At 42.3% G+C, this 288,358-nt stretch overlaps 2 protein-coding genes across 19 annotated transcripts; both read right to left on the bottom strand.

Moving 5' to 3' along the window:
* Positions 1-125,564: 125,564 nt before the first annotated feature.
* BIN1 (bridging integrator 1) lies at positions 125,565-239,835 on the bottom strand. Of its 16 annotated transcripts, XM_081852767.1 has the most exons (21): positions 239,595-239,834; positions 191,437-191,517; positions 181,773-181,827; positions 180,472-180,566; positions 178,765-178,860; positions 172,085-172,192; positions 170,086-170,178; positions 164,517-164,602; positions 164,208-164,283; positions 161,491-161,573; positions 156,640-156,684; positions 154,437-154,587; positions 148,918-149,046; positions 144,446-144,556; positions 143,118-143,141; positions 140,316-140,435; positions 136,940-137,059; positions 132,505-132,606; positions 131,392-131,502; positions 130,594-130,695; positions 125,565-129,095 (listed from the first exon to the last, which is right to left on the bottom strand). In XM_081852767.1, exons 1-21 carry the CDS (start codon positions 239,673-239,675, stop codon positions 128,988-128,990), a joined length of 1,977 nt encoding a protein of 658 aa, XP_081708893.1. In that variant the 5' UTR covers positions 239,676-239,834; the 3' UTR covers positions 125,565-128,987. The 16 variants fall into 16 exon arrangements, with proteins under 16 accessions (XP_081708893.1, XP_081708902.1, XP_081708903.1 ...); XM_081852776.1 differs by lacking the exon at positions 156,640-156,684 and having other exon boundaries at positions 239,595-239,835; XM_081852777.1 differs by lacking the exons at positions 143,118-143,141; positions 144,446-144,556 and adding an exon at positions 147,544-147,624 and having other exon boundaries at positions 239,595-239,833.
* A 12,919-nt stretch (positions 239,836-252,754) lies between these two features.
* Positions 252,755-278,703, bottom strand: CYP27C1 (cytochrome P450 family 27 subfamily C member 1). Of its 3 annotated transcripts, none has more exons than XM_081852933.1 (9): positions 277,806-278,703; positions 268,674-268,864; positions 266,736-266,935; positions 265,290-265,499; positions 264,424-264,587; positions 262,095-262,261; positions 258,966-259,044; positions 256,945-257,148; positions 252,755-254,523 (listed from the first exon to the last, which is right to left on the bottom strand). In XM_081852933.1, exons 1-9 carry the CDS (start codon positions 278,163-278,165, stop codon positions 254,404-254,406), a joined length of 1,695 nt encoding a protein of 564 aa, XP_081709059.1. In that variant the 5' UTR covers positions 278,166-278,703; the 3' UTR covers positions 252,755-254,403. The 3 variants fall into 3 exon arrangements, with proteins under 3 accessions (XP_081709059.1, XP_081709060.1, XP_081709061.1); XM_081852934.1 differs by having other exon boundaries at positions 268,674-268,861; positions 277,806-278,696; XM_081852935.1 differs by having other exon boundaries at positions 268,674-268,791; positions 277,806-277,940.
* Positions 278,704-288,358: the final 9,655 nt, after the last annotated feature.

Genomic DNA, 288,358 nt, shown 5'->3' with positions numbered 1-288,358 from the left:
CTTGTATATCTCATGCAATCTTTCAGATGAGGTGCCTCTTAAACCAAGAGCTGAGGAGCTTAGAATCCCTTAAAATAACTTCCCAGATGCCAGCCACTGCATGCTGGCTGAAGTCCAGTTCAGCCTTCGGGTGCAAACATCTTCCTGCATCGCCTTTGCTGTCGTATGTCATCCTTACCTCGACTCTGTTTAAGAGCTTGAGGCTTAGTCATGCTGGATATCCTGGAAACACTTTAAAATCACCAAGTATATTGCAGAATAGGTCTTCTATTACACTTTGAAATGTGAAATCACTTTAAGAAAGAAAGAAAAGACTATAAGGGCCAAAAGCAACCTTGCCTCATAAGGCAGGAGTCCAGTCTCTTGTTCATTTTGGTTATTTATTTACTTTCAAGTTCTACAATGGATTTTTTGAAGTGTGGCACCCAGAATTGCACACAGTATTTCAGTAGTTTCAATGTTTCTTGTTATGCCTGCAAAAGTCTTTGAAAAGGCAATCTGTGTCATTAAGAGCACCCCATAATTTGAGCACAGTATAACACAATACAGTGGTACCTCGGGTTAAGTACTTAATTCATTCCAGAGGTCTGTTCTTAACCTGAAGCACCACTTTAGCTAATGGGGCCTCCCGCTGCCGCCACGTCACCAGAGCACAATTTCTGTTCTTATCCTGAAGCAAAGTTCTTAACCTGAGGTACTATTTCTGGGTTAGCGGAGTCTGTAACCTGAAGCGTATGTAACCTGAAGCGTATGTAACCTGAAGCGTATGTAACCTGAGGTACCACTGTACACATTCAATAGCATATGAATGTGTTACTTCTGTTATTAGGAAGAGAGCACACCCAACTGAATCTGTGTATAGTTCTTCAGCTAAAGTGTTAAACCGCATATATATTACTTTGGGTTTGCAGCTAGAAAAAACATTCTGTCACTGCCAGCTTTTTTTCCGAGTCTAATTTATCAAATCTGGTGTTTCTTCAGCTTCTCATGTTCTGTACCTCTGTTCCTGATCCTCCACCTCCACCTCAGCACTCTCTTCCACATCCCAGCATGTGTTTCTGTTACTACTAAACAAGTTCATTTTCAAAAGGTCCCATGATGCCGGGCTTCTTTCTCAAATGGCCATGCCAGAGCAAGGTGTATGTCCTAGCAAATCAGCAGGCGATAAATGAAACAGGGTAAAAATAAATAAATCTATTTCTGTATTTCTGATCAGCAGTCACAGTGTTGACTGCTTTCATATATATAAAGCAGGCATGCATGTGTGACAAGACTCATTATCCATAAATCACTGGTTTGATTATCATTAATTTTCCCTGGTTACAAAGCTACAACAGGTTTCTGCACCCTCATTAGCTCAGCGCTGACACAAGCCGGAAGAAATACCACCTGCTGCGCTTCAAGGGACCTGCAGCATCTTTGAATCAGAGACTTTCTTTCTTAAAGTCATGTAGAGCAATGATGCTTGTTTATATTGTGTTCTTACTCAAAAGATCAAGCTGTCATGTGTCGCACTGGGATGTATTGATTTTGCACTTTTGTAAAAAGCACAGCACCTCCTTCCTTCTAACTTTTATTTTAAGCTTTAGAATTAGGCAAATGCCAGCAATTCATGAAGAAAGTATAAGACTCTTTCATTAAAATCATACTCCAAACAACCTGACCCATTTGCATAATCTCTAAAAGAAGTGATTTCATGTTGTCTGTGTTCTCCATTTGACTTGTTTACCAGGAAACCCATGCTCATCTGCTATGGATGGAGAAGGGGATTGTGGGCATGTTTTAATCAAGGGCTCGTGCGGGACACCCGGCCAAGAGTTGGGTCTCACCATTCCTCCTAGAAGAAACACAAAACATCCCTGCATCTTCAAAGTGCAGAATGGAATTAATAGCATTGGGCCATCTTTTCAGGTGAATTTGTGTCATGAGCCTGTCCCATAACACAACAACAGTAGCTCTTACTTGATAGTAAGAAATACATCTTTATTTAGGCTAATAATGGTACAGGCTCAGCAGCAAGGTCCAGAAGTTGAGCAAAGCAAGAGAGGAAGAACTGAATAGAAGTGATGAAGATGTCCCAACGGTTGCCAAGCTTTTAAGAATGAGACAGGGCAAGCTCACTGGCAAGATAGTCTTACCCTATGAGATTGCCACATGTGCAAATGTGCGTTCCATCAGGCCTGGTGCATCTAATTCCACCTAGGGAGGCAGTGCCTACTTCTCGGTGGCAGCACAGTGTCTTTTCTCTCTGACCCCAGCTCCTCCACCAGCTCTTGCTGCTCAGCCCTTCCCATTGGACTGGTCAAAGTCTTCCCTGCTCCCCAATAAGGCTCTGCAGAGGACTAGGAAGGCAGAGAGTTGTGTGTGCCACAGAGCCAATCCTGCACCTCCTAAACTAGTCCTCTGCCCTCAGGCGTGGTGGAGAATTTTGCCTGTTGCCAAAGGCAGATTCAACTCTCTCTCTTTTATGTACCAATGGATTATTCTGATTATCAATGGGAGCTGACTTTCTCTTCCCCCCTTCTTTTTGCAATAATAAATCAACAACACCATTGCAACACACGCACACCCATGATTAAAAAGAAAATGTGGTTAACCACCCTATCATTTACAATCCAATTCATATGAAATACATCTAACTTTAAAACAGGCAATTCATTCGCAGCAACGGCTATAGCGCTGAAGAGAAATCAGATCCACTTCCCTCCTATCTTCTGCTCTTGTTCTTCCAGAAGCAGTTGCCAGATGGCGCTGTGACACACATTTCCTAGTATTGATGATAAAATGATGGATGCTCCCTCTGCTACCTACGGAGTACATGAAGACTTATATTAGCCCAAAATGAATAGCACCATGTCAGCTGAGGGCAAGTATTTATTTCTAGTAAGTTGCCGTTATTTTCTGCCATGTTGTCATATTATCTGCAGGGCCAGCAGCTACCTGTCTAATAGGTGAATCACTGTGTCTACTGCACTCTGTGAGTTGAGTTATACCTCTTGGGCTTGGGCTCACTCCTCCTACTGTTCTTACTGATCACACTTCGCATCAAATATTTCTAACACCTGGGCCTGGAGCTTCCTGTCACTTTTCATTTCACATCATCATTTGCATCTGTGAAGCACAAATGGCAGCAAAGCCCACTATGCTTTGTGGCAAAGCTGCTGAGGGCAATGGAGAAACCCCCGCCTGGTATAGGCAGAGATTCACCACAGCTGCCATCTTTCTGAACACTGCCATCAGGGCTGAAAGGGGTCCCTCACACAGTCCAGTTCCTTGCCCTAACCCTGTAAGCTGCTTTCACTGCTAGTACAATACAGCACATTGGAAAGCTCATACGTGAATCATGTTCCTGGGCTTGAAACAATATCCCAATGATGTACTGAATTTCTTGAAGATTTAGTTTGCTCTGTCTTTTTAAGCAAACCAGCCTGGTTCACACTTCCTAGACCAATACAGTGGTACCTCGGGTTAAGTACTTAATTCGTTCTGGAGGTCCGTTCTTAACCTGAAACTGTTCTTAACCTGAAGCACCACTTTAGCTAATGGGGCCTCCTGTTGCTGCTGCACCACTGGAGCACAATTTCCGTTCTCATCCTGAAGCAAAGTTCTTAACCTGAAGCACTATTTCTGGGTTAGCAGAGTCTGTAACCTGAAGCGTATATAACCTGAAGCATATGTAACCCGAGGTACCACTGTACAGGGATCGGAATGCAGTCATCGTTCAGTTTTTGCACTTCTTTGACTTTTGCAACCAAGTTCTGAGCTTAAAAATCCCTACCAAAATGCATATTAAAATGTATAATCTTCTTTGAAAGCCATCCAAGTTGGTGGTCATTACTATGGGAGCAAGTTCCATAGGTTAGCTGTGCACTATGTGAAGAAGTATTAATATTCCAGCATTCAGCTTCCCTGGATGAACCTTTCCACTGATCTGGAATGGCCTTTCTTACAGTCTTAAAAGCAGAGTGTTGTTGATTTTTCTTTCATAGAGGCACACATCTGAAGCAGAGGAGTATTGAAGCCTTTCCCTTGCAATTCCAATTTACACTGCGGTTCCTCTCCCCCAGAACTTGCTTTGGCCCCCGCAGCATTCCAAAGCCTCTGGGTTTTCCTTTCCACTGAAGGGAAAGTTCAGTGAGTAATTTGAAGGGAGGAAAAGATGGGTGGTACAGAAAGCATCAAGCATAAAGCATTTAAGAATAAGGTTACCAGACGTCCCCATTTCCCAGGGACAGTCCCCGGATTTACAAATCAGTCCCCATACAAAATCAATTGAAGTTGAAAAGTGTCCCCGGATTCATTGAAAAAGATCTGGTAACCTTAATAAAGCAGCCCTGTTTACGCTTATAGATAAATATGGGATCATACCTGAGACATGGCTAAGATCAATAATTATTCCAATCTTTAAAAATGGCGACCCAAAAGAACCAAGGAATTATAGACCGATAAGCCTTCTATCAGTGATAGGGAAAATCTACGCTAAGCACCTCTTATCTAAACTCCTTACCTGGATGAAAAATCTAAATTTACCAGGGAAAGAACAAATAGGTTTCTCCAAAGGTTGCTCCACACTAGACCACTGTCTTATACTTATGCATCTGGTTGAAAAATACAGATCCCAAAGGCAATCTAAGATATACGCTGCTTTTGTAGATTTTCGTGGTGCATTCGACTCAATTGACCGCCCAAAGTTGTGGAGGAAACTCGCAGAATTAAAAATTGATCAGCGCCTATTGATTCTAATGCAAAATCTACACTCTTCCAATACCTGTCAAGTCAAACTTAACATCAAAGGTCACCTTTCATCAGACATCCCAATCTCGAAAGGGGTAAAACAAGGGTGTATTCTTGCCCCCTTTCTATTTAATTTATTTTTATCAGACTTGCCAGATTACCTTCAAAAAATAGAATCACATGCCCCTAAACTTAATCAGAAACCAGTTCCTCTCTTACTATATGCAGACGATGCTGTCCTACTATCCTTAACGAGCTTGGGTCTGAAACGTCTTATATCTTCACTGATCCTCTATTGCGAATGTAACAAACTCTCTATAAACTATGAGAAGACAAAAATTTTGGTCTTCTCGAATGGTTGGAAATTAGAGAAATGGAAAATAAGAGGGCAAGAAATCCAACAAGTGAAAATCTATAGGTATCTGGGAATCTTATTCCAGAGCAATTTAGGGTGGGCAACCCATCGCACAAATGCCATAAAACAGGCAAAGTGCATTTCATCAGCAGTTGCCCGTTTTCATTATCAGAAAGGTAATCAATTTATTCCTGCGGCAAATCAGATATTTCAAACAAAAGTGCAATCCCAGATATTTTATGGAATCCCGCTATGGGTCCAAGCATATAACAATGATTTAAAAAAGATTCACTCTAGCTTTCTGAGACGTATTCTTGGACTCCCAGCTACGATCAAATATGAAACAATGTGTGCAGAAATAGGCATACACACAATGGAATATTGGGCATGGTCCACCTCAATAAAGTATTGGTTACGCTGCCACTTTCGCTGCCCTCCATCAAGTCTGCTCGCTGATTTGCTCAAAGACTCCTATAAATCAAGATGGTATCAGCACCTCGAAAAAAAGATTGAATCTTTAGGCATCGAGCTGGAGCCCCTGTACAATTCTAATGAGCAATATATTTCCCATAATATCCTAACTAGACTAAAGGATGTCGAGAGACAAAATATTATGGCAGCTGTAAACAAAATTTGCTCCCCCATATTCTATGAATTAAATATCTTAGATAGCAGAGCCAATTACGTCACTAAACTAATAATCCCAGCCCAACGTAGGGCTTTTATGCTGGCCCGTTTGAATGTTTTTCCCTCAGCATTTGTCAGGGGAAGATATCAAAACATTCCTAGAAACAAGAGACTCTGCAGATGCTCTATGAATGTCCCGGACACTGTAGAGCATATTCTCCTTCATTGCCCATTGTACAGTACGCTCCGTCAACACGTGCTGTCCCCTCTCTTGGGTGGTCTGGAACCGCAGCAAGGTGAATGTGTGGGATTCTACCTATCCGACGTTGACCAAAGGGTAACGGCGGGGGTAGCCGAGTTTTTGGTAGCAGTCCTCCAAGGAGCAGGTTAACAAGGAAAACCACTGACTCTATATGTATATATATATATGCATTTAGCAAACTGCTGCCTTTTTATATATATTTCAAGGCTTTTATATGTTATTTTCTCTTTTAAGGTTTTATTTCCATAATGCCTAATAAAGGTTTGATAAAGTAAAGTAAGTAATAAAGCAGCCCTCCCCCCCCCCCACTTCTGGCTCAAAGTTTTCCCCTCCCAGAGTTGTTTTTCTCTACAAAAAGCAGATTCAGGAAACATATTCACATGCAAAGTGCACAAGCAGCTAGCTAACATGTTGCCTTAGATAGAATAAACACTGCTGTCTGCCTGACCTTGAAACTTGAGAAATTCCCAATCTCCTCTATAGCTGACAGGAAATACAAGAAAGAAGAAGCAGGTTTCTACTTCCCTTGTCATCTTTAAAGTGACAATCCATTTGATGGGTGTCACGTTTTCGTCTCCCTAGCTAAATCTCGGTGTTTGCGGGGAGTGAACTCGGTGAGCAAAACTAGTTTGCCTAGTGTAAATAAGAAGAAAGGGGGCATCACACAAAGTGTGTGTTTTCGAACGGGAGAATACAGGGTGAGGATATAAAGGAAGAAGGAGCTGAAAGCGAATTGCAATACTGGGGGAAATGGATCAGAGATTACTTCTTTCAAGGGACTCATCTAGGTAAGTGTAAAGCATGCTCCGGCACAGCGGCTTCCTGTTGTAGCAGCTCTCCTAAATAAGAGTCCTTTACAAGTGGCTGTGGGAGAATATATACACGTGACATATATGAACATAAGAACATAAGACGGGCCTTGCTGGATCACACCCAAAGTCCCAGTGGTTTAAAACTCAACAGCGGCCAAGCAAATGTCACAGACAAGCAAAGTCACAAACAAGATAGGAAGGCAGCAGTCCTCTGTTGTTTGCCTCAAGCCATCGCATTAGGTATACTGGTCCTAACCAAGGAGGTTCAACCTAGTTATTGTGGCAGATAAATAGAGGTTATCCTTCATCAACTTTATTGAATCGTTTTTCAAGCTGTCAAAGCTTGGTGATTCTCCCTAACCCTGGTGGTTGTGCGACACAAGAACCCATCATTAATTTCAAAAGGTCAGGGAAGATGGCCCAGGAGATGTCATTTTCTGTGGCAGACCCCCACCCATGAACACAGAGTTACACCAGGCATCTTCTTTATGTCATACGCTGTCTTCCATCATATGCTGGAAACACACCTCTTTGCCCTGGCCTTTGACATCATGTGGACCTACCATACCCTTGTGACTGTAATTTATCTTAAACTGTTTTTACTGCCATGTTTTAAATTGTTGTCACCTATCCTGCTACCTTATGGTGATAAATTGAAATCTCAGGACGTCGATTGCATGAACCATACCCTACTGCATTGTAGGAAGTATGAGCAAGCAAGGGATCAACTGATCAAAACCTTACTAGCAAATTTACCAGGAAAATCTGAAGCCTCCCATATTAAATACAATCTGGAGGATAGGTCACATGATATTACACTGACAATGGTAAAGTTTCTTTCGAAGGTCGCAAGAAACAAAGACCATCATGCTCTAGACATAACAAAATGACTACCTCGGTCTCTTTCGCCTGTTGTTTGGTTGTCTTAACTGTATCTTGTTTTGAAACTGTTTTGTGGGTCTATGGACCGCAATAAAGATATATACTAATTCCTGAAATTGAAATCATCATCATCCTTTCATTAGCTCCTTTTGGACTAACAAAAATGGAGTTCAAACATTATCAATCAGTTTCCTTGCCATTCTGACCTACTTTAACCTGGTGCAGGGGAAGTTTTTATCTGTTTTGCTTTTTGAAGAATGCATCCTTTCTTTAATGGCATTAAGTCAAAACTATGGTAACCTTGCCAAATGCACCTTGTGTACTGCTCATTCCACCTTGCTTGTGTCTGTTCAAAACATGTAGGATCAAGGACAACGTTCAGTTTCTCAGAAATAAACAGCCACCAACTCTTCAGATCCCTTGACCTTCAGCTTCTTTCAGTGTTCTCTTGGAGTTTTCCTCATCCTGTGAGAGAGTTTTTTATTGACAAAAAAGAAGGCAATGCTGCCGAGTTTATCTTCTCCATTCCACAAATGGCACCTTCCGTCTCGGGCAGAGTTTCGTTGTTGGCTTAATTTCCTTCACTTGGGTTCTCATGTTTAGCATACAAAGAGACATTATAGATTCCCTGTCAAACAACGGAACCCACTCCAGATTTGCTTTACCGTTGTGTCAATCACTTTTAAGGAGGTGGGAGGAAATCGGGAAACAAACATTCATTGTATTGGGGCCCAATAGAAATGAATGCCCCGGCCGCATTTATTTAGCAGCAGTTATTCCTCGACTCCCACTGGTGACTTTGAAAGTACAAAACACAATGTGCCATATCTTGTATTGATTTTGACTGCTAAATGTTTTATGACGAGAAGTTGCCCAGCATGAATTCTGAATAGGAGATCAATAGGATGCTTAAGATATCGTGCAATGTCTGCCTAATAAACATGCTTCCTGTTCCTTTTTCTCGGACTGCTAGCCAGTTTTCATGTGTATCTGATGAGTACCATCACTTGCTGACCTTCTATTATTATCTTCTAGATTATAGGTTCAAATTCTTATTTTTCTTATTTTATAACTCTTATTATATCAGGTAAGCGGTTCCTGAAAACTTTCTGCAACTTTAGTATATGGGTCTCTTTTAAAATTTGATCTGGTAGAATATGAAACTCTCAAGCGGAGAGGGGAAATGTGTTGAATATTTAGCGAAAGTATGGCCTACAACACAAAATTGTAGTGTGAAATGTTCGGTGTTCCAGCCCGCCCGCCATACTTTCACCCAGGAGAGTTCATCAGTCATCTCCCGGCAGGCACTGTTTTTGGTTTCTCCATTACATTTGTTTCTAAAGATTTATTGCATTTCTGCAGGCCCTTGTGCTCTCCCAAACCTGATGATACTCTCTAGTTAAGGATACTCTCTAGTTAATATTTGAATGTGAAGATAGCCCATGAAACTGCAATGTGGAAAAGAAAAGTGGAAATCTGCCCAAAGACCTGCTCCGAGAAAGAAAAGTGGAAATCTGCCCAAAGACCTGCTCCGACCATAATGCACTGAAGATGGATATGACACTTTTGCCAACCGGCTCCTTTAGATGGAAGATGAATGATAGCTTGTTTAGAGATCAGGAGATTGTCAAGAAGGCCCAAAAAACTCTGAAGGATTATTTTGAAATAAATATGAACACTACGGTGGAAAAAAGAACTATCTGGGACGCAAGCAAAGCTGTGATGAGGGGGTTCTTGATACAACAGAACACTGTAAAGAAAAGAACACAAAATGAAAGGAAGGATAAGATTTTGCAGAAAATCAAAGAATTGGAGAAGAAATTAAGATCAAATCCGAAGTCACAGCCGATTCTGAGAGAAATTAAACTGCATCAAGCTCAATATTCCAAATTGATAAACCAAGAAATAGAATGGAAGATTAAATTAATGAAACAAAAAACTTTTGAATCGGCAAACAAATGTGGGAAACTGCTAGCCTGGCAGTTGAAGAAGAGACAGAAACTAAATACAGTTACAAACCTAGAAATTGAAGGAAGAAATATCCAGAACCCCATGGAAATTAGAAAGTGCTTCCAGAGATACTTTAAAAAATTATACACTCAAGGGCCGCAAGATGAGGTTGAGATTAAACAATTTTTGGAAAGAAATGGACTAACAAAGTTGTCACAAAAAAACAGATTAATCCTGAACAACAAAATAACACAGCAAGAGATTGAACAAGCTATCCAGAACATGCAATTGGGCAAATCTCCAGGGCCAGACGGTCTGACCTCCAAGTATTATAAGACATTAAAAGACTATCTGATCCAACCATTGATGGAGGTCTGTAATGAAATTATGGAAGGGAAGAAGGCGCCGGAATCGTGGAAGGAAGCTTTTATCACATTGATACCAAAATCTGAAGCTGAAAAGACACAACTTAAAAACTACCGTCCCATCTCCCTTCTGAATGTGGATTACAAAATATTTGCAGACATTTTGGCAAGTAGATTTAAAAGAGTTCTTAATGAAGTAATTCATAAAGACCAGGCAGGCTTTCTCCCAGGCAGACATATGTTTGCAAATACTAGGAACATTATTGACGTTTTGGAACTTTTGCAAACAGATATAAATACAAAAGCAGTGTTAATTTTTATAGACGCGGAGAAGGCCTTTGACAATATCTCTTGGAAATTTATGAAGGGAAATTTGAATGAAATGGGAGTGGGACGGGGGTTTGAGAATGGGATTGACGCAATATATTCAGAACAAAAGGCTAAACTAATAGTCAACAATGTGGTCACAGAAGAGTTCAAAATTGAAAAAGGAACACGACAAGGCTGCCCGATTTCCCCTTTGTTATTTATTTCGGTTCTGGAGGTGCTCTTGAACTTGATCAGAGGGGACCGGTTGGTGGAAGGGATTCAGGTCGGAGCGAAACAATATAAATTGAAAGCTTTTGCAGATGACCTAGTTTTGACTCTGCAGGAGCCAGAATCTAGTACGAAAAGAGTATTACAACTGATACAGGATTTTGGTCGGGTGGCAGGATTTAAATTAAATAAACAGAAAACTAAAGTGTTGGGAAAAAATTTGACAGATATAGAGTCGGAAAGGTTTCAGAGAGAAACAGAACTAACTATGGTTAAAAAAGTAAAATACCTAGGGGTAAACATAACAGCAAAAAACCTGAGTCTATTTAAGGATAATTATGAAAAATGTTGGTCTGAAATTAAGAGAGACTTGGATAGTTGGACAAAATTGAAGCTTTCTTTGTTAGGCCGAATTGCTGCTATCAAGATGAATGTATTGCCAAAAATGTTGTTTTTGTTTCAAACATTACAGATTGTGGACAAAACGGAGTGCTTCCGGAAGTGGCAGAAAGATATATCCAGATTTGTCTGGCAGGGCAAAAAGCCCAGAATTAAGTTTAAGATATTAACAGATGCGAAAGAAAGAGGGGGCTTTGCCCTGCCAGACTTAAAGTTGTACTATGAAGCCACAGCTTTTTGCTGGCTAAAAGACTGGCTACTTCTCGAAGACACTGACGTGTTGGACTTGGAAGGTTTTAACAATGCTTTTGGTTGGCATGCATACTTATGGTATGATAAAGTTAAGATCAATAAGGCCTTTAAGAACCATATTGTCAGGAAAGCAGTGTTTAATGTCTGGACAAAATACAAAGACTTACTGGAAAATAAAACTCCAAGGTGGCTCTCACCTCTGGAGGCTAAGGCCCTAAAAAGACCCAATATGGAGGCTAAATGGCCAAAATATTGGGAAATATTAGAAAAAGATGGAGACAATTGGAAATTGCAGAGTTTAGAGAAAATGAAGGATAAGGTGCGAGACTGGTTACACTATGCTCAGATTAAAGAAGTTTTTAAAAATGATAAAAAGTTAGGGTTCCAGGTGGAGAAATCGAAGTTAGAAACTGAATTGTTAGAACCAAAGACTAAGGTATTATCTAGAATGTATAACTTGCTGTTAAAATGGAATACACAAGACGAAATGGTTAAATCGGCTATGATAAAATGGGCACAGGACATTGGGCATAACATTATGTTTGAGGACTGGGAAAGGTTGTGGACCACTGGGCTGAACTTCACCGCATGTAATGCTCTGAAGGAAAATGTAATGAAAATGATATATAGATGGTACATGACCCCAGTTAAACTTGCCAAAATATACCATTTGTCTGATAATAAATGTTGGAAATGTAAAGAAAACGAAGGAACATTCTTTCACCTCTGGTGGACATGCCCTAAGGTGAAGGTCTTCTGGGAAATGATATATAATGAGCTGAAAAAGGTATTTAAGTATACCTTTACTAAGAAACCAGAGGCCTTCCTTCTGGGTATTGTCGGCCAGAAGGTGTTAAAGAAGGACCGAACATTCTTCATGTATGCAACAACGGCAGCAAGGATACTCATCGCAAAAAACTGGAAAACTCAAGATCTACCCACACTGGAAGAGTGGCAGATGCAACTGATGGACTATATGCAACTGGCCGAGATGACTGGCAGAATCCGTGACCTGGGAGAAGAGAAGATGGAGGAAGACTGGGAGAAATTCAAGAAGTATCTACAAAAACATTGTAATTTGGTTGAATGCTAAGAAGGATGCTAGATTATAAAAAACTGGCCACCACTAAATTAGATTTGAAATTTGATGATAAGTGAGACTAAAGAAAATATAAAATTTTTTGGAAGAAGTGCTAGATTATATTTGAATGAGTGGACATGAGATTGTAAACAAGTTGATAATTTGTTTGGAAAAAACTTTTAACGATGTAAATGGGAGCGGGAGACGTGAGGGAGCCCAAAGAAGTGATGAAATTATGTCTGTGATAGAAGTAAGACTGTTTATTATTTGTGCATTTATATTTAAAAACTTTAATAAATATTTATAAAAAAAAAAAAAAGAAACTGCAATGTGGCACCATTAAGGCAAGTACATAATTGATTTTTTGGCTGTTTGGTCTGGGGTAATTTAATGGCTGAGAGAATAATTGTATCTAGAAAAGGTCTAGACTACAGATTTTCAATCTAGCTTGAATCCTGAAAATAGGTAGAGTTTTATTTGGTCGGGGTGGGGGTGGCTTCATGGCCAGGAGGACAAATGAGAATCGATCTCACTGACATAATCAAACCAACAAACGCTATTACATTGAAATGTCACTTTATACTACTGGTGAGCATGGACTAATTCATCTGCTGAGCATGTGCAGAAAGGCTTTCCCTTACCATTGAGCAACTGCAACCTGTATCAAGATGTGTAGAGCTGGTTACTGTTCTTTTTTAGAAATTTACATTGTAATCCTATGCATACTTATCCATTTAACTTAATGGGACTTTTCTCTGAATAGACATGCATAGAATTATGCTGTTAAGCAACTTACACAATTGTTGGCAGCAATTGTTGGGGTTCGGGTAGGTGTATCTCACCTTTATTTCAGCAACTCTGTTACGCTGAAAGAATATATGATTCAGTGTTATTATACAGAGAGAGAATACGAATACACACACACACACACACACACACACGAGTCATGCTGTGCTGAAACCCCCATGGAACACAAACAACAGAATTAAGCCTTTCTTGAGTCATCTCTCCAACTCTCCAAACAAATAAGGGTTTATGCAAAATGAAATGATACTTTTTCAACAGCAGGGAGATCTCCTGTAGCAAAAAGGCAGGAAACAACTGACTAGAGATTTAGATAATTTAATTCTCTTTCCTCTATCACTGTCTCCATGGAATCACTTCTGTCTCTCTTTTGAAACCTGAGTCTGAACATAAAAATGAAAGGTGCCTGCATGAGATATTTCCCTTCACAGCAGCTCCAAAGATCTCTGATTAGTCCTTATTAGGTTGACCACAGCAGAGGAAAGTCCCTGTGTTCAGGGCTGGCCTCCAGTTTCATAATTTTATCATGATTCTGATTATTTCAGACATTTTGCTGCTGAAATAATGAAAATCTTGCCTGTTGAGCTGCTAGCTGTCAAAAGGGGGGGGGGGAACATGCCAGCAGGACTACCTTGGTCTACTCTTTCACTGACCCAGAAACAAGATATTAATTTTAAAATCAACAACCATCACCTTTTGTGCAATTGTGAACCAATCTCATCATTAAGTCAGGAAGAAAAGGGGTTTTATATTTCTAATACTTAGGTTTCAAATTAGATAACTTTACAAAACAGAATGACAGTATAAATTATTCTGATCTTAATTCCTATGCGTAACTGTTTGTGCAGTTCAGGTATAAACTCAGGGTGGATTCTCGGATAACCTTCTCTCACACACACTCTCTCAACCCAACCAATTATTTTTTCCAGTGACTGAATGCAGATTAAGATGATCTGCTAACTTCAGGATTTTGCACAGTTTAGCCAAATAATATGTCCAAGATGCTCGCCTTATATTAGACTCTTCAGATGAATCCTTTGGGTTCTTTCTCATTACTCCATGACAGTGTCTAAGCATAATTTCTTCATGTCTGGTACCAACATTTAATAAGCACATACATACAAACACACGCAAACACTATGTTTTGAAAAACTGGAGGATTTGTTATTTTCTTTTAATTCTCTTGGTTTACACTGCTTTCATTTCCAGCTGCCTAATTTGTATTTATAGCCAGACATGGCATGTCAAATGCCCTTTAGCTACTTTTCTGTGTCCCCAAGAGTCTAGAGTCAGCTCTTCAATGTGCTTTCATAAACAGAGGCCGAACTCATTTGCTCACACATATTTTTGGGCCTCATAAAAACCTATCAGTATCACTGGCTCCCACTATCCCTGGAATCTGCTTCTGCCAATCAGCTACCACACGCTGTTGGCTCTTTGTGCCTATGTATTGGAAATGCAAGATGGAACTCTGGGACTTGTAAATTTATTTCACATAAGGAGGCACACATCTGACATCATACTATGGACCCTACAGCTTCCTATATGTGTTTCCTTTCTCTGTGGTCTAAAAGAGAATCTGAGTCAGCACAACTTCTGACTAGGTTGGTTCGATCAATCCCCATTACATGTAGAGAGGGCAGGAAGACCATAACTCCTGCTTCCAATGTCACACACCACTAGTCCTGTCCCAATACCGAACCACATAGGGATCATGCCTACAGTCACTCTGAAACTTTCCCTTGGCAATGTAGGACTCACTCAGTTCTACACTGAGTTCATCTATGTTGTAAGGACCTATTGGCCAATGCCTGTGCCATCAGTAGGAATCAGTGACAAACTTCCGCATTCCATGCTCATGAACTTATGAAATCACAATTTTTTTAAAAAATTAGAAATATCTGATTGAAAAGCTGAACACTCACTGTTGTATTACTGCTTTGGAAAGCTGCTTCTCAATTATAAATAATAATTTCTAAAACCTAGTGAGCACCTATAAAGCTACATGCCCTCTAATCTCAATATCAGTGATGTGACGCTCTTTTTTCTATATGGTTTGAAGCTATGCACTTCATTTCAATAGCACTGGTGTTCACTTATGCTACTGTTGTTTTTAAATGGTGATCCCTTTGTGCCTCTTCAAATATGTCCCCTGCTTTAAGCCTACATACACTCCAACATTTCTCTGATGAAAATTGAGACTTCCCATTCCATAATGATATTTTTAGTATTTATACTCCACACATCTTACTGTTTTACCCCAGCCACCCTGGGCAGCTTCCAACATATGCAAAAACATATTACAGTCGTACTTTGGAAGCCAAACACCTTGCGAGTCGAACGTTTTGGCTCCTGAATGCCACAAACCCGAAAGTGAGTGTTCTGGTTTGCGAACATTCTTTGGAAGCTGAATGCCCGACGTGGCTTCTGTGGCTTCTGATGGCTTGCAGGAAGCTCTTGCAGCCAATCGAAAGCTGCGCCTTGGTTGTCAAACGTTTTGGAAGTCGAACAGACTTCTGGAACAGATTCCATTTGGCTTCTAAGGTGTGACTATAAAACATTACACATTTTTTAAAAAACCTCCCTTATACAGGATTGCCTTCAGACGGCTCATGGGTCGGAAAACTCCATACCCTCTAACAATTCTTCAGTGAAAATAGGGACATCCTAAGGAAAAGTGGGACATTCCAGGATCAAATCAGAAACCAGGACAGCTTTTCTAAATTAGGGACATCTCTGGAAAATCGGGACACTTGGAGGGTATGAACCAACCTGCACCCCCACATCAAGAAGACTCTTACATCATTGTCCTAACTCTCATTCAGCTAGTTATGTTTCCTGCTAAGAGTTTCCCCATTATCTAGAAGCACCCTGAGGGTGGAAAGGGGGGGGCAGCAAGTGACCAGTAACTGAATCAATTCCTAGCACTATCCATTGGTGTAAATGAAAAGGAAAAATAGCTGTCAGCACAGAAAAGTGGAAGCAAGATAAGGTAGCAAAATTCAACAATCTTCCAAGGCTTATAGAGCAGCAGAGCACTGCAATGACAACCTGTATATTTGCGCTGCAGGAGGCTTATTTGTGATTAAAGCACCCCAGTTCCTTTGTAGCAACTGCAGATTATATTGCATGTGTCAGAGAGACAGGGAGAGGAAGCCAGCCTGCTACTACCACCTTTCCACTGTAGGATTCTTCCCTCAAACAACATTTGTCACCATATGGGTGCCTTCAGTTCAGCATAATTTCAGCATGATGGAGACTGGCAAGAAGACTGGAGAAAGGGATGCCGTTGCATACTGTGAGCCTAAATTCCCGCTCTTTCCTCTCTTGTATGTTAATCATCCTCAAGTGTAAGACAGAATTCCTTGCCGCTAAACAAATCGTGGGAGAAAGCTTGTAAACGCTCTCCTCTTCTTAGAAAGAAGCTCAGCTGCCACCCGCTGTGCATAATCCCAAATGGCCCACTCGTCTACACTACAAAGAGCTTTGGCCATCGGTTAAATAAAATAATAAAGAATAAAGAACATGGCCTGTCTTCCCTTTCAGGAAGGGATAATGCTGCAGCCCAACATGGATCTCTCACTGTTGCTTCAAGTCCTGCTCGGTCACTGTGTTGTAAGCCTTAATATGTGCCTTAATCTCTCCTCAGGGGGCTTTCTTCAGAGCCAGCAAATGTCAAGAGGCAATGGTGCATTTGGGCTGGATTTCTAATCCTCTTGTGTACATTTAATGACACCGCATTGGGGTTGTCCAGTCCCTATTCATTTTTGTATGGGTTGGTTCCAAATTATACAGGAGGATTCCAGAGCTGCTGCTCAACAGATTGCTCTCCCATTTATTGTTGGTGTGTCAGAAAGACAAACAGATGTTACATCATTTCAAAGCTGCTTTACTTTGCTGTGCTGAACTACATTGTATTCTTAATTGTGTAAAATCTCATCTTAATCAGTAACTGGAAAAGCCAAATAAATGGTTTGCGGTTTCAGAATATAAAAGATGTCAAATGAACCCAACTGAATGTGAAGTTAAAGCAGTGGTGGGGACCATGAATTTGCTTTTTAAAAAACTTTAATAACATTTCCTATCTAATTTACTGCTGGTTTCACTGAGTTTAATAAGCATTACAATGTAGCAGATATCACTATGGTGCCCTGGCTTATTTAAGATTGAATAAAATAACATGGAGTCAACTTCAAAGTTACTTTTACAGGAATTGTTAATTAGTCTTATTTTGTCTGCAAAGAAAAATAAATGTCAACTAAAGCTGATTAAAACCTGCCACTCACATCTGCTGAAGTTTTTTGGGGTTTTTTAATGGATGAGAATTGCTTTATTGAGCCAGTGTGATATAGTGGTTAAGAGTGGTAGACTCGTAATCTGGTGAACTGGGTTCGCTTCCCTGCTCCTCCACATGCAGCTGCTGGGTGACCTTGGGCTAGTTACACTTCTCTGAAGTCTCTCAGCCTCACTCACCTCACAGAGTGTTTGTTGTGGGGGAGGAAGGGAAAGGAGATTGTTAGCCGCTTTGAGACTCCTTAAGGGGAGTAAAAGGTGGATATCAAGTCCAAACTACTACTACTACTACTACTACTACTCCTCCTCCTCCTCCTCCTCCTCCTCCTCTTCTTCTTCTTCTTCTTCTTCTTCTTCTTCTTCTTCTTCATCATCATTGAACTTCTTCATCTTTTATTGCCTCACTAATGTTAATAAACTTTAGGTATGCCCAGGCAATATATAAACTTTGTGATCTAAACATGTAAAATGAAAAAGAATGGGTGGGAAATGGGCACAGCATTTCATATCCTGTGGGTTGTAAAATGATGGAACCATTCTTGTGAATGCTTCGATGCACATCAGCATGATGACTCAAAACATCATGAAGAGCCTTCTGAATGAAGTGTTGCACCAAGATGTGGAGAAATGCTAACTGGGCATCTGCAGACATACTAAAACCCACTGTAACTGATAATCTGGATTGATCTCAATAAATAAAGGTTATGTAAATCTCCCTTCAGAATCTGATGAAACAGGCAAAACCTCTCCTCTGGGGAAAATCCCATTGATGTGTTAGCATCAATCCAATGCTCTATCTCCATGGGAACTTGGCAGTCCGTCTGTACCCATCCATTTCAAGGCTCCCATGGAACTTGAGCTCAAACACTTCCATGAGAGTTATGACTTTGGCTTGGAAAACAGCAGCAATGCTAATTAGGCACTGATACTGATAACACACATTCCCTGACTGACAAGCTCAGTACAAGGGAACAGCACCACACACACATCTCATTAACATTCCCCTCACCCAAGAGCCATGTCATTCTCAGCTAGTAATTATTTAGGTAAAGCGCCTTCAGAAAAGTTTAGCTTGAGCACCATGTCATCATTTATGAAAGAACCAAACTTTTCCTCCCTGGAAGTCAGACATAATTTATCAGACAAGCTATTTATCTTTTAATCTAAATTCTAACCAGCCTTTCCTTTAGTTCATTTACTCCTTTTATCATTTCTTATCTGTGCTCCAAACTGAAAATTCATAAAGCCCAGGAATTCTGTTTCAACTTGCACATTGTGCCTCACTGACAAGCAGAGATGATCAGATATTCTGCAAATTTCAAGTTTTAAATTTTGATGAGTCTTCTACAGCACTAAACCTAAGAAGGAAATTTCATGGCATCACTTTTTTTGTTTTGTTTTATATCTTCTTTTGTGTTTATATTCCTTTTTAACCAAAACTCACCCCCCCAAAAAACCCCTTTATATGCAAACAAAGTTTGATCATCATTATAAAGACTAACTTATATTGCAAAAAAGAAAAAGGAACATTAAAAAGAAAGCTAGAGACAAATGGTTTGCAGCACAATGTTTCATCTTTGCCACTCTACTACACCTCATAGATAATTCAAACTTAGGTCTAGAATAACAAGAAAGCCATCACTACCACCATTAATTGCAATCCTGTACACCAGCAAAGGGAGGGATGACCTGTGGCTATCCAGTTGTTGTACTGAAGCTCTGATCCATCCCAGCCAATGTGGTAAATGGTCAGACAATGCTGGTCCTACCATTAGGGAGAGGGAAACAGCAGATTTTTATAGTCACAAAAAGCAGCAAGTTGTGTTGTTGTTGATGTTGTTGTATTTTAAGAGCCCAAGAGGGAAAGTCAGTGCTGGTGGATTTTTCTGTCCTTAATATCCATAAATAACTTGGCTGGACTTATGTATCATGACTTGATGGGGTGGGAGCACTATTTGCTGCACCATCACAGGCAGCAAAATAACTTGGGCCTCCCCTGTGATCAGGGATGATGGGAGTTGTAGCCAGTAACATATAGGGGACACAGACTCCCCACCCCTGCTATATAACCTCCTGGGAGTAGATCCCACTGAATTCAGTGGGGCTTACTTGAATGTAAGGACTGCACTGTAAAAGTCAGACACAAAATTTTGCACTTTACCTGAATTTGAAATGTCAGATTACCTTGGGAGAGGTGATTAATTCTATCTGACGGGCTCTGGCTTCCTATAACACTCTTGGTGCCTGGCTGTCAAAGAATAAAGCAGGAGGACTATAGGTCTGGAAATCCTGTTTTCCTTATCTTCAATTTCCTCAAACCAATGTGGATACAAATGTCAACTTGCATTTGCAAAGCATGCAGTTTAAGATAAATGTGGTGGTTTAAAAAAATAAAATAAAACACTCTTTGTCAAACTCTCCAGGTTGCTGTTCGCTAGAGTAAAATGTTATTTTGTCATCTCTTGAAATATCCTTACAGAGGATAAGGAAGGAGGAGGGGGCAAGGAGATCATTTCCTTTCTTTTGCCTGATAATTTTTATTTATTTCATTTCAAAAAAAGAGTTACAAACAAAACCCCGACACCCTGAGGGTCCAGGGAAGGATATTTACATTAGATCACCACTGAGGGTGGAAATGAAAACAAGGAATCCAACTGAGAAAGCAGTTGAAAGAAAACCTATTTTAGAAAACAGGGAGATGGAAGACTATCAGGAAGGCAGTATCAGGAGGGGAGAAAGGAATAGGCCACTTGTAGCTAATTGAGAAAGCCTGAGTGGGCCAGTGGTGAAACACAAGTTGGATAGGGGAATACTTTTTTTCCTTTTTCAAAATCATACCTGTTTTTCTGCTTCCCAACCCCAAGAACATTGCACAAGACAGGAGCCCCTCAGCTTTCATCTAGAAAGCAACGTAGGCTTTTCCCTTGGTGTTTTTAAAATCAATTCACAAAGGATAATATCTCAGCCAGGGCAATTTGTCCTACCATAATGTTGTGGAATTCTGGGTGAATGGGTGGCAAGAGCCCTTCTTCTCCAGTGGAGTTTTTTGATGCTGTTGCACAAAAACTGTACAGACCTCTAGGATCATAGCATAAGATAATCTCTTAAAATGAGAAACTGCTGGTGCCAATTACAGGATAAGTAGTTAAAGTGCAAAGATCTTAGGGATACTTAAATGTATGGGATGCTGGGATTTGGGAATGAATTTGAGACTTCTGGAAAGAAAATGGTCTCCCAAGTGCAGTATGAATACCTTCCTGTATCCCAAAGCTATTGGTGATATCTGCCATAATTTTCATTCACTGCGGATATTTAAAAATGAGATTTGCTTGGGATTCATCCTAGAAGAACACAAATGGATGGTAGTGAAATAAGTAGTCATGTAACTGGAGCAGGGTGTTAAACTGGAGTGGGTGTAACTTGGATGGGGACCTTGCTCTGAGTTTTAGTAGGGATAGCTAGGCAGATACATTTTTTGCAGTTTCTCACTGGTTGTGTCCTGGAAGCCAAAGTGCATTCAGATTTACTGGATGTTGTTTGTTAAAGGTAAATGGACCCCTGACTATTAGGTTCAGTCACAGATGACTCTGGGGTTACGGCACTCATCTTGCTTTATTGGCCAAGGGAGCCGGCGTACAGCTTCTGGGTCATGTGGCCAGCATGACTAAGCTGTTTCTGGCGAACCAGAACAGTGCACAGAAATGCCATTTACCTTCCCATCGGAGCGCTAACTATTAATCTTCTTGCACTTTGATGTGCTTTTGAACTACTAGGTTGGCAGGAGCAGGGACCAAGCAATGGGAGCTCACCCTGTCACAGGGATTCAAATCGCCGACCTTCTGATCGGCAAGCCCTAGGCTCTGTGGTTTAACCCACAGCACCACCCGTGTCCCTTACAGTGCCACAGGAAAGAGAAAATGGGTTGCATGTGGTGCTGACTAGACAGCAATAGCCAGCAAAGATTTGGCTGAAGAGATGCAGTCTGACTAGTAGGAACTAGAGCTTTGAGCAACAGTACCCATAAGGGTCCACAGTCGTTCTTAAACTCACACCAAATGTTACCAAACACTTCCCAAAGGCAGAGTCATCTCTATCATTGGCAGGATGAGGCAGATACCGTATTTTTCCGTGTATAAGACTACTCCCCCCCAAAAAATAATGTCAAAAATTAGGAGGTGTCTTATACACAGATACATCTCCCCCATTTTCTTAAATCTGAGTCCCCAAAAATAGGGGGCGTCTTATACATGGGGGCATCTTATAGACGGAAAATTATGGTACCTCAGACAGCAGATGCTGATGGAAGAGCAGCAGGAGACATCCCATGTGATCCTCCTGAACCCCCAACCATTATTGTCTTCTGGAGAACAGCTGAGGGTGCCATGCAGCCTGTTCTGCATCCCATAAACCTGCTGCCTTCAGGACTGGCGGAGGAGGCTGTCCCATTGCCAGTGCTGAAGTGAGATTCAGCTGCTAGTCCAGTCAACTTCTATATATGCAATAAGGAAGGTGGCACTATCTTGTCCTTCACCTCAGACAGCAAAACTGCTTTGGTTAGCCCTGTCCAAAAGACAGGTAATTCAACATTTATACTTTTAACAACACCTGTTACTTATAATTGCTAACCTTGCTCAGGAATTCTAAAAAATACAAATGCAGTTTTGAAATCAGGGGTTAAAATCAATGCCGTATTGAAAGGCTCTGCCCTCCATCTTGATTCAAAATGGTGTCCTGCTGAATCCAAATGTAAACAAAAACCTGCTTCTTGATCTCATGCAAAATTTGGCTGCAATATCTTAAGAGTTGTCCAAATGCACAGCAAACAGAAAACTCTCCAAAATATAAAGTATATACATTCTTCACTTTTGCCATGTACATTTGAGACTGTGATCCACCAGAAATACAAGAGGAATGGAACAGGTCACCTCAGCTTAGGCGGCAAGCGTACCTTTTCTACAAAGCACAAGGACAGTGACAACCATAGCTAGCATATCTAGGAAGAGGTGTTACAGACAACTGCATTGAGGCATCCACCTTTCTATCAGGCAAGCCGTTCATTTCATCTACAGGTTAAGAGTCTTGGCAACAGTTCCAAAGAGGCTCCTGCTGCTGGTCTCTCTGTAAATAAATGGGAGACTTGTGTTTCCATGGTGATGGGGCCTTTTTCTACCTCCATAAGCAGCAACACATGCTAACAAATTAAATGCTAAAAATACCAAAGAGAATAGGAGAGCAAAAGGTTCCATTTTCATTCCCCGTCTCAGGCTAATTTAAATGCATTGACGCTACCCAAGAGGGAAGCGGGTCTTTCAAGTTCAAAGATTTCTAACTGAACTAATAAAAGAAAACACAGGGACTTCATAGCAGAATGAGGCGTGCAGGGCTTGTTGATGCAAGGTTGTGCCTGAAAGAGCTAACGAAATACCTGGATGCATAGTAATTGTCATTCTTATTTTAAGTGCATGGCTTGGTCCCTTTTTCTCCATCAAACAGGACCCAGCCAGGGGGATGGGATTTCCAAATATAGCTGTGGCCCTGGTTCAGTTTCTTCAAGTGAAGCTGTGAGTAAGCGTTAGATGAGGCAAAGTTTCAAATGAAAGCCTAACTGGCTACCTCTGAGGAGTGTTCTCAGCAAGCAAAGTGATTTACAGGCCAGAAGGCTGGCACCTGAATGTGATAACAGGTTTCCCCACAACAAACTGGCTGAGATTATAAAGCTGCATCACATTGTAATATGTCAGCCGTTGAGACCATAATCCCCCAGTTATGTCCCCCAATTCCCACAGCAGCTGGCAGTTTCAGGGAAATCCGTGTACAAGGTCATTTCCCTTGTGAGGAGACAACTTGAGAAACTTAAGATGCCTTTTGTAATAAACTGTTTATTTATAAATGTTGAGTTTGAAGAGCTGCAAGAACTCATAGGCCTACTGGAGGCAGTTTCTGAAGCAGCATCCATCCTCAAAAGCAACAGCAGCTCTTACAAGTAGGCCTAGATCAAGACATCTTGCTGCCTGAAGCAGAGTAAAATGGCATCCTCCATTCCCCAACACTCATCATGCAAAGTACACAAGGTATTTAGGCACCTGAAGTACTAAAACCCAAAAGCACCACTCTCTTTCTCTCCCTGTCAGGAACAATGCAACAGTATTAAATGGAATAACTAACACTTTTGTTGCCCTTTCATAACATCCCAGTCTGCTGCCTAATGTTAGGCCCTGCTTGCCAGACAGCTGCAATCAAACTTATTTCTCTTTGAGTTGGAGAACGCATTTATGGCACTGCGTGGAAGCTGCTCGGAATGACCTCCACAGGGCTTCATATTCCCATCACAGCCACATCACATCTGTCATTGTGGAACCATCACAGAGAATTTCTGTATCAGTGTTGCCCCCTCCATGCCACATTCCATAGCTGTAGCAGGGCTTTGTCAGCTCATGGAAGCTTTTACCAGCAGCCTATGTGACTCTGTGTTCCATTTATTTTTACCGTATAAAAGCTGCCTCTTCCTCCCACAACCCCTCTCTTGTGCCCCTCACACATTTACACATCACTGGCTTCAGCCCCCAATCTGGCAGGCTGGCCTGACCTGCACTCCTAGATTGTTCTGATTTCCCCTTCATCTGCGGTTAATGGCAAAGCTAGTCAAGAACCATGCATGGACCAAACTACACAGTCCATGCATTTATGTGTAACTTTAATAATAAATAAATGAGAAGACAACACAGGCAGGCTTCAATCTTGAGTGGAAGGCTGATGAGGGAAAGGATTTATTAATCTTTTCCCTCAGGCTATTATTGGTCCAAAATCACAATCGTTTTCCTCACCATCTGTCCCCGTGCCCCCCCCCCACACACAATGAAGAGGGGAAAGGGTAGTTTTTAGCTGCTGGCAATAGCCATTTTTGAACAAGAAATTCCCAGACTGGGTGATCTGGGGAGCCCCATTCTCTTAGTCACCTGTGCTATCATGGTTGCTGTACCAATCTAACTATGTAAACTGAAACCCTGTGATAGCTATAGTGTTGTTCCTGAAGGAACAACTTTCCGTCTTTAAAAAATAAACCATTCTGGGATGACAGCCATGAATGTGGTCTCTAGGTACACAAAAATTGTACAGAAACAAGAATCTTGTAGTGCCTTAAAAATGAACGTATTTGTTAAGACACAAGCTTGCATCAAATGCATGAAGTGTTCACCTGAGTTACAGGTAAATATACACACAGTGAGGTGGGGTTGTAAGCAGTGAGGTCCAGTGACGTCAGAAAGAAATGATATGCAGAAAGTACAGTGATCATTACATTATTAATATTAATCCAAACGCTAGCCCTTCTCTTTTCTCAGAGGATAGAATTTTGCCTTCTTGATAAAGAGAATGTGTTTAAATACAGCTCTTAAGGAGCCAGAAAGTATAGTTTTTAATCAATGAGAGAGTTTATGAATGGGAAATATTGCTCAGTGTATGGGGGATTTATTCAATACAGACTTTACCCTTGTCATTTCAATTACACAAAGTAATTACATAATCCCCACCTGATAGCATAAAGAGAAAGGCTAAAAATGGAAACTGACATTTCATACTTACGATAACTAATAAGGGCCATGTTTCATGGAATGGTGATCATAGCAGCTCCTGTTGCTTCTTCATGAAATGTTGTTTACTCCAGATGAAATGGCCTGGAGATGCCTCACAATATGTGGGATATTTATCATATGTGAATCAGCAACTGCTATCACAACCCAGCATGCATGCATGCAACAAACTATGAGGATTATATCACACAGACCATCATGTACAAAATAGCTCATGGGCTTAAATAAGGCCAATTTGTGATCATGTGAAATAGTACTAAGAATCATTTGAAGACTGGGTGACAGAGGCAGCCGGTCCACAAAGTGGACTGAAGCATCTGCCTCAGGTTGTGAAATCCCATAGGGTGATGCCCCTATGGGCACCCTGCCACCACCACTGGGGTTGCACAGCGGTGACTTCCAGCGAGATCTCACAGGATCTAGCAGAATTCCTGTGAGTGCCCTGTGAAATCTCACGAGATCTCACCAGATCTGCAATAGTTGTTTCTGCAAGTCAAAATGTTCATTAGTACAGGACAGGTAAGTGTGTGGAAACAATGTTTGAGGAGTGCATATGCTTGAACCATATTGGGAATGTCTTTCTTTTAAACCTCATTAAATTGCTTTTCCAGCCAGTATTTGAGCATTTAACTGTCCTACATTGCCACAGCAGATAGAAAGTTGAAACTGACACATAAGTAGTAGAAGGCACTCTAGTTGCTAGAAAGTCAGGAAACAAGACATGGGTAGCTTTCTTTCTCAAAAGCTTGTCTCATAACAATGGCAGGTGCCCTCCACAGAACAACCCATTTGGCTACAGAGGTGCCTACCATCACACACCAAAATCAGCCTCAACAGAAGGGGAAATGATTTGTAGTAGCAGCTAGGACTACGCGATAGTTGCAGCTGCTGCTGGTGCTGCACCTCAAGGTTTCCCAGAACACGAGAAGCTTAAAAGGGAATCCTCTTCTCCCCTTTCCATAGAGAAATACTAGCAGGAGGACCTTGTGCTTGCTGCAGCTGCAGCCATGGAGCTGCCAGAGTAGAGTGGCCATCTATGCATCTCAAGAAGAAGAGGAAGAGGGAGAAATACATCACCAAAAAATAGAACAGAAGAGGACAAGTTTTGCATAAAATTTGGACATACTTCTGTATCTGCACATTAGAATTTAGAAATAATTGATCTAATGTAAATGGATCACCTCACCACAGTGGGGAATACTGTGACTTGTGTCTGCTGTTCAAGTGCTAACTGTTGATAGGCAAAGTCCCTGTTCTCCCTACTTGTGGTTCTCTTTCTCTAAACTAGACTTTGATTAGACAGCCATTCAAACAGAGGACTCCTTCAAACAAAAGACTGCCCTCTTCTGCCGCTATGGAACATAGTGTAACCCAGTTCCTTAACCCAGTATGTACTGAGACTAGTACATACTTAGTAGCCTTGGCTGCTGTGAGGCTCTTCTGGACACATAAGTACTCAGAATATGACATTTCAGGCATGGGGGTTTATTCCAACTCTACACATACACACACACACATATTTTTATGGGGGTTGGGAGTTTATATGGATATTAGTGGTTGGCTAGGAGAAGCTCACATATTAGCATCTTCTTGCATTTCAAGCATTCCCCTTCCTGACATCATGCTGAAGACCTTACTACAGGGACTTACTTGAAAGAGAAGGTTTATTTCAATTACAGTTTAAGCTGAGCTCTAATAAACCTCTTTTACTAATCTTGTCCTCCCTTTTTGTTCAAGTTCAGTATCTTCAATTAGATTTAATGAGGCCTATTCCATACAACTTTAAAATATCCCAGGATTGTTAAAAGCACATTTATTTGAGCTTTAATAGGAGACAAATCCACTTTTCCTGTAAATGTCTGAAAGTAACCCAAGCGTTAACTGTATGAATGTATATTTAATGATATTGTAACTTATTTTTACTGACATTGAAAATGCCAACATCTCTCATTCAACAGTTTTTGCCCATGGTTATCATTAGGAGAGCTGTTTGCTTTAACCTAATTGAAATCAACAACTTAACATTTATCTTCATTTAAAAGCAAGTAGAACTGCTAAGATACTTAATGTTCAACCATAAATCTCCCTTTATGTCCTCTGTCATGGTCCCTTCAGGTGGAACCTGAAAGTCTATTGGCTTTTATGTGATACTGGAGGATACCAGTAGATGGCAATGCGTAAAACAATATTAATCTCTTCTGTTGAATACTTTGGATTCTGTGATTTCCTAAAAATCCAGGGACAGAAAGGGGTGTATTTATACGTTTCCCATTGTTTGTGTAGAGAGAAAGTAATAAAAAGCTGCTGCAGTAGCTCCAACTTGCAATAAAAGGAACACACAGAACAGTGTGGTCTACTTCCATCATAGGCTGTTTACAAACATGGAATGATTACCCACCCACACCTCTCTTTATTTTTTAACCAGAATATCCTTCCCTTTTTTACTTCCCTCTCTTTATCACCATTGTCCTCTACTTTCATGAAAGTTTGGAGTTGATCTATTTCAGGTTGTTTAAAACTGACTAGAGGGAAGGTTAAACTAGTGGCGGAGAGGAAGAGGGATGACTCACAAACACACTTTAAATGTTCTCCAAAGGGATTGATTTAACTATAAAAGCAAAAGATGGGGCTGCTATTGAACCAGCTAAAGGGGCTGGGGAAGGGACAGGAACCAAAAATGTTGAACTTATGTTTGACTCCTTCAGCACTGAGACAGAGCTCACAGCCTGTAAGAAAGTACTTTTATTCTATTTATAAAGGCGCCTGAGGTATTATTTATAATATAGAGTCAGATTAAAAATGGCTGCTCAATTTATCATCCCTGCAACTCATTGCAGAGCAGTGCAAGACACAGATTAGAGGGAATAGCTTGATGAACAGGACCCTCCTTAGATGAAAGTGATGAAGCAAATTTAGTCTGCAAAGTAAAATATGTAAATCTGACCACCAACAATATCAATTGATTGTTTTGTTCATTCAGTGGAGGTTAGCTGCATTCACCTTTGTCACTGCACAGTGTCTGGCTTCACTCATTGTTCCTTTTTCAATTGTGTTTTATTTTGAGATGTCTTGCCCATTTTGCAGGTACATTAAACTCCGTTCTCTGCACCAGGTGATGTTGCAAATCACATTCTTTGACATTTCAAGATTGTGTGTGTGTGTGTTTAAGACGCAATCTGTGGCAGGTTAAGAAAAAGAGAATTATATGATGAGGTTAAGAAAAAGAGAATTATAAGATGAGCAAACAAATTTCTATTCCTATGGGACAGTGGTTGCTCTCAAAGCCCATCTTTTGCAGCCCAAATATATAGAAAATTCAGGTAGAGGCATACACAGAGGAAAATGCAGTCTCTGAAAATGGATATATAGAATGGAAAATTAACATACCCAGTTCTAACCCTTTGGATCCTTTCCCCAGATTCCTGAAGTTGGTTGGGTTTTCCTTGAGGCATAGGCAGTGGTGGATCTTGGGTTTGGGGTATCCCTGAGCAAGAGATTTATCTGGGGCTTCTTAAATGTATGAAAGCAAGCATAACATTTCACTTAATTCTATATATGAAGTAAATACAATCCTTAATCTCTGAATAGAAAAACAACTTGCATTCACTCCGTGGATTATACCAGCCGCCCAACATTTGTTACTCGATACTTACCATTGTGTAGATTTTTGCCCCTTAATGTATCTGTTTGAATCAAACAATAACTGTCTTCTTGAGATATGTGAACTGCCTATTTTGCATGGTCTGGAGTTAACAAGGTTCAAGTACAGGGGTTGGCAAACTACAGCCCACAGGCCAGATCCGGCTCAATTGCCCTTTGGATCCAGCCCGCAAACGGTTCTGCAATCACTGCTTGGAACAGCGCGATCGCAACTTTTTTTCAATTTTTGGGGGGCGCCATTTCTGTGATTTTTCCCCTCCCTCCCTCACTGTGGTGGCACCTCCTCCCTCCCTCTTCCTGGCTTCTCCCCGCCCTGTGGAGGAGGGGGCTGGGCTTTGATAGGAAGCCTCGCCACCCTCACCCACCAGCCTCTCCCCAGGGCCGTGCTGTGGGCTGGAGCTTGGCGTGCCTGCTGGCCCTGCGCCTGGCGCCCAGGAAAGCTGGCCCAAAAAGGAGAGGCGCTGCCGCTGCCACTGGCTCCCAAACGCGGCCAGAGCGGTGGAAGAGCTAGGCAGGGGGAGGGGAGAGGCTGGAGGAGAGAGGGGGGGGGAGAGAGAAGCCCCCTTCACTGCGTGCGCATGCGCTCCCGTGTGCGCAGTCCAGCCTGCCACTAGGTCTGGGGGACAGTGAACCAGCCCCCTCCCCAAAAAAATTGCTGACCCCTTCTAGCAGAAATATTGTCGTGTGTGCCATCCTGGGCCTAATGAATTTCTATTTTTTTCCTCTATCATCCAAATAACTATCACATTGTTGTTGATTCAACTAGTTGTGTCTCCTAAATTTCATCTTTGGGACCACATTTCCATTGAAGAATTTCAGGCAGCCAAACACCTGCATGTTGTCCTTGTGAATTGGGAGCTATGGTTTCCTTTTTTTGTGTAACGAAAGTGCATTTCTCTAAAGCAGCTTGCTGCTTGCCAAGTCTGATTGTCTTGCTGTGTTGGTTTTTCTCTTTGTTTCCGCTATATTTACCAAACAAGACTTTTTCTTTGGACAAGTCAATAAAGTACTGTCCCGAGTCCAGCAGATCTATAGGAATAATAATCTCAATGTGAAATAGAAGTGCAACTTTCAAATATTTTATCTCATTCCTATTGTTCTACTCTCAGTCATTGCCTTCCCTTAACTACCAATCAGTTTCTTTACAAATGCACCCAAATCTTCCTTTTGTTATTCAAATGGTTTTAAGGAGCAATCAAAATAGTGCTGTTTATAGCTGAACTCATGTGTATTGTATATCTCTGTATGAATGGCTCCTCATGTTCCTGGCCATTTAATCTGTCTTGCAAGATAGCTGTCCTTTCACCAATATCCTTTCATGCAGCCATGGAGAACCTGTAATAGAAGACCTGTGGGGCTGAAAGCTTTGAGCTAATGTGATTTCCCTGTCTTTCTAGGAACGTAAAATAGCTTTTTGTTTTTACTTGATTCTACACAGTGAGAACAAGAAATGGATGTACAGAAAGTGAAGTACCTCTCATATTTAACCATGTGCTTTTATGTGCATTTATCTAAAACCTGATAACATTCATGCTTCCTTTGGTTAAGTCAACGTTTATTGATTATTCAATGAAGTGTCTGCCCTTGATATTACTGGTCATAGAAAAACTGTGTAATAGGGCACAACATCTACTTTGTCTAGCTTGTATATTTAATGTATTAACATCAATGTGTCTCTCTGCCAGTCGGCCATTCTTGCTCTCTTTCAGCATACTGTATTCTATTTCCCTCTGCGCCCCCCCCCCTTTTCCATTTCACCTTCAGCATTCTGTGTCCAGTAAGCATGCCCAATCCTCATTGGGCTGTTGGGGGAAGCAGGGATTGCTCCCAAATTATGTTTGCCCAACTTTGACATTCCCCAAACATGCTAATACCTTCATCTTTTTTCTCAGTAGTCCCAGCGGCGGAAGAAGCTGCTCGGGTGCCTGGGGTGGCACGCCCAGGATTGGAGCGAGCCGCCCATAGGGGCAGGGTGATGGAGGGGCGATGGAGGGGCCTCTGGTGTCTGCCTGCCTCCTCCCACTCAGCTGCCTTACAGCTGGGGGGGGGGGAGGCAGCATGTGGACCATTTGAGCAGCACGGAGCTTGCGCGCACCAAAGCCACTGCATCTCTCCTAGGAGAGACGTGTGGCTTGGGCACGCTGCAGGCCCAGTGGTGAATGCCGCCCAGGATTTTGTCAGCCCCCTCAGTGGTGACACCCAGGGTGGTCTGCGCCCAATGCACCCCTCTTCCTCCGCCCCTGAGTAGTCCTGTTTGGCCTATGTAGCCATCACAACCCAGCTCTTGAGTTCACTATTAGCACATAGTATTATGTTTTTACACCTACAAATCACCGTTCTCAACTTGCACCCTTTGACCTTCATTACAAATGCTCTGCAAGGTCTCAGACCCAATTGTTCCAAAGCAACTTATGCAGCCTTTTTTCCCTAGAAAACTGTTTTAGAAAGAAAAATGTCCTATTTTTACAGTTTAAGTAGTTACTTGTAAGTGCAAATAAGGATTAAACAGAGATAAATTAATCCAGATATACGTATTCAAGACTGTTCCCCTAACCAAGACAATATTAAATATGGTTGATATCAATATCAAATTATATCATCCATTGTTGTTGTTGTTGTTGTTGTTGTTGTTGTTGTTGTTGTTGTTGTTGTTCTGGCCATCTTTTCTGACCCTACTATACTCCATGTGACATACAATTTGCCACTGTGCCTTGGACCAGTTGATGGACCTCTCAACAACATCCTTTATTAACAGATGGATGAAGTCATTTAGGGCTTCCCTTCACTCCCTGTTTTTGGAACTTATTAAAGAGGAAGAGAAAGCATGTGAGTAAGGCGGGAGGAAAGAGATCACTGTCTCCCTGCAAAGAGGCCAGCATGCCTGCAATGAAGAGTGTTAGTCACATTGTTAAGAACACTCCAGGAAACACTTTGACACTGAGTGATGCTGACAGCTGCTCAAAAGAAATTTAGACCATACATCAACTGGTGCCTTGTATGATAGGTAGGTATTGGCAAAGTCCATTTGTGAATTAATTGCAAAGCAATTGTTGAATGCAGGACATTTCTAATTTACAATGTTTTTCTTCCAGCTTGTTACACTGTAAAAAAACAACTTTAAATTCAAGAAGGGGAACCCTGTACCTCATGGCTTTTTCCTCCCTTTCTCCTGGCCCAAGTCACACAACGATCTTTACCCCTTTTTCTGAGCATATGTAATTAACCCTTGGAGGGAGTAGGAAAAGAAAACTGGACTGGTTTTAAAATAATGACATTGTAGTTACCGTGTTCTCTCCCCCAGCAATGTTGCCTCTATCAAACGCTGCTACAGAGGGCGTTGAGATGCATAACTAGGCCTCCCAATGTTTTCATTTTTTATTCTAGAGCATGTGTAGCAAGTCAGCACTGGTCCATCCATGAGGCAAGGTGAGGTAACTGCCTCAGGCAGCAGGATCCATAGAGGCAGCAGATCCCGATGTAGAATTTATCCCCCCCCCCCTTGTACCTGCTCACTGCCATGGCTCCCACCATTTTGCCTCGCCAGAATTCCCCATATGATGTATCTTGTGCCACTGAACCAATCACGCAACATTCATTCCCTACTAATAAATCTACAACACTTAAAATATAAATCTGGGGACATTAAATGAAATCTGGGGACATTCTGGGGAAGGATTTTGTCCGGGAACAAATTTGTAAATCCAGGGACTGTCCCCGGGAAATGGGGATGTCTGGTAACCATAATTTACACCCCCTCCCATCTGATTGGGTTGCCCCAGCCACTCTGAGTGGCTTCCAACCTATATAAAAGCATAATAAAATATTAAACATTTAAAAACTTCCCCATGCAGGGTTGCCTTCAGATGTATTCTAAAGGTTCCATAGTTACTTAGCTCACTGATTCAGGGGGAAAGCAGGACATTCCAGAATCAGATCAGAAATTGGGATGGCTTCTGTAAATCTGGGACTGTCCCTGGAAAATAAGGACACTTGGAGTGTCTGTGATTCACCTCAGGTGCCAAAATGTCTTGAGTTGGCCCTGTGGCTAGTCCCAAATTTGAGCAGGGCAGCAGCTAAACAGCAGCTTTGGGGAGGGGGTTAAAACACTCTCTCCCTAAACTCTTCCACTCTGACTAGGTTCAGAGCCCTTTGTCACTGCTTTGAAATAACTCCTTTGAATTACAACTACAGGACAGCCAGTCACAGATCTCCCACAGATGTGCTGTTTGGCCCTGAGCGATGCTTTTGCTACCATGCTGCTTCTATGAAATCCTTGGTCTTTGGGTTGGCTGTTAAATAACTGAGTGGCAGGCTGGTACTGCAGAACTGATTGAATATAAAAGTCAATGCAGAGTGACACAGGAGAAGCCTGTATATTTACTACTTGCTGATGGAGGCATTTTAATCAGTGGAACATTGTGAATAGAGGATGCTGGTACTTAAAGAAAGAGTTTCGTGCAGCCTTGAAGGACTTCCCAAAGCATAAAAGCTAAAGACTTTTTAAAAAACAGAACAAGGCTTGGTGTTAGCAAAGGAGAACATCTGGTTCTGTGCACTGATGTGATGCTCCTTTACTGCGATACGCTGGCTTATTGCTTGTTTTATTATTTATTAGATGGAAGCAGATCCTTCTGATTCTTCATCCACAACTGAAACAAAGCCAAAGGGCTTAGCTACATATTGCTTTGCTTGCTCTTCCTTCCAAGTTTGAGCACAAGACTTGACGTAACATACTGGACTGACCATCATTCAACCTCAATGGCCAACAGCCAATGATATCAAGTGGATATCATTCAAAATTCAGTAGAATGTTGCATCATATGCGTCCTATATCAACATGTTTCAAGGAAAAGAGCAGTGGGAGCACTTTGCCTCTTACAACATCTGCTTAAGTACTAATTACATGAAAAAGCACCTGTTCACATTAGTCTTCAGTGGTGAAGCGAGGAGATTTTAGACCCTGGGTTGTATTCAACATGACACCAAGCAGATAGTTCTGTCAGTGAAAGGATTTTCCCTCAATCTATTCTAGGGGTTCCCCCAACCCTCTGGAGCACGTTTGGAAAGAGCATGCAAAGTGCACATGAGAAATCCTGTTGTTCAAGTGGAAATCCTTGTGCTGACAGAAGGTATTAGCTGAAGACCACTCCCTGAACTTAGTGGCCTTACAGGGGTGGGGCAGTTTAGATGGCCAAGTGTATTACTTCAGTTGTGAATAACCCAACTGAGAATAAGTTATTTTTCTAGCCATGTTTGAAAACTAGATTGCAAGTTGCCTAGGGAGAGTCCTGGATTTGGCAGTTATTATTAATAAAGCAGTTATTATTGTAGGTAATGGTTTTTATTTTGTTACTTCGTTGCTTTTGTCATTTTAAAAACATTTGTGTAGGAGTCACCAGTGCTGATTTTGTCTAGAGAAAGGTGACCCCCAGATGCAAATTCTAACAAAATGATAACTATCAGCACACTGCTTTTCTGAGCTAGCATTAATAGTAGGAACTGAAACAAAATGTTGCAGTGTATCTTCAAGGTTTCAGCCAACTGGCCATGTCCTCTTCCAGGCTACTCCCCTACCAGTTTTCTGGTTTTCATTTTCACACCTAAACTCATCATTCTGTGACTGCTTGCCATGCTCAGTTCTCTGTATGATGTTGCCTCCTTCACTTTTCTTAAATGTACTTTTGCAAAACATGAGATTCCTCCACAAATGCTAATCCTGCCCTCTAGTTTCTCAGTGGCTTAGTTTTTGAGCTCACTATTGGAGCGAGTGATGGGTTCTATGTTTTGAGAAAATAAACCTTCTTGCTGTGGTTGTTTCTCCTGGTGGCCTACTTCTCAAGTGGAAAAGCCCTCTATGGGCATATCCTAAGGCTACCCACTTTTGCACTCCCTTGAATTGTCTCCCTCTCTATAGAAACCTATTTCACAGTTAATTTGAGAATTGTAATATAGGTGTTGTTACAGTTAATATCAATAGTTGGCACTAGTGATAATAGAGCTATATAAGATGCAGCGAGAGAGAGTAAAGTATCCTGTTAGTCAGCAATCTCAGTGCGTCTCTTCCTTCTTCCACAGCATTCACAACAGAACATTACAAGAATAATTTTTGTGTAGAGTTTAGTTCTAGAGTTGGCCCTAGCCATCTCTGCCATAGGGACCCCAATCTATTTTTCTCAAAGAAATTCAGCTCTTGAGGAGAGAGAGAGAGAGAGAGAGAGAGGCACCTTCGCTATAGATTATGAAGGTTTTATGACTTTATAAGAAGTCTTTGTTGGTTTATTTGAGTTTTCTGTATGTAATGACTCATTTCTGATTATTAATGGATCAAAGAAAAGCAAGATGTCACTTCACAAAGGAGATGGTGCTACATTGCTTGTTCGTTCAATCCAAAATGTGATCTTTTTCATTAAAAAAGAGTTTCCAATTCTACTCAAGATAGATGATGTGGTTTAAAGTAGGGTAGGTAAATCAGAGGAACAAGATCTTGTGTCACTGGCCTGTTTTAGGGCATTTAGTTCTGCTTTGATAAGAAAAGTGAATTTAAATTAGTGGCCTCCTCCAGCCCCAGTACCACCCACTATGCATTTAAATGTGATTGAAGCAAACTGTGTGCTTAGAGTTACCTAAGATGCCTCCTATGGTATAACCTCATAAGCATGTGCCTATTAATCCTATACCCTCCAAATGCCCCGATTTTCCAGGGACTGCCCCAGAATTATGAAAGCCACCCTGGCTTCAGATTTGATCCCGGAATGTCCCTATTTCCCCAGCCGGTGCTTACACCACCAAGCTCAGGGAGGACGATGAGCTGGCACTTATCCTGAATGGCAGCAGCAGCAAGGGAGCATCCTGTTGCCTCTTCATGGCCTCTCCATGGCCGATGTTGCTGGTCTCCTCCCTTGGGCAGCTCTTAGAAGCTGCTGGAGAGCAGACAAGAAAAACTGTTAGAAGGATGTTGGAATAATATTATATGATTTTAGCAGGAATGATATAAAGGATTTGGGAATAACTGACTGTTAATTGGTGAAAGGAGGAAAAGTAAAGTTACATTATATTAAGATAATTTACAGGACTAAAATTTTAAAAGAGGGAAAGGATTTGCTGAAATGGATAATTGATCTAGAATACAAAAAAGGGAGGTGTGAGGAGGTCAAGGAAATAAGCTAATGAAAGATAAGTAATGAGAAGATTTGCTGTATTTTTCTTTGCGTTTTTGTTTTTGTTTAATGGATTTTATTTTTCTGTTTTTTCATATTGTGATGTGTTGTTTTGTTTTTGTTTAATGTGGTATTTTTACTTTTTCTTTCTGTAACCTTTAAAATTTTAATAAATATTATTTTTTTAAAAAAAAAAAAAAGACAAGAAAGAGGCCTAGTCCCATGTGACGTGCCAGTTCTAAGGGGCAAGCAGAGGGCAGGGCTGCCCTGGGTGGGGAAAAAGGGGGAGTGGAGCACAAGGAGTCTTGATTTTAAAAAGCTTTCATCTATGCTTGCCTCTTTCTAACATTTATTTATTGGTATGTTTTTTCTTTCTGTAAATCTACTGTCAGGGAACTGACATCAGAGCGAGAGGTGGAGGCAAGGCTCCAAAACGATGCAGGAGAGGGGACCAGCAGGGGGGGAAGGAATTCAGTGTAACACCAGTGGAGAAGAGAAGGAGATGGAGGATTTGGAGACAGGGCTCCAAGACCCTTCACCAGAGACTAGTGGGGAAAGCGCTGACACGCCTCTGCCTTCCCCTTACTTACGCAGACAAGTTCCGCGCAGGGAAAGTAGGAGGAGACTTGGCGTCAAACAGCTCTTATGCTGGAAAAGGTTCAAGAAACGCCCACTGACGGATTCTGCAAGCGACTGACCGGCCACGGAGTGTGGGCTGTCAGCCAAGGCATGGTGAACCAAGCAATCTAACTGAAATTGAAGGCAACTTACGTACAAGTAACCCCTTACAACCATTACATCTACCAAAGAATAAAATAAATAAAATAAAATCAGGATTAAGGGGTCTTCTTGGAATGCTGGAGGGCATGTGTGCTGGGCCCCGTTGGTGAAGTGATGGGGGCACGTGCCCTTCTTCTGATTGGAAATGTTCTGCAGAAGGGTGGGGGCAAAAATGAGGTATCAAGGAGTTGGGGGGAGTTAGAAATATCCCTATTTTCATCTGAGGAATGTTGGAGGATATGTAATCCACCTACCTTAAAGAATTATTCAGAAGGTTATTTATGTATGCCACTACTGCGGCTCGTGTTTTGTTAGCCCAAAAATGGAAATTGAGCGAAGTCCCACCTAAAGAGGAATGGCAAATTTAAACTGATGGAATATGCACAGCTTGCGTGCCAAACATACAGAATAAGAGATCAAGAAGAACATATGTTTAAAGAAGACTGGAAAATGTTTACTGAATATATGGAAAATAGTGTTTATTTGAAAACATGGGCAGCATTAAGATAAATTCAACAGTGTAATAAGTTTTGATAGATGTAATAATGGGATACTGAATGGTTTAGTTTATATAAAATATGCAGGGATTTGTGTTTTGTAAAATAAACCAGGGAAAGAGAAGAATGGAAGTCTTCTAAAGAAGGGGTTATTCTAAAATGTAAAACAGAAAATTTTATTAAAAATATAGAATAATAATAATAAAAAAGAATTATTCAGAGCTGGCCTGAAACAAGAGTTGCCGACATGACTGCCAAAGCTGATATAGATTTCATCCCAGAATCCTTGACAACTATGTGATAGCAGCCACCCAGACACTGTGTGCAACGGAAAGCCAAATGGGACATGACACTTGTCATGCTGTTTGCTCTCGTATGCCTCTAAATGCCAATTGCTGAGAAGCACCAGTGGGAAGAGTGTTGTTGCATTTGTGTCCTGCTTGTGAGTTTCCCACAAGGCATCTAGTTGGCCACTGTGAGAACAGGATGCTGGACTAAATGGACCACTGGGCTGATCCAGCAGGGCTCTTCTTACATTCACAGCTCCACCCCAGAACCAACGTCTTGAAGGCCCTCATCCTTGAGAAAGGGTCACTGTCTCCATCATTCTCCCACCCACCTTGCTATTCATTTTTGAAGAGCAAGGCATTCTATGAATATGGGCCAGAACCAACAGTTTAGCTGCTTCTTCAAGATGTAAGACTTCCAATGTTTCTCTCAGGAAGTCAGTTCCAGACAACTGGTTTTATATTTTGCTTTAAATCAGAAAATATATGGAGAATGGAGAATAATTAAGGAATATATAAGATTATATTGTACAAACGATACCATCTTAGCAGAACTGGAGTGATACCTGTAAACAAAAATGAATGAAATGAATACTTTAGTGGAATACATGAAAAAGGATATAACGTAAAGCTGTGCAACAAAATCATGATTATATAAACAGTGTAATGAGAATGATTGGAAGTTTTATGCATAAATTTTTATTTGATGGATATGATTCTGTATAAATTTTTGGTTCTTTTCCTTTCTTTTTTATCTTTTTATCTTCTTTTTTCTTATTCTTATGTCTTGATGTTTTTTTCCTGTATTCAATTCTTTTATACTTACCTTCATTGTAAATGATCATTTGCATCTGTATTTTAAACCAATAAAGATTTACCATGAAAATATATATATATATATATATATATATATATATATATATATATATATTGCAGCCTGCATAATGAACTGATTGGTCGGTCTCTGCTGAATTCGCAAGAGTAACAAATCTGCTTCTATACACTCAAAACAGCAGATTTGTTAAGGATTAAAATAGACAATGAGAAGCATATCAAACATTATGCAGTCTGAGCGGGATCACAATATTCAAGTTGCATTGTAAGCATAAGATTATGCCACCGTCATACTTAAAACAATACAATACTTACAAAGGCAAGCTATCTCACACACACACACACACACACACATATGTATTGTACTGCGCCTTCTTAGGGCTGATTTGCACACTCCTGAACAAGCGCCTGTGAACTTAAACAGGCGTTGGCTTGAGCTGAAAGTCTGCTTAGAAATAAGCCTCTCATTCAGTGGTGCTTGCTGCCAAGAACGCATGCCTAGGATTATGCCCTTTGCGAAGGAGAAAAGAGAGTGCTTCAAGGTACAGCAGCTGTGTAAAAGGCAAATTCCACATTAGGGATCATTAGGAAAGGGACTGAAAATAAAGCTGCCAGTGCCATAATGCCATTATAGAAAACTGTGATGGCTGCACTTGGAATATGGTTCTGGTTGCCTCACCTTAAAAAAGATAATGTAGAGCTGGAATAGGGCAAATGAAATGATCACACGCCTGGCTCAACTCCCCTATGGAGAAAGGTTACATCTGAGGCTTTTTTTAGCTTACAAAGATGAGCAAGGGGAGACATGCTGGAGTGTGTAAGATTGTGCTTAGTGTGGAGAATGTGGATAGAGACACACTTTTCCCCTCCCTTTCTCAAAGTACTAGAAGCCAGTGAAGCTGAATTTTGGGGTACTCAGGCCAGGTAACAGTAGAGTTCTTCTTCACACAATCCATAGTTAAAACTATGGCGCTCACATCCATACATTGTACTAATGATTGGATGGCTTCCAAAGCAGTTTAGACAAATTTATGGAGAATAAGTCTATGCCTACATGGCATGATGGCTAGATACTACCTGTCCTGCCAGAAACAGCGTGCCTCTGAACACTAGCTGCTAGGAATTATGAGAGGGGAGAGTGCTGTCGTGCTCATTTTCTCTGCTTGTAGGTTTTCCACAGGCATCTGATTGGCCGCTATGAGAGCAGAATGCTGAACCGGATGAGCCTTTGAACTGATACAGCAGGACTCTTCTTAACATTATGGTTTGATCAAAGATTGTCTGCAGTCTTGGATCCAAAATTGCTCTTACAGTCCAGCATATGTTGATCTCTGGCTGAAATTCATCTCCACCCATACACACAGCCACAAATCATTCTAGACACTTCTTCCGTTTAGGGGACTGGCAAATTCACACAATCTAAGATTTCTGTCCACCTCCTTCCCTTCCCTTCCCTTCCCTTCCCTTCCCTTCCCTTCCCTTCCCTTCCCTTCCCTTCCCTTCCCTTCCCTTCCCTTCCCTTCCCTTCCCTTCCCTTCCCTTCCCTTCCCTTCCCTTCCCTTCCCTTCCCTTCTCATCTCTGCAACCACCTACAGAGAGGTAGAAAAATTGTAAGAGTAAAGGTCCCGAGAAGCCAGATTGAGAGTGTCAGGGCATCCAAGTCATCAGGCTTTGTCTGAACAAATGATGCCTGGACACTAAGGAACCTAGCCAGACACCCACTGACTGGCTTTCACCTGCCAGATATGTGCAAACTGACTCAGGATGGCTTCCTGCTGTGTGAAGCTCAGCAGGTAGCTCTGAGAAGTGGAAATTTGTTTATAACATGAGTAACAGAAGGTCAAATTCAAGCATTTCTTGGTTCAGCGGTTTACAGCATTTTCCAGAGGACTGCTGAGAGATGCAACTGGCTCCTGCGTTGCATGTACAGCATGGGGGAGGGGGAGGACATTAAAAAATGTATAATTTCCCCCCAACCTAACCCAAAACTCTTAATTGTCTGATGCTCAACATGCCTTGCTGAGAAAATCAGTAGTGCACCAAGCACAGAAATAAATCCCATTGTAGGAACGCAAAGATTGGTGTATATTTGAATGCAAGGTGCTGAAGAAGAAGAAGCAGACCTGGAGAAGGAAGGCAGTGTGTGAAAAATAGCGTGAAAAGTGGAAGGCAAGTTTTTCATATTGCTTTTCACACAATCTCAGAAGCAGAGTTCAGCCTCAAAAATGAGCAGGGAGGGAATTCAGCACAGATCTATTTACCATAACCAGCTAGAGAAACAACTGCTACTAAATGGGACACAGCATTTTTTATACATATAGGTTTGTGGTTTTGTTTTGTTTTTTTAAAAAAGAAAGTAGTTTGAACATTAAATCACGCATTCCTTCTCCGCTCTTGTAAAATGGATGGATGCACTGACAGGTCTCCTTCCTCACCCTCTCAAATAGTTTTATCCTGCATTATGACCATTCCAATGCCCTTGAGAAACAGCATTGCTGTAACGTGCGATAATCCATTATAAACCCTGTATGTAACCACCAGAGCCCAAAGGAGATAGATTGCTCTTATTAACACAACCAAGGGTTCCATTACGCAGAAAGGACTGTAGAAAATGGGGCTTTCGGCATGTCCAGCGAGTGGAACAATTATAATGATTGTGATAAAGCAACAGGGGTAAAAAGAAAAGAAAAAGAACACGATTTCAAGACTACAGTGCTGGCTTAGCAGTAGTGCCAGGAATTTGTTTAATAGTTCCACTCATCACTGAAAGTTTCAATGAAGTTTGGGGAGCAACATTCAGTTGATAAAATTCTCTGGACAGGGTTACCCGTCAGTCAATGTTATTGGTTCAAGCACTGGCCTAAATATTGATTGAAAAAATTCCTGGCAAGTTACATTCCCATAGCAATAGTCTATTCACTGACACAGTCCATCAAGACACTCTCCTGCCTATACATTTCCCGGCACAAGGTCCCTGAGGGTACTTGATTCAATCACTTTGCTGAAGAAGCTATGCAAGTCTGGGACTAGTCCATGCCTGGATGGGAGACTGCATGTGTTACACCATTTCAATTGCCAGGAATGAAAAGAGGCAGGATATATATTGTATCAACAAAACACCCTCCACTGAAGTGAATGAGTGCTGTACAAGATTAAACTGTACCCAAAGTGAGTAGCAGCTTAGTTGCTGGTTGTCACTACAGCTGAAGAGCTCAACAGACATGACTTCATTCTCCCTTGATCCTAATTTTCAGGTAGCAACAGTATAAATCAGTGATGTGACAAAATGTTGATGTGCCTGGTAGAAAAAAATTGCTTGTCCCCAACTTAAATGTTTTTGCTATATTTCTGTGTTACAGGTAGGAAGATGTGTTGGTCTGCCGTAGTCAAAACAAAATTAAAAAATTCCTTCCTGTAGCACCTTAGAGACCAACTAAGTTTGTTATTGGTATGAGCTTTTGTGTGCAAGGTATCTGAAGAAGTGTGCATACACATGAAAGCTCATACCAATAACAAACTTAGGTGGTCTCTAAGGTGCTACTGGAAGGAATTTTTTTATTATATTTCTATGGACACTTTTCAGGTTTTGAAACCAGAAGATGCAGACAGGCTTCTTGGAGAGGGAAGGCCTGCCACATACATACCCATCGTCTGTCCCTCCTGGCCACACAGAGCAGAAAGTGCAAGCCTAGCCCCTTGGACAGCAGTGAGTCCTAGCTTAATTAACTACCAACCCCAAAATCTGGGATACCCTCAAAACAGGTGCCAAAGTTTTGCAATCATTTTGCAGCAAAAACTCCACATTTTGCAGCACCCCAGAAATGGAGTAATTGAGACATCACAATGGGGTTCATAGTTAATGCCAAAAAAACCCAACATTGTCCGAGAAAATTGGACAATGTTTGGTTTTCGGGTGACCCCATTACCCCAGGTTTGAGTGCCTATTGCTCTGTTTGTGGAGCCCTGCAAAATATGGGGGTTTTGCTGCAAGACACTGCAAGACTTATGCCAAATTTGGAGTGAATCAGACAATGTTGCATTTGGGGGCATTAACTACGAACCTGGGGTTGCTGTATCCATTACTCTGTTTGTGGGGTGCTGCAAAACACAGGTTTTTCTCTGCCAAACGCTGCAAAAAAACTGCAAAACCTGGCACTGGTTTCAAGGGGATCCTAGATTTTGGGGTTCATAGTCAATGAAACCCTGATACCTAATGCCTCTCTGAGAGAGAATTCATCCCAGCCCTTATTGCTTTCTCTTTGGCTTAAAAACAGCCATTCTGCCTGTCTGAAACATTCAGTTTCTGAGCAAAGTGTTTTGAATGTATCATGTGGACCCTTCAGGTTTCTTGACTTTCCGCACTCGCTGCCCCTCAGAATGTTTCTTTGTGTATTATTACAAGGTGTCTGTTTGCAGAGCCCTGTCATGCACTGCCAGAAAACTGTTCACAGTCCACTCACTTATTGATTACAAGTAGGAACCCACAATGGCATGTTGCTCAGATTAATTACTTTAGTGCCCTTACACAACCTCTTTTCTCTCACACACTTTCCTGTCACTGTTGCTGGCTCCTTCACTTCCCACTGTGCCCCCTGTTTCATGTTTCTCTCCTTTCTTCCTCCTCTGTACTGTTGCTCTGCTATTTGTTGTGGTCAATAGTTACATTCCTAACCCTACTGACACTCCAAAAAGTCAGCAGAGGCTTTATACGAGGGACGGGAGAACATTTTCTGCCCAAGGGTCACATTCTCTTCTGGGCAGCCTGACAGGGGCCACATGTCAGCAGTAGGTGGGGCTAGAGGCCCAAGTGGCCAATGAGTGTGAAGTCTACTTTTGCACAGGAGACTAGTTTCTGCGCATCCTTGCACACCTCCTTTTACCCTCAATTCAGGCAAGTGAGAAATGTCATCAGAATTTGAGGACAGTTTCCAGCCAGGCAAAAACATCCAAGGAGGCTGCAAAACATGATCAATAAAAGGCGTGGTCCAGATAGAGGATGTATGTCTTAGAAGGATGTGTGGCCTGGGGTGGGTTCCAAGGGCCTGATAGAGAAGGCTAGAGCAGGCATAGGCAAACTCCAGCCCTCCAGATGTTTGGAACTACAGTTCCCATCATCCCTGACCACTGGTCCTGTTAGCTAGGGATGATGGGATTTGTAGTCTGGCTAGAGTTTGCCTGTGCCTGGGCTAGAGGGCTGCATTTGGCCCCTGGGCCTGAGGCTTCCCACCCCTGCTTTACAAAGTGGAGTTGGATGAAATCATGGACAATATTTTCCAGATTGAGGACCTGGGATAACTCAGTCGGTAGAGCATGAGACTCTGAATCTCAGGGTCATGAGTTCGAGTTCCACATTGGGCAAAATATTCCTGCATTGCAGGGGGTTGGACTGGGTGACCCTTGTGGCCCCTTCCAACTCTACAGTTCTATGGTTCTATGATGATACTTTTTAAAATTACCTGTAGGGGGCCATTTTAATTAATGCTCACTTCCTGCAAGAAGTCAGAGCCATGCACTGTGAGTACTAATAATTAAGAAGGAGAAAAATAGAACATTGTTTCCCCAGATTCATAGGGAAGCTTTATAATGCCAAACTGAGGAGGGGATGGAGGGGATGGTATCAACTGTTTGGTGTTAACTAACAAAGGACTTGATTTTCTAATAAGAAAAGGAAAGCTTCATTGAGAACGAAACAATTTTAAAATGACATTTACTCACAACCCCGCTGTATCCTGTACTGTTTGCGCTGGGTAACGTGTGTGTGTTTTGATAGTTTGCTTTTGAAAGCCTCTGCAGATCACTCCTTCCATCATTCTTCATTACCTCACAACAAACCTGGCAGCGTGGGAACCGCTTCAGAAGTACAGAGAGGGTGATTCATATGCCGGTGCCTCTGACTGTGAGAGGAAAGGAGATTCAGTCTGCCAGCTTCTCCAAACAAGATTGGGGGAGGGGGGAAGGTAAAAGCAGCCAAAGCAGTTAGTTCCCTTACAAGTGAACATCAAGACACTGAGACAGATGAGAAGATGGACAGCTCAGAGACACTGGTCACATCCGCACCACACATTTAAAGCACATGGGAACTTAAGGGGATGGGAACTGTAGCTCTGTGGAGGGCGAACTACAGTTCCCATGATTCTTTAGGAGCAGCCATGCATTTTAAATGTACAGAGTGGCTATGACACATGAGGGTGTGCCACTGCTGGCCACACGGTCCCTCATATGTGCTACCCTGCTTTCCTCCATGCACCTTTCCTGTCACCGTTAGCGAGGATTGCAAGAGATGCTTTAGTACATTTAACAGAAAGCAGCAAGTTGATTTAAGCTGATCTCGTTGGTTTCCAGATTCATACCGGTGGGTCCTGCTGTGGCTTTTTTTCAATTAGCTGCACTGAAGGAACCGTTCCAGCTAATTTGGTTCCTTCTGTCACAGCGCTTGAATGGAAGGAGAGGCAGCATGGCTGACATTCTTCTATACAGCCATTAGGCACAGGGCTAGTGCCTGTGCCCCAGTATCCACATTGAATTTGGGCAGGCCTAATGGTCTCCATCATTAAGTGTGCAGCATGTTCAGTGTCAGGGCAGGGGGTTGGACTCGATGGCCCTTGTGGTCTCTTCCAACTCTATGATTCTATGATTCTATGATTCTAAGTAATTGGGTTTAGGGAATTCTGGATCCTTTCATGAGCAGGTTTTCCTGTTCTTTCCGTCTTTCCATCTTTCTGTCTTTCCTTCTTTCCTTCCTTCCTTCCTTTTATCACTTTTGGTTATGCCCCAGTTAATCTTAATTGCCCGATTATAATCCCCAACTGACCTTCAAAGTAAACTGTGACCTGCAATTGGCCGGCACCCTCTCCTAATCCTTCTACTAACATAAAACAACCATTTGCAAAAAATTGGATGGCTTCAAGTGCACACAGTAAGGAAGTGCAATTGGCTTCATGAGCAATTTTATTTACATCGACAGCAGTAGAACTAAATTGAAAGGGCCATTCCTTCATTGACTGGAGCTGCTTCTCGGCTAAGGCCAATAGTCTTTTCAGTTCCAAGAAATCAATTCACCGTGGATTTAGCCTTCTCTGTTATTAACACCACAGTAATACCAGATTTAGATTTACCACTGGACTGAAATGTTGATGTCTCTTTTAGTGTCAGGGTAAAAGCCATCCAAATATTATTATTTTAAAAAAATATATCATTTTGATTGAGGACATGTATGTGTCTTTGAAGGAAACTTACTGAGTCTAAAGGTGAACAGATCTTAGTCTGGCCTGGGAAGGAACCTTGGGTTCATGGTAAATGAAAGACAAGACAACCTTCTCCCTAGCCAGAGACAGAAGGCCAATCCATTCCGCCCTATGCTTTATAGCAGTTATGGCTGATGATGGGGTAGTAGCAGTAATGTCACCCTCCCAACACTGATGGCACTGCAGCTTACCTAGATGGGGTGCAGCAGGGCTACACTAGCAGAGCCAATCCAGAGCTCTTACTGGTGTGACCACACAACCCTGACCTTGCTGCCTGGTCCCATTCAAGCCCCTCCCAGGTTACACAGCATCTGTTGTGGCTCCACCACAGCACAGCCCTTGTAAGCCCTTCTGGTTGTCAGTTCAGGGCAAAACTAGATGTCAATTTAATACTAGACTAAGAGAGCTCTCAGTTTTCACTGGGACTGCAGCATACTTATAGCAAAGTTTTAACACCAATGGGCAACCAATGGTCCTCCAGATGTTGCTGGATGAGACCTATCAGCTCTGGCTGATGGGAAATGGAGTCCAGCAACACCAAGCAGTGCAGAGGCTCCGCAGCCCTGGTTTAACCTCTATGGCCCCAATGGCAAGCCCAAAAATAATTGGTGCTGTTTAAATTAGCCTCCCCAGGGTCTATTATTTATTTAACCTGCTGTAGATGCTAACTAGACACTAGACTCTCAGTCGCCCTGGCCAGTCATCAGTTTTGTTTTGTCTTAAAACTGTATTGCCGGTTACAAGCTATTTCTGTGGCTGCATCTCCACAACGCTGTTGATAATTTCCACTCCAGTTGCAAGCAGAAGCAGGTGACAGCTGGAAACAAAAAAGTGCAACTAGTTCTGACAGGAAGGAGGAAAGGAATGATGATACGGGAGAGAAAGTCACCGTGAGAGCAGTCTGAATGCACAGTTGGAGAAACAGGCTGCATACACACTAACCCATTTGTAGCACAAAAATGTAGTTTTTCTAAGTCTGAAGTCGTTTGTGCTCATCATCCTCAATATGCTGTTTTCGGTCTAGATTGAATCTAAATCCTGATGTCCGCAGTGGTGGATTTGGTTACATGATAAGCATGTGAAAACCCTCCCCTTGATTAGGTTTCCCATGCCTTTTTGCTTCCTGAACTTGCAGTAAGTGAAGGAAGTGGTGATTGCAATATTGGTATATGCCCACCAACAACACTGGGCAGTTGTAGCCAGCAGTCCATTCCCTCTCTTGTCACCTGTTTTCAAATGGACATACTACACAGTAATGCAGAATCAATCTTCAATAAGCTTCTATTTTTGGAACGAAACCAAAAATAGGGGCAAAATAATAATAATGCAATAGATCTAGATTGTGCATTGACTATGTGGGGGGGACGGACATATACATATATGCATTCTCCATTGATTCTAGAATTAAAATGCCACATTTATGCAGCCACAAACAGCTCAGAAAGCTAAAAGGTGTGGCTGAGCTCAGTCTTTTGTCAGGATTCTAGCCTTTCAGTAATGATTTCCTTCCCAAAGCTGCACTCTGATTTCGAAGAATCAAAAATCATATGAAAAATATCTGGGTGACTGCATGCAATCCTGAGCACCAGAGAAATCTCTGTGGCACAGAAATTAAACAGTTGGTGCTTGGAAAAGTGCTCTGCTTTGTACCTTACCTGCGCAACTACTTGCTTGAGCCACCTGAGTGGAGTCACCTTGACCATCACAGTATATACTCTCCTGAGTTGAAGATGGTGACTTTATCTTGGGACAGACAGAACTCAAACTCCAGGACTGGCAGGTGCAAATTGACAGCAGCAGATAAAAGGGCTTGATGGCAAGTGACAAAGTCCCTGTTGCCAAATGCTGGCCAGAAAATCTGGAGCACCAGTGAAAGGCAAAGGGGGAGGAAGTAAAAGCCTATGACAAAGTCAAATATGAAGAAACATCAGTTCTTGTTTTCTCAGACCATTCTGCAATCAGTTCTATGCTCAAGTGGTGTGAGTGGGGAAAGGATGCCATCTCACTTCTTTTAAGGCAATTTATAACAATTCTTTTTTCTTTTTTTTCAGATAGCTAAAACCAAGCCTGGCCTAACCCTCTGACTTCCTTTTCCCTTCCATTTGGAAACTCTCCCACTTCCTTTAAAATCATCTTTTCTCCCACTCCCATTTCTCATTGATCCAGCTTTTAATATTTTAGACAATGCTGTATATAATATGTCCTAAACACAGTCATAACGAGAGGTTATTTGTGGTATTTATTGAACAATTGAGCTTTTTGTATCCAGTACAGGAATGATAAAGTGAACAATGCAATGCAATGTGACCATACTCTATTTTGGAATGGATCTGAAAATGCTGGCTATAGAATTGCAAACAGAAGAGAAAGGAGTAATCAAAAGTAAATAAATTTGGCACAGATCCCCCCTCCATATATAGCTCATTTACTTAGAGAGTGGAATGCCATGACATTGGAGGAGACAATACAGCACAAAGTGATATTACACTATTATGAGATGTTTTCTCCACCAGGCACCCTTTTTTTCACCCTGAACACTGTCCACATTCTCAAGTCCCCAATGAAATTGGAATGTTAGCAAACATCTTGCTAATTTCACAAGCTTGGGCTTTTCTCCTCTTCGGGAATTTAAAAGAAAAAAAGAGAGGTTCATATGCTCTCCATCAAAACACAGATGAAAAGTCTTTGTCTGTTTCAGCAGCACTGATATTTTTTCACTTTCAAGAGATCATGTATTTAAACACCAGTGCAAATGAGGCATCCATGAAATTCATAATTTTTCCTGGTCAGTGTCAGTTCTGGAGTGGGTGAAGAGAGTTGATTGGAGAAAGAGGGGAACCTATTTTGAGTTCAACAAAGATTCAGCCTACACACACACACACACACACACCATATGTGCTCTTCGGAGCTTTTTTTCACCCAGAACTCACCAGAACTCAGTTCCGACACCACTCAGGGGGGCGCCATTGCCATTCTAAGAGAATGAGGGAGGTGTTCAAGGTGAGTTCCGGCACCTCATTTTCTAGAAAAATAGCACTGGTGTTATTCCATATTCCATTCCCTCCTATTCTTTGGTCATAGCAAAAGCAGCACAGTGATTGGGGAAAGAAACAAGAGAAAGGAAAGAATGGCTAAATTATGGACAATGAAGAATAAAAGATTGCTGGGGACAGCTCAAACAAGCTCTAGTATTGTTGATTTTAACAGGCCAATTAAAGTCCCTGCAGCATCAAGTACCATTCATTGGGATATAGGAAGAAGGGGGGGTATCTTTAATTCTTTATCCCTTAAAGAAGCTTCAACAATGAACTCCTTTCTCTGCTGTCCAATTATGCTATAATTAAACTGAAGCAGCTAGTTGGAGCATCAGCATGAGAGAAAAATGGGCACTGGCAGCAAACAATTGAGCTCAACACAGAATGTCTTTCTTTAGTCTGTAAACTAACACAGACAGACCAGAGTGTTTGGGGAGTCAAGGAACATAATAGATGAAACTCACCAGCTTCCAAAATGAAAACACTATTCCTTCCACCACCCCTATTTCATCCTTACTTTTTTTAAAAAAACAACCAACCACATTGTCCACCTATCTGTCTGAACTAGATGACAGAGAATCGAGAGGACAAAGAAGCTGTAATTCTGCCATCTAGAATCTGAAAGCTTGGCTGAATCAGAAAATTTGTAGAACAACCTCTAATCCAGAGAGAGGGACAGGTGGACTGTGATCTGGAGAAGGGATAGTGAACTGATAATTCATGAGCTGGATCTGGCCCTAAGGGCAAATGTTAATCAAGGCGCAATAAAATTTTGCACAGAGCTTTGCTTGTAAGGCTGTGAAGCTTGTGGGCCACACTTTGTAGACTATAACAGTCCTGAGAAATCGAAAATACCATTGTTGACCATCTCTAATCTGGATAAAGTAAATCTTACATTGATTTATATGCAATGCAGCCTTCGCTCAACCTGGGACCCTACAGCTCCCATTAGTTCTAGCCAGTATGGTTCATGTTTGGGAATGATGGGAGTTGTAGTCCAATCATCTGGAGAACATTGAGGAAGACCATAATAGAAAAAATTGGGGTCAATGGACCCTGGCAGCTGTGGAAAGGAAGGTGAAGTCCATGACTCTCATCACAGCAACCAGCAGGGTGAAAAAGCAGGTCAAAGGAAATCTTGCACACATTTGGATCCACTCCAGGATCCTCAGCATCACTCCCTGGGGTCAAATAAACATAGAATTGTAGAGTTGGAAGGAACCTTGAGGGTCATCAAGTCCAACTGCCTGCAATGCAGGAAACTCAACTAAATCATGCATGATAGGTGGCCATCCAACCTGTACTTAAAAACATCCAAGGAAGGAAGGCGTCCACTACCTCTCATGGAAGTCTTACTGTCTTCTGCAAACCAGCCTCAGCAGCATCCTGACTCAGCCAATCCATGACAGGTAGAAGCCATTTTAAGAGGAAAGTGGGCTGGGTGGTCAGGTAACAATATGCAGAGTTTTGGTTTTAATCAGTGCTTTTTTTCTATTAAAAATGTTTAGGGGTACTCCCATTTTGACTCAAGAAAATCATTATTTTATAGTTCAAATTGGGGAAAATAAATACAGTACATGGACAAAAGTACAAAGATTCACAAAATTTTTAGGGATATGCATACCCATGTACCCCCAGAAAAAGCACTGGTTTTAATACAAAATGCAGGAATCCTGTGATTTAAGGTACTAATAAAGATCATGCTTCCTTCTAAGCAAGGAGCCATCTTCAAGTTACCATGATGTATGAATAGCAAGCCCTTACCAGGCTACAGATGAGCAGAGATAAATATTTCCCTTATGCATCTGAAGTTTAAGAAGGCATTCTATTAAAGTGCAAAGAGCAAAGCAAAAGTCCCAGGTATGGTAGTCATGCATCCTCTTTCATAAAGGACAGTTTGAAGGGCTCTCAGAGGCCAGTCATGTGTCTGAAGGGCTGCCCAGTCCAGTTCCTAGGATCCCTAAGAAGGGAGAGCCAGAGGGGGTCTTAAAGTTGGCCATCTACTGTTAGCACCTACATGTTAATTAGTGTATGTATATGTATATATTTTCTTTTCTTTTTCTTTCTTTCTTTGGTGATGTGGGTTTCCCCCCCTTTTTTGGCAGGGCATAAGTGACTACTCAAGCTGCAGGTGTGAATTGGCCCTCCCCACCAGCACATCTTCTTAAATAATAGACTTTTCTGGGAAGATTCACTTTTCTCTTTTTTTAAAAAAAAATAATTTTTATTGGGTTTTTACATTTTATAACAACAAACACACACACAAAGACAAAAACACACAAATACAATTACATACCCTAATTTTCTTTACCCACTTTCATTGACTTCCCCCCACCCCCTCCTCTTACATCCCAGTTCCAATAATTAATTCAGCAAGTTCTTACCTAACCTCTTAAACATATTCATATTGCTTTTAAAAAATTAATTCTTTTTGTTTATCTATATTCAACTTATCCAATTCTCTTATAATCATTAATTTCTTTTTTTTTTAAGGTCGATCTAACTTCCCTTCCACAAATTTTCCCTTTATTATATTAATTATAGGTCACATTGACCAAATAAAACAAATCATAACATTTTATAGTTCTATTCTCTCTCCCCCCCCCCTGCCCCGGTTTCTGTCCCTTCCCAAACAAATGTCCAAAAAACAAACAAAAAATAGTAAGATTCACTTTTCTCCATGCTTTCAGTTTTTTGAACTCTGCACTTTGCTCCAAGTCTTTCCACTCAACCCATCAGCAATCCCTAAACAATGCACGGTGAGGACTCTGGCCCTGGCATTCAATTAAAACAGCAGAGGCAAGAAAATTGCCCCTTATTTGCTCCCCCAGGAGAATCTCCTTTGTTGATTGACAGTTTCCCCCATCCTTTCACACTGGAGAGTCCTCAAGGGGTTGGATAATAATGCTGCTGAGAAGCAGCTGTGTGGAAAGTGTGAGAGGCTACACGTTTGCCTTTGCTCCTGTCACACTGTGCATCTTCCAATCAGAAACGTACCCATCTTCTTCAGGGCTAGAAAGACTTAAGAGTTTTCCACAAATCTGCTGTTTCTCTCAGTCTGCAATGATTATTTTGGTTTTCAGCTGCCTGAAGTGGAGGCAGGTAATGCAAAGATGACTGAGTTTTCAGACTAGTGTAAGAAAACTTTCACTGGTGACAATCGGCACAGTCACTTACAGTTTCAGACCAATGTGAGATGTCTCCTCCACCATCTCTGAACCTGCAGATTTAAAACGAATTTGCATAAACCAATCTCACCCACCCATCAGCTCTTTGTGCTGTAGGTTTTGCACATGCTTCTGGTGTTCCTCTTCAGCTAACTGGCACATGATGCAGTCACATTACCAGTTCCAGCTTTGCCATGCAACAAGGTAAGGTAACCCTACCACAGGCAGTGCCATGAGGGTGGAATGGGTGGAGATAGGAATGGTTGTCTGTGCAGCAACACTTCAGCCTGGGTCCTGTCAAAGAGGGTGTTGCAATTGGGCTTCACTTCACACAGCAAAATTTCATGGTGTGTCCAGCACTGCCCCTTCCTGAATTTAAGCAGGTCAGGGTCTGGTTGTTACCTGGAATGGAGATCATCTGAGAACCCCCAAGCTTGTACCCTTGAGCTTCATGAAAGAAAAATGGCATCTAAATCCAGTAAGTAAGTAACTATTACTTATAAGATAGAAATAGTGCACTTAAATTGTTCAAAGCACCTCACCAGTATAATGCAATATTTCATTATTTTCTAATCCTCATGAGTGGAGGGATCTTTCTAATGTGACTGTAACTTATCCTAAAATGTTTGCAAAAGAGAAATAACATTTTAAGACATGGAGTTGTGTGCAACAAAGCCATTCTGTTTGTGCAAGGGCTTCTGCTTGCACAATGGAGGTTCCCCCATACCCCTATCCGTTTCCCTGTTTGGTGGGTATAAATCCTTTTTTCAAGGGGGTGCACAAGGAGAGGAGGGGGGAGGGAATTCCTGTTGCACAAGCAGAAACCCTTGCATGAATGAGACAACTTCACTGGGTACCACCAGATATTATATAGGCACACAAAAGTATGAAGCAGTCTTGTACCTGGCATTCCTCAGGAACACTAAGAAACAAAACAAAAAAACAGTATAGTTCTTACACTGGTGGTTAAAATCAATGCAGCTTTGAAAGGTTAAGTCAGTAGACTGAATCAAGGTGGTAGATTAAAAATGGCACCCAGTCATATCTGAACATAGATGAAAACCTGCTCCTTGATCTCAGGAACCATCATGCAAAGTTTGGATGTTGTATTTAAGAGATGTCCAAATATAGATCTCCCTTCCTACCACTGCTCTCAAACATTTGGCAGCCATGCATAACACAATAAGTTGTGAATGAGACCCGATAATGCATCAAGAGGTTTTCCAGATGGTCCTGAGAGGTAGGAAAAGATTTAGATGTGTTTCACATGAGCCCTCATGACATCAGGCTCAGAGTCTCAATACATCAATGTCTCACAGCAGGTGCTGGCTTTGCACAGAGCTGCTCGGATGTATGGGTCTTCTTCAGGCTGCAAATCCAGTTATTTCGCTCCCTTTTGCCACAGCACAGATGCAGGGTTTGTGTTTTGTTTTTGCAAACTCAGCCAGCACAGAATAAATGAGAAATCCCCGAGGGCAGTCGCCATCAGGATGTGCAGCTGTGGTTTCATTTCTGAAAGCCTCTTCCCCATCTACTTCCATCTGCCAAAATGTTGCGGAGCAGGGGGCGAGCAACACTGCAGATCTCCTGCTGGCTCTTGTCCAAGCTGACATCCCCTAGTGCTAAGTCAAGAAACACACGCTACCATACCAGAGCCTTCAGGGCAATAGGCTGTAGATTGTTTGCAAAGAAACTTGAGCTATTGTCAAGTTGTGTGGTGCTACACAAGTCACAGTGGGTGAGCACACACAGGTGGAAACTATGATCAAGCATCAAAAACACGTATGAAGCAGTCTTGTGCCAAGTTAGATTATTTGTCCATGGAGCATGGAGATGCCATGAGCTTTGCCACTAAGCTATGGTTAGTCTATGAAGTCATAATAAGCAACCATATTTGCAGGGGGGTGTCGTATTCTTTGGAATGTATGAAGATCCTTCATTGTTATTTCTCACATGGGTATTTCATGGGCATACATATATTATTCTCATCACAAGATGGGATAAGTTGAGTCAATGCCCCACACTGAGTTTCATGGACAGGGACTGAAGCAGATGTTACGAGCAACACAAAAGGAGTTTTCCAAACCAATAAAACTTCCTGAAAAGCCTTAATGAATGACGAGGCGGGGGACATTTAAAGCACAGATTTTATGGGCTTAGTCATTCCCCCAGCAATCCCCACTGGAATTGCAGTGACGGACTTTGGGCTTTAAAATTTTAAGTGGCACACTGCGTGATGCCAACATTCAGTGTCCTCCCCGCCTCTTGCCTTCCGTTGTTCGGTGTTGTTGCAGTGCCCTCTGTGGCACCCTCTCAGCTCAGCACCCAGTGTGAACCAGTCACAAATCCACCTCCAGCAAATGCCTACACCTGATCTCTCTTACCAGGTTGGATCCCAAATCAAAAGACTGGTTTGAGGAAGAGGTAGAGTCTGGGGATGGAGCTTGCCAGGGGGAGGGTGGGACAGCAGGTAGCAAATGGATCAAGCATTCTTCTCTTCCACCTGTCGATTATCCCATGTTGGTCTCTTTGCCCCCAAATTCTCAGTGAATGTGGAGTTGAAATCCCAACAATGATGAAGAGGCAAAAGACTCTCCCCTTGATCTCCACTGCTGCCACAACCACCAAAAAAAGAAGCCTGCAGGTTAATGTCCCATCTCCACCCCCACTGCTGCAGCTTCTTGGCTTCCCCTTCCTGGGGTGGGGATTGGAGACAGGCCTTCCTATGTCACCCACCTCCTCTAATAAGGAGAATTTGGCATGGTGTGGGGTTGCTTATTAGAAGAGGTGATTAGGCCATTGCCAGCCATAGTGATCAAACAGCAGGAATGTAAAGGAGGAGGAGTCAAACGCTGACAGCAATGAGGTATGGGAAACTGGCTGGGTTCAGCTTCTTAAAAGAGGTGCACTATTTGCCCTATATGTGTTGCCACAAAATTCTAAAATCCTGCCTCATCATATAGCACACACTGTAGTACCACAACTTTTTTCCTTTACCTTACCACAACTCTGAGGCTCCAATCCTAACCCAACTTTCATAGGTGTAAGCCACACCAAAGTCAATAAAACTTACTTCTGAGTAGACATGCTTAGGATGGCACTGTGAGTCCAACTTGTCATTTGCCTTTGCCATTGCCATTCAAGATTTCCCTCTATTGGCTTCACACAGAAAATCCATTATCATCTCTGGGTTGCTTAATTTATGAAATTCGGAATGTCAATTGTTTCCTGCATCACTGATCTCTCAATGAATAGCTTCAGATCTTTCATAATGCTACAATGTCTGTCTTCAAGTGATGGATAACCCACTATAAGCTGAGTAAACTGTGGTCATGATGAAGCGATGGCACTGGTTATTAATGATGTAGCCATCATTCCAGGGATATCAGCTATTGCCATTTGCAAGGAAGGAGGTTTAAAAAATCTGTTTCCTCTTACTTGAAGGAAATTTTGTAGAGAGAGAGAGAGAGAGAGAGAGAGAGAGAGAGAGAGAGAGAACTAATCCTCTTTCTCTGCAGCTGATCTGCCCCTTACAAACCCAGGAGGGGGCTTCTTCCTCACACCTAATTGCCATCAATCTCTTCTTTTTTAATTATGTTCTGGCAGTGCACTGTTCGGTGCCATCTGATATTGGAACAAAGATTTGGATTTTCTCCCAGCACACTCTGGCAAAATTAAAACTCTCTGTTTTGTATAGCACTAATTTCAAAACACGCACACCCAAACTCACTTGCAACTTTGGGGTTGTCAAACTGCAGCCTGACACGGTGTTCAGTGATACCGAATGGCACGGCATGTGTGCATAACATAAGCAGTTATGTGTCACTGATATGTGTCAGGTTGCTTTGCAGTATGCAACAGCGTTGACTGACTAAGCAAAAGAAGCTTGGGAATGGAGACAGCTTTAATTACAATTGCAACCAAACAGGGAGGGGGGAACTGCCATGGCAAATAATAGAACTGTATTTGGGGATGGATTAACTTGTAATCTTATTATTCTGTATCAAAGAGATAGAACAGGCAACCAATATTCACTGTCTCAGGATTCCAGTCAGGCAGTCTACCAGCTATTCACTTATTCTATCTGTCTGCAGTACTTTCCCAGCTTCCCTATGGTTATGACCCTCTGCAACAGAGATAGTATAGCAGGAAACAGGTGTGAAGGAAGCAAAGGCTCCACCCAAATTGACCTAGCGAACCAAAGATGGGGGAGTGAAAGAAGTGAACCAGGAATTGTGTGTATCGTCCTATATACATAGAAGTGTAACATTGTTATCACACAGCCCTCACCTGCTTGGATGACCCTAAGTTAGACATGTGCATTAACTTCAGCAGGTCCACTCTGCATAGAACTAACATTGAATACCACCTTTAATCTTCATGCCAATGGAGATCAGGGCTTTTTTCGGTGGGAACTCACTGGAACTGAGTCCTGGCACCTCTCAGGTGGGCACCATTGCCATCATAAGAGAACAAGGGAGATGTTCATGGTGAGTTCCAACACCTCTTTTTCTAGAAGAATAGCACTGATGGAGATATATTTCAGAGGGGTTAAAGTTAGTTGGGAGAAAATGTTGGGCTCTTCTCTTTTTGCATTCTGAGTACTTCATGCCTATCAAAGGGGAAATAAATCACCTCATTTCATGCACTTTTGTGAAAACCAGCATTAAAATACATTTCTGCCAACAGCCTTCATCAAACAATTCCTCCACAGAAGTTGAAATAATCTTCCTGACCTGTGGAAGGACATACAAATGATGATGTAATTAATGATGGAATCTCAGTATGACAAGAAAGGGATAGATGGAAACCAATGTTTAATACTGATATTTTTTATATATAATTTTAATTAAATTTTCTGTTTTACAATTTAAAATACTCATTTTACAACCTTAAGATTTTGATATCTTCCCTTCTTCTCTTTCCATGGTTCATTTTACATATCATAAATCCCTGCATATTTTACGAAAAGTATACCAATCAGTATTCCATTATTGCAGCCATCAAAACTTATTTACACAGTTGAATTTATCTTAATGCTGCCAGTGTTTTCAGCTGTACACAATTATCTCCCATGTATTCAATAAACGTTTTCCAATCTTCTTTAAACATATGTTCTTCTTGTTCTCTTATTCTATATGTTAAGTCTTCAAGTGGTGCATATTCCATCAAACTTAAGTTGACATTCTTCTTTGGTTGGGACCTCGCTCATTTTCCATTTTGGGGCTAACAAAACACGGGCCACAGTAGTAACATACATAAATAAACTTTTTTAACAACTGGGAATTTCAGTCTGAATTATCTTCAACAGAAAGGACTCTGGGTTTTTTGGGAAAGTACTTTTAAACATTTTTTTCAATTCGTTACAGATCATTTCCCAATACTCTTTTAACCTTTTACACGTCCAGATGTTTAATACTGATATTTAGTGTGGCATCGCTACACTTTGGAACTTCCTGCCTATTGATATCAGGAAGACCCCTTCACTGTGCTCTTTTCTGTGCCTGCTAAAAACATTTTTGTTTAGATAAGCAAATCCAGATATCTAGAACATTGGTGCGTCTTCAGTTTATAGCTTTTTTCTACTGTTTTAACTCCTTTTACTAATAATTTTATTGCTTTATTGCTTTTATAAACCCACCTCAGGGTTTTTTATTATGAATCTAGTGGTATGAAATAAATAGCCATGTGTCTCCAATCAAAAATGCAAGAAGACATTCCACTGATGCTTCAGCATTTATTTGGCTTGAATATTAGATTGTGGAGCAGTGTTCCACATAAAACCAATACAATAAAACACAAAAACAAGGATAAAAGTAGCAGATGAACTATAAAATGGGCTACAAATTGCTAAATAATTTCCATTTAAACCTGGATATTTAGATCCTGATGTTACCACCTTGCTAAAGCTAAGCAGGTCTGATGTAGCCCAGCTTGGGTGGGAGAGGCAGATGGGAGCATCGTATGTCATACTGAGTCCCCTCGAGGGAGAAATGTTGGGTATAAATGTACCAAATGAATAATAAATAAATGATTTTGCCTGGTGCTGAAATGACAGTGTGTTAGCACCAAGGACAGCAACATTTCATAAGTGGTGCACCTCTACTGAGAAGGCCCTCCCTTCTCTCTTAGATATGATCATCAACAGAGAGACCACTGGTAATTATCTTAGAGCCTGGGCTGATTGATATGGGATGTGAGCATCAGCACTAGTTGCCGACTGTATTTGGAGAAGGATTCAAGGTGCTAATTTTATCCTAACTGTATTAGGGCTAGGGATGAGGAAGAAACCTACCGTAGTTTGGTTTGAATTTTACTTCAAACCTACCTAATTTGCATTCACCAAAACAATGAAGACAAAATACAGCTGTCCTCCAAAGATAACACTCCCCCCCTCAATTTTGTGATACACTTCTCCAACAGCAGCAAAAAGTGGGTATTAGGGAACAGGGTGCAAAAAAATTGCATATATTATTTTTTTTAAAAATGCATTTGATTAGGGAAATTTACCTCCAAAACTGTGTATACTAAAAGCAACACACATTACTGCTGATGAAATTTCATAAGTATGTTTCTTTTAAAGTTGGAAACTGATAAGGAAATGTGGGGAAACAAAGAAAACTTTAAACTGACAGATTTGTCCATCCTTAATGTTAAGGAGTAACCAAAATGCCACAAAAAAATGAGTTCACAATTCTGTGACATTTTGACTGGCTCTAATAAAAGTATTGCCCTCCTATGGATTTTGGATTTTTCTTTTCCTGTCTTTCTATAAAAGACAATGGATTACTGTACTTTGTGGATGATAGGGCATTTATAAAGTACGTTGTACATCATGGAGACGTGGGGTGGTGAGATTGTGACATATGAAGGATTGTGCTAAAAAAGGGCAATGTTTGTGAGGTGGGAAGGGAAGAGGTTAACAAAAAAAAAATGGAGTGTGAGAAATGTCCTTATGAAAGGTCCCTGAGCATGCCTTCTTGGCCCAGAGATGGGGAAGTCATTTTGAATTGTAGCACCACAGATTTCTTTGCATCCACCGGAGTCAGGTCCAAGAAAAGGCGAGAGGGGAATCTAGGCAATTGAGAGCTTCCTCTGTAGGTTTTTTTCTCATTTTTCTTTTCTTTCTATTCTATATAGAATGGAGGGGGGTTATTTTAGAAAATCTGTCCTCCACCTGGCTCATTTGGATTTCAGAGTCTTTTGGGCGTCCTTCTCCTTCTGAACAAAACAAATTCCTTCCAGTAGCACCTTAAAGACCAACTAAGTCAGTTCTTGGTATGAGCTTTCGTGTGCATGCACACTTCTTCAGATACACTGAAACAGAAGTTTCCAGACCCTTCTATATAGTGAGAAGGTGGGGAGGGGTATTACTCAGAAGGGTGGTGGGAATGGGTGATTGGCAGATAGCTGTGATGAGCCTGTTGACGACTCTTAACGACTGCAATAGGTCTTACAGGAAAAAGCAAGGGGTGAAAAGGTGAAAAATGGCTTTGTCATGTATAATGAGATAAGAATCCAAGGTCTTTGTTCAGACCAGGTTTTTCCATGGTTTTGAGTTTGGTGATAAGTTGTAATTCAGCAGCTTCTCTTTCCAGTCTATTTCTGAAATTCCTTTGTAGTAAAACAGCTACTTTGAGATCTTGTATAGAATGTCCTGGGAGATTGAAATGTTCTCCTACTGGTTTCTCTGTCTTGTGATTCCTGATGTCTGATTTATGTCCGTTTATTCTTTGGCGTAAGGTCTGGCCTGTTTGTCCAATATAGAGAGCTGAAGGACACTGTTGGCATTTTATGGCATACACAATGTTAGACGATGAGCAATTAAATAGTCCCGAGATGGTATGTGTGATGTTGTTGGGGCCAGTAATGGTGTTGTCCGGGTGTATGTGGCAGCAACCATTACTGGCCCCAACAACATCACACATACCATCTCGGGACTATTTAATTGCTCATCGTCTAACATTGTGTATGCCATAAAATGCCAACAGTGTCCTTCAGCTCTCTATATTGGACAAACAGGCCAGACCTTACGCCAAAGAATAAACGGACATAAATCAGACATCAGGAATCACAAGACAGAGAAACCAGTAGGAGAACATTTCAATCTCCCAGGACATTCTATACAAGATCTCAAAGTAGCTGTTTTACTACAAAGGAATTTCAGAAATAGACTGGAAAGAGAAGCTGCTGAATTACAACTTATCACCAAACTCAAAACCATGGAAAAACCTGGTCTGAACAAAGACCTTGGATTCTTATCTCATTATACATGACAAAGCCATTTTTCACCTTTTCACCCCTTGCTTTTTCCTGTAAGACCTATTGCAGTCGTTAAGAGTCGTCAACAGGCTCATCACAGCTATCTGCCAATCACCCATTCCCACCACCCTTCTGAGTAATACCCCTCCCCACCTTCTCACTATATAGAAGGGTCTGGAAACTTCTGTTTCAGTGTATCTGAAGAAGTGTGCATGCACACGAAAGCTCATACCAAGAACTGACTTAGTTGGTCTTTAAGGTGCTACTGGAAGGAATTTGTTTTGTTTTGACTATGGCAGACCAACACGGCTACCTATCTGTAACTTCTCCTTCTGATTCTTCCATCATGGTTAAAGGGTGGCTTACAATGGGACACTGAAAGGCTTACAAAGGGGTTCAACAGCAGGATCATCTCCCTGAAGCCAATGATAAAACAACCTTTAATCCCCAATGTCAGGGCACTGGCCTGCTCAGGTAACAGTGCCTTTTCCATCCCCCTGTCAAGGAAGGCTCCACATGCCTTCCCTACCACTAGGACAGCATCTTCCTTATCACACACCTGCATAAGGTTTCATTTTCTCATATATTGTCTTCTTGTCACCGTGAAGAATTCCTTCACGGTCTTTTCTTCTTTCTTCTATGCTGTTAGCATGGAGATCCTCCACTGAATAGTTCTTTGAAAGCAATCTCAATTTAAAAACACACTCACATTTGCACATAGCCAGTTATGCAACCTTCTTAGACATTGTTAACTTTGGTATCAGGCTCATGGGCATACCTGATGTAACCTGCTTCAGGAAGCAACATTAGGGGGGCAGGGGGTACAGGTGATGGCAAGAACTGGTGACTTTTTGTAGTGCTAGGGGGGCATTATTTGGATTTCAGGCAAAGAAACAACTTATATAGGTATTGACTGACACACTTGGGTGTCTCTTCCATTGGCTGCTGTCAGGGAATGGTCGGAACAGGAAGACTGGTAAGTGTGAAAGGGGGGGTGTTTTGCCTCACTTGTCTCCAGCAGTTTCAGGAGGAGAGGGAGAGCGATGCTATACCATTTGAGGAGGAATTGCCTAGTTATGAGATAGTGGAAGAGAAAGGTATGATAGCATAGTCGGCAGAGACCTCCCTGGAAAGTATGGGGGATCCTCCGTCTCCACAGGCCCGTCAGTCCCTCCGCATCCTAGAACAGAGGAGGCAGAGGGGTGGGACTCCTGGGACTTCCCATTGGCACTCAGGATGTTGTTGGGAGTGGAAGAGGCAGGGCTCAGAGTAGCCAATGTCTTTCTTTGTGTGGAGACATGGATTCTTGTCTTGCAACCAGATGACTGAATAAAAAGGACTATAAAATACAAACTGCTTGTTATTATTGCCTGGAGGGGGAGAAGACTCTCCACGTTTGACAGCCACTTCCTTCTGAAGCAGAGCTGGTGGCAAAGAGTGAGAGTTCTTTGTGATGGTGATATTTATGTGGAACTTTCTGCTCCAAGAGGTTATGTCATCTCTGTTTGTGTTTCAATGGCACAAGATATGGGGGTGGTTATGGCCTTAGAGGGCTTCAGAGGGACATTAGATGAATTAATGGAGGACAGGTCTATCAACAGCCATTGGAAATTATAGCCACATGGAACCTCTATGTTCAAAGTCAATATATCTGTGAATGGCCACCGCTGGAGGGCATGAGCATAATACAGCTGTTTCATACACTGGCTAGCTACTGAGAGAAATTGCATGCCACACAAGATGGATCCTTGGTCTAATCTATCAGGACTCTTCTTTCTGTCTTATGGTGAGGTGGGCAAAAGTAATCCCATCTCCCCAGTAGCAATGGAGGCTGTGCATACACCACCACCTTTCACACACCTAGATCATTCTTGTTCTCAATTTGGATCAAAGCTGGATTGGGAGGAAGCACCTCAGAACACAGTATCTCATAATAAACTACAGGACAGATTCGTGATATGGAATGTGGTTAGCAATGCTTGCTCACCGCTTCCCAAACCAGTGGAATGAATGCACTGGATGTAGAGTAGATGGGACTGTGTTCACAGATGGAGAAGCTTCCATTATACCCACATCAAACTGATGACCAAATCAGCACAACATCCACCACTCCTCCTATTAGTGTGCTGTACTTGCCTTTGTGGAATCACAGTATTTAATCAATGGACAGTCCACCCACCCAATGAATTTCAATTATTGGTACCAACAAAAGCTTCTACTGAAATATAACTAGCCACACCAGAGAGGCATATTTTTTTTGTCATGGCAAGGGGAGAAATAATTAAATTCACCATCTGTCCACCCCCATATGTTCTTAAGCCTGTTCAGCATCCCCCATTGTTATTTATGTAACCAGAAAAGCACATTAATCACATGAATTATTGTTGCACATTTAATTAATAACACATTAAGTTTGGCCCTCAGTCCATCCTGCCCAGAAAGTTCATCTTCAAAGAAGCACATTTGACCCTTTGTTTATCATTAAATCTTTCCAAGTATATAGCTAATCTTCTGCTGTTTTGGATGCTTTTCGGGGGGAGCAGCCAACAGCCTAATTCCTTTGTCTGGTGCTGTGTGTACTTGTGATAACACATATCTTTCTATGATTCCATCTTATCATGCTTCTGCAGAAATTAGCTACCATGTTTGACCTCTGCAAGGCCTCCTTTCCCTAGTATTTTATAGGATAAATGGCATTCATTGTGCATTCTGTGGATTTGTTTTCCACAAGAGGCCTAATGAACATCAAGGAAATTGGTGGCAGTGGAGAGGGGAGTGAACAAGAGGTGGGAAGAAACATTTTAAGTGGTGGAGTTAATTAGATTACATTGGTGTTCTAGCAAAGCAGGAAGATTCTACAAAAGCCTATAATAGAGGCTAATGAGAATTTTATCATGCTTGTTAAACGGGACATTTAATTGTGCAAAGGGGCTGTTGAACGTAATGTAAAAACTGGTTAATAAAAAGAAATCTTAATTGCATACTCAGTCCCGTAATGTCTAAGCTGTCCAGTAGAATGGAATAGCCTCAGGACATAGCAGTCAATGCTTTCTTCATTTTGCACTGGCAAATGTGCAATGCGATTAGGGCAGTTAATTTTCTCTGACGGGCATGAAAATTAATGAAGCCTGGTTGATTTACACGGGGGGGGGGGGTGTTGTCATTATTCCAATTGATCCTGGTAGAAGTTAATGGTTGTTATTGCTTATTGGGAAGGTAGCAGACTTTGGTGTGGCTTACCCCCTTCTCTCTCAGGTCATTGACACAGCTGCAGAATAAAGCTCTGTTAGAAAGCTGCAGAGGCAGGGGCAGTGGTTAAAAAATGAGCCAGGAAGGCTCATTACCAAAAAAAAAAAAAAAAGGTATTGGGTTTCTGAAATCTTTAAGAACACTAGTGCAAGGCAATTTTTAGCAGAAAAAGTGCAGGGGAAATCCCACTCAAGTTCTCACAAATTCCTACCAGTGAACTCAAAATTTCATCCCCTGCCCATACCTTTTTAATTCTTCTTGCTAAGGGTTGTTGTTGTTGTTTAGTCATTTAGTTGTGTCCGACTCTTCATGACCCCATGGACCAGAGCACGCCAGGCACTCCTATCTTCCACTGCCTCCCGCAGTTTGTTCAAAAGGGTTGTTAGGAAATCCCTATCCCCCCCCCCCCGAGAGCTACAACTCCCAAAGTGGCTTAGCAGTCAATCCCTCTTCCTAAGGAACTCCAAGAATTGTAGCTCTGTGAGGGGAATGAGATTGCCTAATAACTCTTGGCACCCTTAATGCACTACACTTCCCGTGAATCTATGGTGGGAGTCATAACTGTTTAATGTGGCATGACACTGTATAGGGTTGTATTCAGTCAAGTCCTACTCAGAGTATACCCATTAAAATGAATGGGAGGAATTCAACATCTTGCTCTTCTGGTCATTCCATCAATGCAATGAATGCTTCAGAAAGAATGACACCCCTCTCTCCGCCCCCTGTGTGCTCTTCCGAGGATTTTCACAACTCCCACCAAGCTAATTTTGGGGGGAAGGATAAGGAGATAAAGGAAACCTGTTGCACAAGCAGAAGCCCTTGAACAGTGAAGGACTCATTAGTTGAATCCCAAGAACCTAAATGAAGCATATGATCCATTTACATCAGTAGGGCTACTCTGAGTAAGACTAGCATCGACTACTGCCCCATAGGGCAGACGTGGCTTTAGTTGGCTACAACCCGACACATTTTCATTTTTGAGTTTTCTTTCAGGATGACAGAATTAGTGGTTCCTTAAAATGAGCATAATGATTTTTACACATATGCAGAAACAAATAATGGGATTCATTTCAGCAACTTCTCCAAATAATGTTGCTGGCAGTAATTGCAGGCATTTGGGGGTTTCAGAATTTCCCCCACTCTCCAGACAGAAAGAGAAAGCAGGCTTCCTTCATTTGGATCCCAGGCATCGTTCATTACCAATGCAAATACTTTGAAGTCACTTGAAGTAAGTACCTCCTTAATTGAAGCCCCAATGTATTTGAAACAGTTGTTATAAACAGTAACTTAAGCAACAGGGGTAATCACAGGATGTTAAAACTAGAGAGATATCAATCCCTCCCCCGGGGCTTGCATGGTGATTTTCGTCTCATGAACCCTTTCCTCAAGTTCAAAAAAAGGAAAAGCCATAAAATTTAAATATGGAAGCTTGCAATCCTGAGGGTGGAGCTCTCATTCCCCTCTACACAAATTCTATTGAAATCTATGGACCTTTAGGGCAAAGGCATAATGGGAAGTGGTTCTTCTGCTTATTGGTGCCTGGATCACAGAAAAATATTTCTGTCCTGTGCTAGATCAGCTCCAGTTCACACAACCATTTGCAGAAGATTTGCATGAAGGTTTGAACTGTGCAAACACTCATAGCATCTGTGGTTTTAATGACCAAAGACACACCAAGATGGCCTTCTGCATCACTCCAATGTTTGGGGAAAGACCATTAGTACAACACCTGTCTTGCGTGAAGAAGGTTCCAGGTCCAATCCTTGGTGTCTGCAGGTAAAGCTGGGGAAAGCTCCTGCCTGAAAACCCAGAAAGCCGCTGCCAGACAGTGTAAACAACACTGAGCTAAGAGTTTGTTATGTACAGTGGTACCTCGGTTTATGAACTTAATCCATTCAGGAAGTCCATTCTTAAACCAAAACCATTCTTAAACTGAGGTGCGCTTTCCCGCCACTGGTGCCCTTCCACCATTCAGATTCCATTCTTAGGCTGAGGTAAAGTTCGCTAACCAGGACACTACTTCCGGTTTTGCGGAGTTCATAAACTGAATCGTTCGTAAGCAGGACTGTTCTTAATCTGAGGTACCACTGTATTCAGTGATCTGTGTTTGCCTGAGCTTGAGTCTGGACTAAGGATTCTGAGCCCCTGTGTTCTGATTCGATACATGATATCCAACCACAGAACATTTCAGGATTTGGGCATCTGCCACTGACCCTTAAACTCTGAGTTATGATTCGCAGCTTGGGAGTTTAGACAGCCAATCACGTTGAGAGTGGGAGTGGCCCAGGCCTTCAGAAATGCATATAAGCAGTTGCTTTGCCCGATGTCCAGTTCTGTTCATTCAATAAAGGTTATTGATGTTATCACTGTGTCTTGCCTCATGGGAACTCATCTATACTTCAGAGTTGTTGCTAGACTGGTGTTAGTAGTCATTAGGCAGCTTCCTCATGACCTCATGGGCTTCAAATTGTTGCCATATTTCCTGTTGCAAGCAGTTGAGGAAGACCCTTTTGCAAAACGGACACCTTGTAAAAACTCCACTTAGCAATGAAGAATCAAAGGTAACAGGAGTTGAACAAAACTCCGCACCCCTTTTAGGTGTTACAGTACCCAAAGCCAGCCAAGTTGGTGTTGTTGTTTTACACCTGAGGTGGGAAATCCTACAAGCACTGAGAGCATGGAAGCAATGCCTACAAATGAGCTGGTCCCAGTTCAAATGATCTGATGATCATGCATTTTTCTGTTCCCGTGAACAGACTCTGACTAAAAAAAGACAGCACGGGGTTCCATCCAACACTGTTGCTCTGCTCACACAACAGATGTTTGCTTACCCAATGGAACTTCCCTCTTCTCTCCTCTGCAGTGCTCCACATACTCTCCAAATTTGCTCCATAGAGTTGGGGAAACCTCCAGAGCAGATTTTGGGAGTGCACAGGGAAGGAAGTCCAGTTCTACAAGCGAAACTCTGTGTGCAGTGTTGGATACAGCTGATTGGTCCCTGATCACCACTCCTACTATCAAGATTATCTTATGGGCAGGAGCGGGCATTTATAAGAAAACAAAGGTGTTAACAGCTAAATATCTCTATATATATCTTGGAGATTTTTCCAATATCACTGTACAGGTGTGGAAAATCCAACACCAATCTAAGAAATTGTTGCAAATTATCCATTTAAATGGTTACTGTGTGAGCATTTTTGTCTCCAGTGATGGAATGTTGTGGAATGGAATGTAGCCACTGATACATCACACCCCCCCCCAAAAGAGGATACAGGGGGGCCGCTAGGGGCGCCTTGGAAGATGGTGGATACTAACATCTATCCAGCTCGCACGAGGTAATTAGAGGCTGATTATGGGAAGTAAATCAGTCTCCCTCATCTCTCCAGTGGGGAGAGATGCAGTTTTCACCCGCTGTTGCCATAAATCACCCCCGAGTTCGGAAGAAGGAGGGGGTGAGGCACTGGGTGCACAACCCTCGGCGGGCCTCGGAACTCCTCCGATGCTGCTTCCAGGTGCGAAACTAGTTGCGTTACTTAAAAGGAAAAAAATTGGTGAAAGATAACGCACATGCTTCAAGGTTTTTAGCTGCTAACAATTTTACCACTGAAATGAAGAAGACTGAGACGGAAGATTCCATCAAAGTACTACAGACACTCTGGTATGTGGAATGGAATGCAACGGAGCTGAAAGGGAGGGGGGATGACTTTTTATTTTTATTTTTTGTTCTATGTGATTAACTAATAACCCTCCCTCTTAGAAGATCCGTCACAGCAACTAATTGGCAAATGGGACTAAAAAGGAACTGTGTGGGAATAATATGAACTAAAAGGTTTTACTCTGTAAAGGATTTGGAAAGAAGAAGGGCTCTCTCTGTGACACAGTAAGAATGGAGATTTGATACGAGACCTGTGTTGCAGGAGGTTTGGTCTTGGGGAGGGCGAGCCGAAGATTTATTATTTTCGATGAGATTGCGAACTGGAAGGGGCAGCCCTCCTGGAAAAAGACTAATTTACGATGCAACAGGTCGGGAAAGTTAAAGAGCGAGCTTTTAGGCTGTATTTCATCAGAACGACAAGATGGCGATTGCTTGCTCGAGCGGAAATGCCTGGACTATTGGATGAGAGTGATTTACGAGAGAGCAGTACAAAGCCCACACAGAAATACAAATAAGACTGTTTTTTTCAACCCACTTGCGGAGCAACTCGGAGGTGAATGTAAAGGAAAATGTGTAACGACAAGGACTGAGAAAAAGGGGCTGGAAATATCATTCTTAATATGAAAGCAGCAGAAATATTCGAGGATTGGACTCCTGCCGATCAAGAAGCATGGGTACCCCCCACAAAAATTTATAATTTGGAAAACACTTGGATTATATGATATGTATTGTTATAATTTGGATTAATTGGTTTGATGTGTTTAATTTGGTAATATGAAACTTAATAAAAATTATTTTTTTAAAAAAGAGGATACAGATTTGCATTAAATTTTCATATGCTAATTTATATGGAGAGATGCAAATTCATAAAAAATATGTTATTAAAAGAGAAATGCAATGCATCACATCATAGTGGAGAAGACTGTGACCAAGTGGCCTCTGTGCCCTACCAGTAGGCAGAGTGAGCATCTTAGATGGCAGATGCTGTGGAGCAACAGCAGCAAGGTAAAGGAGGTCAGAGTTCTGCATACTATGTGGTGCACCCTGCATCCTCTAAGCTAGTTTGCTATCCTTAGGTGTGGTGGAGGATACTATTCAGGTGATAAGTTGGAGGATACTATTCAGCTGATAAGTTCATATTCCATAAGTCTGCCAGGGAAGGTTTTCTTGCTCAGATACAGTAAAAATAAAAGTGTAATAGAGGGCTTTCCACACTTCCATTTGCCCCACCACTTTTCCCTGGGGAAACCTGATCTTTAGTGCTGACAAATTGAGTTTTCCACAGATTACGGTTTGTTCCAATGTAGCACTAAAGAGTGGGTTTTCTGGGGCAAAGGCAAAACCAGTAGGATTCATGTCTACAAAGAGTAGGAAAAGTAGAAAACCTCTCTGACCCATGCTTTCTAGGCATGGGACAAGCAGAAGTGTGGATGAGACCATAGCGTGTCTGTTTTACGTGTGATTTAGCATTCTCCATACCAAAATGCTGTCTACATTGGCTTAGAAAAGTAAAAAAATAATAATAATGCAGCAGTCTACATAATCTATAAACTCAACACTGTAATTTAGGATTATTGTTCAAACCCTTTATGGGAAACAGCATGTGTCTCACAGGGATGTAAATGACTTGCCTGAGCTTTCATTTGTTGCTTAACCAGCAATATGCAGCAATATGTGTTGAAAGAGACGAGCAAATAGAGGCAATCTTGTTTTGCTTTTTAAATTAAGGCAGGGGTGTGCTGGTGTGGTTTGTCCATGGCTTTATTGATTAATTCATCATGCCTTTGTTCGCATTTGATTTGCGGTGATTTCCACCTCTTTGTGGATTAATAAACAGACATGATTGCAAAGAGCCGGGCTCTGACATCCAGTCATTACAGTGCCTTGCCCCTGTGTCATTTTTTAAAATATATTCTTGGCCGCTGTTATTTCCTTGGGCAATTTATCAACTGTCAGTTAACAAAGGTTGCTGTTCAGCTATTTAAGCCAAACACCGCATAACAACAGATTTTTTCCCAAATGCTAATGAATGTGCCACCTATGATGAGATCTAATGGGCTGGATCAAATATAAGACAACGGAGGGAGGAGGAATTCATATGCTTTTATTTCCTACAGATGCTGGAAGACCATCCAGGAAGTTCAGGTTAGTAGCTTTTCCACAATATGGAGGAATAAAACAGCATGTGTGTCTGTATGTTCATTGTGGTACAACCTCAAAGCAATTTACAAAAATAATAAAACAATAAAACTGTCAGTAAAAAAAAAAGGTCAGAAACAACTGTTTAAAGCATTCAAAAATAATTAAGATCAACAATAAAGCTGAAAAACAGATTAAAACATATGACAACATTCTACATATCTGGATAGGCTTAACTAAACAAATATGTTTTTAGCAGGCACCAAATAGAGTACAGTGAAGGCACATGCCTGTTGTTAATAGACAGGGAGTTCCAAAGCCTGAGTGCTGCCACAATAAAATATTGATTTCTCACAAATGTGGAATGAATATTGTATGGCACCTGTAACAGTGCCAGTTCTTCCGATCAAAGGAGTTGCGTGGCCATATATGGAGTAAAGTGATCTGGCAGGCAAACTGGCCCCAAGCTTCATACACACATACATTTCCAAGCACAATTGGTTGGTGCTGACCTTTAAAGCCCTAAATGGCCTAGGCCCACTGTACCTGAAGGAGTGTCTCCACCCCCATCATTCAACCCGGACACTGAGGTCCAGCGCTGAGGGCCTTCTGGCAGTTTCCTCACTGCGAGAAGCCAAGTTACAGGGAACCAGGCAGAGGGCCTTCTTGGTAGTGGCGACTGCCATGTGGAACACCCTCCCATCAGATGTCAAGGAAATAAACAACTACCTGACTTTTGAAGACACCTGAAGGCAGCCCTGTTTAGGGAAGTATTTAATGTTTGATGCTTTGTTGATTCATTATTATTATTATTAATAATAATATTATTAATAATAATAATATTCTATTGGGAGTCGCCCAGAGTAGCTGGGGAAACCCAGCCAGATGGGTGGGGTATAAATTATTATTATTATTATTATTATTATTATTACTACTACTACTACACATGCATACTAGAGATAAAAACACAAAGTTCAGAGACACACCAATGATGAGGCCTGTAAGATGTTATATATCTCTCTCTCCTTGTGTTCTCTCCTGTACTTTTAAGTAATGTCCAAATGACTCCTTTGACACAAGACAGAGAACTCCAAGAGGCAGGGAGGAGAAATGGCCATTGGATCTGGTGGAATGGTGCTCAGATCAGAAAAATGGAAGACACATGCTGCTCCAAATGTATTATTACTTTACCATTTTAAAATCACAAAATTATGAGTGAGAAGCAGGGGTGTGTTTGGGAAATTGACTTTGGCAGGCATGGCATGAGTCTGGACAAGCTACTTATCTATAGCATGTAGAAGAAATAATGGAAGAAGGGTAAGAAGCTTTTGTGATTGTCAGTCTCACTACAGGGTTTTTGCCCTTTCTCTCAGTATGACATTGATGGATCACAGCTAAAAATGTGAGCATTCTGGAACCTCTTCTTTGGACGGACACACATACACACACGCCAAGATTTAAAAAGGAGAAGATGTGACATATTTTTTTCTCTACTTGTAGGAATTATCTGTTTTGGTTGAGGGATTTACATATGAATATGACATTGTATTTTTCAGAATTCATGATTTAATTCCCTGCTATGCAACTGCTCAGACACCATTAGCTACTTGAATATAACTTTATTTAACCAACCACGTAGCCATCTTCCCTTAGTGTGCAACTCCATTGTCTTTCTCTTCTAGCCTTCCTGTATAGACATTTACTGCTCTCAAAGTGACAGTCATGCTTTCTAGAACACACACATCTATGGCATTATACCACATGACTACTGCTCTTTTGGAGAGCCACTTACAGAGCAATCCAAAAAAACAAAACCCATCAACTGGTGTGGCTATTGGCAATCTGGCAAAACAAGAACGCTGTATCCAAGCTGCTCAGCTGTGGCTGGGAGGGGGAAAACTTACTAGCTCGGTGAAAGCCAGAGACATCTGTGGCATCCATGACAACTCCATTTTTGCCAATCTGGGCACACTACCCAGCAGACATACACACCCTACCCAACACATGCCTGGCCAATCACCAACACACAAGCACAACTCAGATGTTCATGGGTAACACCATAAACAAATGAGCATGGTCCCACCTGTCCTCCAAGCTCCCCATCATGCAGCCATGCCCCACCACATGTTCTCCCCAGCACAAAGGATGTATTCCACCACTCTCTCAGTGGAGGGGAGGAAGACCTTTATTGCAAGCCCAGAAATGGTACAAACCCCTGTGGGCACAGCAGCATAGAGCAAGGAAAGACAGTTGCCTCTCCACCCCTTACACACTCTAGTAGGTAGACCCTAAAATGCAGCAATGTCACATACCATCACCCTGGCCAGGAGGTTCCTGTTAAGGAATCATTCTGCCAGAAACAAGTAGAAAGTTTCTGAAAGGTTCTAGAGTTTTCCTCTGAGATTAATTAGCATCATCTGGAAATGTCAATAAAAAAGAAGACCACTCGGCTTCGTTTTTGCAGACGCCTGATAGCAAATGTCTGTCCAAAGAGTCTTGCCTGTAAATTCTGCTGAAGGACTGCTGCTGTAATTTACTACGTGTTGAGAGATAAGAAAGACTTTTGTTTAAAAGTATGCTGTTAATTGCTGTTTATGGTAACAGCTGGAAAATACATTTGCTACCGTCATGCTTGTACCTGGTCTGGGAATAAAATCTCTTGACCGAGACTTCACAGAGTTTAAACAAAATAAAAAAATTCCTTCCAGTAGCACCTTAAAGACCAACTAAGTTAGTTCTAGGTATGAGCTTTCATGTGCATGCACACTTCTTCTCATGCGGCTCAATGTGGTGCCTTCCATAGTTCCAGCTACCCATCTGTTCACAGAGTTTGTGAGTCATCTTTAGAACAACTTCGTCATTGTTCACCACTTCCGTGAGAGAAAGAAGATAAACTCTGCTAAAACAGTTTAAAAGTCTAAAACCACCAGTATTTGCACAGCAAATGTGTGTGGATGGTAACCTCTAATAGTTCCTTCACCTGTTCGATATTGACAGTCACAGCCCAGCCCAGCCCACAACCTCAGAAATACCCCTTGATTTATTTATGCATACTACTGTTGCATAAAATTATGCCAAGTTCTTTCCCTGGGGGAAAGCCCAAAAATCCCAAAGAAAGGGAAGCAGACGGAAAGAGTATAGGCTCATTAATCCAGTACTGGATGGGCAGACCTTAGCTCAAGTTACTCCAAAAGAGGGTCTGACCACCACCACGTTAAGAAATCATGACACCTTTGCTTGAAAACAATTGCTTGAAAATGTCCTAAATACAATCTGAACCGAAGTTGGGTGGACTCTTTCCTTGTTGGCTTAGAACAGGCCTGCGCCACCTCTGACCACCACCACCCCATGCCAGAAGTAGCTCATCAGCTATATAGTGTGGCCCAGCAGAGGCTCAATATACCTCTTACAGTGCAATCCTATGTATATCTGCTCAGAAGTTATCTCAGTGAGTCCACTGGAGCTTATTCCCAAGAAAGTGTGTATTGGATAAGCCTTGGTTTTGTTGCCTGCCTTTGACTGAGAAAGCAGAAGTGCTGGCAGTAACCTGGTAGGCAGTCACCTGGCCAGTCAGCTGCTTGGTAGGTCACACATAGCAACTTGTGCACACCTCATGTAGAGACACACTCATATATCTGCCTTGATTTAAAGACAGGGGTGAGAAATCTGTAGCCCTCCAGGTGTTGTGGACTCCAACTCAAATCACCCCCAGATGATGATAATGATGATGATTTATATACCACTCATCCAACTGGGTTGCCCCAGCCAGAGGCATAGGAAGGTTGGGTGGTACCTGGTGGGGAAAATTTATTGTCACACACACACACACACCACATACACACATTTATTTATATATTTATTTATTTATTTATTTATATATTGCCTGCAAAATTATTTCCTATTTTCTTACAAAGGAATGCGGATTCTGAGCCTCTGATAACAAGTAGGTGACTATGGACAGATACTTAAATCTACAGGATGGATTGTGTTTTGGTTTGTGTTATTTTATTTATTTTTATTGTTTATTTATTTAATAAAATTTATTTTAAAAAACCTGCAAAGTTGTTTACCAAAACAAAAAACCACAGCAGTAAAATTAAAATAGTAAGATTAAAATTACTTCAACTTCCTAAGCATCTAGGTATGCTTGCCTAAAGAAGAATGCTTTTAGCAGGTGCCTGAAAAGAGTCTAGCAAAGGCATGTGCTTTGTTGAAATTTCAGCCTTCACAAAATAGGAAAACGGCCAAGTTAACAGCTATTTTCGCGGAGGAGGGTCAAGATATTAACTGATATGCATGAAATTTCATATGTAGCTATATAATCCCTAGTGTAGTAAGATAAGACCTTTGGAGCAGGCATTTTCAAAAAAGAAAAAAAAATTATGAACCTCCCTAGTAGGGCAGTAATTGTTCCTTGATAATTTGTCACCCCTCTCCATGATGGCACCTGGGGCAAACTGCCCCCCACCCCCCTTTCCTTCACCCCTGGCCCCAGCCACTCTGAGCAGCTCCCCCCAAAATATTAAGAACACAATAAAACACCAACCATTAAAAACGTCCCTGATGGTCATATTATGGGAGTTGTAGTCCAGCAACAACTCTAGGGCTAAAGGTTTTCCACCCCTGATTTAAGCATAATTCAGCTCTCCTGCAAAGCTAGCATTTTCACCAAGTGAGCCAGGCCAAAAGGAGTACATTCTGCCTCCTCTTCCTACACCACAGGAATTTGCACTCTGTGGCAATAAACAGTGGAACGAATAACCTTTTGTTGAAGGCTAATATTTATTGGTCCAGTGAAGCATTTTACATTGCCTGCCAGTAATGAGCTACCCTGTCATCAATAGTCAATTAACTCTCCACAACTGTAAATCCACTGCAATAACCTAGGGACTGCAGCATGTGTTTCCCAAGCACACACTTCAGGCAAAAGTTTGAAATTGAAACTAACTAGACGTACACTAAATGCAAATTACTAAGGTTTTCCCCCTTCCATGTTATGGTAGTTTTTTCTTTCTTTCTTTTAAGAAACATGCATTCTATCCCCATGGAATGCACCATTTATAGAGTTTAAAGTTTAATTACTCTTTTTTGCCTTTGGAGCATTGGATAATCAGTCACCTATGAAGAACAGTGTTTAAGAAGGCTTTTTATTCATTTACAACACTCTGAAGCAAAGACTGCTGAAGCACACAAGAAGGGGTGTTTTGATGAGCTCCGGAACTGTTGGTCGGAATTATTTCTTTATTCGCCAACAAGTTTATGATATGCATAATGTATGCTGACAAAGGCATCAATAAAGGAAGGGAAAGGGAAGCTGAGGTGAACTGAGAGACACTCCCAACTGAGGCACTGCATGTCCAGAATAATTTCTGAAGCCAATTTAAGGTGCAGAACCTAGCATATGGTATCCAAGGACTAGTGTCAGGCTCCTGGGGCCTAGGCATTTGTTGTTGTTTAGTCGTTTAGTCATGTCCAACTCTTCGTGACCCCGTGGACCAGAGCACGCCAGGCACTCCTGTCTTCCATTGCTTCCCGCAGTTTGGTCAAACTCATGTTCATAGCTTTGAGAACACTGTCCAACCATCTCGTCCTCTGTCGTCCCCTTCTCCTTGTGCCCTCACTCTTTCCCAACATCAGGGTCTTTTCCAGGGAGTCTTCTCTTCTCATGACGTGGCCAAAGTATTGGAGCCTCAGCTTCAGGATCTGTCCTTCCAGTGAGCACCCAGGGCTGATTTCCTTCAGAATGGATAGGTTCGATCTTCTTGCAGTCCATGGGATTCTCAAGAGTCTCCTCCAGCACCATAATTCAAAAGCATAGCCATTGTCAGGCTGTTGCCAAGGCAACACACTTCCGTGGGATTAAAGGCCCTTTGCCATGGGCATAGCCAGGATTTTTGGGGGGGGGGCAGACATTTGGTAGGAAGGGCAGAACCTCAGATTTGTATTGACTTTGTCGTGAAGTAGTGATCCTTTGAGCAAGTACTGCTGGGTGGGACCCCTCAGGAAGGTGGTAACATTTAGTCTCCCAAAGTGGGAGCATGTGATGGGGCTGGCTAGTTGCCAGCACCCCCCAACCCCTATACATCTACGAGTTAACCAGTGGGGGGAAAGAGAGAAACCATGCCGTGTTTTAGACACACTGTTTGAAGTTCTGTGGCTGGTGCCAGAGAAGAAACCAATAAAGCCTGGTAACCCGTTTGGTGCTTGCATGTGATTGATTAGCAGCTTGGAGGGTAGACTCAGGAAAGCGACTCTCTCCCTGACAGACTTGTATTGATTTCTATTGATTTAGGAGGGGCAGGTGTCCCCCATGCCCCCCCATGCCCATGCCCCTTGCATAACATTAAGCTTCCTTCTGAGTAAAAATGTTTAGGGCTGCACCGTGAGCATCTCTGGAGACAGGAAGGCTAGCCACATAGCCTGGCCCGTGGAACACCATACTAGAATCCATTGTGTGCTTGCTGCAAAGGAGGGTCTTTTACCATTTATGGTGGCAGGACGAAGGGAGAAACATGCTAAGAGAAATGCATGTTTGGCAAACCCTCACTGTGATCAACCAGAAGCCTATGTCCCAACGGTGGAAGGATGTGCGGCTCCAGAACTGGTCTCCACAGTCACTTACGGACTCACTGTTACTATGAGTGATTGCCAAATAAGAAGAAGGCTTTCCAGTTCAGCCTTGAGGGAAGGGGCAGTGGGTGAAATCTGAAGCAGAAAACCAAGGCTCCTTCAAAAGAAAAAGATTTTTTTAAAAAAAATCCCTCCACTGCAGGCACTAGTAGGTAAAACTGAAGCATGTACTGCTTAATTATCCCATTGAAATCAGTAGGACAAGTATTTGTCTTTGGCTAGATTATACCCCTATTTATTTCTTTTAATGGGCATCAGAAAACGCTCTCCTTTCTGTGGCACAGAATTGACCTCCTGAGGTCAATTATAGTAATCACTAGTTTGCTTAGATTCTAATTGAACAGAGACAAAGCTGCACAACACAAGGTCAAGAGTTCATTAATTAATTGGTTTACTTAAGCACATCCACATGACACTTTCAGAAGCAATCAGCTAATAAAAGCACTCTCCTATGGAGATCATATATAACCCTCTGGGGTTATGCAGGTGGTCAGTCTTTTTAACTCGGTTGCAGAGAACAAAGATGGATTGGGTCCCCTCAGAAATGCAAGTTTGTGTCTGCTCCTCAGTTTCGCAGGAATAGGGAGTGGGGAAATTCACTTCTATTTGCATTTTAATATGAATCTACCTAATTCTTACTTCCCAGAACAATATGTGAACTGAAGCAGTTATCCTTTCAAATGCACACCGTTCCAAAATTCATGATGCATTTCTCCAGGAAAAGAATCTACACCCCAAAAAAAGTAAACTAGGGGGAAATGGACATAAGTATGAACATGTTAATGAAAAATTCAAAATTGTGCCTATTGGGCAATATTGTGCCTATTAAACAACAATGTATACAAACATGCGTATGTTAGGAGAAATGCACACTAAAATCTTGACAAATTTCCTTGAGCACTTTTTATTTTGAGGGGCGGGGAATGCAAATTGATGTGAAAATGTGGTAAACTAAACTTAAGATTGGAAACATGGGGAAATGAGTATGTAGAGAGTGGTGCTCCATGCCAGTTATGGCACTTAACCATTTTTGGATGTTGATTTCTCTCTGAATCTGTCCACTTCCTTCGCTGCCTAAACAGGCTTCAGCCCAGGTTGGTTCTTGTTGGAGGCAGTACAGCCTCTGAATGCCAGTTGCTGGGAATCACAAGCAGGAAGAGTGCTGATGCACTCGGTTCCTTCTTGCAGGCTTCTCATAGATATCTAGCTGGCCACTTTGAAAACAGTGCTTTTATTATTTTCATTGTTGTTGTTGTTGAAGAGTTTGGATTTGATATCCCGCTTTATCACTACCCAAAGGAGTCTCAAAGCGGCTAACAATGTCCTTTCCCTTCCTCCCCCACAACAAACACTCTGTGAGGTGAGTGGGGCTGAGAGACTTCAAAGAAGTGTGACTGGCCCAAGGTCACCCAGCAGCTGCATGTGGAGGAGCTGAGACGTGAACCCGGTTCACCAGATTACGAGTCTACCGCTCCTAACCACTACACCACACTGTTGTTGTTAAATTTATATACTACTTACATGCCAAAATCTACTATATATTTTGGTAACTGGTTTGTCTATTTGTCCATTTGTCTGTCTCTCTTTTCTCTATAAATTCAGCTGTCAAGTGAGATATTGTCACCTATCTCAGCCTGAGAGTTCCCAAGGGTGAGATGGTGGTCTTCATCAATGTTTGGACTTGGGGTGCCATTTTGAATCAAGACAGTGGTCCAAAATGTGACTTTGGTGTGACTGCCCAATTTGGGGCATGATGTGTCCAAACTCTGCAAATTTGGACAGCAGTGGAGATATCATCGCCCAGTTTGGTGTGATGGATTCCAACTGTGCCAATTTGGATGCATGTTGAGATATTGTCACCCAACTTGGCATAAGTTCCCAAAAGGGAGGTGGCAGGCTTCATTTGTGTTTTGTGGATTAGTCAAACCAACCAAATTGCACTTAGTTTTTACTTCCCAACGTATTTCATGCAAAAGATCCTCCCAAGAACAATGGGAATTTATTATTGTTTACTGAATTTATTATTGTTTATTTATTAAATGTACGGTATATGCATTCAGCACAGCATGTAGACCAACTAACCATACAGATTGTTAGTAATCCTCCATCCCCATGTCCCCTATGAAATACCCCCCCCCCCAGTCTCTGGAGTTCCCAAGCTCTATGGAAGACCTGGAATGCAAATGCTCCAGACTCTGGTGAACTGGAACACATAAATCAGAGACTGAATTCCTTCAACATTTCAGGAACTCATTCTCAACTCAAGGTTTTGTGGTTCCTTCATTGTTTCATCACAAATTCTGAAAGGCATGTATGTGTTCTGTAATATTTTATAGGTTGCGGAAGTGTTTGAGCTCTAGTCCTCTGTTTTATTATGCTGTGAACTTGACATCAAAAATAGCTGTGATGGCTTCACTACTGTGAGGTCTTTTATATAAGTATGAGAGTTAGGAAGGAAGGAGATCAGTGTTCTTATACCGTCGACAAAACTTTATGTGGTCCATTTCCTTCTGATTAAGGAGAGAGGATACTGACAGTAACACATTCAGCTATGATTACTTAAGTATATGTTTTATCTTCTGTCTGTATCATTTTGCTTCTTCAACTGTTTCATATTGAATCTGATCTTTGGTCTTCTGCCTAAAGAAGCAAGCCATTCACTTTTCATTTAACCCAATCACCATTTATTTTTGATCATCCAGAGTCAGGGCAAGGAAACTCCTATGGCTATACATATATCATTTTTTAAAATTATTTTTCTGGGTTCATGATAGAAACACAGTTGTTCTAACTGGTGGGAAAGATGGAAATCATACACAGCAAAGAGCTAACAAAAGCCTATGAGAACAACAGGGTCTGATCAAAGAGGTGCTGTTAAAGCAATACTCAAGGAGTTCTTTTTGCTTTTAAAAATCAAGCATGGGGTGACCTTTAAATCCTTATTTCCTGCAATGTGCTCTTTCTGATAGAAGTTATTACATCTGTCACCCAATAGGAAACAAATAGGACTCTTTCAAAAAGAGTGAGCAACACCTTGATTCCTAGTCTGGAAAATGTACTGCCTTGCACCAGTGCCACAGGGCAAAATGCCCATGTGTGAAACAGGTTTGTTTTTGCGCTTGGATCGAATGCAATAATTGCCGGCCTTTTTTGGCCAGAGGGCCACATTGGCAGGCAGCTTGCAAGGGTCATACAACAGTGGTGTTTTTAGCAAATGTATTTATTCACTTGTGCATGCTGCACATACAGGACACACACACACATAAACTCACAACACCGCACACTCACCAGACATGCAATCTCACATACATGCAGTCAAACATTCATACATGAACCCTCCCACAGACATGTAGAGGCAGGGCCGTCTTTAGCATATGCGCTGCTGGGATGCAAAGATCCGCCCAGTGCCCCTAAATTTAGTTTAGCCCCCAAATTAACTTTTATTATGCTTATGTCACTATTATCATTTGATAAATAGCGCTCACGCCTTCGCAGCTCCAAAAGGAGTTTTGTATGTGTGTGTGTTTTGTTTAAAACCAGCTTTTCTAAAGAAGTCATTGGGAATCAGTGTAAAGACTCCATGCATGTGCTAACGGTCATAGGAAGGTGTCTGAAAGATGAAACGGGTGGGCATTGTGCACATGCGTGGAAGCAACCTTATTTCTAGAGGAGCTGGGAGGGCCCTTGCGAGTATGCATATATGAGTTCTTCTTGGGAAGGTTCTGGAGCCTGTACGCGCTCCCATTGCTAGATAGGTGCATTTTCTTTCTGTCTGTCTCTCCCTTTTTCCTGTCAATTTCCCTCCTCCTGGCTTTGGTGAGCGAGAGTTTCCAGAGAGCTCTCCCTGCAGCAGCCTTAGCTTAGGTAGTGGCTTCAGTGGTGGGCACCTGGAGCCCCCCAGAATTCAGCGCCTGGGTACCCCACACCCCTTGCACCCCCGGGTAAAGACGGCCCTGTGTAGAGGAATAGTAGGACATTCTAGCATTGGCAGTGGGAAGCCCCAGCCCAAAGGCCTAATTCAGACCTGCAGAAATCCATTTTCACCAAGCCTAACATCATATACTTGTAGGGCAAGTAAAAACACACTTGCAAAGAAATTATTGGGAGCCTTGAAATGCACTCTTGATTGTTCCTTAGCAAGTCTGGCTTGCATTTTGCATCTTTGGCATTGGGTGCCAAAAACAAGCGCTGCTGGAATTGGTGGCTGGAGCTAATCCCTGCTGAAAGAGGGATTTCCTTTCATCAGTTCCATAGTTTCTGATCAGAAACTTCAGATTGCCCAAAATGTAGCTTGAAGACAGCGCCAATCAGCTGACCTCCAGCCCTGCTGGAATTAGCTGTGCTGCAAAGGAAAAGGAGTCACCTGAGGTCATGCTGTCAGGTGATTGTCACATGAGCTGTCAAAGTGGCCTGCTGGGGTGGGACAGATACTGCTTCCCACCCCTGCTTTTTAATGTTTTACATTAATGTTTAATGTAAATGTTTTAAATGATTTGTTAACTATGGATTCAAGGCAATGGCTGTGTTTGCTATACCATGTTTATCAATATGAAAATGAGCCAAGACTCCCCCCAGGCTCACACAGTCCTCCTCTCCTTCCCCAGTGTGGCTGGCACAAAGACATTGGAAGCATCTGCTTGAGTTTTGGATTAACCACAGTTTAGCATATCACCCAAACCCTAAAATGAGGCTAATTTTCCTTGATAAAAACAAGTCTGCTTCATCAGCTATGTTTTAAAGTTGACCTATTTCAACAAACCATAATTAATTAGCCACAGCTTTTATGAATTCAGATGATATGGCAAGCTGCAGTTTAAAAAAGCAAAAGCTTCCAGCTTCTTCTTTGCGGCTGCCCCAGTAGAGGACAGGGCTAGGCTGCCCCAGGGCTAGGCTGCCCCAGTTATGAGGGCTAGGCTTATTCTCATAACACTAAACTATGGCTACATCCAAACCAGCCCACAGAGAACATGAAAGCATTATGAAAGCATAAATAAAATGTATTCTTTCTTCTTCTTTTAATGTGTTGAGCTGTTGATACAGATTGTAAAGATAAATTTAAGGCAGTATCATTATCGATGTACAAATAAAGAATGTTATTGGAAAGTGTCACATTTGTGCCACGCTGTGAGAGAAAATTGTGAGGTTGTCAGACACCCCCGATTTGAATTTCTATGTGCTGCCATATAAATCGTAATAACCCCCTGAAATCGGTGGTATTAAACTCCAAAAAATGTTGAGCAAGCTGCATTCTAATTCAAATAAATAACAGAGAAGATGAAAGTAATACAACCGAATTCTGAACTGTGTCACTGCGAAGGAAGACAATAGAAGTCCATTTCAAATAATTATGATCGCATTGGTTCCTGTCAGGGTCTCTAATACTGGTTGAGACAGAGTGCTCTCATATACAAGTAAAGTGGTTACTACTAGCAATAATTTATTTTGCACTTTAAAAATTTAGCAAAATGCTTTGTAAGTCTTTATTACCTTTTCCTTCGTAGCTGCCTTGGGAGGTAAGAATGTAAGAAGAGCCCTCTTGGATTAAGCCATAGAGCGTCACTTAAAATCAGCATCCCTCACCCCACTTGGGATTCCCCGAAACTGGCATTCAGAGGCACACTGCCTCTGACAGGCGAGGGAGAACATAGCCAGCATGGCTAGTAGCCAATAATAGCCTTATATCCTTTATGAAATTGTCAAATATAATAAAATAAAATCTAAGAACAAGGTAGGTTGTTATAATTTCACAGCTATGAACATGAAAGGAAAAGATTTGCCCTTAAGTGCCCACAGGCATTTTAAGGGGAGGGGTAGTGTGAAACCAGTATTTTAACCTTCTCCTCTGTTTAGCCATTTTAGTGCCTTTTTATACTGTTGTTTTTATTAATTGGCGTAATATCCAAACTGGAGTAATGTCCAAATAGGGTGTCCAAAGCCCTAGTCCAACACTCTAACCCAGTGGTTCCCAAACGTTTTTTGACCATGCCCCATCTAAGCATCTCTAAAATCCTGATGCCGCACACACACACACACACACACACACACACACACCCCGGTGACATATAATTCTTATTATTCAAAAGGTGAACTCCTATTCACGTGGAGGAAGCCTAAAAGGCCATTCACTGTTAATAACTCATTTTCAGATTGCTCCCCTTAAAAATCAAATTGCCCCCTGTGGGGCATGTGCCCCACATTGGGAACCAGGACTCTAACCACTACACCTACCTGGCTTTTTATTAGGCTCTAAGATGGGTAGGCAACCTAAGGCCCAGTTGCCTTCTAAATCCGACCCGCAGACGGTCCAGGAATCAGCGTGTTTTTACATGAATAGAATGTGTCCTTTTATTTAAAATGCATCTCTGGGTTATTTGTGGGGCATAGGAATTCGTTCATATATTTTTTTCAAAATATAGACTGGCCCACCACATGGTCTGAGGGACGGTAAACCGGTTCACGGCTGGAAAAGGTTGCTGACCCCAGTGGCAGAGCATCATGCACTGGGGGGCGGAGAGCAGGCGGGGGCGGGGCAGGGGCACGTCCTGGGGGCACGCTGCCCACAGGGGCATGGCGCACATCCTGCCGTCCGCAGGGCGTGGAGCTCATCCTGGGGGCAGGACGCGCCGCTTGCGGGGGCGGGGCGCCCAGCGCGGGTGGGGGGCAGCCACGATGGCACCCTGCCAGGATCACGCTGCCGGGGGCGGTGCGCTCCCCCCTCACTCCTCTTCCTCCGCCAGTGGCTGACCCCTGCTCTAAGTGGAGTGGTTTTAGGGTTGCAATGAGCTATAGAGACACAACAAAACAGTGAAAATATCTCACTGATTTGCAAAGTTCTTTGAGGCCCAGTGCAAGTGATGGGGAATATCCCCTTCTGCTCCTTAACTCATGTGTTCCTGTGGAGTTTGGCAAGCAGCTGAAGAAAACTCTCTGCATTTGTACAACCTCATCCTTCTGGAAATCTACCCCAGTACTACCAGACATCCCTTTTCACACTGGCTTTTGTTATTCATTGACAGTTTAGATTCATATCTTCTTAATTTGTTTCTCAAATTGCCATCATTAGACACTTACTCCAGACGCTGAATCAAGTTGTTGACATTATATAGCCTTTTTCCTGCCCTCCTTTAATCTCTGTTTCGCTGCTTTTGTATTCTAATAAGGTTGGTTATTACCCAGAATTTGTGCCCATCATGAATTCCGGCAGATCAGAATGTGTCAAAACAGTTCATGGCGTTAGGTGCCATCTAATGCTTTTCAGCTGACAGAACATAAATATACAGTTTTCTCATTTCAGTGAGTCCTTTCTAATACCAAAGTTCAGCTTTATGATGGCATTTAACATGCCCTTTTCGCATATGAAGCCATCGTGTTGCGTCTCATCAATCATTGTTTGATTTTGGAACAAGCTGCAAAAACAGGCAGTGCTCTGCACTTCTTTGCAAACTTTAGCAATTATAATCTTTGTTTTGCTCCGTGTCTAAGTGCAAGGCATTACTGAGGGGCAGCTAACCTTTTGCAAAATTTATACTCGCAGAGCAAAAGAGATTGTGAAAGGAGGCCTGCTTCAACCAAACTTCTTACAAGCCTTCTAAAGTCAAAATACGACAAAGATAAATTAAGATTTTTTAAAAAAATGAAAAGGGGCTAATGGCTGCCATCAAAGCTGAAGGAGTAGTATTATCAACACTCTCTGACAATCTGTGATAAGAATGGCTGGGGAATAAGAAGAATGGCATTAAATCCAATGGAAATCTTAGCAGAAACAAATGTGCACAAAAGGTGGGCGCACATATGAATAGAATAATATAATAGTATTTAAGCACAATTTAATGTTATCGTTATTATAGAGTGAACTAAGTTTGTTATTTTATAAGTCAGATTTGACTTTGAAAGGGCTTTGATGTGAAGGTTTCAGCATGTTGCCTTTATATTTCTGATTTCATGAAGTCTAATGAATATGATACATGATATATTAATTCAAAGCACAGTGGTTCCCAAACCAGGCTTTCACATGAACACAAAGCCTACATGATGGCTAAAGCTGAAGGTAATTTTGTCCCTGGGTGTGCACACACACATATCATCACTAAGCATTGGCAACATCAAAACTTTCCTCATTGTAGATCCATCCCCATCAAACATTTCTTGTGGCCTTATCCGGGAGATGTGATTTTACACCTTGATTATTATTTTTAATCTTTTTTGCTTTTTCTGCTTTGCAATCTGCTGTTCAGTCTATTGGAATAAGGTTTCTTTGCTTCCCCAGCATACCTCTAACTTCCTTACCACATTACACGGTGCATTTAACATGAACCTTTTGAAAGAGAAGGTTGGAGATGCAGCCAATGACCTTCCAGGATGATTGAAATATGCTTCTGCTGAGATTCAGAATATTTTTTTTTCTTCTGCCTCTTTCATCACATGGCTCTCCTTTGAGGTTCATCATCCAGACTGGGCCTTGGGCAAGCAGCAGCTTAGCAAGGTCAGGAGAAAAGTGATGAAGAACACAGCCAGAACATTACCCCATAGAGGGGAAAGGACCAAAAGAGCAAGCGAGGGGAGCCTGGCCTTAGACTTGGTCTTCATTAGGTTTGTGAGCTCAGATGCTTCTTGCACAAATAGAAAGAACAAGCAGAGCTGGAGGGGAGGGAGGGGAGGGAGGGGAGAGAAAATTTAACCAGCAGCCGGGATTTAAGTACCGTATTTTTTGCTCTATAAGACTCACTTTTTCCCTCCTAAAAAGTAAGGGGAAATGTGTGTGCGTCTTATGGAGTGAATGCAGCCTGCGCAGCTATCCCAGAAGCCAGAACAGCAAGAGGGATTGCTGCTTTCGCTGCACAGTGATCCCTCTTGTTGTTCTGGCTTCTGAGATTCAGAATATTTTTTTTCTTGTTTTCCTCCTCCAAAAACTAGGTGCGTCTTATGGTCTGGTGCGTCTTATAGAGCGAAAAATACGGTAATCTTTCCGATTGTGAAAGGTTTTTAACTCATGCATGAGAACACTGACTTTGTATGTCAATGACAGATTTGGGGACAAAGTTGCTCCCTCTTACAGATTCTGTTTATTTGGTTTTGCAGATTCTGATATAAGCTGATCTCATCTGCACTTCTCAGACCAATGCACACGCGCGCGCACACACACACACACACACACACACACACACGAAACTGGAGGCAAAGCGGCAGACTGGAAAGGCAGAGAGAGAGAGAGCCATGCCTGATTTCTGCTGGAACCTAAGGCTGTGGCTATGGGAGAAGCAAGATTGGGTTGGGGTGGTAATGCTATGAACCCCTCCACTGCAGGCTCAGGTTGTATATATAAACCATATATCATAAAGACATCATAGTCCCATTCCAAAAGAAAACGTGAACCCTGGCTTAAGCGCTTGAAACTCCTGGAATCTCACGCTGCTCAGAGATTGGGGTGAAATGCAACTGTGTGTGTGTGTGTGTGTGTGTGTGTGTGTGTGTGTAATAAGCACCAAAGCCTTGAAGAAAGACAGGTATTTTATTAAGCTGTGACTTTTACTACTGTACCCATTGACGGAGATAATGCCTAGATCGGTATCTTTACTTTTAACACTGAAACCAGTCAAACACACAAACAAATAAGAGCATATATTCCCAGACCAATAACCTGTGAATGCAAAATGTCAAGGTAGTCTCTAAATTCAACACAACATATAACTTTCAATCAGTTGCTTCATAAAATAAATATCATAGGTAACAATGGTCCAGGGTTTCATCTCCATTCACATTGTACATTGACCAAATCATTCATCTAAATATATTATTTGGAGTGTACATAAAACATTCTAGATAATTTTTAGACCAGTTATCCATATTTCCTGAGTATGGAACAACATATACAGTGTGCCCTAGGCAGGTATCTTCTACAGGCAATATTCCATAGCCAGACACAATTCCACTGAATATCATAAATATATTTGTACAGGAACAAAGGTGGCCACCACAACTGTAACAACAACTGTGGAATCTCCCTGCTGAATGCTGTGGGGAAAGTCTTCGCCTGTGTAGTTCTCAACAGATTACAGACACTCACTGACAGAGTCTATCCTGAGCCACAATATGGTTTTAGAGCTCAGGGGGTCAACAGTTGACATGATTTTCTCACTGTGCCAGCTACAGGAGAAATGCTGAGAGCAGAGATGCCCCTTGAACATCCCCTTCATAGACCCGACAAAGGCCTTTGACCTCATCAGCTGAAAAGTACTCTTCACACTGCAAAACAAGATAGGATGCCCACCTAAGCTTCAAAAGATGGTTGTGTGCTTCCATGAGAATATGTGCGGCACTGTCCAGTATGATGGCTCATCCTCAGACACCTTCCCTACAAAGAGTGATGTGTAATAGGGCTGTGTTCTTGCCCCAACTCCCTTTGGCATATTTTTCTCCCTGTTGCTCTCATATGCCTTCAGCTCATTGGAAGACAGTGTGTATTTTCATTTGAAGAGTGCTGGGTATCTGCTCAACCTGGCATATCTCCACGCCAAAACAAAAGTGTGGTAGGTCCTCATCTGAGAGATGTTGTTTGCAGATGATGCAGTATTGGCACTCCAAGGAATCTCCACAGGGACACATCAACTGTTTTGCCCAGGTCTGCAGGAAGTTTGGCCTTACCATAAGCTTGACAACGCTCAACGTTCTGGGTCAGGACCCTGCCAGCACTCCACACATCAACATTGGTGACCACATGCTTCAGGTGGTAGACAATTTTGTCTACCTGGGTCCCAGCATAACCAGCAACCTCTACATTGATGCTGAGCTGGACAAATGTACAGTGGTACCTCTGGTTATGGATTTAATTCATTTCGGGGTGCCGTGCACACCCTGAAAAATCCATAACTAGGGGTGCCGCTTCTGCACACGCACATGGTACTATAGAGCGCTTCTGCGCACGTGCACAGAGTGCTTCTGCACACACGTGAAACCCGGAAGTATACACTTGTAACCTGTAACCTGGAGGTTGCACAATTCTGTAACCTGGAGGTTACACACAACACGAGGTAAAACTGTATTGGCAAGGCAGCAGTGGCAAGGGCTCACCTCTCCAAAAGGGTATGAGAGAACATGATGCTAGCATCCAATAACAGATGAAGGTCTACCAGGCTTGTGTGTTGATCACGCTGCTGTATGGAAGTGAGATGAGCAACTTACAACCACCAAGAGCCCTCCACCTGCGCTGTGTCAAGTCCACATTTCCAGTATGTTTGCACACCTCAGCAACAAACTTTGTGTTACAAAGATGTCTGCTAACATGACATGAGGGATGGCAACATCAATACCGCTATGTGGAAATCCCTTGCAAACGACTGCAGTGCCTGGAGACAGACAGGTCATGCATTCATAGCTGTGAGCAGAGGATGAATGACTGCTGGGAGGAGCAGAGAGAGAAAAGAAATGACATGGTGTATCTGCATCAGCACAACCGGACACCTTCATCTGCCCCAACTGCAACATAGCATGTATCTCCCTTATCAGTCTCTACAGCCACAGCAGACACTGCAATATCCCAACAGTCTGACCATCCCCCAAAGGTACACAACTCCATTGTCTTCTGAGACAGATGGATGCTAACAACACATCTGAGCTTTGTGGTGCCTTAACATACCTTTTTTTCTCCTTCCATTTCCTTCTAAGTCAAATTCTAAAATCTCTCACTGGTTCTACAGCTGTTTGCAGCCATTCTGGGAGAACTGCACATTATCTCAGCAAATGTTAGTGAAAATGGCATACAGAAATGTGTTGAAAATGCTTTTCAGAAATGTATAAGACAAAATTGCTAGAAACTAGCAGGTTTAGGAGAAAGTCACACTAAAATGCTGATGAATTTTCACAAGGACTTTTTTATTTTTAAAGCAAACTGATGTGGAAATGAGGAGGGTTGAACTTATTAAGACATGGGAAAATGAGTGAAACCAAAAGTGGCAGACTGCCAGCCATGACTAGTTATCACCACAACACTTCACAGAGTGGCTCTGCTCTTTCATGTGTACCATATTGCAGAAGCTCCTGCCGAATCTAAGCTACCGTATTTTTCGCTCTATAAAACGCACCAGACCATAAGACGCACCTAGTTTTTGGAAGAGGAAAACAAGAAAAAAATATTCTGAATCCCAGAAGCCAGGACAGCAAGCGGGATCACTGCACAGTGATCCCGCTAGCTGTCCTGGCTTATGGGATAGCCGCGCACAGCCTCTCCTGGCCTGGGAAGCTGCGCACAGCTAAGCAAGAGCTTGTCGGGGCTGGAGGGGGAAGCCCCGGCTGCTCTGCCGGCACCCGGGTTTCCCCCACCAGCCCCAAAGAGCAGCTCAGGAGCATGCCGCAGTCCGGCAATTTAGCTCCAGGGACCACACATTCGCTCCATAAGACGCACAGACATTTCCCCTTAGTTTTTAAGAGGAAAGAAGTGCGTCTTGTGGAGCGAAAAATACGGTAGTTCCTACATTACAGCAATTCTGTGCAGCTGCTTTGCTCTGAGCTTGCCTGTATGGCTCCATTTCCCCTCCCTCTTTTTGTGTGAGAGTGGAGGAAGCTATGCAGCTGCTCCTCAGACAATCTCATGTGTACCTCATGTGCGCAGCAGTGCCACAAGAGTACTGTGATCTGCACCGTAAATGAAACCTAGGACTGCGGGAACTGAGGTGCAGTTGCAGTTCATTTCTCAGGATACTCAGCCCAATTAATAATGCTGCTAAATTCAATCTCCAGCTCTGTGTGTCTCCTTGAAGCACACAGACTCTCTTTTGATGTCACTTACTGCTCAGAAATGTTTGCACTATCACAAAGTGTTCCAAGATCTCTTGCTCTTCTTTGTTTACATTTCCTGAAAGCAGATTTCTTCTGGGTCAGAGAATGGGAGAGCCTGCTGTGCTGGTTGTATACTACATTGCATCCCATTAACTTTTGCTCCCCAAAATGAAATATTTCAGAGTCTTTGATCCATTCTGTTATGGGCGCACGAGTGGGATTTGTTCTCATATTCTTCCCAGCCAAGCAACATGAAGCCATTAACATTTCTTCCAATTAATGGGACTGCCGCTGAAAATAGCCAAGCACCTGCAAGTAAAAGAAGGAAGCAGCAATAGGTATGTTTTAAGCAGCTTCCCCTCTAAAACTTTGGGGAACCCTTAATGAGCAAGGTTGCCCACAATTATACCCAGGATAGAATCACAACTAGGGAAGCCAAGGTATGAATATTTAATTTTGCAAATATTTAACATGTACTAAACCACAGTAATGAATATTTTAACATGTGAATCCCCCATCCAGGCAGTTTTTCTGAACGTCCATGTTAAAAGCAAAACTATCAAGATATTTCCTTTTGAAGCACTTTAACAGTAGATTCTATCGTTATTATTGTGCTGTTTGCATCTGGATATTTTCTACTTAGCCTGATGACAGAAGCAGAGTCCAAGCAGGCTTTGACACTGTGCCCTCTGATGGGCTACCTCTGACACTAGTTTGCTTACCAAGCAGCAACAGCATACAGCCATACCTCGGGTTGAATGTGCTTCGGGATGAGCATGTTTGAGTTGCGCTCTGCGGCAACCCAGAAGTAACGGAGTGTGTTACTTCCAGTTTTCGCCGCTTGTGCATGCGCAGACTCTCAAAATGACGTCATGCACATGCGCAGAAGCGGCGAAAAGTGATGCGCGCGTGCGCAGGCGTGCCATCGCTGGTTATGTTTGCTTCTAGATGCAAACGGGGCTCCGGAACGGATCCCGTTTGCATCTAGAGGTACCACTGTAGCTGCAGACTCTCCAACATTTCTCTGATGAAAATAGGGATGTTCTATTCAACAACAACAACTTACCCCGCCCATCTCACTGGGTTGCCCCAGCCACTCTGGGTGGCTTCCTATATATAAAAAGCTACAATAAAACATGAAACTTTAAAAAAAACTTCTGTATACAGGGCTGCCTTCAGATGTCTTCTAAAGGTTGTATAGTTACTTGTCTCCTTGGCTCAGGAGTCACAAAGATCTATACCCTCCAACATTTCTCCAATGAAAATAGGGATATACATCCTAAGGAAAAGCAGGACATTATGGGGTCAAATCAGAAACTGGGATGGCTTCTGTAAATCCAGGAATGTCCCTGGGAAACAAGACATTTGGAGGGTCTGTAGCTGGGTTTTGGAGCTGCTATTTTAATTACCTACAATACCATGGAGCAACAGTGCATCAGGACCAATGAGAGAAATTTAAATGACAGATCCCAGACCCAGCTAATTTTTAAAAGGTAGGCATGGATGGCAGGCTCTGCTGGGCCTTGTCATTTGAATTGCTCACTCCAGTATTTGGATGTGTGATTCAAAAGCATCCTTCTTTTCTATTGCCTTTATGTCCCTTCAGGTGGTGTTGCTATTGCCTAAATGATCCTGTTTCATTTCTTCCTGGCGCTTTTCATCCTGCTCTCCCAGCATTGTTTCTTTAGCAGGGATGAATGAAATGTACAAGTGAAGTTTGTGTTCAAGGTTTCTGAATTAACAAGGTGATTGACTTCAGGCTAAAGTTTCGCAATTTCCCATCTGACTTTCATTACCTGTAAGAAGATAGCAAATCAACCTGAACTAAAAGTAATTACAGAAGCCTTGGAAAATGGGGGGGGGCATTTTCTTTTAAACACATAATTGTGAGGACAGGAGTGCAAAATTCAAATGCCTTATCTATGCAGTGATCAGCTGCTTAAGCCCCACTCTGAGGCTGGTGCTTATAAAAGAAACTGAGATGTGTAAGCTTACAGGCAAGTATCAGTTCACTAAATTATGTTATCTAGCATCCTCCAAAGAATCTTTCTGTTTGTCTAACATTGTCTAATTGGTAGAGCCTTACTCACAGTTACAACCTCAGCCAGAAGTGGGATAAGAAGTTTACTCTGGTGGTTTTGACTGTGCCTCATATCAAAAGGTGTCTCTTTGAACTGCTCCAAATGAATGATTGAGGTATCAAAGGGAACCATCAACACAGATTATAGCTCAAGCTGAAATATTTAAAACACTTGTGAGAAAATAGGGGAGGCATAATTGACTGCGTTACCTCCCTACCTGTTCCACGCAGCTTTCCCACCCTACAGCTTCCCACAGCTCAGATCTGTTGCCTTTGGTTCTAGTTATTTATTTATTTATTTATTATTTCATTTAAAAAATCATAGAATCTTAGAGCTGGAAGGGACTTCAGAAGTCATCTATTCCAACCCCCTGCAATGCAGGAATTTCAGCTAAAGCATCCATGACAGGTGGACATCCAGCCTCTGCTTAAAATTTATATACCGCTTGATTGAAAGAAAGAAAGAAAAAAAAACCTCAAAGTAGTTTACAAAAAAGATAAAACAAGAAACATCAAGAAAAATTTGCAACCATACTTTAAAACATGCAAAAGTTAAAATGCTAAATCAGATTACAATTACCTGAAAATTGTAAGCATCTGGGTAGGCTTGTCTAAACAAGAATGTTTTTAGTAGGCGCCAAAAAGAGTACAGTGCATAGGCGCCGACTCCATGGGGCTTGAGGGGGCCCGAGCCCCCTCAAAAATTCGTTTGGGGGGGCTCCGCCCCCCCAATAATCTCCGGCGCCCCTCCAGCAGAGCGCCATCGCCGCCCCTCCCCCAGCCCAAAATGCACAGGGAGGGGCGGGCTGCATGCCTCCTGCCCTCCCTCCCGAGCAAAAGCTCCACCCAATTTCCTTTGGAGCTGATTAATAGGCGCAGCACGCTCTCCCCTATTCGCTCACGAGGAGGCGGCGCCACTTTATTTGCATATTCATGAGCTTATTTATTATTCATGAGCTTTCCCGGGCCCCCCCAATATTTTTTATAAGTCCGCGTCCCTGGTACAGTGGCACCTCGGTTCTCAGACTTAATCCGTTCCGGAAGTCCATTCCAAAACCAAAGCATTCCAAAACCAAGGCGCGCTTTCCCATAGAAAGTAATGCATTCCAGACTTTTAAAAGCAACCCCTAAAACAGCAATTTAACAACCAGACCATTGATCCATAAAATGAAAGCAATAAACAATGTACTGCAGTCACGCAATCAATCAATCAATCAGTAGCTGGACTGGGTTCCACACAGTCACAAAAACAAAACAAAAAAGCGGCAAGAACAAAAACTCAAAATAAATGGCAAAAACAGACAGACCTCAGCGTAACACTCAAAATGGAAGTGTGGCACTCAAATCGGAAGCGTCACATTCAAAACAGAGCATGTTTGGTTTCCAAAAAATGTTCACAAATCGGAACACTTACTTCCAGGTTTGCAGTGTTTGGGTTCCAAGTTGTTTGAGTACCAAGGTGTCTGAGAACCAAGGTACCACTGTACAGTGAAGGCCTGCTTGATCTCAATACGTAGCATGTGCCAAAGTGCAGGTGCTGCCACACTAAACAATCAAGGATTTACCAATGCAGAATGAGAATTATGTGGCGCCTGTAGTAATACCAATTCCACTGAATGAAGCAGTCAAGTGGGCACATGTCTAGTGTTTTAAAAGGTATCAGAATCTGCCAGACCAAAGAGGATGCATGATGGAGTGGGCTTGTAATTTAGTGGATAGATGTTGCACATGCTCACATTCTTGTGACTAACCTTTTTTTTTTTTTTTTACTGTCACACTCTATTTATTTCTTTTAAAATTAATTTTAGTATATACTTCATAAAACTGTCATCTTCTGATTAGTAAAATAATATACGTTGTAGGATAATAATGGGTTGTAAGAATTACAACTGTATTATGCTTGAGAAGCACATGAAAACGTTATGGAGTTGTGGATGATAATGAGGATTCATTTTGTGGTTATTCTTACACAATGCACAAGCTCTCTGATGGTGGAACACTGCGTGTTGGGAGCATTCGTTGATCTGCAGCCAGGGATTAGACAGCCCTTTTCAATTATTTTGATTTCCTGGCATTTTTGTCCCTTCAAACCTGCCCTCTAGAAACTGCTGCAAGCGGAGAAGTGAGTTCTGCAGTAAGGTTATTCAGCATCCCCCCCTCCCCCTCCAAAAAAAGTTAGTTGAATTTCCTTCAAGTGATGGAAGTTGTGCCCAAGGACTCCAAATAACACAAAGAGGGGTTTTGACAAAAGAAATGCAAGCAGATAATACAGGATACAGAAAAAGGAAAGGAAAGGAAAAATTGAGGTGCATATAACTAAAAGCAAGAACCAACAATAAAGAATTATTAAAATAGATCAGAAGCAGGAAACCATCTAGTGAGATAGATGGATCCTTGGATGAAAGGGAGTTAAAAGAAGAAAAGTAGGTTGCAGAGAAGCTAAATGAACTCTTTGCATCTGTCTTCACTGTGAAAGATGTAAGGGCTTTGGGTAGGAGTTATTCCATTCTAAAAGTTGGACTATTAAATAACTTTTGACAGTCAGTCACCAAAGGGTCCTGGAAAAAAATGTGTCATTTGTGGGATAAAAAGGCAGGTTTATATGGGTTGGTGACCAGGACCAGAGCAGGAATCAGATGCTTATGTAAGAAGTGGATTTCTTCAATGATCTGTTTTAGGACTGGTGTTTATAAACTTATTCATAAAAAAAAAAAAAATCTGGACTTGAAATGTGACACAAGGAGTTGCAAATACAGTCATACCTTGGAAGTCGAACGAAATCCATTCTGAAAGTGTGTTCGACTTCGGAGACCAAGGTGCAGCTTCCGATTGGTTTCCGATTGCGCAGGTGCACCAAAAACAATAACGGAAGCCGTGCCGGATGTTCAGCTTCCGAAAAAATGTTTGAAAACCGGAACATTCACTTCCGGTTTTCAATCTTTCAAGAGCCGGAATGTTTGACTCCCAAGGCATTTGGGAGCTGAGTTTTGACTGTACTGTAATTTGAAAAACATGATGCACGACTGAGCACGATTCAGCACAGCAGTAGAATGGTGCAGCACAAATGGCCAATGCTAGGGTTCCCAAATGTCCTCTTTTTCCAGGACGCATCCTCTTTTTCCTGGGTATGTAAAATGAGAGTCGTTATAGTGATCTATAGTTAAAAGTAGAAGTCAGCAAATGTGCCTTGCTTTTTGCTCTTCAGAATATGGTGACCCTAGAATGCTCTGTCAGGCATGTCCAAAGTACTGTAGCACCCTGCTTGTGGTTAACGCTTAGCTGGAATGAAATATTCAACGCAGCAATAGAGAAATTAAAATAGTAATTTATTTGTCAGACAAATAAATAAGAGGCACAGTGGTACATGGTTACCAAGCTCTGGCCTGGCCTCCTGCCATTCTGGCCAGCACTTATATTCCCTTAATCCAGCCCCCTTTGCTCCTCCTGTGGCTGCCTCTGTCCAATCAGCCTGGTTGAAATTCCTATTGGCTGTTTGCTAGAGCCAATCACAAAAGATACACCCACAAAAGATACACCCACTTCCTTGCCCTTATATGGGAGACAAAGAGCTATATATAAATGACAAATAAGTAATAATATATCTTACATGGAATCTTAATTACCAGCTCACCTCTTGCCCTTCTTGCCCTATTGCCTTCTAAAACAAATGGTTTAATCTTACATTTTATGTTCAACAGATGTCAAGGATCTTGAGTTTCACATAAACATTGAAAGATTTCCTTCATTTAATGTTTCTAAACAAAATGCCTGACAACTATATATCAAGACTGCCCGGATGGCGTCTTCTGTCTGGCAGGGGGGCTGGTAGCTGACTTAATTTCAGGATAAATACAACTCTTACAACCATATGAAATAAGAATCTAGCATTCCTTAAATCCTTTGCATAATTACATTTAAGCCAATATATTTAAGCTAATATATTTCATACATTTATCATAGGTAGCCTCTTAAAAGAATAAAGCTTCTCAAAGTGAAAAGGAAGGAACTCAATAAAACACAGCTTTTAAAAGAAGCCTCTTCAGTTTGCACCTCCCCCTTTCCCCCTCCTCTCCAGCCTCAAAATAAAATAGGAAGAAGCTGCTTCTTCTGCCAAGCCAGTTGCCTTTCCAACATTTAACACATTTTAACCTTTTTTAACTCTCTCAGTTTAAGAAACAGCTTTAGAAGAGACTTCCCCAAAAATGCTCTCTTTCTTTCTAGCTAAATGTTTTTTCCTTCCATTTGCTCCTGGCCTTTCAACCTTAGAAAGAAGATCTGGCTCATTTTACTGGGAGGCACATTAGTATTATCTTTCCCCATTCCTAATGGTGTTTTCTCAGCCTTGGGGCAGCATATGTAATTCTCCCTTTTTATGACTTTGAGAATTGTTTTTCTACTATAAATCAATGGGGCCCTTCTTGTCTTAGGAGGAAAAACATCTTGCCAAGGTTCTTTTAGGCAGCTGGTCTTTTGCCTGGCATGAAACATTTGAAAATCCTTTTTTAAGCTCATTTTTAAATACAAGCCTTGATTGAAATATATAGAAGCTTTGATAAAAATGCAGGCTTATGGTTAGGTGCCTCAGTACATTTTGGGGGCCTAATCTGGCCCGCCGGTCAGTTCAATCCAGCCCCTGTGGCATGTTCACTTCATCAAATCTGGCCCTCTTTGAAAAAAAGTTTGGGCACCCCTGCTCTAAGTGGAGAATCATTTCCAAAATTCAGAAAGTAACAGTGCCACCACAGCTGGAAAAAAATATTAGATTTGCTGCTAAGAATCTGTAAGTTTAGTTAAGCCGTACACTGGTCTGGTACCATGAAAATTGATCTTGACTTCTAAAACATTGATCTTGGTGGCAAAGACTTTATTTTTCTAGCCTTGCATCCATTGCTTCATCTCTGTGAACTTGAATGTAAATATTTGGATTCGAAAGGCACAGGGAGGAGAAAGCACAGCCAGCTGCATCTAGAGTAGATTGGTGCTGTTGCTCCTTTAGCTTCCAAGGAGTTGTTGTTTTATCTTAGCACCCCAGCAGAAGAAGAATGGAGAAGCCAAAGCCATGTCAAATAAGAAATAAAAATGAGGGATGCCTATGAAAGAGAGATATCATGAGAATCTGCCATTTAGGAATAATGAAAGACATGGGCAGCTCAAGACAATTATGCAGCCTTACTAGAGGCCTGTCAGCTTTGATAACAAAGGCAGCCATCAATTTCTGTAAAAATGGCAACAGTGTGAATTGGAAATTCTGAAGCACCATTTAAGGTGGAAATGAGATTTTCTTCTGAACACATTTGTCTGTGTGTTCCTGTTGCACTTGAAACAGATCAGAAAGGAAGTGAGATGGTGAAAGTGTTGGGTGGAGCTATGTTGTTGTTGTTCCTTCCTCTTCCCTACTTGAAATAAGTGCTTTTAAATGCCAAGGTTTTAAAGAAAACAAGCTACTTCCATCCACAAATGAGGCAATTTAAAACCAAAGGGGAGAATCTCACTGAATTTCCTCAGAATGCATCACACACTGTGATCAACTTCTACTATTTAGCTGTCCAAAAAGGAGCATTCAGCCCAAGTATTAACATCTGATTAGTTAGGAAAAGAGTTGGAAGTAGCAATCTTTTTTCATTTATTTGTTGACCACGCTTAACTTTTCACATCCGCTTGGAGCATCTAAAGTTGCTCTTTTAAGGCAAAGCAGTGGATCGATTAAGTAGCTGCATGTCTGTACTTAACAAGCGTTTGAGACATTTCCATACTGAGAATGGTCAATGTTTGGGGCAATCTTCCATGCAGAGTGATGGAGGCCCTTCCAGCTGAGCAAAAATAATCCATAGAGTCCATTTAATAGAATAATGGGAAATTGCAGAATTAGCTTAAATTAGTTTATATAACATGACTTGGGAAGCAAAGGCTGTTGGTATGCACAAGACTTGTTTATTTAACAGCATTCTGATTCAGATTTGAGAATGTTTCCACAAACTCTGTTTTCAAAAAATGCAGTTTGATTTAAAAAAAAAAAAAACAACAGAAAATTGAGATCTTTTTTTTATGTGTGCATGATTGGCATACAGTGATCCACACACATGGAGTTTGAGTCTTCCACTTTTCGTAGCTATACCACTCTTTCCTATCCACAACAGTGAGCGGTCCTTGATGGAAGGTTTCCATCTCCCTTCAGAAACTACTGCCCTGCTTTCCACTACCTTATCCTGGGCATGCAATCAGATAGTTGTGTACCTGTGCAAATGCGTTTACAGATGTGTGCAATTACTAGCAATTCATTATCTTATTTCAGTTTACTAGTTTCGAAACTGTAGCACCGGTTAGAGTCTTGTTACCTACAGGTGAGGTAGCCTTTATTCCCTAGACATGCAGCCTGCCAGGAAAAAGGTGTCTGGTCAAATAACAAAGTAAGAGGTATCAAACACACTGACACTTCCCTAGTTAAAGCCATGAGCGGCAGAAAAGAGACTCTCTCACAGTGGAAGCAGTAGCCACCTTTTTAATTATGAGAATGTGGATTGGGAAGTGTGTAGGAAGTGAGAAATGGCAGCACAAATTTGAATGCTTGCAGATTATGCTACATCAGTGTTGCTGCAGCAGTTTGGGGGAAAGTGTCACGGGGTCTCTTTAAACCAAGCCTGCACATCCTGTGATCAGACCCACCAACTGGAAGTGAACACAGGACAGCAGCCACATGCATGGCCTACCACATGCGTGATCATCTTCCAGTTGATCAAGCCCCTGGTGGGAGTGGGTGCTTTGTGGATGAGTTTAAGCAAATGTGTTTTAAACAGATGACATAACAAAGCATCGGTGGGACACACAATGCAGTGAGAGACCCTCCTGTGGATAGTGATGCTGGATGGAAATGTTTCCATTCCTATCATTCTTCCATGGGAAATTTTCCATTTCGAAAAATGAGTGGAGTGGGAGATCCGCAGGCAGAGAAGGAGGTCTCTTTGTGGCAGGTGCCAGAACTTCTGCGGCCATCCATCTTCCTCATTGGTGCTCTAACAGGCATAAAGATGAAGGGCTGTGTCAGGGCACTTCAGGAAGGTTTGCACACACAGGGTTCAAAGCCCTTCCATCACACCCTCTGACAAAGAAGGGAAAATATGCCAGCCTTGGAGTTGGCATCCTTTTCCTCAGCCCACCCTCTCCAACCATTCTTTCCCCACTGACTGGTAAGAAACTGGCAAAGCTGTGGATTTGGTGGTTCTTCTGCCATGTCGGGAGTCCAGTTTCCCAGCTTGATAACACAGTAAGCGTAGTTAATTAAAAAGGATGATTTATTGTCAAAACAAACAGAGAGCTCCAGATGGCTCTAACACAGCCTCCGACATCATCAATCAAGATGACCCTTCTGAAGACTTCTTCCGTTTTCTTCTACAGAAGATGGAGAACTTTCGCGTCTTACATCTCTTCTTTTGCTTCTGGTCTAACAGCCCTCCCTTTAGCCAACTCTGAGGAGGGATCGGATCAGCTCCCCCCTCCTCCCTTTCTGACAAACTACTTCCTCTCTGTTCCCGCTGCTTTGAACTTCCCAAGAGCTTTGACTGAGTTCCAGCCCACTCTCAGCTGTTCCCTTTATTGCCCGGCATTCCAAGGGGAGGGGGAGTTGGCACTAGCTGCTGTTCATCCTGCGTGAAAGTTAATTCTCTCTGTTCCTGGCTGCTTTCTTCCATTGGCTACAAACCTTCAATGGGGGCTGGATCATTACAGATATGCCATGAATTATCCCTCTTCCAGCCCCACAACATAGCTCTGCCAAATAGTGGCACTTTAGCCCCAACCACTAAACCCCATGGGATTTAGATTAGTCATGCCTGACATATTGCATGGATTTCAATAGTACCAGTGCATGGCTAACTTAGGACTCGTCCACACTTCCACATGTCCAATGCCCGGAAAGCATGGGTTCAAGTGTTTTTCTGCTTATCCCATGCTTTCTAGGCATGGGTTCAAGTAGTTTTGCCTTTGGTTTGCTGCTTTCCCCCAGAAAACCCAGACTGTAGTGCTAACTTGGAATAAATATCAACCCATGGAAAACCCCATTGCCATTTGTTCTAATTCCATGCTAAACCACGGATTTTCCCAAAGAAAAGCAGCGGGGCAAAGAGAAGAGATGAGCCTTTAGTCTGGATCCAACCTAATAAACAGGTTTATTAACAAATAAATAAACATGAAATACAGTTGCTGATACAGGGCATGTCCCTTTAAGCCTCCACCTCCCACGGTTCCCGCTGCCCCCGCCTGTTTTGCAGGTCAATGGCCCATTAAGTATTGTGTCTTTTTCCCTCATACACACTTTTAAAAATAAAATACTTTGCAACAGTGACAGGCAGCATTAGAAACAATTGCAGCAGAGATTTAAAAAATACTTGGGAGTTTAAAATCCTGGGAAATCGTATTGAAAGTGTGTATATACAACACTCTTTCAATATGATAAAATTATGGTTAACAGTTTTCAATGCCTTCAAATATTCCCTTACCTTTAAATAATGTAAGGGAAGTGTATTCTGTTGAACTGTAACATCTGCAAACATTTACAGGTATTTCCATAAAAATAATTTTCAAGTAAAGCTTTGAATTTGTTTGAATATAATGTTAAAGGCCACTAACATTTAAGTGTGCTTTATTAAGGCTCCCCCTCCTGTTGTTTCAAATATTTCCGTGCAACCACATTTGTGTGCTATGGTGGAGAGGAAACCTTTTGAAATATTATACAGCAAATGGAATTAGCCAATGTACATGAAAAAAAATTTTTGCTTACCAGACATAAATCAAACACACCAAACCATTAGGTCCCAAACTATTTAGGGCAACCTTTGCCACCCTGGTGCCCTTCAGATGTTTAGGCTAAGGCTGAATTAGGGCATGGAAAAATTGCCAGGAACATCCCATCGCTGCCTGGGTTGGCCCCAGTGAAATGAATAGAATCTGGGCAAGAGAATCATATTGCACAGGAAAACTTCCTCTGTTGGGTAGAGTTACCAACAGCGTTCAGAAGAGTGGACTTTGACATCAAGGAAAATGGAAATAAAAGCTGCCATGGAGTCTCAGAGGACCGAAAATTCTGGGAACTACTCAATTCCCAGTCCTCGCTCATCTCGAAGTATCAACTTCAATGATTAATTCGTAGTGCAACCATTTCACAGCTTCCATTAAGCTTTTATATTTAACAGGAAATCCTCAAGGAGGAAACAAACCTCTCAGCAAGAATTTAAAGCCAAAATCTACAAAATAAAGTCAGTTATAATATACCCCTTTATCCTGTCTCTCAGGAGTGCTTTCATTCGCTGCCTTTTCAGGCAAATTTGAAGCCCACAATCCCCCAGTCCCATCTGGACCAGTTCTGTCACTTAACTCCATTAACATTTCTCTTTTTCCAGGGCTTTTGCTTTGATGGGAAGAACCCCCCTAAAACCTTCAGTTTTCACAGAATCACAGAAATCTGTGGCAACTCTTTGACATGTCACTCTTTTGTTCCTAGAATGGTGCCTGTCCATATCTTTTACTCTGCTCTCACTTTACTCTGCTTCCTCCCAAATTGTGGTGTTCTTCACACATTTAAAGCACATAACTCCCCCCCAAAAAATCCAGGGAACTGTAGTGTACCCCTCGCAGAGCTATAGTTCCCAACACCCTTAACAAACTACAGTACCCAGAATTCTTTGGGGGTGCCATGTGCTTTAAAAGGTAAAGGGACCCCTGACCATTAGGTCCAGTCGTGGCTGACTCTGGGGTTGCGGCGCTCATCTCGCTTTACTGGCCGAGGGAGCCGGCGTAAAGCTTCCGGGTCATGTGGCCAGCATGACTAAGCTGCTTCTGGCGAACGCTGTTTACCTTCCCGCTGGAGTGGTACCTATTTATCTACTTGCACTTTGACGTGCTTTCGAACTGCTAGGTTGGCAGGAGCAGGGACCGAGCAATGGGAGCTCACCCCGTCACGGGGATTCGAACCGCCAACCTTCTGATCAGCCAGTCCTAGAGCTGGTCCAAAAAAACATTTTGCCTCTTGCCCATCCCAACAGCAGACAGGACTGTCAGTTGAATCTTAGTTCTGCACAAGTGAAGAGACAGTATCCTGCACCACACCAGGAGGCAGCAAGCTAGCTTAGCATGCTGCATGGTGCACACACAGCACTGTCTTTAGACAGAGTGGCATGGCCAGGGGTCTCAGGAGGAATGTCCACTACTGCTCCCACACAACATGTGTACCTCACATCCATTTCCTGAGACTGCTGAGTCCCCGTACCAGCCTTGACCCTAACCAGGAATGGACTATATGTCTTTTGTAACTGGCTCTTGTTGGTAGATCTTGAGGTTCTATGAACAAAGCAGCAAAGCATGGAATCTGCCCACACCCTATGTATATGATCAGACCTTCAAATTAACAAAAGGGAACACTCATTCCCGCTTCCACAGCCTGCAACAGATTGCTGGTGTGTCTAGGGAGGCACCTTCCCTTAACAGCAGGTCATGAAGTCCATTTATAAACCAACTCTTCATGCAGGAGTCAGTCATAGCTTGCCAATGGACATAGCCTGATTTTTTTTGCATTGCCAGCTTCAGATCTCTCTAGAAGGTTTTGCTTCGATTAAACCCTCCATTGGACGGGAATGGACAGGAAAAGCTCCATTGAACAGCTTTCTCAGTGTGCATGAATAAAGATACATTATAAAGGCTCCCTTACCTAACTTCTCCTAGCTTGCCGTTTCTTCCTGCATTTTAGAAGGGCCAGGCTTCCTTAATAGCAATTTTGAAGGACTAACTAGACATGGTATTTGTTTTCATTTAATGGGAGCCACGAGGAGGTCACTGGGCCCACAGCACATGGAGAGGAAAGGGGTTAAACCTTCCATCCCATCTCCTATTAAAAACTTTTTGCGGTTTCTAATTACGCATTGAGCAAAGTTGTGGGAAATCTTTTTTTTTAGACCAAGGGCCATATTCTCAAATGGGAAAGCTTGGGGGGGGGAGCACGTGAGCATGGCAAGAGGCAAAAGTGCACAGAGCTATGGCTATGACTCTTACCTTTGTGCAGCCAGGCCAAACTCAGAACTTTCTACACACCCCCAATGTACTCCCCACCATCTCTCCATTCGCCATCCAACAAGCAAGAAGCAATATCCCTGTTTAAGGACTCACTCCAAAGCAGAGTCCTCCTTGCCCCAGGCCTGAGGTTCCCCAAGCATCACATCTACTTTGGCCCAAAGTGATCATCGTGGAGGAGAGCCCTATGGATGACTACTAGTCACAATGGCTATGCTCTGCCTACACAGTTGGAGGCAGCAATGCTTCTTAATACAATGGTACCTCGGGTTACAGACGCTTCAGGTTACAGATGCTTCAGCTTACAGACTCCGCTAACCAAGAAATAGTACCTTGGGTTAATAATAATAATAATAATAATAATAATAATAATAATAATAATAAATTTTATTTATACCCTGCCCTCCCCAGCCAAGACCGGGCTCAGGGCAGCTAACAACCAATAATAAAAACAAGTTGATTAAAATACAATTTAAAAAACAAGAACTTTGCTTCAGGATGAGAACAGAAATCGCCCTATGGCAGGAGGCCCCTATGGCAGGAGGCCCCATTAGCTAAAGTGGTACCTCAGATAAAGAACAGTTTCAGGTTAAGAACAGACCTCCGGAATGAATTAAGTTCTTAACCCGAGGTACCACTGTACCAGATGCTGGAAACTGCAGGAGCAGGGAAAGAGCTCTTTCATTCAGACCTGCTCACTAGTTTCCCACAGGCAATTGTTCAGCCACTATGAGAACAGGAAGCTAGACCAGATGGGTTCATTGGCCCAATCCAGCAGGTGCTTCTTATATTCTTTTGTTGTGATAACTGACTGCAGGGACCATAAACTGCACTAGGAAGCTGCAGGTGATCTTTTTTGTCACTCGCCTTTTGAAATATTGTCTAGATAAGTCCACTCAAATCACAAAGACTCAGAAGTCACAGTTTGCTTGGTACTCAGTGATCTAAGATGTATAATTGAGATGTGAGTGACTACAGAGATGCTTGTGCAAAGTCACTTGTGATATGTCCTTCAATAAGCAAGCTTTCTTAAATGACCACTCCAGAAGTACACATCCTAGGAACATGACTAAAGTTCCAGATCCTGCTTAGAACAGGATGATAACAGGTCTCACCCACATCGTCAATTTAAAGCACACAGATTCCCTCAAAAGAATAGTTCTGGTAGTTTACCCCTCATGGAGCTAAATTTCTCAGTGCCTGGGATTCTTTGCGGAAAGCATAGTGGTTTAAATTAATGGATGTGGCCATGGAAGACCACATCTCCTTCAGCAGTAAGGAGATAATGCAGCACCATCTGCTGGCTGGAGGCGCTACATGCCTAATCACTGCCGCAATCATTGCGGCATGTTGCGCAGCCCTCAGCCTCTTTATAATGATCTGTTCTTCAAGTGACTTCAAATTAAGACCACCCGTTCAAGACCAATGCAACATAACAATGGAACCCATACCCCCTGAATTTAACCACAAGGCTATTAAGGTAATAGGCATTAGTGTAAGATCTTTCCCTGAGGAGCATTTATTTCATTTTGTGGTTAACAGTTTCATACTGTATTACAGCCTGCCCTTGTCATGCCAGCAGCCTGCCTCCTTCCAAGCTGACAAATTTAACTCTGCCTTCTATGGTTTCCTGCTCTTTTCTGCCATTAATAAGGAAATTCTGGACAGCTTTCTGTTCTTTTCTTCCCTATGTCCTGGGGGGAAACTGATGTTTTTAAGTGAAGGGGCAATTTGATCTAGGGAGAAAAGGGCAGAGTAAACAGTTAGGCAAAATACCAGAGGACGAAGGAAATCGCATCCTCTTAATGACAAAATGCTGCACTTTAATTAGGAAAATGCCTCGCAAGTACCTCAGGATTGCTTATGGCTCTGGAGGTAGTTTAGCATTCTGTCTCCTGTTGCTTCCATTAGCCCTGCTGATTTACAAAAAAGGAGCCACCGCCACTGACAGAATGTGGCTGAGAGTCATTGATAGACCTATTCTCCACGAAGCGGTCTAATCCTTTTTCAAATTGTGGAAGCGCTTCCTTGAGGAGGTGGAGGGAAACTATCTGAACCTCCACTGCACAATACATGGGCAATAGATGCGCTTTGTTCCTCTTCCATAACCCTTTTCTGGTATCATTCTCCTGTGATTACAATCAGGCAGGAGCGAGAGGCCATTCTTCCAAGCTCCACCCTCTCTAACCTGTCTTTCCCATATCAGAGTGGGAAGAGTTGATGGCCTGCTGTTCACAGGTGGGCTCCCCATATGGTTAAGAATCCTGATCGTGTGATAAATCACAGCACTCTTACTCTGTTCCTTTCAAATATACCCAAGGACTCTTGTACAGGGCTGAGTTCTGGGGTGGAGGGAATGATTCTGGAGTTTCAAGCAGAAGCTGGCTGCCCATGGCTCTTACATTGTCACTACCCACTCACCCTGGAGAGGTTTAGCACTTAAAAATAATAATAATAATACAGCAAAGATGTATGGATAAACTCATTAGTTATATGGACATTTTTTCAAAAATGAAGAGGGACAGGTCACCTGCAGCAGCACATGGGAAGTTGTGTCAAGTGCTTGATTTGCTGGTCTGGATGAGGGTGGTCATGTGATCTACTTTACAAAGGACAATCCTCTAAGGAGATAATAAGAGCCTCCCGGATCAGGCCAATGGCCCATCTAGTCAAGCATCCTGGTCTCACAGTGGCCAACCAGATGCCTGAGGGAAACTCACAAGGAGCTGACTGCAACACCACTCTCTCCCCCTACCTGTGATTCCCAGCAACTGGTATTCAGAGCCATACTGCTTCCAACAATGGAGGTAAAACATAGCCATTCCCGCCCCCCATAAATTTGTATAATTCTCTTTTAAAGCCATTTAAGCTGCTGACCAATCACTGCCTGTTGCACAGTGTGAAGAGTGCTTTCTTTTGGAATCTTCCAAAATTCAGCTTCATTGGATCTCTCCAAGTTCTATATAATGAGAAAGGGAGAGCAGGGTCTCCCTATGCACTTTCTCCAAACCATGAATAATTGTACAAATTGCTGTCATGTCACCACTCCCTTGGCTTTTCTCTAAACTAAAAAAGTTTCAAACTCTGCAAACCTTTCCTCATAGAAGAGATGCTCCATCCCCTTAATTGTTTTGGTTGCCCATTTCCAAACCGTTTCCAATTCCACGATATCCTTTTCGAAATGAGACAACCGGGACTGTACACAGTACTCAAAGTGCAGTTGCACTATTAATTTGTACAATATCGGAAGGTGTCCTCTGTTTGAGGGCTGTCCAGTCCAACTCTGATTTAAAGATAAGAAACCCTAAGAAAGGAGGGTGAGCAAGAGGCCTAAAGTTGTCTGTCAACAGCTAACAGCACCGGTCAACAGACTGAGGAGATACACAAGTTATCTGATGTGTTTCCTGCTTTGGAGAGCTGTATTATATTTGTATTTAAATTATATTTAAATTTGTGTCTATACCTATACATTGGTATATGCAAAATTGTGTCCTCTCTTTCTTTTGGCAATACACCCTATGCCTGTCATTTCAGCTGTGAAGTCAGAAGGAAGCCAGGGCCCACACCGCAGCTTGAGAACTTGCTTTGAGCTCTGTTTCCAACCTCCATCTGTCTTCACCCACAGTGTCCCATGGATCCATTACATTGTTAACCCAATGCTCAAAGCAAACTCTCAAGCTGTGGTGTGAGCCTGGCTTCCTCCCGACTCAGGGCAAAATCTCTGGCAATGAGCATTTGCAATAAATACAAAACAAGCAAGAGCGAACTATTCTAACCATGAGGCAACAGTGCCACCTTAAGATGCTTCACCTCAAAGACAGCTGTATTTTTAACAGGACAAAAATAGCCAATTTTGCCATTTTCCTGGTTCGCTTGAACCAATGTGGATTTTATAGCAGCTCTGAGGGCTGTTTGACTAGTAAAAGAAATGAATGCAGACAATCTCCTTATTGTTTTGCAAGGGAGCGAAGCCTAAGCAGAGGTTGTTTTGTTTCTCATGCCACAGCTGAAGATGGTTGGGACTGCTCAGAGAGACAAAAATTTTATGGCAAGAACCTGTAGGAGGGAGGAAGAGGATGGGCCTAGCTGTGTGTCCCAAAGTAAATAAAGGGATACCTGGCTGAAAGGGAACTGAAAATATACACTTTAACCAAAGAAGGTGGATTGCTCCAGACGGCACACAAAGACATTTAAGGTTGTGGGAGATGTGGTACCTCAATGGAGCAAGCAAGACTTTGGAGCAAGATAATGGAGCAAGTCAGTTGAGCAAGTAGGGGAGCCCCCAACACAGCAGGGTTGGCTTCACATGTTCTGAAAGAAGTGAAGTAATAAAGGTAAAGGTACTCCTGACCGTTAGGTCCAGTCGCAGACAACTCTGGGGTTGTGCGCTCATCTCGCTCTATAGGCCAAGGGAGCCGGCGTTTGTCTGCAGACAGCTTCCAGGTCATGTGGCCAGCATGACTAAGCCGCTTCTGGTGAACCAGAGCAGCACATGGAAATGCCGTTTACCTACCCGCCAAAGTGGTACCTATTTATCTACTTGCACTTTGATGTGCTTTCAAACTGCTAGGTGGGCAGGAGCTGGGACCGAACAACGGGAGCTCACCCCATTGTGGGGATTCAAACCTCCAACCTTCTGATTGGCAAGCCCTAGGCTCTGTGGTTTTAGACCACAGTGCCACCCGTGTCCCCACCAAGTGAAGTAATACAATACCATTTAGAGGTCTTCCTCATCCCACCCAACCTCACCTCCATCCAGTTTAGACCAGTACCTCCTGAGTCTAAAATGCCCTGATTACATCACTAAGTAACAGGAGTCAAAATACAAACTTCTGAGAACCATTTGTGTGTGTTTTCCCCTGACTATGAGTTGGGAGCATTTCATTCTTTCAGTGATTGGTGCCAGTTTATTTTCCTTAACATCCTGCCCTCCCTCATAAAAAGTCCCCATCTGTAAAATTGTATTCTTTTCAGGAAAAGAGACCATTTTCTGCTCAGCTTGGGGGTCTTCTCTAACGTTCACCTGGAATTATCACCCATGGCATTTTAACATTTCAATTCAGCACATGCAATGTGCTGCTGTTCTCTGTGCGGGTCCGGTTACGACCCCCTCAGAAAGGATATTGTATGGCTAGAAAAAGTGCAAATAAACCACACCCAACAACAATCAGTTTGCAACCTCACTGACTTAGAAAATTGTGGGAGTTTCGTGCTATGATTTCCCACCATTTCCATGATCATACCATGTGACCAAATACACAGCGTTATTCTGACATACAGCTCCTGTCCTCCATTTTCATGGATGAATCATGGGAAGGGAAAAATGCATGCACAGAAAGGGTAGCAAAATGTCCAATTAAATCCACTGTTGTTTCACACCATGCCTACTAGTGTGAATGAAATTAACACAACATTGTGGTATATTGATTTAAAAAACCACTGTTCCATAATGCAACAGGCAGTGCAGCATAAAAAGAACATTAAAAACTAGGGCAGAAGTGTTCACATTATAACCAGGAAAACTAATGCAATAATCCCATGTGAATGCACCCATTCTGTAGCCTTCTAGAGAAATCTCATTATTTATAAAAGCTCTAAAATGTTCTCCATTAAATATTTTTTGGCCACCCATAATATTCTCAATTAAGATAATCTCATGTTATTAAATATTAAGATGTGCATGTTCGCTCATCTTTGAATGTTCAAAGAGCTGTACCCAGAAATAGTCTGAATTTTGTGAGGTGTCTCCTTTAACATTTCCAAGGTGGCTCTCAAATCTGATCTTACATTTTACACGAGTCATGAGATTTTAATATTTTATTTGGAAAGCACATATTGGCTTGTGTGTATATGTATGTCCCTTGGCAATGTTATCTGTGACATTTACCCACTCTCGGCAGTTAACATTACTGCGCTATTGTATTATCTCCCTTTTAAATGCAGGGAATACTAGAAATGCCACACCAAAAGCGCATACCAAAATGGGTAGTGAATGTCATGCTAAGCATCACTCAAATAGCTTTCGGGTAAATTTTGCAGAGGGTGAGATTCAAGAAGCTTGCTTTTATAAAATGGCAGTAGCCATGAGATTTCTAAAATGAGAAAGGGTACTTGAGAGGGTGCATAATCTCACTCACGCAAGTCTGCTACCTTTCTCTTCCTTATCAAAGAAGCAAAAGAGAGAACTGTCTCTCACAAAGTTGGTTGTTTTTTTAACTAGCAAGCAGCTTAGAAATACCTTTTAATGGGCAGAGAGAAGTTAAACACCCCCTCACTGCCACTTCTCCTTTTTTTTAAAAAAAAAAAAGACACCCCTCTTGAAACTGCTTTGAGGTGAGGGTTACTTGCATTCATTTCATATGTAACGTACAGTTCCACTTCAGAGATATCCCCTAATCATTTATACGTGCCAGACTTACATTCATGCTTTTCAAGTTTCCTTTATCAAAACCTTAACAACCACAACTACAACTCGCCCTTCACCCTAAGGTCCCAGGTTGGGTTGCAAGCATTTAAAATTTGACATTAAAAACAGTTTAGAACAACTTACCATCACAAAAATAGGGTGGGTCCTAAAAATATACATCTCAGGTGTCAAAGGTCAAGGGGGAAAGAGATAGGATGTCAACTTCCCCTTACCCGTGACCAGAAGGAGGAGTTATCTGATGGTTTATATAGCTTGATGTATAGAAGCCTGCCAAACTGCTGCATCTGTAGAGCATTTCATAGAATCGGATAGGAAGTGACAGTGCAAGAAGACAGCAAGCTCCCTTGTGTTGGTGTTGGCACTAGATCCCAGATCCCATGCAAAGTAGGAAGCAACCAGCTGTGCTACTATGACAATGATTTTGTTTCCTCCTTCCTGCCCCAGCAGTGCTATGCATGAGTTGTACACAGAGTGGCAGAGGTTAATTAATGGAAAGGAGGTATATCATTTCCAAATCCCTTTATTATTCTTAACCGGGCTGGTGTGGACCCAATGCATTGAACCATTCCTGGATCAAAACAGCCATGTCTCCAGAAAATTAATGGTGATGAGGGGCGGTGTGCTATCATGCACAAGACATGTGCCAATGTGGCACATCATTCACACAAATCTCAATTTCTCCTTCTCCCTCCCTCCCTCTCTCATTCCACCTCCCCATCTATCTATAGCAGCTGATTGCAGATAAAAAAATGCTCATTTTTTCAGGCCCCAATCCTCACTGCAAATTTTTAAAGACATAGGTGGCCTTTTCTCCCCATCCTTTGCAGGTAGATGATCAGCCTATTGAGGTTAGTGTCACTTATATGCAGAAGCATTAAGACAAAGAGCGATTCTCTTAATGAATGTATGCTTCCTTGATAGGATTTAATTGGCACCTAGCAGGAGATCTGCACTTGCCAAGGAGGTAGAAAGTTCAAGGGAGAAGGAAAGCAGCAGAGAGTCATTACAAATTTAACCAGCTGTGTTAAAGCCTGAAAGCTTAGAATTAAAAGCTTTTAAAAAGCTCCAGTCTGTCAGACTCATAGAGTCATCAAAATTTAAAGGCGGAATGACTCAAACATGGATGTTAACCAGGTCTTTAGCTAGAATAACCGTAAAAGAAAGTAAATGGGTTGGGAAGAGAGAGAGCGCGCACATAAGAAATCCTGATAGGGATGTGTTATTGATAATACTGTTTATCCATGCAACTATTTCAAGGGCCCTAGCCCCCTTAGAACAGGAATCAATGTCTCCTGACTAGGGATGGAGGAGAAACTTGGTTCAGCACACATTTAAAACTGAATCTATCAGATTTGCACTTTCTGAAACAGACTGCACACCAAAACATAGCTACCTATTGAAATTTGTGTTTATCCAAATTTTGCAATGCAAAATTTTCATGCACACTTCTCCTAATATGCACATTTTATGTGGAATTTTCCGAGCAATTTTCCTGTAACAAAATGCCTTTTTCTACATCCAAAATGCATTTTGGACATTATTTCACTAATAGGTGCATTAAGAGTAGCATTTTTATACACATTTTGGGGGTAGAAGATTGCATCGCAAAAAAATTGGAGAAGTGCAAATTTCGAAGGAGAGCTGTGTTTTTGGTATGTGCATTGGTTTGGAAAGTGCCAGTTTGGTAGTTTCTCATTAAATTGCAAACTGAACAAAGTTCTCCCCAACCCCACCCCTAGTAAAGATTCAGCAAGCTTTGCATCAACATAACTTGCAAATGCAGCCAAATAGACAAGAAATCTACCCTGTTGCCACACTAGCCCTGGTACATTTTTCTTCTATTTCCCTGAAGCAATGGGAAGCTGTTAACTTTTACAGTACTATTATTTATGACAAGTGAAGTGTGCCATAAATGCAGGGATGGAATGAGGCTGTTCAGCTGGAGTAAGATGCTCTTCAGATGGCTTCTCGGGGGAGAGTGAAATGTTTTTGCACCACTAATTGCCTCATAAATTGGTTTTATTCTCGTGGCTGAGGCTAACCTCCCCATTTAAAGTTCATAAAAGGACTCAATGTGCTAGTTGTTTTGGTCTCAGCAGTAGTAGAAGCTGGCTGTTGGACAGGCGGGCTGGTGTAGCAGCTTCAAGGTTAGGGGACAATGAGCAGCATGAAGGTTGTGCTAACATTTGCTCTGATCCAGGTCTTGAAGAGGTGATAAAATCTAAACAGGAATCTCATAAGGACATCCATAGTTCAAATCCCATCTGAGCCACAAACCCATTAGATGGCCTATTCTCAACTCCCGATCTGTAAAATAGGGCTCTACTTTACAGAGCTGTTATAAGGATTAATGAAATAATGTACAAGAAGTGCTCTGAACACTTGAAATGTCCTATAATTTCCATTATTGTATTTTAGCCTTGTGAGCCACCTAGGGGCAATGTTGGCTGAAAGGCATAGAAATGAACCGTAGCATAATTTGTCTAACAACTGCATTTGTAAAACAGAACAAATTGCAGTTCTGAAATGTAGAATCCGGAGCATTTCACTATTTTATATTTCTAGGCTTGCTGTGGAACCTTGAAGTCAAAGTTCAAGAATCTTGATGGACACACCCACTGTACTGCATGCTATGCCGAGATGTGAATGAGAAAGGTCTTCCACTCCAGAGCTTGAAATCTCAGTGTGGCCTGCTTCGCTTCACGGTGTTATCACTAGCATAATTGCTGCTGCTGTTTTACAGCTATGGCTAGTGAAGAAAATCCAGTAAATATCTCCCCATAGATTATGCTCACAGCCTTTGGATTTAAAATAAATGTTCAGTTGCAATAGTGCAGAGATTTATTGCAAAATTAGACCTGAGCAGGCAGATAGAACAAGAGTGTTCCACTGGGCTGCATGTAAGTTCCACTAGTACAAGCTCAGGACCACAATACCTCAAGGACCGCCTCTTTCCATACGTACCTACCCAGACCCTGAGATCAACTGCTGAGGCCCTCCTTGATGTGCCTCCTCCTTGAGAGGTCTGGAGGGTGGCAACACAAGAACGGGCCTTCTCTGCAGTGGCTCCCCATCTGTGGAATGCTCTCCCCAGAGAAGTTCGCCTGGTGCCTTCATTAGACACCTTTAGGCGTCAGGCAAAAACATTCCTTTTTAACTAGGCCTTTGGCTGCTCTAATCAACATCCTATACCCTTTAAAATGTGGCTCTTTTTGGGGGGGTGTTATTGGATTATTGTTGTTACTGTTGTTTTATATATTATGACCTTTTTGGTGAACCGCCCTGAGACCTCTGAGTATAGGGCGGTATATCAAATCAATAAATAAAGAATAAATACAGGGATGGGGACCTTTGACCCTCCAGATATTGCTGGACTATAGCTCCCATTGTCCCTGATGCTAGCCATGCTGGCTGGGGCTGATGGGAGTCGGAGTCTACAATATCTGGAGAGCAACAGGTTCCCTATCCTTGGACTAGTGTAATGGCAGTTGAACTCACTGCCACGCAACAGAAGTCTACGTTTATGCAAACTGAAGTGGCTTCAGGATTACTTTTAAGACAGAGCACAATTAGTTGCTGCAACCTTGGGCTCATCTGCACATCTCTGCCCATTTATATGCCATGAAATGATACCCTTGTGATGCATGGGTTATGAAGGTCTGCTTTCAGGCAGCACCAACACTGCTTCTCTTTAATTTGGGTAGGTATTTTTTTTTTTTTATGATCCTGACTTAACATATATTGTCTCAAGCCTGTGACAATCCCAGCGTTCTCTAGAACACATTTTGAAAACTACTGCTCTCTAGACAATAAAATTTGCAGTTGCAATACAGACATAGTAAAAGCAAACGGCACTTTTTTAAAAAGAAAAAAAACTTTTTTAAAACCCACACCCTTAGCTGTATTTAATTTTATCTAAATTGCATCCCATATTTTCACTAGATTCTTGAAACTCTTTAGCGCTAACATCAAGCTTTTGAATGGGAAGGGAGCTGTAACTACTTATTTTTTGCGGGGGAGGGGAGCTCAAATGCCTTGCCCATGGACTTTAGGGGGTACAATCATATCCTCTGATTGAATCCCAATTAATTTCATTCTGGTGGCTGGCTGGGCTTAATTAAATAAAAATGTGAAGCAAGTTTAAGTAAGGGCAATTAAATGGAAATGCAGTGTGGCTGGATATGAATGCTGATTAACCTAATAACAGACAGCAATGCAGTTTTATGGGAGCTAAATGGTTTGTTTAATGGATAGAATGGCTTATAGTGTATAATATACAAAGTCCTTAACAATAAACATTTAATTAGCAACCCCTCTTCCGTTTTTCTTCAATGTGCAGAGCAAAGCGGTTAATAAAAAAGTCACTGGATTGGAGTTATTTATGTCTTGGTAAAAACTAATCTCCAAACTGCACTGGTAGTAGCAAATAGAAAATGCCTATTTATCTGAGACTCTGTGGAGGGCTTGAAAAGGCTTGTACTTTATCGCATCGTATTTCACATTCTCCACGGGCAGCACGCATGCGAGTCCTCTTGTTTCCTACTCACAGCAACCCTTGTAGATAGGTAAGAATGAGACTTGCTCAAGTCCATCTATGCATGTTGGAGCTCAAACAAGCTTACCAAGGCAGAAAAAGCCATCGCCTTCAGCACTGAAGGTTTCCCCCTTGAACATTCAGCCAGAGGAAGCATGCTGTGCAGGCCCAGATTAAAGCAAGTGGAGGCCCTGGACTAGGGGACCTGGGGAGGCCCTGGACTAGGGGACCTGGGGAGGCCCAAACTTAATAGGCTCTGATCACAAGAAACAAAAACCCATTCTCTTCTTTAGCTACTCAAGGAAAGTAGAACATAGCTGAAATTTTAGCATTGATAAAACATATCATTGGCCGCGAGAGTCCTAATAGCACAAGGATGGAAGACGGAAGAAATTCCAACTAAAGAATCATGGCAAGAAAAATTGATAGACTATACAGAACTGGCAAAACTGACACATAAGCTACGGGACAAGGATAACTGTGACTTTAAAGACGAATAGGAACCCTTTAGAAAGTATTTGAAGAGGCAACAAAGTGAATTGGACTCCTTGGCAGGTTTTGTTTTTTTTTTTTTTTTTTTAAATAATTTTTATTGAGTTTTTACATTTTATAACAACAGACACACACACAAAGACAAAGACAAACAAACACACAAATATAATTACATACCCTAAGTTTCTTTACCCACTTTCATTGACTTCCCCCCACCCCCTCCTCTTACATCCCAATTCCAAAATTAATTCAGCAAGTTCTTACCTAACCTCTTAAAGATATTCACATTGCTTTTAAAAATTAAAATCTTTTGTTTATCTGTATTCAACTATCCAATTCTCTTATAATCATTAATTTCTTTTTTTTTAAGGTCGATCTAACTTCCCCTTCACAAATTTTCCCTTTATTATATTAATTATAGGTCACATTGACCAAGTAAAACAAAACATAACATTTTATAATTCTATTCTCTCCCCCCCCTGCCCCGGTTTCTGTCCCTTCCTAGACAAATGTCCAGAAAACAAACAAAAAATATTTCTAGCCCGGATTCCTCACGTCCGAGGCGTCTGATTCTCTGTCAGTCCCTCTCTGCCAGCTATATTGGTAGTCCTCTTTGATGGTCCTAAGACCCCGAAGGAGTTCAGTCAGAGTCAGATCATATTTTCTTTCATTCAGAATGTTGAAGAGTGTTTGCTGCGAAAGACCATCTAGTTTTCCATACTCAAGAGAAAAGTCCCAATCATATTGCTTTGTTCTTTCTAGTTTTAATATTCCAAGTACTCCAGGGGCTTCTCTCTTCTTCTTTCTCATCTTTCGCAGGTCTGTAATCCAGAGGTCTTCTTGCTCATACTCTAACGCTGCAGATTTCTGGTTGATATTTTCCACTTGTAGTGTCTGAACTCCTTCTTTTTTCTCTGTCAATTCCAAAGGCATCTCTTCCTGCTCAGCTGCAGAATTTTTATCGTACATCTCCTTTGTGCATTCAGCAGAGTTGTTTGTTTCAGGATTCAAGGTCATAAAAACTTTACTCAGAGCCATACTCTGCTCCTGCAGGATTCCCACGAGAAAAAACATTTTTTCTATCTCCGCCAGTAATTTTCCCTCTGCAGCCATTGTAATGTCACTAATTCCCCCTAGGGGGCTTTCAGTTATTTAGTAGTCCTTTTCCAATAATCTGTTACTTTGTTATTATCAATACTTTGTTTCCAATCGCCTCAGTCCAAATGTATCAGCTTTAATTCCAAGAGTTATTAAATAGCAAAATTCTTTACTTTGTCCGCCCGTTTGACAGCTTCTTTGACAGCTGTCAAACTCCTTTCACTTCTTCCTCCGGGACCCAAATAGGACACTCCCGGGTTTTTTTGGGGGGGATACACACAAAGTTCCAAATTCCCTTTCTCTCCAGCACAAAAATCTTGTTCTATCAAATTTGTGAGAAACTTTTAAATCCTCAAAACAGTATTCATTCCGCCTTAATTCTCCGTTCCTTGCTTTGAAACGTCTATAAGTAGAGGGGGTGCGGACTTCCCTTTAACACATCCCCCGATCGTGCCGAATTCACAGGATAAAATTTTTAAAGTCCAAATTCCACTACTCACGGGTCCTTTGTTATCCAGTCCAAATTTTGGGAAGAAAGTCAGCGCTCTCCGGCCATGGCTTGCGGCTTCGCTCTACTGAGGTAGCGGTCTACTCTCAGCACCACGCCACTCTCCGTACCCTCTCCGCAGCCTTTAAAAAGGCTCTTCGTGGGTCGGGGAGGGCGCTTAAGGTGCCCACCGAGTCACCAAGTCCGCAGGCTTCCGCGCCTGCGGTTTCTGAGGGTCCCCGTGTCGCCGGCACGGCAAGACCCGTCCTCAGCAGAGCCGATTCCCTCCGGAGCTCGGAGGGAATCCGCCATTAGCCGTTCGCGCTAACCCGGAAGTCTCTCCTTGGCAGGTTTTGAATAAACATTCACAAACTTTTTATTGACAGTAATCAGTTAAATAATTTAAGGATTTATACAACTTCGTAACATGCAGAGAATAGCATTCACAGAGAAACCAAAGACTGGAACTGAGGGAAGTCGGGGAGTTGGGGGGGAGGAGGAAAAATGGGGGGGGGAATTAAGGATAAAATGTTTTTGGATAATATGTTTTGTTTAAATCTTCAATAAAAATTATTATTTTTTAAAAAAGATAAAAAATATTATTTATAAATGAAAACATTCATATACAACATTCATAGGGGAATCATAACTATGTTGTGCCATTACATTATATACAAAGTTAGAATGATTTCTTTTGAGCTCTTTTGGATGCAAACTTATCAATTATATCATAATCAGTAAGTCATAGTCTATCATTTTCTATGCAAAGAATGCTTATTGACTGTAAATCATTCTTTATCCTTTTCAGTCTAGAAAATGATATTTTGCCAACACAGTTTGCAACCATTAAAAACAGTAACAATCTGAAAATTGTTTCCACATTTGGAAAAGCTGTCTGAATTTTGTCCTGGAATATTGCTTGATCAATATCTTGGCAGCTGAAATTTTCTGTTTCGGGGTAAGCTTGTTTGACATACAGATGAAGGAGTTCATTGACTAGACCAGAGGTTCCCATACTTATTTGGCCTACCGCCCCCTTTTCAAGAAAAAAAAATATTACTCTATGCCCCGCTGGAGATCTACCTTCTTTAACCAAATAGAAATATGCAGTGACAAATTTGTATTCTTCTATCTATCTGTATTTCTACCTACATCCTACAGCATCGTAAAGAAACTTGTTGTAAATAAGACTCATTGAAGCTTAAAATTATAAAATATTTATTAAAATCAACCATAGCAACATTCACATTACACACAGAAAATTAAGATAATGGATGATAATATTAAAATAAAAATTGTGAATAACATTAAAAATAGCCCTAATGAGAAGGATGAACCTGGTGCACTGCTATCAGTTTTATAATGTTCGGCTTTATTTTTGTCAGCAGCATTCTTAAATCACTGTGATTAGCTATTTGCAGTCAGTTTCTTTTTAATAGTTAACAGATTTGTGACCACACTGAACCCACATTCCATTAAATATGATGAAGGAATTGACCAAGCAGGCAGGCAAGTTGTGATCAGTTTCTTTGGCCTGGGTGAAGCTGAACCAGGGAAGGCGTTGTCACTGTCCCACAACAATGCCAGACCTAGAGTAAGTGTCATTACACAACAGGTGAAACATGTAGGAGTGGTTTTTCAAAAATTTCTTCTCTTCTCTTCTCTTCTTTCTTTATGCTTCCACCACCCCCTTATTTTTATTCAATGTCCCCCTATTGCACCCAAGGCTACCATTGCCCCCTGGATCATTCCAGCAACCCCCAGGGGGCAATATTGCCTGCTTTGGAAAACACTGGACTTGATTAAGGTCAACATACTTTGGATACTCTTTTATCAACCTAGTGACGCCATTGTGAATCTCTTCCTTGGTTGCTCACAGGTTCACAAAAAAATGAAAAATTGCAGTTATGTTACTCTTCTGTCTAAGTTGGCTTCAAGACCATCCATGACAGGGATAAATGGATTTAACATAAAGTTACCTCATGGAGAAAGTTCATGGAGGGAAGACATGAATATTAGCTGCGCTTTAGTGAGCAGTCCAACCACCTTACTAGCTTGGTGTATTCCGGCTAATCACAAACCAGCTAGCTTCATAGCCTTGCAACAGAGATGGGTAGTCCTTTATTAGCAGAAGCAGTCCAAGGCAAAGAGCCTGATCTTTAAGTGCCAGCAGCAAGTTAATGAATCATAGGTTCTTACTAAGCAGCTGGCCCAGTCTGATTTATTTATAGCCTTGCAAATTGAAGAGAACACAGGACAGACTGATTGCCAATCACACTTGGGAGTTCATTTGGGCTGCTAATGAAGAGGAAAGGGACATGGTGGCTCAGTAGAAGCTGTGATCTATTTGGCTTCAGGCACAAGTCAAAAGCTGCCAGCCCCATATCTGCAGCATCATTAATTTATGGTCCTACTGAGTGTCTTGCTTTGGCTGCTGCCAAGGACACTCTGTGCGGAGGAGGTATCGGCATCATAAGGAGGGTGCAGAGGTTGATTGATTGAGCAAACATTCAATATTACTTTGTGACTTTTACTGCATTTAAACATAAGTTAAACTTAGTTATAGCACACCCCAAGTTGCAGAGAAATGGAAGTTAGTTACACCCTGAGCTGGTGACGAAAGATAGAATTGTTTAGTGTTTAATGAAGAGCAGCATGTGGAGCTTCTCATTGGAAAATCCCAAAATTCATCATCCTAGACCACAAATCTCACAATGAGAGTCCATTGTAGGAGGTGGCAAGTAGATCACCTATATAATTCTTATTATAGATTTGCTGGAAGCTGGTTAATCCAAAATCAAGGCCAATTCACACGACGCCTGGTGTGCACTGAAATATGGATTGAATGTGGCACTTAAGGTCAAATGTCAGTCTCCAGGTCAATTGCTTTGCCACACTGGTTAGCTCCAGCACTGATGCACTCAATCCACATCTTGGCATGACTCCTACTAACGTTTTGCTTTAGTTTTGTGCTTGCTTTATTCAAGGCTATATATAATTTGTAACAGGTCTGTGTTGCATAAACACACCAATTTCTGGCTTTTGGTCATAGCTTTTCTGAGAGGTTGTGAGTGATGTGGTGCTTGGCAGCATGCCTTGAGAAAACATTCCTGATCGAGCCACCATGAAGTCATGTTAGCAGGTTGCAGGACCAGTCTAACAAGTGTGCATTGAAATAATGGGAAGCTTTAAAAATATATATTCCAAGTGTAAGGCATCAGGATTTCGGAAGCAAGCAAGCAGAAAGTGTACGTGGATTTGTGAATGTCAAAACAAAATCAGCAGATAATTTCAGTCTCAAATAAAAGTAAATGTCATTGTTTCTTAGCTTTGTGAACTGGAATAAGCTTCTCATACTAAAGGGAAGGAGGAGACTGGCCCACTTCATCAAGGGCTTTCTGTGTGAATCCAGAACGGCATACCTCACTCACCTTCCATGACTATGTTCTCCCCAATCCACTCCACTGTTATTTCTTATTATTATATTTCTTATTATACCCCAACCTAATACAATTTACATTAAAATAAAACCATAAAACCACCAGTGACTAAATAACAGTAGCAAAGAACAGCAATACAAGAGGGGAGAAGACGTCTTCTTGACCAAAGGCCTTAGTAAAGAGTTGTCTTGACCAATTGTCAAAGAGCATATCATGATGGCACAAGACATACCAGAGGGGCAATCGTTCTACAATCTTGTGGCCACCACACAAGTCTTTTCACACACTGCCACCCCTTGAATCAAGGGGGGTGGCGGTATGACCAACAGAACCTCCCCTGCTGACCTTAATACTCAGGCATGTTGATGTAGAAGAAAGCTTGCTTTCAGATATTTGAGGCCTAATTCATTTGCATGTTTTATGTGCATGTTTTATGTGCATGTTTTATGTTGCATGTTTTATGTGCATGTTTTATGTGCAGGTGTTCATGCCTGGTTTTATGTGCAGGTGTTCAGTTTAGAGCTTGGTAGTGAACTGGAAACCAGTGCAGATCTTTCAACCTTCTTATTCAGACAGGCCTTTGAAAACTTGGTGCATATGACTTGGGAGAAAACTTGAGAGAAAGGCAGGGCATACATATATTAAATAGTTACCATTTCCAAACTATCCTAAAGGGCAACCCCACTTACGAGCACATAGCAGTAGTCCACTCCAGAAGTTGATAGCTAGTGCAGCCAACGGTTCTGACAGTAAGAGCTGTTCAACAGTGGAACAAACACCCTTGAGAGGTTGTGGACTCTCTCCCCCCCCCCCCCCGCCTTGGAGGCTTTTAAGCAGAGTTTGAAAGGCCATTTGTCATGGATGCTTTAGCTGAGATTCCTGCATTGCAAGGAGTTGGGCCAGATGATCATCAGGGTCCCTTCCAAGAAATCCATAGATCTGTGATCTTGCAAAGGTTGACAACAACAGTACTTTGTGCACAGGTATAAAGATATGTGTGTAAGAGACAATGCAAAAACAACAGTACACAAGGAAGCAGGATGACACAAAATTATATTTCTGAACATACGGGATAAATAAATCCATAATTCCATTAAGTACATGTCACTAAAAGTAGGGGTCACAGTTCTCAGTACACCAGAATCCTTTTTTTTCCCCCCCCCTTTTCTTTTTGCAGAACAAAAGGAAATGCCACCCAAAATATCAGGTGTTCTGTGAGTTACAGGATCAAAGTGGCTGAAATAACAGAAGATTTTTTTTTTTAAGAAAGCAAGTACAGAGAGTCAAACTCATTGAGTTAGAGGGGTGTTGGAAAGCAGGGATACGATCCAGAAAGCCTCAAATATGAATATTCTGTCTGGCTGCAGGCGACAGAATTACATAGGCAGAAGAGGTCAAAATATAATTGCAATTTCCCATGCATTTGTATTTTCTAACAATACAGAATCCCCAGCTTTATTGGGTGTCCCCACAGCAAAAATAAATAGGGGTGACATGGAGGATCGAAGCATGACATGTTAAAAGGCTATCAACTTTTTCAAGACAGAGTTTGTATACCTTATACCATAGCAAAGGGAAGAAGGAAGAGTTTGATTTACTGCTCAGGGAAACTCATTAAGCAGGGAGACATTCAGGCCAAGAAAGATTACCTAAACCTTATCACCTTGTCTCTGGTTTGACCAGCTCTAGCTAATACCGTATTTTTCGCTCTATAACACGCACCTGACCATAACACGCACATCGTTTTTAGAGGAGGAAAACAAGGGAAAAAACATTCTGAATGAAACAGTGGATGTATCATTTTTGTGCTTCATGCTGTGGCCACAGACATGTGATCTGATGGTGAATTTGGGCTGACCCAATGCAAAAATCCTGAGAATCCCTGTGCATCCATGGTTTGTAACCACGTTTTTGCACCATTGCAGCCCCAGGCAACAGTGGGTGCGTGATTTTTTGGGGGCAGGCTGTAGCCATGGACATGCTATGTGCTCTGATGGTGAATTTGGGCTGACCCAATGCAAAGATCCTGAGGATCCATGTGGATCCATGGTTTGTAACCACGTTTTTGCACCATTGCAGCCCCAGGCAACAGTGGGTATGTGATTTGGGGGGGGGCAGGCTGTAGCCATGGACATGCTATGTGATCTGATGGTGAATTTGGGGTGACCCAATGCCAAAATCCTGAGAATTCCTGTGGATCCATGCTTTTTAACCACATTTTTGCACCATTGCAGCCCCAGGCAACAGTGGGTGCGTGATTTTGGGGGGGCAGGCTGTAGCCATGGACATGCTATGTGATCTGATGGTGAATTTGGGGTGACCCAATGCAAGGATCCTGAGAATCCCTGGGGATCCATGCTTTTTAACCACATTTTTGCACCATTGCAGCCCCAGGCAACAGTGGGTGCGTGATTTTGGGGGGGCAGGCTGTAGCCATGGACATGCTATGTGATCTGATGGTGAATTTGGGGTGACCCAATGCAAAGATCCTGAGAATCCCTGTGGATCCATGCTTTGTAACCACATTTTTGCACCATTGCAGCCCCAGGCAACAGTGGGTGCGTGATTTTTTTGGTGCAGGCTGTAGCCATGGACATGCTATGTGATCTGATGGTGAATTTGGGGTGACCCAATGCAAGGATCCTGAGAATCCCTGTGGATCCATGCTTTTAAACCACATTTTTGCACCACTGCAGCCCCAAGCAACAGTGGGTGCCTGATTTTTTTGGTGCAGGCTGTAGCCATGGACATGCTATGTGATCTGATGGTGAATTTGGGGTGACCCAATGCAAAGATCCTGAGGATCCCTGTGGATCCATGCTTTGTAACCACATTTTAAGTGGGGAGCGAAGGAAAAACAAAGAAGGGACATTAGAGGGGTGTGCAGAGAAGCAGCTGGCTAAGAATGCAGGAGAGGGATTTAACGGGAGGGAGGAAAGAAAGGCAAAAGTTTCCCCCCACCCAAGCCAGCCATCTCTCTCTCTCTCTCTCTCTCTCTCTCCCCTCCCTCCCTCCCCCTCTCTCGCCCTCCCCCCCTCTCTCCCTCCCCCTCCCCCCTCTCTCTCCCTTCCCCCCTCTCTCTCCCTCTCCCCCAGCAGCACCGGAGCTTGCCTGGAGGGGAGGGGCTTTCCCTGCTCTTTGTTCCGTTTCAGCAAACACAGCAACGAAACAGAGGGGGGTGGGCAGTAAGACCCTGAGGCAGAATGCAGGAAAGCAGCCGCTTCCTCTTTTCAGGTTTCGCTTCTCCGTGCAGCGTGCAGCGCCGCGATTTGATTTTTGCATGATTTTTCGGCTCCAGGGACCACACATTCGCTCTATAACACGCACAGACATTTCCCCTTCCTTTTTAGAAGAAAAAATCTGCGTGTTATAGAAGGAAAAATACGGTATAGCATCACCCCATTCACTTCCACCCAAAATCCACTCTCTAAATGCCACATTTAATATATCATTCTCTCCCTAGGAAGCTACTCTGATTGTTGGTACCTCCACACATTCCAACCCCTAACAATGGAAGTTTTACTTTTTATCTTATTTTAACCATGTGTATATGGTTCAGAATGGCCTGGCCATTCATATGCTACAAAGGCCATGAAGAAGCCATGTACCAGTTGGAATGCTCTTCTTCACAGCCTCCCTATATTGATATTGGGAAAGCCACCATGCTTTTTTCTGAATACATAGTGCTTGTAATGCTCTTTCAGAATCTTTAGAGTTATACCACTGGCTAAATGACTCACGTTTTACCAAATTTTCCTATGGTATATCTACAACCTGGCCCTTGTTGTGAGAGTCTGAAGTCTGAGTGATATGGAATCATGCCGTGCCAAGAGGGACTTGTTTCAGGGAGGTGTCAGGTGACTGTTGAGAACCTGAAGAACTTTCAGCTTCTTCAGGATGCAACAAGGCCCAAGCATAGATAGTGCTTTGTAGAAGGTGCTTAATGCTGCAATCCTATACATATTTTCCTGGAGAATAAGTCTAACTGAAATTAATGTAGCTTACTTCAGAGCAGGTGTGTATCAGATTGCACCAAGCTTTAAATACGCTTACCAAAATGATGCCACCATGCCCAAAATGCACATTAATTTAATTGCAAGTGTGAAGATTGCAATGAACACATTTGAGCAAGGGATGCTGTCAGTTCTCCTTTCCCCTGGAAGCACCCTTTTTACCCCTTCAGGCAATTATCACAATAATGGTCAAAAGAAATATACAACTACATCACTTATTTTCCTAACTTCACTTTCTCATCCATCAGGACATACTAAAAACCCACACAAGATACAGCAGCAACTCAGTTAAAGAAATTTTGAATCAGTGTACATTTCATTCAACGGGTGGAATTGGCATTCCTGCATCAAGAAGGGATGATGCAGGAATGAGTGTCATTGCAGGCATCATCTCAGAGGAAACACCCTTCCTGTGTAGGAGAGGACGGAAAACATCTCTTTTGGAACTTAATCCGGACAAAATGGACATGCTGTGGATTGTGAAATCTGCAAATCTGGATGGTGGTACACAGCTGGTAGTGGATGGCATTGCACTCTACCTAAAGGTCCAAGTACCAGTGTTTGGCCTATAGGTTAACTGTTCACTTCTGGGGTGAATTTAAGGTTCTGCTATGCTATTAACCTTTTAAATACCTAAACGGTTTGGGACCAGGCTATCTCAAGGACTACCTGCATCCATGTGTCCTTGCCTGAGCTTTAAGATCAGCATGTGAAGTCCTGTTCTCCAATACATGGCAAAAGTTGTTAGGTTTCTGGGTACCCAGGACAGGATAAACCCTTTTCTGTTGTGGTCCTGTATCCTTGAAATAGCCTCCTCATGGAAATACATGTGGCCTCATCTCTCTTGGCCTTTATGAAAGCAGGTCTACATTTGGGTGTTTCTATGGTTCCTTTATGTAAGAACTGTTTGTTTCATCTCTTGCTGCTATTTTTGTTCTGTCACTTATGGCTATATTTGAAATGTTAATGTTGTAGTGTCTTAATATTGAGTGTAATCCACCTTGGAGAGTAGACACCCTAAAAGCCAAGGTTAAAAAAACCCTACTTAAATAAAAAAACCAGAATGCTTCTTTTGAGATGGTGCTTGGCATCTGCAATATATAATATAATCTGTTGCATGATTGATTGGGGACACAATTTTTAGTCAATTAAAAGCATTTTAATTGATTGCTCTAGCTGTTCAATTAAGCACTGCATCCCTCATACATACACCCTCCATTATAACACTAGTCTTGATATCCATCACTATGTGATATCAAATTTCCTTTGTACCATTATTTCTTCAGCGGGACATGAAAGCTCATCACTACTACAAGAGAGACTTAACAGGTCACAAACATTCAGTACAAAGGAGCCATAGTGAGTTGCTTGCAAATTAAGAATGAGCCCAGAGACTAGCAAACTGAAAGTATATTGCCTCTCTCATTTTTCTTTTCTCATTTCAGCACATCTGAATAGGGCATGTTGTGAACATAGTAGTCCATGCATTCTAAAAGCTAAATCCTGCCAATAATCACTTCTGGGATGTGAATGAATAGTGGGGTCCATAAGGGAGCTTCTCACCATCCTCTACCATAGGTAGTAACTGCTAAACTCTTCTCCTCATGCCCACCCCTTACTGATTTACAGTAAATAAATTATCCTGCTATGGAACAGGAAACAGTTCAATATTGCCCATCAGTGCTGTGTGCATCACCTTTTGGTAGGTGGGGCAAGCAAAGATATATTTCATGCTGGGATGCTTAAAATACAGTGGTGCCTCGCAAGACGAAAAGAATCCGTTCCGCGAGTCTCTTCGTCTAGCAGTTTTTTCGTCTTGCGAAGCAAGCCCATTGACGGCTTAGCGGATTAGCGCTATTAGCGGTTTAGCGGCTTTTAGCGGCTTAGCGGCTTAGAAAAAGGGGGGGAAAGGGGAAAAAAACCGCAGGAACTCGCAAGACATTTTCATCTTGCAAAGCAAGCCCATAGGAAATTCGTTTTGCGAAGCACCTCCAAAACGGAAAACTCTTTCATCTAGCGAGTTTTCCGTCTTGCGAGGTGTTCGTCTTGCGGGGCACCACTGTAATGAAAACACAATTCCTGCTTCTTTGCCTAAGCCCAGATAAAATTTCCACACTGCATTTTGTTTCTAAGACACCGTGCGTAGGAAGAAGCATCATTTGCTGAGTGTATGCCTACCTCTAAGCATCTCAGACCAAAATAAAGCTAAACTTTTTTTAATTAAAAAAAATGTGTTGTTTTTTTAATAAATGGCAATGCCTTCTGATGACACTTCCAAACTGAACAGAAACACATGACCAAACATAACAAACCAAGCTTCTTATATTGGCATCATTTCTGTGTTAGAAACTACCCGTTCACACCATCATTTTTGAAGCAGATGTGTCTATTACTTCATGCTAATCGGATACAAATTGTGGCCTCCCAGAATTTACACAAATAGCCAAAAAGATGCATGTTTCCTGCATGTAATTTCATCCATCAAAAGGATATCATATCTAGGAAACGTACCGTGTGTAAAGCAACCTTTTAAGTAAGACCAAGCTGCACATCCAACTTTTAACCAAGGTGGGAGGAAAATGTTGATAGCAGGGGCAGGGAATGTTTGTAATTGATTAAAAGCATTGGGTTGTAGCCAATGGATTGGTACCATTCTTGCAATGACTTGCACCTGCACAACAAGACTTCATCTTCCTCCCCCCACCTGCTTTGGTGGAAGGCTGCTGATACCTTTAAGAATTCTTCATAAAACAAATGCATGGTATATTTTTCCAATGTGGTGCCCTCAATATGCTTTTGGACTCCACTTGGCATCTTCTCTGACTGCAACATCTGGAGGGCACCAGAGTGGCTACCCCCTCTTCTAGGGATTATGATAAGGCACATAAAACATTTTCTTTTCTGGAGTTGCATCACGTTTGGAAGTAGCCCATGAACTGTCCTCTTCCTAGGGCATATTTACACTACAGAGTCCCTTAGACCAGTTTAATAGGAATTCCTTCTCTCTAGGGAATTGTAGGACCCATAGTTCTGGAGGGAGGGCACTGGGAATCGCTCAGACAGAATTTGCAGCATCCTCAAGAAATTATGTATTTTGGATGGTTTGGGCAGGCTGTAACAATTTAACTGATATGACACCTATGGGTTATCTCCAATGAAGTTGCCCAGTTAGTATAAAGAGTCTCAGAAGAACAATGGGACTTCCTTCCCCCTCTGCCAAAAAACCCCCAACAAACCTGTTCTGGGGTTTCCCCTCAACCCTCTGGAGCAGATCTGAAGTTGTGCTGAAAGAGAGGGAGGAGATGTTCCACTGCTCAAGCAGCAACCCTTGCACCAATGGACAATTTTATTGGATGCAATCCAATACAAATTTTGGATATACCCTATCTGCAGATATTTTTGAACAGTCATTCACTAGTTGCTGTTTACACTGGGCAAATCTATCTGCCATTTCTTTCAGGGTACCTGCTGTCCACAACCATTTAGTAACATCGCTGAGCATTGTGTGTACAGTATATCTTGTAGAAGATCCAGGCCATATGGTTTTTATTTAGTTGAATAACTCCCCCTTTATTGAGCAGATTTCTTCAGGAGCAAATAGTGATCAGTGAGACAGACCCCTTTCCCTGTTGCAGCAACTGAAGAAAATTTAATAAGACCTGAAAACTACAAGCTTATCAACCGTTCTTTTAAAGGCTAAGAGCTATACCATTTTGTACAGCTTCAGAATAAAGCATCATTAAAGACATAATACAGTACTGGATGGCTGTTTTTCCACAACAAAATGAAAAGCTGATCAGAAACGTTTTTGCAATACTTGCCTGAAAAATCAAAACACAAAGACCAAACAAAAAGAGACAATGATTAGAAGTCTACACAAATACCTATGCACTAGCAGCTACAGAAGCAGTTTAGCAGTATAATCCTACACGTTTACTTAAAAGTAGGTTCCATTGAATTCAATGAGGCGTACTTCCAGGTAAGTGAGTACAGGATCACAGCCTAAATGTTACACCATGAATCTGGCAATTATCTTTTTAAAATAAAATCCACAGGGTTGGGGTCCCCCCCTTGTTTCTTCATAAAAATAGATTTTACAATGAGACCTCCCTTACAGGATAAGCGTATTTTTAAAATTGATATTCCTTTAGATATGCCTTCCAATATTGCCCTTCAAAGGAGGACAACTTGTTTTACAAATGCATAAAAATATAGAGAGTTTTTTAGGAGAGGCTGTAAATGATGCAAGAATTGGGATATGCTACTGCAACCATCAACAACACAGCAACGTACAACCTTGTGGTGGACTAGTTTTAACAGACAGCAGCTCTGGAATACAGAGGAATTTAAACAATGCAACTTTGGCTGAAGGAAGGGAGCATCACAAAATCTAGAATGTGTTGGGGTGGAGGGTTAAGACCCACTGAGCCATTAAAATAAAAAGATTCAAAACACTGTTATGAAGAATAATTCCATGAGACACAGATAAAGTGGTTGTAACTGCATATGCAGTTATGACTAATCTACAACACACACACACACACACACACACACACTCCCCATATCCTTGGGTTTTTTTGTGTGCACTCTTGGCTGTGCAGCAATTCTGGATAATGATTTATATCCACAATGCAAAATTGGACCATTCACTTTTTACTGGGTGAAAGAAAGCTTTGCACCTGAATTCTGTCACACACCCTCTGATTATAAAAAGCTAAGCTGGTCTGATTTTTTTACTTTTATTTTTATATATATATAAAGTGGTGTAACTTAGCATACCATGCTTTGCTAAAAGCAGTTTATCTTTTACAAGATTAGTCAATACAAAGGATTTCCAATGTATTCCAGTGCAGGAGGAGGTAGCCTGTTCTAAAGCAATCCCTTCAAGGCAAATAAGAAATAAAATAGAAAAAAATCCAAAGTGGAACTTGGAAGTAAATGAACCCAGTCATAAAAGGATGTGAAGAGCTCAGTAGCTGTGTCAGCTATTCAAGTAACACTGCAGGATTCAGTTGTGTCGGGAGAAAACCAACTTGTTGCCACTAATATGTAGAGCACTGTTAACAATAAAAACTGCCTAGCAACTTAGCAATACACATAACAAAACAAAACAGGAGCAATGGAGGCAATATGAGGTCAACTGTATAAATGGCAGGAGTGGTTTTCCAACTGTCTACCATGCAGAAACTTTTTCTACCTTTTATTCGGCTACCCCTGCATATATGCTCTGTAAGCCCGTGGCCTTGCAAAAAAAGGGGGGGTCCAGGGCATGTTCTAGGGTGCATATCCAATTCAACAGTGCACTTGGCCTGGCATGAACTGACAGTGCACCCTAGACAACACCCAGCTCCGCACTCTAATTGTGGGCAAGCTGACGTTGGCCCTCTTGTTATAGGCCTTCCCCCTGTAAAGCTCATGGCAGCCTTCTGAGGAACAGGGTTTCCTAAAATAAAAGTTGAAAAAGTACCATGCTGGCAGGTTATGTTGCAAAGGTTTAAAAATAAGAAAGTTCAATCCAGTGTGTGTGTGTGTGTGTGTGTGTGTGTGTTTTAAAAAATCATGCATTAATATATTTTCTTTTCCCACCTTAATCCTATGAGACATTGCACTGGGAAATAAATGTTTAGGATGGGTGGAGTGCAATAACTGCTGTGCCAGCAGTTTGCTTTCCACAAACAATGATCCTGCAAGAAGTGGTAGGAGGCTGCAACAGCAAAAGGGCGTGTTACTTGCCTCGAGTGTCAAGATTGCTAGTGCACAGCACAGATATCAGAGACATGGCAGGTGTATCACTGGATCTTCTTTATCTTTGTGGCTGCCCAGAAGGCCTCCCTTCTCCAGAGCCAGCCACACTGGTAAAACTGTATGGACTGGTATTAACTTCTTATTATGGAGCAGCAACTGGTAGGTGACACAGCTGCTTGGATTTGCCAAGCGTAGGGCAGACATCAGTGCAAGTTACTACACACAGCTGCAGCCACTCAAAACTTCTAAGTTCAAGCTGTTCAGGCTGTTCACAAACTGCAGGTGAGATAAAACAAATGAATGGGGGGTGAGGGACGTGTGGTTGCCTGCAGAGTTCTCCAAAATATGGAAGAAACAAAAACTGTAAATGTCTTTCCCTATGTTAGTATTTTACAGCGCCCTCTCTCTCCACCCTAGCCTTTCAAATGCAGTAAAATGATTTTAGATGCCCATTCCCAACTCAGTTTAACAAAACAGCAACAGAGTGGGTTATTTAATAATAATTAAAAAATCAAATGAAGTCATATTTATACTTTTACAGTATCTTTTTTCAAAGAAAAGGAAGTGCCAATATACTATATCAAAACACATATTTGAAGGAGCTTTGGATCAGGTGTCACTTCCTCCTTTTTCTTTCTGATGTGCATCTGCAGGTAATTTTGTTTGCATTATATGTAGAAAATCACAGTTCTTGTTGCATCCCCCCCAAGGATGAACAAACACACACGCACGCACACACACGCACACACACATATAATCATAATTTGTGAACACTGTACACTAAATATTTCTTTTCAACAGCATGACAGGCATTGGGCTTATGGCAGCAGGTGTGAATAATGTGCAGGGTCTGAAATCTAGGGGATGCCATATAAGCAGCCTCAGACACAAGACAGGTTGACTGCACCTTCCCACAAGGTAAACTTAAGAGTATGTCATTTCAGAGTAATGGAGCAGTTAGTATTTTGAGGCTTATGATGCTGGAGTTACCCTAAGTCCAACTCACACAAAACAACGACGCCACTTTGGTGGCAAACCTCCCAAACACCAACACTGTTCAAATTAAAAGGGGGGGAAAGTTGTTGTTGTTTTTCAACCTGTCTTTCTTTATTACCTATATATTTGATAACAACACTTTGAATTCAATGTACTTCTAAAAGCTTGTTTTCTGTGAAGAATCCAACCTTTAGGCTTCTCTTCCCTTTAAAATTCTCTCTATTACTTTTAGACTTTCCCCAGGGCAAGAGGGAGAGAGGAAACACCTCTGCTTTCTCAATGCAGAGAAGCCACCTAGAAGCCTCAGGACCTCACTGCACCCGCTCCGTGAAATTCTCTGGGAAAACTCCTCGGCATTGGTCAAGTTCTTTGTGCTGAAGCCAATCGGATTCTTTCACACCCATCAGCCATCCTTCATCCTGCCAGGGAGAGAAAGGGAAAGGCAGACAAATGTTTGTACAGAGTGAAAAACAAGCAGGAGGGCAGCCTAGGATTCTTAGGTCACTGATCACAACCTTGTGCAAATAAGGCAATCAGTTATTTATTGGTGATAAGTTTTTTATCATCTATTATTGTGGTTTTGAAGAATCACTGTGCTGCTTTTGCATACACTTGAGCTTTCACTGAACTTTGCACATTTTCCTCCTCATGGGTATATATACCTGTCAGCTGAGGACAACACTCCATGCTTCTGAAGAAGTGAACTCTAGGTCATGAAAGGTAACAGCACAATACATTTGCTAGTCTTTAGGGCGCTGTAAGATTCTGTTATTGTTTCTGGATACACTGGGTTGTATCCAATGCTATGCAAGCAGAGTTCCGTTTATGCAATAGGACTTCCTCTTCCCTCTAGGAGCACCCAAAATCTACTCTGGAGGTTCCCACAATTCTCTGGAGTAGATTCAATGATGCACAAGGAGTGTTCAAGCAGAAGTCTGTTGCGTGAGCAGAACAGCAGAGCTTAATATGACCTATTATCTTTCCTAAGCTCCATTGATTTTGGTTTTTTGCCTGTCTTGAAATTTGCATTTGACAAATTCAAGCCTTATCTGAAGATGAAGGTACTTAGCTGCACATGTAAGGTCCTGCCTACCTGTCAACGTTGACCCACAGAGGATGGGGGAATTAGGGATCCAGCCTGCTGCCTAAATCTAGTTCCCCACTCCTGCTCTAAAGTCACTTAGGAGCTAACTACAATAGAGAAGAGAAAACATTTTTAAAGGTGCTATTTGCTAAGAAGAGATATTCCTAATACATTATCACTTTAGGAAGAGAGCTTGTCTATGAACAAAATAAAACTCTCTCTCTCTCTCAACACTATGGCATCTCCTAGGAAGCTGTTATTGTGAAAAACTGAATATGATTACATCTTGGTCATTTCCGCTCATGAGGTACAAAGTGGCTCTTGCATCAAGAGTATCTAAAGGTTATTGAGGCCTTGCATAAGAAAATGTCAATTGTTTGCATAAGGCACTCAGGAAACAGGACTGAATGCTTCCAGTTTCTAGAGTGATCTGATCTGCTAGTGATGGTGACACACAAGAGGCACATAGGGTTGTGAGGGATTGAAGATCCACTACTATTTTTGTGGCAGAGTCCCACTCTCCAGCACCCAGGAACCACCCAATCACAACATGATTTAGCCCCTGAGAATAACTCTTCTCACCCTTTGTGCTGATTGGAGCCAACCAGAGGAGAGGTTTGAAAAGTAAGGAAGAGGTGCCTTTGTAAGGAGCTAGCAGGGCCTTTCAGACAGCTTTGTAGGCTTCAGCTGGCTTGTGGGCGGCAGGTTGGCCACCCCTGCTCTATACTAATCATTTCAAAGAATCAAGCAGACAGTTACTTCAGAGATTCTGGTTTTGCAAGACATCATCTCCATTCATCTGCTGGATGATAAATCCCACATGCTCTCCTTACCTGCTCCTCTGGGTTGTCAAATGGAATCACCAGGACAACATCTCCAGCCTTCAGTTGTAGCTCATCACTGTCAGTGGCTGCATAGTCATGCATGGCTTGTGCCTGCAAAGAAATAATGACTCCAGTGAAGGGAGACAGCTTGCTCCATTTCATGAAGAAGGGGTGATGCATCCAGCTCCTGTCCACTTTTACCCAAACCAACAAGTGAAAACATGATTATCTATCCGCTATCCCACCTCCTCTTGTCCTGCAAAGTTATTGTTTTGTTTGCTAATATGTTTTGTATTTCTGTGTTTTTATATTGTAAGCCCCACTGTGATCCTTAAACAAATGACATTATAGACATTTAATAAATAAAAATAAAATAAATTTGAACCAGGGAAGCTCTATGGTAGGATGATTCTCTCCGAAGGGTGTAAAGGAGGGGAGACACAACTGGTTGTTTTCTTTTGGTTATTTCACCAAATAAGTTAGAAAAAGAGATGCCTGGGACAGTGCTTGAATTATAAGGGGGCAGAAATGGTCCAGCTCATGTATCTTTTGTGACAGTTCTCTATGCTACTATGAAGGCTATGTTTTTGGCTAACATTGAGGAAACAACAGATCCTAATTTGTTGGAAGCCACCCATACTATGGTGCACAAGGTTTCTCGATGCACTAAATGATGCTTGATCCTGTCTCTTCCCTTTGGCTTGCCCTTACTCTTCACTTAACTGACAAGGAAACACAAATTCATTTTAATGGACAACGGTGTGGAATGTGTGCTCGGCTGAGGTAAATGTTCTTCCTCACACTCACCTTAAACAGGAAACCTGGTGGCATGTCAGCCCTTTCAGAAGCGGCTCCACTTTCAACTGTTCCATTGACTGTGGCTGGGAAGGTCTCCACAACTACAGCAGGCAGAGAGCTCTAAGCATAGCAGTGAAGGGAGGCAAAGAAAACACAAGAAGGAACACTTGAAACAAGACACTTGGCAAAATGAGACCCCACTGCACTAAACTGGTTCACCCCATTATTCAAAAATTCAGCGCCAATGTATTGTGTGTTTTTCCTCCACCACGTGGATGTTACAATTTATGGCCCAGAGTAGCCATTAAGGTGAAGAGAATGACTCATGACAAGATGGGAATTTTAAAAAGGGAATCACAGACAGTGGCAAATATTAGAGGGAAAATTAGGGTGGTATAAAGATTATGGAACACACAGCAGGTGTCTGTCACAAGGGTGAGAGGAGATATAGGTTCATAGTAAAAGGCAGAAGTTCTTCTAAATCTTTTTTTTTTTCCTTTCCTTGATCTGAAATTGCTACCTGTCTTCTTCTTGGTGGCCTCTGACCTCTACGTCCTCAGCATCATTTTCATGCACAAGAACTAACAACTCAGTGACCTTGTAAGAGCAACAAATTTGATGCCTCTGGCCAAATTTCTTAGCAGAGGCAGACATGGTGAGAAAGTGGAATCAAAACTTAGGGAGGGGAAATGAGAAAGGGTTTTGTGCTTTTAGCCTTCATGGTTTGCCTGGAGGGATCTGTCAGAGCAACAAAGGCTGTTGGATGACATGAAAGAGCCAGGGTGGTGATTAACTGGGACTGGGGAGAACAGTGGAGATATTCTTTCTGACTCAGACCACTTGCAACTGCTGCTGCTACATGCTTAGCTGTTTGCATCAAAGGGGACATTTTTCTTCTGGAAGACCACCTGCAGATAATTAAAAGGCTTTGTTCAACCCAGCAAATTGGGCCCCTCCATCAAGGATTCTGTACTACTTGAAGAACAGAAGCTACAACAGTGTCGCTTTGACGGGCTCCCATCTGACTGAGTTAAGTGAAACAGTGATTATATATTGTGTGCCAGCAACATGGGAGAAAGAGATCCCACCACCACCACCCCTCTCCCTTGCCTATGGTCTTACTGAGGCAGATCCTGAGTCAGTTTCGGTTTTAGCTGCTTCAGCTCCAGCTGCTGCTGCTTCTTTGCCAGCTGCCTCAGCACCAGCAGGAGCGGCTTCTGTGGGCTGCAACACAAAAGCCAGTTAAACTCCTGGAACCCCAGCATGCCCAGGAGAGCATGACCTGCCACATCTTTAGGCCTTGCCAGAATTATGAGCATCTGCAGCTCAATGCTGAGCGGAGTCTGAGTCCTGAGCTGGACTGCAGCACCCACACTCTTAAAACAGTCAGGTATCAGCACCAGTTGGGTATCCCAAGTCCATGTGTTGGCACAGATCCAAGCTGCACCACTTTGAGGAAGAATAAATGACCCTGGGCTGGAATGTAGCCTGGAGCTCATTGAGTTGGCTGCTTATTAAGTCTTTGTGGTTGCGCTTTGTGGGTCAGTCTCACCCATCTCAGATACTTTTCATGAGTCAAGTTTAAAGGAGGCGCACCTTTGAGGGGTTTCCTGCACTATTTGCGTTAAATCGGATCCTCTTCATGGAGGGTACACATTGCGATTGGGCCTCCGAGCATCTCCCATCTGCTGGGGTGGGCAGGGTTATGGTCGTTTTGCATGTTTCCTGGACCCTAAAGCCAATGGCTTGGCTTAGGGGGTGGCTGCAAAACTTGATTTATGCCCTGCGTGTTGTTTGCTGGTCCTCATTGCCTTCGCGCAGAGGAACGCCCACCCGCCGCCCTTTATCTTGGTGCACTTGGCCTTGCTGTGGACTTTGTTGGTCACCTGTTTTGCAACAGGGGCCTGGTAGGAATTTTTCCATTTGGCAGATTGGCATGGCCATTTGGTTTTTGCCTACCACGTAGCAATTGTCACAACTTTGTAAAGTCTGACCGTTAGGCATTGGATCAGTGATATGTGGGGAGGGGGGTGGCCATCACCTGCCCCTCCAAGGTTAAGGGTATCCCATTAAAGGAATCAGTGGTTGGCCTGGGTCTTGTCCGAAACTCTGTGCTGGGAGCTAGGGCCATACCAGGACCCCACGGAGACACCGGGGGAGCTCAAGTCGGTCCTCACTGGTGGGGCTCCCTCTGGTGGTGTTTCACCCTTTTATCAGATTCCCTGCGAAGCAGATGGGAGTCTGATATAGTCGGGTGAATCCAATGCCTAAGCCAGTACCACTCACATTCTGTATTTAATAAAGTTGTGGCCTAAATTTTGCCAATAACTTAAACTAAAATCCTGTGTATCTTCATTTGGAGGGGGGTATGTTTGGGGGTTTCGAAGCGCAGCTTGGGTTATGAAAATGATCCAGCTAATAAAGGTTTTGCATTTGTATTACAAAGCAGCTTGAAGCAAGAGCTATTTAAAAACCTCACATTTGAAAACAACCTCATGTTCTCAAGTTTTCCAGTGCTGACCCTGTCTTTTGCCAAATAAGCCAACAGTGTGCCCAGAAGGTTCCAGCTTCCGCATGATTGCATAATTTCTACTGTTTCTTTTATGGCTGCGAAAAACTGCTGTATCTCTTCATACAGTTGCATAACTTCAAAAACTGACGCACTTCACCTTGAGTAAAACGTTTGAACGTGGCTGAGAAAATTCCTGCTTGCAGGACTTGGAAAGGAAAGTCTGATGAAATCTGGCAGTGCGCTTCCTAATAACAGCAGACCCTTATGACAACAGAACAACAGAAGCTGCCTTTTGGACCAGGGTCAACTGGTCACCAAGTTCACCGTTCTAAGTCAGCAGCAGTTAAAATAATAGACCATCAGATCAGATATGAAGATGGCATACACCCTGCCGATCAGTTATACCACATAAGGCTGTGCAGAGTTGGCAGCATATAGTGAAAATCAATGCTATCAAAGACTGCCACCACCTGGCCATTGAAGAAGAGACTAGTAAGAACCCATCCAATTTCCTACCTCTCAGCAGTTAATCAATAGGATTACATGCATCTCAATCTTACAGTAAGGCTGCATTCACACAGCAGTTTATTATATTTTCCCTGTGTTTCCTAGTTGATTTCTGCCATATATTTTAACTTTCAGGTGACATAAAAACCGTTTCCAGAAATAAAGCAGACTATAACACAAGTTTAGCACTCATTTCTAGAAGAAAAAAAATCCATTTGCAAATAACGCAGAAATGAGCACTAAACTCAAGCTACATTCCGCTCTGTTTCTGGAAGTGTCTTTAACGTTGTGTGAAAGCTGGAATATAAGGCAGAAATTTATGTTAGGGAAATGTCAGGAAAACAAAATAAACTGCCGTGTGAATGCAAGCTAAGAAACATTTATCAGAGATTAAAACCAAAAAAGATTGATAATGGAACCTATGGAACAGAGGACCTGACATGCTGAAAGGTTCACCTACTGAGGTGAACAGTTCCAAAATGCTATTTAAAGTGATTTTTGGCTTCTCTCCTACCATTTGCATTCATTTGTTAAAGATAGAAGTGCAGTTTTCAATGCATTTACATGAAGTTTCAAAAAACGATTGCCTTGAAGGGTGGTGGATATACAGATCATATTTCTGTCTTCCTGCCTTTCCCCCCCTTTCATCTATGAACAGAAGCTTTGCAACTGAAGTACATTTTTTCCTTCTTCCTTTTTTCCCATAACTTTGGGCAGCCACACCATGGCTGCCCCCTTCCCCACATCTCTGGGGAAACTGATAAGATCAGGGAAATCTTTGTTGATGCTAACAACATTTCTTTTCTTCAGAAGAATAAAATATGCAAATCGATGGGGGTATAAACAATAATGATTATTCTTTTTTAGCAGAATAATAATAATAATAATAATACCACTACCCATTAATGAAATAGATAAGGCTTTCTTCTGGGTTTGTCATTTTCATGCTGACCCAAATGTATATTATTTATCTACATAGTGGAGTATGAGGGAAATGGCAGTGGCACAGGTGGGTAGGTAATGTAGAAAGGAATATTATGCACATCATTAAAGCTGCCCATTCTACCTCCCAGTGTATGAATGAACACACGTCACATTTCCTTTTCGTCTACAAGGGCTTTAAGAGCATATGCCACTTGCCACCATTGATTGAAACTTACATATTGCCAATATAGGATAAGTAAAATCACATCCAAGTGTTGCTCTCAAAAGGTTTCCAGTACGGATCTCTGCACTAAACAACTTGACTAGCCATTGTCCAAGATGGCAGTATTCCTAATAGGCCTCTTCAGAGAAGTCATTATAGAGTCTACTTGTTGAAACACTACAATGGAAGTGGCACAAAGCTAACTGAACTGCCTATATATTGAACTAGAATATATAGGAGCAAAGAAGATACAGGCACTGTGTAAGTGCTCTTACAAAGCCACATGCTACATAAAGGCAACATGATGCAGGATAGATATGCTCTGATGCACAAGACTGAGAGAGTCTATTAAAAGGGAATTCCAAAACCCTTTTAGTAATCACTATTATTTTACATTGAAACTGCAACTATTTCTGTTTAGCTTCCATATGAAGACCCTTGCTGGATCTGACCAGTAGTCCATCATGTCAGGCATCCTGTTTCCCATTAGCCAATATGGGAAACCTACCGGTATATTCAGGTCCTAGCCCCCTCCCAATGTTGCTCCCCAGTAGCTAATATTCAGAGATATCCTATCTCTAAACCTGGAGGTTTCATATAACAATCAAGGACTAGTCTTGATTGGTTTCTCAAATTAATGGTGTATTGTATGAATAAGTATTTAATAATAAATGACTTCAGGAGAATCATACCAAAGAATACACACATATTCCACACTTGGTATAAATAATTGTGGGCCACACTCCACTGAAACAAAGCCACACACAAGGAACCAGTATGCATTCTGACAATAGGGAAAGTCAGCAATGCAGGATAAACAATGCCTAGGTAAAATTCTCCCCCTCACTCCCATCCCACATGCAGCAGGACATAGCAACCCTTGCTTTATTTGACACTTCTAACAGCAAAATCTCTCTTGAACAAATTAGGAATTGATGAACTTAATAATAATTCTATTATTTATATGCCGCCCATCTGACTAGGCAGCTCCCAACAGACTATTAAAACACATCAAAGCATCAAATATTTAAAAAACTTCCCTACATTGAAAACACAAAGAAAAGACAATTATCAGAATGGTAGGTAGGCAGTGAGTAAGCCTTTGTTTGTTTGGATGGAGGGGAGGTTGTAGTCTCTGCCTGCCTGCCCCTTCTCATTAATAATAATAATAATAATAATAATAATTTATTATTTATACCCTGCTTTACTATTGTGCCTAGGGAATGGGTAAATTCTAATTCCTTTGGAAGAGTGCTGGGTGCAAGAGGTCATAAATTTGCCCCGGCCTAATGCATTCCAAAGAATAACAACTGAGTCAGGCTTGTGCTAGAGCACACCAGCCAGAACAAGACAATTTCAAATGTATGATCACTTCAAATACTTTCACTTACTTGGCTGATCTTAGTCTCAGTGGGCTGGTCAGGCCAGTCCACCTCGAACGCACTATTGCTAGGATTATCGGCCGGAAACTGATCCATAGATTGACCGCTGCTAGATGGAGTCTTTTCCGGCTGATGGGAGGAATTTGAAGGAGGGAGGAGAGAGAAACAGAGATGGGAGGAGATAGTCGTAGGCATGGTTACATGAAGACACAAAAATGAGAAGAGTGCAGTGAGAAGTAAGACAGAGTAGACAATGAAATAATCCCAGGGTAAATAGAACTGTTGAACAGGTAAGAGTCAAATGCGCCATAATTTTGGATGGATCCTGGGGGGAAGGTGGGGTCAACATTACCCCTGCAGCCAATGGTCTGACAAAAGTGCCTCCATTTATTGACCAGGGTAGTTCACGTTGGGATGGAGTGGATTGTTAGGGTGCAGATGGAGCTTCCATGGATACAGGCAGTGCAAGTAGAACTGCCCTGGAAGACTGCCAGTGTCAAGCATCAGGCAGCACTATTCTCCAGAGGATGCTGTCCTGGTTTAGCCTTGTCAAGGCATCCCTGGATATTTCTAAAAATCCCTCCTACATCATTAAGTACCTCTTGCTTTCTCCCTCACTGCTTCTATGCACTGCCAAATCCACAAAGGCAGTGCTGAGCTGTCTCAGTGACACCTTCTCTGCTGCAGAAGATGGGAATGGAGCCACATTTTGAATTTTGTCACTGAATTTAGCATCTCAGTAGATTTAATTCCATAACACAGAAGGAAGTGATTATGTCCTTTAAAAATATATATAAAAGGAATAACCATTGCTGGCAGAGTGTGGGAGCAAGGGTTTAAAGAAGGAAAGACCACTAAATGTATTTGTTTTTAAGCTGTGGTTTTCCAGTCACAGAATATGTATATCTATATATATCTACCAGTATATATAAATATATACAGACAGATATGTAGATACTGTATATAGATATATGATCTATAGTGAGCTAAATTAAAGCCTGAAACTGTGAGGTGAATTTGAGTATGGACTTAACAAGCTTATCTGACATTTTGGTTTATCTTATTTTATAACATTTGGGGTAATTTATTTTATGTCATAAAATATTCATTTCCTTTTATTTGGACTCTAACTGTATAGCTTATTTAGTTGCAAAAGTTGTATTATAAAGATTAAAACCCATATCTCTTCTTTGTGTCTTTGGATCAAACACCTTCTGGGGAAAATAACAGAATATAGGAAGCCATCTAGCTCACCATTGTCTACCCTGACTGGGTTTCAGACAGCAGTCTCTTCCTGTTCTAACTGGAGATGCTGGGAATTGAAAACTGAGACCTGCTACATGCAAAGCAGATTCTCTGAGTTATGGCAGCCCATATCTGCATCAGTTACATTTATATCAGGCTGTTTGATTCTAAAATAGCTTTCCCATCCCACCAGTATATGGGTCTTTGATGTTACAATATGTATCACAATCCACAACCCCTGGCTCTCTTCAGGAGGAAATAGCATGGGAAATCAACTTGTAGAGTAAACATCTGTGTGAACAACTGGTACAAGTGTGCATTTGAATATTCATTCCCTATACACACCCTCAGCACCATGCTCATCGAGGTCTCATTGAATTGTCTTTTGGTGTGGGTGGGTTACACAATCCCATCCAAGGTAACTTGTTGTACAAAACATAGAGCTGGATCTACAGAATACCCTCTTCTCAATGGCTTTGAGAATATTTAACGAAGGCAAATGCTTAACTAACAACAAAACACTGCTAGAAAGACTTCCAGACTAGCACGCTCAGTGTCGGGTCGTAGTTTGTGCTGCTGCCATCTTGAGACAGACGAGCAGCAAGACGAAAGAGAAAGGGATGCAACAGAAGGCGAAGTTGCCCCTAGACCTGGCTAGATTTATATGGCAGGGCAAAAAGCCAAGGATTATGTTTAAACTGTTAATGGAAGTAAAAGACAGAGGAGGGTTCGCACTGCCAGACCTTAAATTATATTAAGAGGCTGCATGTTTAGTATGGCTCAAAGAATGGATACTACTAAAAATGCCAATATATTAGACATTGAAGGCCGGGACAATAGGTTCGGCTGGCATGGTTATCTTGGATATGACAAAGTCAAAATGCACAGAGGATTCTTTAACCATATAATAAGGACATCACTTTTTACAGTATGGGGGAGAAATAAACTATTGGAACCCAAAAAACCCTTGATGGTTGTCTCCAGTAGAGGCAATAGAAGTGAAAAAGAAAAACATGGAAATTAATTGGCTCACCTATAAAGAAATATTAGAAGAAGAAAATAACCAATTAAAACTTAAAGGATATGAAGAACTTAAACAGACAGGGATGAACTGGCTACAATATTACCACCTGAATGAAATCTTTAAATTAGATTAAAAAACAAATGGATTTCATACAAAGATGTAAGACCTAGAAAAAGAATTAATATTAAAAAATAGGAAGACATTATCAAAAACATATAGATTATTATTATTTGTAAGATGGAAAAGTAAAGGAAGTGATGGTGAAGTGGGCTCATTTCGGCTACCCAATTGAAATGGAAAAATGGGAAGAATTATGAAAAAAAGATTTAAAATTTATAGTGTGCTATCTGATTAAATAATACTTTATGAAAATGACCTACAGATGGTACCTGACCCCATCCAAATTAGCTAATATTATTAAAAAAAAAAACAATAGTAACAAGTGTTGGAGGTGTAAACAAACCGTAGGAACCTTTTTCCACAAGTGGCAGACTTGTCACCAAATTAAAAAAAAATGGGACATGATTTACGAGGAACTCAAAAAAATGCTAAAACATACATTTGTAAAGAAACTGGAAGCATTTTTATTAGGCAGTTTAGCAGTAAATATTCCAAAAGAAAATAAAAGAGTGTTTCTCTACAGCACTCTCTCACCACCTGATACCCATTCTGACTTCCCCACAGTTAGTCCTTTTCCTTGGGAGAGAGGGAAACAGGCAGAGGTGGGCTGGCATCGAACCCTTCAAATATTAAGTTGAACACTCAGAGAACCCTCCTCCAATGTTTTCTGAACATTCAGCTTCAAAAACTCAAGGGATGCAATGCATCTCTATTATGGGTACACGGCTGCTCACCAATCCCTAAAAACAGTGATAAAATAATTCTAGAATTTCCGTGCCAAGCTATTACTTTTAGTCACTAGACCACATCAGTTTCCCCCCAGTCCAGATAAACGGTTAAGGAGATGTGCTTTACTATTGTGCCTAGGGAATGGAATAAATTTGCCCCGGCCTAATGCATTCCAAAGAATAACAACTGAGTCAGGCTTGTGCTAGAGCACACCAGCCAGAACAAGACAATTTCAAATGTATGATCACTTCAAATACTTTCACTTACTTGGCTGATCTTAGTCTCAGTGGGCTGGTCAGGCCAGTCCACCTTGAACGCACTATTGCTAGGATTATCGGCCGGAAACTGATCCATAGATTGAACGCTGCTAGATGGAGTCTTTTCCGGCTGATGGGTGGAATTTGTAGGAGGGAGGAGAGAGAAACAGAGATGGGAGGAGATAGCAGTAGGCATGGTTACATGAAGATACAAAAATGAGAAGAGTGCAGTGAGAAGTAAGACAGAGTAGACAAGGAAATACCGTATTTTTTGCTCTATAAGACTCACTTTTTCCCTCCTAAAAAGTAAGGGGAAATGTGTGTGTGTCTTACGGAGTGAATGCAGGCTGTGCAGCTATCACATTAGCAAGAACAGCAAGAAGGATTGCTGCTTTCACTGCGCAGAATTTTTTTTCTTGTTTTCCTCCTCCAAAAACTAGGTGCGTCTTGTGGTCGGGTGCGTCTTATAGAGCGAAAAATACGGTAATCCCAGGGTAAATAGAACTGTTGAACAGGTAAGAGTCAAATGTGCCATAATTTTGGATGGATCCTGGGGGGAAGGTGATTAAGTCCTTAAAAAAATATATTAAAGAATAACCATTGCTGGCAGAGGGTGGGAGCAGGGGTTTAAAGAAGGAACGACCACTAAATGTATTTGTTTTTAGGTAAATGCTTAACTAGCAACAAAACACTGCTAGATAGACTTAAAGGTAGTTCCTGACAAGAAGCAAACTACATACAGTGATAATATCAGCATGGATTACATAACCTTTCATGGAAAACCGTTCCACTTAAAAACGTCTATATTTTGAATCTGAAATTAATGAATTGTTCAGCCAATAATGGTTTCAGCAATAACTACAGAAGCACGCCATCAGCATGACATAAGGATATTACAAAAGCAAGCAGAGCAAATAACAGCAGAAGATGTCTTAGGTTAAAGGTTGCAGTTCAGAGAGAAGCAAAACATTGGTGGTTCGTAATCTCTATCTACTTTAGGGTAGGCATTTAACATCCTATACCACAACTAAAGCTAGGAAAATATAGATCACATTTGTTTGAAGAAATATGGTGCTTGTTTCCAAATTGCACCATTTTTCTGGAGTAGTTGTACATACACTATGACTGGGCAAGAGAGGCCACAGCACACTGGCTTTCCATTCAACAACCACAGTTGCTCAGGCACAGCTACATGGGTAATCCACTGCAGCCTCTCATCTGATCGGGCTGCTCTCAACTGCACAGAAAGGTGCCAGGCCACAGTACCCCACACAAGTAGCTTACAATTCTTTTTCTCACTTCCTGCCTTTAATGGTTGGCTTTATTGACAATACATTTTGAACAACAATGCCTTCTGTCGGGCTTCATAAGCTTTTTAACTAGGGTGGCAAGCTACTGAATCAGCAGCCAGAACTTCTGTTGAGTAATTTTAACTAAGGTGAGACTTGTCATACTTCTTTATTTGGGGGGCTGTCTAGCTTCTCTGTGTTGCTTTTATACAGAATGAAATGAGTCAACTTGCACTTCACTTGCACTGAAGTTTTGGTAATGCAGTGCTCAATGATGTTTAGATTTAAATCAGATAATTTGGTGGTTGAGCTAGCAATTCTTTACTCACTGGACTGCTATATGTTTTGGTGCAGTTAAACCCTGCTGTGTGATAATATATATTTTCAATGAATATATATAATTCATTGAAGGAAAATAATGGAAAATAATGGAAGGTGGGGAGATTCATACACATTTGTTTGAAGAAATATGGTGCTTGTTTCCCCAGTGCACCATTTTTCTGGGGTGGTTGATCTAAATCTAATGGCTACCTATCCTGAGGACACAGTCTATTCACTAAACCTTTACATGAGGAGGAAAGGGAGGGAAAACAGCAGAGAAAATGCTTAGGAAGAAGTAATAGTGAAGGTTCTTGGGTCAGGAAAGACAAGGGAGTCAACTTCTTGAGACAATTTGATGAATTTACAATGGGAAACCAGTGTAGGACAATTCTTTTTAAAGGCCAATCACACCTCAAAAGACATCTGATGGCAGATAAAGTAAGCCAAATGAGTACACTTAAATTTTAACTTAGAACGTAAGAAGTATCCTCCTGTGAAGATATAGAATTAATAAAGACATCAGGAAATGCACAAAAGCAAAGAATAAAGGTTACTTGCTAGCAGGTGGACTCAAGCAAAGCTATATATCTCAACATGCCCAAAATGTTATGAAGAAAGTCTGGAAACTACAAGCCATTGGCTTTTTAAACTGATTTATTACAGCGTAATATCTGGCAGCATAATAAGAAAGAAGGAAAGGTTCGTTTCTCCAGCAGTACTGGAGAGATCTCCAATCTCTGTTATTAGTGAACCACGGCAGCAAATCAGCAAGCACAGCATTATACTAAATATATGTATAGAATAAGGAATTGTTTGGTGGTAGTTGAGAAGTATGCATACTACACAATCAAGAGGTAGGAAATGGCATGCAGGGTTTGTTTGTTTTTTGACAAGGTAAAAAGTAGCAGCAAGGTCTACAATTATTGCAGCAAGAAGGTTTGTGCTTCAGTCAATGCCATTAATAATAGGCAATATCAAAGCACAGGGGATGGAGACTTCTTCTCAGCGTGACAGACAAAGGGCAGAAGAGGTTGCAATTGTACCACACCACTTTAGTTCATAGCACTGAAGAGGATGAGAACAGAAGGTCAAGACAAGAATAATCATCTTTGCATGATAATGACAGAAGGAAGTACTCACACATGCCAAGCACCACATGGTAGAATTTATTGCACTGAAAGCTATATTAATAGAAATCTTACCTCCCATAAATCCCAAGGCAAAGACTAAGCATAGCAAAGAGCAACAGGAATAAAAACACATTGAGACATCATTAATTCAGCCAACACAGAAAGTGCAAACATACAAAGTCTCCTTGTACCACCCAGAGGATTCCTCCAACAAAGATATCCATCAGTGGAAGAGAGAGGGAGGCAATTTTCAATTACCCTTGCTCTCCCTGTAGGAGCCTCCTACACTATCAGTAACATACACACATGCTGAAACACACAAAAATCCCTACTCTGGAAGGGATTCGAAGAGGAGAGTAACACACCATAAACTGCCTCCCGCTCAGGTCCAGCACTGGATACCACATTTAATAATATACCATTCATTGACATTAATGCAAGCTTATTGTGTGATATTTTGAATTATCCATTTCATCCCTCATGTTCTTTAATCTAGCTGCTACTAATTTACACTGCACGAGATGGCCAATTTTCATCTCACTACGTCACAATTTCTGCATCTGCCAGATGAGGGTGGATTCCTGTGAAGCTAAACAGGCTCAGCAGATAATGTGCTGTAGGAGAGCCATTGATTAAATTAATTAATTACTTTTTGCATGCAACTCAAGGCAATTTACAAATACACCATAAAACAGCTAAAAATAAGTTTTAGAACACTACAAAACTCCAGGTGCAGACTGGTTTAAAAACAATACGAAAGGAGACCTTTTTACATCCAGCTGGAAAAATTTGTCAAAACAAAAAATGTATTCAGTTGTTTTTTTAGAAAGTAGAAGAGGAGCAGCCACACTGAAAGCTCTGTGGAGCAGACTTCTGATATGCTAGGTACCTGAAGGAGAAACTCAGCTGCAGAATGCAGTTACCTAGTGGATATTATGTATTATGTGTACAGAATCCACAGATTACTTTCCCAGTCGAAATAATAATAATAATAATGGCAACAAGGCAACGAGAAGCCTACCAAGGTTGACTCATAACTGATTGCAGGAAATCTGTGGTTCAAATCTCAACTCAATCATGGACTCCTAGATGGTCTTAGGCAAGTCAATCTCTTCAAGTCTCAGCTCCCTGATCAGCAGTGTAGTATAAACACTGGGCTGCTCTACAAGATTATTCTAAGAATTACCAAGTTAGTGTACATGAAACACCTAAAAAGCATAAGCTACGGTTATTAATGCAAACCATCAGGAAGAGTCATGTGAGACTCTGTAGATACATTTTGTAAATCTCCACATGTACTTCTGTTGCTATGAATACATACATACACACCCATCCCCATCATGACTGATGAGGTCTATATTGTCTAACATTTCATGAAGGAATGGCAGCAGTAAACCAACCTGGGCAGCAGGCGTAGGCGACTTCCCTACAGGGCTGTTATCAGGTTTAATGGGATCAAAATCAAAATCCAACAGGCTGGCTCCCTCCTGGAAGGGCCCAGGGGCATCAAACTTGCAGCATTAAGGAAGAAAAGCAGTAATTGCGTATTAGTCAGGTATAGGATGCAGGCTGGTATGCAGAAGGTGTTACCCAGGAGCTGAAGGTGCAAAAAAAGATGCATACAACTCTATGGTACAAGCAATGAATGCTCACATGTGTCCAGTGGCCACAATACGCTCAACACTTTTGCAGAAACGCAGCCGTGAAAACAAAGCATCAGTATTCCACAGAGCCTAAGCAGTTTTCATGTTACTATGCATCTTATTTATCAGGGATCTTCTTGAGGTCACCATCACCTGTGATCTTTCCAGACAGGGTCCCTAAATCCTACCCAAGATACTTGCACATGCAACTGTCAGCACAGCTAGGCCACTACTTTAGGCACTTCTTAAAAGAAGGAAACTATGTATGATGTGCAAAGCATTTTCAGTGGAAGCCTCTCTATGAGACTCACAGCAGCAAATCTGTATCATCATAGTCAGAAACACAGTAGATTCCTTGTTTAAGATCTTAGCTTTTGCAATCTGTTTCCCCTGCCCATATTCTAATGCTTTCCATATTCAGACGTTATTTCCAATATTAATAAATTATTCCAGTTCTCTATTATATACATTTCAAGTTATATATCTAGCCAAAAGGTCTCTTTTTAGTCAGGAGGTTATCTTATTAACTAGAAGCAATTCTATTGGGGTTGCAAATTAGAACATCAGTGGCAGCATTCAAATTTTGACTAATGTCCATATTCCTAAAAAGATGATTTACAAGGCACCCCTTTTTCCCCAGCTGGCTGTTTCTGAAAGGAGCTCTGTCCAAATATTTCAGCAACTTCTGTGATAGTTATTCTGGTCCTAAGGCAAAGTAATGCAATATAACCTTTCTGAACCAAACCAAGGCACAGCAGTAAACATTTCTGAATTATTAGGATATCTGGTGAAAACTAACGTAAATGCACCAACTGAGGAAAACTAAATTGCTGCTGTTTCCAAGCAAAACCCTTTATCAGTTTGATATATCCACATACTTTCAAGAGAGAAACTTCTAGCACATTCTTTTCCACACAGTTTCCAAGCAGCAGCAGTTTATATTTCAACTTTAACTTTTTTGTGTCATTCACTAGTTCCTACCAATATCAGAACAAGCTTTCAATGAAGGCGGTTTTCTGCCTCATAATCTCAACTCCAATAGATTTAGATTTTAAAAGGTTACACAATACTCACAGCAGATCACCTAAGTATTTCTTATGTAGGTTACCACTGAAGCAAGACCTTCTAGGTATTCATTTTCTGTGCTTGACTAAAAAACAATTCAGGTCAAAAGGGTACAGCCATGCTAGAAGCTTACCTGACACCCCAGAGTTACCTGCACCATGTGCCGAGGGTTCCTCTTTCTTGTTAGCTTGCCCTCCCTCTCCTCCCAAATAATTAGCCCAACACACACAGAGAGAGAAAAAAATCACATATAGTACATGAAATACATTGATCATAGGTTTTTCCCTATGGTTTCTGATCTAGGACTCAAACCCATCCATTTGAAACCTGTACATGCCAGGTGTCCTCCACGCTGGATGCGTCCCAAGCTGAATGCTCTGTTTAGGCAAGTGTTTTTACACAGAAACGTACGATATAAAACATGGTGTAAGAGTTGTTGAGGCATGCTACAAGGAAAAGATAGGTGTGGACAAGGATGGGAGGTTGCTCAGTGGCCCACGGCTTTCTCAGATAACAAAATGAACGGGGGATATACAGGCAGAATTCCTACACTGAAGGCAGCCCCTTGGCAACTTTGACCAAAAGACTCTACAAAGTGCAACTCTTCTCACTTTTAGTCTCTGCTTTCCCATTAATGCAAAGCCTCTGCTCTCCTTCCTAGCTCCCCATGGTATCCACTGCTATCTCTGAGCTCTTGTCTTTAGGAAGAAAAATCAAAAAGAAATGGCAATGCTTGTTGGTACGTTTCACTGAAGCTATAAATTCGGCCTATTGCATGTTACCAACGATTAACCTCTTTAAAACCACACCGCCTACATATCAGGATTTTGAGAAAGAAAGAAAAGTGCCACTAACAGGTGGTGAGATCCTTTTTGCATGGCTAGCAGCACATTTAAGAATTTTCTGCTTCAAATTCCATTCTCCCACCTCATTAAAATTATACTAAATTAAGAACAATTTGGATAGCCTCTAATGCTGTTCAGAACCTGCCACATGAAACAATAATCTTGCAGTACCTCATGGTGAGACTAATTCTACCTTGTGCTTATCATTGATTTTGCATTTTCACATAACATTTTTCTACAGGTGTTTTCCCACAGGCATTCTTCCAAAAGTCCCTTAGTCTAAGATATCCTAGACAGGCTCATTTACTTCTCTCTCTCAAATGTAAACAAATCACTGCTCCCACACACTACTCCCAACAACCTCTTTTATTTTGTACTACAAGCCTTTTATTCCCCCTACAGGGTCCTCTTTTTTCCCTTGTAGTTCCTTTACTTCTGAACCTTCCCTTTGGTCATCTCTCAAGAGGTTTCCACACATAAACATCCCCCTTACCTATTAAAATCAAGTCCTGATGGAGAGATATATTGTGATCTGTTGATTTTTGTTTCCACCCTTGCAGGGGTGAGGAACCAGAAGCCCTCCAGATGTTTTGGACTCCAACTCCCATCATTTCCAAAGAGCCCCACACCCTATTCTACTAGAACTGGCCCATATATGTATGGTTGCTACTAAATGGCCAGACAGAAATCCACACTTGGTGCTCATTTCTGTGTTAATTAGTTTCAGAACATTCCAATAAATGTTTCTGGCAATGACAAAGACCTACTTTTTATATATATATTTTTTTAAAAAAATCAGGTTTAAAGCTAGCTAAGTGGCATCTTAATATCTTCCTTTGCTCCCCACCCTCAATAAGGAATCCTAATCTGTTGTAGAACTATGACCTGTATCCCCACAACTGTGAGGTAATCCCACAACCCTTGTAACTTGTGGCCTACACTTGCCTTTTCTCCCAACTCCAGGCCCCTCACGCAATGTTTCGGCCGTCGAACAGGAGGAAGAGGTAAAAGCCGCAGGCCACCGCGCTGAGGTAGGGAAGGAAGAGCGGAATCAGGAAACAGAACTGCTAGAGGTGTCATTTTTTTATGAATAATGGGAAAAAATTATACATCACAATGTTGTTGTTGATGATGATGATGCAAGTTGTGAGAATGTAGCCAGAAAACTGGTCAGGCTGTTGTTTCTTCCTTCTTCCATCACAAGGGCTAGAATTAAATCATCCCCGGGAAGGGACAATGTGGTGGATATCATCCATTTGCCTAGTCACTACCTCAGGCAATTAGCTACAATAGAATACTTTGTTTTCAATCAGTTTCTCAAGCTTTACAATAGTAGCTTGAGAGGCCATGAGACTCTGAAGAGGTGGCAGATGCTAGTGACTTTAAAAAATATTAAGTGCAGGCCCAGGGCCAAGAATGACCTGTCTAGGGTTGATGCATGAAAGCATCCAAAGTCACTAACACAAAACCCATCTGTCTCTCAGACTCTTATCAATAAGAAAAGAAAGCACTTCTTTCTTGGAGGCAGCTAAAACCACACAGGTGTTTCAAGTTACCACTGTGAGGCATAGCCCACATTCATATATTTAAGAATCTCACAATTCTTAATCCCCCAACCATGTGAGGTACGAGCCCCAACCATGTAAGGTACGAGCCAGGGTGACCATGCTAGGACCCAGTTATGAAGGGGGCCCCATCCAGACAATTCCTCCTCACTCTAAGAAAAATTATGTGGGCAGAGCTTCTAAACTTTACCCTAGATTCTGTGCTCCATCCACTTTTGCCCAGGCCCCCCAGAAAGCTCCCCAGAAAGGAATGTGGGCCTCAGGAGAAAAGCTTGTTCTAAAGGGTGGGGATGGATGCCCTTGATCCAAACCTCATTTCCTCCACTTGGCTGCAGAACTGGGACCACTTCACATGAGGGTGTGTGGGTGTGGGTGGGTGGGTGGGTGTGTATGGGTACACAATGTCCTGAAACAATAATGCCTTCCTGCCTCACTCTCCTATTTAGCTGGGGAGAAATAGGTTTGATCTCCAATGGCCTTGATGAAAGACATTGGAAAATAATGGAACCTCTCCACGTATTCTGCCTCCATCTACCTCAGACACAGTTTCTGAGCCAATAATATGTGGTGGGAAAACTCACCGGCCCTTTTGCCCAGTTCAAATCACATTGGGCCCCCCATACATTCATGCACTGAGCAGTTTTCATGGCCTGACACCTCTAATAAGGAAAGGACCAAAAAAAAAAAAAATTAGGTGAAGGTGAAGCGGATAGAGGAAGGGACAAGGGAAGGCAGGGAAGAAGGAGAAGCTAACCTGTGAGGGGGTTGTCACACTGATCTCTGGGACAAAATTGTCATCAAACAGGTTGATGATGTTCTCCTGCTTCATCTCCTTGGACGGAGTGAGTTTTGGAGGTGGCGGCACGGGAGGACCTTTCCGCAACTGCATGCAAGCGAACACATGGCGACGGCACAGACAGCAACACCCAAAAAACCAGAGACAGGAACCAGGTTAGCAAAAACTAAATACAAAACACACACACAACTAGAGGGGAAGGAGGTCTAGGGGGGTTGTCCACACATGGGAGGAAGGAGAAACAATCACACACTTCCAAAAGAAGGCTTCGCATCATTAGTTACACTTCAGTCGTGGGCAGGTCTCCCTTCTGCAGAGGAGAAGCGTAACACAATTAATATGCATAAGATAGGTCATGCATACATAATTAGAGTCTGTGCAACCTTCTGGAGGACAAGGAGGGAGTTTACATACTACAAAAAAAAAGTGCTGAGGAGCCAGGAGAGACAGCAGCATTACTCGTGGCAGCAGTACCTGTCTGCCTACAGAGAAAGAAGATACCCAAGCCAGCTTTACTGATTCCTAAAAACAGGCTTCCCAATATATTAAACCCATTCTTTATAAGTGACCTTGGTTCAGCATCACAAAGGCATCCTAAATATGGCTGAGATACAAACCAAAAGAAATCAGGGTCCAATTCTTTTTGGAGTCACAGCATTCCTGTGAAATAACCACAAATGTCACAAGAGTAAAAATTATGCTGGTCTGGGAATCCATATTCTCCTACGACAAGTTACATTGCAGCTCTTATTTTTCTTTAACATCATAGGCCACACTTGGGGGCCGTACCATCTGGATTGGTTACGTCAAGATTTTCTTCTCTTCCATCTCCTTTCTCAGATGCTCACTTGGTGTCATGCTTTCAACCAAACATACTAAGAAACCTAAATTAGCTGGAATACGTCTCATTTCTAGGTGCAATATCAGAGCAGTAGGTTGGTTTTCAATTGTGTTGTGCTACTTGACCATTCAAAAAATGCTTCCCAGTCAAAATATTGTGAAAAACACTTGTCATGCTGCCCCTGCCTAGCAGAAAAGATCTAGTTTTCCGAAGTGTTGAAGACAATTAAGCATGAGCAAGCTAAACTACATACTGGGGTCTTCAACAGTCAATCTGGCTAGTTTCACAGGTCACAAAAGTGCCAAAAATAACAGAGTCACGTGATTCACACACTTTGCTTTTTAGTGCTTCTTGTAACACAGTGGCTTATCTCTGGGTGTAACTCTTTTAACTGCAGACCTACATTTAATGCACAAGATGGTGCTGCCATTTCATACATATGTTTATCAGCTGGCTGATAATCAAAAGCTGCAGAAATTCCAGCACATGCAGAAGGTAATTTCAGATCAACTATAAGATCTCCAAGCAAATGGCAGCAGAATGTCAAGACTAATGTAATGCTCCTAATTGCTTTAACAATAGCAACACACTAAATATAACTGGTGGAAGGGAATCTAAATTAGGCTTCTGAAATTGGGGGTTGGGGACGTGGGAGAAAGTTTTTAGTGGGTTTTTTAGAAATGGACACATCCATTATTAACAACAACAGACACAACCTACATTTTGGCTTTCAGTATAGAAAGAACTGGCATGCCCAGGGCCCAGCACTCTTGGGAAAGACCACTGCCTGATTTCATGAGGCAACATGGGTGTTTATCTGCACTGCAATCTTCCCTCTCACACACCCTACTCATGCTTTTTAAAACTCTGGAAAGTAGTGTTACGCCTTCCTCCGCACTACCTAACAAGCACTTTTTCAGCACCTACTGGGATCTAAAAATCAAATGGAAACTATGTCTTCTCAATAGGGCAGTCTTTTGGCTGCAGCTGAGCAATGTGTCTTCCACAGTTCTGGAGAAGGGGGCATGTCATCTAGAAGAAGACCAATAGGCTTAAGTTTCCTCACATGCCCTCTTCAAATGCTGCTACATTCATTTGGAGAACTTAAGAAAATATTTTTGCACTGTGTCAAGTGAAGTCATTCTAGATTTCCAACAAGAACACACCTTCAGCATGCAAGTGATCAATTCTTATTCATACACTATTGCAGTGACAGGCAGATTATCTAACTTTGAGACAGTGCTGTCAACTCGTTCCTTTAGAGTTCAAGAAATTTCCCTTTACGGAAGTGGATTTTCCACCTTCCCCTACATTCTGCCACACCATCTGGACATAGCTTATTTCTTTCCCCCTGAGGTCTGTACTTTGGCTTGCACTTTAACTTTTAAAATTTGATTTTGTTAGGCAATGGGTTGTATTTTTCATTTATTCGCATGCACCGTCTACTTTTATGTGCCTCTAAAAAAATATCTAATGTTGCTTTATGTTTTAATGGTGGATCCTTCCTATAACTTTCTATATAAACTTATTTCCACCTGCACAACTCAAGATTTCATGGGCAGGCGAGAGAGCTAGCAACAGACAAGAATGCTGATTTTAGGAGAAAAATATTGTATCTCTCATTACACAATAATGCACAAAAGAACTCTTAGGTATAGAGCAGGAAGCTGACTGCATTTTAAAAATATTTGGTGCTGTTTGCATGAGGAGGTGGGGTTAAGAGCAACTCATTGCTGAGCTGATTAGTGCTTAGCTAAACTCCAGTGTGTCAACATTGTCAAATCTTCTTTCAAAAACTCACATTAAAGTTCCAGATGTCACTTCTTCCTCAACACACCCAACTTAGTCATTTATCTGCAAGTATAAACCACTGAACTGTGGAAGAGGGTTTGTCAGGAATGCTTCTTAGTGAATTATAGATTTCCTGCTGAAATGCCTTTACTACTGCATGCTTATATTTCATTTTAAAAATATTCTGGGAAAATTAATGTGCCCATCTGCTGGTTTAAAAATACTATTTTATGCCCATTAGGATCTGTCTCTGATGTATGAGCATAATAAATGAAACAACCAACCTGCAATGATTAGCTGAACTATGCACTGAAAAAGAACCACCAGCTGATGGCAGCATTCACCATGTGTATTTTCTGTTAATGCACTACCTTGGCAAGTTCCCTAGATCAGCCTTTCTCAACTTTGGCTCCCTAGGGACTACAACTCCCATCATCCCTAGCCAGCAAGGCCAGCGGTCAGAGATGATGCACACTGTAGTTCAAGAACATCTGAGGACCCAAGGCTGAGAAAGTCAGCTCTAGATACTATAGTAAACCATGTTTCTTTTGTATTTCTTTGGGGAGGGGTAGCGGGGATAGAGAGAAGTGGAGTTTTTTTCCCCCCCAGAAACCTGAAGGCAATATTTTAATCCTTTGTGGGATGGAATGTTTTTAACCCTCCTTTTTAAAATATGAATGAGTTTTAAATGTTACTATGTCTTGGCTGGTTTTAATGCATGCTTTGTTTGTTGTTGTAAGTCGTTTTCAGCCACACAGGTGGCACTGAGAGGGTGAGGCTGTGGTTTGCTCCAAGGAAGAAACAACTAGCAGCAATGAGGAAGAAGGGTTGCCTTTCCTGAGAGGCCCAACCCCATATCAGCTAGAGAAAGAGAGCAAGTAGCAGTGGTTGCTGGTGTGTCATAGTGAGTCAGGAGTTAGGACTGGGTTAGTGAAAAGCCCAGGAAGAGGTACCTGAAAGGAGAGGCACACCCTGTGAGGGGGGCAGGGAGGGGGGCTTAGAATTTCTTGTCTGAATTAGAAACAACTGGTATCCCAAACATATAGATTGTGGGTCAGCAGTGCTTCAATTCCTTGCCCCCAAAATGCCTGGGATCACATACATACACCAGCAGAGGTTCACATCCATATACCTAACTGGATATGGAAATCACTCACAGAAAGAAGGTGCTGCAAGTAGAATTCATCTCCCTGATGTAAAAGTTGAGGCTTTACTTACTTACCCCTTTAAAAAAAAAAATCTAAAATCCCACCTATCAGCTGTTTGGAGCAGGATGTACATCAGGGAGCACCTCAAGAGGCCATCTGTAAATTCCTTTTTACAGCAGAACACCTACACTGAAACCTCAAGTTTCCATATATCCAAGTTTTAACTGTTTTCCAAAACACCTCCTTCTTGGACCTAACATATCTGAGATGAGATAGAGGTTACTCTCAGAACATACGATATTTCCAATTAGAATTTCCACCTCTTCTTTGGGGCATATTATTTAGGGCCCTATTCAAAAGACAGGATGTGGGTATTTAAAAATACTGCTATATACACAAAACACTTTCAATGGTTCTGCTAGGTTCTGTTTGGACACTAAGGTTACCATCCAAGACACACTTACCTGGGACCAATACAGCTGAATACAGTGAAAGTATGTAGAGGGTTATACTGTAATTCCTTCTCACAGGCAGCCCTTACATAAATCTACAGTTACAGTAAATATTATGAAACATGCCCTACATTTGATATACCACAGCCAGAATTCAGCACCCATGGGTTAACATTCTAACAAGCACAATATTCTCAACTTAGTGTTTGGTGCTTTAACTGCTAGGACAAACCTAACATTCTCGGGGGGGGGGGCACAGAAAAGGCCAAATAAAAGCCACTCACACTGTATGTACATCTGAGAAAAATCAAGATAACTCCAGCAATAGTAAAAAGTTAATGTTTGGAACATAATATAAATATTTTGACATTTGACATTTTCCTGCTGTAACTTTTTTGCTAGGAGAGAACCGCCATCTTTGCTGTTCAGCAATTCATGTACAGTAATCCTCAGCAGTTGCTTGGGCAACCAGGGGACATACCAAAGACTTTTCAGGTAGTCTGTTTCGCATAAAACCTACAACTGTCTAACTGCCAGTGTACAGGTTATTCTCTTCGCATGATTGTTGTGGGTTTCAACTGGCCATTATGGCTGCAAAGCTGACAACCCAAAAATGCTCTCATTACACTTTAAAAGTCAAGATCAGGTTTTGTGCAATAGTGCATCTCATGCTGAAGAAGAAGAAAAAAATATCCAAAATGCCATTCTTAGTATCATTATCTTATATCTGGTCCAATTCACTTACCTGTTTCTTGTCCATTGAGGATGGAAGAGTTCATAATGCACCTTTCTTAACTAGCAAAACCATTTGCCTTTTAAAAAATTTCTAATTAACTTCCATATTCTACTTTCTGATTCAACTGATATCCTGTGCCACCAGTTGATCCAGAAGCTGTCCATGCCAATACAGGTTTTCTTAGTTTATCTATAGCCTCTGCTTGTCCTTAAGAACAGTTATGTACCATACCTGTTACACAGCAAGACCAGCTTGGCCTACATAGAATCCCTACCGAAGAGGAAGTACTGTCGTTTGTAGATAAAGAAACTGGATTAGGCAAGAACAACATTAGAGAGAAATGGAGAGACTAGTTGATACGCGTTGCCTAGAACTGTTGGTGAACATAAATGGAGAAAAGTCCATTACTCTCCATAGAGTAGCAGCCAAGGAAACCCAACCATGAATGACATTGTCATGTATGTCCTCAAGGAAAAAACAGCAGCAGCAGCAGCAGCAATCCTCACTACCTGAGATGGAGACTTAGGGATGCCTCCCCCAGGTGTTTCCAAAGTGGATGGCTCTGGCTCATGGTTGATAGCCTTGGTCTCAGGGCTGGTGATGGGAGTCCCATCAGGCGGAGATGAGGGGGTTTTGTTTGCTTTTGCTGGGGTACTGTCACTGCAGAGAGAGAGAGAGAGAGAGAGAGAGAGAGAGAGAGAATATCAGCATTTGAATGAGCTTTTAAGGGATGAGGGAAAGTACCCCTTTAAATTATTATTTTGCAACAGATGCCTGGCCCCATTACTGTAATAGCACAAACTTTTAATGCAAGAAAATGTGTGACAATAATCATGTAGTTTGGTGCAGAAGTTATCTTCAAAAACAAACAGCAGCTGCGTTTTTGGGTGGGCACAGTACACATAGGGTATATTCATTTAACTCTTGCCTCCCACACCACAATTGCCAAGAAAAATTCACTCGCTCCATAAGCTGCTGCCTCTCACAGGAAGATGTCCATGGGAACTTTCTTCCTTTGTCAAACAACAGCTGCATGGGGAATAGATTTCATCAGGTCTGTGATGTGGGAGGGGAAGAAGAGTTCATTCTCCTTGCATTCTGTGGTCTTGATCCTGATAATGTAATACCAAACTGTATGTTTAATGCCATGTGTAGTTTGGCCCTTGCACACAGTAAGCTGTTATCCCCTAAGAATTCAACAAGAAAGAATCTGACTTTTAGTAAATGTGATATTTACTAAATTAAACAGGGCCCCTAATAGATCAAGCATACAACCTTTAACCCCACCAATGTCTTTCACCCTCCCACACCATGCTCTATATTACGCAATAATTATTTCAATCACCAAAGCCACTGGTTAGCTGTGATAGCTACAGGCACATAACAAGATAGGGGGCAACAGACCGTATTGAAACAACATATGAGTATAAAGCTCAAGTTTGGAGCAGACAAGCTGTTTTGAAATACATTGTTCTTGGAAAGCAATCACAAGAGCTGGATTTCCACACCACATTGTGTCATCTCAGTATTTAGAAATCGTTGAGAATGTTTGAAAACTGTCTCTAGCAACAGAACAGGAAACACATGCTCAGGGCCTGTCTATGGCTGAGCATTCATACTAGGAAGTAAATCCCACTGAATCCGGGAGGACTTACTTCTAGATAAACATATTTGAAACATGGTTTTAAGAGGGGACCCTAACCTGTTTGTTTATGGGAGCCTCATATGGGAATTGCAGAAAGCAAGTAATGAAAGGTGGGTCACCAACTCACACCTCAACCATTCTCCTGCCTTGCATGTATCCTCACAGGGACTCTTGTTTCAGCAAGGAGGTTGAAGGTCTTTTAGCTCTCAGATCTTATCCAAGGACATACACAGCGGGAAGGAAGCAATTGAGAGTTCTCTCTGTAAACTCAGAGTTACACAGGAATACCAGCCACCATGCAATTCAGCAAGCTAGTTAGTATATAAACACAATACAACCAAGCACCATGTCCCCTAAGCATCCACCCAACTTACGTTATCATCCAACATCTACACTATTTTTAGGAAGTATAAGGGAACAGGTTAAAAGCCTGACTGGCTCCTGTCCTGAAAAGGACAAATTTCAGTTGAAAGAGGAATAAAAACACAATTCTAAGCTGCCACAGAATATAGAAGAAAAAAAGGATATGAGATTATTTTTCTTTAGACTTTCAAGAAGGAAGAACAGGAGACCTAAAAACTCATCTTCAACAAGGTTTGAGGGAGAGAAGAAGACTGCTCCCATTTTTTCCATCTCTCCTCCCACCCAACCTATGTCTGTCCTGGTCCACTACAAGTTTTCCTGAAGTTCCCTGCACTTAAAAGGAAATGTGGCCTTGGCACACAGCTGCAACTTTCTCTCTTAAGCAACTTCCAGTAGTTAGGTCTGCAGTACACGAGTAGACCACAAGATACTCATTTATTCTTTGGGAAATACAAAGGTCCATATATCTTCTGTTGCCAACTTTCAAAGGAGGGTGGAAGTGGTTATAAACATTTATAAAACGCTATTAGGATTATTCAGAAACACCAATGCAATCCGTAATTCCAAAACAAAGCAATTTGGATCATGCAGAAACTCCATTTCAGTCACCAAGCTAACAATGCACTAAATGCTGTTAGAATACAGCCTGGCTTTTGGCTTTTACATCCAAATCAGAGCGGGCAGGGAATGGAGCTTGCTGGTACCTGCTCATCTTTTTCCTCAGCCTGGAGAACAGTTTAGTTTTCTTTCTGTTGAGGACGGCACACGAAAGTGATGTCCATTACAACACGGCTCAACCAATGTGAAAGAAAGGTGAAGATTCCGTGCATGAGCTAATGTACATAGTTACCATGAAGAGACTTATTCAAAGAGGACCTATGGGGCCATCCCTCAGTGTGCATCTGATTAGCTTGGCAGAGAGGGAGTCCGCCGGACATTTTCAGTAGAAAAATATCCTTTTAAGTGCTGTGTGAATGTTCAGGAGATAGGAAGAGGAGAGATCAATGGCTCATTGCTTTCCATTTGGAAGCTACTTGCCACCATTGATCTACCAAGTTACCTCAAAGTTATATGGAGGGCAAAGGTAGAGGTTGAAAACTAGAAAGCTAAGCAATCCAGCAGGTGGCTGAGTGAGCCAAGGACCACTGGCTATCAATCAACATATCAATAGTGTGAGCCTACAAAAGATAAGCTTGTGTCTTCTTTAAACCTTGCTCTAACTTCATGGGAGTTACCTCCTGAGGGTATCACCCTATGGCATATTGATCCTACCATGTGCACCCACCCACCATCCCGCCAAATGTGCAAGACCTTTCCAAAGTATCTTCACCCATGGCCTTAACAATGCAGCAATATTTTCTTAAGGTCCGAAGCGATCATTCCACCAATGATGTTGTACCGTAAGATGGTGGAGAACTTACCCCCACAAACCAATAGGGGGCTGAACAACCACTGGGGGGGGGAGAGTTTTTGGGTGAAATCAGAAGCTCCTGAGAAGTATTTACTTTCATGTCCTTCATATCCCATCACAAATTTCTTAGGGTGGACCTTCCTGCCTTTTGCACAGTCTACTGCAGGGATGGCTGACCTTCTTCAGGCTGAGGGCCCCATTGGCCCATGGCCAACGTTCCAAGGGCCACATGTCAAAGTGTATAAGTGAATGTGGCATTTTAAAATTAAATAAAAAGGATATTTGAGTGGTCCAGAAAGCATCACAAAAACCTTTTGATGTCATAAAATCACAGCCAGGAACCCTCAGGAGTGGGTTTGTTTTTTCAAAAAAAATAAAAAATAAAGTAAAGTAAAATGCATGGGTGGAATTCAGAGGAATGCTAAGAAGGATATATGTGCACAAAATGACTCATGCATGTGCCCGCTAAACCTGTTCTGGGGGTTCCCCAACCCCTAAGGCAGATTTAGGGGGCAAAGGGGAGCCACAGAAGCAGTAAAAGAAAACTTCTATCATTATTGAAAAAATAAATTTTAGAGGCACAAAAAACAAACCTCTTGCAGTGTGGGGTGTGCATATACGCCCCATAGGCTAGCTGCCCCTAGTCTACTGGCTGCTCTGAGAATTTTTTCATCTCCTGTTATCTGCATATCTGGGGGGGTTACACTATATATCAGGGTGTTTTAACTTTTAAAATAAATTCTTGCGCATATCATTGTGCATAGTGTTGGTACAATATTGTATAGGGACCGCCTGCTCTTTTTACCATCTCGCCATTTTCTCCCAAGCTTCAAACTTATTATCAAGTATAAACTGGTGTCATTCTGGCAGACCTCATGCAAAGAGCAACAGGACAAAATAAAAAGATTGTTTCAATTATGAGAGCACTCCTTCCAAAGTGTCCCCAGAGAGAAAACTGTAGTGTTGAAATGACATCTGAGTTGAAGTCACTATGAACCTAAGGATGAGGAAGAAATGAACCTTAAAATGGAAGGCGTCCATCTAAATTGCTCTCTCCAGGGTTCCTATACATTTAAATCAGGGCTGGCTAACCTGTGTCCCTCCAGATTTTTAAGGACTCCAACCAGAGGCAGATTTAAGGCAGCATGACCAGTTTGACTGCACTGGACGCTGAGCCTTGGGGATGCCACTGTGGATGCTGCAGCTATGATTTAGAATGGAACAAGGGGAGGCACCAAATTTTGGCATTGCACAGGGTGCCACTGAAATTTGAAACCCCAAGGTCCACCACTACTCCAACCTCCATCAGCCTCACCCAGCATGGCCAGCAGTCAGGCATGATGGGAGATGGAGTTCAACAACATCTGGAGACCAAAAGCTAGCCCTAGCATCTTCTCTCTTTTTCCTCATGGCACGATACATCTAGAGTGGTACTTGTTTGCATAAAAAAGCATACTGATAAAACTGTATCCGTGTTCAGCCTCTCCCTCTCATTTGTCTTATGCATTGCTCTTACTTAGCATTGTACAGAGTTGTGTTCATGCATGGTCGATACGAAAGCACTCTACATCTTGGGGGTTACACAAAGTGTTCAGCTCATTGCTGAGAGTATGAGAGCCGTGAGCTCCCTGGTGTCTGCTAAAAAATTTTCCTTAGCTTCTACATTTAATTTAATTCAATGCACCTACAAAAGAGTGAGCGTAAAGCAGTTGGGTTTAAAATATTATACTGACCTCCATTTGATTTTGCCAAAGCAGGGTGGAGTCAAGCCACAGTTCTCCTTCTGCCTAATGCAGTCTTGGCACATTCAACTCATTACTGCTAACACAGCATGTGGGACTCAAAGCAGCTGGGAGTCCAAGTTCCCAAATTGCTTCATCACTCATGCATTTGGGTGAGAGCCAGAGGCCATCTCATCCAAGGAGTGAGGCCTACCTTCTCCTTAAGAGCAGAGGGTGAGGAAAGAGAAGTGTGTGTATTTACACAACCCTAGCCAGTTCCTCCTTATTCCTATTTGTGCCCATAAGCTGTGCTGGGTTTATTCAAAACAAAACTCTAAGATACAATGGATTTCTTTTACAAATGAAAAGGGGAAGTGAGTCATTGAATGAGTCCTTAAAGTGTTAGGGCAAAAACAGAAACTGCTAGGTGGCCTTGATTGTTTTTCCTCCAGGAACCCAAAGGTTTTCCTACTTCTACAGCAATCCAGTCATGAGTTTATCAGTTCCTAGACCGCAGTGGATAAGCTATCTCAGTCCATGAGCAGCCTCTGCTGTCACATCAGTTGATAAAAAACTCTGCAAGTCACTGAGGCCATCTGAGCCTCAAGCAACAAAGATGGACCAAAGAGCATCCCTAGACTGCAACCTGATCCTTCAAAGAGAGCACAACCCCATCCAGAACAGGCAACTGACCTATCTCTTGGAGCTGGGAGGCCACTCAGCCACAGAGTCTCCATCTTGCTAGGATTCAAGCTCAGTTTGCCAACCTACATACAGCCTACTGCTGCATCCAGACACTACCCCAGGGCTCACACAGTCACACCTGATACAGATGTTATGGAGAAATGAGGACACCATGCTCAAAATCTCCGTTTCCACTGGCTTTATATAGATGTTGAACAGACAAAATTGTGCCCTGCAGCACTCCAAATGATGGTAAGTATAGTTTCTGCCCACCCCAAATGCTACTCCCTCTGAATGTGCACACAGGATTGGAACCACTGCAAAACAATGCCACTGATACCCAACATGCTGGGCTGGGTCAACAAGATACCATGTCAATGAGAGCAGCGACAAGATTGAGAAGAAGGGGCAAAGCTGAAAGTTGGTTTAATATCCTGCCTTGTTCCAAAGCTGGTAATCACAGTTTCCCATTTCAGACAACTTGCTGAAAATTGACTTCAAATGGAGGTGTGAAGGGGATGGATGTGCAAAAAGGCTCATAAATATTGTGGGCTTATTAAGATGAGATAGTGATTGTCTAAATGCAATCACTGTGTGGTTAGATGCCACAGCTGCATGCAGAATGGAAAAAGAGCAAAAAACCTGTGATTTGTATGTTTAGCTACGCAGCTCTCATCTTAATGACTGACAATTAGTTTAACTATATTAATCCCTCAAGGCTGTAGAACTCAATTTTTTTTCCTGAACCCCATCCATTTTTACTGAACATACAAGTGTGTTAACATGTGTTTCACAGGGACCCTCAGCTTTTAATAATATGGACTGCAAGGAACAGAGTCAAGGAGCCCAAAGGGCCAGCCTTTAGCCCCAGAGCTGAGAATAAGGTTTATTATTATTAATTTTTATTATTATTATTATTTATATAGCACCATCAATGTGCAAGGCATTTTACAGAGTACAAGAGAACAAGTGTCTGCCCCCAAGGAGCTTACAATCTAAAATGTGACACAGGGAGGAAAAACATAGGAAGGGGAGGAAAGGGGGGAAGGCAGGGGTGAAACAGGGAAAGAATATGTGATTAGTTCAGGTACACATACTTAGGTTTAGCTACAGGCTGAGTATGAACAGGACACAAGGACAAGGGTATTGTGCCAAAGGTTGGCGCCTTTTTAAGTGGAGTTGCTCTGGTGCCTTTAAAACAGCAGTCTGACACAGAGAAATTTCCTGTTCCTACCACTGTAAGACATACCAGGAAAAGCTTCAATGGTTAATTTCTGTGCGTCAGTCAGCTGTTAAAACCACAGGAGCAGGGGCAGAGAAAAAGGAGGTTTCAACCATAACTGAGAACTCCATTAATAAAAAGCATGAGAGATGTGTGTTGCTTCTCACCACTCCTAAGCTCCCCACCCCTCCCTGCCCTTCAATCACTACTGTTTTCCAAAATGTTGCTTCTGAACAAAACACACTATTTTTTTTAAAGTGCACAAAATCACCATAGTCAACAAATGTTAAGAACCATGTGATGTTTGGTGTGCAATGGGAGATGGCGCCCTCACAGTGGCTGCCGTATCTGCAACAGCACACACAAAGAAAAGCATTCAGTGGGCCAATTCTTGGGCTGGCGGGGTAGAAGATTAACAACCAGTGTATCACTGGAGACTGTAGTCAAGAGAATAAGACAAATACAAACACCAACCTGCCCCGACCTTCCCACAATGCTAGATATAGTAATGACTAACCTTGGCTGAGCTTTAACAGGATAGGTGCTTGTTGCCTGTGCCTTGTCTAGATTCACAAGGACATCATTCAAGTTTTGGTTCAGCTGAAACAAAAAATTTAAAATGAATAAATAGAAGATCAACAAAGGAAAGAATTAAGCTCACAATTTTTATACAGTAGTACCTCACAAGACGAATGCCTCGGAAGACGAAAACGTCTTGCAAGTTTGTTTCCTTTGTCTTGCAAGTTTGTTTCCTTTTTCTTAAAACCGTGCATTCACTTCGAGGAGCAACTCATAGCACGCGGTGTGGTAGCCTTTTTTGAGGTTTTTGAAGACTTTGGTGCTTTTTGAAGCTTTTCCAAAGTCCGTGCTTCGCAAGACAAAAAAATCGCAAGACGAAAAAACTCGCGGAACAAATTAATTTCGTCTTGCAGGCACCACTGTACAGTGGCATCTCTGGTTACGTACTTAATTTGTTCCGGAGGACCGTTCGTAACCTGAGGTACCACTTTAGCTAATGGGGCCTCCTGCTGCCACTGCGCCACTGGCACGCAATTTCTATTCTCGTCCTGAGGTAAAGTTCTTAACCTGAGTTACTTCTTCCGGGTTAGCAGAGTCTGTAACCCGAAGTGTTTGTAACCCGAGGAGTTTGTAACCCGAGGTACCACTGTACAAGAGCTTATAAAAAATGCATGAAAACCTAGAGGATGAGTTGGGAACAGGATCTGGCCAGTGGGTCAAATTCTACCCTCCCCCAACAAACATACCCTAAAGGCCATTTTGACAGGTGGTGGGGCCTCCCACCTGTTAATCGGCTGGTGTCATAATGATGTCAGGTGACCCAAAACAAAACAGAACCTATTTGCAGACACAGCTTAAACCAGCAGAGAGAGGTATTTTGCATCGCTGGCTTCAGTTCAAGCTGGCAATGCAACTTTCTCTTCTGACAAGTCCCACTTTGGTGCTTGCTATAAGTACAGGTTTCAGTGGGTTTCCTATAAGCACCAATCAGCTGTTTGGTGTTATAGAATGGGACCAGCTGTGCTACAGAAGTTTCCAGTAGACCTAATTAAGCCCACAGGTTGAAGGTTCCCCACCCATAACATTACAACCCAGAAACTAGGCTACGGGAAATGGTCTTCCATTCATTCCCACTGATTCATGGTCACAGAAACTGAAAGCACCAAGTCCTGTGAGCATCATTTGACTTCCAGAAACAGGTGCCGCATAAGCGAAGCCTGTGTCTCATTAGGGAAACAAATTCAGCTCGTGTTTCTACTGTTTCCTGCCTTTTCTCCCCCTTTGCCCCTTCTATCACATACTTCCACTACTATGGGCCCTTGTGTCAACACAGGGTCTTTGTTCCTCATTGCGACTTAATGCCTTCCTTCTGCTCTCTCTTCCCATCCGCAGCCAGGAGCCTTGCTTGGAACTGCAGCAGCCTTGGTTGCTATGCAACCACAGTTTGTCACTAAACAAGATGCTAGGCCAAACTTAGCGTTCATGCCGTGGGGCGGGAAGGGGGTGACGGCAGCCATGTGTTTGCCACAGCAGCAATTCAACCGACCTCCCCCAGGCTCTAATAAACGTAGATAACTGCAAAGGAAAGAGACCTTTCACACACATAATCTTTTGCCAAAAGAGGGAAAATTGGGATACAAAATCTTGTTACCAAGTAGTAACAGGCTGTCCAAATGTGTTGGATGAATGCATCACTGCTAAGCAACATTTTACTAGTTTGTCTGGCCCTGTCTTATTTTGCATTCGCTGCTTTGAACCTTAAACATGTTGGTTCCCTATTTTGGGATTTGTGCAGAATTCAGGGGAAGAGAAGATATAAAGTCGTCATTCCACATGCAGGCATTTAAATTTTCTGAAGCAACTGCACAGCCTATGTAACTATATGCATCGGACATTAAACGAAAACCTTTTATGGATTGGTACCAATTCAACAGCTTGACAGAACAAACTATGCCATAATAGTATAAATCAAGGCTTCTTACTCACAGGTGGGCTCACACAAGTAAAATGGAAATAGCTTCATTCTTCCAAAGCAGAAAAAATACGAGCTGGCTGAAAGAACTCACTAGGCATAGCTAAAGACAGATGCAGTGGGGACAGGATGAGGGACCAGGGCCAAATGAAATGATGATTTATTTAATTGCATTTTATGTCCCACTATTCTTCCCCAGGGAAACTCAATGAAATAGACATGGTGCTCCCATGCAGAGCTGCTACGTTTCAGCAAGGCTGCTGAACTGTGAGCTTCTGGTCATGCTCTGGAACTGAAGCAGCTGGTCAGGTAAGGGCAGAGCTGCCATGCTAGCTTGCCGGCAAGTGGGTTGTTGGTGTTTACTGGAAAGAGGAGGGATGGACAAAGCAGTGGGGAGGTTGGCACACTACTAGGAGCACCTGATTGGCTCCAGAGGGACATTTCCACCATGCCAGCCTCCTCATTGCCCCACAGCCTCCCCTTCTGGTAAGAAATAGTGAGCCATGGAGCTGATGTTGTGGCCCCACCCAGCATGTCACTTCTGTTCTATAACATCATGAAGGGATATGCCAGTGAGGAAAAATGCCCTAATAACAATGGGAGGTGGTACCATTATCCCTGAGCACCAACAGCTAACATAGCTACACCTCTCTTACAGTGGATGAGGAAAGGCATGGGGGAGAAGCCAGATTAGCATCAATGGTCCCCAAAGGGGGAAGAGGAAGAATGTCACCCATTGCTACCTTGCTCATTTCCTTATGGAAGTTCTCTTCTAAACCTGCGATACTCTGGAATGTGTTGACGTAGAAACCAACACGACTGGAAAATAAAACATAATATAAGTTACTGAAGACATGGGCAGCTGCTTTTCTTCCAGTTATTCACTCGCAGAGCCATAATGCTCAGTGGAACTGAACCTTACGAGTTTCCACTTAGCAAAAGGAACTGAGTGGACCAAGACATCATGGCCGGAATCAGTCAAGATATCTTTACCCCTCCCCTCCAACCACATCCCCCATGAACACAATTTGTTAACTACTGCATGTGCTTACCTATTCCATAGTGAAGGCAGTTCTTCTTGAAGATCAATGTTCATCTCCTCAAACACTTTCTGGGCTTTTACTAATTCTTCTTCAGCCTAGAGAGGAAGGATGGGGCAATGATATGCACAGCCTCTGGGGTACAATTCAGGGGAAGGCTTACATGAGCTTGCTGCTGCATGCTCCGTAAGTGGGTCAAGACTAGGGCATTCCAAGAACTGGGTTTCTATAGATCTTCTGCCCAGGAGCCTCTTCCCATCCACCCTACAATCCACCTCTGTAAAGAGTGTGTGTAGGAGTCTCACCTGCAGCCCGGAGCTGGCATAGGGAAGCCCTAATGATCAGAGTGGAAAAAACTGCCAGTGACCTCTGAGACTGGCTTTAGATGTGATGTGGATGCTGAGGAAGCAGAGTTTCTGTCCCATGCACTTCCTGTTCCTCAATGTCTGCATCGTGTTACTTTGTGTTACTTCCAAAGCCACTCTATGCCTTAGACTTATGGTACCCATCCATATAATCTAAGCAGTGTGATCATAGCAATTTGTGAGTTTTCACAAGCAATTCAATGGTAGCATTCCAAAATCCTGCTTCCCTACATTGTAGAACTTCACACACACGAAAATAGCTCCCAGGCTAAATATTCTAAGCTCAAGACCTGCTCCCCACAGAGAACAACTGTGTTATGAAGTAACATCAAAGATATTAGCAGGGTGCTAATTCAGACTGAAGGGTATTATTAGAAATTTCCCAGTGTTTTCCAGGAGCCCTATGACACTTCCACTCCCCACCCCCTGCAAGTTCAGTTTATCTTTGCAGGAAATTGTGATTAATTTCCCTGACTCTTGATGACTTCCATTGTAGAGTCTTGGTCACCTTCTCCAATCATTTTCCAGTTAGGATCCTGAATCTAAATTAACTCCAATCTCACAGTCTGTTGTTTCTCTTTATTATTTTGATCACAATACTTATTAATTTTCTGCATGGCCTTTCACTCCTCCCCAGTAGTGATGAGAATGCCAATGTGTAGCTGCAGATTCTAGGAAAGTGGTACTCTAGGAAAGTGGTGGATACTGCAATAATTGTCCGAGTGTGAATCTGAAATTATTAGGCAGAGCTATCACTGGCACAGTTATAATGCATCTGTTTCATAAATGTAATTTGGTGCAGCAAAAAGCCTAGCATAGCTGGGATAAACAATGAATCTCGAGTCTTATCTATTCAGCAGCTTGTGTTAACAGGAAAAAAATGCAAGCAACTTACTCATACTCCACCACAAGAGCAAAAATGTCACAATGCCACAAGCCTCTATAGATCACTTATAGAAAGCATCATTGTCATGGACTGAACCTCTGGATATTTGTATTGTCAAAGGAGGCTTGTATTCTGGACTTCCTGTCCTTGCCAACAAATACAAGGGAGATTGCAGTGGTCTAGGATGCTAATATAAAAAATAAACTTTTAGTTGCTAAAACATAGATTATATTAGTAATAGTAGTAGTAGTATTTCTTACACAAGGTGTTTACTATAAAGCTAGCCTGAATCAATGATTTAATTAATTTACTCTTGCTCTGAGCAGAGAGACAGAAGCAAAAAACAGATCTATCTTTATGTTGAGAAAACTAAATTAAATTCTGTTTAGGGGTTACTAAATTGATCATAGGCCAAAATTCAGAAGTAGGATTATGGTGTAAAAGTCTGCTAACATTAGCAGTCTGCTAAATAGTTTTGTCTCTTAGTACTGTACTAAACTGCTTCTATACTCTTGCCAGGTAGAACCATTTGTGCTCGACAGCTCAGAGAATAAAAAAAAGCAATTGATACAAGTGTGTACTTATTATGACATCCCAATATGCACTAACAAAGAAGCACCCTAGGCAACATTCACTCTAGAAAGAAGCAAGAAGAGAGTTGGGGGTCCAGCCAAGATTCTAGGGTTTCCCAATGAGGAGGATCATGTGGGCATCACAGAAGCAGCCAGATGACATTGCCCAACCAAATATTTATATTTGCAATAATTTGCCACTTTGGAAAGCTCAAAGCAAACTGATACATAATGGAATTTGAGGCACACCTATCCACAGGGAAGGACTTTGGCTCAGTGGGAGATCACCTGCTCTGCATACAAGAAGGTCCCACGTTCAATCCCTGGCATTTCCAAGTAAGGCTGAAAGAGACCCTTGCCTGAAACACTTAAATGCCCAAATTATAATGTATACAACAGCACATAAAAGCAGTTGTGTCAGTCATCTGCTTTTCTTGGTTCTCCTGTGTCCAACTAATCTTTAGGAGATTAATTCTTCTAGTTGCTTTTTATTGTTGTGTTGCCTTTTTTAAAATACAGGCACAGCACTTTGTGGTCAAGAAACAGCATCCTTTAAGGCCTGCTGCTAACTATCTGAGGTCCTTTCACCCTTCCAACCCAATAACCTGCTTGCAGATTCTTAACACTGGGCTTCAGAATTCAGTCAAATTTTAGACTCCAGTGTGATTTGATTAGATTCCGCCCCTATTAAGAGAGCCCCCAACTCAGCAAGATGAAACGGCAGCATATCCTATCCAGAAAGCTTCAGGAGTTTGCTTGCCATATCCACTTTGAGATGTGCTGTTTCTGGGCCTGTTTCATGAAGCAAGCTTCTGTGTTGCTTCTTAGTCAGCAGCATTTCAAGTGAGTTGTAGGAAGGCAGGAATTTGCTGTCCTAAGCAGTCAGCATCAGTCTCTATCCATTGCCACCCCACCCATCACCCTCAAATCTGAACACATTCCAGAAGAGAACATGCTGCTTGAGAAGTAACTTTGGTTCTGGCATAGCTCTCAAAAAGTTCATCTCCCACATTTATCTTTAAAGGGTCCACATTCCAAGTTTAACTGCTTGAGGAGCAAAGGGGCCTCGGTCTACACCAAAGAATTCGCTTTAAGACTCTGATTTAAAAGACTGAAATGATGGCAGAAAGCAGGAAAGATCTGTGGAATGTAGTCCAACCCATGGGTCAGTAGCTGACAGGCTTAAGGTGTTGCACAAACTGAGGCAATTTGTACATGAAGAAGTAGGACTAAATCAGATCTTGAATCCTGTCAACAGCCTGCTAAGTATCACCTGATACAGCAAAGTGGGCAGTTTTACACACACACACACACACACACCAGCCCAGAAAGAAGCAAATGGAATCGTTTTGATCGTGGTTTTAAACTTTACATCAGAGGAAGATCTCTAGTAAACCAAGAAGCTGGTAACTCAATTAAAGATTTAGAAGTCTCTGTTTTGAGGTCTTAATAGTTCACTGAAGCCAGACTAGGCCAAGCCTAAAGACATATTTTGCAGCTTTTCACACAGCTAGTAAAACATAAAATCCCCAATCCCCAAACCAACAAATGCCTGGAGAGCTATTTCTAGAAGCTGCCCCCAAACATTTCAGCAGCCTCCTATAAAGTTCTGAGTAGCCAAATGCTAGCTTTTGTGGTAGGGGTAGCTAAGACAGGGGGTTGCACTGATGGTCAGCCCTCTGAAGGTGGACGGAATATCAAAACAGGCATTACTGAAGAGTGGGTGTGCCCCTTCTATTTTTAAGGACAAGTTGTGGGAGCACAACAACCTTTTGTCACAACAGAATCACAGCAAGGGACCAGTCAGAGGGGAAATGGACAAAGTGGGGGCTTGGAGGGCCACATAATTCCATTGATTTGCAAGCTTCTTGGTATCACAGTAGGGAACCTATGGGAGCTCTGTGTGTGTGTGTGTGTGTGTGTGTGTGTGTGTGTGTGTGTAAGAGAGATTGGGGAGGGGCAAAGAAAAAACTCCAAATTTGTAAGTAGCAATTAACTCAGTAACCAGCTCCTTGTGAACATACAAGAAATGTGGTTCCTTCCAGCCAAGCTAATGAGCTATTGTCCTCCAGCCCTTTAAGAGAGTATTTGTTTTCTTTCCTCTGTTGCTCAGTTCCTCATCTGCCAGTTGCATCATCTATCTTCCCCTCCCCACTCCCAGGAATGCCTTGTGCCAGAAGGGTTTCCAATAAGGAGGGTGAAGTTTCCCTCTCCTTTGACAAGCTGGTGTCCAGTAACTTTCATTAGTTTATTACAGAACTCCTCCCCAAACTAGTCCATGAATCTTAAGGATTATCGCCAGGATTTCATTTTAACTGGCAACTGCCCCCCCCCTTTCTGATGATTTTGGAAAACTAGAAGCTAGAAAAAGCTTCAGAGTTCAGTCCTGTTTCTAATCCACTGCAGAAGGAGTGGAAATATGTACAAGCCCTCCTAGAGCTTGCTCCAGATCCAGTTACAAAACCTCTGGACTTCAGAGGAAGTTGAATTATAAAATAAGATGTATGATAGCCATCTTCAAATATCTGGAAGCTTGTCATATAGATGAAGTAAATTTGTTGATCCAGATGGTAGGAGCCAAACCACAAGACAAAGTAAAAAATTAATGACCTATTTGAAAATAAAACAGATTCCCTTGGAAAGTGGTGAATTCTCCTTTATTAGAGATTTTTAAGCAGAGGATGGATTGCCACCCATCCAAGATGCTGCAGGAGTAGAATTCCTAGAATGACAGGGGGTGCCTTTGCAACTCTAAAATCTATAAAAGGGAACCAGGAACTGACAAAAGATATTGCAGGCAATCTAAGAAAGGGAAACTCAGGAAAAGGGACTCTCTTCACCCCAACTTGTCATATGCTTAGACCAAATGAGCTGGAAGGGAGGCAAGAAGAGAGGCAGCAGAAGCATCAGTGCTATCATCCCTGGGATGCTCAAGCAGAGAAATTCTCATGAATTAATGGCCAGTTTATGGGGAAGGAGAAGAATGGCTGTGGAATGGGAACCATGGACAAAGCGACAAGAAGGCTGATGTTTCAGTGAGACCGGAGCATTTTTTAGCATGGGAGAGCAAATGGGGAGAGGTATTGCTGTGAAGTTTTTTCTGAAGATTTTTATGACAGGAAAACACCTGAGTGACAGGAGAAGGGAAAACTACATAAGCAGCAGAAATCTGCATGTCACCTAAACATCAACCTTATCTCCCATCCATCCATGTATTGTCTCAGAAACAAGAAGCACCATATCAAATATAATCACCTGGAAGCTCCATAACCAACTCATCATTCCTGATTAACTTCCACCAGTTGGCATCTATGTGTGGAGGAAACGATCCTTAGGGCATTGGGTCTTGAGGCCAAGAAAGGGGTGGAGCTAACCCAACACCTCTCAACCTATTCTCTAACTGGTTGTCGCATAAACAATCTGACTGATGTGCAAGGCATTGCACTATAATATTGGTGGCAAATTTGTTTAACAGCAGGAATAGCCGACAAAGAAAACAAGTTTGGGAAATTACAGTCTTTTTAAAAAACTAAAAAACATTGCTCTAAGAATAAAATGCAAGTAGGTTTGGTGTTGTCTCCTTGTATTACATTTTTATTCCAATGTACTGAAACCTAAGTCACTTCTTTGGAGAAAAGGAGTGCCTTACAAGGATGCTTAGCAGAGTGAATGCTGCCTGAGGGTGAAGAGCACAGCAGAGGGGTTCAGCCAGGGAGAGGGCATGCAGGGTTAGAGAGCAAGGTGGGCTCGGCTGTCACCTGGTTCCGCAGCAGATTAGTCTGAGCTACGAGATGTGCTTGCAGCTTCCCTTGGCACCACTGAGGCGCAGCTTTCTCAAGCAACGAGACAGGCTGTGTGAGAGCGTTTTTCAAAACAAAGACAAGAAAACAAACGGAACAGATTTTGAGAACTTTGTTTTTTAAATATATATATATAAATCTCAAACGGTAAGAGGGTTATCAGGCCAGGCTGAGACAACAAACCCTGGCAAACAGGAGAGAAAGGAAGCATTAAGAGATAAGTCAAAGGGTGAATCCTACGTGGCATGCCAATTCTAGCAGTAATTAATGCTCCATGGTCAGAAAACACCAAGGCCAGCAGAGTTTACGAGCACTCCAGCTGCAGAGAGCAACAGAGAAGAAACTGTTAGTCATTTAGACAGCAACAAAACCCAGCTTGGAGGAAGATGGATCCCCCTCTGTGAGACACCAGCAACTTTTAAGAAAAGACAGGATTAGGAGACACCATTATTACAGCCATGCGGATTATTCAGAATTTGCAGCATTTTTAATGTTACATTATAAAACACAGCTGGAGAAGTCTGCTCTTTAGAGTGATTCTTGTGCCTTTAAACATCAGGTTGGTACAGAGATGCCCCTCCTCTCTCTGTGAGTAGATCCTCACTGCCACCATGGGCACCAGATAGGAGGGCCAAGGGGCCTTGCTGCCAGCAAAATTTTCAAGGAGGGGGCTGGAGCCCTTCAATATCCCACAATGACATACACTTGCCATGAGTGCACGCCACATGACGTGCTCACATCACTCATGCATGCCACGAGACGCACTCATGAGACGTGAGCACAGGAAATGGTGGAACAGAGGTGTAAGTCCCTGAGCTCTTGTTAATGGAGGTAGGTGACCTTGGCAGGTGCATAACAGTGACACTACGAATCTGTTTCACCTTTTCTCCCCAAAGGAAAAATGGCATCGATCAATATACTCTTCTCTACAGTCACTGCAATTCTGTGTACAGTTATGCAAAAGTTTACATTTCACTGAATACAGTGGCACTTACATGTGAATATGCATAAGATTGTGTTCTGCATTGTTACTGATAGCAAGTATACAAGAAGGCCATGAGTATGAGAATAGAAGAATTATCCACCAGTAATTATATGTCTATCCCTTTCAGAGCAAAAAGAACATTTATGAAGAGAAGGTGAATCAAGAAGATACTGAAACCCAGTTTCTAAGCAGGTGTTGATGCCATACTCATAAATCACCCCACATAACACCCACGATTTGCTTCATCAATAACAGCTGAAGTGGCCTTTGATGGGAAAACAGAGCTGCTCCTTATTTCAAGGAGGACAATGTACCCTAGTCTCTCACCCAAGAGCATATCTAGGGCCTGGGAACAATCTGCTGCTAGCTGGTGCTTCAGCCTGGTGCCAGGACATGATTTGTCCAATCAGAAGAGCATGGGCTCAGCCAGAAGCCCTAGATACTTTGACAATTGAGAAGAAAAGGAGACCACCAAGGAAGGGTAGCTCCTGGAGTCATTCTCCCTACTGAGGCTGCAATAGCCTCCATCCTCCGCAGACTTCCCTTTCTTCCTTTGCATAATTCCTTCATCTCAGTACAGCCACGGGCACCTGTTGACATACCATCTGTGCAGTAAAGTATCAGCTTCTGCACTGCTTTTCAATCACATTTATAGGAATTGTTTATGTTCTACCATTTGCTTTTTTGACTTGTAACAGGATACGTTCTCTGACAAAAGAAAGTTAGTTTATTTATTATGAAATGCTCTGAAAAAGGACATAGCTAGAGACATTAACATATTAATACTATACTTTCTTCTAAGGGAAAATAAATAGTAGTAGTTTCATATTTGAAAAAACAAAACCACCAACAATATCCTAAATTACTTAGTTAAGGAAAGAGAGAGAGAGAGAGAGAGAGAGAGAGGGAGGGAGGGAGGGAGGGAGGGAGGGAGGTGATTTAGGATGTCATATCTGATCAAGGGCACTTTACCTTGGCAATTTTAGCTTCATCTTTTTTCTTTGCAGTCTGTAGAGATTCATAATGGTGCCTGGCACTGTCGTAATCTACAAGTTTCCTTCCCCGCTTAGCAATGCGAGACTGGAAGAAGGTGGAGAGGGGAAAGAAAGGAAGAAAAATATCATTTGAACACCAAAGCCATGCTAATTAGTGGACTAATGATCTTTACAGTCGTCTACAGCTCACATACATACAGCTCAGGATGCCAACACTCTGCAATTGTTTACACTGAAACATTCTAAAGTGGCAAGGTGGTCAGTAGAAATCAAAAGACATCCATTCAACCTTTCCCTACAAAGGAGTTATTACAGAACTGGAGAGTTTTTAGAGAGGGAATTTCAGGAGGGTTTCCCTGAAAAATAAAGTTGTGTGTGTGTGAATACTTCAGGGTTACACAGAGTCTGATAGTACTTCTCTTTTGTGTATCAGTGGAGTGATTTTGGCTACAACCTACATAAATCTTGAGCATGGAAAGACTCCAATTAGCATTAGTATAGCAGCATCCTTAACAGGCAATAAGCAAGGAAATTCCACTATTTAGCAAGAATGCTGTGTAATTTTCTTCGTCTTTATTCATGCATTTTCAGTAGTAAATGTCAAGAGGGTGCTGCGTTAGGGGAATTTGGTGGCTGTGGAAACGTACCAGACGGATTATACAATAGTAAATACAGATAAAGAACCCCCTATTCCCCTTTCCCTGACCCCACTATTCATTGCATGTGTATATACCATTCGCACAGAGGTAAGTTGTTCAACAAGATTGTTTGTAAATATTGAGATCAATTACAGGCATTAGCCAATATCTTGCTAACATTGCTTTTAAGTATCCATTTTATTACACAATTGAGGATGATCTCCAATGGCAACTTCCCACATAAAAAATGTTCCTTGTCATTCTGCCAAGCAGAAACTCTTTTAAATCCACCCTTATATGGTCAAATGTCAAAAAAAGGTTTTGTTTATTTTTCAGGATGAAATTAAATAAATCTGACCATTCAGTAATACTGAGCAAGTAATACTGAGTTGTGATTCTAAATTCATGTTAGCAATTGAAAGAGCACTGGCAGGGGTCAGTAGTTTTTCCCACACTGAAAGTGTCTGTAAGTCAAGGAACAATCTTCAGAACACAAATTCACACCAAATGCAGCTGCTTGTCACCCCACAGACACTGAGGGAGGACATTGGCACATAGAGAGGGGGGATCAGCTCTTTGAACCAGAAGGAAAAGTTTGATTGACTCCACGGTCCAGTAACCTCCATGGGATACAAATCCTTACTCAGCCTAACCTAGCCCATACAGATTGGTTTTATTTTTATGAAGCATTCATACCTTGGCCTTTCCTTCTAAAAGGCTGGTGAAAATATTAACTATTTAAAATGTCAATTACAAAAACATCAAAACACTAAACACAATAAAACAGCAACATTATACCCCCATTAGCAGTTCATCACATTATATAAGCTATAACCATCTTCCCACAGCAAAAGTGGTCCATGTTCATACATTCAGTTTCCTATTACAGTAATACCTTGGAAATCGAATAGAATCCATTCCAGAAGTCCGTTCTACTTCCAAAATGTTCAAAAACCAAATCGTGGCTTCTGATTGGCTGAAGGAAGCTACTGCAACCAATCAGAAGCCACAGAAGTCCCATCGGATGTTTGGGTTCCAAAAGAACATTCACAAACCAGAACAATCACTTCCAGGTTTGCAGCATTCAGAAGGCAAAACATCCGAGTTCCAGGGTGTTCAGGATCCAAGGTACAACTGTACACCACTTACGATCACAAGGTGGTTCCAAAAGCTAATAAACAATTTAAAACCAACATTAAAATAACATCCATAGTACAATAGAGCAAGCAGATGTCAATTCATAGTTAATCTCATCCAGATTAACTTCCTCCAAAAGGACATGATGAAGAGGTAATTCTTTAACGGGTGCTGAAAACATCGAATCAAATGATTGTATCAGACAGCCACTGTCTCTACTGCCTTTTCAGCATCTGTTGAAGACCCTCTGTTTTCTACAAGCCTTTTGACGTGGAGATTCTTATCCCAGACTCTATCTGTACTGGACTTCTATTTCTATTATTCATCAATTCAAGGTGTTTCATGGGAAGCAATACACAAATGAAATAAATAAAATAAATGTGGCAAAACCCACTGAAGGTAGATTGGACATCACATTCCACAGTCAGAAGCCGCCCTCTTCAATAACTGCTAAACTTCTTCAAATAGTAGGTGACAATTCAGGAACAACTGGCATGAAGTGTTATGTTTGCCAAGTCTAACAACAAACCATGTAAACACTTCAAGGAATTACGCAGTGTCCTCTTTTAAGAACATGTGGCTTTTGTTGCATCTATTTCTCAGTCTGTCCATTGTGCACTCTCTCACCCCTTTCCTGGGCTTGCCAGACCAGCTGCAGTTCATTCATGCTTTATCCATCTCTGGTTTAATTAAATTCCCAGTACAGCACTGAATGCAGCCACTGGGCATCTTTCAAGAACTCAGCGGAATTAAAAACACCAGAACAGATTCCAGATGCTCTTAACAAGGAAGCCACTTTAAATTAAGAAGGCCTTTAAAGCCACCAGAAAGATTCGCCTACTAATATTTCAGTGGTTATGGAAAAGATGCAAGTAAAACAGCTGGGTATTTCACCTCTACTGTCTGAAATATTCTCAACTAATAGTAAGAAAAGTGAGTGGGATGGAGTGGAGAAACTATTGCACTTGGACAATAGAGACCTGGGTTCAGGGCCCATATTAGATGAACTTGAGCAAAGTCTCAACCTGACCTATCTCAGAGGGTTGCTATGAGGATTAAAAATGGGATAACCCCATGTACACCCTCCTGAGCAAATGTGATAAATAAGATGAGGGAGGGAGGGGGAGGGAGGGAGATGAAATGCCATGAAATGAGGAGGCCCCTAACAGTGCAATATGATGTTTTCTCAAAACTAAGTTCCATTGTGTTCAATTGGGCTTAGTCTCAGGGAGTGTGTACAGAATTATGCTGTGCCGCTGCAAAGCTACAATCCTATGCGCACTGAACTTTGGAACACCATGCAAAATTCAGTGGAACTTATTACTTCTAAGTAAACAACAATAACAGTGGAAGTCCTTCCCACTATTTAGAGGAGCTCAATGAAATCTCCTTAATCATTCTTCAAGATCCTTTGGAACACCAAGGAATTAATGTAGCTTCTGCATTTCCTTAATTGAAATATAGACGTTTTAATAGCCTGCAACCACCCAAGGGTGATACATTCATGCACACACTTTCCCATATCCCAGGACAGAAGGGGTCTTCTGGGTGCAAATTAACTAGAGTGTGAACTCTAAACTGAGGAGGGAGGAGCCCTCAATTTCTATATATATAGTCTGACAGCCACTGACTGTTGACAGAGTTGTGAAAAGGAGGCTCTACTGAGCTCTAAGCTGCTCCTGCTTAAGAGTTTCCAGCAAGTGGCCAACCAGGGCGGCAGAAACGTACGTATGGCACTAACTAAAGAAAAACTACCGCCACAGGTTATCCATGTAGCTGCATGGAGAAGAAAACACATAAACACAGTATCTTTTGCAGAATGGATTAATTGAAGGAGGAAGGGAGGGCAGCTTGCTTTTGTCTCCCTTTTGGGATTCAGCTAAGGGGGTTAAACGGGGTATCTGATTTCACTGGGAGAAAGCCAAGCTGACCTTTTCCATGTGGGAACGTAGTTACAAGTACTGCCATATGGCAAATACATCTCCTTTTTTCAACCTTCTCAAAGCCATTCAGGAATTGGGAGAGGAGCAGTCACAGGATAGAATCCAGCATTTGGGAAAGTTCTCAAGAGAGGACTGGAATTATCCCTAGCAAATCTATGCCTTTTAAAAAAAAACTTTCCCCCCTCAAATAACTTTGCCAGATGCAAGCCATCCCTGAAAAGTACATAGCCAGCAATAATGGAATCCTTGTTATGATGTTTCCTTCGGGGGAGAGGGGGTATTAAAGAAAGGAGAGAAAGAATAAGAAGCCGGACCCTTCTGCTGAAAATAGATATATCTTCATATATTTACAAGAGAATAATTCATCCACAAATGCATTATTTATTTATTTTAAATTTTTCAAATGAACTTTCTTTAATTCACATCTATATATATTGCAGAACTGCATAAATTAAATTAAGATTTACATAGTCTTTGTTTACATAATATATTCTACATGCACAGCTTCAGCTCTTGTGATGCAGAGCAAGTGATGTGCAGAATGTGCATTTTTGCACAAAATATGCACAGTCCGATGTTGGCTTTTAGGTCTTTTGATTTTTTAAAGAACTTTAGGCAAAGTAAAGAAAAGGTACCACTTCATTATACATGTATTATTATTATTATTATTATTATTATTATTATTATTATTATGAGTGTAGAAATTAAATGAGACCAAAAAAACCCTGAACAGATCTTGTTCCCATGCTAATCTTATATATGCTTAAGGCCATCAGATAAATGGATCAGAGTTGGATGCAGGGAGAGAAAATTATGTATCTGAAAGAGGAAACTATAAAAGAAAGTATTTGTGCATGTTACATAGGGAGGGGCAGTGTAACACAGAAGTTAACATCTGCCAGGAAATTGAGCAAGGAATCTTTTTCATCATACTGAATAGTGCTTCCTGATGCAACACACATTCTGTAATGTTGGCAAACCTCTTATTGCAAATGAGATTCATTTAGCCCCCTCCTCCCTAATTCTATCTCTGGTGCTGTGCCGATGATTTCTCCAGTGTGTCTTTTTTAATCATCCTCTGTCAAATAATGAGGAAAGAAAATGAATTTGAAATTTATAAAAAGGACAGAGAAAACTTTAGTGAAATGCTCATGGGTGGGGGTGCAAGGCTTTTGTGGTGCTTATCTTCCCTTTTGAGGTGGTCAATCAGTGTTTGTCAGTGCTCTTTCATTCTACAAATCATCTCACCATTGGTTGCATGCTGCATTCTTCCCAGGTGCCCATGTCCAGAGGAAGACATCACAAGGACACTCCTTGTGCTTTATCAGATCAAGTAGGGCAGGAAGCCAGGGGAGGCTGCAGAGTGCTAGAGAAATGTTTACTGGAAAGAAATTGCACAGGCACCCTCAGCCCCCGAACAACAATAAGGTAAGATCAAAACCCCACCCACACTGAAAATTCTAAGGGAATTCTGCCCTGAGAATGAAGCAGGAAAAAAAGGAAATCTGCTTCTCAGGGAAGGAAATATTTTCAGAATTTGGAGGACACATTTCAACACACTAGTTTCATGAAAAACTAGAATTGTTCTGGAGGGCTTTTACCCTCCAACATCTAGTAGAAACCCTGCTCCCAGATTACTAATGTGATTTTTATGTTTTTAGTCACACCAAGGCTAGCAGTATGTCAATTATTGGTTGTATGTTTTAAAATTGTATTGTATTTGTTTTCATGTGTTTATGAAGACAGGCAAGCTCTGAACTAATAATTTATTCATTGCTACAAAAGACTCTGTTTTTAGAGCAAGAAGCCCAAGTCCTCTCTAGGGCTCAAGGGAGAGAAACAAATTGTATTGAACTCGATTTCAATTGTTGCCATCCTGGCAAGTAAAGATTCATCTTCAAGTCTTGTGCAGTGGTCTACTTTATCACTAAGGTTTGCGGGTGAAACCTCTGCATCACTCTGAACAACTCAAAAAATAGATAAAATCTGCTAGTCATTATTTCCACCATTGCCCAAAGTAGACAAGATAAGATCCCACAGAGTTCCTTACAAAACTCTTCCTTGATGCATAGTTCACACAAACTCCATTTTTTAAAAAAAGGAACACAAAGCGTGTTCTCATTAAAGGAGAGCACGTGTTGCGGATGGGGCCAAACAAGACACCTCATGGTAGTTAGGCGGCTTAGGATCAAGGGCTTGGATTCAGATTGGCGGTTGCTGTTACTGGGGTAAAATTGATGTTGCCAATTTAGGGGTGGGATCAGTGGCTATTTAAGCAAGGTCCACAGCTTGTGCTTTCTCTTTCGCTGTGGACACCGGATCTCCCGCCCGCCCTCCCTTGATTGGGCTTTGCTCTGACCTTGCTATGCCTGTCATGGGGTCGTCCGCATTGGTGCAGGGGCCTGGTAGGAATTTTTCCTTTTGGCTGATTAGTGTGTGCCAATTGGGTTTTGCCTACTGCGTAGCAAATCGTCACAATTTGTAAGGTTGGTGGTTAGGCATTGGTTAAAATTGGTTGGTGGAGGGGTATGGATTGGCTGTGCCTGCCCCTCCAATGCTGCTGCTGCACGGGTATTCCGTTAAAGGAATTCTGGAGCTTACCATCCCCTTCGTCCAAACCCTGAGGGCAGGGTGCAGGCTGCGTAAGTTCCAAGGAACATGCGGGGAGAAGCTGAGGGTCTGTGTCGCAGCTCCAGTTGACCCTGATCTTGTTCCTCCGCACTGACTAGGGAGTCAGTGCTGTCCCCCAAGGCGGGGGGGGGGGGGACAGCTAGTCATAACCAATGCCTAAGCAACCACTCACAATTTGTATGATAATAAAGTTGTGGCCAAAATTATGCCAAAAACCTTAAACAAAATTAACGTGTGATGTGTGAGTTATTGGGTAGGGGTGTCTTGGGGACCTCAGCACGCAACAGAAAGTAAAGGAAACTGCATACTTTTATGTCTGGGAACTGGCCGAGGTAGGTGTCCATAGTTAGCAGTGCCTGATCCACCAGCTTCTGATGAAAGTCTGTCCACAGCAGGTCACTGTTCTAGAAGAATATAAGGAAACATGTAATCTATCAGCAGCAACAGTGCAAAACATGGCAACACTATGCTTCCTTGTGGCTCATTTCACACATTTGTCTGGAGAGCAAACCCAGACTTAGCAACGAGCTGCCATTGATCTCAATACGCTGATAGGAGTACCTGTAAGATACATGTCTCATACATGTCACAAATATGTTTGTTATGCTTATATCTACTTTCTAAAGAGGTGTGCATTTTAAAAAAAACAACAATGGAAACACTGCCTAACCTCTTCTTTTTCTTCGCTTTTACAAAGCTCCTGTAACTTCAAATGCTACACAGACCTCCTGGAATTCAACAGGTAAAGAATTCACTGTCACTACATCTCCCATGCAGCAAAGGAAAGCTGGGTCTGCAGAATTTCTGTCTGCCATGCTGCAGGTGGGGGCCAGAAGCAGTCAGTGGAGAAGGGAGGCAATGCACACCAACAGCGGCATCACTATAGCTTAAGGTGAAACATTATGCTTTTGTTGTTACAATGCAGAATATTTAAGATCACATGGTTGGTGTAGTGTGGCACAGAACGCATTGGCCTGGTTCCAATGAGATGACATTATATGAACAATCCTGCTTAAGCCATGGGCTCATGTGTTCCTCCCACTCCACTCTCCCCCTACTTCCTTTGGTGAGGCCACAAGGAGGAAGCACCCACTTCCTACTTAAACCTAACAACAGTTTTTGGTTAAAGCTGAAAGGTAAAAGTTGTGGTCAGTTTCACTATACAGTGGAACCTTGGTTCTCAAATGGCTTAGTTGGCAAACAAATTGGCTCCTGGATGCTGAAATCCCAGAAGTAAGTATTCCAGTTTTCAAATGGTTTTCAGAAGCCAAATATCCAACGCAGCTTCCTCTTGAGTGCAGGAAGCTCTCACAGCCAATCAGAAGCCGTGCCTTCATTTTTGAATGGTTTTGGGAGTTGAACAGAAGTCCAGAACGGATTAAGTTCAAGAACCAAGGTTCCACTGTAGTTTACTAAAACATTTTCAGTCTTAATGATAAATCATGGACAAGCAAGATCGGGAGCAGACAGTGGCGAGGGCTGCTACTGCACACCTAGCCTCCCAGCAGCAGAGTTCCTGCTGCTTATCGGGAGGGAGATGTGGTGAAGAGGTTGATACTGTGTAGGCACAATGGCAGGAGTGCCTCCTCACTGACCGCTCCTGTACACAGGATGTCTCCAACAAGTTGCTTGGGACCACACTGGAGAAGGGGTAAGGGGCAGTGTGCATGCCAGAGGCGTCAGCAGATTTATGCATAGAATCATAGAATTGTAGAGTTGGAAGGGACCACGAGCGTCATCCAATCCAACCCCTTACAATGCAGGAATCGTTTGCCCAATGTGGGGCTCAAACCCACAACCCTGAGATTGTCACTTATTCTACCGACTGAGCTATCCACAGGTATCACATTTTGCTGCATTGGCTGGGATACATGCATTGATAGATGCAGTGGTGTTGTCCAAACCAGGTCACTGTGCTATAACCCCAAAAGCAGTTCAACAGCTATAGTCCCTATGAATGAATGAGGGAATGCAGATCATAATACATAAGTGATGCTAATGGAACAGAACCTCACCTCTGATATTTTGTTAGTATCATCTCTTCCCGGCCAATCTGGCTCATACACTTCTTGCAAACACTCTGTCAGTTTCTTGGAGGCTTCGTGCATTGCTTGGAGATAGAAAAAAAGAGACTCCAAATTTTGAATGACACAGTAGCGTCCCATCAAGTACCCAACCCAAAAAGCGAACAGGGGAAATGAATCTTCCTTATTGACCAAGGCCTTATCCCAAACCCATGGCAATTCTTTAAGAATTTCCAAGGCAAGCAAAGCAGGGCGTATAACACAGAGGCAACACACACACACACACACCAAGAGCCATTATATATATAACATATATTCCTCTAGTGCAGGCATCCAAGAGAGATGTATAAATTTTTGTTTCAAAAATGTGTAAACCAATACTTTTGGAAGTGGCCAATTTTTAGATCTGAACATAAATAGATAGGGGGATAGGGTTTGCGTTTACATTTAAGTATTTACTTGGTCAATTTTTACAATGGACTGGATTTCTCTTTCTCTCCCTTCTCCCCTCTCTATAATCATAGAAAGCATATTGAGAGATCCTATATATAAACAAAAATATTAGAAAGAGAAAGGGGAGAGAGGGACCAACTGAGAAGATAAGCTTCCCATTTTGATTGTTTGTCTAAACTCCATCCTGTATCAAAGGAATAAGTGCATCTTATAGATGCCACTTACCGGTTACTGATCACATGAAATGCCACAGAAGGCAAATCCCTTGATAGCAAGTGATCCCAGCATTTATAAACACCACTGGAGTCTTGTCTGAACATTGTGTTTTTGTGGCATGCACCCAGGGGATGAGAACTTCCCATGCTACATTAGAACAAAGTAGCAGCTGCCCCTGACAGATATTTGCTGTCCTCCACTGAAAGTTCCTGAAACTGCTTAGTTCTGTATGTGTAGTTTTCTCGAGTTAATGCAGACAGTGCTTCTTTGTTGGTATACTGGAGTGGCCAGTGTGGTGGGGCAGAGCACTGCTGCTTACCTGAGCAGGGTAGGGAGGGGTCAATGCCACGGTGTGGTTGGGACTATATGGCACAGTGGCATAGCCTAATCCAGTGCTCCCTCTGGTGCACGCATACAGCCCTGACCTCACTTCCACCTTCCCCCATCCCAGAATTGTCCAGGTAAGTAGCAGTGACTCCACTGTTGTGGGAGGGCAGCTCTGTAGCATCGCCCCACCATACTGGCCACTCTTGACACCAAGAATAAAACACAAGCCCTGAGAGCATTTTTAGAATTGTCTTCTGTGGGGAGAATGACATCACAGCAATTTTTCCAGGTGTTACCTTTTACTGAAGCCAGGTATGTCCGGAGATCCTTCTGCAGCTTGCTTCCCTCTGTCTGAAAAGACAGTAAATGGAACCAGTAAGTAGGCTGCACAACAGCAAAATAAAATAAAAGGCAACAGTTTGTTTCCAGGCACAAGTAATCAAAAGTGCTGGTGTTGATCTTTCATGCTCTCAAGACAGGGTGGGGAACCTGTGGTCCTCCAGATGTTATTAGCCTCCAACTCCCATCAGCCCCAAGCAGCATGGTCAACGGTCAGGGGTTGTGGGATTTGTAGTTCAACAACAACTGAAGGCCCACACATTCACCAACCCTGCTGCAAAGATCAGGATGCTTAGAAGAACAGCCTTCTCCCCTATGAACCTGCCTAATCTCTAGGATCAGCCTTTCACTATGCTTTCACCATGGGAGCGGCAAACAGAGAGAGGGCCTTCTTAGTGGTGATGCTCCATTTATGGAACACTATCCCCAAACAAAGCCTTCACTTATGTGCCAGGTTAAGGACTTTTTATGATGTCATTTTATTAATCAGAGAGTGTTCCCTTATTTCAACAGTCTAGTGCTCCAACCCCAGTGTTTACAGTAAAAGGAAAGGAGCAGGATGGATAAGGTTGTTTAATCAATCCCAGCAGCTCACAGTTGATTCCCGAGAACAGATTTGCTATTTAGACAGTTGATACGAACATTTTCAGCTAGTAACTTTGCTGCTTTAAGGAACCCTTTTCCATTTTCGGAATCCTCCGCCCTTCAATCACAAGAGAGGATCATTATTCCTGCACACCCAAATGTCTCTGTGGCTAAATGAGTACCACAAAATAAAAAGTTAGAAGGGGGGGGGAGTGGAGAAAAGAAACTGGCTTCCCCAACCTGGTACCTTCCAAACATTCTGGACTATGGCTCACATCAGCCCCATCCAGCATGGCCACTGGTTAGGAAAGATGGTAGTTGTTGTCCAAAACTCTGGAGATACCAAGTTGGGAAAGGTTGACCTATGGAGAGCAGATGAGCTATTGCTTTGACCAAAGTAGGCTGTAACCATATTCTCACTTCTCTAACCAACAGAACAAGTCCATGCCCAACATCATTTCTAGCATTCCTCCCTCCCACAGAAGACCCTAACTGGTGCTCTGTACTCAACCACAACTCTCTCTCTAAGTCAAAAGAACATGCTGGGAATTATTTTTAGCATTGATGCTTTCCCTGCCAACCACTCCCACAAGCAGGGAATGTCTGCATATGCAGCCCACCTGTTCCCTGCCAGCAGATCAAGGCTGCCTCCCTGCACAAGCAGAGCCTTCGAGCAGCTCCAGGTGTAACAGAAAGAGGCATGAGAAAACTGTGCGTCATGTCAGCAGCTGCCATGCATGAAACCAGGATCAGTTCTTGATAAGCATCCATTTGCAAGCACTATAATACATAAACATTATGTGCCACTCTTAATAATATACACCCCCGAGAAGTCTGCAGTTAGAATTTAAAAAGTGAATGCAAACTTAAATGCAAAAAGTAAATGCAAACACACACTCTCTTGAAAGGAAAGAGTAGGCTATGCAATAAAACTACCGGTATTTATGAAGAACATAATAGTTACAAGTCTGGTACCTAAGAGATAGCAAAGCAGGCACAAAGCCAGTTTGTTGGAGGGAATTCTACAATCAGTGTGTTACAGATGAAAATTCTTGCCCCTGGTCACCACCCACCCTGTGAGCTACATAGGAAGCTACTTTATTCAAAGTCAGACCATTGGTCCCTCTAGCTCAGCATTGTTTACACCAGGGTTTCCCAAACTTGGGTCTCCAGCTGTTTCTGGACTACAGTTCCCATCATCCCTGACCAATGGTCCTGCTAGCTAGGGATGATGGGGACTGTAGTCCAGAAACAGATGGAGACCCATGTTTGGGAAACCCTGGTCTACACTGACTGGAAGTGGTTCTCAAAGATTCAGACAAGGGTTCATCTCCCAGCCCTGCCTGGAGATGCTGGCGATTGAACCTGGGACCTTCTGTATTCAAAGCAGATGCTCTACCACTTGAGTTATGGCAATCCACATCTCTTTCAGCTGCATTCATATCAGATGCTGGTATCTTACATTGAATATATCTTAAAATAGCTTCCTTGGATCCCAGAATGAAACCTGGGATCTTTTGAATGCAAACCTGAAGGAATGCAGTAGGTCAACATCTGGGGAGGCTGAAGAGCAAGTTTTCCTTAAGGTACATACTTTTACCATAATGCTAATGGGGCTGAGGTAGTAGCAGCTTTCATGTGACTACTAAGCTTGTGCCCAAGGCGAGCTTTGAACTGAAAGCCAATTTGGTGCCGTAGCTGAAGAAAATGAATTGTGAAGCAGAAGGCCCTTGGTTCAAAGCTTGCCTTTGAGCAATGAATTTATAAACCACTCTCTCAGCCTCAAGTTGCAGTGTCCCCATCTCCCTTCAATACAGGGATATCACTGTGAACCAGTATTACAGTGGTGCCTTGCAAGACGAAATTAATTTGTTCCGCGAGTTGCTTCGTCTTGCGATTTTTTCGTCTTGCGAAGCGCGGATTCCCCGGGTATTAACGGCTTTAAGAAAAAGGAAGCAAACCCGCAAGACGTTTTCGTCTTGCGAAGCAAGCCCATAGGGAAATTCGTCTTGCGAAGCACCTCGAAAAACGGAAAACGCTTTCGTCTAGCGAGTTTTTCGTCTTGCGAGGCATTCGTCTTGTGGGGCACCACTGTACCGATCTATGTTCCTAATAGATGTGAGGAACTCTAGACATGTACACAAACAGTATTAACTGGCCGTCACAGCAGATACTTTTTGCCACTATAATGCTATGTAAGCTATCAAGAGCCAATCACATCTGAGCAAGTAATTGCAAGTGAGTCAGTGCCACAGTTGCATAGAAAACTAGATCGCCCAACAATGCATAAGGAGGAGCCAATATTGCCCATGGATTGTCAGCTTCAGCTTGGGAATATTTTGTACTTGGAGCAGCTTGTTTTCTGCTCTTTTGGCTTACCGTATTTTTTGCACCATAACACTCACTTTTTTCCACCTAGAAAGTAAGGGGAAATGTCTGTGCGTGTTCTGGAGTGAATGCCTGCGGGTGGCTGGGGGGATCTGCTGCAGTCATGAGCAGAGGATCCATGGTTCCCCTTCCTTCCCTCCTCTGTGGTTACAAAGCATGGATCCACATGGATCCTCAGGATTTTTGCATTGGGCTACTCCAAACTCACTGTCAAATCACATGTCTGTGGCCACAGCATGAACCACAAAAATCATATATCCACCATTTCGTTTAGAATATTTTTTTCTTGTTTTCCTCCTCTAAAAACTACGTTCGTGTTATGGTCTGGTGCGTGTTATAGAGCGAAAAATACGGTAACTATTCATGTTTCATTGCATCAATTCTGATATAAGAGGTGAACATTAATCAAGAATTTTATAAAAGAGCAACAGGTAGATGCAAATAGCTACTGGCTATTATGTTTTCTAAGGGATGTGGGTGGCTCTGTGGGTTAAACCACAGAGCCTAGGACTTGCCAATCAGAAGGTCGGTGGTTTGAATCCCCACGACAGGGTGAGCTCCTGTTGCTCGGTCCCTGCTCCTGCCAACCTAGCAGTTCGACAGCATGTCAAAGTGCAAGTAGATAAATAGGTACCGCTCCGGAGGGAAGGTAAATGGCATTTCCATGCACTGCTCTAGTTCACCAGAAGCGGCTTAGTCATGCTGGCCACATGACCCTGAAACTGTACGCCAGCTCCCTCAGCCAATAAAGCGAGATGAGCGCCGTAACCCCAGAGTCGGCCACGACTGGACCTAATGGTCAGGGGTCCCTTTACCTTTACCTTTATTATGTTTTCTGAAAAACAGTTCTTGCTTCTTTTTTACCTGTAGCCCTTGGCACAACCCAAAATCTGCTCTGCACCTAGTCTTGATCTAGTATTCTGAAGTCTATATACTGTCTACTCTGTTTACACTGCTGTCCGTGGGTCTTTTTCAAAAATCCTGCTGTGAAACATCTTTTCTCCTCCCATGCCCCCATTTTTACCATTTTACTGGAAATCATTTCTCTGAAGACAAGTTCTGGGAGGCTCAGAAGCTTGCTCACTACTCTGTGACATTTCAGCTGGGTCTTAATAAAATGTATTTATACACCTTTTGCTCCAGGGGGGAGGTTCTAATGGCAAGAAGAAGCATGCAGCTATCTGCAGGTTTTTGTACAGCAGCTTATTCTGATGGAAGTAGCGCAAAGGACAGTAACTGAATGCAGATCATCCTAGGAGGAAGAATCCTCCTCCTCATGACCATCCCCAGTTGTGCTGCTCGTCAAACTCTAGAGGGGCCTGAGACCACCGGAATGTTAGCACCGCTGCCAGAAACAAGTCATGTTCGGCTTGTGTGTCACGTAGCAAAGTCAGCCTCTAAGCAAAGAGGGAGGGAGATCTCGTGCCATTCGCAGAGTAAAAAGGAAGCACGCTTGTCGTTCTCTGAATGGACATACAAGGTATTTAGAACAAGATCCCCCCCTTCCCTCCCCATTCAGGAAAAAGAAAAAGATGACAGCGCTGTGCAATGAGAGAGACAGCTAAGTTTATATCTCTTCCACTTTTGCAGCACACCATGTGCCTGCATGGACTGTAACAAAAAGAGACTCTCAGCCCAGGGCAAATCAAAGACAGCTGCCTGTCTTCACAGGAACACAGCAAACAATCGGTCCATTTTGCAGTGGATGTCCAGAAGCCATTTCCATCCTTCCTGGGATACCAGCTTGAATACAGAAGGCTCTTTAGCTGCACCGGATCAGCTTTCTTTGGTGCTCTAGTTGCCCCAACTATAATTCCACGGTTGTGGAAATAGGCTGCTGCTTATAGCAGCCTAAGTGTAAGCAACTGGCTTGATGAACAATGAACATATACTGGGCTATTTTATACTTATACTAGCAGAAGTAAATACAGAGACCTGGGCAATCAAGCAAAAAATTATCCACAGAGATCCATTTGTGGAGTGGGAATTGTGCCCCTTTTTACATGTAGAGGAGAGGGAGAGGGAGAAGGAGGACTGGGTAGCCACATATGGTCTGACCACAGTTGGGAATGTAGGGCAGTACCAGCATCAACAAAAGCCCTTGTTGTTTGGTTGTTTGTTTTTTATACCCCAGCTTTTTCTCCCCTGACGGTACTCAATGCAGCTTACAAATAAAAACAAGAATCACTAAAAACATAAATAATAATTAAAAAACAAGCAAACGTTAACAGAACTAAAACTATATATATATATATATATATATATATATGCAGGTTTTGGTGTCCTCGGGTGTCTTCCCGTGTAAAAGTTGGGGTGTCTAGGCGACGTTTCGACGAGGTCTCACTCGTCATCTTCAGGCTGGTGCTTTCGGCTTCTTGTTACTGGAACAGAGCAGGATCTCAGTGTTTGAGTTCCTATAAATACTGTAGAGGGGGTGTGGTGTATAGCCTCCAATGTTCTGGGCAGAGAGGAAGTTCCCAGGCTAGTGTGCCTTTTCTTCTTTTGTTCCTTAATTACTTGAGAGATATCTTGAGTGATTTCTTGAGTGATATCCTGAGTACCACTTAGGTGGGTCATTAGGTGTGGATTAGTTGTTAAAGTCTTTGTGTCTTGACCTCTTGAACTTTGTGAAGAGTTTTCCTGAGAAGATGGCTGTACTGTACTTAGTTGTGCTCTGGCTTGGCTTCGTGTATAGGGGCGAGCTGTGGTTTTGTGGCTTGTGTCAGCCAGATCTGTGTAGGGATTGCAGGGGGGTGCAGCATCCGGAGGTGCCACCATGGATTGGCTACTGGATGGTGTCTGTAATTCATCTGTGGAGAGGGTCTGGGTTTGGGTCTGGTGTGGTTGATTGTTGTTGGCGTTCTGTGTGCCTCTGGATCTGGTGTCAGTTTTTGTGGGGAGGGCTAATTTCCAGATGTCTGGCAAGCGGGATGTGTCGTCACGCTTGTTCATGTTGTGAGGGTGTTTCTCTATCTCGATGGCTTCCATGATTATTCTCTTGTGGTGATGTTCCGTGTTAAAGAGCAATTTGGAATCTGCAAAATTAATTTCGTGTCCTGTTTCTTTCATGTGTTGGAAAAGAGAGGAAGTTTTTTCTTCTTTTTTGACGGCATTCTTGTGTTCTGCGATACGTGCATTTATTCGTCTGTTTGTTTGTCCAATGTACGTGGCTGGGCAGACTTTGCAGGGTATTTCATAGATCCCTTGGTTTTCCAACTGGATTTTATCCTTGGGGTTTCTGAGGATATTGGCTATTTTTTGGTTGGTGCAACCCGTGAAAATCTACGAAAGCATATATATATATATATACACATAAAGTATGTTTAAAACATACAAATAATCACAGAAAAGCTGCTATTTGGCACCAGAGGGAAGCTGACATTTTTTTCCTATTCATTCAGAACCTTGTCCACACCATTAGTTTAGAACAATATATCTAGTGGTGTTCTTACTAATTTGCTGCACATCAAAATGGAAGTGTTCATGTTTCAGAATTCTTGCATTTTCCTACCCATCATGCAATAAATACACCAGGCAATAAATACAGTTCCTCTCCCAGCTAACACCTCCATGACTGTCCTGGATCCCACTTGCAGACGTAATACTCAGACTCTCTGCTTGGTTATTACAAAAGGTTTTATTCCAGAATTTGCTACATGACCTAAACATATATCAAGTTGGAAGGTACACACTTAGCAGATTAAGACTTGACATGCCGCCTGAACTACCCTTCTGAAGAGGAGGGCGGGCACAGTCATTCACAGAAATCCCATCCTGAGCCGTGAGAATGGGCAAGGAGGCATGCTTGTGGGTCTGCTCATGCCACCGCAATCAGAATCACATCCTTGTAAGACAAAGTCAATAGTGTGAGTTCACTGTCTGACCTAGGGGGGAAGCACTTTGCTAGCAAGAGACTGGGGCAGAGCCTGGTTCAAAAACCTTTCTCGCGGCACTGAGGACATCCACTGTCACTGAATTTCCTCCTGACAAGCTGCTGGGCCCCTCCCCAGAATTGGTTTCCCTACTCACATACTATTCATCCTTCCCATCTGACTAGCCCTGCCAAAAGGTTTCCATAGGGCTCATGAAAATTATTACCCTCAAACTGAATTACAGTGGTACCTCTGGTTAAGAACTTAATTCATTCTGGAGATCCGTTCTTAACCTGAAACTGTTCTTAACCTGAGGTACCACTTTAGTTAATGAGGCCTCCCGCTGCCACCGTGCCACTGCTGCATGATTTCTGGTCTCATCCTGAAGTAAAGTTCTTAACCCAAGGTACTACTTCTGGGTTAGCAGAGTCTGTAACCCGAAGCGTTTGTAACTTGAGGTACCACTGTACTAAAACATGCTCTTTATGGAAGTGGGCTCTTGGGTCTAGTCTGGAAGCTGCAGCTAGACTGGTGATGGGAAGAAGCTACTGCCAACATATTATACTTGTGTGAAAACACCTGCAATGGCATCCTACTTGCCACCAAGCCAAATTCTAGTACTAGTGTACAAAACCCTTAATAACTTAGTCCAGGTTTCCAATCTTTTTAGATCCATGGCTCCCTTGACCAACTCCATTCTTTCTGTGGCACCCCGTGGGGCTCAAGAGTCCCATTATGTCACCCCTTGCCTGCAGAGCCAACAGCCCCTCACCCATTTTCGAGCACCCTCCCTTGGGGAGTGTTCCCTCAGCCTTCTCCCTCAGGGCAGCTGCAGCTGCCATCCCTAGTCTCTTGAGCTTCTCCACCCCACCCCAAAGAGAGATGCCTCCTCACACTGCCCCACAGGGGCCTGGGAAGCACCCCTTGGCCAGCCCCAGAAGCACCATTCACCTGAGGAACTTGTAGCCAGGGATGCTGCAACAAACAGCTGTGCAAGCCTTTGGGAGGCAGAGATGCGAGAGGGCATCAGAGGAAGGGAGGGAAGGAGAGAGGAACAGAGGCTAGTGTTGCCCCTGGCACCCCTGACCATCATTCAAGGCACCTCAGGGTGACACTGCACACTGGCTGAAAACCATTGACTTAGTCTAAGGTCCAGGACACCTTAAGGACCTCCTCACCATGTATTTTCCAAGTCGATTGTTGAGACCATCTGGGGAAGCACTGTTAATGGTGCCCCATGGACCAGAAGCATGATTCATGCCAATAAGTCGTGCTTTCAGGTGATGATGGACAAGCACTGTTGAGTTTCTGGAACTTTGTTTAAACCATCTTATTTTAGGAGGCCTTTGTACCATGACTGCTTCTTTGATTGTGATTATATGCATTTGCACTTCTGATTTTTTTAATTTCTGAGGCTTTACATTTTGGGGGTTTAATATTGATTTTAAAATTTTGTATATTTTTGTGATTGTATGCTGTTTTGAGACCTAAATACTGAAAACCAGGATTTATTTATTTTTTTGAATAAATACTATTGCAAGTACTGCATGAAACAAGTCTGGGATATATAACAGGAGGCGCCTGCCAGATTCACATTACTTGTCTGCACTGCAACGTCCCTGCTGCTTTGTCAACATTTGTTCATAAGGTTTATAATAACCACAGTGGCTGCATATTCACACAGCATGTGGCACTTTAATACTGAAGTCTTCATCTACTTGAAAAAGCCTTGCAAACAACAAGGTCAACCCCCCATCCCACGGTTGCCTGCCATTTCAGGACATTGTGAGGCAAATTAAACATTCCAGGCAAATGCACTGAATAAAGCCCCAACATTTAAATCATCATCATATCATATCCTCAATGAGTTAGACAATACAGGATAGCCTTGGGAGGCTGCTATTTTGAGTCAAGGGAGGTCGTTGCTGAAGCCTTCCTCAGCGCGCACGCGCACACACACACACACACACACACACAAATGGTTTCGCTCAAAATTTCCAAGCTGCGTTTCTACATGAACTTATAGGCTCTGAAAGAGGCTGGTTTTAGCTTTAGCTTTGAGGTTTTTAAAATCATTTTCAGGGCATTTTTACATTTTACATTTGCATGCTGCACACGCATAACAAAAAACCCAAAAAATCCCAATGGATTTGACTAAAGGTCCATCTAGTCCAGCAGCTTTTTCCTCACAGTGGCCAAACTACCTCAGACAAAGCCACAAGGATCTGTTTACTGTTGTTTCTTTGCTATTTGTGCTCTCTGCCATTGTGCAAAGCCAGCTCAGAAGTGCTTGTGCAACCCCACTGAAGGAGATTGCTAACAGCTTCATGGTGAAGGAGGGACAGAAGAGTCTGTTGCATCTTGGCCAATAGCCAGTCTGTTGCACTTCCATGCTGTTCATGGAGGAAGGCCCCTTTCTTCCACCAATTGTTAGCACGGAAGCCAAGTTAGTTGGTGAAGGAGAAACAGATCACACCATCTCTCCTTTGCCAGCCTGGAAGAAATTCCATATATTTCCCTTCACTGTTAAATATGGAGGCTGTAAGATGGGGTCCCATTTCATAAAAAAAGATTAGTAGTACTGGCTTAAAAGTATAATGTAAGAATATGGTGAAATTTGAAGTTATGTTAATAGGTCTTCCTCCTACTGATATCATTCTCACCCAGCCTCAGTTCCAACTATGAGTCTGCCCATAGTATGTGAAACCCTTTCAGGGATACACTCATCAGGGATTAAGGAATGGTCAAGACTGTTCGTATATTTAAAGTTGCTTACCAGTTGCTTGTTGAAGTTATGCACACATTGTTCAAATTGCTCGTCTTTTGTTTCATCAGCTTTGCCAAGTTTCTGAAGGACCTGCACATGCACAGAAAAAGAGAACAGAGAAGGGTACTGAAGTCACAAAATTTGAACATTTGTAACCAATGAAAGACAATTCAAGAGGAGGGGGGTCACAGTTTCAGCTTTACTGAGTGGCAGAGAACAGGGGGCAGGTTCAAACCCTGGGAATGTCGCTTTTAAAGATCTCAGGAAACACTGCAGGAAAACCCCTCTGCTTGGAGAATTTGGATGCCCACTGCCCATTGCAGAAGACAGTACTGGATGAACAGAGTGACTGCATGTCTTACTTTACTGTGAATAGTCCTCCAGTTTTAAGGGCTTTGAAGGAAAATGAACCATTAGAAGGGAGATTGGACCTTGGACAGCAGAAACCTTGCCTTTGCCCCTCAACAGCACTGAATAGCAAGCTGAGCTGTCACACAAATCAGTCCCTCTCATTATCATGAAATGTATTGCATTTCTATATCAATTAAAGGAACGTTTTCTAAATTTGCATATAAGCGTATGCAAATTATATGCAAACAAGCACCCTCCTTTTTTGGTGATGCATAAATGGCCACCCTATGGACAAGATAGACCAGTGGTCAGTCTTGATATAAGGCAGCCTCCTAACATCAGTAGTTTTCTCTGTGGTTTTCTCTCCTGCATCACAAAGTCAATGTTTAATAGTTAGAAAATTTCAGCTAATAAAGTGGTACTAAATACAAAACTATAGAGTTGCACTTCATCTACTTAATTTTCCACTGCAGACCAGTTTACCAACTCTTTGGAAATGCAACATAGAAATTGAAGGGGGTTCGGATGACTCACAGACTATATTTCTCATGCAAAACCTATTTGTCCAGCCCTTGGCTGGAGAAGAGTGGTACTGAAAAATCTGCTGAACAGACAATATAAACCACTGTGCAGGTCCCCCAAGAGAAACTTCAGTTAATCTTCTCTCACAAATAAACTATTTTGTGAAAGAGGAAAATTAATATGCTGGAGGCATAAATGTTATCTTCAGATTTTAAAAAAAATATTAAGAGTTTCAGCCAGAACTGGAACTAGCTTGGGAGAGAGTCCTGTTGTTATCATTCTGCCACCAGGAAGGCTTGGAATAACCATGGCAACCAGCCAGGCCTCTCTTAGTACCAAGAGTCCTTTTTAACAATCAAGTTCACCCACCATTCCAGGCGGAGTAAATCTTAATCAAGACACTTTATTTATCAGCCCTTCCCTTTTAACACTCTTGATTCAAGTGGGTCACTGAAAGTGGAGTTGCCCACACAGCTACCCAAGGCTGTTCAGCTTGAGTGACTGAAGGGGGGGAAAGCAGCAAAGGACACGAACAGTAATGTATGTAGACAGCTTCAGCTGCCACAAATCATGCTTAGGGCTGCTTCACACTTAGGGCTGTTTCAGATGTGCATGTAAAATATTTTACATGGCCACCTAAAAATGTTACCTGCTGATGCAGCTCATGCATGAAATCATGAAGTTCCACTCATGAGGGAACTGGTATGGGCAATGGCCATGAGAGAACTGGTATGGGCAATAATGTATGGCACATAATATTTGGAACTGACCTATGGAGAGAAGAAAGTTTGAAGAATCCAGCATGATCACACACAAGGCCTCTCTAGTCTGGTATTCTGTTTCCAACAGCTTGCCAACCAGATGCCTGTGGAAGGTCCATAAGCAGGACATACTGAAAACAGTCCTCTCTTGCTGGTCTACAGCAACCGGCTATTCAGAAGCATGCTGCTTGTGATCCTGGAGGTAGTTTATAGCCATCATGACTAGTAGTCATTTAAAACTACATGGATACGTTCAACTGATCCATCAAAGCTTCCTGGTTTGCAGGGGAAACTATAGTTTGCAACTTTCGGAAGTACCAACAAACTATGGCTTCCTGTTAACCAAATATAGAAGTTTCTAATCTCTTCCAATTGCATGCAGAGGAAGGGGGGAGTCATTGCCAGTCCTCCGCACTACGGCTCAGACTTCAGAGTATCATCTGAGTGCAGCCATTCTCCTTAGGGTACATTAGTATTCCTGCTGTTTAGAAACTATCCGTGTGTGTGTGCGTGTGCGTGTGCGTGTGCGTGTGTGTGTGTGTGTGTGAAGCATTCCTGGAGGGGAAAGTGGGGTATCAGTATATAAAGAACCTCCTCATTCACCCAACACTGATAACAAATACAGAAGATGGTGGCTACCTCCTTGTTTGTTGGCATGACAGAGCTCAAGACACAACCCACACATCAACCAACGTATTTTTTGCTCTATAAGACTCACTTTTTCCCTCCTAAAAAGTAAGGGGAAATGTGTGTGTGCGTCTTATGGAGTGAATGCAGGCTGCGCAGCTATCCCAGAAGCCAGAACAGCAAGAGGGATTTGCTGCTTTCACTGCGCAGCGATTCCTCTTGCTGTTCTGGCTTCTGAGATTCAGAACATTTTTTTTCTTGTTTTCCTCCTCCAAAAACTAGGTGTATCTTGTGGTCTGGTGCGTCTTATAGAGAGAAAAATACGGTATTTAGGCCCTGCTTAGAGATACCTACTTCAAACTCTAAGAATCCCTAGTATACAAGCACTGAATTTAGAAAGAGATCCAAGATTCCCATTCATTTCACACTGTCGTTTTGAATTTAGTCATACATGCACACACGTATAGACAGCTGATTCTCTGTAGCATTGCAACATGCATCACAAGGCACTCAGGTTTCAGAGTATCATTCTGTCCAAGTGTGCAAAAACATCACTGAAGACCAGTATTTAATCACTGAGTGGGTGGCTAGCTAAGCAACATCCTCTGCAGAAATTGGAGCTCTCCAAACTCAACCAGTCTGGAAACACAGAAGGCTATGTTAGCAGGGAATGTGATACGCACTTGGCCACCAACTTGTGTTTCCACCACGCCTGTTATTAATCCACCTAGCCTTTTGGGGTTGGGGGAGGAAGTTCTCCTGCTCAAGGCCTTACAGACCCCTTTTTTTTCTTCATACTGCCCTTTGGGGGCTAATCTAAGCTATCAGATGCCATTATTCCAAGCTAAATGGGTTATTTCGTTGGTATGCTAACTTGTTGGAATCTGTCGTTTCAACTGTTTTAGCTGGTTTTGCTGTTAGATTTTATGGATTTGTATTTGCACATGTTTGTAAACCACTTTGAGAAGCAAATTGGCTTTAAAAAGCAGTCTAATAAATAATAAAGAGAATGCAAACTGCACATTTTGAAGACTATTCCTGAGACAGCATTTTTAAAGCTGCATTTTGCATGCATACCATGCGTAAGAAATCACAATTGTCTGCTACTCCTTTTTTAATATCCTGCTACCCATTGGAGGGTAACAATTCATGCTGTGTGCTCGATCTCTCTCTCTCTCTCTCTCTCTCTCTCTCTCTCTCTCTCTCTCTCTCACACACACACACACACACACACACACACACACACACACACACATCACTTCTATCCATCACAATTGCTTGCAACCTTCACCAAGGTTGCAAACAGCCAGGCAGGTGAACTCAGCACTATGCAGGATCAATCTGCCAAGTCATTTTTCATTTGCTCCACACATCCCCTGATTAGGCTGAGAAGATTAAGGTTTATCCGCACATATTTAAAGAGCCCTCTAATCAATTTTCTCATAGCAATACAGCATTACTTGACAAAATTTACAGTTTGCAAAGAGGGAGCAGAGCAGGGAAGAACTGGGATAGTTAAGTGTGTGTGTCTTCACCTATTATTCCAGAATGCATTTGAAAAGCCAGATCACAAAATTTCAATCCTTTCTAGGAAATGCACAACTCTGGATAAGGGGTCTAGAGAGCTCCATGTTCCAATAGCTATAGCAGTGAAAGACAGTAAAATCAAACTCCAAGAGCAAATTCTGGTAGCTCTTTCAAAATATTGAGGTGGTCATATTTATAGTTTCACACTAAATACAGAAAGTGTAAGAGTAAATGGCAAAGCTGAAAGGAAATAGAATGTGTTTTTAAAAGATTTTTAAGCTTTGCACCATAGTCCTTCTAGGCAGCAGTTTGGAAAACCCTAATGCAGAGTCTTCTTTGAGAACACAGAAGGAGTTGCACACTTCTTTGGCTCCCAGCTACCATCCTCAATTAGAACAAGGGAATAGCTAATACAAAGAGCCATTTGAAAAAGCATAGGCTGACGCACAGGTAAAATGATCAATTCTAAACTGGGGAAAGGGTCATTTAACAAAGATAAGAACTCAGAATGTTACAAAAGCTCAAAGGTGGCACAGAACAAGCAACGAATGTAGAAAATGCGGCCATAAAAACAGGCATGGAACTGTCTGCTGAAGGTCTGTCTAGGGCACATGTGTACAAGCTCAAAATTTATGTGAAGCTATAGTTCCCAAGAAGTCTGATTAATTAATTACTATGTATTTTTAATAGTTCAGTTTTCAGTTTGCAATGGTTCAACTCAGAGGGCCAAATGAGATAAAATATGAAATTGATCTTTCTGTTTTAAAAAATGGACGGTTTTTTTTAAAAAATAATGAAAATTGGAATCACAGCAAGTGGGAAAGAAGGAAATTAACCTTTTCCTCCCCTGCCATGCCCCTAACTAAAATCATTTCTGCAAATCGTGCTCTTTGGCATTCCCATGGGAAACTTCCTCCTAATGCAAAATAGCAGTTTCTGAGGAGCAAGTGCAGAAAAAGAGGAAAGGGTTAAATTTCTCTGCCTGCTGCAAATTCACAATAGTTACCAACCTCCTGTCCCAAGAAACTATCATTTACAAAACTTCAGGACTGGGTTCAGCCAGCTTTAACCAAATACTGAGTGTAACTTCTCTACACTCCAAAACAACTAGGACCATGGTGATTTGGATTCAAATTCCTACTCAGCCATGAAGCTAAACAGATGACCTTGCTCTCTAACCTTCCTCACAGGGTTGTTGAAACAGGCAGTGGAGGATGAGACAGAGGATAAAAAGAGGGTTGAGAGAACCACCATATTTACTTGAGTCTAATGCACCATTGAATCTAATGTGCACCTCAATTTTCAGAACCTTGAAACCAAAAAGAGTATTTGCTGGGGAATGTAAATGTGCCATCAAATCTAATGTGCACCTTAATTTTCACAATGTAATTTTGTCCCCAAAAAATGGTGGCGATTAGATTTGAGTAAATAAGGTAAGTAAGGTGCCCTGAACTTCTTGGAGGAAGGGTGGGATAAATCTGAAATAAATACGTATTTTAGTCATATTCGAAAACAGTGTTAGAAACTCCAATATATAAGCTAGGCACCAAATGGCTCCTTATACCAGAGTTAAGGTTACCCAGAAAGAATGCCTAGTTACCATTTTTGGGCCAGGTGGCTTGAAATACTTATTTTTCAATACAACTTTTTGGTTCCTTGAATTCATTCTCTTTGTGCGGATACAATATAATGGATAGAATTCTTCAGGATGTGTTGCTAGTGTGGGAAAACAGTCAAGATCCAAGGATCCCCAGGCACACACCTTCAGAAGATGGAGAGGTCAGGCGTCATCCTGGCACTTGGGCATCTTCACTTGGTTACAAGTGGCTGATAGCCAGGTGCAAAATGCACCTGGTGAATTTTGAATGCTGTCTGAAAACTGCACAGGCTATACCACTTCTTACAACTGTTGACTTTCTAAGAGACAGAATTCAGGCTTTATATGTTACCAGGTTCTTAAAAGGAGAGTCCACTGTAAGAGTGTGTAGATCAGAATGTATAAAGTGCTGCTTGTAGGCATGCATGATGTGCAAAAGCCCTGAAAAGCCTTGAATTATTGGGAGGGGTGGCACAGTTAAATAGCTCTTCATCTCAGGGATTTCCAGCAACTGGAAGGTACTATTCCAAACCCTGTGCCTCTGTGATGATGGTCAATGCCTTATATCAGCCTCCCCCAATCTGGTGCCTTACAAGTTATTTCTCACTAACCACAGCTAGCATGGCCAATGGTCAGGGGTAGTCAGAGTTGGAATCGCATAACATCTAGAGGGCATCGGATTGGGGAGGGCTGCCTTATATTACAAACCATCCCAATTCAAGCCATTGCCATATTTTGCATGTGGAAGGGCTTTCTATGCAGGATCTACTCCTAAAAAAATTCAAATTCTCTGCAAGGGGCTCCTCTTGGAGAGGCAGATGATGCAGCAGATATTTGGCTCCAGCATCAGGAGAAATCGCCATTCAGAGGGAGGGAAGGAGTGTTTGCTGTGCTCACACCACAGCAAACAGGGATGTGGTGTTGGCTGTTGACAAGAGGCAGCACCTAACCCCTGGGAATTGGAACAGGACCAAACCCAAGATGAAGTGGAAGACTTCAACTGACCTTCCCACCCAAGTGTGTCCAAATCAGATCCAGACAGATCCTCGAGAGAAATGCTTTGGTACAAAACCTTTTGCTGAAGCAGCAGATGGCAAAGAACGCAAGCAACATCAGTCATGTGTGTCCGTTTTGGCCACTAATGAACTGTGAGCTCATAGGATGACATCCATCCCCTGGAGAAGTAAGTGCAAGTGGTGTCAGATTAGACCGTTCGCAGGCAGCTATTGGCGCTCCGCTCTCCCCCATCCTCCCCCTGCGTAAGGCCATCGCGCTTAATCTGTCGGATCATTGCAAAGCCAGATAAAGTTAGTTAGGATTGAAACTTCAGGCTCTTTGCAGCTATAAATGGAGCAGATTTGCCCAAAGACAGTTGATGGAAAGAACCTAGCAGAAGTCAATGTAGCACCCAGGATCAGCTCACAATGGCAATAATTAGTTGTATGGTTGGAGGAGGAGGAGGAAAGGGAGGGGAAAACACGTGGGAGGCTGAACCAATGATCTGGTTGCATTTAAACTGTTGAATAACCAACAGCTCCTTCCTTCTGCCACATTCCTCCTGGTACCTTCCATTTACCCAGAGAACTGCTGGCAGTTTTAACACCCAGAGATCAGCAATACAACACAGAGCCTGCAACAGCCCCCATATCACAGATGCAGTGTGAAAAATAATGCTATACATATTTTGCAGATATGGAAGTCTATTAGCAGGATATGACTTTTCACCTCCAATATCCTGGAACATCCTGGAATTTTCGATATGGGTTTTGGCAGAGACTTCCATAGGTCAGTTTTTTGTAGTGTTTTGTTTTACCCAGGATGCTCATGGTCTAAAACCAACATCCATAGCATAAGAAGCTGAACAGAAATTCCACCGATGCAAATAATTAAGAGAGACCAAGACAGCAAGACACCGGCATCTTCACAGACATTCAATAGAGACAAAGGAAATTAATATGGGAGAAGGGAATCACAATATGGTGGCTTGCTCCAACCCCTTACCTAGAACATCAGAAGAGAGCCTACTTGGGTCCACTGAAATATATCTAGGGTCCTATCTATGCAAGCAAGATTCCCACATAAGCTATATCCACATGTAGGTGAATGCACAGGGATCAGAAAGTTCAGAAACTTCAGCTAGTGCAGAATTCAGTGCCCAGGTTGCTCACAGGGGTAAGATGATTTTAACATATTACACCAACCCTGGCCCAACTGCACTGCTCTACTTTGTTTCCGAGCCCAATTCAAAGTGATGGTTTTCACCTATGAAGCCTTAAATGGCTCAGGACTGCCATACAGTGGCGGAGCTTCATGCAGGGGAGAACAGGGGGGGCAGCCGTGATGGCACCCTGCCAGGATAGCACTGCTGGGGGCAGTGCACTCCCCCCACACTCCTCTTCCTCCGCCAGTGCTGCCATACCTCAAGGACCACCTCTCCCCATATGAACAGACCCAGACCCTGAAATAGTCACCTGTTGCTCATCTAAGTGTGCTTCCTCCATGAGAGGTCTGGAGAGTGGCAGCACAAGAATGGACCTTTTCTGCCATGGCTCCCCACTTGTGGAATACTCTCCACCCCTCCCGGGAGGCTCTCCTGGTGCCTTCATTATATATATTTAGGCAGCAGGTGAAAACATTATTTGCCCAGACCTATGGCCTTTTAAATGTGTTTGGGATGTTAGGGGGGTTGTTATTATGTTATTTTTTATTTTTTTATATACCATAAACCACCCTGTGAAGTTTGGATATAATATAGTTATATTATTATTATTATTATTACTACTACTACTACTACTACTACTACTACGCTGTTATACACACACACACAAAACACACACACACACACACACACTTATTTCATCCAGATTGAACATCTGTTCGTTCAGGCTATCTATATTGAGTTAGAGGGTTTGTGGACTGGAGTAACAGGATCTTCTGGACTACTGCATCTACTTCTGGGATAAAAAAATATCCTTCAGAAAATGTGGCACAGAATTCTTCAAGTGAAGAAATACTTAATATGAGCACACACCTTGAATAATTTCACCCTTAAAAGGCTAAGAAGCTAGACTGAAGCTTTATTTTAATTTATTTTCCTGACTCAAAATAATAAACCATTGTATCTTCTGAGAATATCTTCTGTTACAAAGATACAATGCGGGGATGGCAGCCATTTCTAACCATATTGATGGTATAAATATTTTGCTTGTCTTATCTTACAAAGGAGTGCTTGTTAGCTGTATTTTGAGCAAACAATAATTTTCTGGAATTGAGATCACCACAGAAACATCAAGGCCCCAAGCTCAAAATATGTTGTTGTTGTTGTTGTTGTTGTCATTGTCATATTTATTTATACCCCGCCTTTTTTCCTGGTAGGGCCTCAGATGATTATCTTAGGATGTTGCAACGAGCATCTTGTGGACAGTAACACTAAAGACTAATGGATTTGTTGTGGCATAAGCTTTTGCAGCAACTATCTACCTTCCCAGTGGTGGGACTTTCAGAACAGCTTCCTTTGTCACAAAGACTAAACCCACAGAAAGGAGAGGATCAACTGGCCTTTTGAAAGATGCCACAAGACTCAGGGTGCACTCAGACATGGAGATTATTGCATGTGTCTTCCTGGTTATGATGTTAGCACTTTTGTTTGTTCCAGTTTCTAATGCTCCTTGCACATTACATTGCCTGTTGTGCTGTGGGACTGTGCCTTTTTCATCAGTGCATAGCCATGTAGCACCAAATTTCTTTCACACCTGCAGTGTGACACCATGGGACATGTTGCCACCCTTTATGTGTGTTTCTGTTCCCCAACTCATCCCCATGATGGAAAAGAATTGTAGGCAAGAATACTACCCAACTTGGTCACATGCATGGTCCAAGAAAACAGTGGGGAAATTACAGTGCAAAACTCCCACAAATTTTCCTGGTTAACAGAACTGCAAGCGAATTCTTTCTGAAAGCAATTATCACGGAAATGAGCAGTAAACATCCACTAGATTTCTGGAAGTGGCTTTTACGTTGTGTGAAAGATGACATAAAGCATGAAAAATATCAGGAAAGACAACTTTGGGAAGATGGAATAAAGTGCCATCTGAACACAGCCTCATTGTGATTTGTAACCCTGCCCTAGTTTTTCGAAGAGAAAAAAAATCAATCTGAGCATGACAAATCTCTTCTGAACTACATTTTCAAACAGTATCTTTCACAGCTTTTGAACCAGCAGGTGTGTGTTTTAGATAGGAATAGCTGTCGTCTTTTTCTGGGCTGCTTCAGCACAAGCAGAGGGCTCTGTCATAAGATATGAAGCCAACCCTGTCCAACAGTGCACCTTTCACCTTCATAAAGGCCTCAATCCATCTTGTGTAGTTTTCTGGTAAAGCAAATTTTATCTGACAGTTGGAGAAAAGCTTCAAATGGCCTTTAGGTCATGCCACAGCATCAAGGTAGCTCGTAAAGTGGCACGGAAAGAACATTAGGTCAGACAGGAAATTAGTCCCTTCGTTTCATCCGCCTACCTTGCCCTTCCTTTACCTACAAAATACAGGGATTCCTTCGGAGGTGACCACCACAATGTCTAGGGCTGCTGCTGCCCCCATCCCAGGAGACAGACAGTGAGATTCAACATTGTGCTATGGCGAATGCCCATTGGTGCAAAAACATTGCAGCTTGCCAGTTGAAATAACCCCCCCCCCTCGCCCATCCCACTATTTTGGGGGTGGGGTTTTTCTGACCCCCCCCAACCCAATTTCAGGGGGCATGAAGAGGAGGGGGAAAGGCCTGCTGTGCAAGTGGGAGCTCTCATGCAGGCCTTGTGCTGACTGAACTTGACAGGTGAATCCCACTCAAAGCCACACCGGAGCAAAAGGATAACGCATCTTCTTGCATTGCAGCCTGCCGCCACTTAGTAAATGATACAGCCCAGCTATTTATTTTGAAAAGGTGCAATTTCCCCACCAATTCAGATGCCCAACCGTATAATGATCATGTCTCTCTGGAAGTCCCTGTTGCTCAAACATATAATGGCCTGGGCTCACACATCACATTAAAGCAAAGGTTGGCTAATGTTGAATGAGCAAATCTGCAGCTGCACAAAGAGAAACTATTAGGCTTAAGGGCCTTTTTATTAAAAGCAGATTGTGTGCTTTCTCAGTCGTTCAAGTACAGCTAACATCTTACGTACTAGAGCTGAAGTTAAGCCACATGGTCACTATTCTTCTAAACCTACTCAATATAAATCCAGTTTCAAATTGGGACTGATCAATAGTACACAAGTGATTTCCTAGTCAGGTAAAAATGAAATCTGATCAGGCATTCACAGATTAAACACTCAAACAATTTGTTCTAATTAAAATGCATCGTTGTTTCTACACTGTGCAAGCAGGAGCTACTTGCGTGCTGAGGTCCCCCAAAACACCCCTACCCCAATAACTCACACATCACTCAAATTTTTGTTTAAGGTTTTTGGCATAATTTTGGCCACAACTTTATTAAACATACAAATTGTGAGTGGTTGCTTAGGCATTGGTTATGACTATCTGTCCGTCCGTTCCCCCCCCCCCCCGCCTTGGGGGACAGCACTGACTCCCAGATACCAGTGAAAGCCAGTGTGGAGGAACAAGATCAGGGATAACTGGAGCTGCGACACAGACCCTCAGCTTCTCCCCGCATGCTCCCAGGGGCTTACACGGCCCAAACCCGATTCCAGGGGTTTGGACGAAAGGATGGTAAGCCCCTGAATTCCTTTAACGGAATTCCAGTGCAGCAGCAGCATTGGAGGGGCAGGCACAGCCAATCCATACCCCTCCACCAACCAATTTAAACCAATGCCTAACCGCCAACCTTACAAGTTGTGACGATTTGCTACACAGTAGGCAAAAACCAATTGGCACACACTAATCAGCCAAAAGGAAAAATTCCTACCAGGCCCCCGCACCAATGCGGACGACCCCATGACAGGCATAGCAAGGTCAAAGCACAAGCCCAATCAAGGGAGGGAGGGCGGGTGATCCGGTGCCCACAGTGAAAGAGAAAGCAGCTTGCTGTGAACCTTGTTTAAATAACCTCTGTTACCACCCCCAAATTGGCAACATCAAATTTACCCCAGCAACACCAACCACCAATCCAAGCCAGGCCCCTTCAATCTATCCTGCCTGGCAACTACTGGGTGCTTTGCCTGGCCCCATCTGCAACACGTGCTCTCCTTTAGTGAGAACACGCTTTGCTATCAACGGTCAAGTGTTCTATAACCTGAATTTCCCAACTAAGTGCTGTTCAAAATTCAGAAGCAAGAACCATGTAAAAATATAAAACTTTTTGAAGGAGATAGAAACAACAAGCTGTAAACAGGGAAAGGAGAGAAAACCATCTTTCAATATTTAAGTGCCAAGAAGACAGAACAATGTGATTACCTACAGCCACAGGTTTACAAAAGTAGGAAAACGTTTTCTATTGAGGGCCACATTCTCACTGGGCAATGTGTTACAAGGAGCATACTGGCAGTGGGTGGAGGAGCTAAGCCAGTGGGAGGCACCCACTTCTTTATCCCAAAAACTTTCTTTAAAAAGAGCAATTTTGCAAGTCCTTTCATTGGGAGGTGGGGGGATTGAGATTGGCAGACATGCAGTAATGCCCACATGAAATAACCAGAGGTCCCTTCTGTTTCTTAATGAATATTGAATACCAAATTTAGAAAGTTAATGGAAGTTTCGACTTAAGTGAAGTTTCTTGGTAAGAAGAATTTCAGTTCCAGAATCCTTATCAGTTTTCTGTCTTATTAGGAACTCTAGTAAGTTTCTCCTTTTTGCCAGTGACCACTAAAATAGGCTTGTTGCTGATTACTGGAGAAAATGCCTTATTTTTCCAACACCGGCCATAAGAATGGTAAAGGCAGTAAGCAAAAAAGAAAAAGGCTGTTTTAAGCCTGTGATCTTGTGTCAAATTGGTTTTCTAAATTAGGCATTGACATTTCCCTGAACCAATGTCAGTCTCTCAGGGAAGCCTCAGTTACTAGGGCTGTTCACGTTGCATCTAATTATAGTTTTTAACTTTGGAGGGAATTGACAGAAGAGGATTACAGAGTGGTTTCTGGTGCTTCCTATTCAGTTTTCTCACATGCTCAACATGCAGGTCCTCTTCTGGAGAATAATCTTGATTACCAGCTGCCAAGTATACTCCTGGTTGGGGGGGGTATCCAAAAAGCACAGTTCCCCAATCAGCATTATTATTATTATTATTATTATTATTATTATTATTATTATTAGTTAAATTTATATACCACCCTCTACCTGGAGGTGTAGCAACATTGTTTTCATAATTCATAAAGAGACAGAGAGAAGGATTCGAGTTTACCTAGTGTCACCTGAAAAATATGTTTTTATATGTGTTGGTAGCCACCCAGAGTGTCTGGGGCAACCCAGCCACATGGGCAGGGTATAAATATTATTATCGTTGTTGCTGTTGTTAATTTATTCCCATTGTTACAATTTTTCACTTTGGTACACATCTCCCACCTTAAGCAAGCATTACACAAACAAGCATCTCAAACACATGCCTGTAAACTACAACTTCATTTCTTTCATGAAACAAGTGGATTTTTATTGACACACATTGTGTTTGCCAGCACTTAAAGCAAAGCGTCACTGCATTCTTCATCCATACAGGTACACATTAAACATTAAGCTATAGCTGCATCCTAATGTGATCTGCTATGTGAGGGCAGTTTACAATATAAAAACACAAAAGTACATAACATAGTAACATATAGGGGCACCAACTATGGAGGGTCATGGGGGCCAGGGGCCCCAATACTTTCAAGAAGGGGGCTGTCCCCCTCCCATTTTCCCAGTGATTCTCAGAAGAATGCACCAGTACAAAGATGCTTGGCCCTGCCACATCCTTATTAGGATTGCCAGGGACCCAGCCTTGTGAACCATCTTCACCCCACACATCCCTTTGATGATCACCAGAGCTCCTTCCTGCAATAAGTGAAATAGATTTTGTGAAAGGCTGGACACACACATGCACACCCTTCCAAATCAGTGTTTTCAACATTTACAATTCTTGCTAAGAACCCTAAAGAAGCATGTTGCAAATCCAGCATCTCTCCATTTCCTGCCTTCTTCCTGCAGGCCCAGTTACAGATTCACTCACTTCTACTCTCCATAAATATTTTGTGCTCTCAGATAACGGAGATCTGATTTAAAGATCAGCAGGTTTTATTTTTGACAACACTGGGAAAGGGCTCGATTACCAAGCTTGGACATGAAGCCTTGTTTGCTCAGTTCTGGGTTCGAAGGGTGGCGACAGATGCTGAATATATTACATGCAAGTGGACAAGAGCTGTCATTGCCGGATGGACTGGAGCAAGACACAATGGAAAGCTTTTGCTGCTGCAACTCAATAGGAGCTCTGTTGAGAAATCCCCAGTATAGTTTCTCTTTATCTCTGCCACCGTATTGGATATATTCATTTGGGTTTGCTGCTGCTGTTGTTGTTGTTGTTTAAAAAAGGCATGTCAGAGAAACAACAGAGAAACAATTAATTTAATTCATACAACAGAAGAGGTAGACGAAAAAGCTGAAGAGCTTCATGAACTTCTCATAATATGGATCTTCTAAAGAAGCATGAACCTCAAAGGCATGGTTTCAGAAGCATGTGTGAAAGTGGAGGGGAAGAGGTTGTCCTGATCTGTCTAACTTACTTGAGAGGGAGACAAGAAAAGACTTCTTTGAAATATTAGAGATTAGCTGTGATCTATCAGCCCTGAGTGCTCACTGGAAGGACAGATCGTGAAGCTGAGGCTCCAATACTTTGGCCACCTCATGAGAAGAGAAGACTCCCTGGAAAAGACCCTGATGTTGGGAAAGATAGAGGGCACAAGGAGAAGGGGACGACAGAGGATCAGATGGTTGGATAGTGTTCTCGAAGCTACCAGCATGAGTTTGACCAAACTGCGGGAGGCAGTGGAAGACAGAAGTGCCTGGCGTGCTCTGGTCCATGGGGTCACAAAGAGTCGGACACAACTAAACAACTAAACAACAACAAATCCTCACCCACAAAGGAACAGTACAATGTTATCACTAAAAACCTCAGTGTGAATGCTCCGGAGGAATACAGCAAACATGAGTGAATGGCAGGATTAAAACAATTATGAAAATAAGCAGGCATAAGCCTCAACCTTGCACACTCCTTCCTTACCTTCCTCTACATAGGAGGGAAGCTTTAAAGCCCTCGCTTTGAGTTAGCCGCAAGTCATAGGTGGTCTTTACGTCAGAAAACAAACTACAGTTATAGTTTGAAACTAGTTTTGATAGCCAGTTTTTTTCTTAAACTGTAGCTGGTGATCCTAGTCTATAGGCAAACAAACCATAGCTGACCACTGTGTCTGAATGCAGCAAATTACAATTTGCTTGAAGCATGGTTTGCCCACAAATCAGGATCTGAAACTACAGTTTGAGCCTGGTTTGGGGACAAACCATGGTTCAGGCAAACCACAGTTTGCTGTATTTGGAAGCAATTAAAAACTATGATTTGATACTAATTCAAAGTAAATGCTTCTAACCTTCTCTCCTCCATTCATAGGAAACTAAGAAAGAAGTGTGTTAGGCCAAAGATCATGCCTGGTTGTCATCATGGCAACACATATTTTGTCATGTCTGAATTCAGCCTCCTTGAACAAGGAAGCCCTTGGGGGGGGCAACTCATTGGTAACATGCCAAAATATGTTATGACCTCTATTCTGGATTTAGAGAGGTATCACGAATACATCCAGGTCTTATTTTGGATTAAGAGGGATGACAGCACTTCCTGATGTGGTTCTAGGAAATGCCCAGAACTACAGTAACAGCAAGCTAGGACAATCAATCAATTCTTCAAGTTTTCACCTACATGAGACCATTACAAACTTATACATTTGTATTTTGGGGCACCATATAAATTGACATCAGAACTAAACAGCATAATCAAAAGCATGCTGGATGAAGAATTCTGGCTCACAAATGTGCCAGGAAGACTAAAGAAACAGAGATGCTGAATTACATTGCCCTCAAATGAGTTTAGACTCTTCCCCCAAAAGTCTAACGTAATGTTATAAGCTGGAGATACTGCATTATCTTGATGGACATCATCTGACAGCACAAAATGTCCTTAGCTGTGCTTCAGTTTCTTACATAAGGGGCAGGAAGAGCTCAACATAGGATTTTGAATGTTCACAATATAAAACTGTTTTTGTTTAGACTGTGAGGTTACAAACGTCCATTAGACTATCTCTGTCCTCAAGGTACACGTATTGGGGCATTTACACCAAAGTAATTGCCATCTTCCCTGTGATTATGTGCAGAGAAGGATGCAGTCATCACATGAAAGTGTCCTGATGTAATCTAAAGAGTTGGCTCAGATTAAAATAGAGGTGAGTTTGTAAGGAAGGAAAGGAAGCAATTCCTCTTCTTGGCATAGCAACAAGGAAATGAAGCAAAATGCAAGGAACTAAGCTGGCTACAAGATATATTCCACATACTATTCACCTTTCATTTACAGCAGAGGAAACAGCACAGATCTTAGAACTGACTGCAGAACACCATGCTGTTGGATTTTACTTCCTTATTTATTTGTATGTAGCTTACATGCCAAAAAAAATTCTTTCTCAATTCTAACATCAACACAGTGACAAAACTATGTAGGCTAGGGATGGCAGATGGCAGCACAGGATCTACTGGGAAATCTTTGGGTGAATTGGGAGTTAGAAATCCTTGCCCAATCTTTTTTAACAATGGCAGCTATAAAACCACATGAGCTATACTGCTGAAATGAAGAGAGTTGGGCAGTGGAGTATCCAGGAGAGGATTTATGTGTGGAAGGACTGAGAACTCAGTTCAGATGGGGCATTTGGAACAATCTCCTGGAATCCGAACTCTTTCAATATATGTATTTTGTACCAGCCTCAAGATTCTACAAAGTAGATCATGCAAAGCCAAAGTCTGCTAACCCCTGCTTTAGATTAATCCAAAAAGCACTTGAAGAAATATTGCTGTCTTATATCAAGTTCGACCATTAGTCCCTCTAGTTCAATACTATCTTCTCTGAAAGGCATTTGCTCTATGAGGTCTCCAACAAAAGTCATTCCCATTCTTGGTGCCAGAGATCCTTATTACCAAAGATGCTGAAGACTGAACCTAGGATCTCCTGCATGCAATGAATGTCCTTGGGCACTCAACTAAGGCCTCTCATCTTTCCATCAAGGATCTACCCTTCTGACTTCAAAAATTAAGGTCTGGTTAATACTCTTAAGAGAACTATATACAGCAAACTGCATACATTTCTACCGTGCCTGTGATAGCTCAGTCGGTAGAGAATGAGACTGTTAAACTCAGCATCATGAGTTTGAGCCCCATATTGGGCAAAATATTCCTGCATTGCAGGGGGTTGGACTAAATGACCCTCGTGGTCCCTTCAAACTCTACAATTCTATGATTCTACCACTTAACACATAACACACAGCACATCTGCACACAATCTTTGCCTCTTGAAAAATGAAGAAAGGTCATGCCAATATAAGACTGTACAGCCTGTATTGTTTGTCACTTCATTTTAAGCTCCTCCTCCACCACATGCAGAAAGCCAGTTGGAAGACAGATTCCATGAAGGACTGGGGGGAGGAGAGGGGAGTTTTCTTTAATATCAGTTAGCAGAGAAGCCATTTCCTATAAGCCCCACTATCAATTTGGAACAGGTGACATGTAATGGCCTCTCCAGGCACTGCTCCATCACCCTGTCCTTTCAAAGGCTCGGATCAAAAGTCATACAACCAAGTAAAATGCTGTGGATACACTAGACGCTGTTTGGCAGGCAGTCAGGTATATGGTCCCATCCAGCACCAGGTGTAAATCCTTTATGCCTCCAGATGAGGATGTGCAATAGACATTCCTAAAGAGTTTGACGACACTCAAGGCAAAGCCCGACAAAGAACATGTTACTATTTAAAATGCCATCCCCCATACAACTCTCAAATTTCTTCCATTAAATAGAACACCCCACAATTGCTCACTTTCAGGCCTGGATTGGGGGGTGGGGCATATGCCCTAGGAGGCAAGTTAGGGAGGCAACAAACAGCACCCTGTATGTGCAAAAGATGAGATGGGCATGCTGCAGTCACAGCACACACTCAGTGACTCCTTGTGTTCCGGCTAGCAAAATGTGTCGGTCCAGCACTGAGCATTTTCACCCTTCCTCATTGGCTTTGTGGTGTTCTCCTTCACTTTGTCTTACTACTTGGCAGTATCTTATTGAATTCTAGATGCAGTTTATTGTAAGAGAAAGCAAACAACGGCTTCGTGTGTCCACAAGCAGACACTATGGAATGAAGGTTTATGTGATGCTCTTGAGTGATTCCTTGGAGACCAGTAATGGTACAGGAAGCCTTCCATCTTTATGTCACCACTAAAAACCTAAGCCATGTGACCAAAAAGTTACTGTCACAGGATGTTCATTCATTAGCCTAATATACGTGAAGACCACAACTCTAAAAGAAATGATTCACGCTAGAACATCCACGTCATAGGAACAGAAGAATCTCACTTTTATGGGCATATGTAGTTTAGCCAATAGTACTGGGATGTCAGCAGGGAGATGGGAAGACCAAACTGATGTCAGAGTTCTATTCCAAAATAGATCCTGAATATTAAAAATTGCTTCAGCTCTCCAATTGCAAGATCTTTGCCTTTCCTGCCAGGAATTTCTCTTTATTATAGACCTATTCTTTTCTTCTCTCTTTTTTTACACACATACTACCAGCATCTAAAATTGAACTGTAAAAAATAGCTGTGATTGTAAATGTCATGGGGACTAAGCTACGGCTAGGAAGACAGTGGAGATGTGTTGCTGTCAGTCAAATGCCCAGTCGAGAGGGTGTTGCTGTATCGGACACCATTGTCAGCTGTCATCTTTAGAGCCAAGTGTCTATTCTCAGCCATCCTGGTTCCTGCCATCATCATTCATAAGCACAGGACAGTCACCATACATTACCATACCCACTCCCAGATGTCATCCCTGCACACACAAGACAACTCACATTACACATCTGGGGGTGGTTAAATACATTTAAGAGGGGAAGTCTGAGCTGGCTCACAACAGAAAGCAATTGTGTGGAGGACTGAGAAGGCATAACCCAACACACTAGCACTCTAACCCTAAGCACACTTTCTAAAGAATGCATCTATTGAAGTCTGTGGGACTTTCAGAGTAAACAGGAATAAAATCAGGAAGTAAGGGTGCTTATACAGGGCTACTGAATTTGGACTCTTGCACAGAATACGCCTGCTGAGCTTCTCAGGTTGCAGTTGTTGGTTTAGAAATAAATGTTCTTGGTGCTTGTGGATTAAAAAATATTGAAAACATTTAAGCTATGTTTGCCAAAGGGCTAGAAACTTAAAGGGATCCTGGGAAAGTTCAGAGAAAGTTCTGCTGGGTGATGACTTCATGAATAGGAATAATAGAAAATGGAAAGAATTTAGTATTATGAGACATAAGGTCATGTGCTTGGGGGATGTCATAGTTTGTGATTGGCTGGGGATATGACAGCTGAGATCTAAGTGGAGGAAAGGTCTGAGGATCATGGCCAATTGCCATGACAACGATGATGTTACGTGACTGCAAAGAGTGCAAGTGTAGGATTTTTGTGGGTGTGTGATTTTTGCTGTTTGCTTTGTTTGCAGTGTATTCAGCATGGAATTTCCAAAGAGGGCTGAGAAGTAGGCAATACTGGTGAATTCCATTTCTCATCATTATTAAATGATACATTTAAAACACACAAGCAAAGATATACCAGTTCATAATTAAATGGCTTCCCTGTAAGACAAGGCCATGCTGGATGAAGGGGCTGAGAGTTGGAATCCAATATAAATACAATACCTTGTTACGCAGATGAAATAGTTACAACATATGAACACAGGTTATATACCTTGCTTAAGGATTGTATATGGTGTACATCCTGGACTTGATTCATATGTTAGGAACTAACCAGTAAAGAAATTTGTTACAAACATTACCAATCAGCCTGTTGTGCTCATTGTATTGTAAGAGTTGGAATCCAACAATTTCAGGAGGCCCACATGTTCCCCATGCCTGAACAAGTGACTAAATTTATGGATGCTATACAGTAGCCATCCCACATATGCACACTGACAATGATTCAACATTTCAGTGTAAATTCTATACGCTTCATGTTCTCAGCTTTGATTTGCCTGTATATTGCAATTACAGCTCATTCACCACTTTTTAAATAGTGGTGAAGCCATTACAGATTGGCTTTAGCATGTGATCTCTAGATGATGAATTTCTGTCTGAGTTTTGTTCAAAAGAGGGAATGAATGAATAAAACTGAATGCCTCCAACCTATCAAAATCACAAGCCACCAACCTGTTGGCTCAGCCAACAGTTTGGCAAAGTCACAATCTCGGCACAAAACTGTTCTAGCATTTGCAACACCCACTGCCTTGCCAAAAAGCCAATGCAACTCACACAGGACCTGTGAAAAAGATCACCACAAAAATGTGTGTGTGAGAGAGAGTGTGCATCTACCTGAAAACTAGCCCATGATAAGGAATTGAGAGGCCTCTTATTAATGTTGTGTCCTCAGCACATTCAGCAGATTTCTGTTCCAGCATTTGTTTCAAATCAGTGGGAATTTAGAGGTAAAGGTAAAGGTACCCCTGTCAGTACGGGCCAGTCTTGACAGACTCTAGGGTTGTGTGCTCATCTCACTCTAGAGGCCGGGAGCCAGCGCTGTCCGCAGACACTTCCGGGTCACGTGACCAGCGTGACGAAGCTGCTCTGGAGAGCCAGACCAGCGCAGCACACAGAAACGCCGTTTACCTACCCGCTATAAAGTGGTACCTATTTATCTACTTGCACTTAAGGGTGCTTTCGAACTGCTAGGTGGGCAGGAGCTGGGACCGAACGATGGGAGCGCACCCCGCCGTGGGGATTCGAACCGCCAACCATGCGATCGGCAAGTCCTAGGCGCTGAGGTTTTACCCACAGCGCCACCCGCTCCTTTAGAAGGAGGAAGATAAATTACAAGTGCCCTTTTGAGGAGTTCAACAGTTTGCTTTGCTTATCATTCTGCAAGTTAGTTCCCCAGCAGAAGAAGCTCAAAGAAAGCCAAAAATAACATGCGCCTTTAAGCATAGATTTAAATGGCTAAGATGCTGTTTTTAAGCAGGTAACTGGAGGATATAAACTGCATGGTCATTTACCATTTCAGTGGAGTAGCAAGACCTGATCTATGAAAATGTATATTAGCTGCAAGAAGCCTTAAGACCTGCACACATGTCGTCTGTGGGTGGGTGGGTGGGTTGGTTGGTTGGTTGGCTGGTGTGTGTGTCTGTGTGTCTGTGTGTCTGTGTGTGTGTGTGTGTGTGTGTGTGTCCTGCTTTAAACTACAGTTTCCCATCATTATAAATTTTGTCAAATAAATAAATACAGTAATCAGCTACCTGATGCGAGAGACTGTACAAGGGACCACTCAGATGCCCCTCAATGAAATTGAGAGCATGTGCAGAATATTTAGCCCTTTTATAATATTTTGAGTGTCCTCAATACACTACATAAATTATCAGGAATTCTTACAATTAAAACCTTGCAAGATAGGTGAAAATTAAAACCTCCATATTGCACGTGGAGAAAGCAGCTTGTCTAAAATCACTCGGTTAATGGACTACTTACATGGCAACATTATTTGGAAGAAATATGTACAGTATAGCAACGTTAACCATTTGTATCCAACCAAGCTACAGTTCACTTACCCAAAGAGTATACAAGTAGTATATTTAGTCACTACTGACTTTAATGATAGCAGCACAGACTCAAACTCTAGATGCTTTGGCTTAGCTACATTGTGGAATGCCAACTGTAGTAAAGTTAGTCTCTGTTTAGAAGCTGTTCCTTGGTCAAGCAACAAGAGTGAGGCCTTGTGGGTAACCAACAAGCCACAAGGACCATGGGAAATAAGTCTTGTCCCTTTAACCTCAGACTAACAGGCTCCCAGGGTGTGAGAGGTTTACTATGGGAAAGGAAACCCCTGATTTAATGAAAGTTTTGACAATGTTATCTGGCCTTGATTGCCTGAGAATGCGCATCTGCATAAACGCCAGGGAAGGGAGGAAACCCCTTTGATTTAGGCTCTGGGTTCTTAATGAGACCAGCTGCCAGAAGTTAGATTGATTAGCCCGCAGACCAGTCATTGGAGAATTTGAAAATAATCAGGAGTTATGATTGGTTTCGGGGGTTCCGACGCTACGGGCAAATTGGGGATAAAAGATCTTGGGACTGGCTGAGAAGGCGCGCTCTGCAATCCGCAAACCGCCCGGCTGCTGATGTTCCATCTAAGTAGCCATCCTTTCATCCTTTGTGATGGAGAATTGCGAAAGACTCTGAATGCGGAACATTGAAAGGACTTTAACCATTCTATCTGTCTCTTAGTCGTGAGTATGTAAGTCAGTTAGATTTTACAATGTTCTTGTTTTTCTTGCTTGTAACTTACTAAAGAAGTGCCTGCTATTTTAGCATGTTTTCTTATGTTCTTTTCAAATAAATTTTAAAATAAATTTTTAAAGAAGAAACTGTTTGGTTTATGTGCCTTTCTGGGGGGGAAAGCTAATTCCTAGCCTTACGCTTGGTTAAGCTCTACCGTGGAATTTCTGTCTGCAAGTCTGTGGATACAACTTGTGGAGTGGGGAAAACTAGTAATAATTGGGCACAGCCTTCTCCCTGGGTTGTGGCTCTGAGTTCCCCGGACCAAAGGGAGTGGTGGCAGCCTTACCGGTTCTAGTTTGTTCTGTTTTGTAAATGTAAACGTGCCTGCCAACCCTGCTCAAGAAACCTGGTCTGGCTGGAGAGCAAAGACAGGTGAGGGAGGGGCGAGCGGTTGGGGGCAAGTTTACCACACCAGCTTTAATGCATTAGTGTACAGAGTACAAAAACAAAACAAAAAGACTCCAAAATGTTGAAGCCAAGTTGTAGCATCAATCATCTTGGTGCTTTTTGCCACCCCACTGCCAATGTTAATGCTCAAGATGTTGGAAAGAAACTACTTGCCCATAGCACAAGGATTTAAGTAGAAAGAACAGCATAACCCACAATAGACAAGTGCAGACAAGCTTTGCAGAGCAAAACAGTCTTTCTCTCAGAGCATTAAAACCCACTTGTGAATAAGGACAGCTGCACATATTTATATGTAGAACATTTTATGGGTGAACCCCAAGAACAGAAATCTATCTTTTGTTGGAAGCAGCCCAGATGGGCGGGGTAGAAATTATTATTATTATTATTATTATTATTATTATTATTATTATTATTATTATTAATTTCTGTGGCCATGGAGGTTTGGATTATTAAACATTTTTCAATGCAAGCAGAGAACTGGTACATAAACAAACCCCTCTGGCTTTCCTGGTTCAGTCTTCTTTTGAGTCTTCCCTTTGCATATCCATCTCAGTCTGTGATCATTGTTGGTACATGCACATAACTCCCTTTATTTTCTGCAATGTACAGAATAGTAAGGAAATGCTTCAAGAAGCAATGGAGAATGACTGAAGGCTAAAGCGACCAGGGAGTAATCAAAGCAGCAGAAAATGGATGCCTGAATTAACAAAATAGAGTTGCAATGGTGTGTTGAGCAAACCCTTGTGTGCCGCTTAACATGCTGTTCAAAATTAACTGGAATCGGCTCCAAAAGCATTTGCCAATTCAGGTCCATCCTCTCCCCAGATAGCCCAAGCCAGCCATGTAAGTATGCAGATTTGTGCTGCATTAAGCAACTGCAGCTATTCCTTCCTCTTCCTACTTCTCCCCTACAATGCTGGCGCAAACCACACATGCTCAAAGCTCACAGCTGACTTTTCCAACAGCATTACATTAGCCTCCCAAGGCAGCTCCCATAAATACTAATTTTTGGCCCAGTAGGGTTTTATGAAAGTGAGTTATGGCGGCTGACCAGCAAATGTCCTTCCACTGCCTGCCTGCGTACTAGTAACACAAAGAACTGATGAGCAATACACATGCACACGTCACCACATATGTCATATAACACACACATGCACGCAGATGTCTTTCTGTTAACAACAAGAGGGGGAGGGAGTGAAGGGATCATGAGACCCTGCATCTGGAAAGCAGAAGAAAGCACATCTCTATAAGAAACTGCTGTTCCCCAGAGCAAAAGGCTACTTTTTTCTCAGAGAGAGAGAGAGAGAGAGAGAGGGGCTGGTTTCCTAAAAGCAGCTGAAGCTAGACTATCTTCTCACTTAGGATTTTGTGTGTGTGTTGATTTTGGCACCTCAAAATTTGGAATCCCTTCCCGTACTCGCTGCATTCTGTTTCACTGCAGTTACTACAGGAGGAAATATTCACTCAGAGCAATGTTGTAAAGATTTGCTTACCCTAGACTCCCCCAACCACTACTTCGTTTAACATCCAAGCCCCTTGCAGTTAATGCTGTTGTATTCTGGCCAAGACATCTGGGAATTAACTGGACACATTTCTAATATTTTATTAACCATCTCCTGCCCTTTCTCTCACAAGAAATAACAGAGCTGCCTGAAATATTCGTAGCAGTTTACCAAGGGCTGTATAGAGAAGGGCAGTAGTTTGGTGAAGCCCATGCTTTGAATATATCATGACCCAGGTTCAATTCTAGGCATCTCTGAGTAAGGCTCCAAAAGACCCCTGTCTGAAATCTGGTGCCCTATTGCCAGTCAGTGTAGGCCATAATACTGAGCTAGGTGGAGCAAAGGTCTGACTCTGTATAAAGCAACTTCCTATGCCTTTCCAAGTATTTCTGAAATTTTGCATTACTAGAAACAGCAATATTCAGCACACCCCACAAACTGGCATTCAAAGGAACAGCAGCACAGTACAATTGCATCTTGCACACAATTAACTTGCACAATTTCAACCATGTGTGGTTGAAAGGCGGCCAGTTGAAATCCCACAAATTGCACACAAGGCAGAGAATTTAAATGTTTCTTTTGCTCTGGGTTTCCCTGGTGCAAAAAGAAACTTTTAAGCTCTCCACCTTGCTTACTAGGCTCTGTGACGTTCTCATGAGATTTTGCAGGATGCTCTCACAAGATATAACAAGGGCATTCCAGAGTCTGGTAAGCAAGGCACCCTCATGCAAGACATGATCATACAGTTGTGTGTGTGTGTGTGTGTGTGTGTGTGTGTGTGTGTGTGTGTTGAATGTATTGGGCTGAGAAACTAATTGGCAGCCAGTGCAGTCAGGCCAGGATCTGCTCCATCTTGCCACCATGAGCAACCTGGCGACTGAATTTTGCACTAGCTTAATTTCAGGCATGGCCAAACTTGGCCCTCCAGCTGTTTGGGGACTACAATTCCCATCATCCCTGACCACTGGTCCTGTTAGCTAGGGATGATGGGAGTTGTAGTCCCAAAACAGCTGGAGGGCCAAGCTTGGCCATGCCTGCTTAAGTTTCCAAACCATCTTCAGAGGCAGCCCCACATACTTCACATTGCAGTAATATAATCTACAGATTACCAGAGCATAGACAACAATAGTTAGGCTATCCCTGTCCAAATAGGGGTGCAGCTGGGCCACCAGCCAAATCTGATTGAAGGCACCTCGCGCCCCTGAGGCCACAAGAGCATCAAGTGGCAGCAAAGGATCCAGAAGTAGCCCCAAGCTTCTTCAGAGGGAGTGTAACCATGGTCAGAAGATCTACACAGATTCTTCCTACTAAGTGCTGTGGGGAAAGCAGCTGTTTCCCCATAGTAAACCTACATGCCAGCCAATCTGTAATGTGTCATCACACAGTCACCGTATATATTAAAAAAACAAGTAAGAATCCTGTGATCCACACAGGACCCTAATCTCTAATTAAACTTTGAGAGAGGAGCAGAGTTGCATGCGGCATGCAGTTCGCCCTTCAAAGTAACCAAATCCCTATTATTAGCCACCAGCCTGACATTTGAGACGCCATCAAGCTGCAGCTCTCCACATATTCTCTTACTGCAGTGCTTCATAGGGTGCCCACTTGCACATTGCCTAAGAGGAAATGCATCACACGCCAAAAAAAGGGCAAGAGTAATGAGGAGAAAGAGCCAGGGACAGAATTTCTACTTAGCATTACATCGAAGCTGAACAGTACAGGTGTGCCATCTTGCAACAGGGGAAGAAATGGTGCTTAGAGCTAAAATGCAGAGGCTGATTTGATACAACATTTGCCTCTACCAATTTGCCTATATTTGCCCCTACCAATACCATGTGTGGTAGCATATTCTGCAGTTCTGCAGTTAGAAATGTGGTGGTCCAAGACAACCCAACATCTCTTACCACACCATCTTCCTGTGTAAATTTGCGATCCAGTGTAATGTAAGCAACCTACGGATTTGTGCTGATGTGAGACAAACAGAGCCTACACTCCTGAACCTTAGGCTATGCTCTCCATGAACCAAACACATGGTATTAGCAATTTCTCATAGAGAAGGATAAAGAGAACGCTTGAATGATGAAATAGATGGCTGTTGGAAAGTAGAACTGCACTTTTGCAGCCCGCCTTTGATTTGCAAATCTGCATTCCCTTCCATCATTGGTCTTGCAAAACAAAAATCGTTTTGCCATTCTCCCTTCCCTATTTTCTCAATACAGTGGTGCCTCGCAAGACGAAATTAATCCGTTCCGCGATTCTCTTCGTCTAGCGGTTTTTTCGTCTTGCGAAGCAAGCCCATTGACAGCTTAGCGGATTAGCGCTATTAGCGGTCTAGCGGCTTTTAGCGATCAGCTGAGAAGCGGCTTATCAGCGGATCAGCTGTTAAGCGGCTTAGCAGCTTAGGAACAGAGCAAAAAAAGCGGGGGGAAACCCGCGGGAACTCGCAAGATTTTTTCGTCTTGCGAAGCAACCCCATAGAGAAATTCGTTTAGCGAAGCGCCTCCAAAACGGAAAACCCTTTCGTCTAGCAGGTTTTCCGTCTTGCGAGGCGTTCGTCTTGCGGGGCACCACTGTATTTTAACAGCAGCCAAGATTTCTCCAGCTTTCTACTTTTAATAGATGTCTTTGCCATCATCATAACTTGGGTTTAACTCAACACCCTCCACCACCACCACTCAGCTGTGGTATTCAGACTTGCATCAATTTGCATGGCAAATCATGCATTCCTTCATCGCCTGAGACTCATCTCATCCTTTTGCCACTTCCATCACTCATAACTTCAGCATCCTTAGAGCAAAGAGCATTCTCTACTATGAAGATCTTTAAAGAAAAAAAATATTTTCCCATTCTTGAATTTTCTTTAATTACTAAAAAAAATAGCCACTTCAGGCTATAGTTTGTTTCAGGGAAATATGAGCACCTATTTTGCGGAAGGAATGGCAGTGAATACAGTGCAGCATCATATGCTACAGGCAATAGAAGAAATCAGTAATTCTAATCAAGAACCTCCACATCAGGATGATAAAGATGATATTACACTGGCACACATCCTCTCTTGCAAGAAAATAAAGGACCACAATCTACAGTGTCCTAGAGGAGTGCATCCAGGAGTTTGGGCCCTCATTCATGGTTTGCTCTTGTTTGGACTATGCAAAGTGTTCAATTTGAGCAAAGGACTGAAACAGGGGGAGGAGGAAGAAATCTCTCCACACCAACTAGGTGTATCAACTGCCTTATCTTGGCCACTGTGCATCTTGGAATGCAGTGGTTTTCCATGGCACACGTCTTCTACCTACAGCTTACTACAGTTACTGAAATGGTATCTATAGGCTTCACAAAGCATACCTTCTAATATTATTGTCTAGAACAATTTTATAGAAGAAACTTCAATGGGGCATAGCAACCACCCAACAAGCAAATGCGTCAGGTCCAGGGGTACCTAAAAGACCACCTTCTCCCTTATAATTCTGTGCACATCCACACATGTGATGGGAGAGACCTTTCTCTGCATCTGAAAACTGGAAGCAAGTTTGTTGATGAGTGCTAATGAGAAAATAATTTGGCCAAAATCTAGGAGGGATTGCTTTAATGTCCTCCAACTCATCACCTCTTGGTGTTTTCCTTCTGCAAATGCCTAACAAGTTACAAAAGTACATACAGTATTTCCAAAAACAGAAAATGAAAGCAGAACTGATAACGTTTGGGCAAAGTGCAGGAAAAGCATCCTAATAATAGCTGAGGAAGAGGACCAGAAGTGTTACAATGCTCAGCACTACCGACAACAGCATTATAATTTCAATCCCACCTCAAGTATTAGCCTGGTTCGCACATCACAGTAAACCAAACATGATTTACTGTAAATATGCAAGTGCATGGGCTCTCAGAGAGGAAACTGGCAGCTTTGCTCCTCCCAAGTAATTGGAATGATGTGTGAACCAAGCCAAAGTAGGAAAGGAATGGTAACATTAGCTTATAAGCATTTTTTGTACCTGTTGGTGGGTTTGTCTTAGCATTATGTACAGTCCCCTCAACTGTCCCGGGAAAACCAGGACATCCTGGTTGTTTGGGGCCATTTTCGATGCTGCAATTTATCCCCAAAAAGCACATTTTTCGGGGGCTTGATTTCGCCCAGGTCACATGACTCCAGGTCACATAACTCCAGAAGGCTTATGTCCTCGTATATGGCCTAGATATATTGGAGGCTATGGTTGTGCAAACCAGCCCACAGTTTTGCTAAGGGCATTCTCAGCTGTGGCCCCTAAACTGTGGCATGAGATCCCCTTTGCACATAATTAACCTATGGAATTCACTGCCACAAGATGTAGTTTTGATCACTACATTAGGAGGCCTTTTGTTTTAAAAGGTGGACAAATTAATGGAAGATGTCTGTCAGCAGTTATTAGTTAAGATAGCTAAATTAAACAAGGTCCAGAGGCGGGGGCGGGGGTATCTTACCAGGTGTATTTATCTAGCCACAGTTGACAATTCAGTTCTTTCATTCATACTGCCAACATTCATTCATACAGCCAACAATTCACTAAGCCATTTCAGCATTCAAACAACATCTTAAGGATACGTGTGATTTTCTTGAACCCCTGTAGGCAGATCAGAAGGAGTGTGACCCAAGATCACCCAGTAGGGATAAGTAAGAGTAAGAATTTTAATCCTATCTTCCTAGACCAAGTCATTCTTTGTCTATCCCCTTCAACAGGCTGGCATTTTAGTAAAATACCCAATTCCATTCGAAGACAACACCATGCAAAAGGCCCATTTGGACAGGAAAGTAAGGGGGCTTTAAAAAAAAAAAAAGCCTAAATGGAATTAACTGAAAAGACAACCTGAAGAAAAGATAAACGTGCTCATCATTTTACAGTAGTTTGAGACAGCAAGGCATCCGTAACAGCTAAACAGCCTACAATGATGGAAACTCAGGAAAGAGAGCAATAAGAACAACTATGAATCAAAAGCAGTGGGGGCCTTAAGGCAAATGAATGTACACAGATTGATGGGAATGATTTAAATATCTGTTTATTTTCAGAAAGATGTTATATAGTGGCTTGTAAACATGTTTTGTTGTTGTTATATATATTTTTCTTAACCCTTTCAACTGTGGATGTATTTATTTATTGCCAGAAAATAAAGCATGAGAAAGACATGGAAAAAGTCTTTCCACTGCACAAATTCTTAAGTCGGTTATCTAAGCATGAATACAGATTCTCAGAAGGAAAAGAAAATTATTAGCATACTGTAATATCAAATGTGGGCAATTACCTCTGGTTAACTACCCAAACCCAAATATGTAGCTAGGGTGCAGCCGATCCACATATTATGCTCTTGATTATGGAAAATGTTATGCAAGTAACACATTACTTGCGGAAAATAAATATGTGATCAGTCAACATACAGTTTTCTCTTCAAAGCTGGTCTATGGAGGCATAATTAACTATTATTCTAGATCAGGCGTCAGCAAACTTTTTCAGCAGGGGACTGCTCCACTGTCCCTCAGACCCTTTGGGGGGCCGGACTATATTTTTTGGGGGGGGACGAATTCCTATGCCCCACAAATAACCCAGGGATGCATTTTAAATAAAAGCACACATTCTGCTCATGTAAAAACACGCTGATTCCCGGACCATCTGCGGGCTGGATTTAGAAGGCAATTGGGCCGGATTCGGCCCCCGGGCCTTAGTTTGCCTACCCATGTTCTAGATATCTTGCCAAGAAGGCTAGTAGTATTCCATGTGCCATTAACTGCACAATACAATAATTTGGGTATGTAGTGCGGAATTCAGGACCCTGAGAACAGTGGTGGTGGTGGTGGTAATTAATAATAATAATAATAATAATAATAATAATAATAATAATATGCAACAGCGGCCACACCCCGATAAATGGCTTCAGCTGACCGGCTAAACCAGGTGACATAAAATTCCACAAGCAGCTCTCCACCCCCAAAGTAAAAGTACAATGATAATAATTGAAAAACAGTTTTCTGGCTTTCAAACAACTGGCCATCCTTCAATAGCCAGGACTGACATAACTTGCAGAGTGATTCATATATGCCTGGATGCAACCTTGTTTCAGCAAAGAGGGAGAAAGCTGGAGGGAAGCAGCATGCAAGATTATTGACAGTTACCAGGCCTGAAAGCCTCGGAGGAAAGCTGGAATGGTTGCTAGGCAACTACCATCATGTACTTTCCAGCCTTCTTCCTGAAGCAAGCAGCACAGCTGATCTAGGGCCTTGCAAGCTTTCAGAAAGGAGGGGGGCAGAGAAGAACAGCAACAGGTGGCAGCACGCCTTTGGTTATGCAAGATAACCAAGCTCCTGTTCTTTTATCAGTTATACAAAACGAAGAAAGAATTTTGGCCAGCACAGCTGGTCCTGCATGGGTGAGAAAGGTTAAACTTACTGAACTAGCTCTTCCTTACAGCTATTAAAACACCCACCTTCCTATTACTCTGCTATGAATCTCCCAGAGGACTGACAGGTAAATGCCTGGGGAAAGTGAATTCTAAATTCCATTTTTTCAAAGTAAGTGGCAGTGAGCTTTTTCCAAGTAGTACCTCTATAACATTGCAATGTGGGTCTGAGACAGCAGTAAGAGACCATTTGATGTGCAGTCCCGGAACAAAGCTCAGCATTATAAACTGCAATGAGACGCAAAAGCAGTAAATATTAGGCACATCAATCTTCTTTCTGTCTTTTTCAAAGCAAAAAAGGGCTTATCTCACACTCATTGTCCTAGGAAGTTTTTTGTTGTTGTTTTTTGCTGGTGACAGGACTGGATTAACAATTAAGCAAAATAAGCTTGTGCTTCATGCATCAAGGGAAAAGGGGCATCACAGAAGTTATGTAAGATTAGTTTTGAGGATCTGATCAGAGACTTTGTGATTAGAAAAAGTAGGAATTTTTTTTTGAAATATAAATAAAGGGGAAGAATATGAAAACAAACATTTTCCATCTTACTGTAAGTTTTGTTTCACTTTGAAAAATAATTTTTTATTTTACCATTTATTATTCTTTATATTTTGATTTAAATATATAGGGGGCACCCAAATCTTTTATGTGCCTAGGGCCTCTAAAGATTTTAATCAGGCCCTGGCTGGTGTGCATTTGACAGTAGTTTGAATGTGCAAATTTATCTAATGAGGCTTTGCTTACCATGTATTTCCTTCGCAGGAAAAGCTGCTCTTGCTCATTTTATCAGTGTCAGGCTGCTGTTAAGTGCACAGCACCAAGGCCAGTAAATAATCCTCCTGAGAACCTGATCCTATGGTTATATATTGAGTTCAGAATTAAATTGCACTTGATCGAATGGAGCCTTAGAAATGCAAAAAGTTCAGAGCTAGGACCAGCAAATAGAAGATAAAATGATTCTGATCTACATCCTGCTCAGACTAGAAGGCCTTCGTGCTGTTGTAGGCAAGCTCTGCAGATATTCAGAAAACTAGAATATTAACTGCACAACTAATAGGGCCAGAATAGCATCACTTAATTCAGCTTGCATCAATGTCACATTCCATGCCCTGTAACTTCACAACATCATAAGTCTCCGGCATTTGGGTAGGCATTTAATATGGCTTAGTTAAACCCTATCTATAGCTAGCTGTAACCCTAGCAAGAGGCACTGTGAGCAAAAAATAGTGCAGCCTGCACAAGCTCCACATCCCTTGACTATCTCTTCTCCTTCCATTCCACTCTAAAGCAGTCATCTTAAATTGCTGGTTTATCTGCACAGGGTTAGGGTTCTGTGGACACAAGTGCAATATTAAACTAAAAGATGAAGCAGAAGATGATAGAAACAGAGACCAGGAAGAAGACTTGGGGGAGTAGTGGATAGCTCAATGAAGATGTTGACCCAGCATGCAACAGCTGTTTTTTAAAAAGGCTCATTCACTGTTAGGGATCATTAGCTTCCCATATCACAATGCCATTGTACAAATCTACGATCTGAGCACACTTCAAATACCAGGTACAGTTCTGGTCGCCTCATGTCAAAATGGGTACTGTAAAGCTGGAAAAGATACAACAAAGAGCAACCAAAAATCACCAAGGGGCTGGAGTTATTCCTCTAAGAGGAAAGGTTACATCATTTGAGGCTTTTGTTTTAGAAAAGTGTGAGTAACAGGGAACATATACAGAGGTATATATAATTATTTATGATGCAGAGAAAGTAGATAGAGGGCCTAGAGACCTCTCCTCACCACCAGTAACCCTATGATTGCTTTATTATTTGAAACAGGGACATTCTTGTAATGTGCTCTCTTCATGGGTCTCTGTCTCAGCAGTCTCCCCATCCCAACGTTATTCAGTGCTGGAGGCTCCATTTGGTTTATCTGTTATTACTCTGTGTAATGGCCTGTCCTACTCTAAATCTGAATGCACCGAGGCTGTTATAGTGGCTTCAGCTTAGCAATTCAAAATGAATCTCGGAAGCTAAGGCCCGAAAAAGACCCAATATGGAGGCCAAATGGCCAAAATATTGGGAAATATTAGAAAAAGATGGAGACAATTGGAAATTGCAGAGTTTGGAGAAAATGAAGGATAAAGTGCGAGACTGGTTACATTACGCTCAGATTAAAGAAGTTTTTAAAAATGACAAAAAGTTAGGGTTCCAGGTGGAGAAATCGAAGTTAGAAACAGAATTGTTAGAACCAAAGACTAAGGTACTATCTAGAATGTATAACTTGCTGTTAAAATGGAATACACAAGACGAAATGGTTAAATCGGCTATGATAAAGTGGGCGCAGGACATTGGGCATAACATTATGTTTGAGGATTGGGAAAGGTTGTGGACCACTGGGCTGAACTTCACCGCATGTAATGCTCTGAAGGAAAATGTAATGAAAATGATATATAGATGGTACATGACCCCAGTTAAACTTGCCAAAATATACCATTCGTCTGATAATAAATGTTAGAAATGTAAGGAAAATGAAGGAACATTCTTTCACCTCTGGTGGACATGCCCTAAGGTGAAGGCCTTCTGGGAAATGATATATAATGAGCTGAAAAAGGTATTTAAGTATACCTTCACCAAGAAACCAGAGGCCTTCCTTCTGGGTATTGTCGGCCAGAAGGTGCTAAAGAAGGACCGAACATTCTTTATGTATGCAACAACGGCAGCAAGGATACTCATTGCAAAAAACTGGAAAACTCAAGATCTACCCACACTGGAAGAGTGGCAGATGCAGCTGATGGACTATATGCAACTGGCCGAGATGACTGGCAGAATCCGAGACCTGGGAGAAGAGAAGAATGAGGAAGACTGGAAGAAATTTAAGATGTATCTACAAAAACATTGTAATTTGGTTGAATGTTAAGAAGGATGCTAGATTATAAAAAATTGGCCACCACTAAATTAGATTTATTTGATGATAAGTGAGACTAAAGAAAATATAAAATTTTTTGGAAGAATTGCTAGATTATATTTGAATGAGTGGACACGAGATTGTAAACAAGTTGATAATTTGTTTGGAAAAACCTTTTAACGATGTAAATGGGAGCGGGAGATGCGAGGGAGTCCAAAGAAGTGATGAAACTATGTTTGTGACAGAAGTAAGATTGTTTATTATTTGTGCATTCATATTCAAAAACTTTAATAAATATTTATAAAAAAAAACACAAAATGAATCTCACCAGTTGCAAGGTGTGCAATGGCAGACCACAGTGTGTTGTGCAGCAGTGCTCAATCATACAGTGATACCTCGGGTTACAAACGCTTCAGGTTACACATACTTCTAACCCGGAAGTAGTACCTTGGGTTAAGAACTTTACCTCAGGATGAGAACAGGAATTGTGCGCCAGCGGCGCAGCGGCAGCAGAAGGCCCCATTAGCTAAAGTGGTACCTCAGGTTAAGAATGGTTTCAGGTTAAGAACGGACCTCCAGAACAAATTAAGTACGTAACCAGAGGTACCACTGTACTTGTAAACACCTGTCAGGGATTAAACTTTAAAGAATCAGGTAAATGGGCTAAAACTGAACAACAGCTCCAATAACCAACACTGAAAACATTGTCTTTAAAAATGGGACAGTAGTATGCCAGCGACAACATATCAGAAAAAGAACACTGTTTGTCCTCTGCCTCACTGGGGACTACTAGAGGACATGGCAGAGTAAACATTCCACTGCATTCTGGAGCTGCAGTATTCTGAACAATTAATACCATTATGATACATTGGGCAGTGGTGTTAAGAAAGAATAAACAATTATTTAAAACAAAGGAACTGTGGAATAAGAGACTTTGCCACTATTCTACAGTAACTCTTCGGGCAATGAAGAAAATGCTTGAGAAGTGTTAACTGTGGTTAATAAGTCAGCTATTTCCTTGAACCTCAAAACATTTGCAGATAGCATCTGTGTTTAATGTGTTGCTCACAAATCAAAAGCTAATATTAGTAACCTTAAATAACCCAATTGTTACATCAAAATAGTATGCTGCTTTGAAATGTTGAAAGTGCCTTTCCGGCACTTTTTAGACAAGCCTTTTAAAAAGAAAAAAAAAATCACAAAACTAACACCACTGTCATAACTAGAAACATATCTAGAATACAGTCTGTTTACATGCAACATGCTTATCAACTGTGAGCCATGCAGTTTCACACCATCCCTACAAGCCTGGTCATCGTTCTTCTTATTTTATATAGATATTGTGATTTGCCCATAGTCACTACGTAAGAACATTGTCAAGAATTATTTGAGCCTATGTCTTCCAAAACCAACATATTCTGTCCACCGAACTACTTGTCCTCTTTTGAATCTCTCCATAATAACAGAGACAAGACACCACAATCAGATTATTGTTGCCACAGGCACAGCTAAGCTGCATAGTTTTGAGGCTGAGATTCACTTATATGCAACAAGGGCACTCTAGAAGATGTTGAACTGATTTAGATCAGGAGTGGGCAGAATCAGAATCTCCTGGTAGATCTCTGGGTGAATTGCAGAGCTCTGGATTTTTGAGCCCCAATCATCTAACGATAGCAGTAACAAAATGACTATGATGATGATGATGGTTGTGATGATGATGATGATATGCAGAAAGCTTGGAGTAATCCAGAGTGGCTTTTTTAAGTGGAGAGACTGAGCTCTGTTCACTTCTGGTACTCAGAACAAACTTCTGGGTCCAGAAGGCAAATTCAACTGAATAGTATCACTAGTGGGAACCAACCCAACCAACATAACGCAAATCCTGCTTGAGCAATGTGGGCTTCTCTACCCTCCTCTCTGCACCCCTCCAAATTAGCTGGAGGTGTTAGGACAGGGGTAGGCAACCCAAGGCCCAATCGCCTTCTAAATCTGGCCCGCAGACGGTCCAAGAATCAGCATGTTTTTACATGAGTAGAATGTGTCCTTTTATTTAAAATGCATCTCTGGGTTATTTGTGGAGCATAGGAATTCATTCATTTTTTTTCTTCAAAATATAGTCTGCCCCCCCCCCCCACATGGTCTGAGGGACGGTAGACCGGCCCACAGCTGAAAAAGGTTGCTGACCCCTGTGTTAGGGGAACCTCCAGAACGGGGGGGGGGGGGGTTAAAATGTTCAGTCTAGCAAGCAGAGAGAAGGTGCCATGTATCAGGAGGCATAGAGACACAAAAAAGGGATACATTTTGTATTATCTAGCTATGGACAATAACCCCACCTAAAATACACAGAAGCAATAGAAGATTATTTCAACAATCCTTGAGCTTAGATCTGAAAGGTAAGGTAAAGGGGCCCCTGACCATTAGGTCCAGTCGTGACCGACTCTGGGGTTGCGGTGCTCATCTTGCTTTATTGGCTGAGGGAGCCGGCGTACAGCTTCCGGGTCATGTGGCCAGCATGACTAAGCCGCTTCTGGCGAACCAGAGCAGTGCATGGAAATGCCGTTTACCTTCCTGCCGGAGCAGTACCTATTTATCTACTTGCACTTTGACGTGCTTTCGAACTGCTAGGTTGGCAGGACAATATATCAACTGAGGGATCCCAAGACCTTCAGGGAACTGAACATTGTGGACCATGAGAGCAAAAACCTCAGGATTGTGAGAAAAATGCGAGTGGCATTTTTATATACTCGCTTTCTTACCTTAGGGTTAATCACCAAATATTATGCTGTATTTTTATTAAATTAATTTACTTTTGTCTCGCCATTCTCCAAGGCAGCTCACAAAAAGCATTAAAAACATATACAGCTTTCAAGAAAAATTTAAAAAAATAAAAGTTACCATATTAAAAACCACACTGAATCAAAACAACTTTAAACCATTTAAAAACGCAAGAGAAGAAAATATGCAACACCCACCATTAAAAGACCCTGCTAGAACAGCCAGTTCGAACAAAAATGGTTTTGCTTGCTGGCAAAAGGAAAGCAGAAAGGCCATGGAAGGGAGTTCCACAGTTGGGAGCAGCCACCGAGAAGGCCCTGTCAAATGCCCTCACCAAACATGCCTGTGAGGGTGGCAGGTCTGAGAGAAAGTTCTCACCTTAAGTTATCAAAACTGAGGCAGGCTCATATAGAAATAAATGATCCTTCAGATAGCCTGTACCCAAGACATGCAGGGCTTTGTTGGTCATAACCAGCACTTTGAATTGTGCCCAGAAACAGACTGGTAGCCTGTTATAACAAGGGGTTTCTGTTCTCCCTGTACCTCGTTCCAGGCAGCAATTTGGCCGCAGCATCTTGTTTCCACTGAAGTTTCTGAACACTTTCTCATAGCAGCCCCAGACAGAGCACCTCACAGCAATGTTAGTGTTCTCTGGTCTTCAAAACAATTCTGTCTGCAGCTGGAGGGTAGGAAGTGGTGGCCAGAGAGGCAACTCTGCTACCTCAGCCATTACTAGTCTACTCAATCCATAGGCAAAATATATCTAGTTCTGCAAGTGGAATTTTTCTTTTCTCTCCCTAACTGTATGTCAAGAAGTCACTGGCATATACACACACAAAATTCACATATTGTTCCCCTATTATGGTCATGCCAATTCATTTTTTCCTACAAACTCTGTTTCTGGCTTTTGTGTGTAATGCAGTGGGAGCCAAACAGATAAAAGTTGGCACATAAAACAATTGGCTGCTTCCTAAGCAAAGCTCCTTTTTCTGCAGATTAAAACAAAGATTAAGTATTTCTTGCCATGTGTATAAACTTTTTTCTCCCTTCACTGTGTTAAATGCACAATAGGCAGCCCCTAGTCCTCAGTTTCCTCTGCTCCACTGACATAAGCGCAGGATATTTTAGCATACCTACTTCATGTGGATGACAAATCACAATCAAAATCTGACAATTTGATTCTTGATTTTGTGGTGCAGAGGGGCATCTTGTAGCAGAGAAGTGGCTTCTACTCTGCCCTCACACATCTCTGAACTTTTCAAAATGCATTATGCTGAGCGACAACAGGAACATCCAAAGTTGGTTGTCTTCCTCCAACACCTCCTTTGAAACTTATACTGGGGAAAATTATGGTCCACAAAGTTTTCTACTTATTTAAAATATTTCTTACCCATCCTTTATTGCAAAGCAATGGCAGAATAGGATACACGAAAATTTAAAGCCATATATAATAAAATAAAAACATATATATCCCTTAATCTACACAAAATAAAACATAATTCAGACTCAGACATTAATAATCAATCCTCAGCTTTTGGGGGGGCGCGCGCACACACACACACACACACACACACACAGTAGTTCACATATAGAATCATTAAGACAATAGAAGTATAAAATATAATTAGCTAGAACAGCAACAAGCATGATCCAGGCATTACTTCCAAAATCTCTTATCAGTAGGTTGGCCACAAAAGATTCCTCTGTAACACTTTTGCAGGAGAAATTCAAGCACATAGCCCAACTTTGCGTTTGTGCCATTAAACATTAAGCACTCTGCCACCTTAGCACAACAATTTGGAAAGTGATGAGGGAAATAAATTGAAAAGTGGGGGGTGGGGTGGATGAATGTAAATTAATAATATAAAATAAGAAGAAGAAGTAGTAGAAGTAGTAGTAGTAGTAGTAGTAGTAGTAGTAGTAGTAGTAGTAGTAAACCTCCCCATAAGCAAATCCAGATGAAGGCTCATTGTCACATATACAAATCAGACCGCTCAATAAAACAGGATATCGTCTAACTACTATGTAAGCTTTAAGCAAGCAAATCAGGATGAATGCTGAATAAACAGATCATTTGGGGGAGCCCTAAGTCTCAATCAAAGGCAGAGTTCACATTCTTTAGGAGTATTTGTTACCTAATTTGGCAATTTGCCAAATTGATGGTGTAAAAATTAATTCACTGCCCATCTTCCCATAATCGCACAGACAGATGCAGGTGACACTTTTCTGCTTCTAGTCCTCATCATAAAATGAGATCTAAAATCCAGGCCCCTCCATTATAAGTTTGTCCTATGAACTCTATGAAGTAAAGAAACGTTTCATGGATCTGACACAAGATTGTTTGCAAAGACACCCCACAATAGAGGGGAAATTGCAGAAGCTATGGCCAGTGGCGTAGCGTGGGTTGTCAGCACCCGGGGCAAGGCAAGTAATTTGTGCCCCCTAACCCGTGGATTTGCGCCCCCTACCCCTAACCCTAACCCCCAGATGTTGCGCCCGGTGCGGCCGGCCCCCCCCTGCACCCCCCACGCTACGCCACTGGCTATGGCAAATATGAGGACCGTGAGGTCAGAAGCACAAACATTAGAGGGAGGGGAAAGCACATGTCTGTGGCAAGATCATTGTAAACAACCCCTGGTTCATTGCCTAAGTGAAACAGTTGCCCATTTGTAATCCATTATAAGTACAAAGGACACAATGCAAAAAATAAAAATCTGTTGTTGTTAAGAAAAATGAAATCATAAACAAATAAAAGAGGAGATAACTAAGGGATCTCAAAAGCTTGTTGAGCTTGGTCTTATTCCCTCAACCGGAACTTGTCCACATGATCCTACCTTACTTAACATTAAGCTTTACTTTGTGCAAGCAGAGGGGATGCTGTTGCTTCCAGAATACTGGTTGTGACTGCCCCCCCACACTAGCATGAACAAACATACTCAGAGCTTGAAAACACATACTCAGGACTTGAAAACACATAAAGGTAAAGGTAAAGGGACCACGACTGACCATTAGGTTCAGTCGTGACCGACTCTGGGGTTGTGGTGCTCATCTTGCTTTATTGGCCAAGGGAGCTGGCGTACAGCTTCCGGGTCATGTGGCCAGCATGACTAAGCTGCTTCTGGTGAACCAGAGTAGCACACGGAAACGCCGTTTACCTTCCCGCCAGAGCGGTACCTATTTATCTACTTGAACTTTGATGTGCTTTTGAACTGCTAGGTTGGCAGGAGCAGGGACCAAGCAACAGCAGCTCACCCCGTCGCGGGGATTCAAACCGCCAACCTTCTGATCGGCATGTCCTAGGCTCTGTGGTTTAACCCACAGCGCCACCTGCGTCCCTTGAAAACACATAATGATGCCTAAACCTAGGATTTCTTCCTCTCTTCTGGATCTGGAAGAAACCATGACAAAACACTGAACATGGCCCAGCCACAGTCCTACTGACTTCCATGGAAAAGCCAACATGCCTGCTCATCTTGTCTACTGAAATGAACGAATCTTTTTTTACAAAATACTTAACTTTGAGTCAGATCATTCCATATTATCTCTTGCTATGCATTTTCCTTCATAGGTTAAGCAGCATGATCGAAAATCAAAATGTTTGGTAAAAAAAAAATCAAATAAAAAGAGCCAAAGGATCCATGTTTTACTTCTAGTGCCAACCAGGTGATGCAGTTTTGTTTGTAAATGATCTATGCTGGTACCAAGGTCTATACCTAAGCAGGGCTATATGCAGTGGCGTAGCGTGGGTTGTCAGCACCCGGGGCAAGGCAAGTAATTTGCGCCCCCTAACCCTGGATTTGCACCCCCTAACCCTATCCCTAACCCTAACCCCCAGATGTTGCGCCCGGTGCGGCCGGCACCCCCTGCACCCCCCACGCTACGCCACTGGCTATATGCATGCTATATTATTTTAGAAACACCGCATCAAGAAAAGCTGAATGTCTTTATGAACACGTTGCATGTACACGCGCATTTTCATACATAAATGAAATCAATAATAGAAGTGGGCACCCAGGACAGAGGATGCCCTCCATGAGCCTTTCTTCAATGAAATTGGGCCAGGTCCAGTCTCACTCCCTTCACAATTCCTTCTATGCTCCAGGGAGCAATGTGTGTGCACTTTCTCTGCTACAGACAGGGATGCTCTCTAGTGGCATGAGAGTACCACACAGATGCATCTCTCACCTGCAGTGGCTTCTGAACTTTATTAGTGGCTGGGAGAGGGGATGTTCTGAGCCCCTATTTTTCTACAGAGGCTGGGTATGGAACCCCCTTCCCCCCACTCTTCCTCTGCTCCATGTTTTCCACTACTTCCTCTCCAAGATTTCCTCATATGGGCTCAGGATTTGGAATGGGGTTTACACAAAATTGATTTAGCAGGTTTTATTTGGATTTATGGAGAAAGGTACAGATCTAGTCACTCTCACCCAACTCCTTCCACAAAAAACAGTTCTGAACAGGCACAATCTGGGCATGACTTGCAAGCTGATTTTAAAATCTGTCGATTTCATGTATAGTTTGGCATTTTTATTTTGTCTTGTCTTCCTTTTTCAAAGTCTACTTTTCAATGAAGATTTTATACAATTTTACGTGAGCCACACAAACATTTTTTTTTTATTTCGGTGGCAACGTGCGCAGCAAGCGTACGCTTTGAGCCCTGCCCCTGACACCATGTCCTCTTTCAACAATTGCACAGTTGTCTGTGAAGAAAGACCATCCTGCTCACAAGTCGGGACTCTGCAGCTGTCACTTGCGCTGGGAAGAAGCCATGGGAGAAACAGCAACAGAAAAGCAGCTGATGAGGACACATCAGCAGAGCCAACCCTACCATTAGACAGAGTGAAGCCTCCTCCTCAGGCAGCTGATTTTGAGTGTCCTGAAAGGACAGCAAAATGCCATTTTTTTATTATTCTATTTTTACAGGCAGGGAGGAGGAGAGGCACTTGTGGGATGTTCTATCCCAGGTATCAAAATAACTTGGGCCAGGCCTGCGTGGCATTATTATCAGGGCTTTGGGTGGAAATTATGACATTTTGCACTCCAAGTCTGACGCAGTAGCATTCTAGAACTTTACATCTTGACGTAATACTCTAACATTCTGGAACATTACAAGAAGGACACAATGTTCTAGAGTATTAAAACAAGGAAAGCAGGCCAGGGATTTACAAAGGGTTTATTTCAGGATACAAATAGTCACCCTGAACAAACACGCATTAAGCTCACTGTCTCATTATTTATAACGTTTGTGGAATGAATCACAGACAAGTCATAGTGAATCTAGAAGTTCACTGGGAAGTGCTAAACAGTTTTAAAGACCTAAAGATCTGTGGATTTTCAGATAACTGGATGAACACTGGCAATGAGCAAGTTTTCTAAACATGCCACATGTTTAGTCGGTGGGCAGGGGAGAAAGAGCTCTGTGGCACTGAGGCACAAATCAGTTGTGGCAAGTGGGGAGGCCCAAAGCCTGTCCTAGTCAGGCAGTCCTCTCAGGATTAACTGGAGGCATCCCAGAGGGAGGCGTAGGCATGGGTGGTCCTCCCCCCAGCTTACCAGACGCTCCGGGTGTACTGAAGCTGCTGGATCAGGCCTCTGCGGGTCCCCCAAAACCTCCTCTGCCTGGGCTGCTGCTAAATTCAAGGAAATTCCAGGCCCCCTTGCACAGGTGGCTTGGGTAATTATTATTATTATTATTATTATTATTATTAATTTTTATTATTATTATTATTTATTTATACCCCACCCGTCTGGCTGGGTTTCCCCAGCCATTCTGGATGGCTTCCAGCAGAATATTAAAATACAATGATTCATCCAGTATTAAAAGCTTCCCTAAACAGGGCTGCCTTCAGATGTCTTCTAAAAGTCCAATAGTTGTTTATTTCTTTGACATCTGGTGGGAGGGCGTTCCACTGGGCAGGCGCCACTACCGAGAAGGCCCTCTGCCTGGTTCCCTGTAACCTCACTTCTCGCAGTGAGGGAACCACTGAAAGGCCCTTGGCGCAGGATCTCAGTGTCTGGGCAGAACACTGGTTCCCCACAGATCCCTCTGATGAGTTACCAGAAAGCTCCATCTCCCAGAAAAGGCTCTCCTCCTGAAAAGTGGGCCCATTCTGCCATGTTTCAGCCTTTTCCTAGGCTTTCCTCCCAAGCACTGAAGTCCAAGACTTCCAAAGAGCTGTAGGCCCAGGCAAGGGAAAGGGTCTAGAAAGAAAAATGGATCTGAGAGGAGAGAGAGAGAGAGAGAGAGAGCGAGAGAGAGAGAGAGAGAAAGAACGAAAACCTTCTACGGAAAGCCGAAGGGAGCTGAAAGAGGATCTAGGAAGCAAAGACAAAGCAAGAGAACAGAAGGGGGAATCCCTTCCAATATGGCGTTTCTGCCTTTTTCTTTTCCCATGCCTAGAGCTGGCGAGTTGGGTGGTTGTCTTGCCCCCAATGTATTCCTCAAAATCTTAACTTCCTGCCAGTGGTGAGAGGGGCAGAGACAGCCCACATCATGGATCCCAATCTCCCCTACAGGAGAACAGATGCATCCCCCCCAGATGTACACAGATCAGTGAAGACTGATCGTGGTGGTGCATTTCCCAGGGGTGCTTATCTTCTATTAATGATCTTCTGACTGAGGAATGAGGAATCTTCTCACTGGGAGAAAGACCATAGCCCACTGGAGGATGTCCTGCATGCAAAAGGTTCCAGGGTCAATCCTTGATATTTCTCAGTAGGACTAGGAAAGACTCCAGGTTCAAACCCAGGAAAGTTCCTAATGATCGGGCTCAGTGTAATCATCTTGGTGTGTAACAATATCTGCAAGATTGCTCTGCAACTAAATTGACACAGATTTCAAGTCTGCTTTTGTCAAGGAGATCAATGATACCCATGGGGTGGGATCCAGCATTGCCTTTCAGGGAGTGGACTGAGATCCAAGAGAGGAGCCCACAGCAGGAAGGGGAGAAGTGATTTTAACAAATTTATCCTCCCACAGCAACACTTCTGGCACTATTCTGGTGGTCCTTCCGGCCCTCCAGAGTAGCTTTCCAGGAAGCACTGACACCAACAGCAGCAGATTTCCATTTTGTGCCATGCATGCTTTTTTCACGATTTCGTTTCCCGTAATTCACATTTCCCTTGTGTCACATTGCCTGCAAAATGCAGGCATCCATTGCAGGCAGCCTTGGGTTCCCACAAGGTTCTTGACTAACCATCTGTGAATTACTGATAGTGGACACCTGTCTACAGGATAAATATAGCAGAGACATCTAACATATGTTACACAGATCACTTTAATAATGAAAAAAAAACCACCCTACCACCTGTCAGAAATCTTTACTCACAGTTACCCTGAGCCTGCACCTAGAGGCTTTATTGTCTTATTCCCAAAACACACAACAAAGTTATTTGTTTCATATCTCTAGCCATTAAAGAGAGAGTGATAGAGAGAGCACCAGAAATAAGTCCATGACTTTGTTTGGGAAAGTCCATACAGGGCATCCACTCCAAAAGCACTGTTGCCACAGTATATGAAGGCTGAATCCCAGAATCCTGTTTCCAGTACCAGAGTTCACAGCTTCCAGGGATCCCCACCCCCACCTCGGTACTGCAGTTACCTGGTAATGGTCATGTTCATTCAGTAGTATGTGCATATCCTTGCATCCTCACCACTGAATAAGTAGGGACAGCAAGTTAAGATTGATTTTTAAATGATGAATTAAGCACAAACCCACCCACACTGCTTTTCAACCATAAACAGCACTATGGACTCCCATACTTGGCACTTTGCTGGGAGGATTTGCTCTCTGGTAACGTCAACCTTAGGAAAACTGTTGTCAGGTTTGTCACATGGCCACCTGACTGTATCAGCCACAGATTCCAGTGAAGCAGCTATTTAGTCAATAGGAAGAAGACAAGTTGCAAGGCAGGGCAAGTTGCTCCTTCTTTGTGTTCTAGTTACAAAACGAAGCAGTGCCTGCTCCTCCCATCTTTTCCACCCAGGGGTTGGTCAGGTTGGTACCCACCAAGGGGGCAGGCCCAGGGGGGCACAAAAATCATGCCTCTCCACTATGCCTTAGGGTGGCTAGAAGCCCACCAGCCCATCCATACACTCCCTGGGCCATTCCTCTGCTGCTCTGGGTGGCCGGGCGAGGCACTCAGTCTCCTCTGGGCAGACAAACCCGGTGACTGGCATGGGCTGTTGCAGAAGCCCTGTGGAGGCTCCTCCCCAGTCAGCTGGCACAAAGGACAGAGGGGCGCTGATAATGGGGTGCTAATACAGCTCCTTGTCAAGGGAGTTTAGGTAGGTATGCCTCTGTTTCCATCTCCATGTCATTTTCCTGGTAAAGTTTTCTTTTTTTGAATCCATCCCCTTCAGTCATACTAATATTGGTTCTGAAAGGCTAACAGGATGCATGCACGATTTCTTTATTTGTGGCAGGCTAATTGAGACCACAGGCTACATACTTCTAAAATATGGGGTATCATTTGGGAGATATGGAGAATCCAGCCTTGCTGCAAAGCACAGGGTGAAGTTCCTTCTCCCTATCCAAATATTATTATTTTTAAGTAAATAAAAAAAGATAGCTTCTCTTTCCAATTTGTGTCTAATACTAGTAATTTTGTTAAGAAAGAGAGACTTCTGGTAATTTGAATTTTTAAAAGATATTTTGGCTTTGATATGATACTGTAACAGAAAATGCTACATATTCTCCATTTCAGAAGTCAAAGTTGTGTTTCTAACAACAACAAAGTTACATTTTGTGTGTTAAACTGTAAATTATGTTACCCTTGAAATAAGCCACTCACAGGAAGAATTCACTTAGGTGTGACACTATGTAATGTGTTACAACTATAAAAGCCAGAACAATAAAAAAAAATAACAGCTTGCTTGAATAAAGATTTTAGAAAAGCTCTTCTTCAGGCTATGCAGGCTATGGACTTAAACTGTGGTGATAATTGTCCCTAAGAAAGAAAGGGAATTGTGTATTTGAACTGGAGAAAGGGGACAAGTAAAATAAGACAGAATGCTATTTCCTTGCTTGATCCAGATCAAATTGCTCCAAGGCAAATCAAGAACTATTTGCTCCAAACTGCTCTGGAGCAGTGCAGCAGCCATGTCTTCCTTTCTGAGCGTAAGGTGACACTTTGCGCTGCATAGCAACTTGCCACACAGGCAAAAGGGCTCTGCTGTAAATAGACCTACCTCATTTAGAAACTTTACCCCAACCATCATCAGCTAGGCGAGGCTGAAATAGAACCTCTCCTCCTACGCCTGGATTCTCGCACATTGGGCCAAGCCCCCTTGCAGAGGGGCAGGTGTGCAAGACACCTCCAAAGGAAGGTGACAAGATTGCTGGAGGTCTTGCAACCACAGGGGTCAAAAGTCAAGCACCAGCTGATGGAGGCCCCCTCTCTAGGTTTTGAGTATGTGCTTCCTTCCCCCCTCTGGTCCTCTTCTAGAAAACGAAGTCCTGATCCCAGTCAGGGCAGAGTTAGTGACTGGAAGAGAGATGGAACCTGGAGTGGGAACTCAGCAAGCAATTGGCCTAGCCCTAGAGAGCTTCCCTCCTGCCTTTCTGCCAGGACTGGCTCCTTTAACCACCCTAACCTGGAGTTCCTCTAAGAAACAGGACACTTTCAACACTGGACCACCCCCAGGGGCACATGGAGAATCCCTGCACAGTCGGGTACTGAAAAGGTAACTGGTGCTTGATGTGATGCTGAAGGCACAGGAGGCCCCAAAGCAGACCAGACTTAGAAGGCTGGCAAGCAACAAAAGCTGGGGGCAAGGAGAGAGAAACATTGTCCCAGTGGTCAGGCAGAAAGCACAATCGTAAGAGAAATTGTTCTAGATGCTTACTTCATCCTCCAGCGACTTAATCCTAAAGTGTGTGGAATGAGGCTACTATGGTGAAAAAATGCCATCGGGCAGGTACAAGGGATCACTTTGGGAATTATGCTTTCCATGGGCTTGCTCGGATAGCTCAGAGGGTAGAGCCTGAAACGCTTAATCTCAGGATCGCTGGGCAAAAGATTCCTGCATTGCTGGGGATCGGAACAGACCTTCCAGCTCTACAGTTCTATGATACTATGTTGGAATTGGCCCACAGGTGCGAAGCAGCGACCCCACAGAAAAGCAATATCAATAATGAGCTTCGGGGGTTGCTGTTGCTGTGGGGAAGGCAGCCTGGTAGCAGGCCAGTCAGACCCTGAGCAAGAAGGCAAGCGTAAACCAATCTGTGTCTCCAAACCCAGCGAGTAATCCGGTGAAGAAGCGTGGCGCGCAGCAGCACTTCCTCCGCCTCTCCACGCCTTATGCAGCACGCCTGCGGTCTCTTCCACACGACCGGGGGGGGGGGGAGAGAGAGAGAGAGAGAGAGGCAGAGGCAGCGGCTTTCATCTCCCCCAATCCTAGCCGCCTCTGATGGCACCTGACCCACGCAGAGCCCTCTGTGTCTCTCTCTCGGCTGGAACTGCAGGCAGGCAGCCCTAATCTCCCGCCGAGCCGCTCCAGAAAGCCGCTTTTGACACAAGCCCGCTCTCGCAGCAGCCCGACCTATGCGCGCCTGTCAATCGGGAAAAGTGGCCACAGCAAAGCCGGGGGGGGGGGGAATGGAGAGACAAGAGTGGATTAGGGGAGAAGAGCCAGCCAGATCCAAGGCCAGCCACAGCGCCCGCCTGCCTTGCTTTTCCCCCGCATGCGCTCAAGAGAGAGGGAGATGGAGAGACTGCGAGAGCTGCCCACGGGGACAGCAGGGAGATTTCCAAGCACGGGGGGGGGGGGCTGGGGAATCCGGGCTGAGCTCTCCGTGCTCTGTTAGGCAGGAAGAAGAGGAAACGACCCACTGCTGTCCTTGCCCTTTGCAGGTGAAGGAGCTGCAATTGAAGCATCTTAACCTGCGGGAGGCGGGGTGGGGAGGGAGGCGGACATCTCACGCGTGCGTAAAGGGAGGAATCTCGTCCACATCTCCTCTGACGTCGCAGAGCGGATTTCCAACTCCCCGGGACCCCCCCCCCCCTTTCCTTTCCCTATTCGAGGTGGGTTTTAACCCTGTGCGGTCTTTGGGACGCGAAGCCTCTCCCCCCCACCCCAACACAAATGCATCTTTATTGCAGGCGTAAAGTGGGCGCCGTGGACCCCCGCCAGGGGGCAACCGCAAAGCGCGCCCTTCCCTATCGAGAGCCAGTCGATCCGTCCGCCCAGAATCCCATCCAAAGGCCTCGCCATCTCGGCCGGGCTTCGGGCCAAACCCCCGGTAGTGGCGGTAGGTTTTCTCGCGCTGACCTTCGCCGCTAAAAATAGCCGCGGTGTGTCCGCACGCACAGCGCGCGTCGCTTTCGCCCTACAGCAGACCTGTCCCGCTTGCAGCGCTGGAAGGGAAGCGGATCGAGGCTGAGGGACACCTTACAAACACGCCAATATAGGAGAGATTACGGGGTTGGGAGAGAACAGAGGGACATCATCCCGAGGAGAGGTCGAATTTCGCTTCCATCCCATACGCCATAATGCCTTTGCCCCTAATAACCTTCCCCTCGGCTTCACCAACTGGGCAGGAGTCTCCAAAATAAGCCGAGCCACCATCCTACACCCTTTGCCGATCTCTCTCCCCCCCACCCTCTTCCCACGACCCAGGCCAGGGGTGCCAACTTGAGTAAAATATTCGGGGGGGAGGTAAGCAGCGCCCCACATAATCGATTACAAGACACGGCACACGCACACCATTTGAATGGCAATGGCCATCAACTTGGGGGGCAGCCCCCTCAAATATTTTAGTAGGGGCAGAAGGGTCCTCGGCTCGTAGGAGTGCTCTGCTATCCCAGGCCCCACGTTGCGCTTCTGAGGCTGTGATTTGAAGCCCTCGTGTTGAAGGCAGCCGGACTTCCACTTCCGAAGCAGCCTACAAGCCAGGAGCGAAGACTGCATTGCATTGCTCCCAAGCCCACCCCGGGGGATCTCGCAGGGTGGGCACCCCAAAAAAGTAGCGCGGGGGGGACGGGCAAGGAGGAGACGTGGCCGAGCTGTCAAGGCGCACCAGGGATCCTCCGCAGCGACGGCACTTCCAGGAGAGCAGGGGAGAGAAGGACGCCCCACTGAATTGCATTGCGCCACTCTCGCCAAAGCGCAGCCGCCCGCCCTGCTCCTTGTACTGGCCACCCTTTTCCCTCTCCCCGCACCCATGAAGCCCCATCAGCGCCCCGGGGAACCGCAGACGCGACGCCCGGCCCGCCGGCCCAGCCCCTTGCCTTTTCCGCCCCGCGCTCTCCCCATACCTTCTCCTGGGCCCGGGTGAGCTTCTTCTGCATATTGCTGGCGATTTTCCCTGCGGTGACTCCCTTGCCCATCTCAGCCATCTTGCTGTCCTTTTTAAAATATATGTAGATGTCTTAAAGCTGTGCGGTGGTGGTGGTTAAATTGATCAGACCCGGAGGAAGAGGGGAAAGAGCAGGAGCGAAACAATGGCCATAGCCCTCTTCAAGAGCCGGGGACCCGCAGGATACAGCCTTTTAAAGAGACAGTGCAGCCCAGGCGCGGCGGCCTCTTAAAGGGACAGCGCGCCCTGCTCGGGAGCAGGACGAGGACGGGAGCCTAGCGAGAGCAAACGAAGAAGCAATGAACTTAAGCTAAGGAGCCAATAAACGTAGGCTAAGCATGGAGGAGAAGCCTATGGGCATCGTGATTTGAAAAATAAATAGATGTACAATGATTATTGCCCCATTTGCTTTCTGCAAGGATGAGGGTTAAGTCACGTGGTTTCAGCTGTGCATCCGACCACCTTTTTCGGCAACTTTTAAATTTTTGTTGTGTTCAAGATAGAAACGCACGATGAGTGTCAAGTCATTGATTCCTCTGGGCGCTGCAGTTTTACGATGAAATCGCAGTGGCCCTCATCATCTTTGAACTTTATCAAATATCCTGCGTTTTTATTATTCTCCTCTTCCCCTAGAGCAATGTGCATTTCTCTGGTTGAAATTAAATGCACCTGCCGCTTGGCAGACTTCTTAAAAGGAATCTGGAGATAATCTTAATAATAATAATACATGAATGTTGGATGATGGTGATGCAATCACATAATACTTTGCCTGCAAGGTAGGGAAAAGGCAAATGGCTCTTTGCTCTAAGGATATTAAAATCCTAACATAGTGGGAATGACAACCATGGTTAAGGAGAGATGGCAGAGACAACCGGGGAAGGTTTTTTACTTAAGGTTTATTTGACAAGAATTGGCATCTGTGTTTGGCGCCAGGGTCACTGAACAGAGAACCTCTGATAATGTACAAAGTAACTTCCATTCATTCCTGAATAACCACAGGCATCTCTCACACATCTGAGATGTAGGCAACATAACTTCCAAGCTTCTGGATTCAGACCAGTGACCCAGTATCCTGTTCTCACAGTGGTCAACCAGATAAATGCAACACACAAAACGTCATTATGATCATGGTTCAAAAATCACAAATACACATTAAAATGCAATAAAATAGGAAAAGTCCTTCCCCCTGTGTTCTGAAGACCTGCATGAATAAATGCACCTTTAGCTGATGCTTGAATGAAACCAGCATAAGGAACACTATGACCAAGAAGGGCCTGCTCTGTGGTAGCCCCATAGTCTGCATTTACTAAAGACACCAGAAGCTGAGTCTCCCCCACTGAATTAAAAACCAGGTTGGTGACTTGCTGTTGAAATGGAATACTCAGGATGAAACGGTGAAATCTGCTATGATTAAATGGGCACAAGATGTTGGACATAACATTATGATGGCTGACTGGGAACAGTTATGGACCACAGGTATGAAGTTTACGGCATGTAATGCCTTAAGAGAGAATATAATGGAAATGATCTACAGGTGGTACATGACGCCAGTCAAGCTTGCAAAAATTTATCATTTGCCCGATAATAAATGTTGGAAGTGTAAAGAGATTGAAGGTACATTCTTTCACCTTTGGTGGACATGCCCAAGGATTAAGACTTTCTGGGAGATGATTTATAATGAAATGAAAAAGGTATTTAAATATACCTTTCAGAAGAAACCAGAGGCCTTTCTCCTGGGCATGGTCGGCCAATTGGTGTCAAAGAAGGATAGAACTTTCTTTAAGTATGCCACAACAGCAGCAAGAATACTTATTGGAAAGTACTGGAAGACACAAGATTTACCCACCCGGGAAGAATGGTAGATGAAGGTGATGGACTATATGGAACTGGCGGAAATGACTGGCAGAATCCGAGACCAAGGAGAAGAGTTGGTGAAAGAAGATTGGAAGAAATTTAAATTTTATCTACAGAAACATTGTAAAATTAAGGAATGTTAGAAGGATGTTGGAATGAAGTAATGTGGTTTTAGCAGAAATGATATAAAGGATTAAGTAAAAATGGATTGTTAATTGGTGAAAGAACAGAACGTAAAATTATAGTATATTAAGATGAATTATTAGGATAAAAACAAAGATGGAAAGGACTTGCTGAAATATCTAATTGAATTAGGATACAAAAAAGGGAGATGTGAGGAGGTCAAGGAAATAAGCAAAGGAAAGAAAGTTATGTGAAGGATTGATTTGTTTTCTTTTTTTGTTCTTGTATTTTTCTGTTTAAATTGATATGTTCTTTATTTTTTCTTTTTGTAATCTTTAAAATCTCAATAAAAATCTATTGGAAAAATAAAATAAAAACCAGGTTGGTGATCAACTCCCGCCCAGAAGCCAATGTCCCCACTGTGGAAGGACATGTAGACCCAGAATTGGCCTCCACAGTCACTTACGGACTCATTTTAATAATTTCAAGTACTTGCACCAGAAGTGGCTTAGTCATGCTGGTCACATGACCCGAAAACTGTCTGCGGACAAACGCCGGCTCCTTCGGCCAGTAAAGTGAGATGAGCGCCGCAACCCCGGAGTCATCCGCGACTGGACTTAACAGTCAGGGGTCCCTTTATCTTTACACTAATATTAACAACTTGAATTGGAGTTAGAAATTGACCACCGCTCCACCATCCTTTTGTGATTATACAAGCACACACATACACACACCATTTTCTTGAAAAAAAATCACCTCAGGTACAAAAATCACACTCATTGTACTATTAGTGCTTTAATTGATAGATTGATCAAATAGAGATTTGGGCTCCAATACAACTTTATAGACACAGACCTGCCACAGTCATGGACACATAGCCCTGTCTAAATAAATAAATAAATAAATAAATAAATAAATAAATAAATAAATAAATATTTGTACCAATTAGCCCAGGCAGCTTTGTCAAAAAGGGAATTACATATCCGGCATCTGTTTGTTTGTTTGTTTTTGATGTATTTTTATTAACAATTTCTTGGTTTACAAAAGTATGTGCAATGTCTCTTTTTTCAAGTTACATTTTCTACAGATCAGTTTCATTTGTTGAGACATTAGTGTTACATTAGGAAGAAAGGGGGGAAATGGTGAGTGGGGGTGGGGTCGGGTGGCAATGCTTCTATTCTACTTAGTGCATGTGTGGGGTTTGTGTCAGCGTCGCTTGTGCAGGTTCTCTTTACTATTTGCTTGTGTTCCTTTGGTGGTGAGAGGGTTGGCCGAGGGTGTGGTTGTTCATTTGTGATTGGCTGTGGTGATCTTTGTTTTCATGTGTGAGTGGGGTGGGTGGATGTTTAGGATCAGGTTAGCCATATTGATTTGTATGCTGTTGGTGAATTATTGTCATTGCCTTGTTGGGCTGTGTATGTGATAAAGGGGAGCCATACCGGAGTGAAGGCATCTTCTTCTATTTGTCCCCGTATCCAGCATCTCTTTGTGAGTGCAGTTTCTCATCCAACTCCAGATATACCCCTGACTAGATTGAGGTGCTTGGATATTATAATCAGTTTGGATTGTTAGTTTTATATGCCCAACAGGGCCAGCTCAAAACATTCTGCTGCCTGAGGTGGAACAGCAAATGCTCTCCAGCCCTGCCCAAGTCAGAGGCATTATACCCAAGACTGACCAAGTTATTTTGGCACCTGAGACAGATAATCTCATTGCTCTCTCTCCCTAGAAGTAAAAACACAATCCTAGTAAATAAAGTAACAAACAATTTGTCAACCAAAATCATCTGCCCAAGGCTACCACTTCCATTTGCCTAATAGAATCAGCCCCAATGCTTAACAAATAAGCAAAACGTACGTAAATACAGCCATTTCCTAATTTTTATTAGTCATGTGACAATGTGCAACTTTTTATATCCATTCTAATGGTTTTGTTTGTGTATGCACTATGTATTGGATAAATACATTAAAAACTGACCCTTTGGTTGATAAATTTTGGTGGGGAGAAATTTTAATCGTTGGAGGCAAGAAAGTAGGGTACATCTGTTTCTATTTCAAGCCTTTTTGGTTCTGGTGCTGTTCTGAAATGAACCCAACCCCCCCAATAAAATATTAAAGATAGCCTTTCATGGGGACATGAATAGCATTCCCTCCCCAAATTAAATTGTAGGTTAGCTCACAGTTACTTACAGTGCAACCCTAGCACCATGCCTATTCAGAAGTAAGTCCTGTTGAATTGATTGGTGCTTACTTCCATGTGAATTGGGTTAGAATTGCAGGCTGCCTGCCTCATTCAAACACAGCCTCCCTCGCACTTTATATCTGGTCCCCACTCCTTAACTCAGGGGTCAGCAAACTTTTTCAGCAGCGGGCTGGTCCACTGTCCCTCAGACCTGTGGGAGGCCAGACTATATTTTGGAGGGGGGGAAATGAACGAATTCCTATGCCCCACAAATAACCCAGAGATGCATTTTAAATAAAAGCACACATTCTACTCATGTAAAAACACCAGGCAGGCCCCACAAATAACCCAGAGATGCATTTTAAACAAAAGGACACATTCTACTAGACCATCCGTGGGCAGGATTTAAAAGGCAATTGGGCTGGCTCTGGCCCCGGGGCCTTAGTTTGCCTACCCATGCCTTAACAGATGGAAGTGTCCTCTTCAAGCTCTGGCTGGAATGCTGAGATTCCACACCTATCAGGAGATAAGCTCTTAACCCACTGTGGAATCATCAGGCCTAACTTCCTAGACTATTCATAATCTACATAGCAGAAAAATGCTCTGCCAGCAATGATAATCAGCACATACCAATTTATTTTTATTGATTGACTGTCCCAATTTTTGTTTTCATTTCGAATTTGGTATGGCAGAACCAGGCCTCTCATTTTAAATATCCAGTACAAAATTAAAATAACAGAGGAGAGAGGGTGTACATAGCATATAACGGAACTGTGAAATTCACTCCCACAAAAGGCAGTGATGACCACCAACTTGGACAGCTTTAAAAGAGGATTTCGAGGAGAAGCCTATCAATAGCTGCTGTCCAGGATGACTATACCCATTGCTGGAAAGCACAGGAGGGGGAGAGCAATGTTACAGTCAAGTCCTTCTTGTGGGTTTCCTATGGGCATTTGGTTGGCCACAGTGCAAACAGGATGCTGGACTAGATGGGAGACTGGCCTGATCCATCAGGGCTATTCTTATGTTCTTATGCTAATGGAATAGAATCTGACTAGCAAAAGAAGAATGGTGATTCATCTGTCTCAGTGACAAATCGTTCTAGAAGGGCAGGAACAGGAACAGAGTCAACATTTTAAAAGATTAGATTAGGAATGGGCAGCAGCATCCATCAATCCCATGTTTCTCAATTACCTGGTTTTTCGCAGGACAGTTGCTGAGAATTTCTAGACTTGCCCTGAGCAAGCTAGGGTCCATATGCATGCAGAAAGAAATCTGTGCCTGCATATTCCTCACTAAATGGAGAAGTGCTTGTGGAAATGGCTGATGCATGTACAATTCCCCAGGCAGGTTTTGCAGATGTAGAGGGGCAACCTGTGTATATATGAACACCTTAAAATGCAGGGATGTTGTCCGTCAGCCCCCCACCCCCGCACTTTTTTACATTGCTTTGCAGACCAGAGAGACACCGGGGTTGTCTTCACCCAATGTGCAATCCCTGATTTGTTTCCCCACACCAAACTCCTATTCAGTAAAGCTGCCATCTGAGCATACACAACTGCTGCCTCAAATGCACACATCTCAGCTTAACCGCAGCTGATGTTCTTAAATCAGATAGAAGTTGTATTCTTCCAGAAACTACAGGATGCATATAAATTGTGGCTACCGGCATGTATACAGTACTCTGCTTCAAACTGCCCTGGAGCCAGAGTGAAGGATAATGTGCTCACAGCCTTAGTTACAGTGAATAGCACCAATCAATGACTTGCAAATGTAGCTGTCCTCACCTCTCTGCTGAACAGGTGATTGGTGCTATTCAGAGTAACTAAGGGAGAGAGACAACAGTGTAAGATTCATTCCAGCAAGAGAGGCATGCAGTCTTTAGCACACTGCCATATTTCAGGTCAGTTTCAAATACTGGTGCACCAAATATTTTATCACTGTCTTTGCATCTTCTCAGTATTCAGAATTTTGGTAAATCAGGATAAATTAGTTCATCTCAATTTTTATGCAGTTGGTAATATATACAGCAAGTGATGACAACCAATGACTATAATGATTACGTGTGGCAGTAATTTTTTCTTCATTTTTCAATCATTCATTGCCGCCTGATTATATATATATTTTAGACCGATATCACCAACTGCATGACTGTTTCTGGTCTTGAGTGCTCCACAAACTTTGAGGCTAAATATCTCAAGCTGCCCAAAGGTTATAGAATACCATCAACTGCTGCTGCTGTTGGCTATTTTAAAAAATGCACACGGAGTAGATATAAAAGCACTAATGAAATGTTTGGATCACCAAAATTTTAGCATTTTGAAAGTTCATCTGCACAAGCATATGGTTTCCAGAATTCTAGACTGGGGACCCCCGTTGGGCCTCAGTACTTGCAGCCCACCCTCTGACCACACCAGTGTTTAACTGGATTGGTGTCTGCGGCAGCAATTCCTTATGTGTGCAGGGCATAGGCATGCATGTTACAGAAGGAAAAAAAGAATTGGGATGAGGTGAGAGAGAGGAAAAGCAGAAGCTCTTGGAGACACTTCTGTGTTGTCTGGCAGCTCCTCTTCTTCACAATAAAACTCACACCCTCATTCCCATCTGGTCTTGCTGCTGAGCCAAGAAGCCTCATCTCCCTCCTTTGAGGGGAAAGGGCAAGAGGGGCACAGAAGGCAATCAGGAGGAGATCAGAAATCAGAACCTGGAATCAGCACTGTTGCTAATTCACACCACTGATTCACGGCCAATTCCAGCAAGAGGCGGTTGCAGATAAGCCCAACCAATGGCATAACTGCTCCCAGGAAGTTTCTGCGATGACTTTGGGATGCGTAAATGGTCTTTTATCTTCCAGGGCTGCCTAGCCAGCTGCATTCCTGAGATAATTATTGTATGGGGTCAATTAAGTGACACATTGATAAGGCAAAGCCTAGGTGATATCTGGTGTTTGTCTTTGGCCTACTAACTTAGAGTTTTCATGCTTTAACAGCTTAAACAGGAGACTATCTGCTTCCAGAAATGATTACACATTGTTAGGAAAACATTAGCTACCTAGCAAAGCAAACGTATGAATTAGCCCTTTAGAGCTTTCTAAAGTGCAAAGGCACATTTGAGCAAGCCGGGAAGAATGACTGGGCAAAGAGATCACTGAAGTCTTTTTGCATCTACCTAGCCAACTCTTATATACATATAAGCTACTAGCGTTGTCTACTGCTACTAGGTTAGCAACTGGGAGCCTGGTCAGAAAAGCATGCTACAATGTGAGCTAATCTTGCAGCATTTCAAAATCAAGTGAAGAACTGATAACAAAGTTCTTAGAGAAGAGCTCTCTGACAAACAAACTGTTGCCATAAGGAAGCTTAACTTCAGGGCCTAATCAAACGAGACTTATAAGATTAAGATAGCAAAAGGCAGTCAAAGAATGAGGCTGCATAAGATCATCGTCATCAGACTCTAGATTCTGCCAAAAGTTAATTAGCCTCCTCCAGGCGGTGATCACAGCTACAGATAATTTAACATTCCTTGTATGCTAAAAGGAAAAAGTCCTTTAGTGATGAACTGGTAAAAGTCCTTTAGGATGAACTGGTAAATCCTTTCCCATATTTGCCACTGTAATTCTATTATCTAAACTTTGAAAAAATATAAAATGCGCTCTGCAAGAATATTGTTTACATAGGCTACAATGGTCATGGAAAGGTATTTTGTTTTGCTTGACCTCAAGAGGTGTCAGCTCTGCAAGGCTGTACAAATACATTGATCTGACCTGAAAAGCTTACCAGTCTACAGATTCTTATTTACACTACCACGTACTGTAGGTGCAACACAAACTTAAGTATGGCAATTCTCTACAGACCACATCATATCATGTCAGGTTTGAGGAGGTAGAGATGTGGCTGCCAATGCATTCCCAGTTTTGCATTGGCAAGGGAAAGCAGGTTTTGGCTGATGACTGGTAAGGCCCAAGCCTTGGGCAGTTTAAAGGACTCTTGGAAAGCCCTACACAGTATATTAAATCTTGGCTTCAAGATACCAGTGTTACATCAGGTAACTTCTCTGCAGTGGCTCCCTGTCTGTGGAATGCTCTCCCCAGGGAAGTTTGCCTGGCACCTTCATTATACACCATTAGGATCCAGGCAAAAAAAAATTGTTTTTAACCAGTCCTTCGGGTGACCTGATTTACATCCTATGCCCTTTTAAAATGTCTTAGGGGGGGGCTATTGGGTTGTTGTTTTCATTTTGATTATATATTTTGTGCTGTTATATTTTGATTTTGTTCTGTGAACCGCCCGGAGACCTCCAGGTATAGGGCGATATATAAATTAAACGAGAAGAAGAAGAAGGAGAAGGAGAAGGAGGAGGAGGAGGAGGAGGAGGAGGAGAAGAAGAACACATACTGTTCATTTCATCAAATATATTTGCATTGACATTAACACAGTTGTCTGCACTGCAATTCACTTTTGTGACAGAAATATTTTTCATAACACTTATCTTGCATATGGACCAGTGAACCAGTTCATAGTAAGAATCCTGAACGTGTGAAATGTAATCCAATGTGGCTTCCATCTCATGTTACTCTGTTTCCAAGCTGGAAGTATCTGCTTCTTTGAAAAATGTATCCTTGTGTATGATTTGAACAGCCTGGTGGGTGGTGCTTGTGAATACACACACATATCCCACACACAGCCCTCTTTTTTCATTCATTGGCATGTGTTCACTGTTGCAGCTGTACATTGTAGCATTCACTATTGCCTTTGTGATATATAATTTACACGGCTTCAGATTATTTTATGGATGGGACCAGTTCAGTATGTGTGAGGGAAAAACCAAGTCAGCACACTCCTGAAACATCTGAACAGTGTTGGGTGGGTATAGATATCAAAGCTTACTTCTTCAGCATCAAAATGAGTGTTGTCTGTTCCTACAAAACCAAGAGTCACTTTATTATGACCAACTTCCCCCAGCCTTGAATTTTCTAAGTGTTTTGATAGATGGGAATCATACAGGTATTTATTTTTATTTTTCATCTCAAGGAGTACAGTGGTACCTCAGGTTACAGACATTTCAGGTTACAGATGCTTCAGGTTACAGACTCTGCTAACCCAGAAATAGTACCTCGGGTTAAGAACTTTGCTTCAGTATGAGAACAGAAATCGGGCAGCAGCGGCGCGGCGGCAGCGGGAAGCCCCATTAGCTAAAGTGGTGCTTCAGGTTAAGAACAGTTTCAGCTTAAGAACAGACCTCCAGAATGAATTAAGTTCTTAACCCGTGGTACCACTGTACTTGAGATGTCCTGTTGATGACTGGAAGGCAATGAACAATCTTGATAACAGATCCAAGTCACTGTACCCCCACTTCCATCACTCCCTATAGCAGGAAGCAGTTATTTGAGAAAATTTTGGTAGATTTCTTCAACCAGTCAATAAATCTAGTTTCTCTGGACTTTCTAAATGGAACTTTCTGAACCATCTGAGCCAAGTTTTCAAGCTTTTATTTCAAAGTAAGCATTGCTCCACCGTCTCATCCACCACCCTGCTGGAATAGATAAGAAAGTCAATATAGACAGACTATTGCAAATAAAAAAAATAGCACCATCTGGTGGTGTTTTGGTTCTATACAGCAAAATGTCTTTGATTTGATTCAGGCAATTGAATTGCTCACAGAATATTAGTGCTTCATTGCACATTGATACACATTTATTTGTCAACTGCACTCATAGCCTCAGGAGCAGGATTTTGTTAAATACACCTTTTTCCAGTTGGGCAAATAAAAATTAATACTATACCAAAATAGGACTTGTGTCAAGTCTGAAAATAACCGCAACAACCAGGCTGTGCAACTGTTGCCCAACAAGAAAGTAAGAGAAAAGGGAGGAAACCACAAATGAACTAGATGCTGGGAAATTCACCTGGCCACATGCTTCATCATTTTGTACATAGCAAATGACAAAAGTATCATGCCCGGAAAGTAATCAAGGGCATAAACAGGCAGACCTAATGCAGCCACTACAATGGAGGATCCTAAAATTGTTGTGAGATTTCAGTCCATTCAGTTTTCCATAGGTACTTATGAACTACAGTGGTGCAATTTAATCAGTACTGTTTCAAATTAAAATCCATGCTAGTTTCTGGGATTCCCAGTAGCCACAGACATGTGACTTTTTATCTGGATTTATAGATACCTGGCAAAGATAACAATGTAGCAAGGCTGTAAGGTGAAAGTGAGCTTTAATTTGCTGATCCGTTCACTTTATACATCAATCATTACAGCTGATGATGGTTCTCTTTCTTGTTGATTTGTGGTGCTCTTGGTTGACAGAAATGTTTTAAACTAGGGGTGGGGGACCTATGGTCAATGGGTCAGTCCTGGCCCCTTGCGGAATTTCACCTGGTGAACTTTGCAGGTATGGATCAAGATGGTAGGGAAACCTAATCAATATGTCCTTTCATCTTTGAAGGTGTGGATTGAACCAGCCACATCTGCACTTTCAAATCTCTCCCTTCTTAAAACTGCCCGGTGCTGGGTAGTCTTCTGTTTGTGGAGGGATGGCTTGAAACCACTCAGACTGTCAGCTTGCTGAATTTCAAACATCACCACAAGCAGGAGAGATGTGGATTTTTTGTTTTTTACTTGCAGGTGGCTTTCAATTGATTCCCCACCACCACCACCACCACCACCACCACCACCACCTTGTGAGCTATGAGAAAGTCTGCCATTTTCCAGAGGTGGACCCAGAATACATGTTCACAATATGGTGAAGACAGCACAAATAAAGGAAAAAACTCGGGGCTAAATGAGATGCTTGGTGCATGATAATGTGAAACCGTCTTGGTTGGTCAAGAGGTGTAGGGATTTATCCTCACTTCTTTTTCACACTTGTTCCTCTTTGACTAGTATGCATTTCAATAACACCTCTGATAACATTATGAATCATACTGCTCCTAAGCAATAAGAAGGGTGATTTATATTCCTCTCTCTATCCTCTACTTCTTTCCTTTTTAAAGGAAATGTGGGGGTGGGGGTGAGGACTGAACAGGAACCAGCCTGCAACAAAGCATAGTGAGACCCAAAAATAGTCTAGTAAAACCAACATATTGTGATTATTGGTGAAAAAGAAGCATTTGTTTATGGCAGAACAGTGCTAAATAAATTAAAATAGTGAAAACAGCAACAACAAGAAAATATATGGGTAGAAACAAGCAGAACTTAAAAGGAACTCAAACTTAGCTTTCTGAAAGTCTGCTCAATAATAGCATCTCATCCTCTTCACTTTGATACATAGTTTACAGGTTACATAAATACTGCACAGTATCATTTTTCTGGGGATAATATCTGTCTGCTAGTGAATGCCAGCAGTGCTTAGACTCTGCACATAGGTCAAGCCTTCTCCCAAAGCTGCAAACTAGGCTCTTCTTAAATTGGGAATGTGAGAGTTGGAAATAAACTCACTCTGTCAGTGAAGGGCGGGGGGGGGGGGGACATTCTGACTTGGAGCCAACCTGACCAACCCAGAACAAACTTTTCACTGGATAATCCTGGAGATAAACCAGATAATACAAAATATGGGTCCAGTCCAGAAATAACTTGTTGTGCTTTAAGTTCCATTGAAACAGCATGTTAACTCAATTAACTTTTCCTGGATTGAAGCAAGAGGGTTGGGAAAGGAAAATATCAAGGGCACTGAAGTCACTACACTAATTTTTCTACAGCACATAACAGACGGGTGGTAGTTTGAAAGACAGAGCATAAATTCTATTGGTGCAGTTATGATATTGTAGCATTGGACCATACTAGCCTGTGCAGTATGAATGAATTATAGTGCAAAAGAAAATAGTTAGGTTTTGCAACACCCAGGATGTGCTCCAGAGGCTGATTGGCATAAATTTCAATTCATAGCACCTACCCTTAATAACGTTTGATACAGCAAGAGGCAAGTATGCAGCCCCAGGCAATGTGTCTCTCCAGTAATTTTTTAAAAAAACAAACAAACCTGGAAATTATGTGCAGGGCATCTTTGCCCTGTTGATTTCAGGATCTTCCATGCCACCTGGCTACGTATTTCCTTCTTTTGAAGACTTTCACATTTGTTCCTTGAGTAATACCTGGACAAGTGTGCTTTAGGTCAGTCAGAAAGTAAAAGCAAATCTGGGGGGGAAATGTTAGGTTGTTGCAGCATAAACAAAAAGTCTTCTTGCACCTTAAAGACTACTACTAGTAGTAGTAGTAATAGTAGTTGTTGTTGTTTAGTCGTTTAGTCGTGTCCAATTCTTTGTGCCCCCATGGACCAGAGCACGCCAGGCACTCCTGTCTTCCACTGCCTCCCGCAGTTTGGTCCAACTCATGCTGGTAGCTTCGAGAACACTGTCCAACCATCTCGTCCTCTGTCATCCCCTTCTCCTTGTGCCCTCAATCTTTCCCAACATCAGAGTCCTTTCCAGGGAGTCTTCTCTTCTCATGAGGTGGCCAAAGTATTGGAGCCTAAGCTGCTGCTGCTGCTGCTGCTATTACCATGCCTTTCCCCCAGCCCAGGACTCATGGACCCATTAAAAGACCCATTAGAAGACCCACAGACAATAACAGTTCTCAAATGCCTGTTGGAATAGAAAGGTCTTCAGCTGCTGGTGGAAGAACAGCAAGGAGGAGGGAGCCAGTCTAACTTCTCTGGGAAAGGAGTCCTAAAGTGTGGGAGCAGCCACCACCGAGAAGGCCCTCTCTGGAGTCACCACCAAGCATGCCTCTGAGGGAGGCGGGACCTAGAGAAGATCTCAGAGCCCAGGCAGGTTCGCATGAGGAAATTATTTATTATGAAGAGCTTTTCTGAATCTGACTGTATAAACTGTAGGCAACAAAGCTTATGCTGTAATAAATGTGTTTGGATTGCTGGCATAAGGCAGAATAGCCCTATGATGTCTTTTGTTTTTAAAGGTGCTGACAATTGCAACAATTTCAGACAAAATCCAGGGCTGATATATAATTACTTTATTATGGCTAAGGGACAAATAGGGAAAATGATCAAAGTAACTAAACGTATTTATTAATGATAGAAAACTATTAAAATGTTTCTCTTTATTTTTATATCATATGAAAAGTTAATTTACAAAAGATCATAAAAACATATTATGACTTTTGATAACAGCTATAATGCAACAGTCCAAATTACAGTGCCATAAAGAATTCAAACTGAGAACCAGTCATTTGATCCCCATGTAACCAAGTTATCAGAGTTTCCCAAAAGCAAGCCTAAATATTGAGAGTGCACAAGTTTTGATTCTCTGCTGAACTTCTCCAGAGATGGAGAGACGGCTTCACAAGAAAGTTGGACAGATACACATTTGGAAAATTAGTGTGAAGCTGAGATTAGTAAATGTCAAGGTAGTAACAGCTGGCTTGAAATATCTAATGTAAATGTTTCAAAGTGAATAACTTTCACCCATTTTGTACATATCCTTATTCAATCTTACTAGCAACTGTTTAGCTGCAGGTATAAAATGGTTTCACTACACAGTAATTGCTTTAATAATGCTTTCTGCGTAACAGTCAGATTGCTGTCCTCCCATCCTGTAACAGGCAAAAGTTTCAAACATAAACTTGTCTGGTTGCCACTAGCTATACAAATTGCTTATATGAGCAACTACAAAGTGCACATTTTTCAAGTACATAAACACCATGTCATTTATCTATCTGTCCTAGAGAGGGCAGTAGCCCACACAAATAATAAAGTTTTATGTAAAAGCAGGATATACAGTGTGCAATTAAAAAAAAAATGCCAAGATACTAAAGTAAAGCTTTTATTTAAAATGAAAGCTATATTTGTAATAACTGAAAATTTTAAAAAAATGACAGATATAAAAATTTATTCTTTAACCATTTATGTGACTTGTTGGCTTAAATTTACATAAACTTTATATTCCTTTTGTATATTATTCTAAAAAGCTTTTATGAAATAAAAATCAAACATTGGAATCTAGACAACCTATAAGTTTCATAATTTTCTTTAAAATGTCTCTATATTTCAAAATATTATACTAGGTTTTTAGTACATTATAGTTAATACACAAAAACTATCAAAAAGTTAACCAAAGTCAAAGTGGAAGTTCCCAAAAAGACACTGAAGGGAGCAAACAAACAAACATTACTAACCAGTGTTTATCCTGCAGTCAGTCACACTTATCTTTAAGAATGAGTTTATATTTTATGTATGTGATAATTGCAAATATCCTGAGGATGTAAATCACTTACCAGTTATCTCATAATTGCCTTTTATCACAGGCAATCACCTAACCATGGGAACCCAGGTGGAAGAGGTGACAAAGTGATTACTACTTTGGCTATCATTTACTAGAATTTGGCAGAGGATGTCTCAGTTCTTCTCAAAGGTGATGGCATGTGATAAAGACTATGACACTGTACTGGTACAACTGCTGCCTTTACCATAACTCTCAAACTGGATTCCCAGCATAAAGAGGAATGGTTCTAATTTGGACTTACAGAATGTTCTGCATGTATAATTGTTTAGCAGGAGAAAGAGAAACCTCTAGGGAGGCATATAAAGCTTGATTACAGGAATCCCATCATGCAGCTTTCGGTCAGAGGTCAGGCTGAGGAGCCTCCTACTACCATTTCCTGTCAGCAAATTTCACATTGATGGAGTTTGCAGGAGTCAATAGTCCATGGGTTTTGGCATAAGCTGGTTTAGTTTTTGGAGAAATTTTTATTTCAAAATTTTGAAGCAGCTTGAAGGAGGGAAAAAAAAACACAGAACACTAGAATTAATAAAAATTGGATATGAGAAAGGCAACAAGAATATTGATAGTCCTAACAGCCTTCATTGTGGCAGAATCCAGAATACAGTGGTACCTCGGGTTACAGATGCTTCAGGTTACAGACTCCACTAACCCAGAAATAGTCCTTCAGGTTAAGAACTTAGCTTCAGGATGAGAACAGAAATTGTGCAGCAGTGGAGCAGCAGCAGCGGGAAGCCCCATTGGCTAAAGTGGTACCTCAGGTTAAGAACAGTTTCAGGTTAAGAACGGACCTCCAGAATGAATTAAGTTCTTAACCTGAGGTACCACTGTAGAGGAAAGAGCCTAATTGATTCCCAACAGTGGCTAGAGAAGTGCTTTTGTGAAGCACCCATCTCAAACTGTTCATCCCCTAGCAACTGGCATTCATTGCCCTTTAACATGCGCTTCCATTTACCTGTTATGGCTAACAGCTGTTCTCTGTGAATACCTATTTTGTAAAAAGCTCTCTCATCCAATAGTCATCATCACCACATCTTGTAGCAGTAAGTTCAGCAATTTAATTATGAGTTGTGTAAGTACGCTCTCTCCTTTGAAACTACTGCTAATCAGTTTGATTGGCAACTCGAACTCTCAAACTACCAGAGGGGTGAGCCATTGATCCAGGTAGAATATCCTAGGGCACTACAGAGACCCCATGTGGTGTCCACTGAAGGAACTTGAAGTGGAGCACTGGCAGTTCTGGGGTGTACTACTCCAGTGAGACTTTTTCAGAGTAACTGGGTCAGATGGTGTGCCTTCTGAGCAGCTTTCATCCCTAGAACCCCTTTTCAGCTATTAATCACTGGTGATGAAAATAAGCTGCTACTGAAAGGGCCCAAGTATTAGGCCCTTTGCTTTAGTCTGCAGAGCCTTGTGTGCCAGGACAGAGTGGAAGAGTTTTCCATAAACATTCACTGAACAGTTGTTTTTGGAGGGTCCAAAGACTGAACTAAGGCTGCAGTCCTGTGTGTGCCTGAGAGCAAATGCCATGGAACTGAGCAGGGCTTACTTCTGCGTAAACATGCTTCAGATTTATTTCAAGGCTTCATTAGTATGCACACTAGCAGCAAGTCCCACTAAGCAGAGTGTGGTTTATTTCTCAATAAGCAACTGCAGGAGTGGACTGTAAGACTGTGCTATGGGGGAACTCGTAGCACAACCACTATCTGCCCAAAGCCAGCTTGCTATAGGCCCCAAACATCTGATTGGCACTTAAGGAAGACTGCTGAGATCAGCTGCAGTATGGAGTTCATGGTAGGGAAATCCATGGCACAGCTGATACCTATCCAAAAAAGGTGGGATATAATTGCAATAAAAATAATAATAACCTGAGCTTCCTATAAGTGCTGATCAACTGATTGACAGTTACAGCAAGCCCCAAAATGGGGCTTGGTATATAGCCAAATATATTTGCATGACTATCTTGAATTGAAGCTATTCATGCAAAGGATCTACCTCTGTGGGTGCAGTTTGAGACACACCCACAAAATATTTTTTGTTCTGTTTTATGTCTGAAGGTCCTGCCAACCTGTCAAAATGACCGACATAGGGTTGAGACAGCCAGGATCTGGCTTGCTAGTTAGATCATGTTCCTTATCCCTGCCTTAGGGGAAGGACAATATCAGAAATTATATAACTGACTGATTTCATTATATAATTCAAATTAAGAATTGGGAAAGATAGCTTATTTGCTATTACAGATCACTCTTAGGACCATAAATCTATAGCCTTTTTTACTTTGAGTTCAACAATACGGGCACTTACAGCCAAATGGCCTACGTGACTTGCACCAGTGGAGCACTTTGAGGATTGGGTCTAACAGTGTGAACCACTATGTGTCTACTCAGAAGTAAATCCTATTAAGTTTGATGGGGCTTGCTCCCATGTAAAAGGGTACAGGATTGCAAACTAAGTCACATTGGCATTGCATTTATAGACCCCAATCCTTGCAAAAATATATACAGTGGTACCTCTGGTTGCAAACGGGATCCATTCCGGAGGCCCGTTCGCAACATGAAGAGAGCGCAACCCACAGCGGCACGTCTGCGCAAGCGCGGGTTGCAATTCGCAGCTTCTGCACATGCGCATGTCATTTTTGTGCTTCTGCGCATGTGTGAACGGCGAAACCAGGAAGTAACCCTTTCCGGTACTTCCAGGTCACCGCAGGACGTAACCTAAAATAATGTAACATGAAGCAGACGTAACATGAGGTATGACTGTACAAATGCTAAACTTTAAACATGTGAACAGTCACACTGAAAAGAAAGCTATTGCTGGTTCAGGGAATTAATCTGAATTTCTGAAATACAAAATTACACATATTTTAAACATTTTATATAGCAAGGAGATGTGCTTTAGTAGCCTGCTTACCTGTATTAGTGCAAGGTGAATTTCAAGTTCAGCAATTCTTTTTCCTATACAACTACGTATACCATAACCAAAGGGGATGGAACCAAAATTATCCACTCTGTCCATATTGCTTTTCCTTAGCCAGCGCTCAGGCTGGAACTCATTTGCTAATGGGAAATTCTCTTCCTGATATGATGTAGCATAATGACAGAGTGCCAGCTGGGTCTAATGAAACAAATGAACATATATTTACATATAATTTCCCAAATGCCTGTTAATGAACTACTTATAGTTTCCTAAATATACATTTTATGCTGTTTAATATAAATTCAGATTATTCACAAGGATCAATACAATTGCTTAAAAAGTTTTAAAAAACATTGGACAAGCTAAGATGCTAAGAGTGCAATCCTATATACGTGTACTCAGAAGTGAGTCCCACCAAGTTCAATAAAACTGGCTGCCCGATGTGTATAGGATTTCAGCCTAAATCAGACAAAACAGAACTGACCCATTTATTTAAAAAATTGTACTAAAAACTATACTTCTTTAACTTCACAAAAAGCTGCCATGCTCTCTAGATTCTTCCTCCTAGAAAAAAAAGTGTGGCTCATTAGGTCTACCTTAAGTAATTAGTGTGCTTCATGAGCGTGTCTCAAAGCAATCTCAAATAGGTGGTTCCCCTCAAGGAGCACACAACACTAAATTTGACATCCTCTCACATAAAAGAAAACCAGATGTTTGATGCTTCAGTTAGTTGCATCAGCATTATCAATTACTTTTATTGGGAAGGTTGTTGGATGCATGACTGAAATGCAGCCTCAAGACAAAATCCATTTTTAAAAACTACTACCCTGCTTTTGGGACACGGGTGGTGCTATGGTCTAAACCACTGAGCCTCTTGGACTTGCCGATCAGATGGTTGGAGGTTCAAATCTCCGCGATGAGGTGAGCTCCCATTGCTCGGTCCCAGCTCCTGCCAACTTAGCAGTTCGAATGCACATCAAAGTGCAAGTAGATAAATAGGTACCGCTCCAGCGGGAAGGTAAATGGCGTTTCCATGCACTGCTGTGGCTTTGCCAGAAGCAGCTTAGTCATGCTGGACACATGACCAGGAAGAACTGTCTGTGGAAGTGGACAAACGCCAGCTCCCTCAGCCAGTAAAGCGAGATGAGCGCCGCAACCCCAGAGTCGTTTGCAACTTAGTTGTCAGGACTTAGTTGTCAGGGGTCCTTTACCTTTACCTTGCATTTGGCATACCATTGGGGGGGGGGTGAAAGCAACCAGCACTGTGGAAGAAGGTGGGCCAAGGGTAGTCAGAATGAATGGTTCACCAGTCTTCTCCTTATGTCCACTAATTTCTCCATTCAACAGCATGGCAAAGGGGAATACTGAAGCAGCTCATCTCATGTACTATGTCCCCTGATACATATTACCCACAAGGTAAAAGACCTCTACCAGCTAACTCCTGTTCCCATTCTTCGGGTTACTGTTTTACCCAACTTTTTATCGGTGGAGAGCAGAATAACATGTAATTATACAAAAAGTACAATTTCAAGTTACCAGTTCCTACACTCAAATAGGTTGAAAATACCATACAGTATAATTCTAGAATGTTTCAATGTTTCTTTAAAAAATGGCGCCTATGTTTTAAGCTAATGACTTCACATGGCCAGGGGATTTCCTAGGTGCTTTAAGCACTCACTGCAAATGCTCACAACACAAATTTGCATGTTCTAATTCATGTGTATAAATGGCTCTGAAAATTCAAGATGGTGTATGGCTGTGCCCAGATGTCCAATAAGCAAATGAATTTTCTTCTGTTTTTAAGACTTTTTTATATATATATACAAAGGAAATCTGGGTCCCACAGCAAAAGAAAAGGAGCTTGGGATCCTGAATAACATCTCTGAACATGCCTAAAATTAAACCAGATTTTCACATAATAGCTCATTTCCTAGCAAAGGCAGTTTCACGTATCCAGAGTAAATCTGTGATTTCATCCTTTCCCACTCCTTTCACAAAGCCATTGTACAACTCACCCCTTTAGGTATCAAGTATCCTCCAACAATCATATCTTTCTGGGTTACTCTACCGTTTCCTGGTAACACTGGATATAACCTACAAACAAGTGTCAATTAGATATTCAGTGCCTGTAATGTTATATTTCTTTAGAATTATTTGAAGGTGCCCACAAATGGGAAGATAGGAGGAATTCAGTGAGTAAACACTGCATATTTGGATTTTTAACAAGGTTTTGACAAAGGCCTTCAACAATGGCCCCTATATTTTTTAAAATAGCATTAACTGGATAATAGAACAGGGCCCCAATACTAACTTAATTGTTGGAAGTACAAGGTAAGAATAAACTTTTTTTTTTTACAATGTAGCCAAGTAAACAGGGAATCTGCTTCAAGACTGATGCCTCTTAACAAATTGAACAGTGAGGCAGCCAAGGTCATAGAAAGCACGAATTTATTTAGGATGGCAAAATCTTAAAAAGATTGTGAAGAGCTCTAAACTTATGTGGAGCATGTCATTGGACCCATGCCTTTAGCAAGGCCACATTCTGGATCTGGTCTTCCTGACTGGGCAGAAAGAGGATGATTTGAAAATGAGGGATTGTAAAAATCAGTTGTTTGTCATGGTCAGGTCACTTCCTGCTGAGATTTTGGTTTTCAGCAGCTTTTCACCTCTGCAAAAGCAGGGGAACTATTATAACTTATTGGAGGCTAATGGATCCAACTAATTTCCAGACAGCTCTGGGAGACTTTTTGGCTGATATGATTGGTGCTCCCTGTCATGTCCTCCTTGATCTGTGAAATAAACAGGTGACCCAGGCTATTGACACAATCACACACACCCCAATGTCCTCTCCCACTTCATACAGCCTGACTCCTTGGTATACACCAGAGCTTAGGACAATGATATAAGCTGGGACATGTTGAACACAAACAGAGGAAACCTCCAGATGAATTCAGCCAAACTAGAACACAAATAAGGGCTCATTATTAAGCCTACTCAGTGGCAATGAAGTCAGCACTATTATATCCAGTAGAACTTTCCCAGATACTGTAGGACATTTTATATTCTGACTCTAAAAAGTTGGTGGAACCAATGGTGGCCCATTATAATTTGTTTGCAAAGCGTTTTGAGAATAGAGTTGCCTGCATCCATGAAGACATTGACTTCGCTATTATAGCAGGTGAATCTCAAGAGATATTTAGAACATTATCTGGTTCTGTTTTTTTCAGATGAGCTTCAGTTGGTATGGCTTGATGACATGAACAAGGTGTGTGGATTGGTGTGGACAATCACATGTGCTCTTAACCCATGCCCTTCATGGTTGATAAAAAGTAGTAAAGAGGGGGGTGGACAGTTGCTTTTAGTTAATTAGTGTTCTTTTTATGTATTTGAAATTTTGTATTATATTTGTTTTTATAATTGTACATAAATTTGTAGTAAGCACCAAGTAAATGTAATAAACCACTACTAATACTAACAACGACGACAGCAGCAACAGCAGCAGCAACTACTACTATAACAAACTGAGTGATTGGGTAACAGACTGACAGATGAAATTCAATGGAAGTAAAATAATAAACATTCCTAGTTTCATATATAGAATCTAGATTGGCTAAAACCATACAGGATCTTGGATGTATCATAGAAAACTCAGGGTTCTACAACAATGAAGAAGATAAACTCAATATTAGAAAAGGGGCTACACTTAAATGGAAGTATCATAATGCCATTTTTTAAATCCATGATGCAGTCGTCTCACCCCATCTCAGTAAGAGTAATGTCAAGCTGGAGAAAATATAGAAAAGAGCAATACGCAATATAAAATTATACATGTTTACTTAGAAGTAAATCCCACTATATTCAGTGAGGTTAGTGCATAGGATGGCAGCCTAAAATACTGAAGGAGATGGAGTATTATTACTATTATTACTATTACAACTGCAGCTATAATCCTAAACACACCTACTAGGGAGTAATCTCTACTGAACACCATAGAACTTACTTCTAAGTAAATGTGCATCTGATTGTGCTGTTAGAGAAGGTATGTGAGAAGTTGACAAAATTATTTTGTTCTGTTCACAAACCACAAACTGATCAGAAAAACATGAGAGGAGTTACATCTCATGCAAAACATAATCAAATTAAGAAATGCTTGTTTGTTAGTTTTGTATCGTACTTGTCTACTATTGCCACTTGATCCTATGCTGGTTACTAGCATAAGCTGTCTTTCAAAAACTTCGTTGAGAATAATCTATAATAATAATAATAATTCACCATACAAGTTAAAAGGGAAAGTCTATCTTCAAAGACAGTCTACAACCAAGTATCTTTACTAACTAAAATAGTGTCTTTCTCCACCATACCTTCCTTGTAATCTTCATTGAGGCAGCTGACTAGATTTTATTCAGGTGAAGTAGGAACCCATGGTTTCCTGTTGCAATAATGAGCCTGCATAAGCCTCAGGCTCATATGTTTTCTCTCCATGCACAAGAAACAGGAAGCCATGGTTTCCATTACATCTGAATTTTGGGAAACGATGGTTTTTTTCTAAGTGTGATTGGTTAGCAAACTAGAATATAATGCCACAGTTTAAAACTGGTTTGTTTTAACTAATCACACTTAGAACATACCACAGTTTCCTGCATTCAGACATAAGGGGGACAGCGGTTAGTTGAAAAGATAAAGTAGAAGTTCCCAATCTTTTCTCGTTGCATATCATAGGGAACGGGAGAGGAGTATGCAAACAGACTCTCTTGAAATGAGAGCACATTATGTAAAAAAAGTCACTTATTTTAAAGAACTATGGCAACTTTGTGAAGCTGCAGGTGGAGCAAGTTTTTGAACCTACTGGCACAGTACTCTGAATATTTAACTCAAAAGGAACTCAGAGAAGCTTCTCTGTAATGTAGGGAACCTACATTTTGCTGCTTAGTCAGCAAAAAGTCCAATTGAATTCAACATTGCTTGCTTTTATAAATGTGCATTAAATCACTATTTAAATCTGCAGAGAATAGTGAGACATACTCTAATACAAATAATGAAGGGCACGTTAAAAAACACAATTGCAATTTAGCTAAAACAAAGACACAAAACAACAAGAAAAGAACAAAAACATTTAATGGTCAACTTAGTTTTTCTGCACTTACCTCAAGGTTTCTTTGAGAAGGGCTCTGATCATTGGTAAGTTGGGGACGTCATGTGCATCAGGGATTTTATCTTTCCCCAAGTTATTGACTATCTCTTTATAGACAGAATGCTGCACTTCCGGGTGCTTTGCTAACAGGTACGTCGCCCAAGATAAAGTGAATGAAGTCTAGGGCAGGGAAGAGACAGTACCAATGGGAGGGAGAACATTCAGTAACATTTGCTAAGAAGTAGCATTTTTCATTTTCAACCAATGGTTTGTTATAACCTGAACAAAATGCAGATATGATTATTATTGTTGTTCTTCATAACAACAGCTAATTTTTATAAAGCTCTTACCCGAAGAGCACAATCCTATGTACTTTAACTCAGAAGTTACTGACTTCCCATGGTAACCATGAGGAGGAGGGGGCAAGCAGAAGTTACTCCACTCTTTCCAATTTTGTGCTACGCTGCCTTCAGTCCCTCATTTCATTATTTTCATTATGTTCTGCATTATCGTTTTTCTAAAAAGCTCTGGACAGCTTCTCTCAGTAGAGGCTGGGAGCCGTGCCTAACTACATAAGAAATTGCTGTGAGCTAAACAGTGTCTCCTCTCAGGTTCCCAGCTCCTTCACATCCTCTTCAAAACTGGCACCGTGCTAAAATAACTGAAGTGCTTTGATGCCCAGTAACAGCTGCCCTATTCTATTCAAAGTCTTTAATAACCCCTTTCTGTGCCTGCTGCTTTTATATTTTAAATCATAGCACTGAGGGACCAGGTCTTAGACACTTTCCTTCATATAGTACAGAATCATGATAATCTGGTTATTACCAGCTACAGAGGTAGATATAAATTAAGACAACTGCTCTGATAGCACAAAACATTGCCAATTCAAGTTCTATAAAAGAGCTTGCTTCAAAACTAAAGTAGAAATGCATGTATAGAACATATATATTTGACACACTTTGTTTTATTCTAAGGTCCTCAAGTTAATGTCCCCACCCTTCAGGCTTAAAATCAGAACCTACTAAATTCAGGTGGGGAATTAGTTTTAATTAAAGCAAATTATTTATGTTAAATAAAATCCTAATCATACTTCCATAGATGTTTCTGGGGAGATTATTATAATTCAAATCTGTAACATAAGGTAAAATAACATCAACTCCCCTTTACCAAGGGCCGGCCCTACCATGAGACAGGGTAAGGCAGCTGCCTCAGGTAGCAAGTATTGAAGGGCAGGGAATCCTGCACCCACTAAAGTCACCGCCCTTAAGATGCAGTGGAGGATGTTGAAATATGATTCAGTGGTCTGCTGAGCTTTTCTACATGGATTGGGAATGGGAGGATGAAAGTTCTCACCCTTTGCTTAAGGCAGCCAAATGCCTTGGGTTGGCCCTGTCCTTACCTGATGGCATGAAATACCATTGCAACTCTTACTACTTAACAACACACTCACTTTTGCCTTGCCATCTTTCTTAGAGAAATTCTGATAATGGTATTTGTTCTACATATATGTAGGCAGAAGCAGACTAGTTTGCTGCTCCTCAGACCTCAGCTATAGCTTTACAGATTTATAGAATTTATTTATGCATCTGAGATAAGTCTAATATTAGAGAACAATGCAACAGCGGGTGACATGGTGGGACTGCGCCGCCCACCTGACCTCCCATCTGGCTGAGTCACTGCAAGAAGGAGAAGGGGAGGGGCACAGTGGCAATTATGACAACACAGTGCAAATCCACCAGCGGGAGGGAGCACTGGATTGACCTCACCACTGCCACACCCCTCCTTCTCTCCGTTCCAACATGTTGCAGTGACTCAGCCAAGTGGAGGTCAGGTGGGTGGTGCAGCCCCACTACATCATTTGCTGCTGCAACAATCAAAACATGAAATGCTGCTTATACTGTATTCTATAGGAAGCAAAATAACTCCATATTTATTTCTCATTGGTTGCCTAAAAGCAGGTTTGTTTTTTGCCAATTATTTTTACTGATTTTCCAAATTGTTACAAATCAAACCAAATTAATTCAATTTAATATGCCTAAAAGGAGGTTGTATCTTGCAGCTTTAGGGATATTCTGTCTTGAGATAAATGGACCAGAGAGGTTCAGCCCTGCTTTGAGCCAAGGTGAGCCGCTAGGCTTAGGCAACACATTGGAAGGGTTAATGTGAGTCCTGATCCCATTGTCACCCTGGATTGAAACTCAGGCAAGGGAGAAACTAAAACAGTCCTGATTCTCTTTCTCCCCCTGCCTCGCTCTCTCATAAGGAATTTAGGAAATGTCCACTGAACAACAATAACAGTAATCATATTGATAATGTAATAACAGTCATAGCAGTAAACCTACTGTATCAACTCCTGCCAAAAGCATCTCAGTCATATTGGCATAGATTTCTTCCACTGTAAGTTCTTTACTATTAAGCAGAGTTGTGAGAAGTCCACCATCTACCTCTTTCCCATGGTCCAAAAGGGACTTTATATCACGTAATTTATTGTCGACATGAATTTGACCTTTGCGATGAAGAAAGAAGAGGGGGGAATGCATTTGTTAATCAGTGAGATTTCGTTTCTCAAACTGTTATTTCTCATTTGTCATTTGGTGACAGCAACCAACACAGGGCTTTCATAACAGGTTTAGAGTTGTGTGCTGTTTTTTTGTAAGCTCACTACGCATTGCTTGCTAGAAAACTGTCCTAGCTCTGCTAAACAAAGTGATGTGCTGGACAAAGCACATAACTGCAGCCCCACATAAATTCTGTCGTACAGCAAATTACACTCAAAGCGAGGGAAGCGGTATGGCCATTAACACGGCTGAAATATGAGATTTTCTTTTCTTTTTGCTTTCTCAGTAAGGTGCAATGAGAAGTCAGACTCAGTTGAGATGTTCCTCTAAAGTCTCCAATCCATAGTTTGGAAGATAAGGAATGGCCTAAAGCAGGTGTGGTGAACCTCACCCCAAGGTCCAAAGGGAGCCCTCTAGGTCTTTCTGTCTGGCCCCTCAGACTCTCCCTGGGGCACACACCCTTTTCTCATGCCACGTCCCTCGCTGGTCCAGCTCTGCACCTTCCCTGGCTGCTTCTGCCTTGCTGGAATGCATCCCTGAACTGCAATAATGCCTCGCTACATTTATTAAGGAAGCGGAAAACATTGCCCTCCAAATTACTGCAAACTTATGAAACCAAAATGATTTTTTTAATAAAAAAAAAAACTTACTAAATCTGAAGAGTCCATCCCATGATCTACAGAATTCTCTCCAAGGTTTTGGAATAATTGGACGAAGCCATTTGGGGATGGCTCCTGCATACATGGTAGTCTTGAAACTACTGAACATCAACTCCAAAGCTTCAATGTATTCCACAGTGTTCTGGGGGATCTGGTTTTCCAAGCACCCCAGGCGGCACTCATACAGAACAGTTGCCACTCCTACAGAATAAAAATACATTGGGATTTATTCTTTTCCTTTCCAAAGTAATTCAAGGTGAAGAACTAAAGCAAGCTAACAAACACACACCCACACCCACAACAAGAACCAAAGGCCCAGTCCTAGGCACATATCTGGGAGGGAGACCCATTGTCTCAAAACACATGGGATTACCGTATTTTTTGCACCATAACACTCACTTTTTTCCTCCTAGAAAGTAAGGAGAAATGTCTGTGCGTGTTATGGAGGAAATGCCTACGGGTGGCATGCCTACGGATTTTCCTCTTCTAAAAACTACGTGCGTGTTATGGTTGGGTGCGTGTTATAGAGCGAAAAATACGGTAATTTGCATGGCTATAATATTGTCTGTACATTTACACCAGTGCCGGATTTACGCATAAGCTAAACAAGCTATAGTTTAGGGCCCCACTCTCTTGGGGGGGCCCCCAAAAACTTAAAGGAAAAAAATGTAATTCACTATTAATATACTACTTCTTAATTGTATTTCAGTTCAACAATTACTTTGATAATATACATATTTTGTTATGTGCAAACAGCTTTAGATACCTGTTAGGTCCATAAATTACCATATAGCATATATTCAACACTAAAACAGTAACAATTTGTTGTTGACAAAGGACAGCTGAACATATAAAGGGCCCCATTACCTCCAGTAGTTTAGGGCCTCATGAAACCTAAATCCAGCCCTGATTTACACAAAGCATTTTTTGTGGAGTAAGGCAACATACACATAGCATATGGTGTAATGGTGCAAACACTGAATAATACACTACATTACACTGAAGTGGAATAATGTACAGTGCAACTTTATCCATCTGCAGCACAGATGAGCAATATATGTGGACCAATGTATGCCTGTTAATGACATCAGCTCCATCCACTGTTGTCCATGCCCACAGGCATGCAGTCTGCAAGCAGCCGTCCAACACCACATGTGCACTTTGCAGGCAAAAAAAGTCAACTACCTCTGATGTACTGTGGAATGTATTGCGAGACAATTATATTGTTCTCCTTAATAGCTGAATACTGCTTATCCAGACATTGTACCTTTGTGTGGAACATGTGTGTTCCTTTTGCCACCTTGAGTAATGCAAGAACAATCGTTGTTGATGATGATAATATTAATAAATAATAATAATAATAAGCAATAATGGTTGATGAAGCACCAACACAGCCACATCTTCCATTAATTTCTAATAATGAATTATCAATCTCACCTTCCATTGAATACTTGAAAAAAAGGCTATTAACATTTGTCACTGTTTCCCCATCTTCTTCTTGATTTCTGAGAATGTAGATTCTCTTAATTAAATCTGCAATAACTTCATTAACTCCTCCTGAGAAAACGGCAACATCTTTGGGTTTTACCATTTTTTGCCTTAGTACACGCCTCATTTTTAGCCACTGTTCCCCTTCTCTGGAAGAAATAACAGTTTAAAATTATCTAAATAATTATTTACGTCAATAAGTAAAAAAGAGAGCATCTCTCATTAGAAAGCCATAACCAAATGTGTCTATTCTTGAAAGTGTTGTTGGAGGAATAATGTTTGTGTGCTGATTATTCAATCATTTAGATTCAACAAGAAGCAGATAGCACATTGCCTTACTGGTTATATTTTACATATTTTACAAACTGGTCCAAGTCCAGTTTCAAGATAAATAACCATAAAAAGAGATAGCAGTGCCCTTGAAGTTGCCCATCAACAATTAGCAGACTGAATAGCAGACTGAATAGGCAAACAGTTCACCTGGTCTCAGCTGTCGCTACTATATTGAGATTATATATTTCCATTTGAGACTTGTTTCTAAATGTGTTTGTGCATTAGCATATGCAAACCTGTGTCTTCTTTTGTCCTCTTGTTTTGATAGTTTTTTCTGATTCATAAGAGGCCACCCTAGAGGTGAGGTGTGCACACGCATGTAAAACTGTGCAGTCTGATCAGATCAGTTAGGATACACTTAAGTCCAGCTGCCTCCCCATTTCCCCCTCCTCCAGAAAAGGTGCCTAGCACTGTTGTTTGAACTGAGGAGATCTTTGTGTATAATGGAATATATATGGATCAGTGCTACTGAATTTTGTTATTAATATATATCAAACTAGGTAATGGGGCGTCATAACAACTCACATGTAAATTAATTAGAAGTTTTGAGAGGAATGTGACCCATACCACTCATACCAATTTGATCAGAGTTTGCTTCCCACCCCCGGCTTCCATAAAATGCATCTAGTCCTTGCTAGCTTCCTTATACTCTTAAGTGGTATATTGAGGGGAGATCTGATGTTAAGCTAGTGGACCTGATGGAGCTCATACTTCTTCTCCCCACTGTGCCCTTGGGGTATGTGGGTGGCTGCAGTGGGAAGAAGAGGATCAATAAGCCCCATCTACACAAGCAGAAGTCTGTTAAGCAAGCAAAATGCTGCAAGCAAGATGATACAAGTGGATATTATACTTTAAGTCTAATTATTAAATGTTCGCTTTCTCAGTTGTGCCATGCCGTTTTGAATTAAATGCCATTCACTTTAGTGGACTTTAAATATATATAACAGTGGGGTGATTGAAGCCTAACATACAACGGTTTGACTGCATATTAAAAATGGGTGACATTCTGTGTTAGTCAAACACCGAATAGATCCATTGACATTGATGGACTTAAGTTATGGGTTTACTCTGAGAATGACTAACATTCCAATTTTATTTTTTTAAATTTGACTAACATTGTCACCTTACTCATTTACTATGGGGGAAATGGAACATTCCATCTCCAGACTTACAAAAGAAATACATTTATTTTTGTCTAGACTGTAGCATTAAGATGCTGCTAACCTTTACTAATGTACAGCCTAGTTCTTACTACATAAAACACTTAGCTGCTGCAATGTTACCATGTGATAAAAGCAGAAGAATGTCTGTGAATCATAAAGGGATTGGCTTTCTTTGGAATAAGCACATTGCATCAATAATTACTCTGAATGTTCCCTAAAGGCATTTGCCAACACTCATCCCCATAGGTATATAATCATGCTACAAGCACATTCTTTCAAGAAACGCATTAATCAAAAACAGTTTAAAATGTATCATCAGTGTCTTTTGTGTGAAACCCAAAGATCTAAACATTGTTTGGCAACGTAATGCCAAAAATACCATTGCACTCACGCAGATATAAGTCCTGTAGCTCTCCCTCGTAGATCCCTGTATTCCTGCCAGGAATCCATGTCAGCTCGTTGTGGCGCGGATCCTTCTTCCCGAAGAACCTGAGCAACCATGTCTCGATCTGCAATGGATACAACTAGTTTGGGACCAAAATGAGACTTGAAAATTTTTCCATATTCCCGAACGTGCTTCTGCTATGAACGAAAAGTAAATTTCAGATGAATACATTATTCATTCTTACCAGCAAGAAAAAATATAGTCATATGGCTATGCAGTAAGAAGTAATGAACTACATTATAGCCTGATTTCCCAGATTCCCTGGCACCTGAAAAGCTGCTGTTGCAGAGCTCAAGGAGTTGAAGCAAAATGGGTTTTAATCTGATTTTAATCTGAGCCCAGGGGCATTCCCCCAGGGCATGGTTCCCTCTTCATAATGCAACATTACAAGTTCTGTCATGGACAAATCTGTATTGTGACCCAGGGAATTAAAAACAACATGATCACTTCAGGCATTGTACATAATTTCAAGAACTTGAAGTATAAGATCAGGTGTGCTTTCTGTTTTGCCCAGTTGTGAAACTTATGAAAATGCTCTCTTTCCACCCCAGTGGTCAAATATGTTTATTTGAATGTGTTGTTAGAGCATGCAAACAATATATATTTATTCATTTTATAGAAATGATATTATAAACGTTATAAGAGTTTGACATAATCAACATTAGATGTGTCTGAATAATTTTTTACAGTGTGTTAGGATTGGAATAAGAACAGAAAGTTAAGAAATTCCAACAAACCTGAAATGGAACTTTGCCCACATTTTTAATGTTTTGAAGTGACATTTTATTTATTTTACTTTATAATAAAAACTTAACAAAGCAGTGTACAATAAAGGAAGATAAAGTATAAAATATGAAAGATTAAGAACTTTATACAGTGGTACCTCGGTTCTTGAACAGAATCCATTTCAGAAACCTGTTCAGCTTCCGAAACATTCAAAAACTGAGGTGCGGCTTTCCATTGCTTGCAAGAGCTTCTTGCACTCAGCAGAAACCACGTTGCATGTTCGGGTTCCAAAAAACGTTCAAAAGTGGAAGCATTTACTGCCAGGTTATCGGTGTTTGAGAACCAAAATGTACGACAACGGAGGCGTTTGGGAACCGAGGCACAACTGTAAATGGAAGTCTATAAAGCCAGTAATACAATTAGACAGTTATTATTCCATAAAATGGCAGGGTAAATGAAAGTCTTCTTAAATAAAAATATCATTACTGGCTGTCTAAATATCAGAATGCTAAGTGTTTCAAAATGTAATTTATTCCAGAGGGCTGGAGCTGAAACTGTAAAAACCCAGTTTCTAGTGTATGCTAAGCAAACATCTGGGGCATACAGAACTGAATAGTGCTGTTTCCAGGCAGAGATATATATATGAAGAGAAACAGTCCCTTAGGTAACCTGGTCTCAAACTGTTTAGGGCTTCAAAGGCTAAAAGTAAAACATTGAAATGATCTCTGTAGCAAGTTGGCAGCCAGTGCAGCACCCTCAGAACAGTGCTATATGGTGCTGACTGGCTGTCCCAGTCAACAACCTATCTGCAATATTCTGCTCCAGCTGCAGTTTCTGGACTAATCTTAAAGGAAGCCCCACATTAAGTGCATTGCATTAATCCAGTCTTTAGGTTGCCAGTGCCAGGACCACAGCAGGCAAGCTTTTCTTAGGCCAGGAAAAGCCATAGCTGTCTAATCAACTAAAGCTGACACAAGGCGTTCCTACCCACCAAGGCCACATGCTCCTCAGGTGACACAGGAGACTATATAGATATTCCTTCAGAGGGAATGCAGCCCCACCTAGAACAGGTTGCTGACCTATCTCCCAGACACAGAAACCACTCACCCACAGGGCTTCCACACTGCCAGGTTTTAAACTAAAAGAGGGATTCAACTAAGTTGTTGTGTGCTCAGAATGAGGTCTGCTCATGCAGTGGAACTCCCAGCTCCCTCCAGGTTTGGGGGCATGCTAGGGGGCACATGGGCAGAAGAGATGGAGGAAAGTCCCATTGTGAGAATATACTTCCTTCCCCACATGTATACACCACTTAGCACTGTATTGAATTTCTCCATAGGTTTATTGGCCCTCAAACCACCTAGCACTGAGCTCTGTGCAGAGCCTGTACTCCTGACTCGGATCTAACAGAGGAATAGAAATATTTGTCTTCAGCATACTGGTAACACTTTGTTCCAAATCCCAACACATTCATACAGATATTAAACAGCCTTGGGAAATAATATTGCCCTGCAGAACCTCATAGTACAAATTCCAGAGGGGCAAACAGCACTCCTCCAAAGCTACTCTCTGGAACCAACACTGCAAGCAGTATGGGATCTACCAAGTGCCCACAACACCATGCTACAAAACCAGTCCAGAAGGATACTGTGGCCAATGGTATCAAAAGCTGCTAAGAGATCAAGCAGAAGAAGCAAGAGCATACTCCCCTTCTCCCAATGAAGGTCATACATCAGGACAAACAAAGCCAATTCAGTCCCAAATCCAGATCTGAACCCAGACTGAAATTAGATGAAAATAGCTTCATCCAAGAATGGCTACAGCTCATCCACCACAACCATTTCAATCTCCTTTCCAAGAAAACATTAGCAGTTGGTTGGTAACTATCACAGACTAGTGGGTTGAGGGTTGCTTTTTGTTTCTAGGAACAGCCATGTTAGTAAGCAAAATATTCCATTTTTGTTCAGTTCTTTCTTCTGCAATACTTTTGGTTTTCCCATTTCTTGGAAAAATCTATTTATGGTCTATATACTGATTGCCAAGGGAAAAAATACATGCCCTTAAATGTCCCCACCTTACAGCAGCTTTAATCTTTTAAATACATTGCAAAATTATATATAATTTTAGAGGGAAGAAGGCTTATTCATATAGTAATGAATCTCTGCCAGCTGGAGACAACAAGAGGACAATTATGAAAGAAGAGCTGGTGAAAAACATTTGAACTATGAAGAATTTTAAAAAGTGCCTTCCCTAGCAGATTATATTACATAAAGATGAAATATTACACTTTGTTTAATAAATTGTGACTGAACCACTTTATTTCAAAACTGAGCAACAAAATCTATTTAAAGAAAGAAAAACTAAAGTTGTGCTTGAGAATTCTGAGATTCATTTGGAAATTATGCTCAGTGTTCAAGAACAACGGCTTGGATCCTAAACTGCCCTTCTATGAATAGAAAGAACTCTCATCCAAGGAAGGCTTCTGCAGGCAGAGTGAAAGGTGGTGATTTTCATCCATTCCTTCCCCCACCCCCTCCCACGTTGTTCCTGGAGGTCCCCAGGCCTCCAGGGCATATTTTCAGAGAGCACAGAGGGCTGCAGAAAAAGAACAAAATAAGTGAAAATCACATTACCCGCCATGTGCCAGCTGGAGTATTCTGTGAGAGTTCTGCTCTCATGAGAATTTAGGGATCCAATCTGCTATGGCTTCAGTAGTGCTGCAGATAAAGGCTTTCTTCACCAAAACGAAACAAAACAGAAAATCTAAATCTGGCAAATGATTTTTTAAAACCTCCTAATAATCCCAATGACGTTTAAATGCTGTGCTGTGAAATATTGCCTGCTCACTGTGCTCACCAATGTCATACAAGCATTTTATCTTTGTTCAGTCATTAAAACACTGTTTATAATTTATGTCCCGTCCCCGCCCCCCGCTAATGTCACATACCACTTCACATGCAAATATATAGATGTTTGGGGGGTGGAAAAATCATTCTCTGCTTTCTTGCTTAACAATGCAGAGAACACATTGCATAGCTATAGCTCTTCTAAATGGAAGATGTTTCTCTTTAACCAAAGCAGAGCTAGGCAGAGATGTTGTGGCCGGCTTAATGTTGGAGTCAGGTTACTGACAAACAGAACCTTCATTGTAAAACCACTCAACTCCCTCCCCCACTTTCACATATGGTGTGATGCATGGAACATTCTGCATGTCAGACTGCATCTTTTAAGTAGCTGCTGTGATTGCTCAAAGGTTTCAGATTATTATTTCTTATTCTATTCACTTATGTTCTTAACAGAGTTTTATTAATTCTTTTAGAGAGTTGCATAAGTGTGGTGGTTTGCATAAAACTCTTGAACAAGAAAGCTACACAGTACTACAGACTGAGTCATGTACTTGCTTGCTACCACTTCCTGTAGCTTCCAATAAACTGTAAATGGTTTATTTCCCTACATGGATGTGCAATCGAAACAAAACGTTTGAGTTAATTATTTAATTAGCTATCCCCTTTCTATTGTGCAACCAACATTGTGAAAGTTTGGCTTTTATGTCAATATTTTCAATAAATGCATGGGTGATATGAGGAGTCTAACATGCAGATGCCTTTGTGAAGCCCCCAGGCAGGAGTTGAAGGTGCAGCAGCCACTAGTTTTCAGAGCCATGCTTCCTCTGAACTTGGAGGTAATATACAGCAATCATACCAAGTGCTGAGGCCTTGCTGATGAATTGCAACAATTGTCAAATAACAATAGTATCCTTGTGGAAGACTCTTGAGAGTCCCATGGACTGCAAGAAGATCAAACCGATCCATTCTTAAAGAAATCAGCCCTGAGTGCTCACTGGAAGGACAGATCCTGAAGCTGAGGCTCCAATACTTTGGCCACCTCATGAGAAGAGAAGACTCCCTGGAAAAGACCCTGATGTTGGGAAAGATGGAGGGCACAAGGAGAAGGGGACGACAGAGGATAATATGGTTGGACAGTGTTCTCGAAGCTACCAGCATGAGTTTGATGAAACTGCGGGAGGCAGTGGAAGACAGGAGTGCCTGGCGTGCTCTGGTCCATGGGGTCACGAAGAGTCGGACACGACTAAAAGACTAAACAACAACAAAATGCTTGTGGAAACTGGACCCTCTTTCAGTGATGTTTGCTGCTGTTCTTCATTAAGTGTTTGTGAAATAATCTTGGTATCCATGCTGAGAACTCTTTAGTGCAGCTCATGACTTAATGGCATGAGTGGGTTGTTCTTGGTACGGATCAGAACCTACTTCTACTACAAATCACACCTTGGATTTGTACTGGACAGGACACTGGAGATCAATACATGGGAAATGTAGTTACAACAACATGGATAAATCCTTACCTGGTGATTAGCTTTATAGTGAATACAGCCTTCTTGGGAGAGAGTAATAGTAGTTAGGATAATCTGCCTATATAAAGGCTAATGGTTACAAACGGTTTCTTGACTGCTCTCCAGGGAATTTCCTTCAAATAAATATTGCAAGTTGTCCCACTGAAGTACTAGTCAACTGCTAAAGCAAGGAGATAGTATGAGCAGTTGACACTATTGTTCCTAGACACACTATCCTACATGCCACAGTTCATGGTCAGGCTGCACATTATGCTTCATGTGTAATAGAAGCTAGGCTTCTTGTTTTTATCTAAATAATTACAGGCAGGGGACAGGAAGGTTATTCCTTCCCTCCCCAGTTGTGACCCTCCAGCAGTGTCTTTTCTTAAAAAGAAAAAAAGAGTCCCCATTATTGCCAATTTCCGCCCTGTCTCTTCAGGTTTGATCCCTAATATTCTGAAGAGTTTAAGACAATGAAGCAGTAGGGATGACCAAACATAGACCAGAGCCTGTGTTCTTTTGTGGCAGTGATGGTGATGTGAAAATCTTACTTATCTACTACCACTGTATCCACAGTGGTCAATCAGCTGAACTTTTCTGGGTAGCTATGGGCCTGTTATATCCAGGTCTCTAATGGGACAACGAATCAGCCCTGGTTATCTGCTGTGCTATATTTGCAAAATGTGTTGAAAGAAAAACTGTTTGTATCCAAGCTAATTTAGCTGCTACATTGAAGGAGAATAACATTTTAGATGTGCCCTTGCCTTCTTATTACATTTGCAGAATGAGTTTAGTTGCTGAATTTCCTGAGCAGGTAGATTGATATTTGGACCCAAAGGTCCCGCCGTGGAACAGTACCTCTGCTAGTGCATGAGGGTTTCTTTCTTGACAGTTTTCACCTCTTGAATACTGGTTCCAGAGGAAGAGGGGATTGAGATGAAGAGAATTGGGAAGGCCAAGAGAATTACAAGCCAGCCTTCAATCTACAATTAATGGGCAACATTACTTAGAGTTTGGTAGGTATTTATCTCACAAGCTTTTGTCAAAACAAAATAAAAAAATTCCTTCCAGTAGCACCTTAAAGACCAACTAAGTTAGTTCTTGGTATGAGCTTTCGTGTGCATGCACACTTCTTCAGATACGAAAGCTCATACCAAGAACTAACTTAGTTGGTCTTTAAGGTGCTACTGGAAGGAATTTTTTTATTTTGTTTTGACTATGGCAGACCAACACGGCTACCTATCTGTCACAAGCTTTTGGTTAAGCTTGCTAGGTTGGTTAGGGAGATTGTAAATGCCTCTTTTATATGAGCATGTAGGAGGTGTGGTAGCGGTGATGAAATCTCCTTTGGCAAGTCAGTCCCAGAAGATGCCAGTAAGTCATTTCCCTACATTTTCGTATGTCTTTTACTCTCTGGTCCTTCCAGTTCCAGATTCCTTCCATTTCATTCCCTTATCCAGCGTGTATAAGGCACAACCAAGCAGCAAGACAACAAGATTTGGTGAGATCTCTATATGCCATTGCCATACAATTTATCTTTCTTCCTCATCCAATCCAGAAGCTGCATAAGATCCCACATGGCTTCTAGCATGCCTAGAACTTGGATGTAAGTGAACTGGCAAACTAAATCCAGAAAATACTGAACTGATATTCTGAGCATGTGTTGTGACCTGTCAGTTTTACAATCTGAAATCAATGCATTTGACTACTTAGCCCCCAAGCCAATTCTGAAGTATTCTTAATTGCATATAAAAACCTGAACAACTCTGGACCAGTATGCTTGAAAAACCAAAATCCTCTCCATTGCATTAAGATCAGCCAGCAGTCTTGCCACAGCCTAATGATGATCAGCTTGTGGTAACAAGGAAGCAGGCTTTTTCATTGGTGGCACCAGTGTTAGGAAATGCATCCCTTACTTAAATATAAGAGGTCCCATCTGTATTGGTATTCCACTGGCTTTTGAAACATGCTTGTTTACACAAGCATTCCCTTGATCTCTCCAGAGTCTCCTGTTTTAATTACTGTGGTTTTTTAATTGAATATTTTAATTGCGGATTCTTTTAACTGGATTGTTTCATTGTGTTTTTTATTATGGATATTTATATTTGATTGATTGCACAGTTGGTTTTTATACTTATAAACCACTAAGAATGCTCTTTTGGCATTAATCCATATAGAAACTAATGAATAACAATTTATTAATGTATTAATAATAATATCACGTTGTGGTGCATTTCTTAACTCCTGTCTGCCCCCACATTTTCCTGTGAGCACTATGATACACTGAGAGCATCCTCTTAAATATATTAGCAGGATATGTCATATCTTATCTTTCATTAGCAAGGGAATATGAAAGGACCCCTTAGCGGTTACTCACAACTACAAAACTTCCCAGTATGCAATATTTGATGGTCAAGGTAGCAAGAGAGAGAGAGAGAGAGAGAGAGAGAGAGAAATCCTTTTTGCCATTTTAAAACCTGCTGAGGCCAACCTCCCGAGGAAAATAAAGCAGTCCCACATGTCGAGCAAAACAACCGGTCCCTGGGATGAAAGGCTTAGCGAAGCAGATGTAAAACGTTAGCGCTGGCAAGTGCCAGGAACAGCGTGGATGGCAAATGCACCAAGTCCTTCGGGGCGGGGGTGCAAAATGTGTTTTTGTGTGGTGTCAAAACACTCCTGGCTCCATAGCAACCCTCCTGTTATGCGACGGGGGGGGGGGCGGGGGGCGGGGAAGGGCTGAGCACAGAACCAGATGTGGGCAAATTAGCAGCCAAGCACCAACCCGAAGCGGGGAGGGGTGGGTGGGGAAGGGATCTTAGCGTTGCCTCTCTTCAAAATCACCCTGCCTCCCCCCCCCCCCAGACAACTGCTGGTCCCACCACCCTCCTCAACCCCACGTCACGTGGGGCTCATCTCCCCGCCAGCATATGGGGCGGCGAACGGAGGAGTGTGGCGCCTTTGGGCGGGGGAGGAAGAGCCCTCGTCGCCCACCCGCCGCCGTGGGCATTTGGGCACCGGGGAGCTGCGCGAGGATGAGCAGCCGCGGCCTCCCTGCGTCTCCTCCAGCCGCCACTGCTTCGCGCTCTCTTTCAATAGGGAGCGAGGGAGAGGGAAGGAAGGAAGGAAGTTCGCCGGGAAACGGGGAGGGTTTCAAAGCGCCCGCCTCCGCTGAGGGGACGTTTGTGCAACTTTCTCGCCGGCAGCTCGTGCTGCTGCTGCTCCCCCCCCCCCAACCATATCTATCTATCTATCTATCTATCTATCTATCTATCTATCTAATCTATAACGTGCATATATACTCAACGTCCCCCCCTCCCCCGGGGACCTGTGCAAACGAAGGCGACAAAATGGTCTCTCCCCGGAGCTGAGGAGAAAGGTGCGGGTTTCAGCCCTGCGACCCCGGAGCTCCCTCGTCAGCTCCTCACATACGACGCACGAGGCTGCGTCACGCGCGTCTCCCGCCACGGAGAGACGGTCGGGGGGGGGAGGGGATAGTTCGGAATAAAAGCCTTGACCAAAGTCTGGAGCTCAGACATTTCCGACCTCAACACCTCCTTTTCACGTTCTTTTCAGTCCCCTCAGAGCATCTGCCACAAACAAACAAAAAACCACCTCAGAAGTCACGCTTCAGACTTCAAAACTATTTAAATACCAGCTAGTTATATTTTCTGGCACCTATTTTCTGACTTGTCGGTAAAGTTATCAGACCGTTCTTTTATTAAAAAAAAAGAACGACACACACACCCCTACAATCTCTCTAGGTTGTATCTGGAAAACAAAGCAAGGCTACGTCTTGGAGAAATAACACAAAACTGATTTCATTTTCTGAATGGGGGGGGGGGGACACACACACAGTTGCCCTCCTTGCTTCTCAATCAGACGACAAGGGAGCCCGGCGAGGGGAGAGAAATGCGTGCGAAATCGCCACCGTGATTCACTCGCTCTTTTGTTGCCCGATCTCGTCGACCGTCTCCTGCCACGGATCCCCTTCCGCTCAATGGTACCTGGATCTCGTGAATGCGGCTGAAGCCATCCTTCCAGAAAAACTCGACCAGATTGGAGAAGGTCTTGGGTCCGGGCATTTCCCTCAGGCTCCTCACTCTCTGGTGGCTCGGGTGCGGGCAGGCGTCGAGGAGGAGCCCCCGGGCTCCACGGTCCGAAGCTGCCCCCATCTCCTCCTCCTCGTCGTCGTCTTTGTCCTCCGCTCTCGCAGCTGCCTCCTTCTGCCCCTCCAGGGACGGGCTGCCTGAAAGTTTGGGCAGCTGGTGAAGCCTGCTGACAAAAGCCACGCCGCCAAGGCAGCTCCGGCGAGGCTCCAGCACCTGCCTGCAGTCCCTTCTCAAGACCTTGGCGAGGAGAGACATTTTCTCTGTCTGCTGCACTTCAGGGGCTGCCGCCTTTCATTGAGTCGCGGCTCCTCTGTGGGATTTCTCGTCCAGCAGTGCTTCTTCCCCAAACTCTTCGCTGCCTGAGCATCAGTTTACACAGACCATTATTAAAGGCTCCCTCCCCTGAGGCTGGGAAAAGGCGGGGTGGCCTGCCATGAGGGGAAGGAGGCGGCATGTATTCTGTTTCATTTAGGTCAGATGAAATGCCCCACATGAGTGTCTGATCTGAAACTGGTCAACATGCAGGTTTTTCTACTCTCCTCCCCACTGTTTTGGCAAAAAAAGGAGGGGAGGATTTGGCTGTGAGGCGCCTCTTTCTCTTGGTCGGCTTGGTTTCCATGTGTCAGCTAATGCTCAGCCCGATTCCTAAGCTGCACAAAGAAGGGCACTCAGTGTGCCGCAGAATAACCAAAGGGGGAACCCTGAGTTATTCTGTACACAGAATGCTGAAAATGCATTCAAAACTGCATAAATGACACATCTTTGCCATGATGTCCTCCACTGATCCTTATAAGTGTGTGCATGCATGCCCTTTGCTTCTTACATATTGCTGAAGTACTATAATAGTATCTTGTAGCTGTCTAACATTTTCCAGTTCAACAGATTTGCTTTACGTCAGACCTGGCGGACATTGCATAACACTATCGTGCGACAGTATCCATGCCTACCATTCTGGTTTTGTTTACACAGAGAATCATCTAAGTTTCAAATTATATTGTAATCTCTCTTTGAACTTTTCAAAAGTTAAAACCAATGAAAACCGATCAACATCAGTGAGCTCGCAGCTCCAAGAGCACCCAAACAGATTCTTCCCCTCACTTCTCACTGTGTTAGTTTTCTTCTGACTTGCCCAAACGTAGCGCTGTTCTTGGCTGAGTTTCTGTCTTGCCTTTTCCTCTACTCACACTCTGCATTGCTGCTATGTAAATTTTAAGTAAAACAATAAAACATAATTTTCTATAGTATTATCAATATGACAGCATCAATATTCTCTCCATAACTAGAAACAGTCCTGCTAACACATTCCACAAGGGATACTGATGTTATTTTTAGTCAATAGAGTGCAATATATGTGCTAATGTAGGATTTAAAGCAATAGAAAGTCAATTTTAAATTAATTTTATTTGCTTGTTAGTGTTTGGTTTTCCACTTACGTTGCAGACCAGGAGTGGTATCTAAGTCATGCTCAGAGAAAACCCACTGAATGAAAGAAATTCAACATTTTCCTGTTATGAGTTTTCCTATCAGTGCATGCATTTCTGCATGCCAGATGGAACAATGTCCCCCTCTTTCCCTCACATGCTGTTCTGAGGGTTCTCCCAACTCCCAGACCTAATTGAGGGAGCGGGAACACACAGGCACAAAGCCCTGGAACGCCGTTTGCTGTTCAGTTGAATCTAGCCCAATGGGTGGTATTAAACTAAATTTTACTGAGGACAGAGTCAACAAACTGAAGCTCAATCCAGATAAGACTGAGGCATTGTTAGTGGGTCTATATCCATCCTAGACCAGATGGAGAGGAGGTTGCTTGCACTTGATGGGGTTACACTTCCTCTGAAGGTGCAAATACTTCTGGATCCATTGCTGTCACTTGCGGGTGGCCTCAGTGGTGCAGAGCACCTGCCTTCAGCTTCAGCTGGTTGCCCAGCAGTGCCCCTATCTAGACAGCAGTAGCCTAACTTCTGCCATCTATGCTCTGATAACCTCTAGATAAGATTACTGCTATGCATGGGGCTGAAGGTAGTTTGTAAACTTCAGGCGGTGCAGAATTCAGCAGCCAGGTTGCTCATCAGGGCAAGATGGTTTGAGCATATAACTGGCTTGACTGCACTAGCTGCCAGTTAGTTTCCAGGCCCAATTCTGGAAGTGGGTTTTGACCTATAAAGCCTTAAATGGCTCAGGACTACAATACCTCAAGGACCACCTCTCCCCATATGAACCAACCTAGGCCCTGTGATCATCATTAGAGGCCCTTCTTCAAAAGCCTCCTCCATGAGAGGTCCAGAAGGTGGCAACACAAGAGCAGGGCTTTTCTGCAGTGGATCCCCATTTGTGGAATGCTCTCCTAAGGGAGGCATGCCTGGTGTCTTCATTACATATTTTTAGGCACTATGTGAAAAGATTTCTCTGTAACTAGGCCTTTGGCTGATTAACATTCTATGTCCTTTTAAATAATAATAATAATAATAATAATAATAATAAGCCTTCACTTAATGCATATGTATGCTTATATCTCACCAAATATTTTGTTCATCCAGCTCACATTTCCTTTTCTCATTCTCACACTATAAGTAAAATTAACTTAGATGATGAGAAAAAGTTTAAATCAATAGCACATTTCCTGGTACTGGCAGTAGGAAACTGCCAACATCTATTGCCTGGGAGACAGAACATGATGGTTTAGCTAAGGAGGAAGAGAGAAATAGTGACACTAGGTGGAATTTTTAAGACTATCGAGAAAGGAGAAACAGCTGTTGGAACATGGTGTTGGGAAAGGCAAGGGATGAGGAAACTTGTTTATCTCAAGCCTTTTGACTGTATGTAGATATCAGCTTAGGACATTTGGCCACTTTTGCAGACATGACTTTGTAAAAGTCATCCCACCTCTTGCACTGAGCTTCAAATACCCTCACTATAATTCTTTTCTTTTAACACAGCACAATACATTGAAAGTTACACCATACTCCATGCTATACACTGCACTTTATTACACACAATATAAATTTCAGGCACGCAGTCCTACTTTTAATAATTTAAATGCCTACACCAAGTAGTTCCCATGATCTCATATTAAAATTGTGCACTTTTCTCCTTTAATTAAAAGAGAAGTCAAAGGACCAGATGTCATTTTGACTTGACTGCTGAGTTCATTAGAGATCTTCTCTCTAGGTGGTGGTTGATAAATCTGTATACAGCCGATCTAATTAAACTGAAAGTTACACAGCAGTCAGAAAAAGGCACAAAGACAAACATGAAGAATGACTGTCACTATGAGTCAGGCTAACATTTTCAAGTAAAACAAAGCAAACTTTTCCCCTCTTTTACTTTGGCCAATAGTGAGAGACTGCTTGGAACATAATCAGTCTTCACAAATTAAAAGCTTGTAATAACAGATGCCAAACTTTTCTTTAAAAAATCTTTTGGTAAGTGGCAAGTTCAAAGAGTGAGAAAACAATCGCCAGAGCCATCCAGCAATCATTACTCAGTCTCAACTTCTACTGATTTCAAAGAGTTCTGCTTGAGTAGTGACTGAAGGAGTGAGACCTAAAATGAGATACTGTTGTGTGTTTAAAGAGAAAGAAGATACCTTTCTTCCAGGAATTATCCTTAATAATAAATCCTTTTACTTCCCATTGATTTTTTTAGCTAGTATGGCATGCTTATTGTTGTTCTTTAATTAGGTCCTAGTCACAGTTGAAAATGCTCTGTGATTCTTCTTTGGGAATGACTATATAGGCAGGAGACTTGTGGTGGTTTATAAATACCCCCCCCCCCCATCTATGGGATCTGGGATTTCCACAATTGAAGGGCTAGGGAGGAATGGCGGTGGGGCTAGACATCTCTATCGGCAAAGGGTTTCGAGATGCAGTGATCCTCGAACCCCTTCCAATCTATGCCCCATCCCAAGGGATGAGGGTAGGGAGAGCAAGGATTACACACCTCCGTCATTGGTGCTGTGCAATGCCAGGTCCATAGGCAACAAAACCGCCACCATGCGTGACTTTTTTGTCTCGCAGGGGATTGACCTGGCTTGCATGACGGAGACCTGGGTACGGGAAGGCGAAGTAGTCTCCCTACATGAGATAACACCCCCAGGTTTCTCTGTCCTCCACCAATCACGGACTGTGGGTCGGGGGGGGGGGAGTAGCGTTGTTATTCTGGGAGGATTGCTCTTTCAGAGCTCTGCCATCACCGGCAATCTCCGGCATTGAATGTGTTGGTCTCGTGTGGGGCACCAAGGAGAGCTTGGCTGTCTGGCTGGTGTACCGACTACCCAGCACACCTGCAGCCACCCTGTCAGACCTGCTGGAGGTGGTGGTGGGCTGGGCCTTGGAGTTCCCAAACCTACTGGTTTTGGGAGACTTCAACGTCCATGCTGATGCCGCTCCCTCCTCACAGGCTCTGGACCTAGTGACTTCCATGGCAACACTAGGGCTCTCCCAGGTTATTTTGGGCCCCACTCATCAAGCAGGCCACACGCTGGATCTGATCTTTGGGGCTGGCATAGATGTGATCATGCTCCCCGCTGTGGAAGTGCCATGGTCTGATCACTACACTCTGAAAGCCAAGATTGACTTCCCGCTCCTCACCGGCTCGGGTGGCGAACCTATTTGGGCTCGTCCGCGAAAACTGATGAATCCTGATAGATTCCGACAAGCCTTGCGGAACCCTGCTCCTCCTGGCGACTCATTAGATGACCTTGTTGAGGACTGGAATAACCGGCTCTTGGCAGCCATTGATGAGATCGCGCCTAAGCGCCCTCTGCAACCCCGTCGAAACCGGGCCCCTTGGTTTACTGAGGAGCTCCGGAAAATGAAGCGGGATCTCAGACGGCTAGAGCGAGTATGGCGACAGACTCGTGACGGAGCCTCAAGAACATCTTATAGGACGCTTGTGAAAGCCTATGAGATGGCTATGAAAGCTGCTAAGAAATCTTACTTTGCAGCTTCCACTGCATCCGCTAGCTCTCACCCGGCACAACTTTTTAGAATAATTAGGTCAATAACGTCCTTAGGAGGACAACCAAATTTAACCCACAGCTGTGAGGCATTCGCGAGTTTTTTTTTGCGGAGAAAGTCCTGTTGTTCCGCTGTGACCTCCCTGCCAATTTAGATACAGTGACTGAACTGGAGGCCCCTCGACTGACTTCAGGTCCAGTGTTGGACAATTTCGATCGGATACTCCCTACTGATGTGGATAGATTCCTCCAAGCTGGTAGGCCCACCACCTGCCTCCTTGATCTGTGCCCGTCTTGGCTGATTAAGGAGTGTCTGGATGTTGAGCGGACCCCCCTGGTTGAAATTATCAATTTGTCCCTTGACACGGGGACATTCCCAGGGGAACTGAAGGAAGCAGTGGTGTGTCCACTCTTAAAAAAAACTTCATTAGATCCCTTAGACCTATCCAATTGACCTAGCCCAGTTTCAAATCTTCCATACCTGGGTAAGGTAACTGAGAGAGTGGTTGCTGAACAGCTTGGTAGGTTTCTGGAGGAAACATCGGCATTAGATCCATTTCCTTCCGGTTTCCGTCCTGGTTTTGGGATGGAGACGGCTCTGGTTGCCTTAACAGATGATCTCCGTAGACAACTGGATTGAGGCAGGTCAGGACTGCTGATCCTTTTAGATTTGTCAGCAGCCTTTGACATGGTAGATCATGATCTTCTGGACCATCGCCTCGCAGACGTGGGGATACAGGACATAGCCCATAACTGGTTGTGCTCTTTTATCTCTGGTCGGGGACAGAGGGTGGCACTAAGGAGGGAAATGTTGTTGCGCCACTCCTTGGTGTGTGAAGTGCCACAAGGCGCAATTCTCTCCCCAATGCTTTTTAACATCTTTGGGGCTTTGGGCTGGGCTGTCACCAATATGCTGATGACACTCAGCTCTATCTGCTGATGAATGGCCACACCGACTCGGCCCTGAACACACTGACCAGATGCTTGGAAGCTGTGGCTGGACAACCATTCATGGGAGCCGATTGAAACTAAATCCTTCGAAGACAGAGGTCCTATGGCTAGGTCGGGATGGCATGGGGATGAGGGACCAACTCCCTTCTCTTGTGGGGGCCCAATTAGTGCCATTGCCTTCCGTTAAGCGTTTGGGTGTAATCCTTGACGCCTCCTCTTCCATGGAGGCGCAAGTTACAGCAACAGCCAAGGCGACATTTTTCCACCTTCGCCGCATCAAGCAGTTGGTCCCTTACCTTTCCCGCCCCGACCTGGCCACAATGATCCATGCAACGGTCATCTCCAGGCTTGACTACTGTAATTCGCTCTACGCGGGGCTGCCCTTGAAGCTGTCCCAGAAACTCCAGTGGGTACAGAATGCTGCAGCGAGGCTCCTCACGGGGTCTCTGCCATGGGAGCATATTCACCCAGTGCTTTTCAAGCTGCACTGGCTCCCGGTGGAGTACAGGGTCAGATTTAAGGTGCTGCTTTTGACCTTTAAAGCCCTTCACGGCCTAGGACCCTCGTACCTACGGGACCGCCTCTCCTGGTATGCCCCATGGAGAGCCTCAAGGTCCATAAATAACAACACCCTAGTGGTCTCAGGCCCTAAGGAAGTTAGATTGGCTTCAACCAGAGCCAGGGCCTTTTCAACTCTGGCTCCGGCCTGGTGCAACGCTCTGCCTCATGAGACCAGGGCCCTGCAGGATCTGATTTCTTTCCACAGGGCCTGTAAGACAGAGTTGTTCTGCCTGGCCTTTGGCTTGGAGCCAATTTGATTCCCTCCCTCCCTCTCTTTCTTTTTTCTTTTCCTTCTCCTCCTGCGATGAGGATACATTTTAATATTTTAATGTTCCATTATTTTAATGTTGTATTTTATTTTTGTTTTTAAGTTGTAATCATTCATCTTGTTTTTATTATTGCTTGTAAGCCTCTCTGAACCCGGCCTTGGCTGGGGAGGGCGGGGTATAAATTATTATTATTATTATTATTATTATTATTATTATTATTATTATTATTATTATTATTATTTTGAAACATCTAACTGCTGACAATAAACCTGCTGTAGAACATATACCACCCATTATTTCTATGATCATTCATCAACGTATTTTCGTCAGCTGGCAATACTGTTACAGGATGATAATATATTGCTAGTTGAAACCTCAAAAGGTTGCATATATAATTGTCAACAGTGTTTCACCAGTCCATAGAGCAGACTGGACTCAGACTTGCTGCATGATCCTATCTTTGTACATGCTAGACATAACAGAAATCACGCCAAATTCCCTTGTACTTGCAGAGCACTAACCACATCACTGGAAAAAGTTACACCACATAGCAATATATTTGGGCTGGTGGAATTGGTGGAACTCTGTTAATGCAAGAGTTGGGTGTGTGGAAGTGGAAAAGTTGAAGGTAGTTGGGATTTTATGCTTACTTGGGTATCAGTCCCATGATAGTGTAATATTATGTCTGCAAAAAAAGATTGCATAAGGTAAAACACTACCATTGGAAAGCAATAAATGATTGCCCCTCCCTCAGGGACGCGGACTTATAAAAAATATTGGGGGGGCCCGGGAAAGCTCATGAATAATAAATAAGCTCATGAATATGCAAATAAAGTGGCGCCGCCTCCTCGTGAGCGAATAGGGGAGAGCGTGCTGCGCCTATTAATCAGCTCCAAAGGAAATTGGGTGGAGCTTTTGCTCGGGAGGGAGGGCAGGAGGCATGCAGCCCGCCCTTCCCTGTGCATTTTGGGCTGGGGGAGGGGCGGCGATGGCGCTCTGCTGGAGGGGCGCCGGAGATTATTGGGGGGGCGGAGCCCCCCCAAACGAATTTTTGAGGGGGCTCGGGCCCCCTCAAGCCCCATGGAGTCGGCGCCTATGCCCTCCCTTTATTCAAAGCAGCAGACTATAAGATTACAATCAAGACACAATTCTGGTTATATATAAGCTCACACAAAGGAACACAGTTCTGATATATCAAGATATGCAACATGCGGCTATATGGCTCTTTGCCCAAGTCTTCACAAGTAGAGACTGGTGATGAGGAACTTTGATGATGAGGAACCATGTACAAACAACAAGCACCCAACAGCTAAGTGGAACAGATGAAACCCTCCTATTCTCAGATAACTTACAGGTACCCTACTTTAGGCTCCAGATATGTCTAGCAGACATAGCAATTGTGATAACTATTAATGAGAAAGCAGGGAATTAGCCTGAGATGTGCAGAATGTTAAAAGCATCTCGGTGGTAGCATGTTGTTGTTACTAATTCACCAGCCTAGGTGAGCACCTGCTTACAGGAATCATTTGTTGCAGCCACATTCTTTCATTCATCTATTACCTTTCCTCCAAGGAGCTCCAAGCAGTGTGCATGGGTCTTACCATATTAGACTGAGATGGAAATGACTAGCCTTAGGCTACCAAGTGAGCTTCATGGCTGTGTTGAACTGTCTCTCACCACAGGTAGGCTTTCAACAAATAAAGAATATTTTTATTTGGTAATTTAGTGTTGCTAAACCATATTTTAAAATGACGTAGATTATTTAATTTAAAGATTATGTTTCAGTTTGCTAAGTTTTTGAAGCCTAATGAAACTGACTGCTGTTGTATGTAATATTTTATGTTGGTTCTTAAAGTTCTATTGCTTTTCCTTTTTTGGTTATGTGCACACTAATAAATAAATAAATAAATTATTATAAAGAAGCAAAAATTAAAAATACAATTCTTAATATAATAATTGTGGCTAGGTTGTGATAGCACCACCTTTAACAACAGCTGCAGCGGGGGGGGGGGCGATAATTATGAATTATTATTGCACTGAAGGCACCAGCAAGCGGGAGGGGAGAGGTCCCAGCAGCTTAATGTGCTCCCAGCCTGCTCTGTTCCAATTAAGTGATAATGAATGATAATGAATCTAGCAGTTGGGCTGCATTAAAGGGAAAAGGGGAAATCACAAGGTATGCTAGGAAAATTGCCAGAATCTTCTAGTAATCAAACCAATTAACAGAGGTGGCATGGATGTGTGAAATGAAGAATGGGCAAATCCTGGGGCACAAGTACTATAATTCCCTTAATGGGTTTGTTCTTAGAATTTTAGGGTTGGAAGGGATCCCAAGAACCATCTAGTCCAACCTCCTGCAATGCAGGAATCTCAACTAAAGTACCCAAGACAGATGGTCATCCAGCTTCTGCTTAGAAATCTCCAAGGAAGGAGAGTCCACAATCTCCTGAGGGAGTCCGTTCCACAGCTCCTCCTGTCAGAAAGTTCTCCCTGATGTTTAGTCGGAATCGCCTTTCTTGTAACACGAAGCCATTGGTTCGAGTCCAACCCTCCAGAGCAGGAGAAAACAAGCCTGTTCTCTCTTCCATGTGATAGCTATTAAGATATAATTATATTGATCAATTCATACATATTCGAATCCCCGCAACGGAATGAGCTCCCGTTGCTCGGTCCCTGATCCTGCCAACCTAGCAGTTCAAAAGCACGTCAAAGTGCAAGATAAATAGGTACCGCTCTGGCGGGAAGGTAAACAGCATTTGCATGCGTTGCTCTGTTTCGCCAGAAGTGGCTTAGTCATGCTGGCCACATGACCCGGAAGCTGTACACCGGCTCCCTCGGCCAATAAAGCGAGATGAGTGCCGCAACCCCAGAGTCGGTCTCGACTGGACCTAATGGTCAGGGGTCCCTTTACCTTTTTAATACAACATGCAAACTAGACCACTGTATTATTACAGTCCCGTTTGAATGTCTGCTGCCTCCTCCGACGTTCCATCTTAAGACTGACTGAAACGCAGACTTGATCCATGGCTTTAACATCAGCCAAAATTTTTCACCACCATCCTTTGCTTTTTAAAAACCAATTAACATAATGAGTTCTGGAAAAATTGAAAGCTTGTGTGCTATTTAAGAAGGGTTTGGTTGGCTAAATAAAAGTATCACCCTAATGTGGTTTTAGGAATTTTTCATACGGGCTAACAACACCTTGTTTGCTTTTTGTAGTTTTAGGCGTCTTCACCTGAAATATTAGTTTGCAACTTGTCTGCCATCCAACTATTTTGCCAAATACATACCCCAAAGTGCTACTTATTTTGTACAATGCAACAGGCAAGAAGAAACATGCAAAATCTTCCATTTTCTTTCCTTCGTTGCAATATTGGTCACTTAAAAACAACACACAAACATGGAAACACAATTTCTTCTCGCTCTCCAATATCAAACACTCACTGCAACCTTCAGGACTGCCTTGTTTCAGTAAACCTTGGCCTGGTAAGAACTCTTTGGTCAAACTACATCTGGCCTAAACTCTTACGAATCTGTGACAACTGTTTTCATGAGGTGTCATTTATTTTGTATACAGATTAGGGAAGCACACATTGCATGCTAAGATATAACATAGCCATTATGCCCAGGAATTATTTGGAACAGGAATGGGGAATCACAAGTGGATAGACTACTGCTGTACTCACTCCTGCATGCAGAATCTGGACTCA

Source organism: Podarcis erhardii (genome assembly GCF_964252035.2).
Source record: "Podarcis erhardii genome assembly, chromosome: 1".
NCBI lineage: Eukaryota > Metazoa > Chordata > Lepidosauria > Squamata > Lacertidae > Podarcis > Podarcis erhardii.
The sequence above is the reverse complement of the archived record's forward strand: the minus strand, read 5'-3'. Positions and strand labels throughout refer to the sequence as shown.

Bases quoted from the DNA above. Each gene is read 5' to 3' on its own strand.
- BIN1 (XM_081852767.1), bottom strand. From the start codon at position 239,675: ATGGCTGAGATGGGCAAGGGAGTCACCGCAGGGAAAATCGCCAGCAAT. The intron at 164,603-170,085 runs GTGACAGCCGAG...CTTCCTCTCTAG, and splicing joins CTAATCTGCTGCGGAACCAG to GCTGAAGAAGAATTAGTAAA. The intron at 161,574-164,207 runs GTAGCAATGGGT...TTTTTGTTTCAG, and splicing joins TCCATAAGGAAATGAGCAAG to CTGAACCAAAACTTGAATGA.
- CYP27C1 (XM_081852933.1), bottom strand. From the start codon at position 278,165: ATGTCTCTCCTCGCCAAGGTCTTGAGAAGGGACTGCAGGCAGGTGCTG. The intron at 262,262-264,423 runs GTAGGTTTACTG...TCCCTGCCCTAG, and splicing joins TTTTGGCAGGAGTTGATACA to ACTTCATTCACTTTATCTTG. The intron at 257,149-258,965 runs GTGAGTTGTACA...TTGTTTCATTAG, and splicing joins GATACTTGATACCTAAAGGG to ACCCAGCTGGCACTCTGTCA.